The 288,358-nt window shown below is 44.7% G+C and overlaps 1 protein-coding gene across 4 annotated transcripts; it reads left to right on the forward strand.

Moving 5' to 3' along the window:
- The first annotated feature begins 7,161 nt into the window (after window positions 1-7,161).
- FBXW5 (F-box and WD repeat domain containing 5) lies at window positions 7,162-185,655 on the forward strand. 4 transcript variants are annotated; one of them, XM_085610897.1, is made up of 10 exons: window positions 7,171-7,300; window positions 7,943-8,107; window positions 20,212-20,428; window positions 38,867-39,024; window positions 43,522-43,696; window positions 73,172-73,320; window positions 86,903-87,374; window positions 132,686-132,833; window positions 168,174-168,386; window positions 182,335-185,655. In XM_085610897.1, exons 3-10 carry the CDS (start codon window positions 20,236-20,238, stop codon window positions 182,579-182,581), a joined length of 1,755 nt encoding a protein of 584 aa, XP_085467023.1. In that variant the 5' UTR covers window positions 7,171-7,300; window positions 7,943-8,107; window positions 20,212-20,235; the 3' UTR covers window positions 182,582-185,655. The 4 variants fall into 4 exon arrangements, with proteins under 4 accessions (XP_085467031.1, XP_085467023.1, XP_085467039.1 ...); XM_085610913.1 differs by having other exon boundaries at window positions 7,282-7,486; XM_085610905.1 differs by lacking the exon at window positions 7,943-8,107 and having other exon boundaries at window positions 7,162-7,300.
- The last annotated feature ends 102,703 nt before the right edge of the window (window positions 185,656-288,358 follow it).

Here is a 288,358-nt window from a genome sequence, read left to right on the forward strand (position 1 = left end):
CTCCAATAGAGTCGGAAACAGCAGTTTTTTTGGCTTGCATTTTATTATACGCCGGGTCCTCTTCTACTTCTCCATCCGTGTTTTTGGGCCATTCTGCCTGAGGGACACCCTCCCTGGGGGGGAACGACCTCTAACTTGACCATGGGTTGTTTAACAACTGAAACATCAGTTGTTAAAACTGACATCCTGGTGTTCCCTTTTTTAAAAATAGGTTAATCCGGCGGGGTATTCTTAGGGATTAATGCATTTATATTTTCCTCTATGATGACGTGCAGATGATCACCCGATTAATGATCTTCTGGCTTGCTACAAGACACATTAACAAGCATAGGGCTATCTCTGGGCTGCATTAAGGAAGTAGCCCCTAAACCTTCCAAATTCCCCACCCTGATCACTACAACCATCCCCTTTGTACTAGTCTGACTAGCCTGAGATTTCACATCATTACATTTTCGTGCTTTTCCTAGACAACAGAATTAAGCTGCTGCACCCCCTTTTAAATCGGAGATAGTACACCCATTATATGATCAGAATGGGCAGTGGATTTAAAATTGACGAAAGAATCCACTCTAATGCATAAAATACATCCAAAGTTGCCCTCCCTATTTTCATTAAGATCCTCATTCATTGTGTGCCAAAAATCTTGTAACCTTTCATTTGAGGTCACTTCCAAATTCGATAATCTCAATGATCGCACAAGTGAAGCGCCCGAAGGAGTGCTACTGTACACGGCTGGCATGCGAGGACAGCTAACAAGATAGTCCGGTGACAGTCTCTGAGCTAATTCTGGAGCACCTGGCACACACTGCATTTTAAGTTTAGCCTCTAATTCTTGATTTTTTCCATATCACAGCAAGTGAGTGTAAAGTCCTCAAAATCCTCATGGTCAAAACTGTAATTATCAATCTGGGTTACTTGTGGGCTCACTTTAACTGGTAAGGAGCCTGGTGGTGGCTCTACGACTTTCAAGGGGCTAGTTAAAATTATGAAAATGTCACACATAAGCAATCTGAAACCTTGGCAGCTATGGCTAGGGACCACACTGTGTAATATTCTGCATATCTTATGCGTTTGTTTCGTTCCTCGTCTTTCCCCTTTCCTTCTTTCATTCTGTGTGTGTGGGCGTGGGGGGTGCCGCACGTCCCTGAATGTTGTGGAATCTGCAGTGGTGCTGGGACGGGGGACAGCGGCCTACACTACGGGCTGGACAAATAAGGTACGCGATTGCCTAGTAGTATGGTCCGGCCGTAAGGTCACGTGCGACCTCGGCCCATTTATTATATACCCCCGTGACAGCGCGCGGTCACGAGGGGTGCGTGCGTACGCCTAAACGCGTAGAGGCCGTGTGGCCCTCTACATCCCTCCAAACCTTTAGCCTGCCAAACAACCAGCGGAACCCCAATCTGTAGAACCAAAAGAAAGAGAGAGAGAGAGACAGAGAGAGAGAGAGAGAGATAGAATGAAAGAATTATCGCATATGTGTCCAAAGTCTTCAGTGCGCCCTTGGCCCAGGCCCCATCGGCATCTCCCAGCTGCCGTCCACTCGACAGGCGTAGTACTTCAGTTTTTGACTGGGAGCTGGGTTCGGCCTTAGCTGGTACCTTTGACTCCGAACCCTTGGCTCTTGGGGTATAGGCATCTCGCTGCCAGGAGGCCCCTCAGGGCCGGGCTCTTCCAAGACTTCACCGTGACTGGGGTTCCTCGGACATTCACCGTCTTCCCCGGGCTGCGGCATTCCTGGGATATCCAGCCCTGCGACCCCCGCTTCCTGACTGCGCCGATGGTCGGCTGCCCCCTGGTCATCACCATCTTCCGGGTCACCTGAACCCCTAGGCGTGTTGCTCGGTATCACCCTGAACCAGGATACATTCCTCACGATAGTGTGTCGCCCCCTCTGTGCTGTGATCATCGTCCCCTGCACCTGGGTTACTACCCAGCTTTCCAGTTCGTAGGGTGTGCGGAACTTCCAGCCGGGGTGCCGGTCCTTTAGGATAACTTTCGACCCCACTTGAATGTTCGGGACTCTGGCCCCGCGCTGCACCGTGGCCTTGTCGTTAGTCTGTTGGCGCCTTTGCTGTGTCCGCACCGGGTCTCTGTCCAGGGGCATCCAGGTAACCGCTTCGGGGATGAGATCCCGCGGATGGCGTTTCAGGAGGAGGGTTGCGAGGGCACACCCGGTCGTTGCGTGCGGCGTTTGCCGATAAGCGAACAGGAACTGGTGGAGGCATGTTTCCAGATCTTGGTGTTGATCGACCCCTATGCGCATGGCCCTGTTAAGGGTCCTCATGAAGCGCTGCACCTCTCCGTTGGCCTGCGGCCACTGGGGCGTGATTCGCCGGTGCTTGACCCATCTGCGCAGTAGAAAGTCCTGAAACTCCTGCCCTTGGAAGGGCGGGCCATTGTCTGACTTCATCTTTTCCGGCAGGCCAAACGTTGCGAACACCTTTTCCAGGGCAGGTTGTACCTGCGTGAACCCCGTGGACGATACCAGTTCGACCACCGGAAACTTGGTGCACGAATCCATGATGACCATCGTGTGCCGCCCATCTGGAAAACTGCCGAAGTCGATGCTCACCTTCGTCCAGGGCGTGTCGCAGGGTTCCTCGGTGATCACCGGTGCAGGGACAGGGTCAGCCCCTGTTATCGTGCACGAGTGGCATGTCCGCACTTCCTCATCGACTAGTCTATCCATGCCCGGGAAATATACTTTGGACCGGAGCCTCGCCTTCGTCTTCCCAGCTCCTTGGTGGCCCTGATGTGCTATGGCTACTAACCGCCTCTGGAGGTCATGTGGGACTACAATGTTCTGGCCTCTCAGTACCAGGCCTGACTCTCCCACGCTCAGCTCGTGCCGCACCTTCCACAGCTGTTTTCTTGCGTTCTGCTCATCTTCCACCAGTCCGGCCACTCCGTCCAGGAACCTGTGCCAACGACCCGTGGCAAGAGCGTCCTTAACTCGCTGAAGCGTGGTATCTTGTTCCGTGGCCTCGCACATCTCCGCCTAGGTGATCACCAGCGGGCACACGTCTTCTTCCACCATCTGTACGAAAGCCTCTGTCCGTATGCTGTCGTCCGACGGGGCTCGCTCGTCCCCTGGCGGTGGGTGTCTTGACAGGAAATCCGCCGGGTTGTTGGCGCCCAGGCAAAAGATCAGTTGGAATGAATAGGCTTGCAGCTGCACCGCCCACCTTTCGATCCTCGGTGGTGCCAGTCTATTTGATCCACTGAAAAGTGGCACCAAAGGCTTGTGGTCAGTTATGACTTTGAACGGGTGACCGAATATATAGATGAAAGTGCTGGCAGGCCCAGCGGATGGCCAGGGCCTCGCGCTCTATCTGTGCATATCGCGTTTCAGTTGGCGACAGCGCCCGACTGGCGTACGACACGGGCATGTACACTCCTGGCCTGGCTTCCTGCAGCAGTACCGCACCTAGCCCCACCGGGCTGGCGTCCACCACCAACTCTGTGTTCCGTCCTGGGTGGAAATACGCCATTGTTGTTTGGTCTAGGAGCGCCTTCTTCACCTCTTGGAACACCGCGCCCTCCCGTGGTGTCCAAGCCCATGGCGTCCCGGCCTTTGTCAGCTGTCTCAGGGGCTCTGCCAGCATGGCAAGATTTGGCAGAAACCGGCCGCAGTATGTTGCCATGCCAAGAAAGCTCCTTATTGCCGTGGGACTTTGAGGCACGGGCGCATTCCAGATTGCTGCCGCCTTCCGAGGGTCCACCTTCAGCCCCTCCCTGGAGAACACATACCCGAAGAAGTCGATCGAGCTCTGATAGAATGCACACTTCTTCTTGTGCAGTGTGAGACCACAGTCCACCAAGCGCTGCAGTGTCGCCCAAAGTCTGGCGTGATGTTCTTCCAGGCTTTTGGAGTAGATGAGAATGCTGAAAAACCTCTGCCGCCGACGACACCCCAAAGCTGAGCCGGGTGTACCTTCTCAACCCCACGTGCATCGAGAAGGTGGTAATGTACCTGCTCTCTGGGGCCAACTCTAGTTGGTGGTAGCCCGTGTTGAGGTCCAATTTTGAAAACCACTGTGCCCCGTTCAAGTCTGCAACGATGTCGTCCATCGTCGGGGTCACATGCCGCTCCCTTCTGATGGCTTGATTGGGAAGTCGCATGTCCACACACAGGCGAATCGCAATCGGTTGTTTGGGTTTAGGTGCCATCACTAGTGGGGACACCCATGGTGTGGGCCCCGACACCTTTTCGATGACGCCTAAGTCCTCCAGTGCTTGTAGCTCCTTCTCCACCAACGGGCGGATGTGCAGCGGTATCCTTCTGTGTCGGAGGGCTCTTGGTTGTACGCTCCTATCTATGTGTAGTTTTACCTGTAGGTTCTTCAACTTCCCTAACCCCATGAAGAACTGGGGAAAGTCTTTCAAAATGTCCTCTGCATGGATGTCATGCACTTGTTTGGCGAACAACATTAGCTTGAGGTCTTCCGCAGTATGGCATCCCACGAGCGTGCCTGTTCCACCCTCCGTGACATGGAACGTCGCCGTCAGCGTGTGCGCGCCACTGGACACTTCTACCTCTATCATGCCCCGCAGGGGTAGTGGCTCCGTGCCCCCGTATGTGAAGATCCTGGTTTTGCTCGGGGCGAGCCTTGGCTTTGGTTGTAGCCTGTCAAACTGGTGTGAATCCATGACATTCACGGACGCTCCGGTGTCTATCAGTGCTTGTACTGGCGATCCATTGACCAGGATGTGGCACATGGGCGGTGGGCGCCTCTTCTTTCCCCCACGTCCTGAGAAGGAGATGACGAAGACGTCGTCATCGTCTTCATAGTACGCCGTCTCCGGAGCTTAGTCTGGTTGCCCTCCAGACTCCCTGTCCTCTAGCTTGAGGTGCTTCAGGCTTCCTGGGCGCCCGTGTGGAGCACCGCCACGTGCTCTGCCTCCTCGCCCTCTACACACGCTGGCATAGTGGTTGGCTTTCCCACACTTCGCACATGCCTGCCCTCTCGCGGGGCACCTCTCCTGGTCTCCGTGGTCGAAACCGCAGTAGCCGCACCTGCTGTGGGGCCTTGGCCCGGTACCCCCTTCGTGGTGCCCCTCCGGGGCGCCTCTGTATGGCCTCCACTACTTCTTCCTTGATCCGCACTGGCTTGGGTGCCGCCGCCCCCGACGTATTCCGCAGCCTCACGATTCCATTTCTTCTGCACGTTTGTCCGAGAGTTCGTGTGAGCGTGCTAGGATCAGAATCTCATCCAGTGAGATACCTGGTTGCCGCAGGATAAGGCGCCTCAGTGACACGGCCTTGCATCCGGCGATTAGCTGCGCCCTGATCTCGTCATTGTGGTCAATGCCAGTACACGTGGCCGCCAGTTTCCGGAGCCTCGCGTAGTACTTGTCATTGTCTCCGTCCCCCCCTTGGCGAGCCTGCCGCAGTTTGAATCGTTCGTAATCCGGATTCATTTGGGGATCAAAGTATTTGTTGAGGGCTGTGATCGCGGCATCGTAGTCATCATCCTGTTCGGTAGTGACTCGAACAGCTCGTAGAGCTCATCGCCTCCAAAGTGCATGAGGAGGGACCTCTTCACCTTGCCGTCGTTTTCTCGCGTCCCTGTAAAATAGTGGTTGAGGCGGCCTACCCAACGCTTCCACCGTGACGCCGCAGTGGCCGGGTCCGCCAACTGACTGAAGGGTGGCAGGGGCGTCACCGAGGCGTGCGAGAAGACTGGTGGGGGTCGCTTGGTCATCCGCCATGCCGTCGCTCTATGCGTCACTGCCTCGCACCACCAGACACCGTGAGGGGAAGGATTCTGTAGCAGGCGGGCGTAGACTCTCGCACTCTTGCCGAGTCTCTGTGAGTGCCTTGTTAATTCTTGACTGTGTCCCCACGAGAGGCGCTGCTCCCTTCTTCTCGCTGTCCCCAGTTCTTTTTTTTTCTCTTTTGGCCGCTGCCGGTGCTTCTTGCTGTTATTCAAGTCCCTTTTTTTGGGGGGGGGAGGGATTTATTTCCAAGCTGGAGCAGGTGAATATGATCGGGCTGATGGCACACACACCGCCTCCTCTGGAAGCTCCGACTCGCGCTGGAGACGCGCAATCCGCAGGAAACACCTCGGCCGCTGCACGGCCGATCGGATCGCGGCAGCTTCTTTAACGCGCACCGCGTACAGCGGGCATGCGCGCGCACTCCTCCAGGCAAGCACGAGGGGCACTGCAGCAGGGGTCCGCATCCCACCCTCGTTGCCAGTGTAGTGGTGCTGGGACAGGGACAGCGGCCTACACTACGGGCTGGACAAATAAGGTACGCGACTGCCTAGTAGTATGGTGCGGCCGTAAGGTCACGTGCGACCTCGGCCCATTTATTATATACCCCCGTGACCGCGCCCGGTCACGAGGGGTGCGTGCGTACGTCTAAACGCGTAGAGGCCGTGTGGCCCTCTACAGAATCGAATGTTAAGGGAATTTAAAGTGGTGGGGAACGTTAACGGTTTTCAGTGTAGATTCGTGTGGCGTTAATAAAGAATATGAAGTTACCTTGTCTCTTCATTTCGAAAGCTGTCACGGGGGTCTCACAGTGAGGCGGGAGTATTCAATACTAAATTAAGGATCGGGACAAGGAACGTAAATGAGCAAGTAATGTAAAGTTGGCATCCCCAAAGACACAGTGTGTTTGGAGCGAATGGATGAAAACCATGAAGGATATACTAGCGTATGGCTCGAAAGCACACAATTTAGAAGTGCTCCAGGAGCACCATCCGCCCTATATAATACGAGGACGCCACGTCGAAGACAGGAAACCCGCCATCACCCAGGCACTCCGTCAACTCTGCACCAACCCTTCACTGTTACCGCTGTTACTTCCCGCAACCCGAGGTTTATTCTCCCCTCCGGACCCGTGGGTGGAGCAACAAGGGCCAACTTGATGAGGCTGAAACTTTGACCTATCGACTGTCACTGCCACGTCTATGACTGACTCCTTGAATGGCATCTGAGTCCAGCTCCCGCAGTGTTTCGAGTGAAAGCCACAACCCTGTGAAAAACGCTTATGCTGTCGGACAGTGACAGTGTTTACACATCGTAGAGGCATGTGCGGGCCTGACAGCCAATCAACACTCAGAATTCTGTGCTGCGCTCTATGATTGGCTGGAGACCGACAATACTCCAATCGTAGATCCTCGTACAAAGTAGGAGTTTCTCCTAGTGTCTATCAAATACCGAATTATGTCCAGCTTAGGTATTGGCTACCAAGCGACCCGGAAGTACTGAAAATACACACAAATCTCCTCCGTATATGGATCGGTGACAGGCGACGGATGTTGAATTGAATTGACTGTCAGCCGGAGTAAGTAGTGATTAAATGGGGTTACTTTAATCCCCGGTGGACTGTGTCTTCTTCTTAGGTTTTAGCTGCTTTGGGATCTCGAGGATGGAACTGGTTATTGCTACATTAAGTTATTTATGATGTTATCGCTGACCTAATAGTGTCTCTCTAGGAAGCCGGCGCACTAATTGTAGTGAGCAATAGCAGGTAATGTTCAAAGTGATAACTCTGCCCATACAGCCGCCTTTGTGACTTTAGATCTAGGTGATAAGAATGCATTAAAAGATATCCATGCCTCATGCTCGAAAAAAATGTACGCTTCCTCGTTTTATAAAGCAAATAACTAGTAAACTGCCATACTTTTTTAAAAATAGTCTAGCCTTAATTGAAATAGGGCCAAGTTGGGCAAGTATTTCAGTGATCCAAGATACTTTTAACAACTTTGACATGTTGCGAACTGTGGTAACGTCAATCATTTGCCCACTTGGAACCCGTGTATTTCCCTTTCATCGTCAAAATAGCTAACACTAGTGTGGTTTGCAGCAACTCTAAACGCGTACTAATACTGAAATTTAGACGTGCTCAAGAAAAAATTTATCTGATTTCGACAAAAAAAAAACAGTAGTTTAGCAATAATTAACATTGTTTCCATGATTCCAATAGGCGTTGGGTATCTAGCATTGACAGTGGACCACTCTAACAGCACTGCTGCCTTCCTGCCAGTCAACTTGACTGAAGAGACTAGAGGCACAACACGTCAGTAGCCTTGACACTCCACGTTTCTTCGTACTGTCCAAACTATCCCAGCTGCAGCAGCAGCTCTTTCCGGTAGGTACTGCAGCAAAGGGCGTAGGTGGCACTGCATTTCTAAAGGGGACAGGGGCCGCTTTTGGTACGTTTTCAGTTGCATTACACCCATGTTTCTTTGTGTGAATTGTGCTTACTAAATACGATTTTTAGGCCCTTCTTTGCTTGGGTAAATCCGTCTGCTCGCATAAACTAATCACATGCTAGATTTACTGGAAGGTTTCTCTTTTAATGTCAATCCACTTTACCAAATTCTATGTCAGGACAGGAGGCTCCGATTATGCTTTCTCATTTCTTTATTAGAAATGCTCAGCAGCCAATTAGAAGAACCGTTAGAAAACGAAAAAACTACAGTACCCATGAACACCAGGGTACCACGTGAACAACCATAGAGTCTCACATATAAAAGGTAGTGTAGGTGAAAGTACGTCCTCTTTCTTTGCTGCTCCGCAGCCAGTTAAGTGCTTTTTGTTTATCTATATAGCTTTTGTGCTTTGTTGCTTTGTTACTTTGTAGCGGTACTTTACGTATTCTACTTTGAAGCGCATGCTGTGTCCCTCGTGCTCGCTCGGTGCTTTTTGTGTGCCTCGCGCGGTACGGGGGCTGGAGGACTCGTGCGCGAGCTCCTCTTTTTCATTACTAACGAGGCGGCCATTAGCGCGCATGCGCGGCGGCCATTTTATTTGTTTATCTTCCGTGTTTCCACACGGAGATTACTATTGAGCCGGTTGTTTCTACAACGCTGCCCACAGCCTCATTTTCTTCAGCCCCATCGACGCCCTTAGCATTTTACAGGCATAGGGCTGCACAATAACGCATGGGCTCTGCCTAGAGTGACATTTTCAGCAAGCCTCCCTCCACAATTTATTATATATACAGGGTCAGGTTTTTACCTTTCCTTCTAGCTTGCTGTGGGGTTCGTCACTCCCCCTGCATTGTGCCTTTGGCATTAATATATATTTCAGTGTCATCTTGTGGGCATTAATATCACAGTACTGTGTAATAATGGAAGAATATCTGGATGACGATGACTACTCATACGAGGATGACGAATCTAGTTTTCTAGAGCAGGATTTGGTGTAAGCTTTGGACAAAGGGGTGCAACATTCCGTTAATAAAGCACTTGTCCAGTCTATCAATCCTTTAAATCGTCATTTGACGTTCTACGCCAAACACCAGGGTTGGTTGCCTTCTTCCCGTTTGTCAAAATCTCCAGCTAATCCGCATAGCTCAGATTTTTAAAAGATTGGCTAAATCTTTAGCCTCAGAAAAGGCTTCCTCCTTGCCATCGGTGGGTGCTTCTGCCTCCTCTGGACTTCTGTCGGACACTGAAGGTACTCATTCCTCTCCTTCAGATCAGGATGTTCCACTGCCACGCAAGAAGTCTCGTAAGGAGCATTATGTTGATGCTCCTACTCATCCTCCGGTCCTTACCTTCGAACCTTCTGAAATTTATCATCCTCACTCATCTTCCTGGCTTCCTTCTCCTGCGGTGGCCGAATATGTTCAAGCACACATTCGGCAGCCCTTTGAGAAGGATGTCAGGGCTCGCCTTAGGTCTGAGTGTCCTCGCCCGGATCTTGCTGATCACCTAGCGGACACTCCGGAGATTGATCCTACAATGCTCTCATATCTTAAAAAATTCGCAAAGGATCCGAAGAAGGGTCTTGACAGATCCTGGCGCTCCTGTCAGGACAAAATGCTAGATTTACTAGGTCCACTCACCAAGATTTTGGATCTTTGGTTTCAGGCCAAGGAATCTTCCTCTCTCGTGGATCCTGACGACCTTATCGAGTGGTCTCAGAGGGCTATTTGCCAGTTAGGTAACGCTAACTGTGCAATTTCGAGCGAGCGTCGTCGCTCAATTCTTCTGAAAATAGATCCGAAGTTGGCGGAACTTTCCACTTCCGAATCTGGTCCTGTAGCTCAGGGTCTGTTATTCGGCCAGCCTTTTCTTAAGGAACTTACCAAGTTTGTTGCGACCTTCAGCGGCCTTGATAAAGCCTAGGCTTCAATAAAACGTGCACTTCGTCTGGTTTTTGCCAGGGCCGGACGACATAGGGGACACTCGTTCGGCCGTGGCTCTCATCATCCCTCCCAGAGGGGTGGTCAGGAGCCTGGATACAACTCCCGCTCACACTTCTATCCTTCCCGCAAAGGGAGAGGTCAATTTCGTAAAGGCCGTTCCGGTGGAAACCAAGGTGCCTACCACGATTCAAACACCTCAGGTGAGTTTGATTCCTTTTTCCGATGTGGTTCTGGGGGGCAGAATCCGATTTTTTTTTTTTTTATTTTTTTTTTTTTTTTTCTTTTTTTTTTTCTACACAACTGGCATCTAATCTCCAACGATGCTTGGGTACTGCAAACTGTTCAGCGTTACAGATTAGAGTTTTATCAGTCCCTCCATCAATCCCTCCCTCCAAGCCCCTTAGTTTTCTCTCTTCAAGACCAAGGGTTTATCTCGGCAGAGATCGAGTCTCTTCTCAAAAAAGGGGCAATCATTCAAACTATTCCCCCATCCCCATGGGTTCATCAGCACTATCTTTCTGGTTCAGAAAAAAGGGGGCGGCTTTCGTCTGGTGCTCAATTTGAAGGATTTCAACGGAGGTGTCGTTTACAGACACTTCAAAATGGAGGGAATCCATCTATTGTGCGATCTTCGCGAAGGGGATTGGATGGTGCGGCTCGACCTCAAGGATGCGTACCTCTCGATTCCCGAGCCTCATCGCCGGTTCCTTCAATTCAGTTGGCTGGGAACTTGGTACGAATACACGGTTCTCCCGTTCGGCCTCTCGTCAGCACCTTGGTGCTTCGCGAAACTTCTGAGGCCCGTCGTGGAATGTCTGCATGCTCTGGGTGTCCGCTTAATAATATATCTGGACGACCTTCTTATCATGGCGGACAGTCCCCTCACAGTCTTGACGCATCTGGAGTGGTCTATCGACCTTTTACAATCTCTGGGTTTTCTCGTGAATCCTCAGAAATCTGTCTTGATCCCTACACAGGTGATAGATTTTCTGGGTTTCCAGGTGAATTCCCTTTCCTGTCAACTTCTCTTACCCAATCAAAAGATTCGGTACATCAAGAGGGAATTGATGTCGGTTCTTTCCAGACAGACTGAGTCGTTGAGATCGTTAGCACGTGTTGTCGGTCTATTGGTGTCCTCCATCCAAGCAATTTTCCCGGGTCCTCTGCATTACAGGGCACTTCAACGGTTGAAGATTCGTCATCTCCAAAAAGGTCTTCGCTATTCCGATCTGATTCCTCTTTCCGAGGATGCGAAGAGAGAGATGCAATGGTGGTTAGACCACATGGAGGCCTGGAATGGGCGAGCCCTGTTCGGTTCCTCTCCGGATCTGGTCATAGAATCCGATGCCAGTCTATGGGGTTGGGGAGCCCGGTGTGGTCCCGTCTCGACCGGGGGTCGGTGGTCCTCCCAGGAATTGTCCCTTCACATAAACTGCCTGGAACTCCTGGCGGGTTCCTTTGCGATCCGGTGTTTTTCCCCTCTTCAGTCCAATTGTTGCATTCTTCTCCGCATGGACAATGTTTCAGCGGTCCGGTATGTCAACAAGTTAGGGGGAACGAGATCCAAGATTTTGGCGGAGATCGCCAAAGATTTTTGGCACTTCTGTCTTCAACAGAAGATCACTGTTATTGCCGAATATCTTCCCGGCTGCCACAATCAGACTGCGGACTGGAACTCTCACCATCTTCGCGACTTCAGCGACTGGCGACTTCATCCTCGCATTCTCCTTCGGACCTGGGGTCAATGTCGGTTCGATCTGTTCGCTTCTCGCCTAAACACTCAGCTCCCTCTGTTTTTCAGCTGGAGGCCGGATCCGAAAGCCCTAGCCACGGATGCGTTTCTTCAGACTTGGCCGTCGGCTCTGTGTTACGCCTTTCCCCCGTTCATGATGATTCCCAGGGTCCTGGCTTACACGAAACGTTTTCAAACAGATTTAATTCTGATTGCTCCTCTGTGGAGGGCTCAAGCGTGGTTCCCGGTTCTTTTGGAGATGTGTTGCGCGGTGCCATTCCTTCTTCCCCAGAAGTGGAATCTTTTGTTGGATCCCCTCGGCAATCCGCATCCCCTAGTTCTATCGGGCAATCTCCTTCTGTTAGCGTGGCGAATTTCGGGGATCGCTGGTCGCTCTCAGGCCTTTCACGCGATGCTTCCAAGTTCATCAGTGAAGCCTGGTCTCCCAGTACTCCCAAACGATATAGAGCCTCATGGAAACGATGGTGTGATTGGTGTATTCAGCGGGAAGCTGATCCCGCTTCAGCGGATGTGTCTCTGATTGATTATTAATTTTCTAGCCTCTCTCGCTTCCTCTGGTTTGGCTTATCGCACGGTCAACAACTTCCGTTCCGCCATCTCAGCGGCTCATGTTCATATCGATGGTAAGCCTGCGGGTGAGCATCCCTTGATTTCCAAATTGCTTAAGGGCATTCGTTTGTCGAATCCTCCGTGTCCTAAATATGTCTCGCTTTGGGATGTCTCCATTGTTTTAACATTTTTGGAAGCTTGGCCTTCTAATTCATTGCTTTCCCGTAAGCAACTCTCAGCCATACTGACTATGCTGTTATGTCTTGTTTCTTGCAAACGAGTGTCTGATGTGCGTGCGTTGGACTTGGCAGGTCGCAGTTTTACACCTGAGGGTGTCACTTTTCTTCTTTCAAACGCACCAAAACGGCTACTACTTCTATTACCTATCCTTCCTTTCCTCATCATCCCAACCTTTGCGTTGTTCAATGTGTCAAGGATTATGAGGTATGTACTGCCCCTTTACGTTCAGATAAACAGGGTCAGTTACTTATTGCTTTGCAGAAACCTTTTCGTCCTGTTACCCCTGCTACTTTAGCTCGCTGGGTTAGATGGCTCTTGTCTGAGGCTGGCATTGATGTTTCCATTTTTGGTGCTCATTCGGCTCGTGGGGCTATGGCCTCTAAAGCGTTCTCGATGGGTGTTTCATTATTGGACATCATGAAAACCGCAGATTGGTCTTCTGACTCTGTGTTCAAAACATTTTATTACAAACCTATCGAACCTATTGCTTCTGTAGAGATGGATCAGCTTTGAACAAGCATAATCGGAGCCTCCTGTCCTGACATAGAATTAAAAATTTGCAAACATTCGTGACAAGAATTTTCAATTCTATTAAGGACAAGGAGGCGAGGATTATCCCACCCAAGGTCAATGTTTATTCTCATGTTTTTGCATTCAACTGTTATACTTGCATATGATTTATGTTTGATGCAATTCTTTGGCTTCTCTCTTTCCCCCCCCCCCCCCCCCCCCTTCTTGTTGATTTCACTCTCTTTATTGGATGAGTATTACGGCTGTATATTTCTTTTCAGGTTCTGACCCAAAATAGCGGTCCTTCTGTTCCACCTGCTTACTCTGTTTTGATGCTCTACTGCTTCCTGTGATCTGTGGTTGCTGAGTTGTATCTCGTCCGGGTGATCGCTGGCTGTTGCTGATGGATTCTTTTACCTGGCATTCATCGTTTTTTCATTGGACTTCCTGTTTCCTGTGAACTGTTCCTCACCAAAGAAAGAGGACGTACTTTCACCTACACTACCTTTTATATGTGAGACTCTATGGTTGTTGACGTGGTACCCTGGTGTTCATGGGTACTGTAGTTTTTTCGTTTTCTAACGGTTCTTCTAATTGGCTGCTGAGCATTTCTAATAAAGAAATGAGAAAGCATAATCCTCGCCTCCTTGTCCTTAATAGAATTGAAAATTCTTGTCACAAATGTTTGCAAATTTTTAATTATCAGGGGTCATTAGCCTTATTATGACAAACATTTACACGCACATTGATAGAAAGCTTCAAAACAATTACCACATTTAAGTCGTGTGTTAACAGAAGGAGGCGAGGTGGAGGAAGGAATAGAGACAGAGGGATCAGACAGAAAGCATTGATAAAGAGGCATGCATGCTATTTTCGACCATCAGATAATTCAGTTGGGTGCACAAGTTTAAAAGTCGCAGTCTCTCCAAAAACAGCGAAAAGAAGATTGTAAGAAACTCCTCAGCTTGGGAGACCACAAGCAAAGAGCTAAAGCTCATGAAAACATCAACATATTGTATTGTTACACTGTTGCGCATTATTCTGAGGGTGGGACAGTGAATCCATTAAACAGTCAATAGATGAGGCAAACATAATTCTATTTCAGTAGCAATTGTTTGAATATTTGTTGGTCAGTCTGAAAATCCAAATCGGGTTTGTCATCCAGTAGGTTGATGTTGCCAACCATAAATGTTAGTGCTCTATTTAACAAAAATAAAGTAACACCCTTTTGTGCTAGCATTAGACACACAAAAAAACCATTAAAGCAACTAAACTAGCAGACATTAGATTGTGTTTATTAAATCCAGGTTTTGATAAACCTGTTTGAGATTTGTGTTTTTCTGACTTGTAGAAAGCTATTCTGAGAGGAGGATTGTAAGGAAGTAATTATTTTCAGTTCACCCATTTAGATTCACACAACATCCACCACATGCATGTAAGGACTGCTCTAATCCTCCTGGACCTCTCTGCAGCATTTGATAAGCAGCATTTGATACGGTTAATCATTATGTGACAGTCAAACGGCTGGAGACCGTGGGAATAAACGGTGCTGCCTTAACTATACTCTCTTTGTTTCTCTCACGTGGAGAACAGACTGTTGTATTCGAAGGGCACACCTCTAATCTGTTTTCTCTCCCTTGAGGGGTGCCTCAAGGATTGTCGTTTTTTACAGCGTTATTAAACATCTACGTCACCCACTTGGCAAGACTTGTTTGATCTCATGGTTTCTCTGCCATTCCCTATGCGGATGATAAACAGATATTTGGATCAATTATATCTGATGCAAATAATGTGGCCAGACAATTTAACAACTGTTTGGTGCACATCACCAGCTGGATGCATGAGAACTATCTTAATGTTAAAAACAGAGGTGATACTTTTTGGGAAGGATGTCTCCTTCTGGAATGACTCCTAGTGACCTGTTGATTCCAGCCCCAGTCTGTAAAGGGGAAAAAATCCCGGGTTCATGTTCGACAACCAGTTTTGTTTCTCCAAACAGATCAACCATATTACATTTTAGTGTTTTTATCTTTAAAAGATACCCAAAAAAATCTTTCCCTTGATTCCATTTGATATGCAAAAACGGTAATAGTTGCTTTGATTCTGTCCAAGATAGATTATTGCAAAGCTCTCTATCTAGGAATCCACAACAACTTCAATCAAAGCTTCAGTCTCTGCAGAACTCAGGAGCTCGGCTGCTATTAAAAATCCCCAAATTCGGCCCCATATCTAACCGCATCAAGGGCCTTCATTGGTTGCCAGTTCAAGACGGTCAAATTCAAGGCATTGTGTACAAGGCATTGAACGGGCTTTGTCCCCAGGCTTAACGGAAATGTTTGTCTGATATGTCCCTCAACGTTATCTAAGATCTTCTGAGCTACTATCGGCTTAAACGTGTTGACCTTATGCACTAGATGTGTAGGATTGCCAACTCCTCCTATAACATTGCCCTATTTTTAACCCTATCCCCATCCCCTTTTTACCCTCATTAAATACACTTTTTGGGGCAGGATATAATTTTAATTCACCCACAAGCCATTTCTGTTCTAGTAAAGACGGTTTACCTCCAGAAAGGGGGATTTTCCACCTGGAGAACGGGACACTCAGGTGAAATAAGACCCTATGATGATGCTACCCAGAGAAATCATCCTAGCGAAGAATAAATATAGCACTTCTGAGGTTAAACACGTGGATGAGGGTCCTCAATTGAGTCCTCCACAATTTTCCAGAACCTATATACATTCTTTTGATATTTTTTTGATCCGAGGTTCACTATATTTGATTTATTCTAACCTGAAGGTGTGTCGATAGTTGTTGTGGCTCTCGCTACTAGTTAGCACCTGTTCTTGCATCGCTTACATTTGTTGGGTTCCTCCTATTTCAGATCCTTGACTTCGATAGTTAATCGCCTTCCTCCGTTTGTGCTTGTGTAATGCTCTTGGTACCTTTTGGGTTGCTTGTCCCTCTCTCTCTGCCATGGGTATTCAACTCCTCCTTTTTTTGTCCAGTTGCCCAGGCGAAATCGTTATTTCTGGCCCACAAATTAAAAGTAACCAGCGAGAAGAGTTCAGAACACCCACTTGCACAAAGCAATTCCTGCCTGTCAATTTGGAGACGCCAGGTTCAAACCTAAGTTGTTAATTCTCAAGATGTGGAAGTCAAAAGGCAACAGACAAGCTATTGTGCTCATCATTTCCAGTTGCTGTCTCTTTCAAACACTAACATTCTTTCACCACCCATTCTGCTCTGGCATGCCTACCATTCTACCTCCACATACAAGTAATGCTGCTAAATACATTCCTTTCTTTTAATCGAAGAAAATCAACTGTGTGCCACAGAACAATGGCACAAGAAGAATATAAGGATATCGTAAGACTAAAACTTCTCATCCCCTTTCAAATGTTCTGAAATGTATATGTAATCATTTAATTTTGAAGGCAATTTTTCCCATTTAATATGCTTATTCCTGGAATCTTTGGTCACAGCTGCATGTTTGCTGGTGTCCTGACTGTCAACAGATTGATCAAAGTGAGATCCAGCCACCTTCTCTTTTCCCTCAGTATCAAGAGCGCCATCACCCACCTCCTTTTTCTGAGTCATGAAAGGGATTATCTCCTGAATTACTTATCTCTTTCATATCCGTTTCCTTTTTACCAAATGTCGTAACATTCACTCTTAAAAGTGAGACCCTGGATAAATTCCAAACTTTACCTCAAACCACCCTTAAAAGCCTTCCTGTATACCTCCTGTAACCAGTATATTGTCACCCCACAAGGAAGTACCTCAACCAGTGTCCGTGTTAAACTTGAGTGTGACTAACAATTTCTTCTAGTTGCTTTCTTCTAGTCCATGTAGTCCTTCATTTTTCTGTTGCATTCTTCAACAACTCACTTGATTTCCTTGCAATCTATTTTGGACCCAACTGCAAACTTTGTTAAGCCATCTCCAAGTGAGTTTAGATCCTAGTTGTGTCCCCTGGGTCACTCAAATGGAGGTACATCACATACCTTGTTGGGTGTTCTATATGTAAGAAAGGTAGCTTATGAAGCAGTCCATATAAATATTTGTCAAAAGTGGAGTAGTTTTACAATTCTGTTTAAATCTTACCTGTGGCCTATTTTCTACTAACCTTGAAGGGTCTGACATAAGGTGTCTTTTCAGTGGTAAAGGTATACCTGTAAATTTGCAGATAATGTGATATCTTTGAGAGTAGCCCCATTAAAGTGAATAGTAAATTGGCCACTGGTGTAGCATATTGAATTGCTTCAAGTGCACACCCCTATAGGATGATGTCACAATGATTGTATGATATCATCAGTTTTTTGTTTTTTTTACAGTTAGGATAAAAACTATCTCAACAGCTAACGGCTACGTCACTTTAACCTTGGTTTTTTTAGTGAATGTTTGACGGGTTTTGACCATATGCAGCTAGTGGTGTAGCTGAGGGGGCCTTGAAGTGGGGGGAGGCGGTGCCACGTGTGTGTGTGTGTGTGTGTGTGTGTGTGTATTTTCTCTTGCTCCCTCTCTTCTCCTTCTCTCTTTCTCTCTGTCTCTCTACCGACAGACACTGCCCTTACAACTTGGGAACAGCAATTTTGTTTCTGTTTACATTTTACTTACTCTTGAATTCCCTAAATTGTATTTGCTTTTTTCAGGATGGCATATTTTCTTAATGCAACACATTACTTGCGTATATTGTGTAATGTGAAAAGAGTCGCTCCTATGTATATTTTGTACTGTGAAAAGAGTCGCTCCTATGTAGTTGTGTGAGTTCAGGTTTTGAGTGGGCCACATTTGAGAGAGCAGGATTTGAATCCGAATGCAGTTTGAAGTTCTTTCAGTGCATGTCAGTGGCTCATAAACTGGTTTGGAATACATGCTCATAAAGTCCTTGGGCTTGCTACAGAGCGCGCACACTAATGGTTAGGTGTGGCAATTGTAATTTTGATTATATGCAAAAGTGTGTGAAGATGACAGGATAAAAGTTAAAGAAAATGCAGTGCATATAGGTGAGTTGGTGCATTGTGTGTCACGGGATTGCAGAAGGAGATGCAAGGAAATGCGGGGAGAGTGAAAAGATGGTGCTGAAGAGGAAAGAGGTGAGATATGCAGATTGAGTCTTTCAGAAATATAGGAGGAGAAAAGCTATTGTCCAACAAAGGCTTCTTAGGAGAACAGGAGTGATTAAGACACTCCAAAGACCTTGCCCTTCCACTGACCATAGAAATGTTTCTATAGTTCTTAATAAGGGGGGGGGGGGGGGGTGTGTGTGTGTGTATATATAATGCATGCGCACAATCATCATGCTCGTCCATTGTAGGTGGCCGGCTAATTTTATCTGTGGCCCCTTCAATGCTGCCCCTAAAAATCCAATCTGGGGAGACTCCATTGTATGCAGATAACTCCCCCCACTGCGCAACAAGGGGTTGACCACATGGCCTGATGTCTGGCCTGGCCCTGCACCCAAACCCCCACTGATGCCTCCCCCTCCCACATGCGGACTGGTCCAGTGGTACCAAAATGGCAGACGTAAAAAAAAAAAGCTCCCTCTGCGAATTAGAGGGCCCTGTTTTATAATTCAGAATAGAGTACCGTGGGTATCTAATAGGACTAACCCCCATATATACTTAACTTTTAGCCCACCTCTATAAACGTTAGCGTGGGTTTCCACCAGATTACAAAAAACGCTCTTTCTTAGTAAAGTTATACATGTTTCCAAAATTTGGTGTAATTCCATTCAGCCGTTGTTTCTGTATCCAAGAGAAAAGTTTCTTATGGGAATTAACATGGGAAATCAACGTTTTGGGACCCTCTTTTTCTTGGCCCCCACTTGACTGATCAGCACAAAAACTTTCCAGGAAGGACCTGAGATGGATGAATTTGTTTCGTAATGTTTTCTGCAGGTTTTTCAAATGTCGCCAAAATTACTAGCATAACAACAATCACTTTATGTATGAAAACTCTCATCTAACATATAACTACACAGTGATGGCTGTCGGTGAGTAATACATATACACATAGAGAACTCTTTAACATACTGAATCCTCTCCAAAGCGACAAAGCTGCTACTTATTACTCACAGGAATCTTGTGATCATATTGCCAACGTTTTTCAGGCCTAGTTGCCAAATTTTAGGGCAAGCATAACCGAGACTGATAAATGGATGCTTCCCCTTTCTCCTACCAATAGCCCTAACCCCTCCCTCCACGCCCAACCTCTGGAGTTATGCCAGCCTAATTTCATAACATAATTTCATAACCTGTTACTGCAAATGGTTGGGGGGTACCTTAACTAAAATAAAGTCCCCTGTTATGGCCTGCAGGAAAATATGGGGTTGGAGAATAGCCTCATTCCTAAATTTAAAAAAAAACTATTCAGTCTTTGTTAACATCTCTCTGCAAAATGGTCAGGTCCTTGCTTACTTAAACATGCGGTCACCACACGGCACCTTGACACACCTCTCACCCAAAACCTGGAGTTGGGCTTCCAACCCCTCCTTTTGAATTTCATATTCTGTGACTGAAAAAATGGGGGCTGCCTTAACTAAAATAAAGGCCTTTTATATGATCTGCTGCAAAATACCAGGTTGGCTATTAGCCTTCAGAGATCTGTCAGTTCTACCCACAGAATTAGGGAAAAAGGATTACAAACTGCTACAAAACATTCCAATAGTTGTTAATGGCTTGCCCAAAACAATTGTTTTTTTGATCCACAGCGTGGGGTGAATAGTGCACTATTAGATAAAACTCTAATGTATACCGCTCAGTTGATAAACGCTGTCCTGACCTAGGAGATATGCAAGTAATTGCTAAAGACCTCCAGCCACACTTTCAGCCCTACAACTTAATGAATAAGCCATTGCCCTTGTTGTGAGAGACCCACTTAAACACAATACTGGAAACAAATACAAGCTGACTCCATTCTAGCCTCCAGTAGAAACATGTGGACAGCTAACCCGGACATCTGAAAGAGCTACAATAAGGGCAAACTCTGCAATACCAAGGCCAGTAACATAACTGTCTTTCTTTTCCCATGTCCTATCTAGAACCTCTGGTGACAGAATGACACGATGGACGCTAGGGGTTATCCCTGTCTCCCAGATACTATTCTCTACCAGATCTTTCTAAACTTAGATCATGAAGATGTGTTGGCAGCAGGCTTGGTGTGCCAGCAGTGGTATGCGGTCTCAAGGGATGAGTTCTTGTGGAAAGAACACTTCTACCGATACTACCGGTTGGACCGAGATGTGCCACGACACCCAGGTTTGTTTGCTTATAGTTTTCTGTACTGTCACTTTACTAGCTGGTGACACCTGCTCCTTGTTTAAAAGTGCTTCATATAAAAAGTTTAAAACATTTTTTATTTTATTTATTGGCTGTTCTATATGGGGTGGAAAAGACCTATTCGGGCTTTATATTTGAGAATTTTTAGAAGAGCAGTTCAATTATAGAGTACAGTTATGGTGAGCACCATGGTGTAAAATCAGTATCATAATGTACAAAGGAGGAGAAAGTAAGTGTACAGATTTGCATAGGGATGGTATTTATAGTAATACTAGCAGTGGTGATCATGGAAAGTGCCTAGGTTTCAGATATTGTTTGTCCCGGTCTTGGAACATTGATACGTCGAAGTGACATTGAAATAACAGACTCTTTAACTTTAAAAAAAAATGTTTTGTGAGATGATGTTGTACTGTTGAGTGATGAAATGATGTTCAGCTCCCTGGGTGCTCTTTCTGAAAAGTACTGATTGCCATTATACAGTGATACTTTTAAGAAAGGTGTCGGATCTCCAATGGGATTGGCTATCTGCGATTTGCTGTTTTCTGAGAAAGATAGTTATGGGTCTCCAGAGTACAGTGACATATAAATTATACTTTCGTGATGATACTCTTTACCTCTGTAGAAAAAACAACTTCACCAAGCTCAGAACTGTCAAGTTGTAGTCCGATTTCTCGAGCTTGTGGTCCAGCAGCTGCATATAGATCTCATTTGAGAGGTGCAAGATGCAGTTCTGCAATCCCTTTGAGAAGCAAGTTACCTTAAACCAACAATAGAACAAAGAATTAAACTATTTGTTTGATAACCAGATATAAGGTAAATGGTATCCTCTCTCAAATGGGTTTGAGTTGAAATTGTGTCCATGGGGGCCAGTGAGCAGATGTGGCCTTGTAGGTTAAGATTTTTGTCCAAAGTATTTCATTTATTCCACAATAAAAAAGCTGCAGTTCAGCACTGCAAGCGTGATATATAATGTTTGAAGGTGATGGTGCTCTAGCCATGCTTGAATATCACCAAGAACGCAAGCCAGGTTTATTACACATTTTAGGGCAGACATTTTCCCATAGAGTAGAATGCTGTCAGCATTAAATGATACAAGATGTTTGTTAGACCTGTCAGCCCTTTGGGTGGTCCCTCCTCATCATTATTTATTTTGTCCCACTTTTGCCTCAAAACCCTGTTAGTATTTTTCCTTTTTGGGAACCACCAGATTTTTTTAGTGTTGATGCAGGGTCAGGGAGCCATTTTCCCTACCCCTGGAACTTCTGTCTGATGGCCTGAAACACAAAATGGTGGCCACCCATTGTCACCTGTGACATCACTGGAACCTACTAGTACCTTCCAGAACATTCTAGAACCCAGTGGCAGTGTGAGGCAGGTTTAGAATGTTGGGAAGCCAGCTCAGAGTTGGCAGTTGGAGTTGGCAGTTGGCACCTGACTGGTGAAAGGAGAGCAGCACAACACTGAAGGAGGAAGGAGTGAGGCAGCAGGGGTGGAAACTTGTGCCTGGAGTGGGGTCCAGAAACCCACCCTTGATACTAGTCCCTACTGACTGAGCCCAGCCTGGAGCCCTGTGTGGGATAAAGTCAAGAAGAACCAACTCAAGGACCTGAACAGGCCTTGGAAGTAAAGAACAGCAAGTTCCTGACCTGTCTATTGGTATCTTCCTGGAGTCCGACGCCGAGAAGCCTAGAGACCTGGGGCCGGAGGTGAAGAAGCGGCGCTGACTGGAAAGCAGACGTCGTACCCGGAGCCGCCAGAGGTCGAGAGAGGGCGCCGACGGAGGTCGTGGAGACACCAGAGGTCGAGGAGGAAGTCACCTGAGGTCGAGTGTGCGGCGTCGACGGGGGAGTGAAGTCCGCCCTCCGGAGTCGCCGGAGACCGAGGTGAATCGTGCCGGAGGTCGGGAGTGGAGATCGCACTCCGGAGTCGCCGGAACCTGAAGGGAAGAGCACCGGAGGTCGGGAGTGGAGATCGCACTCCGGAGTCGCCGGAACCTGAAGGGAAGAGCACCGGAGGTCGGGAGTGGAGGTCGCACTCCGGAGACACCCGGAAGTAGGGAGATCGTGTCACTGTGACGCCGGAGACCGACATCGAATCGAGGCTGCCCAGCGACATCGAGCCGAGGCCGCCCGTCGACATCGATCCGGAACCACCTCACGGCGTCGACAGGAACTGACATCGAGCCGAGGCCGTCCGCCGACATCGATCCGGAACCGCCTCAGGGCGTCGACAAGAACTGACATCGAGCCGAGGCCGGCTAGCGACATCGAACCGGAACCGCCTCACGGCGTCGGAAGTTCATAAAGAGGGCAGTAAGTGGAATAGAGGGCGCCTAAGGCCCTGTGGAGCCCTAAGAGACCAACCTAGGGGCTAGAGAGGTGTTAGGACTAGCCTGGGAGTGCCAGGGGTGGACTGAGACTGATACAGTGACCTGTGTGAGGGGTTGTGTAGTTTGGGAGAGCCAGATTCCTAGATTACCCTTGATCTACCTCAGTTTTAGCCTCAGCCTTATCCAAGTTAGGTGAGACACCCTCAGGCCATCCACATAACCACAAGCTGTGATTGGGCCAAATCAACCCATAGTACCTCACAAATGTGACCTGATTTGAAAGTGTGTTGATGGCTTATATTTATTGAGAGTATTTTATTCTTTGTATTTATCCTATTTATTGTCTCACAGTATTTATTGTCTCACAGTATTATTCCCTCACAGTATTTATTTGCCTATGTATTTTATGCACATCTATTTATTTATTGATTATTTATGATCTGAGCTTATTTATTTGACCTACCCTTTTTACAGAAGAAGCTTTGTGTACTGTAAGTGTGTTATTATTTATTTAACCTGCAACTAAGAGAAAACAAGATAAACACAGATATATTTTCATACATTTTTACGGTGTAGAGTCGTTTTTGGAACGGATGAACGCATGGTTATTGTGAGGGTGTGACGTACGCTTAACACAGTGCCTGACCCCCGACCGCTCGAGCCAAGCTACCCCTTGTGCTGGGAAACCCCCGGGTGACTGCTAAACCCCGTTTGCCCGGGGTTTTCTAACATAATTGGTGTTCAGCGGTGGGATAGAGCTGTGCTTGCGTCCACTCGACAATAACTGTGGGTAGTCCATAGGCCTACACCGGGAGTTTTCTCAAAGCGGACTTCCTAATTCTGAGTTTTGTTTTTTCCAAATTTACTCTGGTGGTGGGAGGAGGTATTACAAAAGGTACCCCCCTGCATAGCTTCTGTAAACACCTGTCTTCTAGTCTGAGTGGGCAAAATGGAGTTTGTGTTGGAAGACCTGGAAACATATACTGTGGCCCAACTCAGGGAGTTTTGTCAGCGAGAGGGGGTGTATTGTCCCCCAGGTGCCAAGAAGGCTGAACTCCAGACCAGCTTGAGGGCTTGGGGGGAGGCACGACGGGAAAGTAAGGCTGAGCAGGAGGACAGGGATGGAGAGCCTGTTAGCGAGGGGGCTGGGTTGTACCAACCTGAGGTGGGGAACCTGTTAGCGGGGCCCAGAACACTTTCCAGGAAGGGCAGCACTGTCTCTAGCGGTGGCTTATCAGAAGTAGAATTAACTGACCGGAGGGAGAAAAGACAGCTCACATGGAAGTTGGCGGAGCTGGAGAAAGAGAAGGAGGGACAGAGGATGGCTCACGAGTTGAGGCTGAGGGAAATAGATCTCCAGATCCTACAAGTCGGGGCACACACTGTTCCTAATGGTGGCAGCAAAGACAAAGAAATCACCAGGGAACCCAAACCCTATCTGCCAAAAGACATAGTAGCTAGCTATAGTGCAGGGGATGATATTGCCAAGTGGCTAGCGGCCTATGAGGTCTCTTTAAGGGCCCATGGGGTGCCAGAGAAGTACTGGGGAGGGGGATTGTACAAATACATGCCTCCAGCTGGTAGGGATGCATTATTGGCCCTAGAGCAGGATGAGCAGACCCACTACCCCACCATGAAAGTGGCGCTTGTAAGAAAGTTTGGACTAACACCCGAGAAGTACAGACAGAAGTTCCAGGGTAGCCACAAACTGGGCACACAGAATTGGGTGGATTTCCTGGACTATGCAAAGAAGGCATTAGAGGGTTGGATTCAGGGCAGTGAGGTGAGGGACTACGAGGGGTTGTTTGATTTAATGTTGAAGGAACACCTGCTCGAAAAATGTTTCCCTGAACTGCGTCAACACCTGGTGGATAGCAAGCTGACCAATCCCCGGAAGCTTGCTGAGGAGGCGAACATTTGGGCTAGTACCCGGGTGTCCACAAGGGGGACTGGAGGGGATACTCAAAAGGCCGGACAGGGCGCCCCCCAGAAGAAAGAGGGAGGGGAAAAGAAAAAGGAGTTCTCTAAAGGCCCCCAAAATAACTTCCAAGGAAAGGGAATAGGATTCACCCCAGGGCTAACCCACCCAGAAACCCTAATCCTGGCCAGAGTCAGCAGCCAAGGGTTGTCCATTGCTTCGAGTGCGGTGGCGTCGGACACTATAAGGGAGATGCGAAGTGCCCGAAAAGACCACCCCCTCCCATTGGAGGAAAGGCCCCCGGAGTAGCTAGTGTAGTGCTCGGGGAGGAGATGCCCTTAACTAAGGGAAGGGAGTGGGCGGGTGTCACTTTAGTGTCCCTGGGAGAACGGGAGATGGTTCCAAAGATCCAGGTGCCCGCAAATACCATAAAGTATGGGCAGTGGGTCACCATCAACGGCCAAAGAGGGGAGGCTCTGAGAGACACAGGAGCCAGTATGACTATGGTACGTAGCCAACTGGTGTCTCCAGAGCAGGTAATTCCCGATGTACTCCACCCAGCCGCGATGGCTGACGGCAGAACCGGCCACTATCCGGTGGCCGAGGTTCCCTTTGAATGGGAGGGGGTTGCAGTTTCACTTCGAGTTGCCGTAAGCCCTGCCGTGCCGGTCGATTGTCTACTGGGGAATGACATGGAGCACAATGCTTGGAAGGAGGTGGAATACCGGACTCATGCTGAGATGCTGGGTACACCTGACTGGGCCTGTGTTAGCACAGGGTCCGCGACTACCCGGAGAGGGAGTTTGTTTCGACTGGAGCCTGGAACAAAGGCACAGCCGGCTGCCGACCAAGGGAACAACCGAGGATAGGAGGAGCCTGCCTCGGCATCCGCGCCCCGTGTGACGGATAGGCCACCGGAGGTGGTGGACCAGGAGTCCGCGGTGGGGGATGTTACCAAACTGGAGGACCTACCCATCCCGGCCGAGTGGCACGTGGAGGGAGGGCCGACCAGGGAGGAATTCTGCAAGGGCCAGAGGGAGTGCCCTACCCTTGAGGGACTGAGGCGACAGGCCGAAGCCCAGGCAGCAGGGAATGTTGAGGGGAACTACAACCTTTACTGGGAGGATGGCCTCCTCTACAGTGAACCCAAGGCACCCCTACATGGATCGTCACGAGCCTTAGTAGTCCCTCAACGTTACCGAGCCTTCCTACTGGAATTGGCTAACGAGATCCCCTTGGCAGGACACCTGGGGCAAGACAAGACCTTCGCCCGTCTTGTCCCACACTTTTATTGGCCTCAAATGAAAGTGTCGTCCGACACCTACTGCCGGACATGTGTGTCTTGCCAAGCCAGTGGGAAAACGGGTGAAGCTGAAAGCTCCCCTGGAACCACTTCCTGTCGTTAGCACCCCCTTTGAAAGGGTGGGCATCGACATTGTGGGTCCATTAGATCCGCCTACTACAGCTGGTCACAGGTTTATCCTGGTTCTGGTGGATCATGCCACACGGTACCCAGAGGCTATACCTCTAAGGACCATTACATCACCTGTTGTGGCTAGGGCCCTGATGGGAATCTTTACCCGAGTGGGTTTTCCCAAGGAAGTTGTGTCCGACAGGGGGACCAACTTCATGTCAGCATACATGCGGGCCATGTGGAAGGAGTGTGGAGTGACCTACCGGTTCACAACTCCTTACCACCCCCAGACCAATGGTCTGGTGGAGAGGTTTAACAAAACCTTGAAAGGCATGATCAGAAGTCTGCCTGAAAGCCTGCGGAGGAAATGGGACGTCCTCCTACCCTGTCTATTGTTTTCCTACAGGGAAGTGCCACAGAAGGGAGTGGGCTTCAGCCCCTTCCAGCTTTTGTATGGGCACCCTGTGCGTGGACCTCTCAGCCTGGTGAGAGACGGATGGGAAAGAACTCCCAGAAAGCTTCCCCAGGACGTGATGAGCTACATGCTGGCCTTCCGGAGCCAAATGGCTAAGTTGTGGAAGCAAGCTTCTGACAACTTGGAAGCCAGCCAAGCAGTAATGAAGGCGTGGTATGACCACAACGCTCACCCGGTGGAGTTGGAGCCTGGCCAGAAGGTGTGGGTGATCGAACCAGGAGAGCTTAGCGCCCTCCAGGATCGCTGGTCAGGACCCTTTGAGGTGTTGGAGAAGAAGGGTAAGGCTACCTACTTGGTGGTCCTGAAGACCCCTCGTCAGCCCCTACGGGTGCTGCATGCCAACCGCCTCAAACCCCACCACGAGAGGCCCGAAGTCATTTTGATGATGGTGACTGACGGAGCAGAGGACGTGGAAAGCGAGCCTCTCCCCGATTTGTTTGCGTCTCAAGAGAAGGTTGGGTCGGTGGAGGGAGTGATTCTCTCCCCATCTCTAACTCCTGAACAGCAGGAGGACTGCCGCCAGGTCCTGGGACAGTACTCTTCGTTGTTCTCCCTTGTTCCGGGTAGGACTCACCTGTGCGTCCATGATGTGGACACAGGAGACAGCCCACCTGTGAAGTCCAAGATCTACCGGATGTCAGACAAGGTGAAGGCCAGCATTCACAGTGAAGTCACTAAGATGCTGGAGCTAGGAGTGATCGAACCTTCCAGCAGCCCCTGGTCCAGTACGGTGGTGCTAGTACCAAAAGCCGCACCACCGGGTGCCCAACCGGAACTGAGGTTCTGTGTGGACTACCGGGGACTGAACTCAGTAACCAAGACTGATGCTCATCCGATCCCAAGGGCGGATGAATTGATTGACCGGCTGGGAGCTGCCCAATATCTAAGTACCTTTGACCTTACTTCTGGGTACTGGCAGATGTCTCTGACTGACGGAGCTAGGGAAAGGTCAGCCTTCTCCACGCCCAAAGGCCACTACCAGTTCTGTGTGATGCCCTTTGGGCTCAAGAACGCACCTGCCACGTTTCAGCGTCTGGTGAACCAGATCCTCACTGGAATGGATAGTTTCTTTGCTGCTTATCTGGATGACATAGCCGTCTTCAGTAACAGCTGGGAGGATCACTTGCGTCACCTGCAAGCTGTTCTCCAGGCCCTGAGACAATCTGGTTTAACGATCAAGGCCAGCAAGTGCCAGATCGGGCAGGGGTCGGTAGTGTACCTTGGACACTTGGTGGGTAGGGGAGCGGTGCAACCCCTCCAGGCGAAGATCGAGGCCATCATGGCCTGGGAACCCCCCAAGACTCAGACTGAGGTCCGAGCTTTTCTGGGCCTCACCGGATATTACCGCCGCTTCGTGAAGGGATACGGTACCATTGTGGCCCCCCTCACGGAGCTTACGTCCAAGAAACAACCTCGACGGGTAGTCTGGACGGAGGCTTGTCAGCAGGCCTTTGTAAAACTGAAGCAAGCCATGTGCGAGGCCCCGGTCCTACGGGCCCCAGACTTTTCCAAGGAGTTCATTGTCCAGACGGATGCATCGGAACATGGCATTGGGGCAGTGTTATCGCAACTCAATGAAGAGGGTCTGGATCAACCCGTGGTCTTCCTATCCCGGAGACTACTTCCCAGGGAACAGAAGTGGAGTGCAATAGAGCGTGAAGCCTTTGCAGTGGTATGGGCTCTGAAGAAGCTGCGGCCATACCTGTTTGGCTCGCACTTCCTAGTTCAGACCGACCACAGACCCCTTCGTTGGCTGATGCAGATGAAGGGGGAGAATCCCAAGTTGCTAAGGTGGTCTATCTCCCTACAGGGAATGGACTTTCAGGTGGAACATCGGCCTGGAGTGGACCACGCCAATGCAGACGGTCTCTCAAGGTATTTCCGCCTTAGTGATGAGAACTCCCAAGGGGTTGGGTAGCTCTCCCCACTTTCAGCTGGGGGGGACCCGTGTTAGACCTGTCAGCCCTTTGGGTGGTCCCTCCTCATCATTATTTATTTTGTCCCACTTTTGCCTCAAAACCCTGTTAGTATTTTTCCTTTTTGGGAACCACCAGATTTTTTTAGTGTTGATGCAGGGTCAGGGAGCCATTTTCCCTACCCCTGGAACTTCTGTCTGAGGGCCTGAAACACAAAATGGTGGCCACCCATTGTCACCTGTGACATCACTGGAACCTACTAGTACCTTCCAGAACATTCTAGAACCCAGTGGCAGTGTGAGGCAGGTTTAGAATGTTGGGAAGCCAGCTCAGAGTTGGCAGTTGGAGTTGGCAGTTGGCACCTGACTGGTGAAGGAAGAGCAGCACAACACTGAAGGAGGAAGGAGTGAGGCAGCAGGGGTGGAAACTTGTGCCTGGAGTGGGGTCCAGAAACCCACCCTTGATACTAGTCCCTACTGACTGAGCCCAGCCTGGAGCCCTGTGTGGGATAAAGTCAAGAAGAACCAACTCAAGGACCTGAACAGCCGGAACAGGCCTTGGAAGTAAAGAACAGCAAGTTCCTGACCTGTCTATTGGTATCTTCCTGGAGTCCGACGCCGAGAAGCCTAGAGACCTGGGGCCGGAGGTGAAGAAGCGGCGCTGACTGGAAAGCAGACGTTGTACCCGGAGCCGCCAGAGGTCGAGAGAGGGCGCCGACGGAGGTCGTGGAGACACCAGAGGTCGAGGAGGAAGTCACCTGAGGTCGAGTGTGCGGCGTCGACGGGGGAGTGAAGTCCGCCCTCCGGAGTCGCCGGAGACCGAGGTGAATCGTGCCGGAGGTCGGGAGTGGAGATCGCACTCCGGAGTCGCCGGAACCTGAAGGGAAGAGCACCGGAGGTCGGGAGTGGAGATCGCACTCCAGAGTCGCCGGAGCCTGAAGGGAAGAGCACCGGAGGTCGGGAGTGGAGGTCGCACTCCGGAGACACCCGGAAGTAGGGAGATCGTGTCCCTGTGACGCCGGAGACCGACATCGAATCGAGGCTGCACAGCGACATCGAGCCGAGGCCGCCCGCCGACATCGATCCGGAACCGCCTCACGGCGTCGACAAGAACTGACATCGAACCGGAACCGCCTCACGGCGTCGACACGACTCCAGCGGAGTCGGAAGTTCATAAAGAGGGCAGTAAGTGGAATAGAGGGCGCCTAAGGCCCTGTGGAGCCCTAAGAGACCAACCTAGGGGCTAGAGAGGTGTTAGGACCAGCCTGGGAGTGCCAGGGGTGGACTGAGACTGATACAGTGACCTGTGTGAGGGGTTGTGTAGTTTGGGAGAGCCAGATTCCTAGATTACCCTTGATCTACCTCAGTTTTAGCCTCAGCCTTATCCAAGTTAGGTGAGACACCCTCAGGCCATCCACATAACCACAAGCTGTGATTGGGCCAAATCAACCCATAGTACCTCACAAATGTGACCTGATTTGAAAGTGTGTTGATGGCTTATATTTATTGAGAGTATTGTATTTGTATTTATCCTATTTATTGTCTCACAGTATTTATTGTCTCACAGTATTATTCCCTCACAGTATTTATTTGCCTATGTATTTTATGCACATCTATTTATTCATTGATTATTTATGATCTGAGCTTATTTATTTGACCTACCCTTTTTACAGAAGAAGCTTTGTGTACTGTAAGTGTGTTATTATTTATTTAACCTGCAACTAAGAGAAAACAAGATAAACACAGATATATTTTCATAAATTTTTACGGTGTAGAGTCGTTTTTGGAACGGATGAACGCATGGTTATTGTGAGGGTGTGACGTACGCTTAACACGGTGCCTGACCCCCGACCGCTCGAGCCAAGCTACCCCTTGTGCTGGGAAACCCCCGGGTGACTGCTAAACCCCGGTTGCCCGGGGTTTTCTAACAATGTTAATATGGCTTATATTGGAAACAAGAATTTTCATACGTCTGTTGGAGAGTAGGAGTGATAATCGAACCTGGGGAACGTCTTTTTCGGGGTTAGAGAGAGAGTTCTATATTTTTTTTTGTGATTTTTCAGGTATGACCAGCTGAAACTGAGAACTGAACTATTCAGATAAAATTTCCCTTTACAAGTTTTCTGGAATTTGGAGTGATTCACAGTGCTGATAGGTCAAAGTGGATGAGTTGGAGTCCACATAGTTTAGAATGTGAAGTGTGTCATAAACTATTTTTTAAAAAGAATACAAACCGGGAGTGCAGGGTCCAAGGGAGGTTTAAAGACCGGTGCGGATAGATTCCCCAAAAGAACTATTACTAAACACACCATTATCCTCGGGTCTAACGGGTTTCGAAAAGCACTAGTAACAAAAACGGAAGACACAAGCAAAGGCTCCCAATCATAGAAAGGAGAATTCCTTCAATAAGGACTTAATCTCATCACCCACCGAAGTGGCATGCTTCATCATCTGGTATTTTGCCTCTTGGCTGAAGCACCTAGTGCAACCAAGGGCTCCAACCCGCCCCCCCCCCCCCCCACTGTGAGGGAGGAGCTCAGGGATGTTTTAGATACTTCTAATATACAGGATCTACTCGAATCCAGCAGTTGTAAAGCACTAAAGTACTTGAGTGATGGGTGCAGTGCAGAAAATTCAACTAAAACTAACCATAGCGGTCATAGCTCTTGAAAGTCTGGGGTACCGACGGGTAGAGTGGTGCACTCCGTCCTGAGCTGTTGCCAGGTGAGGTGGGGCGTCTTACTCGTAATCAACAGGTTACCACCAGTATATCGTAATTCACCAAAAGTGAGACTACTGGTGCTGTAGGTTGTATTTGTTCTATATTACACCTTCAAGTGTTTTTTATTATTATTATTGTTTTCACTTTATCACTTTGAAACGCAGTAGCATTTGACATCGAGGTCCTGAGGAAGTCCACAACACCACTGAGGTCATACTGGCCGAAATATGTAGACCTGTTTATTGGACAGATGCAGTTAATATTTTTAAACTGAGCAAACACAAGGCGATGACGGACGGAGTCCTGAAACTTTTCAAACACTCACCTCAGTCACAGATCTGGGTTGAATCCATCATCATTCTTTAGCTCACTTTGCCACCCCAGTTCAGACACAGCTATATGCAAATCAGTCTTGATCCTGTGCCTCATGGGAACAGTCCAGCCCGAACTGCCAAGCCATGTCTTCTGTGGACCAGAAACCAGCATCCTGGGACCGGTTTCGGGCTCACAGCCCTCTTCAGCCAGGCTAGCTTGAATCCAGTGGCAAAGTGAGCTAGGGACCCACATCTGGGCATACCCTGCCAACTTTGGGCGAACAAAGGAAACCCAAGGAGATGACGGACGGAGTGCTGAAACTTTTCAAACACTCACCCCCAGTCAAAGATCTGGGTTGAATCCATCATCATTCTTTAGCTCACTTTGCCACCCCAGTTCAGACCCAGCTATATGCAAATCAGTCTTCACCCTGTGCCTCATGGGAACAGTCCAGTCCGAACTGCCAAGCCATGTCTTCCCTGGACATGTTCCCATGAGGCATAGGGTAAAGACTGATTTGCATATAGCTGTGTTTCTTTTCCAAAATGTCTTTATTCATCATCTTTTCTTAAAATCACAGCATACAAGTAGTAGCCAACGCGTTTCGTCCATCTGGAACTTCTTCAGGGCTCAATATGCAAGTGGTCGTCTCACATATTCTTCATTTTGTGATATATAACAAAGTAATATGGTGTTTAGGTTTGTGGAGTACAGTTGCTAAAACCAGACGCCACGCTGTTACTTTAGTGGAGCAACTGTACACCACATAACCTAAATACCATATTCCTTTGTTATATATCACAACATGAAGAATATGCGAGATGACCACTTGCATATTGAGCCCTGAAGAAGTCACAGGTGGACGAAACGCGTTGGCTACTGCTCGTATGCTGTGTAATATTAAATAAAGAGGATGAATAAAGACTTTTTGGAAGACGAAACGACTTTCACATTTGTTCATTGAGATGACCATGCCTTACAATTCTGAATTGTGCATTAGGGACTAAAAATGTGTACAAGAAAAAATTGACTTTTGAGTTGCGTTCTAAACCACTTTTTTGGATGTTAGTGTTGGGAAGCGATTCCCTTATAGAGGTGTAGGAGGGTCACCTCTTTGGTCTGTTGCACCACAGTGCATGCCAATTTGTCACTCCTTATACTCTGTGTTCACGAGTGCAGATCTTGTGTGCCTTGACCCTTCTTCTTGTTGGATAACGTTTAAAAGGACAGCTGAGATAGCTAAAACATTAAGAACATTTCATCCAGCACTACACAATCTTAATAATTTTTGTAAAATTCAATTTTCTAATTCCACAGGTAAATATTGTAGGACGGATAAAAACATACTTGAGAGAAGTAACTTTTCATACTCCAGGCATATTTCTTTATCATTCTTGAAACCAGACCCTGTTTTGGTTTGATGATTGTCCCTGGGATGCATTAAAGTTGGTGTAATGGCACCGCCTTCTCCTAGATTTCTGGGTATACTTATTCCGCATTTTCTTAGATATTTCAGTTTAATGACCCAAAAAGGACTTTTGTCAATGGTAAACCAGTTCAGTAACAAAGACTGCATTCAATTATAGTTTTTGATTTTAAAGCAAATTCCGGACCTTGCTGAAATAGATTAATGCAGCCCCCATACCTCTTTCCAGAGCGGCTGTTTAACAAGGCCCAGCTCCCAATAACCTTCAGTCCACCATGTGGAGGCCCTGTATGTCAAACCCACAATTATGTTAACTCTCTGGGCAAGTTCTCTGGGCAAGTTTCGATGGGCTATAATGAAAAGGCTTCTTATAGTATTTAGGTTTGATTTGACTGGAAATCTGTCTGCTTGACTGTTTTGCTATCTTAAAAATCTACTTCGAGTTGGCTTTGGCCCAACCCAGAGGCAGTTCTCTCTCATCTTGATGTTTATGGCTGTTTGATGTATCCTGTTTCCTAATTTGGAGTGCTTTCATTGAAATGTACGAGGGACTATTTTATCTCATTATTACACTGAATAATCGCACATTATTTATCTCATAAACGCACATAGAAATTTGTGTTTTTTGGTTTGTTTTGTTTTTGATTTGCTTTTTCACTGCAGCAGGGTTTTTAATGGCTTAGTCTGGAATTATGTGCAAGACACAGACCGTAAAGATGCTTAAAACAAAACAAGCCCCGCAACATCCAGTAGGTCTGGATTTAATGTGGTAACGTATTGGACTACAGCCCAGCCCATAGGCAGTTGCATACATTGGCACGTAAAAGTCAGACCAATTGGGTTTGCCCATGCTTGTGTGAAAGAATTTGACTCTCTTCTTCAGTTGTATGCGTTTACCAGGTTGGTAAGCCATCAAATAAAAGCAAAATGACAACCTGTTTTGAAATCTGCTTGCTATTGTCCACACATCTCCAGCTTATTGTTGATGAGCATTCCAGAGTCATTTCACTACTTCATTAGCTTGTGCTTTGTAGAAGAATCCATCAATGTTGCTATAACGTGATTTGTGTAGTGTGGCACTCGTTGTACTCTCATTGGTGTGCTTCATCCAGTGCTTATTTTGTAAAAGAATGAGGGCTGGGGTCCAAAACTTTGTTCAGAAGCCCATACTGGTTCTATCAGAGGTCTTAGTGACAACTACCACAGTGTCATAATCTTGATTCCACCTCATGCCTCTTTAATCCACAAGCTAGGTCCTTTCTGATCCTTTATCTCACTCTTGCAGGTTCTTTCCCTTCTCTGCTTTCTCTCTCTGTCATTGTTTGCGTGTCTTTCTATTCTCCCAACCCCTCCGCTTTACTCCTCATATCATATTATTTCACTTAATCTTCCCAACCCCACTACGCTCCTCATGTTTTGTAGAATGTCTTCCATTTCAGTTAAATAACATAGGTTAGCCTTTGTAAAAATCCACTTGTACTTTAATACCAAAAATATTTTCAGTTTACTACTGCTGTTTGGTCACTACTTGCACAGTTTTGTTACATCATGGTGGCATTGTGTCAGACATTGCTTAGTTGATGTATAACGAGAATCTAGCTAGCCATTGTTGTCATTCTGTGTTCTTAATAATGGAGGAAAGTGTGACAATTGATTAATCTGTCAAAAGTAGTTGTATGACTAGTTAGTCACAGGTGACGACACAGCAAAATTCTTCACCACATCTTCATAGAAAACAGAAGTGTACATCATGACCTATGCAAATTTAAAAAGCAACGTGAGGTGTGACTGTAATTCTTTTCATATCAATTAATATTGGTTGGGTTAAAACTCCTAACCTAGCAATTTTTGGGTCTCGCTGAGTCAGCGCATGCACTGTCTCTTCGATACATTTAGTAAGTGGCTTTTAAAGGTGCCACCAGAGGCTTTTGCTGGCCTCGAGCTTGCGTTCACACGCGCGTGCACGCGCGCAGCCGCCATGTGTGTTTCTGTCAAGGCACATTAAGCCTTGCGTGCCTCTTTCCGCCTTGTTTTATTTACTTTTTGCGTGCGCACACAACTCCCGGTTGCGGCCGAAATTCTTGCTCGCGATGACACTTCTCGCCCTTTCCTTGCTGTTTTCTGTGCATTGCTCATTCTTTCATTACTTGTCACTTTTATGTGCATTTCTCAGTCTTTCTTTGCTACTTCACTGTGCATTACTCCTTTCTTCTTTGTTGCTTTTCTGTGCGTTTCTCATTCTCTTTCTGCCACTTTCATGTGCTCAATTCATTATTCCGCAATCTTTCTTTGCTGCTTTTTGAACTTTTACACTGATTCTGTGCCGATCTGCTAGGCATCTGCCACTCCTTCTCATTCATTCTTTGCTGATCTTCTGTTCTTTTGCCTTTCATTCTTTAACATTTTTCACTGCCCTTTTCACTCAATCCTTGCTGCTTTTGGCATCTTTTAGTCTCGGCTCTTCTCTTCGAGTTTCAAACTTAATTGCTTTCTTAACTCCTCTTCCTTTTTTTCACTCTTTTGCTCTTCTTCCTGCCCTTTTTCCTGAATTTGCAACCTTCCCTGCTACCTCTCCCATGCTGCACTCCCTTCTCTGTTCCTGCCAGTTACTTAGCCCAACCCATTTCCCCAGAGACCCTGCTCCTAATTCATGTCCGCCGCAGCTTGGATGCACAGCCCGTTTACACCCCTTCCTGCCCAGCGCCAGACCCCTTGCTTTCACTCCCATCACTGCTACGTCTCTGCTTCCCTCTCCTCACCTTGAACCTTGAATGCACCTTCCAGTGCTGCTACTACGCCTCGGTAGTCGACTGCGAAGGTGCCTTCCCATGTTCCACCCAACACTTTTCCTGCACCTTCACACCACCCTAACATGCACTGCACACAACACTCACCTCGGCCACGCACACCTACACACCTCTCTCCACCCCTCCCTGTTCTGCCTTCTCCTCAACACCTCCCTCAATAAATACGCTACTGAAATATGGGACCTGCTGCACGACAACACATTGAAACAACTCTTCCTCACAGAAACCTGCCTGATTCTATTGACATTACCACACCTATTCCCCAGGCACAAGGTTATAAGACAGGACAGAATTAACACACCCAGCAGAGGACATGTCATCGTTTTCAAAGAGATCATCAAGTGTTCCACTGCCTCAGCTAGCACCAGCAGCACCATTAATCCGTGCAAACGTTTTTATTCTCAACTGTTGCAGCACATCAAATGAAGTTTTTGTGTGCTGTATTCTCACTGAAGAAGGAAACTTGAAAACATGGCACTCCGATTGAAAAACTTGTGTTTCAATTCTTCATTGAACCTTCTTGGCCTAAAAGGCAGAGCTTCGGTCTAATAATCTGAAGGTTGTGAGTTCGAACCTCTTAGTGGGCATGTGTTTTGCGATATAAGTGTTTGCATTTTGATAATTCTCCAGGCACCTATTTTAGGGTATACTTAACATTCTGTCTTTTCCCAGATTCGTTTTGTATCAGGACGTAGTAAATTAAACATAAGCACTTAATACATTGGCAGCTGCATTTATTGGCTGTAGTTTAGATCCTTCTACATTTTCTTTTTGACAATGCATTGCAAATTATTAAGAAGGTACAGTATGGTGCTGGTTTTAATTGGCAAGTTGTGCACGCTATACCTTAATTATTGAGCACAGCTGTTTGCTCTAAATCGGTGGGCATCCTGGTTGAGTGGCGGGATGCAATAATTGAGTGAGGTTAATCGGGCATTGGATCATCGACTAAAGAGTAAGTGGAGCATGGAACCAGTCGTATCAGCCACAGGAAAGCCTGTCCTCACCCCTGAAACTCTCTCAAGTACCCAGAGCCCAGCCCGCACCCTGATTTAGCCGCACACTCGAATGCCCACTTGCTAAGAGCAGCTGGTAAAAGTGACTGTAATGTACGGTGACCACCTCGCTCCAGAGACACTATTAGCACTCCCGGACTTTTGTGTGATAGCCTAATGTATTATGGGTATTGTAGTATTGTTAATCTTTCACTGACCTAATTACACAAACACACCTAAAATTCATTGGTTTGTAGGTGAATAGTTCAGGACTGGAGTGACCTACAGTGCGGTAGCCACCCTAGTAGTAGTGTACTTTTCATCCTCCGCCTAAGCACATTTCTTAATCTGCTCCATTATTCTAAATGTTGCATGCTGAATGTGTGTATTGTGCCAAAATGGCTTCTTTTGTCATCTTCAATGCAAGATGGTGCACGCTCTGAAATCCGTATAAGTGCACTCTCTTAATGCTTTATTTTAATAAATATATTTAGGGTGATCACGAACCTCTAGTGCAGTGTGGACACTTTCTCCAGTCCTTGTCTTCTCTCTCTGTATGTCGAACCTCTCTTTCAATAATCCTCAGTGCCCCTCAGCACTTACCTCTCATGACCTCAACTTGCCACCCCTCTCTGATTTTTATCTCTATCTCTATCTCATTCCCCACCTCTCATACACTATCTAGACTCTCAATTTACATCACCTATTGGCCTTCTAGGTCTCTCTTTTTATTGATGTCCTCTTTCCCTCGACTGTCCCATTATTTTATTTTTTTCTCTACAATGCTCTCCCTACCTCTTCCACTCCATCTATCACTCCCTTTGCTTTCATCTCTCTTCCTATCTCCTTCACTGTTTCCGTTCACTCTCTCTGCTTCCAATGTCTCGCTCACTCTCTCTGCTTCCAATGTCTCGCTCATTTAATACATCTGTCTTACCTCTGTCTCTCCCTATTTCACCATTCTCTACTTCTCCCTCGCACTTCCTCTGTATTAGCCTCATCTCTCTACCTCATCTGCACCTCTTTTTCTCTACTTCTCATATCTTTCTATTTTTCATCCCACCGGCTCTACCTGCCTCGCTACTTTGTGCTTCACCTTTCTAATGGTGCTATCTCATTATAACTCACCTCTCTTCCTATCTTTTTTCTCTCTAGACCTTGCCCCTCGGGTTGGCACCTTTCTTAGCAGCCTACATTTAAAACTGCATGCCAGGCCTCTAAAAAGAAGCATTGGCATAGCCAATAGGTCTCGCCTTTGGGACCTTTTTATACGTTTTTAGCCATGCAACAGTTGATGTTATTGCACCAAGGATATTGTGCTGCATAACTAAATACTTATAAGGTCCCAAAAGCGAGACCCATTGGCTATGTCAATGCTTGTTGTTATTTTAATCAGTTGGGTTGTTCATGTTTAATGATATTTTTGCCCTTTCTTTTCTTATCAGACAGTTGAAGTTTTCTGCTATATTTTTATATATACATTTCTATTTAAAAAAAAATAAATTATAATATGTGTTTTGTTCTGCTGCATGAGTTGTATGCAGCAGATCATTAGTTTAACAATTTACTACGAATTCTCTAGACTTTCTTGTTCTAGAAAGTGGACAATTGAGGTGTGGTAAAGGTCCACAGATTTGCTTTTTCTTGTCCCATCCTATTTAGCTATTGACTAATATTGAACTGTATTTTTAGTTTAACAATTGGAAATAGACGACCTACGACAGTATCAATTAATTTATTGTAAAAGTACCCATGTTAGCTTTTAACACGTCAAAGTTGAATCCTAGTTTGTTTGGCAAAATAAATAAGAATTCAGTCTACTTTTCCCTTTGAAAACTGTTTAGCTGGGCTAATATGTCTGTCTTAAATAAAAACGACTGTACTATTTAAGTTAGGATTATTGAGAGGCATGTAGCACGATAGTCCCTGGCTCATGTACTGGAATTAAACTACTGTTAAAGATGCATCAAATTGAATACTGGAATACGGTCTTTTAACTGTTACATACCACTCCATTTGAAATGTGTGCAATGCCCTTTCACTTTGATGTTTTAAACGTGTTATGTAGTTGTTTTACTGTATACGCACTTCTTTCTCTTAGCCGCTGTGTCCTGGTACGAGGAGTTCCAACGGCTCTATGATACCATCCCATGCGTTAAAATCCAGACTTTGACAGAACACAGTGATCAGGTGCTCCACCTCAGCTTCGCACACAATGGGCTGCTCTTTGCGTCCTGCTCAAAGGACTGTACTGTCAAGGTAAGGATAGCCCTCTGAACCAACTATTGATTGGAGTAAAGCGAAAGAGGCATCACCATATCTGCAAAAAATGTTACTGCTTCCCTTAAATGAATGTGAAACCTAAATGTTAACAGCGAGTAGAAGATAATCATTGTTAGTATTCACATACAACAGTGATAAAAAGGTGTAGAATATTTGAAAAGCACCTTCTTACAAGTAATGTTCAGCCTCGTATGGAACAAGATGCCTTTACCCTAGTTGACACTTGAATTAATAAAAACCTAACCTTGTTTTGAAGCAGTGACTACAAACTGAGAATTGCGAACATAGCCTAAAGTCTTCCCCTTTCTGTTTCTGCGTCTCACGCCCCTTTTTCCAATGTAGATTCTTGAATGAGGCCTTGTCCAACATTTTTAGGTCTCGCCTGGCGACGCAGCGCGAAGCGCTGTCGCTAGTGAGATCTATTGTTGTCGACTTTCGTTTGGAAGTGGGACAGGAGATATGCACTTTCCACCCCCGGACAGCCCATGTGCACGCTCACGCCGTCTGTTCTCTGCTAATGCGCGCTCCCACCGCGCTCTCCTATACAGCCCGACGCCACATGGACACGCTCGCACCACTTGCGGGACGCAGCATTTGGTTTGCTTTAACATAAAAGCCGTCCCGAAGCTGCTCCGGCCTAAGCACATCCCTTAATTTAGGCCAATAAGCCACTGTTGGTTGATTTGGTGCTCCCGATAAGCACCGATACAAGACTATACAACATCACGTCATCGTAGCGGTCCAGACACTACCGCTCAACAACCGTTCAAATAGCCTCAAATCAGTCTCAACCACATCACCAATCTTAACGCACCCCATCTAATGGGCTCGAATGCCAACTCCTTCCTTCGACGTCTTCACTACCCACGTTGACCCCTGGCCCTTTACCACTGTCCAGCTTCCCCAGAGCGCGTTTGGGTGGTGACAAAGGATTGTTCACATACTCCACTATTTTATTTCTCCCCCGCGCGATACTCACTACGTCGTTCCAAAGCCTACCAGAGGGAGTCGCATAGGAAGGGAAGAACACGTGCCAGTGCTCCCGACTCATGGGGGATTAAGGACATCCCGAGCTGAGCGCGCGTGTTCATCAGAACAGGACCCCCGCCCCATACCAACCAGCGAGCCACCATTACTGTGCTCGGCCGATCTTCACATCTGCCCGGTACGCGCACACAGAATCACTCACCTGCCGGTCTCACCCAACTGCTCAAGCTGTATCTGGGTGAAATGTCTCGCAAGCCGGTCACTGCCCGTATAAAAGCATTTAACTTTCAGTTATCACGCATGCGTAGGATGGAAGTTGAGCTGAGAGACGTCGCGTACATAAGTAAATTCTACAGAAAACTGTGCGGGCACATTGAGAAAGTGAAACTGCATGAGGCTTAAAACGGCTGACGCGCGTGCGCAGTGAACAAAGTCTTACTCTGCACGTCTGGCGCATAGCAGTTTCCATTTGGTTCCCAGTACTTCTAATTCACTGTTTTCCAAACCAATGCTGTGCGTGTGTTCTACTGCGCTGAATTGACATGGCGTGGAAGAGGATTTTGAGACCCCAGTGTATGGTAGGTCGGTGTGTCTAGAGGGGTCTGTGATAGGTAGGTGAGTCTGTGGCATGCCGGTCAAGTCTCTGGGGGGGGGGGGGGGGGGGGGGGGGTGTGTGTGTGTGTGTGTGTGTGTGTGTGTCAGTCAGAGCCCTGGCTGTGCTAAGCTGTAGGTGTGTGTACAACCGTGTGTGTGCAAAATGTAGGTCTGTCTGCGTATGTGCAAGCATGAGTCGGTGTGTGCGCTTGCATGAGCGCGTCGGTGGGGGGTGGTGTGGGCTGCAAATTGCAGTTTGTGGGCATGGAATAACTCAGTAAAACATTGTATATTCATTGCTTTTAAAAATAAATAGCACATTACGCGCACATACTCTTCCCCCCCCCCCGCCCCCTTATGGCACTACACTCCTAGTGGGTCCTGGACCCCATGGTCACAATATCCTCTTCCTATACCAGATACAGTATAAAAGGATGTCATAAGTCTCTGGTAGGTTGGTGTGTCTGGATGCAGCTTGCTGTGCCCTCCGGGGCGTCTGTGTGTTTGAATGTGTTAGTTTGTGAGATCAGTTGTTGGGATGCGTTTGCGTGTGTGTGTACAACCATGAGTCTGTGTGTGTGCGCAAAATGTTGGTGTGTATGTGAGTGTCGTGTGTGCAATGCCTGGCTGTGCATGTGCTCGCCTGTGTGTGTGTGTGTGTGTGCGGGCAGCGTGTGAGAGCCCTGGCTGTGCTGAGCTGTAGGTGTGTCTATGTGTGTATGTGTGTGTGCAAAATGTAGGTATGTCAGTGTATGTGCAAGCATGAGTCAGTGTGTGTGAAGTTGTGGGTGCGTGCATGAGCGCGTCGGTGGGACGTGGTGTGGGCTAGAAATCGCAGTTTGTGGGCATGGATAAACTCAGTAAGACATTGTATATTCATTGCTTTTAAAAATAAATAGCACATTACGCGCACATACACCCCCCGCCCCCATGACGCCCTTATGGCACTACACTCCTAGTGGGTCCTGGACCCCATGGTCACAATATCCCCTTCCTATTCCAGATACAGTATAAAAGGATGTCATTTTAAATAAGGGAGGCCTATGGGCTTTTCATTTCATTAATAACAAGCATTTGCAATGCAATAGGTCTCACATTTACGCAAGTTTGAGCAATTGACATTATTAATGCCAATGCATTATATTTATGTTTTGTTTTTTAAAACCTAAATAAAAGGCATTTACAATGCCAATAGCTTGAACTCATGTAATGGTGAGACCTATTGTATTGCAAATGCTTGTTCTTTCATGTAACCTAGTAGGCTTAGTCTGCAATTTCTTTGCAGTTTTAAAATTACAATCTCAATGCATCTGCTTTTTTTACTCCTATCTTGAAACACAAGATAGTAGGTGAATTCATAGAAAAGCGAAAACATAGAAACCACCTTGGAGGAAACGAAATGCTGGAAAACCAATTTTAAGGAACAGCAGTTTTAAAGAAATACAAAACAATCAGAAATTAAAGGAAATCTTTTGCATTTTAAAAGGAAGATATTTTAAAGAAAATCCAACATTACATTCATATTGGGTAGAATTGAGGACTACTGTGGGGTTTTTGGGCTCAGGGTTGGATCATTCTTTAGGTAATGATGGGGGTTCTTGGAGGTCAGGAATAATTGGTGTTAGGGCATAGAATGGAGGTTTTAGGGTTCAGAGATGGGTGAAGTGCAGGGGTGGTAAGGGGTTTTTAGGGTTCACGGATGAGTGGTGTTTAGGTGTGTGAGGTGTTGGGGTTCAAGGATGGGTGTAGTGTATGGGTGTCAAGGTTTTGGGGTTAATGGATGGGCGGGGTTTAGGGCTTGTGAGGGTTTTTAAGGTTCAATTATGGGTAGCGGCTGGGGTGGCGAAGGATTTTAGGGTTCAGGATAGGGTGGAGTTTAGGGTGGTCAGGGTTTTTCAGCATTCAGGGATGGGTGGAGGTTAGATAGGGAAAAGGCATTTTAATGTTCGGGGATGAGTCATTTAGGGGGATGAGTTCTAATGGGTCATGGATGGCTGGTGTTTAAGGGCAGTGAGGTTTTTATATAATTTAAGGAAGGGTGGAGTTTGGGTGTACTGAGGTGTTTTAAGGGGTGTGGGATGGGTGGGGTATAGAACATTTTAAATGTAAACTTAGGACAAAGAAACGGGTAAATGGTGTGGCCCCACTAAGCAGCTGCAATTACATTTACAGGCCTTATGAACAAGAGCAAGTTGACCCATCCGCTGTTTTCTGGGGCTCTCATTGAGTAATTATCTGTGGGATTTTGTCTTGCAAGAAATATAAATTGCCCCTGCTGCCACTCATTAAGATGAAGTTGAATATTACCCAACAAACTGAAAAAGAAAAAATGATTAACTACGAAGGGTATAGGAATGTCTGTTCGTGGTCATTGTGAGATGAACACCCATTTTACCAATGTCAAATTTAGAAGCAAAGAAAGCATGGCTAGTGCAAGAGCTTTATCACTAGCCAGAGGAATTCACCCAGTTACCAGTCCCTTAGTTCTCATTTGACCAGGCAAACTGACCTGTGCTCTTGGGTAGTAATACCCATAGTTTTCCATCCATGGGACAGCGAGATAATGTCTACCTAAATCAATCACAAAGGAATGACTATCTTTGCACTGAAATGGAAATCCTACTTTGCTTTCTGGCTTTAACTCCCTGGGTGCTTACTCTTTGAATTGTGTAAAGACTTTACCGCCGCATAGGTAGGCATTTGGTGTTACTGATTTAGTCTATTCTAGATGGGTAACATGTTACCAAAGTAAGAGAAGGCAAAATACGTGGCAGTCAGAAAGTAGGTACAAAATTGAAGAATTCTGAGAAAAGTCCTATCCAGTTCTCACATTGGTCCGATTTATGAATTAACAAGCATTTTAATGGGTTTTCTTATGCTTCTTTCTATCAGATCTGGAACAATGACCGATCAGTCTCTCTGCGACACAGCTCAAACATGAAGCCTTATAACTGGAGCTACACCCAGTTCTCTCAGTTTAACTTGGATGACTCACTCCTGCTTGTTTCGGGGGTCTTCATAGGGCCCCACAATTCCTCCTCCGGGGAGATTGCTGTCATTAGTTTAGGTAAGGTGTGTGTGATTATTTTCCATTGCTGTTTGTTTTTATCTTTTATTTATGCAAAGCATAACAGGTTTGAATGAAAGCGTACAAGTACATCCTAAGAAGAGAAGAATGTTTTTACTCCAGTGGACCGGTTCAGAGCAAAAAAACACATAAACGTGAAGAACATGGGGTAGTTGGACATAGTGGTCACAGAGTCTGAAGATTTGCCCACCACTAACGACATCAAAGTAGGCAGGCAGTGTGTAGGAGATTACATTCCAGTTTGCTCTCTGCACATCTGCACCCAGGACACAATCAGACCAGAGACCAGTGTAAAATAGGAAAACGTAAAGCAAGATGCTTTGTCCATCTACTGGCCAAGGACCTGGAATGACATCACCGTATCAATTAGGACTGCCCCTATTTAGGAAAGAGAAAGACACACTTATTTAAAAAAACATTACATCATGGTGCACTAACCGTCCATGTTCACTCTTAGAAATCAGCTAACCCTCCATTCACATTTTGACTGTGTCTTTGCCATGCACCCTCTACAGCACTCTGATACCTTTCAGCTATGTTTTTGTTTATAATTACCACAAACGTAAATCTGCTTTGACATATCCAGTTGAATTAGATGTGAGCTTGATAAGAAAGCCTGAGCACCTTTGATAACAGCTGGGTCAGTAAGTACCCATTTCAGGCATGCTCATAAAGGGGCCCATTTTCTCAGAAATGTTTTGTTATGATTGGAAATGCAGACTGTTTTCTTCACTTCTGATAGGAAAGGCTAAGCTTTATTCCACCAAATTTTTACAGATATTTTATAGTTTAGTTGCCACCAACTGGTTTGTGGTAAGCATTCCAATACTGTATCTAAAGGAAAAATGTCATTGTAATCCACATCACCTAGTAGACCTGTATGTCAAGCAGAACTGATAAGTACGCTGCGTCTTTTATGTGTGACGTGATTTGCTTCCAAAAAATTTGAATTAAGTAACATTTGCTTCACATATGGTGCATTTTGCCTTTTTGGCCTTAGCCCCACCAGCATAGCTATGAACTCAATAGCAACATATGTAACTATTCAAGGATCTAATGCCACTGTGTGCACTTAATCAGTATAAATCTTCAAGATGTAACTACCCTGCACCAAATATTGGAACCCAATGTTTCTCATACTTCAGATAATAAGTCAGTTTTCCAAATAACTGACCTTATTTGAACCTGACACGTTTTCCAGATGTTTAAACAGGAACCTTATTAAGTATCCGATAAGTTAGTCATTTAATCTGTGTGAAAGGTCTCAATTCACTTTTCTGCAAAGAATTTGTAATCGATGCACAATTTCAAAACTATATGTCTCATAGACCCCCGAATTTTACACTACTTTGTTAAAATATATTTGGATATTTTCAGAGTACGGTATAGTTGACTAAGCATTTTTTTTGGGTGGAGTTTAATATAGGGCAAACTCTCCCAAAGGTGTCGGAGCGCTTTACAAGAGCACCTGTTTTGTTACAGACATTCATTTTTGTTAGGCACAGGGAGATTAAGGGCCGAATGTACGACGCGCAAAATAGCGACTTGCAAATTGCGAATCTTTTGCGACTCGCAATTTGCGAGGCGCTATTTTGCATGTACAACAGTGTTTTGACCACTGTTTGCGATTCCCAATGGGGTCGCAAATTGCAAGGCTCATTAATATTAATGAGCCTCTCGAAATTTACATGCCCATTAAGAATGACAGGCCCTCTCGGGTATGGCGGACTCAGCAGACTACCATGTCTGGGACTGCTTTCAAAGGAAGCAGTTTTGTTGTTGTTGTTTTTTGTTGTTGTTGTTAAATGTAGCCCGCATTAAAAAAATATATAATGAAACGTTTTCGCTTCATTTTTTTAAGGGCAGGCGGTGGTCTCTGGGACCACTGCCTGCTATTAAAAAATATTTTCCCACATACTCACAAAGGGGAAGGGATCCCCTGGGGACCCCTTCCCCTTTGCAAGTGGTTTACCATCTACTTGAAGTAGGTGGTAAACTGCGGGTGTTTTGCGGCCGCCAAAGATCAGTACATAGCATGTTGACTCGCTTTTAGCTAGGGACGCCCCTTCCTTATAGCAAGAGTCGCAAATGCTATTTTGCGCTGTCCGTGACTCAAAATAGCATTTGTACATGCTATTACCCTTTTTTGCAGCTGCAAACGGGAGAATCTCCCGTTTGCGACCGCAAAAAAAGGTCATACATCTGGCCCAAAGTGATTTGCCCAGAAACACAGGATGTCGAGTGTTCCTGCTGAGACTCAAAACCGGTTCCCCAGCTTCAAGGTCAATCACTCTAGCCGTTAGGCCACATCCTCTCCCCACTCTTTGACAAACTACCCACCTTTCTTGTCCTGAAAGAATGCTCTGAATCGGCAGGATAAAAACCTGCATTCCAAAACTGGAGTCTGTGGGGAATAAGTACATTAATATGTCTTTGTGCCTTTCTCCCAATATCTAAACACATTATGGGCCTACGTTAACTCACATTCGCATAGTTGTTTTTACTGTCTTGATGATGACCAAAGCAAGGAATGGAGAGAGTGAGTGAGAGAGAAAGAGATAGATAGTTCCCACTCTACACTGACACCATAAGAGGTATCTGTCTATATTGGAGTCTTTAGAATCCCATTGGCTCCTGATGTTAACTGATGTCAACAAAACATTCTTTGGCACTCTTTGTCATGTTTGCCTCTAAATGAAATAGAGGATTTATGTTAATCACCTCCCTATTAACAGAACGAGGAAAGTAACATAGTGCATGCTGTAACCTGGATAAAATATTTACCCTTGCGTAGGTAATTGTTTCCTACAATCCCTAGTAATAAAGCTTGCAATTTGAGAGCACTATTTGATAGTGATCTTTCATGTATCTTTACTAACACTCCCCCATATCCCAATTTAACATGGTATCTAAGTTCCCCTTACACCATCTATGCCTGCTAAATAACTTCTGCCGTTGCTTACTCTTAATAATTCTTTCATTGATCATGCCTCACCTTGACAACTGAAATAGCTTGTATACCAGTCTCCCGCCCGCTGCATGGTTGACCAATGAATTACCTCCCAAAGCCATTTGTTTGCTATCTCCCATAAGCTTAGTGTCTTCCATGAGATGTAACCCGACTAACAGACCAGTTAGATAAATGAGATTTTATGCTGGAAGTCTTTATGTTGATGCTCCTTCCTGTGGAATTTCATACAACTGCATCTGAGAGTTGAGAATAAACTTGCCTAATTCAGAAAATCATTTAAATTGAGTATTGTCTGGCATTTGGATACTATAATCCTGTTTCACATCTTCAGTTGGCCCTCTTAGCACTAGCTGCTGAGCCCAATGACAACATGCCCTTGTCACAGTGGTTTCTACAATTCTTTTCTTTTAAGACTTTCTTGATGTGTTTTATTGTGGTGGCCCCTAGCAACGTGCAATGTAGCCCTCTTCAAGAAGCTTGATATAAAGCTTATCTTAAGTGTGCATCTAGCTGTTGCATATACGAAAAGAAGTATGCATCCAATCAAGTGTTCTGATGAATAGGTATAAAAAAGAAAAATACACCATCAGAGTCGCAAATCAATATGCAGTAATGGAATATCTGGAAAAAAAACGTAGGGTCTTATTTCATGGGTGCTTTGAATTCTAAAAAGATGGTGCTGAAATCCTAAGGTTGTAGAAACGTGCTTCATGGTCTTCCAGATGTGGGTGGGGATGTTTTAAATAACAGATGAATCTCTTGCCCTCTTTCTCTTTGTTGTCCTCTTCCACTGCCCTCTCCGTCGCTGTCTTCTCCTTTTTTATTTTTTTATTTTAATCATCACTGTTGTGCTCATTCATGATGCCTGAGGTCTTGGAGGGAGGGGCTGGGGGCAAGACACAATCCAATGTGTTTGTAAATGCTTGTTTTCTGTGAGACCATGGATTCCTCAAAAATGTAACTCTGTGTAATAGTATTTTATGGGTGAGGAATACTTACCTAATGCTTGGGTGGCCCCTTGCCTGCAGGGATGGGGGTAAGAGGGCTTTTCCACACCTTCCTGATGTTTAGTAGGTGCGTCCTGTATGGGGATTGCCCTATTGCAGACCTAAACAGGCATCCAGTAGGAAGAGCTACCACTGGAAATGAGAGATTCTCCCCTTACTAGCAATGTGTAGGAGGCTGGCTTAGTATATGATGCTCACTTATGTATGTGTAGCACCCTGCACAAATCCAGACCACCCTTATGGTGGTTTTAGTAGTCTTAGACAACATTAGAAAGCTCTTGAAGTGGTATCTGTGGAGAACAGACTTCAGGCTTAGTCCAGAAAGAATGTAAAGCAGCAGTATTTGATCTAATGGTATGAGCTAAGTGAAAAAGAACCACACATTGTAGTTACATAAAAAATAAGTATTTATTATTATCACGCACCAACACATTGCAGTATCTCCTACCCAGAGATATAAACTCAATAGAATACGTAAGCAGCACAAATACACAGTTGTCTCCAGGGGGAGGCCAAACCATAAACTAAAATAGTGGAATGCGAACCACCACTTAAGTCAAGAACGGACCCAGAAGACGTAGAAGAGTTGGGACCCAAGGAACCAATCAAGGTGAGTATCTAGGAACCCCGTGGAGGCCATGTGCAGAGTGGGAACACTACTGTATGCTTAATAATATTCAATGGCTAAGTAGCGGTTGCAATTTTTTAAAGAAGGACCCTTCTCAGAGGACCCTGAAGAAACCCTGTGAAAGATGGATGGATGGTTAGAGAGTCGCCCCACCCGTGGATACCCTAGGAACCGGGAAACCTACACCAGGGAAGCCTAGTGCATAGGTGTGAAGTGACGTCGGAAACCGCTGTAAACCACAATGGAGGACTTCAGAAAAGAAGCTGCTGGAGAAAAAGGTGAAAGAGTCCGATGGAATCCAAAGGTGGATTCAAGATGAGGGGTACCTGCAAGAAGAGTGGACAGATTCTATGCCACTCGGGAGTGACCAGGGGGCACGGAAGATGAATGGCCACTGATGTCGAGGATAAAGGAGAGTTGACGGTGCTCTTGAAGTTGCAGCTGTACAGACCAGGCATCGCAGAGGAAGACCAGGCGCGGGGCACAAGCTGTTCCACGTCGGTTGTCGAGAGCCAAAAGGTCAGTGTCCGGCAGGGGCACCAACAAGCCTATGCAGCGGCAAACAACATAGGCGTCAAAGGTGCAGTGTCTGGACCAGCAAGGTCCAAGTGACTCACCCAGAGCAGGTAAGTCAGAGCAGGCCCGAGCAAGCAGGGGAGCACACTGGAGCCAAATAAGTCCCTCAAGAGGACCCACGGACGGAAGCCACAGGATTCGCAAGAGGACCGCGAGCAGCTCACCAAAGGATGAAGGCCCACAGTGCAAAGGATGCTGTGCAGGTGAAGATCTTGGCTGCAGGAGATGCTGGAGCTTCTTGGAGCCCGAAGGTCTCTCGAGGAGAGAGTCAACAAGCCTTGGCAATGGCAAGTTGACACTGTGCACAGGGGTTCTGTTCCAGCGGTTCTGACGAGGGATACTGGTTTAAACTCCGAGAGCAGACAGTTCAGGCTTCGAGTGAGTTGCAGAACCACCACCTGTGTTGCTGAGCCTTTCGGGGTCCATGTGAGCTCAGGATCAGCAGTCCAGTCAGCTTTGTTTCAGTGCCTGCAGATGCAGGGGAGTGACTCCTTCACCCCAAGGGAGATTCCTTTGAGTGTCTTGGATGTCCACAGGCCTTGTGAAGAACCAGTATGGAGCACAGATGTTGCAGAAGACTTGCAGGATGACAAGACTAGGAGCAGCAGGAGTCTTTCCAGTTGCAGTCTCAGTTCCCAAAGCGAAGTCCAGGGTGCCGAGACGGTTGAGGTAGAATCTAGTGACCCACCCACAGGTAAGCCCTTAAGTACCCTTTAAAACGGGTTGGGACGATTCAGGGGTCCCTCCCAGAGGAGGAGCTGGACAGTGGACAGGATACTCCCACGCCCTTTGTCCGCTTTCGCTCAAGAGCGAGAGCTAACGGCTCCCTGAACTGGTTTCACCTGGTGTATGCAAGGAGGGCACCAAATGTGCCCTTTAACGCAGTCTAGTGGCGCCGGCAAGTGCCCCACCCTGTCCTAATACACTAAGTACTGTCTTGGAGGTGGTCCTGTCGAGCTTGGCTCAGCAGCAGAAGTGCAGAATCATATCTCTGGTTGGCAGCAGCCATAATTTGCTGTGCAGGTCTGGAAGACTGATACTGGTAGCGCTGAGGGCCTCCTGGAGCTTTACAGTGCATGGAATCATACCTCCCACACCATTTACGGTGTTTGGTATCAAACATATTGGAATACTCCCCCAAACATAACAGGGTTCGTTACAGCCAGTTTAGAGATAGCCATTGCGGAATGAGGCATGGCCACTCTATGCACCTTAATGGCTGATGCACTTACAACCCAAGAGAATGGACTCTGAAGGTTGTAGGGTTGTCCTGCTCATGCAGGGCCACCCTCCCACTTAGAACAGAGCACCCTGCCTTCAGGATTGAAAGGCCTGCCTTAGGGGTGACTTATAGGTGTTAAGTGCACTGACCTCCGATATAAGGAAACAAAACTGAGTTGGCATCTCTGGCCACAGGTCAGCCCCTGGTAAATGGTACCACAGGTACTCGGGGCACTGTGACCAGGGAAGACCTCTAAGGGCTGCAGCACTTATTGTGCCACCCTTAGAGGTCCTGTACCTTTAAACTCACACACACTGCCTTTGTAGACTGTGTGTTTTGGTGCGGAACAAACTGAAGAGTCAACATGGCACACAGCCCTGTGTGCTATGCCTACATCCCACTGCCCTGGCATAAGTCCGTCACCCCTCTAGCTGGGTGCACTATAAAAGTAGTGAGGGTACAGGTGCATGAGCCCTGTACCCCTACAATGTCTATGTCAATTCTTAGACATTGTAAGTGCAGTGCTGCCATTAAGAGAATATCTTGCTGGGAGCTTGTCATTACGTACTCCACAGCACCATATTGGCTACACTGAAAACTGGGAAGTTTGGTATTAAACTTCTCAGCACATTAAACCCACACTGATGCCAGTGTGGGATTTAATGAAAAATGCACACAGAGGGCATCTTGGAGATGCCCCCTGAAAAACTACCTACCACTAGTGTCCAGGCTGAGTGGCTGCTTTCAACTTTCACCACCAGACATGTTTCTGGACTCCTGGGTCAAGAGCCTGGTGCTGGTGTGCTGTACTGTTTGGAGCTTGCAGAGTAGATACTTGTTGATGCCGGCGTAGAGGGCGTTTCTGTAGTCCAGCCTGCTGGTGATGAGTGCGTGGGTGACTGTTTTCCTTGCCTCGGGGGGATCCATTTGAATGATCCATTTGAACGAAGGATGCGGAGGGTGTTAAAGCAGCTGGAGGTGATGGCGTTAACCTATCGATTCATTGAGAGGGAGGAGTCTAGTTTGATGCCGAGGTTCTTGGCGTGTTAATTTGAAGCAAACAGTGGTCCTCAATTTAAGGAATGAGGGGGATGAATATAGCACAGAATCGGAACTATATTTAGGAATGTCCAGCCGGACATCCAATTTAATTCTTCAATGAAAAAGATAACAATAATAAACAGCAAAACAAGGGTGGGACACAGTCCTGTATCCGTTGGGGGAAGAAAACAAATACAAAGCAGACAAACATTACAGGCAAGGCAAGCGAAGCTTAATTACGAAATCCAATGTTATAAGCTTTTTTTCTACAAACAGTGCACTTTTTTCCATAATAGACTAATGTGCATGCTGTCTAGATTGGGGTCGACGACGTTTCGATCCTATTACACGGATACAAGGATCATCATCAGGACGAGACAATGAACAAGCCTGGTGTTTAGAGAAATTGCCAGGGACTGTCGGCGTGGTCATGTGGCGTGGTCCATTGGGGGGGAGGGGGATGCCGAGGGCTGTGGGCCACCAGGAGTTGTCGCATGCCGAAGGGGTGGTTCCGAGGACGAGGACTTCCGTCTTCTCTAAGTTGAGTTTTAGGCAGCTCTTTCTCATCTAGGCTGCGACGTCCTAAGTTCCTTCCAGGAAGCTGAGTCTGGTGGTGGTGGGGTCCTTGGTGAGGGAGAGGATGAGCTGGGTGTTGTCTGCGTAGGAGACTATGCTGATGCCGTGCTGTCGGGCGAGGGAAGGCATGTAGATGTTCAAAAGGGTTGGGCTGAGTGATGATACCTGTGGGACTCCGCAGTTGATTTCCGTGGGTTTGGAGAGGAAGGGTGGCGTCTGATCCTTTGGCTCCTGCCAGTGAGGAACGTTCTGATTTTGTTTTAGAATGAAGGTCCTTTCGGTGGTTCTGATGGGTTGATGGTATTCTGTAATAGCGTCTTTGAAGGTGGTGTAGTTGTCGGGTGTCTTGCTATTTTGCCAGTTCTTCTCCAGGTGTCTGCAGTTGCGCCTGGTGTCTTGGAGGTCGGTGGTGAACAGGCGGCTTTACTGGGGCATTGCTTGTTGGGGTCCCACAGCGGGACGAGTTTGTCTGAGCATTTGGCGATCCAAGTGTGAAATTCCATGGCTGCGAGGTTGGCGTCTGTTGCAGCGGTGGGGGTGATGCCATTGAGGGTGGAGCCTAAGAAAACATTACGGATATATGATGTAATGCCCATGGAGGAACAGCAAATGTACTTGCCTAGCAGATGGACTGAGTTACATCTCACAACATTGTAGTCTTTCTACAGTGCTTGCAGAAAAAATGAAAACCCAATGGATGCAAAAAAATCTCTATAATAATGATGATAGGTAACATTTTATCTTGAAAATGCACATATCCACCGTAAGCAAAGAAAGCCCAAAGGCATGCGAGTAGGAACCTAAATCACAAAGTTTTAAATATGTTCTTCTTTTTGAGCTCCAGAGAGTAGAGAACACGTAGTATACATGCTGTTGTACTGGAGTCAAGAATAGGTGTGGCTATGGCTGTAGATGGTAGGACTAAGGTTAAGTTAGAGCTTCTCTTGCAAAAAAAGAACTCCAATATTCTTCTTTAACCAGAGATGCAAATGACCATTCCATATCAAACCTTATTCCAAAATGTGCATCTCTAACTGGTGGGGATAGTCATCCAGCTCATAGCCAAAATAATGGACCACACAGGGTATTGTGGCTTCTGAAAACTGATCCCAACGGTGATGATTTCCACAATATGTTGCTAGATTGTTATTCTGCCTAGAATTGTAGGAGGATTGAGGTACAAATGATTACATATATAAACGGAAACTACAGGGATGGATGAATTTGGGAAGTGTCTCGACAAAAACATTGTACAAGCTGATGCTCATCGGCACCCCTATTTGCTGCCACAGGAAAGGTGTTGAGATTCTAAGTTGAAGGTGGTGAACAGAACATTGTTCTTTGAATTGTTGAGAAGAAAGCGTGCCAAGATCGCACAGTACCCACTACTATTATCTTGTTTATTAATGATTGATGGGTGTCAACGACTACCAAAAGCTCTAATATTATCAGTTGTGATATTCTCATCCCCTCTAATTCTCAAATCATTGAGCACTGCAACCAGAATGTATACCATGCAGTGGGGGAACAAAAGCTGACCTAAAAACCATGCAAATGGATAATGGACTCGAATATTCCAAAAAGGAGTCCCTCCTGCATACTTTGGCATTTTGGAGGCGGTTGGAATAACGGCTATGGGTTGCGTTGGGCCAGAAATTGAGAGTCTGATGGCTACTAGAAGATGCCTAAGAGGAGTGATTTAAATTAATTACTTAAGTTGCCTTTTTGTGTTTTGGTTTAATAAAGAAAGGAACATCTTATTTGGAGCAGTTAGCTGAGCAGCCTATTGTGAGGTTTCTTAGAGCATTGAAAGCACACCCAGGCCCCTTTCATCTAAGGAAGTAGTAAGGTGAGCCTTCAGCACCCCGTGGAGGGCTCATCCTCTAACACTGATGCTTCTCTCTACAGAGAAGCCTATCATTTATGAAGTGTAGCCACATCTGCCACCCAATTCCACCCTATTTCTGTGCACATACGTAAATGTATCCTTTGAGGGGAAACTGCATGAGGAGTTTGACGGTCTATACTGAGAGGTGTAAAGGGAGGTCATCCCCTGCTCCACAGAGGTTCCCTGGCCGTGCCTAGTATCATTAGAATTGCATACCTTGCGTTCTGTCCTATAAAATTCCATCTCATTGTCACCTGTAAATGCACGTTCACTTCTATCCCCTTCTTTGTTTCTATTCCCTCCTGCTGTTCCCTGCTCCTGCCACACATCCACTGCAGCTTCCACTCTCTATAGATGCACATAATACGCTCTCTATCAAGTGACATATTCATGCTTTGTTCAAGATTTCTCTATCCACAAGCTTCCTTCTTTCCATCTTATTCTTGGAACAGTTCGGGTAAAGGCCTGTGTATACCAAATACATCTCTTTAAATAAAGTTGGGTATATAACCCCCCGCATTCCATCTATTTTGCAAATTGATATTGCCTTGTATTGTGTTTAGAGTAGTGATGGTTAAATGTATAAATATTGCTCTCAAAGGTTGGCAGAGGTGTCAAATTTCTCACTTAGCATAGTTTTTTAAGCTTGCCAACTCCCACCACCTCACTTGTGTGAAAAGTTCCCTTTGTGGGGAAATAAATCAGCAAACTTTAATAAAAAAAATAATCTTCAAACAATTGTAGAGAAACTGTTCAACGCTACAACCACAAATCTGGAAGCTCAATTCGCGAAGGCAGTTCCTTGTAGTAAAGAATGGTCCTCAGCATGGATAGCTTCATTAGATTCTCATGCCACGTACTTTATATGTGGGAATTGAGTGCAGGTGGGGATGGGCTGGCCGTGGTAGAGACTTTGTCAGGGCAGTTTAGGTTTTGAACCCATTGCAATGGGAGCATAAAATGATTACCACCGGTTTGGTTCTCTGGGAACCTTGATTGACACTCGGTGCAAATTGACACAGGCATTTGGCCTGACATAAAGAAACCATTTATGGAGAATCATTTAAACAGTAGGACTCTGTATTACTTCCCCACTCTCTTGAAAAAGGGCTGTACCTAAAGTACTGCCACAATGTCAACTGTAAATTCTGCTGATATATTGGGTCTTCAAAGGGATTGATTTAAAGTTTCAGCCGTTTCATCAGTGATCTTTTAAATCTGTGTCTGTTCAGGGTCTTTTTACGAACATGTCCTCTGAAAAGGGCCCTGCCATAATTCTTCTGGCAAGGACACCATATGCTGGGCACAAAGCCAGTCTGTGGCTATATTAATTTACGATTCTCTATTCCTAAGGCTAGCTGACAGACTGAGCTAGTCTCACCAGGAGAACATACTTTATTGGGTAGCTTCAGGTACTTTTTCTTTTAAAATTCATCCACATTCCTCCCCATGAGACCTCTTAGATGGACAGGAACCTATCCAGAGGCCATCACAACCTCTAAAAGGTATTCTACTTGCTACTATATAGTGCTAAAACAGAAACTTTATGGTAAGTCTCACATAAACCGAAAAAAGGAAAGGTGTATGTATACAAAGTTTCTTCATCAACTTTTGTGCTCATCAATACAATTTATTCATTAGCTACTGCAGTCCTGTGGGTGTCCCCCAGTGTTTAGCCTTTTATTTTCAAATTATTAGCAATTCTCATGTAAGCCTTAACTATTTTGTTCTAAACAGTATATCCAGGCCTTTGTATGCCATATGTTGGTTATTGTAAAGGTACTCCGGGTTAGTGGTTTTTCCCAGAGGGACCCGAGAAAACAGTCACAAAATGGCAAAATTGTGTTCCACTTAGAATGATGAACTGAAGGATGCTGCTTCTGTACCAGTGAGACTGTTAATAATGACTTGCTCTAAATTAAGGTTGGGCATTTTACTCCTGGGGTCAGGCAGACTATAGACCGCATATACATTTTACGCTGACAAAATACCAAGGGGAGAGCCAGTTTCTAATGCAAAGTGAAGATTTTAGGTGCTGCATCATATGATTGAAGTTAATGGTCGATTTTTATCTATCAGAGTGCTACTGTGCACACCTTCTTTTTTTATTTTGTAGAACGTATTCATTCTTGAACACTGCTGAGCGTGCAACCCGGCTGCGTGATCCTCCCTGGTTCACGCTTATGTTAACAACTTGAAAAATAAGACCGTGATGACGTTCCTTAAGTGGATGCACAGCATTATCTTTCATTTGATGTTGATTTTCCAATTTCAAGAAATTAATCCATGTACTCCAAGTTATTATAATTCCTTCTTTTATTTCCGATTGGTGAATCGCATGTGAGACAATGTGTCTTAGACAACTTCTCATGCCTCAGATATGCTAAACCAAGCCTTTTTCTGGTCACTGTATCTATGCCATATGTTCTTTATATAATCGGGCATACAACTAAGCTTCTGCCAGCTTTGACTGGAGAAGGGCTCTCTTAATTAGTTGTAGTAAGCACAAGTACTGTACTTCCTGTCGGTTGCAAAATCTCTTAGGTAGCTGTTTGTTGCAACACATTGCACTACAATAACCTTTTATAGGGCTTTTCACTAACTAGCTCCTGAGGGAAAACTTGGCAGTTGCTTTGAACTGTCCTGCACTCAACAGTGCAAATGTTGTACAGTTCACTGAACAGTTAAATTTCTGTATAGAAATTGTACACATGAAGGTTATACCCTTCAATAAATATCACTTCCTCATTAGAACATAGAATTAAGAGCTTTTTGATTGCCATTCCTCATGCTGCTTTCTAAAAAGTACAAGGAAATCACTTGCCTGCCCTACCTTAAAGTGTCATTGCCTAATTCTGGACCCCTCCCTTCGTGGTACAAATGCATACCTGGACTCCAGTGTGCCACTTTTTCCACACGGCCTTATGTCTGTGATTTTATGAGTGTCTCTTTTGCCAGGGATGGAAATAAGGTATGGGGGAAGAGGGGTGGAGGGCTAATAACAGGTCATGGTGCTTTGGGGTGTTAAAAGGTTCCCTTTTTTCCTATGTGTGTTGCTTCCTCGTTGACAAGTCTGGTGCAGGTGATGGTATGTGTAGAGATGAAACAAATAAAAAGAGATAAGCTTATAAAGGGAGTTTACTCTTGTTATTAAGTGAAATGGGATCTTACATAGACTTCTCGCTAATTCTTTATTTTTTATTTTAATTGCTTTTAATCATAAATGTAATCAATTATCAATATACACAGCAGACATTTCAACAGATGATACACGATTCGTCAACTGCATACTCTAAACAGCACATCCTTAATACCCATATCCACATATAATTCATAATCAGTCAGACAAAGAATTATTAGCAGCAAAAATAGAAATAATAGCAGAAAATGTCTTTCATATTATTAGTTTATAATTCACAATCCGCAGTGGGGAAAAAAAAAAAAAATGTTCCAACATTCTCATTAGGACTAACTCTGACAATGGATTAAAATTCATGATCATAATACCCCAAAGTTAAAAACGTGTTATTAAACCAGACCAGCAACAGTTTATATAAATGTTAATAAAGTACAAGATCGTAACAGCACAGATGTCATTATGTAAAGGCAGCAATTCTACCACCCTTTTAGGTATCAACAAATCTTTAAAGTGCAAATATATTGTAGCTAAATATGTTTGATGCCAAAATAAAAAAATCCCGTATATCCAGTGATTGTCAGGGTTTGGACACACCAGCAGATAAAAACCTAGGACCGCTCCAAAGCCATCAGCTCCATCACCTCCACCCTTCTGTGCTGCCATGCTGCCCCTCCATCCAGGTAGTTACCGGGGCCCATATCCTGGACCCCCATCGCTGTTTTTTCAACTCTTTACATTTATACAGATGAATTTCCCTATGGTAGATTGCTAAAAGCCTTGACCTCCACATTGAAAAAGTTGGGCGGGGGGGAAGTAAAGGCTTAATTATTGTGACTCAATACCTAGGCAGACAACTGCCATAGCCACAAATTATCGATCATGCCTAAAATTATCAACGCTGGGGTAATTCAGACCTGCCCACCAGTAATTAACCCCATAAACCTCCCAATCTCCTGCAGAAATATACTTAGTTTGAATAATTTCAGTGAGCTCCAAATCACACCTATTGCATTTGCCTCCAAACATACTATCCCACTTTGCTTTCTTTACTGAAGTGTGATATAAATTAAAAATCGTCTTGCAATGCAGTTCGGGTTGGACTGTTCCCATGAGGCACAGGAACAAGACTGATTTGCATATAGCTGTGTCTGAACTGGGGTGGCGAAGTGAGCTAAAGTAGGATGATGGATTCAGCACAGATCTGTGACTGGGGGTGAGTGTATGAAAAGTTTCAGCGCTCCGTCCATCATCTCCTTGTGTTTGCTTTGTTTGCCCTTAGTTGGCAGGGTATGCCCAGACATGGGTACCTTGCTCACTTTGCCACTGGATTCAAGCTAGCCTGGCTGATGAGGGCTGTTAGCCCGAAACCGGTCCCAGGATGCTTGCTTCCGGTCCATGGAAGACTTGGCTTGGCAGTTCGGGCTGGACTGTTCCCATGAGGCACAGGGTCAAGACTGATTTGCATGTAGCTGTGTCTGAACTGGGGTGGCGAAGTGAGCTAAAGAACGATGATGGATTCAACCCAGATCTGTGACTGGGGGTGAGTGTCTGAAAAGTTTCAGAACTCCGTCCATCATCTCCTTGTGTTTGCCTAAAGCCTTATCTTAGCCATTACTAGACACATCTTGCTTTTCAGTTGATCTTGTCTGCTGTGATATTCTTCTGAATTATTTCTCTTTTTCTCTATAAACCACCAAAGCCAGGGGGCGTGGCCAAGATGGAGGCGGAGCAGCAGCGTTTCTTTGGAGCTCCACTCGCCGTGGCTGGCATAATAGCATCCATTAGCAATCCTGGTCCTCAAAAACCGGCGCAAGCAACTCATCTAAGGCGTAACAGTACCTGTGCACTGAGGAGCTCACTGGGTCCCTCGTGAGATGGCAGAAATGCTCCGGAGATACCCCGGACTTCTAGGCTGTGGGCCACGGTCGGAGTGCCTGTTGCGGCCTAGTCGGCAGCTGAGCGGGGGCTCTGAGCTGCCCGCTCTGAGACCGTGGTGGAGGCGCCTTCGGGAGAGAACCGGAGCAGCTAGCGGCAGTGGGGAAGGCTCTGGGTATAGCAGACCTGCACCGGAGATCCTGTACTCCGAACAAGACCAGGTGAGGCAGGCTGGGTGGGCCGCACCCGCCGGAGCCGCGCACTAGATCCCTCGATAGAGAAGTTGAGCGAGGAACAGAGTGCCCGGCGGCTGGCGCACTGTAGCGGAGCTGGGCAACCAGCGTGAAAAGGAGCCTCTCTGCCTGGGGGCTTACCGTTTTACCTGTGCAAAGACCAAGATGCTCCGGAGACTCACTGGTCCACCGGGCCGCAGGCGCCAGTCAGAGAGCAGGGCGCGGCCCCGGGGGCGGTTATCCCTGCGGAGACCCCACGGAACCGGAGCCGTCAGAAAATGCTTCGAGGATAGCCTAAATCCCACTCCTGCTGAGGTGAGGAGTGTGGCAACTCTGTTCCCTTTGGGCATCCGGTGGGAGCAGGAGCGCTGATCGGTGGAGGCGCAGAAGGGGAGCTGCACTGGGGGAACAAGGCCAAGATCCGCCCTGAGCTGGTACGTGCTGTGAAAGTGGGCACCAGAGGCAGAGACCGAGGGGAAGGCGTTCTGCCCGAGGACAGAGGCTAGGCCCTCGCCCGACACGAACACTGCAGCACCTGTCTACACAGTGGGAGAGAAAACTAGCATTGACCTATTGTAGGCCGGGCCCTCGAATCGGCTGCGGTATTGCTGGGGCGGGGAGCACATCTTTAGCAGAGGAAGAACGAGACAGCCTGGCAGACCTAGGAGAGCACATAAAAGGTTGGGGACATCCCAGGCCCTGAGAACCTGCTACGCAGCGTGTTTGGGCTGAGCCTTTGATCAGCACACTCCGGTGAACAAAAGACGGGGGCGGCCTGCTTGCTGAAGATCACAAGACGTAGAGCACTGGCACCCCGTCGCCGGACCCAGAGCCCGCCAGCCCTGTCCTGCAGTGGCTGCTCTAGGCAGAAGCGGGCCCCCAGGTAATAAGGAGCTTTAAGGGAACGAAAGGGAACCTGGACCCGGATCAGCGAAGAGTCGCTGTAGCGGAATGAGAGCAGAGAGATCGTGGACAGCCTACAGACATGGTTATCAGGCCTATCTTGGTGCTGGCCTCACCTGGGGGGACCTCCTGCAAATTGTGAGGGGCCCAATTGCTGGAGTTTGTACCCCCTGCATCTTCTAGTCACCCGGCGCCACCCAGCAGGAGGAGGGGCATGGAAGAGTTTCTGCTCAGTGAGAAGGTCAAGCCTGCCATGTCCGCAAAACCCTCCGTATGGGAGAGCCGAGGGGGGCGCACCAGAGACAGATATTGTGCTTAGCGGAGAAGTAGGCCCCCCGAGGATGACGGCCCACCGGGGGGGGGGGGGGGGGGGGGGGGAACCTAACGCTGGATACTCTTTTCCGAAGGAGTCACCGGCAGCCATCCTTAGCCTGGTCCTACTTGAAGCCTTCTTTTATCAGATAAGTCCTTTACTGTGTATGCTCATTGAGCTACATATTTGGAACGCTATCACATATCCAGCGCTTGTTCCAGTTTCTTCGTTGAATTTTTTCTATTGCAAGAGGCTTTCCTAAATATAATTTTACTGATTTTAGGATTTAGTGGGACCAGGCCGCTTTTCCAATATACCTATACGAAGCTTGTTTGACAACCAGACATGAGACTGTTGATTTTAAAATTAATAAGACATCGTTGCACATCCGGTGCATTGCATTTTAATCAGCCATTTATTAGAATTAAAGACATCCACCAACTATGGAGTTGCAGATTTTAATCACTAGGAACTCATCACATTGAAACAGGATCTATAATTGTGTGGCTTTCCTGAAGAAGGCGTTGTATACGCCGAAACGCGCATCTAGTTAATAATGATTTTGCCACTTTTTAACCTTTTTATTTATACATATTGATTAAATGTAATGTGTTAAATATTGTGTTTCATATTTTTAAAATGTTTTGTACAAATATCATTGTGAGGGTCCAATTGCTGGAGTTTGTACCCCCCAGCATCTTCTAGTCACCCAGCGCCACCCAGCAGGAGGAGGGGCATGGAAGAGTTTCAAACCTGCCATGTCCGCAAACCCCTCAGTATGAGAGAGCCGAGGGGGGCGCTCCAGAGGCAGATATTGTGCTTAACGGAGAAGCAGGGCCCCCGAGGATGACGGCCCACCGAGTGGTGGGAGGGGGGAGGTGGGGGGAGGGTAGAGACCCAACGCTCGGGGATCTCCTACAGAAGCCAAGCACCAAAAAGGTGGAGCAGCAGGGGCCTCAAGGACTGGAGAAGGACATGGATCCCACGGGAGGTCATGTGAATGAGCCCATCACCCGGGGCTTCCTCGAGCAGCTCTTCAAGACCCTCAGAAAAGACTTCGCGGGCTTGCTACAGGAGGTCGCTTCAGACATTAAGCAAGTCCGAGCCGAGATGCAGGATCTTGGGTATTGAGTGGATACTCTGGAACGGAATGGAGACCGACGTGAGGACGAGCAAACCCGGGAGCTGTGGGAGCTTAAAGATCGCAATGAGGAGCTGTTTCTTCGGCTCGAGGACCTGGAAAACCGCTCCCGGAGATCCTACATTTGTATTCAGGGTGTTCCTCTCCACGCAGATGGTGGTAAGCTCGAGGACTGGGTGACCAGTTTCTTTAAATATGTGGCACCACAACTGGGCGATAAGGAAATTGTGTTGGATCGCACGCATCGTGCTGGGCGCCCAGCCAGAGATCCGGGACAACAGGATATCCTCACTTGCCTCCACTCATTCCAACAGAAGGAAATCATTATGCAGCCACCAAAGATAAAGCGACCATATCCTATGAGGGCTTCCAGATCGGAATCTATCACGACCTGTCTACACTCACTCTCCAAAGACGCAAAGCCCTGAAACTGGCCACTACCTTCCTCTGTGACAAAGGAATTCGATATTGGTGGACACCCCTTACGACTGTCCTTCTTTTGGTATAAAGAGACACACTCCGTGCGCGCCCTCAACGTGGCACAGGAAGCACTGGGCCTGGAGATGGCGGATGATGATAATCCGGGAGCTGCGGAGGGGGACTCCGATATGACTGGCACACTGAGATCAGGAGGACGGAAAAGGATCAGGTGAGGGAAACACTCTAAGCCCACTGCCACTGAAAGCCAGAAAGAGCGTGAGGCGTTTCTACGGCAGCTCCAGAAGATGGGTCCGGTGATGCCCCAGTTGCCGAAGAGCAGACTCTACAGCCACACTCTTCTCCAGTCATAGATCGTATGAGACCGGTCCAGTGACTATGAAAACCGGACCCGACGAGCCAGGCTCAATCCAGATGGTGAGATGTTAGACCATTGGACACATGGACCAGAGCACGAGCGTGCGAACGAGGCTGACTGTACGGCATTCTTTTGGTTCCTGTTTACTCTTTCTGCTTTTCCCTCTTTCCGATCTATACTTTATTACCTTACCGGTCACGGGGTACATTCTCGATGTCGATGCTGGGTGTGTGGAGGCGGGGCCTGAACTGGGGCGGGACCCCTGGGGCGATTGAGATAGGCGGAGGGTAGATCGCGGAAACTGGTGCAGTTACAGGCGCCTTTTGGGCCAGGCAATGGCTTGCAATTCTCCTTTCGCCTTTGTCGGCAATTAAGGTTAGCCTCTTGATCCTCAATGTCAGAGGCCTCAACTCCCCGGTGAGGAGATGAGCGCTGCAGACACTTCTGAGGGAAACGGATAATGATATCTACCTGCTTCAGGAGACCCACCTGCTGTGGGCAGATTGGAAGCGTCTCCGCTCCAGGTGGTTTAACAGAAAATACTTCTCCTCCTCTGGGGACAAGAAGGCCGGGGTGGCGATCCTACTGGCTACACATTTTAGGGGCAAGGTAGTGGGCACACAGGTAGAGTTGCCGGGCAGGACACAAGCTGTAAGAGTAACCATAGGCACCCACACATAGACCATTGCATCTATATATAGCCCAAATGAGCGACAGGAGTGGTTCCTCAGTGATACCTTGAATGCTATCCTGGACTCTCCAGATGAAGATCTAGTCCTAGGGGGGAATTTCAATAGAACACATGGCGTGCAGTGGGACCGATCCTTACTAAGACAGGGACACACTGGGGCGCTCACCAACTCCATGCAGCAGAGATTGAACGAGCTATGATTGATGGGTGTGTGTTGCGGAAGTAAAACCCGACAGCTAGGGAATACACGTGCTTTTCAGCGGCACACCAAACATATACCTGAATCGACTGTTTTTTGACATCCCCAAGGGTAATGAGGGCTACCACTGATGCTTCGATAGGGACTGCAGCCCTGTCGGATCATTCCCCAATCAGACTGGAGCTGAGCATCCGGGGGGATCATGGGGGCCGTTAGCAGTGGAGACTTCATCATAAATTGCGCGGGTATGAAACTATCATCAAGGGCCTACGAGACCCGATCAAGACTTATCCTCACTGGCCATTCTCTGAAAGTCGCTAAAAGCTGTTGACCGAGGGTGATACATAGCCATAGCAGCAGGAGTCAACAGAGACCGAAAAGAGAAAAGAGAACACCTGGAATCCCAAGTTAAGCAATCGGAAGGGGTTCATCGCAGGACCGGGACTGTCCAGGTCAGGAGACCTCTTTATGCCGCTAGAAAGCAGCTGAAAGCTCTAGACTACGACCGAGCGCAGTATTGGCTCCTATAGACCAAACAGCGGTACTATGCGGGTGGTAATAAAGCCACAAAACTACTGGCGACCCTGCTACGGGCACAGATGACCGCTCGCAGAATTGGGCAAATCATCATCGGATCTAAGTTCCGATGATATCACGGCAAGATTCGAGTCCTTTTATACCGAACTCTACAGTACAGACGACTTAGATCCCGAGGCAGCCAAAGACGGACATTCCGGTGACGCCCCTCCCACAATCAGAGGCCACCAACCTGGATGCGGACATTCGCGTAGATGAAGTCCTGAAGGCCATAACAGGCCTCACTTCAGGGAAGGCACCGGGGAAAGATGGGTTCCTGACCGATTTCTATAAATCCTTTGCCCAAGATCTGGCCCCGATACTGGCCCGATTAATTTAACTCCTTTAGTGACACAGGCAGAGTGACTCCGACTATGACCATGGCCGAAGTTGACGTCCTCCCGAAACTGGTTAAAGACCCCATGGGCTGTGCCTCCTATCGTCCCATTTCATTGCTAAATGTTGACCTTAAGATTTTCACGAGCATCCTGGCGGCAAGACTGGTGCCCCACATGCAGGGGTTGATTGACCCCGACCAATCGGGGTTTATCCTGGAGCGCATCTGCAGCGATTGGACCCGACGTATGTGCCATCTATTGGACAAGACCGAACGTACTCAGACGCCCACGGTCCTTCTCTTGATTTATGCCGAAAAAGCATTTGTCCGGGTGCATTGGCCGTACTTGCAACAGACACTACGCAAATTTGGGGTGGGAGAACGCTTTCTGAAGTGAGTAGACTGCATCTATGCGGATCCGCAGGCACGGATCAGGGTGAATGGGGCCACATCCGGACCATTCCAAATTCGGAGAGGCACGTGACAGAAGTGCCCACTGTCACTCCTGCTCTTCGCGTTTATATATATATGGAGCCCTTTGCGGAGAGGATCCGCCAGCATCCGGGGATAACCGGGATTAAAATGGGAGATGGGAGTGCATAAGATCTCATTCCTAGCAGACGATGAGGTCTTATTTTATTTATTTATTTATTTACACAGCCAGAGATCCCGCTGGCCTCCCTGATGGAGGAACTGGAGTTATTCAGTCCAGCATCCGGTTTTAAAGTGAATCTCCATAAAACACAGGCTTTGAGCCTAACCCTTCCTCAGGCGGAACAACAAGCTTGATCGTCACAGTTCCCATTCAGATGGGCTACGGAGGACGTCCAGTACTTGGGCTTGTAGATGCTCCCCACCAAGGCCAAAACAGCGCAAGTGAATTACTCCAGCCTTCTAGCCGGGATTAGGCGTGAGCTCACGAGCTGGAAGAGGCACACCCTGTCCTGGCTAGGTAGATTAGCCGCCGTCAAAAATGACTGCGCTCCCACGGATACTGTATGTGATGCAAACACTACCGCTGAGTCCCCCTCCCAACATGCTGGCACAAATGCGACATCTCATTTATACCTTTTGTCGGGGGTTGGGGGGGGGGGGGGGGGGGTAAGAAACCGAGAATAACCCGACACCTGGCGTACCTTAAACAGGAGGGCGGGGGATTGAGGGTCCCATGTTTAGGACAGAATTTCTAGGCGGCACAACTTGGATACATGCTCGAATGGTATAAACTGGAATCAGAGAAGCATTGGTGCTTCATAGACCGCTCGATAGCATACAAATCTGGAAGGTCCTGTGGCTCCCCCGAAAGCATTGTCCCTGCGGAGTATGTGTCGCTGGTTTTGAGGGCTACCGTGGCGGTGTGGGACAGAGTGCAGGTGCCATGCGGCTTATCGACTCCGATGTCTCCCTTGACCCCGTTTATAGGCAATTCTGACTTTCTGCCGGCTCGCAAGGGAAATAGCTTTCTCCATTGGCAAGAGGCCAACTGTAAGCGCATTGGGGGATTTGTTTGATGAGCATGGGGTTATGGATTTCACTAGCCTCACCGAAGGCTTAGGGGTCCCTCGAAAGGCATACTGACAGTATCTGGCTCTTTGTCATTGGGTTACCCAGCCACAGGTGTGCCCCCATGCTAGCCGCACACTAACAATATTTGAGAAATGGTACATCACTAGAATGACAGACAAACGGCTGTTGTCGGAAACTTACACCTTTTTAAACACTCCCAGACAAAAAGGTAAATCCACCGTGCAGCATTGGCGGGAATCGGAATTGGAATAGAAGTTCTCACCCAAGGAATGGAGTGATATTGTACACAGGGCCAGAGCATCTGCATGCAGTACAGCGGGCAAAGATGTTTTTGAAGATTGCACATTATTGGTATTATACGCCGGCATGGCTATTTAATGGAAACCGGGGGTGGGGGGGTCAGGTCAGGACAATGTTGGCGTATTTGTGGTCAGCTGGGCATGCTCACCCATATTCTCTGGTCCTGTCCAAAAATACAGGAATTCTGGGAGGTAATCCTTTGAGACATAGACACAATCTATCACACGGATTTACCAAAACTCCCCACATTTATACTTCTAGGATTGCCTAATGCCTTGATGTACCCCCTCAAAACTGGGCGAGGCAGAGCGATAGCACTAGCACTAGCACTAGGTGCGGCCAAGCAGCTATTACTGGCTAGATGGGGCACGGTGTAGGTACCGTCCCACTTGGACTGGCTATATAAGCTATAGGAACTACTAGGTATGGAAAAGATTACAGCAGGCCTCACACCCTCCCTCCCTAAGTTTGACAAAACCTCGGGGTCCACCATAGAATTTCTGTCAAACGAATTCAAGGAACTCACCTGCCCAAAGTATCTCGGAGTGCTCCGCCTCTCTAGTTCCCCTTACCCACAAGAGTAGACATCACCCAGTACCCCCCCCCCCCCACCAGTTTATATATAGGACGCACGCCTGGCCCGCCTCACACACTTTCTTCTTTCTATTCTCTTATCTTCAGTTAAATGAACGATCCCCCACTGGCCGGTGGATGTAGGTGGCAGCCATTGTATTGCTTGACCTTGTCAATCTAATAAAAAGGTTTAAACCATAAACCACCAAATCCCCTCCCCACCATTTCCCTCACCTTCACCCTAATTCTCCCTGCCGCTTTTGCAAATCTTCAACCAATGATCAGTTTGCTCCCCAACACAGATCTGTGCAAGACGCCACCTGCTCGGTGCCCATAAGCAAAAACCATAACAACCCCCCCCCCCCCCCACAGCAAATATACATATGAGCAACGCTCCCCGCACCCCGCCCCCACGTCCTACAAGCATACTGAAAATCATACAAAAGAGTATCTGAGGACAGCCTGAAACACCATCAAAACCTGTCAAGACAGTGTTTCCGACATCTTATCTTTGGGCTTGAATAACTTCGCCTGAGCTTAGGTCTTGCAGAAACTACTTCACCTTGGTTTCAGATATAAAAAAAACTAATTTATCTTGCCAGACCCTTAGCTTGAAAAAGTTGTCGCCACCGATGTTCCATAGTAAAATGACAAAAGTCCCGCCTAACAAAAAATGTAGATCCTCTGCAGTCCACTTTTGATCTGGGCATGCCAGGTCCAACACTGCCTGTTGTAGCAACAAATTGCCAAGATAATCTGCATAGTCTGGGAGCTCTGCCTGAAAGGGCACCTATGGGCCCCAATGTACCTTTTGGCCCCAATCCCAATTAGATATATCCTGGAAGGCTCCCCTGAAGAGGACCTCCTCTCCATCCAATCCTTCACGGAAGCGCCTAGAACTCTAAGGTTATTTCATCTGACTCTGTTCTGACAGTCTTCCAATTTCCACTGGGTATGGACCATTTGAGCCTCCATGGTTTGTCGCTTTTTTGTGCATCAGTGCCTTACTCCCCAGCGTCCCAATCCTGTTCTCTCCTTCCCCGATTCTCTCTGAAAATTCAGTACAGGTCTTGGCAACCTTTCAGATGTCACCTTGCAGCTTATGACAGGCAGACTGAGTTCTGCAACTTTCCGTGCGCGTTGTGCCTTTATGCTGTGATAGATTGACTCAAATTATATCACTCAGAAGCTCCCTGTGCGAACTCCCCTCTCTAAGGCATCCCCCTCTAGGCAAGGCAGAATAGAACAGTCCCAGAGAAGTCCTTTTGCCACCGCTTTAGACCTCTCTATCTGCAATGCCTTTTTCTTCCTGACTGTGCCAGTATCATCAATACCTGCCTCAAGATGTGAGACCGCCCGTCTCTCACTCTGATTTCTCATGTCGCTCCGCAAGTTTACCCTGGAGTGCCCACCAGTTAACCTCTGGCTCTCCTCTACCGATCAGCCAGAATGATCTGAGAGTTAGAAAAAATTATCCCTGGGTCGCCATTTATGCACACTTTAGCCAGGACGTCGGAGAATAATTGCTGAGGCGTGAGGTGTCATCAGTTAATTTGCCATCTACAACTGGCCTTAAGGTATACCCCTCTCCCCCTTTAAGGTGCCATACACATTCCCCCTGTAACAGAAATTGCGACAGTCATACCTTCTTTAGTCGTTGACTCTATTAGTACCTCCAGGCGCGGAATTAGTGAAGCCTGTCTTTCTAGGGAGTAGTGCGACTCTGTGCCACCTTCCGATGAATTTTGACCAGTCTCTTTGAGCTCCAAGCTGGGGAGAAGTGAGGTAGAGATGCAGAACACGCAGGTAGACCAGAAGCAGGAGCAGGAGCCGGACTATCTGACCACTAGTCTGTATTTGAGCCTGTGCTTAAATTCAAGGGTTGCATGCGTTTAAAAAAAGAAAAATCCACCATCGGGTCTGCAGATCCTGCTTTAACTGCCGATTTAACCGACCAGCAGCCCCTTGTATCTGGGCCACATCTCTCCGTCCGCTTCTTCGCTAAAGATTGATTCGAGCGTTGCTGGCCTGATTCCTATTTTGTTGCCATTCCGCCACCACCAGGGTGTTTGTTTTTTTGTTGTTTTTTTTTTAACCTCTCCCCGCCTTCAGAGGCATCACCAGCCCCTACTACGTCTGGCTCATATTAGCTGCGGCAGCCCAGTGAGCAGCTCGATATACCAGCCACCTCCGAACATGATGCAGCTCGGATAATCCTTTCATTGTTGACGGGCACACGGCTAGCGAGACGCTAGCGAAGCCAGTCCCCGCTCTCCTAACCCGGTAAGACTGCTGAGGAGCGAATAACTAAATGGTAGGCTCAGTAGGGAGGTGGGTCTAAAACATCGGTCTTCACACACCTGCCATCTTGCTTATTTGCTCCGACTTATCTCTAATTTTTAATGAGAAAATGCAACTGTTAGGATTTATCCTGAAATCCTTTCCAGGGTGCATTCTAAGGTTGTATGCATAATCAGTGGAACTCGTGCGCAGCATATAAATCTTAATGTAGTAACACACTCTTTTACTAGGTATATACTGCCTGAACAGCCGCTACCCTATGTAGAAGATTGAAGACTCGTTCACCATTATTATACCCTGGAATACAAACCTCCGCAACGTTTGCTGAGAAATGGTCCTTCAAAGCTTGGATCTTGAACAGCCTCCAATAGTTTGGTAGCTGGGTCGGGTGGCTTAGTGGACTAATGCGTCCACTGTAGGGGCCTGTGTTCGACCTCATGGTCACAGGTTCAAATCCTGGCTGGTCCACTCAGCCTTTTATCCTTCATATGTCGATATAATGAGTACCATTGAATTGGATAGCAATAAACACCTGTTATTCAGCGCCAAGATACCCTTGGGTGAACATGCGCTTTGCAAATGCACATTATGTATGTCTCATAGCAGTGCTGCTAAATAATCACCGTGATTGAGCACATGCTGCAGAATCAAAAAGCGATGTCTGCTCTTGATAGATGTGAAGGTGGGTGTTGCCAAAATTGTCATAGACTCGTAAGAAGGAAGGCTTGCATGATACCCCTATGAACAGCTAAAGGCCTCAAATGTTTTTAGGTCCCTAAGTGAGGTGGGAGTCTACAAGTGTGCTCTGGACGGAGATGCCAGAGAGCCTTCAAACTCCCACAAAGCATTTCTACATGCAGTTGAGTTTGCTGCACAATTACCTCAAAGAACTTGTTATCCACAAGAAGGTGCATGACAGTGGGCATTTACAGTATTGACTTTACATCCATAACCTCCTGATAAAGCAAGAATTATATGTTGACATACAGCAAACAACGACAGGTGGCTATGCCCTATATGAATGCACATCTATTCAAATTGTTTAGCCGGATGGTAGTAGAGTTCACGATAATGGTGTGTTGTGGTGCTCTCTAGGTATTAACCCTCTAGCCACTCTGAGGATGTACACTCTAGAGAGAACGCTCTCTAGGGAGATAACTGCTAACATCCACAGATACCGAGGCACACAAAAAATTGTGCATATAGAATAAAGGTATGGTAACCAAATAAGTAATCAAAGGTAGTCCAATTCAAGTTTTTCTTTCTTTTATTTTCCAGTCTTTTTCTTATATACTCGGTGAGCTCACTGGCAGCCGACACGTGTTTCATCCTATGGACTTTTTCAAGGCCTGAATATATGCGGAATGAAAGTGAGCCGAACAAATGAGAGGACAATAATTGCTAGCACGCACTGAACTCCATACCATGTAACTGGTAGAATATCTTATTCGCTCTTGAACTGGGTAACCATAATATTCCTAACAAGCTTTCAAATGCCAGAATCCAAAACAATGGCGTCAATACGTGCACAAAAACTCTTGTGTCCTGTTTCCTGTTCTACTTTCAAACCGCATGTATTTGACCACCTGGGTAATTTGCACGCTGCTCTCACATCCCGGGACTACGGATTGAGTTTGTGTCCGCGGTTAGGAAAAGCACAGGCTTATTAAGGCCACGCACAGGGCGTACCCCACTGCATTTGCTTGGGTCGACCCTCGTTTCTTTTTGAGGAGTGCATTTACCTCATGCAATCTTGTTTTGGGTTCCGGCATTTGAAGGCTCGTTAGGAATATAATGGTTACCCAGTTTGAGAGCGAATAAGATATTCTACCAGTTACTTGATATGGAGTTCAGTGCGTGCATTGTTGTCGTCTCATTTTTTTGGCTCTTTCATTCCCCATATGTTCAGGCCTGGAAAAAGTCCATAGGACCAAACACGTGTGGGCAGCCAGTGTGTCCCACCAAGTATATAAGGAAAAGACCGGAAAATAAAAGAACTTGAATTGTACTACCTTTTGATTACTTATTTGGTTACCATACCTTTATACTATCTGGACTATTTTTTTGTGTTCCTCGGTATCTGTGGATGTTAAAAGCAGGAATTCTAGGAGGTTGTCGAGTAAGCTCCCTTGCAGTGCTGTGCGGGCAATTGTGCTCCTTCAGACTGTGAGTACTCTCTACAAAATTCAAGAGCGAAAGGGAAAAAGCTGGAGTCAACACCAGCCAAACAAGAGTAGCAAAAGCTCAATGCAAATACACCAGAAGCAAAAGGGAAGCACAGAGCAGCTTAAGCGAAGACAAGCGAGGATTCATCGATGCAATTTGATTTTTAGACTTGTAAAGCTCGCGTATGCCAGAGGGCGTCTTGGCGCAGAAACCCAGGAAGCAGCAAGCCATGGAAACTTGAAAGAACTTCGACATAACAAGAAAACTCTCTGGCAGATACAGCAAGCCAGAAAGAACTATTAAAGACAGAGCTGGGAAGATAAGCGTGGGTAGCAAAGGCCAACGACTAAGATGGATGGAGCACTTTAAAGAACTGCTGAGCCAGCCTGTGCCGCAGTCTCCACCAGACATTCAGCCAGCTGACCAGGACTTTCCAGTCAACTGCAGCAGACCAACCAAGCAATAAATATGGCATGCCATCAAACATCTGAGAAATGGAACGGCAACAGGACCTGACCACATTTCTGCAGAGGCACTGAAGGCAAGCATTGAAACCTTAGTAGACCTGCTCTACGCCATATTTGGAAGGATCTGGGAAGAGGAAAAGGTGCCATTGGACTGGAAGGATGGATAGCTCCTCAAGATCCCCAAAAACGGTAACCTAGTAGCTGCACAAACTACAGAGGGCTAACTCTCCTATCCACCCCAGACAAAGTGTTCAACAGAGTCAGATTGCAACACTGCATTATCATTGAGCAGTCAATGGAATGGAATGGAATTCCCCCATCTTAGTCAACGTCTTCGACTATGAGAAGGCATTCAAAAGCATGGACCGCCACTAAGGTGTGGCAGATAAACTCCTAAGCATCATCAAGAATGCTTACGAAGGAATGACTTGCAAGATAGTCCATGGAGGACAATTCACAGAAGCCTTCCAAGTGAGGACTGGAGTCCGCCAGGGTTGTTTGCTCTTGCCTTTTTTCTTCCTGCTAGCCATAGACTGAATCATTGACATCCACATCAAGGAAAAGAGGTAGGATCCAGTGGACAGCTTGGATGCAGCTGGAAGATCTGAACCTTGCACACTACCTGACCCTACTCTCCCATACCCATCTGCAGATGTACGAGAAGACTCACAACGTGGCAGCCGCATCAGCACAACTTGGCCTCCACATCCAAGATCCTGAAGGCTAACATGGCCAGCACAACTGTCTTCACTCTTGCAGGCGATGCGCTGGAAGAGGTTAAGACCTTCGCCTACCCCAGGAGGGGTAGTAGGCATAAGTAAGTAAGACTGTGATTGTGAAGGTACATCATGGTTGCATGCTGTGCTTCATACCCATGGGAAATGATAGGGAGTGAGCTCCATTGCTTGGCTCTGCTTGGCATCTCTATGAACTGTGTCTTGTGCTCTCACAGACCGTGCTTGTGAAGGGACACCATGGTTACCACGATGTGCTGTATGGCCATGTTCTTCAGATTGACTTCAAGAGGAGTCCGACTCCTCATTGTATGAAATTTGGCCAATGGAAAATACACTTCCAGAATGTGAACCATCATCCCCCTTACTCGTATGCTGGCTCAGTATTTGAACTAGCCAAAAACACTCCTTCGTTATTAGACTTAAAACATCGGCAACAGTCAACTTGTGAGGAGCAGTATCTGCTTTTACATAAACACTGTGTTCTGTATATTGGGTAAGGGTACTGTTATAAATGTGAAAGTAATGGTGAGCTAAAAGAATGACTGCACTGTACTGCAGGTGATTGTGAGATAAAAAGCGAGAAGACAAAACTGCAAAAGCTAAAAACAAAACTACCAAGTGTCTGGTAAGGCAAATAACCTGAAAAAAAATCAAACGTTTACATGGAAGAATCACAGTTCCGTCCAACGTGAAACAACCTGTTTTTTAAAAACATAATAAACGCTACTCCTATTAAGATCACAAAAGCAGACAACAAAAAGGCAATAACATTTACAAACAGGATTGGTTTCAGGCCCGCTGTGCATGCTAATAACCAAGAAAAACCAGTGTAGCACAGGCACCTTAAAGATAAATGATAGTATAGCAAATCATTTAGAAATGACCGACTGACAGCCTTGGAGCAAACCTTTCCATTGGTTCCACAACAGTGTCTCCCTATCTGTGTAGAACCAGCTACAAATATCATTTGTGTGCATGAGATTGCAAGAAATTGAACACCGTTGCAAGCAGCTATAGGGTCCCAGGTTCAGGATATAATGTGACTTCTGCTCTGGAAATTGGTTCCTCAGATCTAAAGGTGCCTTGCCTTGCACTAAAGGAAATGAACAACCTTTGAATAGCTATAAGATGAGTAGAAGTGGTGAGTTTGTGTGTGGGAATTCAGCAAATCCTAGCCTGATAAAGATGTGTAACCTCCATATTGCTTGGCCTGGTGAATTTGTTTAGCTGTTGAATCCTTCTTTCTTTCTTTCTTCCAATTCCTCATCCAGAAAACTTTGAGCTCCTGTCTCGTGTGAGAAACAAACCCTATGATGTTTTTGGTTGTTGGTTAAACGAAACCCTCCTAATCTCTGGGAACCTGCACCGAATTGGCCGCATAACATCCTGCTCTGTGCTGTGGCTGAACAATGCATTTCAGGTAACGCGTGTGATAAGGTGCTCGGTTCAACAATTTCACAAAAATATAGCAACCTTTCATCTTTTTCCATCATAGGGTAGTAGTTTTTTCCAGGATTTATGCATTCATATATTTATTCGTTAGATTGTGATTTTACTCTTTCATTGTGAACTGCATTTTGACACCTTGGCATCCTATTGCCTTTAAAAAATAAAAAAAACCATTAAGGAAACTAAGCAGAGGCTAAAAGTATTATCCTAATTGTCTCAAAATATTTATTCATACTCCAGAGGGATTTTAAATTGCAGACCTCTTGTCCATGCATGCAGTGTTCTTCTGCTTCAAGTTTCATGCAGCAAAATATCCTAGTTGCTGATTCAGTCATTCACTATGTGTTTAAGACTGACGTAGAAGAAAACTTTTGTTTTTTAAAAGAAAGAGATATTCTAGTTTTACGTTCTGGGAAAAATAAGTAGCACAAACAAATGCATCCGCTTCCGCAATCCAAAATGATAATTCCATCTAATGTGCATTTTTATGTTTTGTTCATTTTTATATCCTGTGCTGCCTTTTGGCTACTGGGGAAACTCATTGAGACCACTTACAACCTGCTTGCTAAATGGCACTTATTTTAATTCGAGTCTGAACAGCTCGTGAAATTTGTTTGCACCAAGGTTAAGCAGTAAGTTGTTCCAGATACATGCTTTACAATAAGCTAGGAATCTGACACTTCACTTTCCCCTTTCCGCAATCTCTGTATTGTTATGATGCTTCTGTGAAAATGCTTTTTGTTAATGTTTAGGTAAGTAGCCTACAGTGGACATTGTATTGCGTAGTAAATGCATCTATTTAGTGCCTACTACCCATAATGAGGTGTTAAATCCCATTGCACCAGGAAGCTTGCTGCTCCGGAATCCAAGGTTAGTGGGTTAGCCAGTTGTTATTGTGATTGGTCTTGTGCTCTCAAGAAAACCATTCCATGCATTTACTGCTGTTTCTTTATGGTGGTTTAAATTACCAGGAGTAAGCTGTGATCATTGTTGAGGGTAGGGTATGTGAGTTCAGGCAGATTTGTTTGGTGAGACTAACCGGTGAGATAGTGGAGATTTGGTATTGTTAGGTTGCTATTGATGCTTTCAAAGGAAAGGTGATTTTTTTTAATTTTTAGAATGAAATGAGGGCAGTTGGCAGTAATACTATAATAAAGCTTTAGTCAAACATGCATATAACTTTAGAGTAGTCTGTGCTGAGCAAGAGGAGACATGCAGAGGGTAGAAAGTAAGTAGAGGGCCACTTGTATTAAACCGGGAGAAGAGTTTTTCCTACTGGGTTTTGGCAATATTGGGGAAGCTTTCTGAGGTAGCATGAGACCTCAAGATGTAAAACGTTTATGTAGTATGTACTTTATTAGTCACTAGAACAGGGGAACAGCTCATATGCTGGTAGGCTGTCACTATGCCAGTGCTTCAGCCAAGACAGCTAATCAGCTCAGGAGTTGAAAGTGCAAGTTAATGGTGTGACGAATATATAGGAAATGAAAACTTTCCTGGTAGACATGAAGGAAAGTTTCAATTCTATTTCGCACGTTGAGGCAAGGATTATGATCTACTTTCTTCATTTCCTTTCCAGCAGTCTTAACAAAATAAACTCAAACTATCTTTCCATGGTGCACAGGAAAAAGGTCAAAAACAGTCACCCAATCAACAGTCCAGGCTGTCATCCTCCTCTGCATCCAGGCCGTGGGAGGGGATAGGTCCGCCAAGGCATCGGGCGTGCCCAAGGTTGGGCGAGCAAGGAAAGTCTTGAGGTGCTCGCATACCCCCAAGTCAATGCCCGAATCATTTCTGCGTTTAGCAGTATGTTTAATGGAGGAATGGGTCCCAGATTAGAATGGGGTGTTTGAGCATCAATCAAACAGGGATTTGTAGAGCGCACTACTCACCCATGAGGGCCTCAAGGCGCTGGAGGGAGGGGGATTTCAGGCCGTTCCGGTCATCCGAAGAGCCAGGTCTTGAGGCTCTTCATGAAGGCTTGCAGTATGGGGCTTCATCTGATGCTAAAGGGGAGTTTGTTTCAGGTCTTAGCCCCTATGTAGGAGAAGGATCAGCCTCCAGTTCTGGCTCTGTGGATCCGGGGGATTTAGGCCAAGGCTAGGTTGGCACAGCGGAGGTTTCTGTTTGGGGTGTGGAAGGAGATTCTTTCTTTGAGGTATTGGGGTCCTGTGTTGTGGAGATCTTTGTAGGCATGTGTGTCCAACTTGAAGGTCACTTGTTTTTCGACGGGGAGTCAGTGGAGGTCTCGTAGGTGCTGTGTGATGTGGTAATTTCGTGGGATGCTGAGAACGAGTCTGGCTGCGGTGATCTGAACAGTCTGGAGTTTGTGAAGTAGAGATTTGTTGGTTCTGGCATAGAGGGCGTTCCCCCCCCCCCCCCTAGTCCATTCTGCTGGTGATGAGTGCGTGGGTGACTATCTTCCTGGATTCGGGGGGTATCCATTTGAAGGTCTTGCGGAGAATGCAGAGGGTGCTGAAGCACGTGGAGGATACAGCGTTGATCTGTTAGTTCATGGTGATGAAGGAGTCGAGTATGATGCAGAGGTTGCAGGCATAGTCCGTGGGTGTGGGAGGGTTACTGAGGGCTGGGGGGCCACCAGGTGTCGTCCCACGCGGAGAAGGATCTGAGGTTGAGGACTTCAGTTTTCTCTGAGTTGAGATTCAGGCAGCTGCTCCTCAATCGATGCGATGGCCTTCATTTCTTTCTGGAAACTGTGCCTGGTGATGTCTGGTTCCTTGGTGAGGGAGCTGGGTGTCGTCGCCGTAGGATATTATGTTGAGTCTGTGTTTTCTGACGATGGTCATGCATATGCCATCTACATAAGGCGGCGCTCGAAGGGCGCCATGGCTGCTTCCACTGCCTGGTGGATGGAGGCCTCCAGTGCCTCACAAAATTCAGCATCCAGAGGAAGAACCTGTAAGGACTCCTCCTCAGTCTTCCTCCATGACCCCACTGAGGTGTATATCTTAATAGGGAGAAGCAGGTGTACCTGCTGCACACAACTGCCAGCCCTACAGACTGGAGTATAAAACCAACTGGGAGTAACATGAAGAAGCATAAAGCTTTATATTATGGCAATTGCAACAGTTTGACTTATGGTTGCGCTGAGCATGGTGGAAAAAACTGGCTTCTGCCCTGTGCTGACTTTTTCTACTGTCGCCAGGTGTCACAGCATCTGGGCCCTGCCTTGAACAGCTGGGTAGAATGGAGATGGGGCGCTGAAAGCATGTTGTGGAGGCACGTGAGAAGCGCTGAATGGAAAGAATATACAGGACTACAGACCCGCCCACACACGGATGTCAGCTGTTTATTTTTAGTACAGATCCATATAGAATGGGCGTCTGGGCTTCCAGGTGGCTCGGGCAGGCATGGGCTCCGTGGGGGCGCTGACTTGTCCGTTACAGTGAAACTGATGACGGAGCGCCCCTCGCGGGTCAACGAGACGCGCACTGCCACCGCTAGCCAATCCTTGCCTTATCGCACTCACGCCTCCCTATACTCCAAAACGCACCACAAGTGGACTGATGAAAAGCTCTCCCGGGGCCCATGACAAAACCGGCGGCGCAACCACAACTAATACTGTAATGGCACAATTTGCAGTAAAATACAATAAATACGATGAATATCAAGAGCAGTAAAAAAATGTGTGACTTAACTGCTGGAAGCAGGAAAAGAAAGAGTAAGCTATCCAGGGGATTTCTACCTTTGTGGACAGCCTGGACTGTTGATTAGCTGATTGTTGACCTTTTTCATTTGCACCATGTGAACGATAGTTTTTGAGTTTATTTAGTTAAAGACTGCTGGAAAGAAAATAAAGAAAGTAGAGCATAATCCTTGCCTCCGGTTCTGATATAGAGCTATCAAGAGATTTGCAGTGCGCAGCACTGCCCGCGCATCGAGACCTCTAGAAAGGGCTTCAGAAAGCTACCCACATGCTTGTGCGTGTGGGTTTGCTTTCCCCGTGTATAATTGGCTTTCGCGTGTTTTTTGTTTTGTTTTTTTTAAACGGCACACGATTGGGCAAAGACGGGCACATGCCCCGCCCTTGCTCCGCCCATTCCCACCGGTGGCCAGAACGCGCAGCAGCGCGCGTGCTGGCCACTGGCAGGAATGGGCGTGGCTTTGCCCCCGCTCCTCTGTGGTGCGCCTGCCGCACTCCCTCCGCCCCCCTCCTCCTCTGTGGTGCGCGTGCACCACTAGTTGTTGAATCGCGGCACCCGCGCTTTACTTTTATCATTAAAAGTAAAGCGCGGGTGCCGCGATTATACCAAAAGTAAAGAAATAGAAAAAAAAACGTCTATTTCTTTACTTTTGGTATAATCGCGGCACCCGCCAGTAACGTATAAGCATAGATCTTGGATAGCTTTTTCTTGCACGTACTCGGCATACAAGTTGCACTTCTAACTCGTTTCACGTACAATTGGACACTCTATTTGAACTAAAGCTCCCCCTGGGTGTTAACTTCATTTTGCGGATGCACTATTTTACCGCGAGCTGCCCTGAAGTTATTAAAGCACTTAATGTTGATTTTGTATCGCTGTGCAGGCTCCCTTTAATACTATGGCAGAATTGCTTGTCATTATTTTCTGCAAGTCGCTTTCTAGCCCGCAGTGTCTCCTAGAATCCCACTTACAGAAAATAACCACAAGCAATTCCGCCGTGGTAATGATTCAAAACGGGTGTCACTTCGCCTCCACCCTCAACCCCCCCCCCCCCCCCCCCCGATTTTTTTTTTTTCTTTCACCCCCCCCCATGTTGCTTCACCTAACCCTGCCTGCCCATGGTGTGTGGGTAGCAGTTTGGAAATGGTAGGTTTAAAGATCTACTACACAGTGCTTTTACAGCGCTGGGCTGTGACTGGTCCTTAAATTGACTGTAACGTTGAGGTGGAAAGATGGCATCATCTGGATAGCTCCTCCTAGTTGCATCAGACACACCAGAATCTTTAGGAGCTGCATGATACCAAAAACAGAACCAGAGACACAACATGAAGCGCATCTCCATTCTTTAACTAAAACCAAAAAATAGAATGCACCCCTCTGTCCAACACCATGATCCACAACAAGTCAAACAACTATACAGTGACTTAATGTAGTCCAAACACCAGACTGCCGCAATCAAAAACCTCAATCAACAGCACCCCGCATCAGACAGCATTACCCTGCATCGCACTTTTAAATCGGTGCATAATCTCTTTCCTGCCGAGTGCCATAGACCAAAGCAGAGAGCCACCCACTCCCTACGGAGGAGCCCTCGAATCGCACAACCACAGCTCACTGTTTCCTCAACCAACTATATCCATCCTGCAAGAGGTGCCACAGCAGGATGGAAGACACATCTTAACAGACCGCTTTTAGTCCCCCCTCACACTTTCATTTCTGATTGATAAATGAACCAATATCACTAAAATAAGCATACAGGTCTGAAAACTCTGAAAGTGCCTTCCTAGGTCCGGGGGAGAGGGCAGAGCATCACTGTATGCATGAACACCTTCAACTCTAACGAGTTGCTGGCTCCTGAAGGATTTCTCCCATATTTTTGGGTGCTCCCTGCTCCTTTGTGCTGTGGAAGTGTACCCTGAAACCCAGGGTTCCATCACAGCTGGACAATGGCAGCAAGGCCACCAGAATGTTCACATCGTATGGGTGTTCTCTCCTGTCTGGGTTCTCACACCCCAGAATGTCGAGCCCCAACATCACCAGCAGGGACACCCATAGCGGCCCTTGCCTAATTAACACCCTTGTAAGGAAATCCTTACTGCACTTACTTTTGCTCCCAAAAGGTCTTTAAGAGATGTGTCCCATTGAAAGACTTAAATCAAAGACTGGTTTTTGAATCGGTAGAAACTCAGACTTATTGCATTAAATTGAAACATTAAGGTGTCTGTCACAACATTCATCATAATGATGCTGTAAAGTTTAAATACAACTTATATACAGTGTGTTAGACCTGGCAACATTGGCGTTGGTTTCCCCTGTATTTTTGTCTTTGCCTCCTGTGTTATTGCTGTGTGTTGGACTTCATTTTTGCTGGTCTAGATGCTTTGGGCACTTTGCCACTGCTGTTCAGTGCCAAAGTGCACATGCTCCATTTGCAAATTATTGTTATGGATTAGTGATTCCATAATTGGCATATTTGGTTTACTAGTCTATACCTAGCACTGTGTGTGCCCAGAGCCTGTAAATCAAATGCTGCTGGTGGGCTGCAGCACTGATTGTGCCACCCACATAAGCAGCCTGTAAATGTAACTCAGGCCTAACATTGCAGAGCCTGTGCGCAGTCTGGTACTGCCATGTCGACCTGGCAAGTGCACCCACTTAATTAATGTGTGTTGCACTTATTTAGTTACGTTTAGATAGGCTTCAGTTTATGTTTTTTAGTTTATGGGGGTGGTATAAGAGATCCACGTCACTGAGGGCACACAGCTGGGGAAGGTAACGTTTGGTTTAAAAATAGGGAGGAGTGCAAAGGCGGGGTTTGAGTAAGGGCGTTGGAGCTTGATGGCTATACAGGTCGTTAACAACTACACAAAGATTGCAGGTACAAACGGGGGGTGTTTGGGACTGAGTGAGACGGGCCGTATAACTAAGGGGCTAAACGATGGTGGGATCATAAGTTTGATTACGAGTGACATGAAGATCAGTTCACATATGAGGAGGTCGCACATGGGTGACGCACTACGGGGATTTATTAGACGGAAGGTGGATTTGGGGAGTACGGTAATGAATGGGAGTTAGAATTCTGTTTCATATAATAGGATGTTTAAGAGTGATCTTGCAAAGAATATGGGATGTAGCCTTTAAGATGGGCACTATTTTGGTGTTGATTAGGACGGAATAAAAATGTGGTGGGGGCGGTGTAACAAGTAGCGGTGATTTTTTTTTTTCTGTTCATCATTTGTTTCTTATAGCAATATGCATGGGTCTGATGATCATTTTTAAATTGTTTTTAGATACCCCTGAGGAAGGTTTATACTAAAACCGAAATGCATTTGGTGAATAGGCCCGGATGGGCAATTCTTGAGCAATTTAAATGCGGAAAAATGTTGGACTTCATTTCTTCGACAGGTTTAAAAATGGTTGTAATAAGAGAATAAAATTTGGATGAACTTTGGCAATACTAAGGAGTACGAGTGATTATATATCTCAAATGTGCATATAGCTGTGCAACTCTTCTGTGGCACGGGACGCGCGTGCCACAATTCAGCGAAGTGCACCCACTTGCCAGGCTCTAACCTTTTTTTTTTTGTCTTACATGTGAGTCACCCCTAAGGTAGGCAACATAAATACCCCAGGGAACAAGATGGGGGGGGGGTGGATTTGATATGCCTGAACTCAGAATGTTAAGATGCATCTTTTCGTGAGGGTGATTTTTACATTCTGTGTTTGAAAATACCACTTTTAGAAAGAAGGTATTTTCTTGCTTAGCCATCCAGTGTGCTTCTGCCTGGATGTTTGACTATCTGGCTTTAGTGTGACCGGAGCTGGGAAGGTGCAGTGGCTCCAGAAAGTCTGGACGAGACAGGGCTGGGCTTAATAGACCTGGGCTGCATTTAGAGTAGGGGGAGGAGATTTCCTTTCACCTGAATGGGCCTGGTCTGCCTTCCACAATGCTGCCTCCACCTCCTGCCAGGGAGCTGCACCAGTGAAGACAGAACTGGTTTTGGGTGGGCGCAGACACTCCCTGCCTTCAGAGAACAAATGATTTTGCTGTATAAATATACGTATTGGGGTCCAGACCCCAAAACTTCAGATCACTTTTGGACTTCAAGAAGAACCTCCTCCAGTTTCTCCAGCTCTTCCCCTTGGCAGAGTACTCCCCCTTTTGCTGTGTGCTGTCTGAGGTTGACCTGCAGTGGCTGTTTCTGCCAAGGAGAGGAACTGTGTGTGCATCCTGCTTGAGAAAGTATCTCAAAGGCCTTGAAGTGGAACTTTCCCCCTGTTCAAGAGGTCTCAGGAACAACCAAGACCTCACCATCCTTCTGGGCCCCGTCTCTGGTTCCGCAGGTTTCAGTTGCCGCAGAAGTAAAGGGTAGCCGGCTCCGTCATCAAGTCCGTTTCAGTCTCCATATCCTGAAGGCACCACAGAGCGCACCGCCTCACTTCACAACGCAACCCTGGTCTCACCGACTTAGTCAACGAGCCGCAGCTTGCACCTGGTTGTGGGCATCGCACGCCGCACCGCATCGCTACACGCTTCGCAAACATCACCGACTCCGTCGCTTCCTACCTCCAACACCAACCAGTCCCGTCGCCGCACCGTGACCTGCCAGCACCGCATCGAGCATCGCCTCACCCTGCAACGCAAGCCTTGGTCTCACCGACTCCGTCAACAAGCCTCTGCCTGCACTGAGTCGCGAGGACACCGCTCACTGCAACGCTTCCATCTCACATCGCAACCGCAACAGTTGCCCCTGACCGGCCCGTACCATAGCGTCGGCCGCAACAAGAAAGGTACTATCTCCGAGTCTGTTGCGGTTTTCGCCAAACCGGTACCCACACGGTTGGCTGGAATTGTTAGACTCTGTTTTGTTCAGTATTGCGGTAGACCCCAAAAGAGCTTCAGAGTCGGAGGAATTATTCCTGCAATTTAAAGGTTATTTTGCACCGTATTGTAAATTGGATTTTTATGTAGTTTTTGGTCTTGTTAGTTTAGATAAAGTTATGCATATTTTTCTAAACTGGTGTGGTGTCCATTTGTGGTGTTTCCACTGTGTTACTGTATGCATGCACAAATGCTTTACACACTGCCTCTGAGATAAGCCTGTCTGCTCATGCCAAGCTACCAAGGGGGTGAGCAGGGGCTGTTTTAGAAGTGTATCTCCCTTACCCTGACTAGGAAGAAGAATCCCTACTTGGACAAAGGCAAACCCTTGCCAACTAGAGACCCCCATTTTTAACACAGTGCTTAATTTGAGCCAGTGGTTTCTAGTGCTTGGCACCGGCACTTAATTGCCAACACCAGCGCTTGTGACAGTCTGCTGTCTGGCTAATTTGGAGTTGCATTTGCTGTACATTTACATTTGACACGCAGTCTTATAAAGAACATAGTTCTTTTAACACTACTCCCTTTGATAATAATGCTCAGGAAAAATCCTTTTTAAAAAGTAGTCATTCACTTAACAAGGAATTTACCTTTTTTAACATAAACTGCCACTCGCTTCCTACCTAAGCACAAGGCGGATATCTTTGACCTCCTGATAGCCTGACGCTAATTTTCGTACAGAAACAGGGCTGCATGGGATCTCTGGCCCTCATGTAGCGTCTGCTTTGCCTTCCAACTACGTGATAGCTAGGAAAGATAGGGGAGTCCAAATGGGGGGAGGCATTGCGGTTATTTACAATATCTCATATACGTGTAAATTTGAAGATTTACTCTTTAGGGGATGTGAGGCAACTTTATTTAAACTTACTTTGTCTTCCCAGTTTACATTCTCAGGGATTCTGCTCTAGCGCCCCCCCTGGGCCTGCTGGGTCATGGGCTACATCATTCTCTGATCTTATTACTACCTATTTTCTGCACGCTGCCAATTTTACCATCTTGGGCGACTTGAATCTTCACTTCGATGACCCGACATGTGTGACGAGCACTACATTGATCTCGGACCTGGCAGCAATGAATATTATGCTCCGTAATTCAGGCCCTACCCACGTGGCTGGCCATTTATTGATCCCATTTTTTCCAACCTAGTTAAAAAATGTTGCTCCCCGGCTCTCCCAGTACTCTGGTCAGATCATTTTTTGGTCGGTTTCCGTGTCAGAAAATAAATGCTGAGCTTATCAATGACCGCTCTGGGTACCAAATCAAGAAAATGGATATTGAAACTTTTAATAAGCTCCTATCTAATAATGCCCCTGCCATCAATCAAGTCTCCATGGCAGATTTGGATACTATCCAAACTTTGATCTTAAAATCCATTCTATTAAGAAGGTGAACAATCATCGACACCCCCCTCCTGGCCTATTTCTTTACTCTTGATTTTCTACAAAATTTCGGAATACACATTAATTCACAACTGACTCACTTCGTTGATTTTTCAAAAGTTTCTGCATCCCTCAGAGTCCGGTTTCAGAGCAGGTTTCTCTACAGAAACAACTCTTTTTGGAGTAACAGAAATTATTCAAAACTGTTTGGATGCTGGAGAAACTGTGGCACTTATACTGCTTGATTTGAGTGCAGCTTTCGGCATAGTATCTCATACCATGTGAATGAAAGCCTTACGATCCATGGGCGTCAATGGCTCCGCACTCAATTGGCTTGTTGGTTTTTTTATATATCGCACGTTCCAGGTCTTCTCTCCTAGGGCCAGCTCCAAAACCCATGTATCACCTTATGGGGTACCTCAGGGCTCCATTCTTAGCCCTTTACTGTTTAATGTCTATGTCAGGCCTTTGGCTGTTATTGCTGAAGATGCTGGATTGTCTATTTTTTTTCATACGCCGATGACACCCAGATAATCTTCTCCCTTTCTGTTGAACGGGCGTGTAAGTCATCTTCTCTTCAGACTGGATTGAGGAACATTGCAGGTTGGATGCAAGCCAACTTGCTTAAACTTCATGGCAAAAAGACGGAAGTGCTAATTTTGGGGAATAATAAAGATCTCTGGGGTCCTCAACACTGGCCTTCTGAAATGGGTGCTTTACCCCAGCCTACGCATCAGGTCCGCAATTTAGGCTTTATCATTGATGACCAGCTATCAATGAAGCAACAAGCGATGAAGGTGGCCTTGACCTGTTTCACCATCCTTAACCCCTTGTGTGCCACTCCCTTTCCCCGCCCTGTGCCGGCCATTGCATTAGCGGGCGGGGTTTATGACGAGCTGGACTCGTCATGGGCACAGCGCAACCGCGGCCCATGACGAGTCCAGCTCGTCATGGGCACAGAAGGGGTTAAATGGCTCAAGAAAATCCTCTGGATGTTGCCCGGCCCCACTCAAAGAACTGTGGTCCAGGCTCTTGTCACTTCTAGACTGGATTATGGCAACATCCTTTATCTAGGAGTCAATAAGGATGTGATACGCAAATTAGAGGTGGGACAGAACGCGGCCGCTAGGCTGCTTTGCCAGGTTCCCAAAATGGCTTCCATCTCAGGTTATCTTTGGGACCTTCATTGGCTCAGGGTGGAGAGTCGTATTCAATTCAAAGCCCTGAGCTACATGTTTAAGATCAAATCTGGCATGGCACCTCAGTACCCGAATGCCTTAGCTCACCCTTACTTACAACTGCGCCTTCTTCGCTGCTACACTCAGGCTATATTTTTGGCCCCTAGGACCAGACTGCGCGAATGGGCGGTCGGTCCTTTCCTTGCCTGGGCACCTCTATGTGGAATTCCCTTCCCCTGTTACTTCGAAATGAAACAGTTTATGGGAATTTTCAAAAGGGTATAAAAACTTGGCTATTTAATCAATAGATCATTTATCCTGCTTCTGTTCCTGTCAGGCGGTGCCGGGAAACCTTCGGGTAGCTGTGCGCCTTATAAGATTAAATAACGTAACCGTTAATTATTAACTCCATATACATTAAAAATGACTAATACCTGCCGCCCAAACCATCCTTGTAGCTTTGGAGGCCTGAAATAGTCCGAATTGTCACACTTGAAGGAATGTGATGGTTAGTAGTTGTGTTGATGTTGGCATTGGCAGCGGTGGCAGGGGCAATGTGTTGTGCAAGCTGCAGTGGCCTCCTGATGCGAGCCCTGGCTATATAGGCTTATTGCTGTTATAAGCTTTTTTACTTGCACACTAATGATGTCTGTCTAGATTGAGTTGTTTAGAGACACTAAATGTTTGAAACCACATTAAGGTGTCTGTCAAAACATTCAACATAATGTTTCTGTGAAGTTTGGAAGATAACCTAAATAGGCTTATTACTGTTAAAATACATGAATGTGTGCTTTGCACACTAATGATGTCTCTCTAGATTTAGATGCTTAGAAACACTAAATTAAACCTGAATCCGAAGTCCACTTGATGGCAATATAGCATTGCCTTTGCTTTTTAAAACTCTTGAAGCAACACTACATCATCAGATGACACTGGTGATATCAAGCACTTAAGATTTTCCTAAACAGTGAAGCAGCGTGATATTTGCATGTCTTTTTGTAATGGTGGATGGTAGACTATTGCCCGAAAAATCATTATGAATTGGTAAAATACATAATTCATTAACGTTATTCCAGCAAAAATTCATTGGTGGCTACAGTATCCATGCCATCGATTTCCAGTGAAGGTCCCACAGGGCTACTTTGAAGATGCAGTGTTCGATTAAATTTACAAACGGTTGTCAACAAATTTTACATGGTGTTCACCTTGCAAAATCTGGCGTGTTACCCATCTACTTTGGACACGCTTATCTAGGGCAACTCTTTGAATGAAAACTATCACTGTGTTAGTGGTTAGGTAGGAAAGGTGATCCTTGAAGATGGGATCCCACCCGCCTGCACAATATTGAGACGCCCTTCATCGTAGCTATTAGTTGCTGTAATCTGACAGTTTCAGTTCTGTCCTACATCTATCAAGCCTCAGAGTGCTTTTGCCTGAAAGATATCCAGTGGTCTGGAGAGTGTTGGTTGACTTTATTGGGTGGATTGCCATAGTCACTAAAAGATGGTTCATGTATTTTTACTCCTCACACATCATGCGTACTTAGGAGTATGTAACATATGCAACATCATGTTGTCCTTTACTAGGTATTGACTACAACACGGTAGACTGCTACAAAGCGAGCTGTCAACCTGCAGCTTAGTTCCTCGGGGTGCATTTTTTTTTTTGTCTAAACATCCCACATTTTACTCGCCAGACCTACCGACTTATTTCTGACTCTGTGCTTAAATCGGAGGTGTCACTGAATATTGCTCGACCATTACGGGCCTCCATATGATGCAACTCACTTTGGGTTTCCATTGTGGCTCCATCTTTGATGGTAAGCATGTGCCATGTAGGATAAGCCCTTTGTAACTGGTTTATCTTTAGTCTCTCCAGGGCCTTAATGTTTATCCATACTCTGGAGTGACCGCCAGTATAGTGGAAAAGAGAAGCCCCATTAGTCTGGCCATTTTCCAGAGGGAACCCGCCATTTTGAATATTCCACACACCTGGGTGAAGGTTGTCCATCGGTAGGTGGCTCCCTTCCATCTTGTATTGTCAGCAGAAAAGCATTTAACTTCTGGAAGTTAGGCACTGGGTGGCATCCCCTCTCTTTTCAATCATGAGTTGAACGTTGTTCAAGGTGCAAAGACTGGTCTACCATTCACACCTCTACATAACCCAGTAATTCACTGATCACACCTCTTGCATGGAAGAATTGATATTGACCGGTAGTGTAAAATGCTGGATGCTGGTAGGACCTTATTGTGTGTAGGTTGGGTGGGAGATGGTGGAGTTGTCATGTCCATTCCTCTATTCCCCTTTCTGTTGACGGACACGATTTAGGAATTGTATTACTGCAGTATCTGTAGCACAAAAAAAGACTACTTCATTGTAAAGATATTTTTTCTGACATTTAACTATATTCCTACTGCCTCTAACACAAGATTTGTTTTCCTTGTTTTAGGATGTAGAATCTGAGAATGTTAACGTGGTAAAGAGATTGTTTAAACTTCAGAATTTGAATGCCAGCACTATCAGAACTGTGATGGTAGCAGACTGTACCCGTCATGACTCCCCTGACCTGCTCCTTGATTATAAGGAGCAACAGAATGAGGCAACTTCCACTGCCTGGCAGGTGGACTTGGCGAACCAGAACAAGGAAGGGATGGAGAGGCTAGAAGTGTTTCTGGATGAAGCAGAGGAGCAGGCAGACGTGGGTGCCAATGACCGATTGCAGCTCTTCTTGGGGAGCCTCATGGAGGGACGCGTCAGGCCTGTTCCAACCGAGCAAGAACTAGAGGCAAAAGTAGCAGAACTATTTGCGTGTTACAGGACTAAGTCACCTGAAAGGAATCTTCTCTCAGCAGATGGGAGCTACAAAAAGAAGTACTTGATCTTCACCACAGGATGCCTCACCTACTCTCCTCACCAGATAGGTACTTTATAACCAACATGGTCTCTGTTGTCTGTTAATATAGTAAAATGTGGTCTGTGTTGCTAAGTTATAGTGCAATAATCACCTCTTGAGCACACTTGTTTTCTAATTTGGCTCCTATGTTTTGTCTACATAAGTTATGGATCATAATATAGTCCAGCCTAAAGTGATAAGCTGGTATTTTTCGTCAACTGACATGTTAAACTGGGTTGTACAACATTTCTTTGTGAGGTATCCTGAACAGCTGAATGACTAGCAGTCTAAAGGTGTATTAAAACCTGCCAATTAGCTGACCTCTCAGCATACACAGTGGTCACCTGCAAAATCCAGGATGGGTGTGACCCATCTACATTGGACACGCTTATCTCAGGCAACCCTAGGGACCAGTAAATTATTTGTTGTGAACTGCACACCAGTCAACTTAAACATTTACTGAAACACAAAAATGTGAGTGTGACTTTGTTTAATAGTTTATGGTATTACTTAATTAGCAAAATGTTAATTCCATTGAGTGTGATGCTCTGGTCACTCATTGATGAGGGATGTATTAGTGACTTTGTGTTGCCAAATCACTGTTTAAATATGCTAAGTATTCAGCGCTACTTCTGTAAGGACTTGGGAAAAGGCAGCATCATGGCTCTAGACTTTAAATTTAGGTCTGAAACTTGTACTGCTCAAAAAAAGCAAAAATGATGGTCAGATCAGTTTGACACCATTGAGCATGGCCTTGTATAGCTTGTAAGTGAGCTGTTTGATACCTCATAACTGTCAGAGCCTTACCTGGGCAGAATGACGGGCCCCAGAGAAATAAGGCTTTATTCACTGGCCTGACGTAGAGCTCTCCCACTCTGGAAACCTCTCCACAAATTAAATCTGACTTTCCCAGAAAACTTCTCTGGAACAAGTAGGCCCACCCCCTGCAGCACAAACCCTTTGGCTGCCAGTTTGCAGTACCACATTAAGGAACAGGGAAGCGCACTGTCTGCAGTTAAGGTAATATTTTTGTTCATATGTTAATGGTGTTCAAACTTGTATTTATGGTTCATTAAATGAAAGCATTTTTTTTTTTTTTTTTTATATAACAATTTTTATTAAATCGAAAGTACAGAGCCATCCTGGCAATATCATGTGACACATCAAACATAGTAAATCACAGTACATCAATGGTCATTTGCTACATAATCCAGACACATAAAAGTTATAGGTCAATTTGTCTGTGCATTGCCATATCTTCCGTAGGGAAAGCATTTATTGTTAGGGTGAGCGCTCCAAGTAAATGTTGTAAGCTCTGACTCTACCAATAGTGGTTCCAGTATAAAAATGTGTACACACGTTTTCAAAGTTTTGCAATATGAGGCTATATATAATGCTCCCAGAATGCTCTCTAATTTGATGCAAATATTTGCAGAAGCTTGAAAGCAAGATTGATCATTCTTTGCTTTCAAAATTAAATGTTCATAAAAAAAAATAAAAGCCGGAAAAAAAAAACATTTCGCTAAGCTACTGTAAAATTTCAGGTACCATTTCTTTGCAGCATCATTTAGTAACGTGTTGATGCATGCTAGTATTTCCCCAAAATATTCATAATGGAAAATCAGTGTAACCAGTTTCAATAAGATTATGGGAAACAAAAATTAACAAGCATTGGCAAAGCCACTAGGTCTGAAATTGGTGGTCAGCCTTTTAGTTTTATCAATGTATGACTTATTTGGCATTGTTTTTGTAAAACCTTATTGGTGTGGGAGATGCTGGGCCCTCACCATAACAAAAATTGGCAAAAGCAAAAATGTTTTTGGTCTCAAAAAGCACATACTGCCACAGTAGTTACTGGCACTCACCAAAACTACTTTGTGTGCTGATATGCTCCTTGTGAAAGAGCAGAATGCTGTAACTGACAGTGAAGCCAGCTGATGGAGACAGAGACAGACTTTTAATAAACACTAAAGGTCACGGTCCATGCCAGACCAAATTAGGGGCCCAATTATTAAAGAAAGTCTCAAAAGTGCACCCATGGTATGCCTTTGCAATTAGTGAAGCTATACAGCGTTCATGAATTCCCAAGAAATGACAGAAGTAGGACAAGAAAGAGTACTCCGAGAAAATATTTGTGAACTGCATTTTCAGCATGTGTAGATTTGTCATATGTGAAAATCCTGAGTGGTTGCAAGTTCTCTTTCCCTCCAACCACTTTTTTTCCAACTCTTGAAGTAGGTTTACGTCTGCCATTTCCAACATTTCTCAGTATGGAAAAAGATTAGAGAATAGTTGTTAAACTCATAAAACATGCTAGTTAGTAGGTTTGCACAGGCTCAAAAGGGCATTCTAACCCTCAATATATTGCTTACCACTACCTACATGGCACCAAATTGGCAAGTGGATTTTGTAACAGCACAAATAGATTTATGAAGCAACCTGCCCCATGGACAAGTAGATAGTTTATTAAATTCCACACCCCTGATGACGACAACCAGTAAATGACCCTATTGCATGCAACAGCTAAAGAACACTTGGAATTAGATGAAGAATAGTAAAAAAAATACTTCTCAGTGGCATGTTAGACTCAACGACAGTATTGATTGTCCATTTCCTAGCAATGAGCTGGACAGTTAGAGGCAAAACAACACTGTAAAGATCACAAGTTGAGAAAAAAAGTCTGAAGTACTGCTTGATTTCTACAAAAAGACTCTGACCACAAAAGAGGTAACACTTATTACAATAGTTGCGCACAATTACAGCAACGCTCTGATAATTTACCAGACCATGCTGCAAATCTGAAAGGAGAAAAACATTTGCGTTGGTTCCCCCAGATAATGCGTCAGAGGAATTGTGTAGTGGCTTCCGTATTTTGCAACTCTTCAAATGGGTTGAAGCATGTCATATTAATCATGATGAGCACATTAGCAATATTGGTTGTCAATAGTCTTGCTATGTGTGTTAACCTGATGGATAACTGCAGTGGTTACAGTTTTATTTAGTTGTCATTGGGTTCTCAGTTTTTACCACGGTAACATTCTGCTTACTTTGTACTCCATACCCAATGCTATTCTTAATTCTGTGTAACAAGACCATGTGATCCTTAGCTTCCCTTGTGTGTAACTCTGCTACATCCCGATTCAGAGCTGAATGAGCTTTTTGGTGTATTGACATCTGCAAATGATCATTAAAAATTCTTCTGCAGGTAGTTCACTGAAAACTTTAACATCCAGTTACTCACATATCCGAGATGCACCAGCTGCGCTACTTGTGTAATGCTGCAATAGTTATAGCAGGAACAAACATTTTAGTTGGTCTCCTCGGCTACTCACAGTTCAATTGTGCAGATTCAGAATTTAACTGCAATACTATTCAATAACCAGGCCCCTTGACCTCATTTTAGTTTTTGTTTCTTATTAGGTTTTTGTTAGCTCTTGATCTGTCCATGATTGGAAATGAGATGGTATTTTCCAGTTTTGAGGGACTTGAACCTATTTTTGGGGCTTCCTTTTTAATTATCGAAGTTATTTTCTCTATTTTGTCTGTTATCTGCTTCATGTCACTTAAGCCAGAAGGCACGCACTGTATGTCCCTGCCTGTGCATTTTTTACCTTGGTTGCTTGTGCCATCATTAAAGTGTCACTTTCTTTCGCAAATTTTAGGGTCGTCCTCTCCACAGCTATCTACAGAATCTGTTGATTTCAACCTTTTCCTTTTAGAAGTACGAGGAATCATGTCAGAGGGCAATACATATCCATCAAAGTCCCTTGTAGTGACCATATTTGCGATGCTAACTATAAAACATCAATGTGAATCAAATCGCAGAATATAGAACTACTATTAAAAATTGACAGGACATACACAGCTCCTTGCACTCTATCCTATTGGTACAAAGATATACGTCCTGAATAGTATTGGCAACCAGTAGTTCAAAACTGAACAACTTCAAATGTTTCTTAAGTCTGAAGGTGCCATAGAAGGGAGTGTCTGTACACACCTTTGAACGTTTAAAGGAAAGCCACTGTCCAGTACCATACAGAAATAAACCAAAATCTCACATTTGCTAATTTGGCATATCCTAAGGATTCTGTTAGTGGGCTTTGTTGCCTCCTGATTGTCTTGGAAAGCTTGACGAAAATGTTTTCTTCTTCTTTATATTGCGTATGTGATTGTGAAAATGCTGGCATTATGCTTCCTTTAGTTCTCTTTCACAAAAATGTGAGGCGGGGGGGGGGGTTGTAGACCTATATGTATATTGGTCAGACAGTGCAAGCTGTCTGTCAGCGAAAAGACCTGTTGTCTATTTACATGGGCATGATTGGCTTTGTTACCCTGATTTAATTGCTTTCTATTCATCAGACTCTGTGCTTTACTTTCTCTTCTTGCGTTTGTTCTTAGGTCTCGCCTAGGCAGCGCACATGCGCTGCTCTACGAGATGACCTTTAGAAATTGGTCATCTCCTTTTCAAGCACTCGTGCTGGCATCCACCTTGCGGGAGCGAACAGCGGCGCACGTGCTAATTGAAAACATATGGCTCTCGCGCCGCCGCTGCTCGCTCCCGCAAGGCGGATGCCAACACGAGTGCTTCAGATGCATGCGCAAACTCAGTATAATTGAAGTATACATACTTTGTACCAATTTGTGAACTTCTCCACCTTTTTTAAAGACGAGTGGACCTAGACCAAAAACATCAGCACATTCTAAAGTTTTCTACGGGGCCAACTAACTTAACAAGTCACTATAGGTCTTGTAGGACACTGTTGCAAAGTAAGAACTCCGCATCATAAACTCAGTTACACCAACCTGTGGAGTGAAAGTGCCTTCTGTACAAGTGGCGTGGGAGTCTTTTCTCTATGTCACTCACTTTGGAAACTAACAACCAGCTACCCAGGTGTATGTTCTGAAACACTAGACCAATCACTGTGAGGTATGGCAGCGGCCATCTTGGAATGTTTATAAATTCTATTGTTGATACGCTTAAATGGTTTACATTCGTTTTGTGTTTTCATTACATTTATGTTTGTCAATAAATTGTCATTATTTAACACTTTTTATATTGTGTCGTGTAGGCTTACAATTTTCCTTATTTGCCAATGAGTTTACTAATGATTCAATACCGCTTGCTATTCAACACTAATTATTGTACTCGGTCAATATTCCTATCTCACTAGTGATTTGTCAGTTTTAGCGTTTCGTAAGGTTTCACCCCCACCCCTCACAGTAGGCAATAAATGAAAGGAGAGCTCTTTGCGCACGTCTGTCTTGCCACCGTGGGCTCAACATCGCAGTTTAACAAGATGCTACATTTTATTCCAAATTGGTCGTCTAATTTACCTACTTTGATGCAGACTGTTGCGGTTTTAGCGCTGCGCAACAAGACTTCTCGGTTGCCTGGTGACTAGGAGACTCTCCTTTCGATGGCCTGCTAGGCTCTGCAAGGGTTCAGCCTGCTGTGGAACTCCTTTTTTTTTTTTTTTTGGTGTCCTAAGCACCCATGAATTATTATCTTTGATAGCCGGATCAGACTGAGCAAAGTTGGTGATTTCTGTCTGGCTTCAAATGGAGAGACGGTTGTTCTAGCCATGTCCAGCAACGAGAAACACCCTTCCGAGCACATCATTGATGGGTAAGAGCCGCATCTTTCCTATACCTCTATACTCTTCTGCTTTATGGGTGTTCGGAGCATGCGCCCTGAGCCTGCAGCAGTGTGAGTATTTTGAAAGTTAAAATGGTTTTGCAATATGGAAAGAAGTTAGGCGCACTCTATGCCTTTTTGCGACTTTCTCTTTGAAATATTTCCAAACACTCGCACGACAAAAGCAAGGGGACAGTCATTTTATTAGTAAGTTAAGTTTACTAAATGGAAAAATGAAGCAAATAAGTTTTGTGCAATTGTTTTTATTTCACGAATTCTAGGGGACGCACTTATTGTTTTGTGTGATCTCCATTGATAACCGCTACGTAATAACCTTGTGTTTTTTACACGTATGCTTTTGCTTTAAAATATTTGGTCGTGGTTCACTTGGCCTAAAGTACAAAAATGTGTTGAAACTAAAAAAAAGGTTTCAATTTTAAACAGAGATAAAAGCAGCGTTGTTGTTTTCATGGCTGAATCTCATTTCGTCATCCTCTGAAGGATAAAAGGCTGAGCGGAGCGGGTGGTGGCTTGACCTGGTTCGCAGTGATTGAGACTTGCAGGTTACATCCAGATCTCTTGGGAAGGCTCGGTGACCCTGTAGTGAAGACAGGGTTTTATGTGCACACATTGCTATGTTAGCATAAGCGCTTTAGAAGTTAAACGCCATCTTGCCTCTTTGCTGCTTTTGCACACAACACTATAGGTAACTGTTATTACAAGTAAAACTGATTGCTTGCTTTTTATTCACATGAGAACGGTCTGTTGTTCACATCTCTAGAAGTGCACCGTTACCTTAGTCTGAACACTGTGTGCAGAAACCGTCAAGGTCAAATAACAATGTGTGCTGTTGAATTCAGGTTGATCGGCCCACGCTCTAGACACAACAAGCACACAGCTGCAAATATCTGAAACTCTGGTGCCTTTAATATTGCATTTGCATGCATGATTCAGACACTTGGAGAAAAACCTTTCCAGACACAGAGAGCAGAGCTGATCCTGTGATGTGATTCACCTAAGCTTTGAGGTATGGGGTTCCCCATTCAAACCTAGAGACCTTCTATTAGTGTATATATAACTAGCTTACTAGCCAGGGAAGGGTGGTTCACAAAGTATTATAGGACCTGTTTCCACTATCATTTTAATTTGATTTCTCCCTTCATTTTCTATGGAATTGTAACTGCTGATGATTTTATGTCTAATAATTTGTCTGCTTATGTTAGCCAAAGTACTGCACCTTAGAGCACGTAGTTAAAAATAAACATTTTAAACATTTCCGTGTCTCTGATTACTCTTGTTGTGGACAGATATGAGAATAATAACGAAAAGGTGTCTCTGATTCCCACCATTCCTGAAAGTATTCTTAGTCGCTTGTTCTGGGTTGTCTAATCATTGGTAGCTTCGAAATGATATGGAGAACGAATGAGACACTCATGCTAGTCGGTTAGGGGTTCTGGGTACTGAGGTGAGTTTTTTGGTACACCACAACTCACTGAGGTCCTGTGCATAGTTCTGTGCATGAGCAGAATCCCCGCAACATGGCGCACATAACGTTTTGGTCTTATGATTGAGACGCCTTAGTAGTGCTTATATTTGTCCACAACACCCTCACTCTTGTTTCCGGTTGACGGGAGTGACGGTTTAAACCTATCTATATAGTTGAATTATAGGTTCACTCAAGCTTGACAATAACATTTTTTGAATTACTGACCCTTTTGTGCTACGGGTTAATATAGATCGTTTTTCTTCTCTGCGTCCGTATGCCTGAAGTTGCTATTGCAGCACATAGTCGCGCGCCTCTCCGGTGTAATTTGATGCAGTTCGGGGTGCCAGGCGATGGAATGTCTATTATCTTTGTAGTGAGTGCTGATGCATCGTTCCCCTATGAGCTGTTTTACTCTTGGGTTACTTTTCCGGAGGTAAATGCGGATGATGAGACGTTTCACGCATACACTCCTACGGCAGTTCCAGCTAATTGCACGCCAGAAATTCCGATTTCCGCTTGGCAGCATCGTATTTGGTTCAATGGTGCCCTCCCCCACACCGTAATTCCGGTTCGGTTAGGTCCCTTGTCCATTCCTGGGGCCACTTGGCCAGTCTTGCCCGGGTTCACACCACATCACGTTATTTGGAAGCCCCAGTGGATGACTTGCGTCTACTCCATACCGCCTTGATTGCAGTTCATAGGGCTTTAGTCCAATACGTATCTCGCAATGTCCAGGTGGGGGCACCTGGGTTGCAACGCAACCAGCAGGCCCGGCCGAGATTACTGCGCCTCGTTGATGACTTGGATAAACCCCGGCAGTTGCCGAAAATTATTGCGGAGGCTTATAAGACCATTGCCCGCAATGGCTTGGGTGCTAAGCCTTTTGCTAAAACAGCAGCGCAACGGCAAACTCAGACGGTTAAGTCTACTAAAGACGACCGTCCAGCTTTTCCTAAACAAAATTGGAAAACTAAAACGGGGGAAGCAGCAACAGAAACAAGGTTCTCGTCCCGTGTCACCGGTACAAGTGGCTACTGAACGCACTTAAGAATTGTGCAATCGCACTAGAATTAAGTCTCCTGATAGATTTCAGGTCCCTGAACAACGTTCTCCTCGTTCTTCACAGGAAATATCGGTCTCGCAGTCCGGTGGAGGTGAACGTGGCAAAGGTTGGGGTGCCCCTCAAGGACGAGAGGAGCCCCGCCCGGTTGATGGTAAAGGCAAGCAGGACGAATTTGCACGTCCACGACCTCCATTTCAGAAAAAGAAAGTTGCTGCACTAAGCGAGGTATGCCACAGATAGTGAGAACACAGCTTCGGAACATGACATGGGCACTAACGCTTCTAGACAGCGCAGCGGAGGTTACAATAGTGCGGCAAGCACTGCGTCCATTTCTGAAGGCGACAGCAACTGACCCGTTTATTACTGTAGAAACTGCTGATACTAGAGTGGCTCCCCCTGACAGACTATATGACCTAGTCCTTTTAATTTAAGGTGACATACAACGTACCATAAAAGGGATTTTCTGGGAAAATCTGACCTCTACATATGAAATTTTGCTAGCAGAGGGTGACTGGCCCCCAGCTTTTGTTTTGGCCGCTCCCAGAGGGGAAGAGGTAATCCTCCCATCTTTCACACACAATGTGCCGAAGGAGCAGGCTTAGAACTTTGCAGAAGAGTGGGCACAAGTGCTTGCTCTGGCGTTATAGCGTATTCAGGTTGGGTGGGATAAATTATCACCAAGCCATGAGATTCCGTTACGGTCTATGCCACAGCCACAACCTCAATATCCCATGTGTCGAGAAGCTAAATCTCACGTCGCAGAAATCCTTGAACAATTGGAATATCAAGGTGTAATTGAAACATGTGTGTCACCCATGAATAATCCTCTTTTCACTGTAACCAAACCTGATGGGTTGTACCGCCTAGTTTTGGATTATCGGCATTTGAACTCTCATTGTCAGACGTGCGCGGTACAAAATACCCACAGTTCTGCCCTCGTTGATAGTCTAGTTAGAAAAAGGTTTTAAGACCACACTTGACATCTCCAATGGATTTTACAGCCATAACCTGTCCTCTATTAGTAGTCCGTGGACAGCCTTTACTTCAGGCGGCAAACAAAAACAGTTTAAAAGATTAGCCATGGGCTACAAAAACAGTCCAGGTGTCTTTGCCACGCGTGTAGTCTCTCTTTTGGAGAGCATTGACCCTGATGCGTACTCGTATGGTGATGATATATATCTCACAGAGGATGAATTATGGCCGCATCTGTGTCGCGTTGATCGCATCATTGTTACGTTTGCGGACTTCGGTTACAAATTTTACTTTGCAAAATCACACATTGCAGAGTATACAGTGTTGTTTTTGGGCTATGAACTCAACAACGAAGGACTAGGTGTACCACCTCACTTACTGGAGAAATGCGCATGTTTGCGCCCTCCAACAACTCTGAAAAAAACTACAGTCTTTGCTGGGTTTTTTAAATTTCGGGCATACTTGCATTCCCAATTATGCTGAGCGTATCAAGCCGCTAAATGCCTTGGTACAATCAACTTTTTCCAAATCGAGCTGGCTGCCAGGACATTCAGCTATCCTGCAGTCTTTGCAGGCTGATCTTCTAAATACTTATTGACACGTGATAACCACACAAACCTCATTATAAGAATTGTGCCAGGCACTGTGGGTTTCTCGTACTTAAGGTTTAATGAGGGGGATACAGTCCCTATTGCTTACAAGTCACACTTGTACACTTCGGCTGAAATGCGCTTTTCAACAGTCGAAAAGGTTTTGAATGCAGTGCAGATGGCGATTCTGAAAGAGAGCACTGTCACAAGGGAAACGTATGTTGGTTGTCACACCGTATCCTGCCCTTGAGGCAGTGACTAAAGCCAGTATACCAAATTCTAAAGCTTTGCATCCGTGTTGGATACAATTGGCCACTTCCTTGACGTCTCCGGATGTCCCTTTCATCTTTGATGCCTCATTGCAGACTCAGGAGAATTTGCAGTATGAATTTTTCTGATGGATACATCTGCCAGTGGATTCCTCACCTTGTGAATAATCCCCTGCGCCAGCAACATTCGGAAACTTTTGTAGCTCTCCACGCCAACGAGGACGATGTCACAGAAGCACGGCCCGCTCGCGGCTCCGCTGACGTCACTGGATCCATAAGAAGACCTCGTCGGCGTATGACGTCCGTTCCCTTTTTTCCGCGCCGTCGACGCTAACGGTTTTCCGGGACTCTCCGTAGCTTTGGCTAGTTACTTTGTGTTTTCTGCTGGTGTCTCTTTCTTCTTGCTTCTTGTTAAAGATGTCGACAAAGAAGTCCGGATTCAAGCCGTGCAGGGAGTGCGGTAAGCACATGTCCATTACAGATGTGCACGAGGACTATGTCTGGTGCCTGTCGTCGGATCGCGACGTCGAGGGATGCTCTTGCTGTCGGAAGATGAGTACTAAGGCATTAAAAGAAAGAGAAGCCAAGTTGTTTATTGCAAGGATGAAAAAGGAGAAGAGAGGTCGAAGACTATCGAGGTCGAGGTCAAGGTCGGCGTCTAAGTCGACGTCGGGGCATGCTTCTAAGTCCAAGAAGCATAAAAAGAAGAAGAGGCATGGATCTCGACACCGTTCGGATAAAGAAGCGGCTCCAAGATCGACTTCGCCTACGCGACGTAGTAAGGACTTTGTGTCTCTCTCTCCTGTCTCAATTCCTGCTTCTCCTGTTTGCCTGACCTCTCCTGCGGCTTCACCGGAGCACTCTCCGGCTCCATCTCCGACGCCGGCACATTCTCCGGCTCCAGTTGAAGAAGCTCCGGCTCCTGATGAGTCTTCGACTCCGCTGGCTCCACCGTCTGCACTGATTGGCCCGAGTCCGGTTATGCCTCAGTCTGAGCCATATCCCCCCCCCCTTTCCAGGCCTGGGACAAGATCCATCGCATTATTTGAATGCAATGTATGGAGTCTTCACTAGAGCGATGTACCCCTCTGGAGCACCTTCGGGTCCCATGGCTCCAATGGCTTTCAATTTGGGGGTTCCTCAAGCCTACGCTCAGGCTCCATTTATACCTTTTTTCCCGGCGACGCCGTCTTGGAATTTCCCGGAGCCGAGGACATCGACGCCGCTTCCAACTTCACCGGCTCCAGCTCGACCTCGTTCGTTTTCGGTGCTGTTGGAGTCAGTTGCGGCGCTGCTGACGCCGGTCATGACGATTAGGTCCAGGCGCGAAGCTCAAAGAGTCCTGGAAGAGCAAAGGTACCAGGTAGAGGAGATGGAAGAGGGTGAGCTCATGGAGTCAGATGATTTGTTTGAAGAGTTGAAAGAAGCTAGTGTCCTGGATTTATCACTAGAGTGGGAGATTACTCCTCCAGCTGATACTCCCTCTAAAGATGTGGCCCCCTACCACACGGTTATTAGAAAAGCAGCGGAGCTTTTGGATCTACAGCTACCAACTGCTGGATTCAAGCCAATCCTCCTAACTGAGGTTTTACATTCTCCCTCCACTGTGTCAGAGCCCTTACTACCATTTAATGAGGCCATCACTGAACCAGTCATGGAGGTATGGCAAAAGCCCTTTTCAGCTCCTGCGGTCTCTAAAACTGTGGCTAGAAGGTACAGGGTGGCTCCAGGTGATCCAGACTTTCTTACTTCTCATCCTTCTCCGGAAAGTTTGTCGGTTCGGGCTGCTTGCTCTAAGAGGTCTTCAGGTGCCTTTCCCCAGGTCCCTAGTGACAGGGATGCTAAAAAACTTGACCAATCAGCCAAGAAAGTCTTCTCCTCGGCCAGTATGGCCTTAAAATCGACAAATGCCACCTGTCTTTTGGGCCGTTATATCCATGCTCTCATGGATTCCGCTAAACAACTGGCCCCTAAGTTATCAGAGGAGGACAGAAAGAACTTTATTGAGGTGCTGTCCGACTCAGTCGGCTGCACGTCAGGTTATACAGAGTGGCCTGGATACTGCGGACTCGGTCGCCAGAATTATGGGCTCTTCTGTTGCCACAAGGAGGAGTGCGTGGCTGAAATCATCAGAGTTCTCCCCTGATGTGCAGGCAACGCTTCTGGACTTGCCTTTTGACGGTTCTGGGCCTTTTTGGAAAAAAGGCTGATGCTGCACTAGAGAGATTCAAGGAAAGTAAAGCCACTGCCTAATCTCTGGGTCTGCAGTCACAACCTAGGGGTTCTTTTAGGAGGTACAGAGGTTTTGGAAGGTCGTCCTTTCGGACCTACTGGCAGCCCCAGCAGCAGCAGCAGCAACCGCAACAGAACACCCTGTATAAGAGCTACAATGGCAGAATCTGAGGTCGTGCTCGAGGTCGGCAGCTCTCCTCCTCGTCCTCGTCCTCTTCCTCCATCCCTCCCACCACTGCAAAGCAGCCCTAGATCCACCATTCCGGATCATGTTGGTCCTGTAGTGGGCCGGCTTACCCATTTTCTACAAGATTGGGAATCGATCACTTCAGACCTCTGGGTTCTAGATCTTGTAAAACATGGGTACGCCCTTCCCTTTCGGGAATTCCCTCCGAATTACCCTCCTTGTCAGGGTACTTGCTCGGAGGACTACCTTCTCCTGCCGGAGGAAGTCCTTTCGTTATATAAAAAAGGTGCGATAGAGGTGGTTCCGGAGCAGGAGAGGGGGCAGGCTACGTCCAATTCTGGACCTCAGGATCTTGAACCTTTTTCTGAAGCAAGAGAAGTTCAAGATGCTCACCCTTGCACAGGTTATGGTGTCTATCGACTTGCAGGATGGGTATTTTCACATCCCCATCCTGAAGTCGCACAGGAAGTATCTCCGTTTTACGGTAGGGTCGCAACATTATCAGTTTGCGGTCCTTCCGTTTGGTCTTACTACTGCACCTCGAGTCTTCACCAAGGTGATGGCAGTGGTGGCAGCCCATCTCAGAAGGTCGGGGATTCCAGTTTTTCCCTATCTGGACGACTGGCTGATCAAAGCTGAGTCGCCAGAGAAGCTGCTTTATCATCTGCAAGTTACAACCCAGCTGTTGTACAAATTGGGTTTCTCAATAAACATGCCCAAATCTCACCTGGTGCCCTCTCAGCGCAACCTGTTCATAGGGGCGGTACTGGACACTACTGTGTGTCGAGCATTCCCGCCTCCACAAAGGATTCTCGACATAAAGGGAATGATTCCTTCGTTTTACAATGGAGAGGTCGTTCCAGTCCTGAAGATCCTTCATCTGCTCGGTCTGTTTGCTTCCTGCATTCTGTTGGTCAACCATGCATGCTGGCACATGAGGGCCCTCCAGTGGTGCCTCCGCAGGCAGTGGTATCCGCACAAAGGAGATCTCAGGGAGTCTGTAAGGATCTCCAGAGAAGCTGCAGCGAATCTGTCTTGGTGGAGCGTGGAGGGCAGTCTGTCTCAAGGAAAGCCCTTCCATCTGCCTCCATCGGTGGCCACAGTGATAACGGATGCATCCACTTTAGGGTGGGGTTCGTATCTGGGGGATCCTGGAGATCAAGGGTCTTTGGTCTCCAGAGGAAAGGTTGCTTCACATCAACCTTTTGGAGTTGCGGGCGATACGTTTGGCACTCAAGGCCTTCCTCCCTTCCCTACGCGGTCAGTCGGTTCAAGTCCTGACGGACAACACTACCGCGATGTGGTATGTCAACAATCAGGGAGGTGTGGGGTTGCATCCTCTCTGCAGAGAGGCTCTGCGTCTCTGGTCCTGGGCTCAGGATCATCAGATTTGCCTCCTGGCAAATCATCTGGCCGGAGTTCTGAACGTGCGTGCAGACAGTCTCAGTCGGCAGTTCTCTGCCGACCACGAGTGGAGACTCCATCCAGAGGTGGTTCGTCACGTCTTTCGGACGTGGGGAACTCCTCGGGTGGATCTGTTTGCCACTCACGAGAACGCTTACTGCCCGTCATTCTGCAGTCTCCAGTATCCGATGCAGGGAGCTTTGGGGGACGCGTTTCAGTTGAGATGGGACTCTCATCTCCTTTACGCGTTTCCTCCCATACCCTTGATTCCTCGGGTTCTGAGGAAGATTCTCCAAGACCGGGCCCAAATCATATTGATCGCCCCGGATTAGCCAAGAAGGGTGTGGTATGCAGATCTTTCCACCTCTCCTTGTGCCCTCCGCTCCGTCTCCCTCTCAGGGCAGACCTCCTCTCGCAGTCGGAGGGGCAGGTTCTACACCCCCACCTCCAGAGCTTACACCTTCATGCCTGGAGATTGAACGGGGCAACCTGAATTCTTTTTCTCTCCCGCCTTATGTGGTAGATGTAATATTGTCTGCCAGACGTCATTCCACTAAATCTATCTATTCTTATAGGTGGTCTAAATTTGTTCTTTGGTGCGGGTGAAGTCTATTGACCCTTTGAGGGCTCGTTTATCCAACATCCTTCAGTTTGCTCTTTCTCTTGCTCAGCAAGGCGTTGCTGTAGCTACTGTAAAGGGATATTTATCTGCTTTATCGGCTTTCCTTTGCTTGCCGGATCAGCTGTCTTTAAGTCTCCTATTGTATTACGATTACTTAAAGGCCTTACAAATAAGTTTCCGCCTACTCCTTTTATTGTGCCTCAATGGGACTTAAATCTTGTCTTAACTTACCAAATGGGTTCTCCTTTCGAGCCCTTGCACAAGTGTCCCTTAAGGCTGTCGTCTTTCAAAACTGTCTTTCTCATTGCTATTACCTCGGCAAGGAGGGTAAGTGAGCTTCAAGCTCTGAGTTCAAAACCCCCGTTCTTGACCATTCATGCTGAAAGAATGGTACTCAGGACCAGGGGTGCTTTTCTGCCAAAGGTGGTAACTCCTTTCCATCTGGGGCAGTCAATTACCCTTCCTACCTTCAATCCTCCCCCTCACCCTTCCAAGGAGGAGGAGCGGCTTCACCGCTTTGACCCTAAGAGGGCGGTGAGCTTTTACCTCGATAGGACTAAAGACTTTAGAGTGGATGACCAGCTCTTCGTGGGCTTTGTTGGCTGCAGGAAAGGCAGAGCAGTGCACAAGCGCACCCTTTCCAGATGGATTATATTGTGCATCAAGATTTGTTACTCTTTGGCCGGTAAGGAACCTCCAGAGGGTATAAGGGCTCATTCTACCAGGGCAAAGTCTTCTACATCTGCCTTACCTAGAGGTGTTCCTGTGGAGGACATTTGTAGGGCGGCAACTTGGACCTCCCTCCTCACTTTCGCGAAGCATTACTGCTTGGATTCCGAGGTGAGGATGGACGGACACTTTGCGTGTTCCGTCCTTCAGGACTTTCTGGTATAGAAGGGTGGACACCCGCCTCCGGGAGTGGGACTGCTGTGGGAATCTTTTTACAAGGTGAGGAATCCACTGGGAGATGTATCCATCAGAAGAACAAGTTACTTGCCTTCGGTAAAGCTTTTTCTGGTGGATACAGTATCTGCCTGTGGATTCCTCACTGACCCACCCGCCTCCCCGTTGTCCACCCTTGTATACCTACAATAGTTATGATGTTTCAAAATTCATTTATTTCTGTCAAAGGAAGAGTCCTATTTCTTTTGCCTTCCTGTATTATCTTCACACTGTGTGTTATTTTGTATATTATGTACTGTATATACTGTATATTTATTGCTGTCAGTCCGTCCATGTGCCCCGAAGGCACGGAAAAAAGGGCGGAACTGACGTCATCACGCCTACGAGGTCTTCATATGGATCCAGTGACGTCAGCGGAGCCGCGAGTAGAGCCGTGCTTCTGTGACGTCGGCGAGGAGAGCTACAAAAGTTTCCGAATGTTGCTGGCGAAAAAATATTCACAAGGTGAGGAATCCACAGGCAGATACTGTATCCACCAGAAAAAGCGCTATCGAAGGTAAGTAACTTGTTCGTTCATCCAGCTCCTCTGTCCTTGCGCCCGCTTGAGGATTATAATTGTATCATTTACACTGACGGTTTGGCGCAACAGGCGACGGATTCTAAGCATGCTTATTCAGCGGCCTGCGCAATAGTGGCTGGTACTTTTGTGAATGGAGATTTCAAGTCTGATGTCGTGCACACGCAGACATTGGGTGATTGTACCACTCAGTTGGCAGAGCTACGGGCTCTGGTGCTTGCACTGGAGTTTGCTGATCCTCGAGTGACTACTCTTATTGTGAGGTGACTCTTTTTACTGTGTTCAGTCTTTCAACAACAATTTATTCTTTTGGTCTCAAAATGAGTATCGTGATTCCAAAGGTAGCACAATCAAACATAAAATGCTTTGGGTTTGAGTCGCAGAACTTGAACAACGGCTGCCCCTCGTGAATGTAATTCATACTCTTGGTCACCAGCGCGTAGGTGTCCATGCTGTTGGCAACAGTTTAGCTGACGAAGCAGCGAAAACGGCAGTGGCAACATATCTGGTAGCAGCAGTTACAAGATCCGAAAGTAAGATTGATGATGACATCTTGACAGCTATTGCTGCTACAGAGAAGGGCGATGATTACCCTAGAGGTTTCCCTTCCAAATACTCTTATCATTTAATTCCTGATAAAGTTCCCTACGTGAGAATTAACGACGTTGGTGACAGATTGTTTCCCAACGCGAACTGCAGGCTTTCCCTGATAACAGCCGCTCACGAAGGTATGGCTTCTGCCCATGCTGGCGTCTCTGCGACTGTTACTCTCTTACAACAACGTTACTGGTGGCGCGGATTGTATAAACAGACTCGTGCTTTTGTCCTCAATAGTGACATTTGCCAGCAAATTAAACCTTTGACTGCTGCGCGTCCACCTCAAACATAGTTGGCTCAAACAACTTGGCTGTGTTTATTTGGATCACTGCGGTCCTTTCTCCTCTGATACTGCGTATAAGTACAGTACATCTTAGTTGCAGTGGATTCGTGCACACATTTTCTATGGGTCTGGCCGCAAAGAAGTGCTGATGCTCGAACTGTCATCCGGGATTTGCATGTCTTTGTGGGAATCTTTGCATGTGGTACCCTCCATTCAGACCAGGGTCCAGCATTCGCCTCTAAGGCGTACAAGGATGACCTGAGATCTTTGGGGGTCCAAGTCCAATTTTTGTCTCCATACCGGCCTGAGGGCAATAGTGTTGTGAAGCGAATGAACCGTGACTTAAAGCAATCCCTGACAGCTAGGGTTTTAGGTACTGGCAGGAACTGGTTGGCCCATTTGTATAGCGTTCAACGTGCACTTAATCTCCCTAGAAGGTCTCTGGGTGGGCGGACCCCATACGAAATGCTCTTTGGCATAAAAATGTTTGTCCCGGACCTTGATGGTCTAGACATGGCGGTGGCGGCCGCCGCACCCTTTGACGTAGATTATCATTCTGCTGTATTACAGAACCTACAAGAGACTCGAGACAGTCTTGCAAAGGAACACTTGCCCTCCACAACTGATGCTGTGCTTCAGATTCCGGTAGTTGGCTGGCTACCTCGAGTTGGTGATCTGGTCCGTGAGAAGGTGGAGAACAAGGAGTTTGGCGTCTCTTACCGTGCTCCAGTTCCAGCGCTTGCCGTGCAGGGTACAAGAACAGTCATTTTACCTCCACTTCCTGGTCGCAAGGATAACGGGTACATCTCCATTGACAATGTCAAACTGCGAGTGGCCGATTCTTCTTAGTATGACTCCAGCGGTCTCTTGTCCAGCAATGCTGAGAAATTCAGTTTTGGCTCCGGCAAATACCAACAGGCCAGACATTGCTATCGAGATGCATACAGTTACTAATCCTTTATTGACTCTGATTGGTCCCCATGAAGATACTGAGTATACCTATCCCACAGATGTGTCGTTGCCTGGTGTGCAATCAAGTGCAGGTGACCAGTCACTTTTTTCATTTGACACGAACTCTACAACATCGAATGCCCCATCAAAAATTTCAATTTTTGCCGTTTGGTTTAAAAGACATTTTTTAATTCCCCCTTGGACTTACATTTGGCGGGTACTCGTATCTATTTTTTTGTTCCTGTCCATTGGATTTGTGGTTGTCTTTTTTTCGTCTAGTGAATGGATATTATCTTAAAGAAAGATCTGCAATTAACTTAATTGATGGAACTTTGGCTCCCCACTCCTCCTCACATATTCTGAAGAGGGACCAGACTTTTGTTAACATAAATGCCTGGCCTGTGTTAGATGGGATTGTATGGGATGCTGTTAAATTTCAAATTCATGGCCCCACAGAGGTGATTAATGTTCCCAATGTGCTTCGTGTTTCTATGGGGGATGTTGTGAAACAAAACATACGCTCTGATGATTGGGATGTCGAAGCCGCAGAGGCTCTTTTTTCTGATTTGAAATATTATGCTGCTTTTGATGCTGAAGATTTGTATTTAGACGCCGCAAATTATGGAGACTTGTTTCGCTACCAAAACTATGGCAATCATTTCCTGCATAAAGCCAATACATTTAGAAATGTTAATTATACGCAATGGGAACATTGTTCAGCACCCGTTGAAGGCAGCTCCAAAACTCTAGTGAAAAAATTGACCTATTTTACTGATTTCAGTGTATCTAAACCTGAAGCATTTTATTTTAAATTAGCTGCGGAGTCAGCTTCCAAAGTTAGACTGACCCATACTAAATTATTGTATACAAAATCCTTTATGGATGACTTCGCTATAGGGGGCTATGAGCTGTGGAAAGGTACCATTGATCTTAAATCTGTTTGGGGTTCTAAAACCTGGCAGGTGCAAGGCTCTGAGGCTTTACATTGTGCGTGCCTCATTTCGAACCATATGTTATTTTTGAATTCTACTATTTTTCAGACCACCTGCTTTGGATTGGCTACTTCTAAAAAGATTAATTCCCCTATTATTCCTGATCTGGCTGCTTATCCGGCCTGGGATAATCACACAGATATGTCCTTTGAAGAATTGCAGTCCTTAATTACAAATACATCCTTTAATATTTCTACCCTGGATCCTCAAGGATGGTTATGGCAGAAAAGTTCAGATTACTGTTAACATCGTTTTCTGGGTCTGCTCCCCGGTCATACACGGGTTAGGGTGGTCCCCCGATTTGAATCTTCTCATTCGGTTACTACCTATTCAGTAGGAAAATTATGTCAAAATTGGCTTCAACACTCCACCTTAGCGTCACTTAAACTTCATTTGTCCAAATTGACTGACGATGTAGATTTGAATGATTTTGTTAAGGACCCAGTGGGTGGAAGGTCGAAAAGATTGGTGTATGCTGTTTACAACGAAGTTTGGAAATTGTCTCAAATTGAGGCTGCGTCTAGATTAAGAGCAATCGATCAAGCAAATTTGGAAAAGTGCTTGCTGTCATTGATAATAGCATTAACACCCTTTCTTCCAGAATTTACAAATTTAGATAAGATTGTTTCATCTGTTGTGGATATTGTACAGGATAGGTCTGTTTTATACCATGGTCAAAATCAATTGCATTCTATAATGCAGTTTGCATTGACTTTACAAACATTGAAGGTTGGGAAAGTTCCCTGGAACTACATGAATACATCATCATTATTCCTGCCGTTTAATCTGACTGATAAACAACAGTTCATGTCCATGAAGGATGCGACATATTCATTATTGCATATTGAAAAGTTGGAACCTTTACCATCCTCTGTGGCCGATTCGAATTCCGCTGTGTGGTTTATCCATGGATTAATCACTCTACCTTTTCCATTGTTTAAGCTCAGTTCATGTATGAAGCACTATGCCTTAGGCAGATACGAACCACTAGGTGCCGCTTTCCTACATGAAGTTTGGTCACTCCCATTTACATACAGGTGCATGAGAGAAAGAAAAGAAGTTTATTTGAGAGGAGAGGACTGCACTTCCACACCTGATCACTCTGTAGTTTGTGGGAACATCCAATTGCATGGCGCTTGCAACGTTCTCGCAGCGATTACACCAACTTTCACTTTATTAGCTAACAGTAGTTATTTGCTTTTAAATAATGAGGCGTGCTGCGGGATGCTAATTGGGATTCCGTACATTGTAAGAATGTCCTTTTCCCACCCCCGCATGGGAGACTGGATGTATCCATCTGGCCTTCCATACCAACCTTGAAGGCAGAGTTCAACCAGATAAGCAGAATAAGGGCTCTATTGTCTCAAAAAGAAGTCGCCCTAACTTCCTCTTGTGAAACATTTGTCCTTCACGTAGCAAACACCCGCACCGAGGTGCACGCTCTTTTAAATACTGATCTCCCCCTTCATTTCGGTGCTCTGATTCACACTATATTGAATGCCTTGTCAACAACTGGCTTGGCCCATTTTTTCAAAGTTGTGGGCTCCAGCCTTGTGACCTCGTTCCAAACAATATTTGATGTGACACTGGCATTTTTTCATTCCATTTTTTCCAGCGTCTTCGGCGGACTTTCGTTAATCCTCGCCCTGATTGCTGGTGTGCTGCTGTTGATTTGTTTGCGCCGCAATGGCTCCACCATCTGTGTCACACGACAGCCTGCCCCAGCTGCTCCAACTGCGCAACCGGATGCTTGAATACTATGGAACACTAAATCTGGCAACTTTGGGCGTAGCCTATGGATTATCCTTCCGGTTCTCATACTTTACTTGCGTGCAACCTGTTATCCATTGCCTAGATTGTCCATTCGAATGGGCTCTGGATTTGTGCCTGTCGAACACAGCGTCTCCTGCCCCGGATTATGATCGACTAATGGGTCCCTTAGTGGCTCCTGAGTTGGACTGCTCTGGTATCGGAATTATGACCTGTGGAGCTGCGCACTGAGTCCTAGGGAATTGGAACATATATGCTGCAGCCCATGACTTCCTGACGCGAAGTTATCTTGAAGAACACGCAAGTTGTCCTCTGATGGTGCTAGACACTCTGGTTTTTGAAGAACATGTATGTTCATTTACTTTATTAGACTGGATGGCTGACTCATTTACTGAAGATTACAATGACTTCCTCTTGGAGGCTGTCGCAACATAGTGTGCCTACACGTTGATGGATTAGATTGGCTATTATCCATCTTCCGCATGTACTAACTTGAATTTTTTTTTATTTTTTACTCCGATAGGGGCTGTGTATCGCTCCTGAGTGGTGATTTTGTTTTTTACTTTTTCCCCAACAAATCTTTCGAACCTTCATATCAATTATACGGATTGGCAATATATGAACTTGGTTCTGTCTCACTCGAACTTCAACTCTACGTTCCTGAATTACTTCCCTATTTTGTTTGTGGTCCGATCAAGGGAGGGTTTAGTGAAGACAGGGTTTTATGTGCACACATTGCTATGTTAGCGCTTTAGAATTTAAACGCCACTTTGCTCCTTTTGCACACAACACTATAGGTAACTGTTATTACAAGTAAAACTGCTTGCTTGCTTTTTATTCATATGAGAACGGTCTGTTCACATCTCTAGACTTGCTCCGCGACCTTAGTCTGAACGCTGCAAATATCTGAAACTCTGGTGCCTTTTAATATTGCAGTTGCATACATGATTCAGACACTTGGAGAAAAACCATTCCAGACACAGAGAGCAGAGCTGATCCTGTTATGTGATTCACCTAAGCTGATCTTTGAGGTATGGGGTTCCCCATTCAAACCTCGAGACCTTCTATTAGTATATAAAACTAGCTTACTATCCAGGGGAGGGTGGTTCACAAGGTATTATAGGACCTATTTCCACTATCATTTTAATATGATTTCTCCCTTCATTTTCTATGGAATTGTAACAATGCTGATGGTTTTATTTCTAATCATTTGTCTGCTTAAGTTAGCCAAAGTACTGCACCTTAGAACACGTAGTTAAAAATAAACATTTTAAACTTTTCTGTGTCTCTGATTACTCTTGTTGTGGACTGATATGAGAATAAAAACGAAAAGGTGTCTCTGATTCCCACCATTCCTGAGAGTATTCTAAGTCGCTTGTTCTGGGTTGTCTAATCATTGGTAGCTTCGAAATGATATGGGGAACGAATGAGACACTGATGCTAGTCGGTTAGGGGTTCTGGGTACTGAGGTGAGTTTTTTTGGTACACCACAATTCACTGAGGTCCTGGGTTTTTGTGCATAATTCTGTGCATGAGCAGGCAACAACCTGTCTGTACATCATGGATACTAGAGTGTTTACAGATGACTGCGTGTGGTGGCAGCTTCTAAACAAAAATGGCGTACGTGCAGGGAGGCACTCTTGGTATTTTATCCAGTCACTGGGACTTTGAATTTGATTAGGCCCAAGTTTACCGATGTTTTGGCCAACTCCTGATGCAGATCTTCCGAGTTAGCAATGTGTAGTGCTTCATGTCACAGCCGCAGAACTTTCGCAACTCAACACTGCATATACCCATAGCAAAAGGCTTTCTGTTTATCGCCGCGGCGTATGAAAGGCCAGTCAGACCCACCTAAATTCAAACCGGTAATCCACATACAAAGCACAGCAGCATTATACATTTCACACCAGTTTATTGTTTGAAAACTTGAAGTATCCAACATGCCGCTGAAGCACGGGGCTGCAAGCATGCCTCATTTTAGAGGTTTCTTAAAGAGACTTCAGGAATAGTGTAAATGAGTTCTAAAGTTCTGTTTGGAGTGCTATGATCCGGGCTTCTGTGTTTGTATAGCGCTGTTAGCGCTTGTCCCTTTTCACTCTGCATCTCGTCTCTTTATTTAAAACATTTGTTTGGCACCACAAGTTACCTTTTGGTCACTGTTTGTCTACATAACATATTCTCTTTAGGTAAAAACATTCACAAACCCAATAGCTCTGGCTAAACACTTATAAGATCCCAAAGGCGAGACCTATTGGCTATGTCAAAGGTTGTTTTTTATTGTTAATCACTTCATTGTGCATGTGTTGTCCAGCTATTTCTCTCCTGTACTGTTCTTCCTCCCCCTTGTCTGCCGTGCTCCATGTTCTTTCTTGCGTGTGTGCTTCTCCCCCACGCCCCTCCCTGTTCTTCTTGCTCTCATGTGCTTCTTTCCATGTTGCTTAATCATCTGTGTGCTCCACCGCCACAGCAGCTCCATGTTCCGCTTTAGCTTGTATGCTTCTCCTCCCATCGTTCAATGTTCCTCTTTCAAACCATGTTTCTTCCCCGGACCCTCTATGTTGCATTTTCCTTGTGTTACTTCACCTCGGGTTGCTTCCTTCGCCATCCACACCTTCTATGTTGCCACCCGCACCTCAAACAAAAAAACAAACATTTGCGCTACCTCTTTTATTACAAAAAAAAAAAAAAAGATTTTATTTACCCATCCAATTTTGATTGGTAATCCAAAAGGGAAAAAGACACATGCCATGTTGTCGGTGTGTGCACCTACAAAATTAGACTGATGGATCCGACATATCGTTTTTTAATTTTTATTTGTTTAGTCTTTAGCCATGTTGTGCAGTATGGGGGATGCTGCACTGCATCGCTAAAACCTAATGGCAAAAAGGGAAGACCAACTGGCTTTGCTAGTGTTGTATACATGTGTATCTTTAAAATACATTCAGAGTTATTTGAACGGAGCAAGTGGTGGGAGTTCCGATCACTTCAAAGGTATATAGATGTGGGGAGGATACCGCGAGGCTTGAGGATCCTTACCGCCCCCACATATGAGGACCCCAACCCTGATTTAATGTGGGAATGGGCGGAATGTAACTAATAGTCCTTCCGCAAACTGACAATGATAAAATATGCGGACATTGACCGAGCGCGTCTACTTGAAGAGATTGATGAATTGAATGAAGAACTGGATAAACTGAGGAAACAATCAAACTCGGCAAGGAGATGTTGAGCAGACTTAAGAGGAAGAAAAAATAAAGGAATGTAAAGCGTATAAATTCCTAAGAGATAAGAATGATTACGACCTGGGACAAATATTTACGTTCGCTAAGAAATATGATGCGCTCAGAATCTCTAAATTTAAAGCAACTCCGGGCCCATCTTATACAACATCAAGAAGGGCGGGTGCTATCAACTAGACCACATATATGGATCTTAGCTCAGCAGGGGGCAGTGAATCTGAATCAGAGATGAGAAACCCTCAAGCTGGACCACAAAAAATTAAGCCATCGTTTGGTGAGGAACTCCATTTTTTTTATGCAAAGAAAGGAGACAAACCCTTCGACCCAGACCTCAAAGAAACCATGCAGGACAGTTGCAAACTTCAAACGAAGGCAGAGGCGCAAAGCCAACAGAAAATGCCGCAAACATGAAAAGAGGACGGGGGTATTGGAAGAAGAGATAATTAACACGGTGGCCGCCAACAATACAGTAATCAATTTAACTAAGGTGAAACTTACATATGATGAAACCAGAATTCTCTGCCTCGGGTTTATCCTATTGTCCAGCAAATAATTTCAAGTACGCATCAACAAGGATGGGCATTTACAAAGGGGTGGTGAGGAAGCTCAAATAAAAAAAAAAATCACATGCTTCTGGGAAATAATGCGCAAAGTCAATACAGTGACATAAGTGTGGATCAAACAATACAGTTGAATATCAGACAATCTGATCTTCCACTTCTTCAAGAGCTAGGAGAATTATGGGATGGGCACACTAATCCACAGCCTATGACTGGCAGAGGCAATGGTAACAACACAAGTGAAACCTTGAAAGTCCCTTTAACTGCCTTTAAACCCCGATCCACCTTCAACCACATTGCTCCACGTGACTCCATCGATGTGTTTCACGAAATTGTGACCGCTCAAATGAAAAAATAAAATCAAACGGTACTGACAGCCAAAAGGTGATGCAACAAACGAGATCTGGAATACAATAGCCTGATTAACAAACTGCAAAACAACAAAGGTATTGTTATTCGCAATAGTGACAAAGGGGGAAATATAGTCCTTTGGTCCCAGGAAGACTATAAAAATGAGGCTTTTAGTCAACTCAATGACAGAACATGCTACAGTCGCAGGATTTTCGACCAATCTTAAAACAACATACCAGGACTTTTACAACAATTTGGCATCATGGAGGAAAAAGGAACTAATCAGTGAGGATGAATAAAAGTTTTTAAAGAAAGACAATCCTACCACGCCTTCGATATACTTTATCCCTAAGATTCATGAAGATATGAGGAAACCTCCAGGATGTCCAATCATCACGGCCAGAGAAGGACTACTAGAAAATGTGTCCAAATATGTTGACTATTTTTCACAAGATTATGTCAAACACTTGCCGTCCTATGTGCGCGAGACTAGTGACTTCATCAGAAAAATCAAAGACTTTGAGTGGCATGACGATTTACTATTGATAGCCCTTGATGTGTCCTCATTGTACACTACCATTGAACACCATGACGGAATTAAGGCTATACAGTTTTATTTGACCCAGCGCCCAGTGCAGTATAAACAACATAGTGAGATGCTAGTCGCTATGGTCGAGTTCTGTCTCAAGAACGACATATTTATGTTTAACAACCTTTTATATCAACCGATCAGGGGAGTTGCCATGGGGGCCAGCTTTTCCTCCAGCTACGCTTGTCTTCACATGGGCTGGTGGGAGGAGCTGGTCCACAGGGTGGAACACAAATACATAGTTGAAAATAACATCAAAATGTGGCTCTGCTATATTGATGACCTCCTAATAATATGGCAAGGGACTAGGGAGCAGGCACAGGAGTTTGTTACAAAGATCAATTGCAATGCCCTAAACCTACATTTTTCTGGCACCATTAGTGAGGTCTCAGTCAATTTCCTGGACACACAGGTATATATTAATAACAACAGGATAGAGACCCGCCTTTACAGGAAAGAGACAGCAGGCAACTCTACCCTCCATGCAGGCAGCTCACACCCTCAACACTTGATCAAGAGCATACCGTATGGTGAAATGTTGCGCCTGAGACTGGTATGCAGCAATGAAGTGGATCTCAAAAAGGCTCAGGAGCACAGCAAACTAAGGCTTTTGGAAAGAGGATATTCCCCTAGAATTATCAATCAAGCCATCTCCAAATCCTTATCTATGAACAGAGATGAGCTCCTTAGAGATAAACAATCTGATAGTGTCCCTAATTCACAGACCACCATTGGGACAGGCTGCATTGACACTGAATTTCATATGATCATGGGCTACAGTAGACCACACAAAGTCATCAACAAGATTATACAATCTACCGCAGAGGGTGTCCATCACGCATAGTAAAGCCCCATCAATGAGGGATAGTCTGGTGACCACCAATCCTGATATCATTGAAAATTCCTCCTGGTTACAGACACATAAGGGATTTTTTAAGTGCAAGACATGCAAAGCATGGCATTAACAAGGTTACCTATTCTACACCGTTAGCAACAAAACATATATAAAATACAAAAAAAATTTAACTTGCAAAACTGAATACGTGCTAATATGTCCATGTGATTTGAAATACATGGGTAGTACGAAGTTACAAGTTCATAAACTGGTCCTCCAACATCTTCGCGCAATCACTAATCAGGATAACCTATATCCGATAGCTCGACATTTTAAAGAGTTCAATCAGTCTAAAAATAAAGAACTCAGCTACTTTGTGATTGACGCTGTACCCCCTAGCAGACGGGGAAGTGACAGAGACCACAAATTGAGAAAACTGGAAACTAGGTATATTCTCCAACTTGATACCAAGCAACCAGGGGTCTCAATGTCACCGAAGATTTATACACTTGTCTTTAGGAGTTAGTTACCTTGTTATTCCAGGAACATGAATTTCATATGAGTGTATGTACTATTTTATATTTCATGGTATATATATATTGGTGAACAAGGATACTGTGTTATCCGAAACGCGTCGAAAAGCTGCAACTCAAATAAAGACCTGCCCTTGCCACGAAGAAAACTGGTGTCCGTGACTCTCTCTTCGCTGTTTGCCGGATGGGAAGCGGGAAGAGCTGGGAAAGTGTTTCTGATATATATATTTATTTATTTATTTATTTATTTATTGGGTATTTTGTATATATATTCATGGTTTATTTATATATATATATTTCATTTATTTATTGGGTATTTTGTATATATATTCATGGTTCAACCAGAGAAGCATAGCAATTTTGCACATATTCAATTTGCACAGCATTATGCACTGTATCCCTTGATCTCGGTTAAATTCAAACTTGTATAACATGATCTTTTCAGTAGTCCGCATATACTATTTTTTAAATTCAAATTTTTGATAATCAGCTTTTTAACATTTAAGGGGTATGATTGTCTTTACCTGATGGCATGTGTTTTTTCAGTATCGCTGTTTTAACCTTTGAACCATTTGGACAGTATATGCCACTCACTATTTCAGCATTATTTATGATAGACTAAGCTGTACATTTTAGTTAATTAATGCGATGTATTTGACATGCAATCATCTAGTAATCCATGCCACCATCAGTTAAGATTTAAATGTATCAGTTTGTTTGCAACAAACACCAGCTATCATATTAGTCACTAGCACTTAGACACTTTTTTCAGCACTATTATTCACTATCACAATACCAGATTGACAGAATATTGGCACACTTTCCCTTCATTGAATTCATTGTTTATTTATGTGCCATGTCAAAAATTAAAATTCGATAGACTAGAAGTGGCTAACGAAGGCCCATTTCCATTTACCTTATATATGTTACTTTGACATTATATACAATGCATTTTAGTAATTTGAATTATTGTTAAACACAGGTAAATATTATCTATGCCTACGTGTTAATCTCAATCTTTAATGTCAATGTATAGGTATTTGACCCGTATACAGTTTATATTTGCAATGGATTTTCTTTGTCTATCGTTTCGCTGGTCATGTGATGTTTTTAATCATTGCACTGTCACTTTAAAAGAGCACAGAAAATACCCCATCATGTCATGTGAACAAGGCTCGCAAGAGCCGAACCGCGTTTGAACGACCACGGAGTAAAAATCTAATTTTGCACGTACTTTGGGTCCGTCTTTGGTGTTCAGGATTTCTGGAACAAAACGGAAGAAAGTGTGTGTGTATGTATGTATGTATATATAATCCATATCCAAGATACAAGTCTGATTGTAAGGAGCCACTGTTAACTTTATGATCTATGAACTCACATGGGACGAAAGAAATTGTTCTTTCATCCACTTGTAACACATTCACTGTTCTGCAGTAGATTCTTAGTTGAGTCTCTGGAGATGCCTGTTTACCACAACAGCCCACTGCACAGTTCTACCTGTGATTTATTTTAGGTCTCTAGCGTTGCAGGGCATGCGCTACTCGCATGGCGAGATTTATTGTTAATGAGGTGTTTGAGAAAAGGGCTTTAAGCCCCGCCCTTTATTTCCATTGGCTGGCGTCTCCCTTTATGGTAAACGGTAGTCTGCCATTGGAAATTAGGTGTTTGGGTTGCCTCCCTTTCGCTTTTTGTGCCGGCTCACACGCACTGGCTCGCCTGCTTTGTGTCTGTCGCAAAGCACTTTATCTTTATGGGGCCATGCGTTCCTTATTAGAAACACATGGCCCCATAAAGACGAGATCGATGCTTGTGTTTTTTATCCTCGGCAAGCCATGCACGCTTTCAGTTTCAGTTGGGCTGCACGCACCACTTGTCTTCTGGAAACGGCTCCTCTAGCTGGGAGCCTTGGAAGGCGCGGCAGTGCGCACTTGCTGTGGCCTCCCTCGTGTAGGCCGCCTCAGTGATACACAGGCCTTGGTGGTAGTTTGTGCAGCGTCTTCCAAGGCCCGTCTCACTGTTCTCTGCCAGTGCGTGTGACCCGCCCTCGTGGCACCGGTTCAAAGAGGGGATCTGTAAACACGTCTAGGCCTTCTTCCCACATCCTTTGTTTTTTGGCAAGTGCTAGGCTTCTGTGCAATGGTGCGGCTTTGTTTCTCAGGGTGGACCCTTGTGCATGTAGAGGTCACGGGAGGTGATGAGCTCGGGCTCGGCAGTGTTATGGCTGACGGAAGTCGTGCCTACTGAGGACAGCAGAGAGCGGTTACCCACGCCTGGTCTAGCCGTGCTTGCCCTTCATCACCCCAGACTCTAGCTGTAATATTGTACCTCAGCCGAACACATTTCAAATGCTTTGCGAGGCACCTAAAGTTCTCAACTGTCGGGCCCGGAGAGTGGGGCTCACGGATGACCCGCAGCGCCCCCTCTGCCGCTCGATAAACATGAATATCCGGTTTCCCCGCTGCTGCTACCCCACCTTTCACGGAAAAGGAAAGGGCCGTGGGAATGCCTGTTCTCCGCCTCCTCCATCAACGGGAGCCCGGAAGGGTGATGGAAAAGCACGTCAACTGGAGTCCAGCACGACACTGGGACCTGTGGCGTAGCAGGGTCACAGCAAGCCCTAATGCAGGTGAGGAAACTAGGCCCCCAACCCCTGGTTTAGGCGAATAGAAAATAGGCACTAATTGGGGTGAAGCGGGCCTCTCACAGTCATGGGCCCCAGTGCCATTGCACCTGCTATGCTCTTGAGCGCTGCGCCTCAGCGGCCGGGGTTTGCGGGGTGGGCGAACAGTCATTGGGTGGTGGGGCTAAAACCCCTAATCCAGCAAGAGAATGCAGAGTTCTCGTGTTTCCTGGGTACATGGGTGCTATGCTTTCAATGGGAGAACAGAAGTGTACGTACTTAGTATGCTATAGTACCCATGTCCTGTCTGTACCTTGGTGCTACTGAGAAGTGCTGCTACTCTCCAGTTGTAAGTATTGCAGTAGTTGTGCTGAAAAGTGCAGGGAGCCTTTTATTCAAGAAGTGCAGGTAATTAGTACTTACCCATTTAAAGCAGTGCATGTGTAAGAAGCCCACCCAGTCTGTTTTTGCTGTGCATTCTAGTTCATTTAGTCCTGATTTTATTATGGAATTAACAAAACTACAAGTCCCAAATTACAACGCTGATAGGAGTCTTGGATGCGTTTCTCAAGTGTGAGCCTTCGTCACCAAAGGACACTGCACATGTCTTCATCAGGTAGTGAAATGTCCCGTTGGTACGAGCCTCCCCTGGTATACTCTGAATGTCTTGTCTCCCAGAGAGATAGACTGACATGCGGAGGAACTTTTAGATTTCCTATCAGCCTGACACCACTTATGTCATTCGTTTGTCTTTGTACGCAACTGTGGTACTCTTACAGATTCGTTTTTATTTTGTTTTGCTTTATTATGCTCATATCATTTAATGTATCCTTAACATTTTTTTGTTTTGTTTTTTTGTTTATATGAGGACAAATGAATGTTCATCATTGTTCAAGTAATTTTGAAAAAACTTTAATAAAGAATTGAGGTAAAAACAAAAAAGACGGGCAAGCTGGACTGAGAGAGTCAGTAACAGGTCAGTTCGAACCTGACGTGTGATTATCTTAGCCAGCCCCTGCAACCTGTGATCTTCTCACCCTCCGGACACTCCCCCATGTAAATGAGTCCCAGTGCGAGACTTCATGTGCTGCCCTTCCCCCTCTTTAAGACTTTATGCGCCTCCATGCTGGGTCCTATAGAAGATGGTGTAAGGCACCAGCTGAGGATTCCATCACAACTTTCTTTTCTTTTTACTATGTTTCTCTTGTGCACCAAAAGGCTCCCCCAAGGTGGTGCAACTCAAAATGACTGGGCCACCCCGCAGAATGTGATGAGGGTCCCCCAATTCTTCCATATTTCAGAGATATTCGTTGGGTTTGGACTGAATTGCCCCCCTCATGCGATATGCCCCCACCCCCTCTTGAGATTTGGAGGGTTGCGCCCCCCGCGCCTCAGGGGCCTACGTTATGCCCCTGCCAAGGATAGTCTCTGTCTGCCGCTTGCTTGGCTGCTTGTCCGCAACACACGGAGGAATACAGTGACAGGGACAGGAACTATTTGTGTACACAGATCAACCCTGTGCGCCTGCTTGTTACCAGGACTACTGCTGCATCCTCAGCCGCCACCTCACCTCCGGTCCCCCTTACCCACATGCTGCTTGCAGTTGTGGTCGCTTTGCTGGACTTTGGCACATCAAAAGTCCTTTCTTACCAAAACTTTGTTGTTAATTGGGCATACCAACATAACATTTTTCTTCCAAACGGTGTTCAAGGATGCTGCTAATGGTCGTGGAAATGTAGCTACTGTGTGGAAGGCAACTATCAGCATATAATTACTCTCAATTTATTACCACATAGATTTTTTTGATTCACCTCTCCCCCACCCAGAAATGTAAAAATAAAATTACATTAAGGTATTGCTGTGAACAATACTTCAACTCCCGGTGGATTCAAGGTCAGACATTACTTTGTAAAGTACCTGGGACAGACTAGAAGTGTCTCCTCAAAACTCGAACCTTTCTTCTCAAACACATTTGGCTGGTAAGCTGGTATTTCCAGATTTTTTGTCGCTTTAATGAACATACCATACATTGGTTGAAAATAAACTTTTGGATTGAAACTACTGCAGGTGGTTTTCCTGTGCACCTATGAATACTGTCCTGGAAGGACGACACCTGTTCCCCCCTCAAAGCACCTAAAGTAACTGTAAAAATTCACTCCGGCATTTCTCGTCACAATTCAAGGACTTCTCCAAGTTTAGAGTGGTGGTGGTTCCTCCCTTGAGGTGCTTTTTAGTTTATCTCTTTGCTTCCAACACTTTCTTTTTTACATTTGGCAAAGATAATTTCTATATTTTGTGAGATTCTCATTAGTGTGTTTTCCCTGACATTTTTTTACGTGTTGCTGGTATGGCATATTGGTGCCACAATGGTCAAAGTAATTAATACAGTGTTGTTTCAAGAAGAGGGCACAGACTAAGAAAGTGAGAAGCCTTATCACTGTAACCTTTTGCCATAACTTCCTGTCTCCAGTAAAAGAGGGCTCCTGTTTTGTGATCACATTGCAGCAAAGGTACACGTTTTCCATACAGTTTCATTTGGGTTTGTGTGACATTGTGTGATTACCTTGGTGTAAATATGTTAATCTGTGATTCACCATCCTTCTGGCCCTGGATATATTGCCCCATCCACCCACCCCTGAGAAGTGACGCTATGGAGCGTAATCACTACATGTACATCAGAACCTCAGGAGTTGCTTGTCCTCACCTTGGTGGCCGTCACACCCTCCTCATACATGAAGTGTTTTCCTGTTCTCAACATGACATCCGGACCACCTCTAACAGGTGCCCATGTTGGAAACAAATAAACAGTTAACATAAGTAGAGCCCGAAAAGGATACCAAGTTTGGGAATGGCAGGATAGAAGGGCTCCCAATGGGCTGATTTTGATGCAGCACCACGTATCGATTTAGCTTTTCCTTCCTATCACATTTGGAGGCCAGGCAGCAGTAAATAGTACTTCCTGGCCATATGTAGTAAATTTTTTTTTTTTTAAAGCGCCAGCACACAAGCGTAAGTAGATGGTGCTTGTGTTTGTTTTCAGTGACAGCCCAGCACCCAGGCAGTGGAATTGGAATGAGGGGAATTAAAAGGTGTTGCAACACTCATGTACATCTAAGAGTTCATCTGCAGAAAAACCAATAAATAGCCTTGGGTTCTCCAACGATTAACTCCTGGGCTACTGGTAGCTCTCCCGCTACCTGTGAGTAGCTCTCCTGTGTACAGCACAGCCTATTACCCATCTGTTTACGCATCTCCGCTTTCTCTTGGACGCCTTTACTTGCGCATCGCTGGACTTTGTTCGGTGTCATGCCGCTGGCGGGGTGTACTGGATGTTTCTGAGCACGGAATGAAAGCACAGCCCGCCAGGGTTCCAACCTTACAACACACCCATTAATAAACAACTAAGCTCCCCATATATTCACTCCGCCTGCTGTTCACTACCATTCACAAAGAGCCCTGGCTTCAGCCTGTGAGGATTGCAGAGAGCACGCCGTAGAAGTAGCCAGTACCCCTTGGCCGGTAGCTCCCTTACAGTACACTGCAGTGTACACTGAGAGCAGGAGGCTGGCGCATCACTGGGCTGTCAGTGCGTCTGTTCATTAGCTATGTAAGTTACAGCTGTTCTGGCGCGGCTTTGCCTCAACCATGATCGTGGAATCCTGCTGTTTTGTCTTTTCTGGATGTGCGTGTGTGCGCGACAGCTTCTCTGCTTCATCTGTTACCTTGTTTGCAGTGCAGCACTGCACTCCCTAGTTCTGTCCCCCCGTTGCTTCCTAGGTAGGCACCTCGGCAGACCCGGGGCAGCAGGCAGCCTGTGCCCGGTGCCGATGCCTGTGTCCAGGGCCGGCTTTAGCGCTGGTGGAGCCCTGTGCGCCAATCACTTTTGACGCCCCCACGTCCCATGACCGCCTTCTCAGATTCTTTCACTACCATGTGCAAAACAGCTTCTCTTCTCGCCTGTCATAAGATATTGCCAAGCACAGCGCTTCCCTGAAGTCACAGCACCCCCTTCACAGGTCAGCGCCCAGTGCGGCCACACCTGTTGCACTGCCCTAAAGCCGGCCCTGCCTGTGTCTGCAGTGGGTGCAGTAGAAACAATCCAGCCAATGCTACTTAGAGCTGCAGAAGAGGAACAGGGGTTGAATGATGTCTCATGTGGTCAGAGTGGAACAGCAGTGGCAAAACTGGGGTTTGCCGGTGGTAGGAAAGGGCGGGCCCCCAGCTGTAGGAAATAACTGACATTTGAGAATCCAAAGCGTTGAAAAAACACGTGCCAGAAATCACATTTGTGAGACTGGTAAAATAAGAAAAATAGGGAGCGCCTGATATCGAATCCTGGGTACGGAAATTAACATTTGTTAAAAATACAAAGGCTTTCAACAGTTAGTAGAGTAAAAAGTGGATTGGGCGGGCATGTATTTTGTAATAGGAAGTAATTACAAAATACATTGTTGAGGGACGAGTTTTTATTTTAACATTTCTACCACAACCCTAAACAACCATTGGAAATGCAATAGGGCTCGCCTTTGATTAAGTGAAAGCCATTTGCTTTGCTAATCGTATTATATAGCAAAGCAAATGGCTTTAACTTGATAAAAGGCGAGACCTACTGCATTTTTAATGCTTGTTTTTTGGATCTGTGAGTATATTTATACAGGGCACACTAGGGAGCGAGGATCTCCCTCGCAGTTAATCCGAATATAAATTAAACTGAGCACATTCCACGTAGGAAAACTATGAGGACACTTTCTATGCAGCGTGTGAGTGCTTGTAAAACTCTGCAATCAGATATTTTATCTCTAGCTTCTGCCTTCATCCAAGTCTAAGTAATACTTTGTGTTGTTACATTCGTATGCATTAATTAGCAAACTTCTTAAACAATGCTCTATGTAGAAATAATACCAGAAATGAATGGTGCATGAGCAAAACAGAAATGTTTTGAAATTATTTATTAAACCTATAACATTCTAGTTCATTAGCATTGCTAAATAATTATTCATTTGCATAAAATACTCAGTGATTTTGCTATAACTCTAAATGCTAATAAATATACAGTTCAGTCAGTCTGTGCACTACTTCAAGTTCTTGTTCTTCTGTAAACTATGTAGCACAGTTGATGTTGCACAGTCATTACAGTTTTTAGGTCTCGCTGTGTCAGCGGGCATGCGCTGCTCGGAGAGTCTTTAGTAGGTGAGTTTTCAAAGTGCTGCTGGCTGGCCACAAGCTTGCGTTCACGCGCGAACCGCCAGCCTTCAGCTGCACTTTGAAAACTCACCTAAAAATGGAATGTCTTGTAGCGTGTTTTCTTTACTTTTGATATAATCGCGGCACCCACGCTTTACTTATAACATTAAAAGTAAAGCATCGGTGCCGCGATGCTTGTTTGTAGTAGTAACTGCCATTCAGGTAAGGTTTGTTCGGTGAATAATGTCAAAGTAATTTATAATTTGTTTTCTGTAAACCAAAAATGTGCTCTTTTCAGTGCATCCTAATAGACCAATGAAGTAACTCAGGATACATACACAAGAGTGTCAGTGACCTTTTTGCCAAGTTGAAGATTGGAGTCACCGGCCTCTTCAGCATCGTCTGAGTGGTGCAGTGCGCGTTCCTTCAGGGTTTATTACTTCCATGTAAAAAATGTGTGTTCTGCGCACACGTTTTGTGTATCCAGGCTTAACTTGGAGAAGTTACAGTGCTCCCAAGTCCAAGATTCAGTGGGATCTTAAAATCTACAAATATAAGCAGTGACAACACAGTTTTTCTTCACTAAAGCTAACACTGTGGATATTGTTGTTGCCATCGCATCTTAAGCCTGCGGCCTTGAGACACGGGGAGAACTGGGTTGAGAAAGCAGGAAGGCCTCCTCGGCAGTGCTTTTTAGCAGCAGTTATTGATGTCTGGCGTTGTTTGGCATCTGCACCCTGTCTAACACCTTGATGTTTACACACTAGCCACTGAATGAGAAATTTGCTTGACTTCACTTTTATAACCTTGGATTTAATGTCCTAAACTCCTCTTCAGAGAACTGTATACAGTCGTAAGAACAGAGAGAACAAGCATTGGCATAGCCAATAGGTCTCGCCTTTGGGACCTTATAAGTGTTTCGCCATGCAACAGTTGATGTTGCACCAAGGATATTGTGCTGCATATCTAAATACTTATAAGGTCCCAAAAGCGAGACCTATTGGCTAAGCCAATGCTTGTTTTGAATGTGTTCGTCCCTGGTTCGGACATTACGTACTACCTTTCCTTGAAAAGAAGCAGCATTAAGCTATATACACAAAGATTTCTGCACAGATTTTGTTATGGCGCATATAAGATTAAGCTTCAATTTTAGATGATTTTCCCTTATTGCAGTATACGCATGGAGACAAGTATCTAACCCTATTCTCTTTTTCTCTTAATAAAAAATTGATCACTCTCATAGTCCTAATTGTTAAACCAAACGTGCATTGGTTAAGAAAAATAAAACCAGCTTAGCAGGAATTGTTTAAGGAATCAGGTTGGTGTTTTCTTGTTTTGTTGTTTTCCTGCTCAGTGTCCTGATACCTAGGTCTCTGTGTATGATCATGGTTTTTTAGGTCTCGCTGGCTCGGAGAGACATTTTGTATTTGGGATTTTTAAAGTGCTGCCTGTGGCCTAAAGCTGCGCGCGCACCACTCGCGTGCTTGCCACACAGCGCGTCCCGTCCTAGCGATCGTGATCACTTTCGCTTTGATCGCGTTCACTATTACTTTCGCTTTCGCGGCCGTTACTTTCACGGCCGCGCGGCCAATGCTTGTTTATCTATGAAGTGTCTTTTACCGATGCCTGGCCCCTTCACATGCAACTGTTTCTTGACTAAAATTCGAAAAACACATTTTTCCTCTTAAACACGTTCCTGTATAATACCCGATGCCCCGCAGCCGAAAGTTGTGTAATTGTATCTGTTGCCTGAGTAAATGTTGCAGACAACATGGGCCAGATTCTCTTGTAAACAGCCCCCTTGGCCGCTGAGGTCACCCTGTAAAAATATTTTTGAAGACTGACCAAATACCATTACCTGTCCAATCAGCGTCCTCCCTTCCTCATCTATCCAGCGTGGCTCTGATTGCTGATGTTGGTTCATGATTCAGCGTCTTTTACTTAATCATGCTGCATTGAGGGTGGCTGTGCACTGTTACAGTTGACCCGTGTGTCAGGCTGTATTAATGTTTCTAGTATGGGGTGGTTTCACTTTTTGCCCACTGACGTCTAACCCACCCCGAGTTATCTCCGCGAGACACCAGCTGTTACATTACAAGTGCATGTTTGAACATTTGCTGGGAAGCAAGCCTGTCTCTTGAACCTGGCCCGCTCTCACCTGCTGTCCCGAGCGTGAACAAACAGTCTCTGCCCCAAGGGACGGCCCTGGGTTCGGGCTCACAGCCCTCGCTTCCAGACCAGCTATTCTGCCACCCAGGTGCTGCTTCCCTTCCTCCCTACAGCTGGGGCAACTCAGAGGAAGGCGAGGGCGGGCGAACCTCTTCCCTGCTATTCACGGTTTTATGGATTTGAACGACTGTCCTAAAAATACCTCGAGCTATTGCATCACTAGCCAAGATTCCCGCCGCTGAACCTAGGAGGGCTATGTTTTATTTCGAGAAATTTATATGTGATATCTATGGGCCCTGGGAAACGTCCAGTGCCCTTGGTTATTCAATATGTTTATATTGGACCAATTGTTTTCTCTACCCGCATATTTCATGGTAGGTTGGGGTGTCCTTTTGCATAGAGTCGGACAGTGTGGCGCCAGAGAACGGAGAAACATCACAATGCTGCCTTGTGTCCGTTATGGTATAGTAAATGTATTTCATACTCACTTATTTCGCCTTCCTCTCACTGAATCTGAAAATCAGCCACCTGCTCTTTGACAAGTGTTTGAATTGAGTTCTTTATTGGAAAGTTTAGTGGAACCAGATTTATTTCCAACCTGAGTTTCAAAGAGCATTGCTTTAGAACTAAAAGCCTCGAGATGTATAGTTTATGTGACATTTGCTAACTTAAAGTCCAAAGTACACAAATATCTTTATTTCTCCTCATTCCTTCCTCTTTCTATGTGTGCAGCGCAGCACACATAGATAGGGTGAATGCCTCAGGAGATTGTTTTGGTGCAGGAAGGTGTCTCTTCCTCCACAAAAACAATCCTGCTTTCAACGCAGGCACCCTTGCACCATGGTGCAAGGGTGGCTGCGTTGGCGCTAGGATGCAGATTGTCCACTAGCGCAAGCAAAAGACAGGAATGCACTGTATAATGTTAGATACAACGAATTCCTGCCCTTTTCCTATCACGCAACGCAGCACAGCAAGGTGGCTTGCTGCTCTACGTGATATTTTAATAAATATGCACCTGCTATCTCTAAGCTTCAAAACAACAAGCATTTGCAATGCAATAGGTCTCGCATTTCCGCTAGTTTGAGCTATTGACATTGTAAATGACAAGGCCTTTTTTCTTTTTTTTAAACATAAATATAAGGCATTGTTATTTATAATGCCAATTGCTCAAACTCGCGTAAATGCGAGACCTGTTGCATTGCAAATGCTTGTCTGATTTCGATCCGGCATCATAGGTCTTGGCCATTCTCGTGCTGTAAAATGGCTTCTCTTGCTATAAATCCTGTATCAGAAACTCTGCTGGCAGCCTTTAAACTGAATTTCTTTATGGTAAAACTCGTTCTTAGTAACTGATGCCTCTCTTTTGGAGGTAGGTGTCTGATCTACTGCACCTGCTGTTCATGTGTGGTGTTCCCTGGCAACCTGCTTTCATCTTGTGAATTCCATGTTTTTCTAAAGGTGCAGTGAGGTTTGGTCATTCTTGTTGTTGAATATTGCACTACATTAGGTGATGCCTTTCAGATGTGAGAATGTCGCAGGGAAGAGTGAATTACTAATCATAACACCGATTCTTTTGCTCATCTAGAGGAATCTCAAAATATGTATTGGAACATTCCTAATATATTTTGCCAAAATCACATTTTGAGAACCTATAAAATTTCTATACTGACTTAGTTGAGCACACTGTGCATCCTGAAATCTAATTTGCATTATAAATAATTGATTTACTCTTAATTTGAAGGTGCAGTTAATTGGGTGTTACACAATGTAATTTGTTTACACTCAAACTCAACTCCGGTTTGATTGACAGAATTCATAAAATCAAAATTGCAACTCCCACTTAAGGTATCTAAATCTGTGTTTTGCTCCAGTTGACCTGAAATAGATTTTGTCTTGAAGATGTTAAGAATTCAGGAGAAAACCCATTCTGGTTCCAAGTGAGTTTATAAAATATAACCCAGATTCTGTTTTTGGACAGGAGACTGTGATTGTGCTTTCTTTGTTCATTTTATTTTGCTCACCAGCCCATAGTAAGCTTAAACACTAACCACATCCGGAAAGGACGTCTTTTCTCATGAGACCTACATTCAAGAACAGTTTTCAGAATAAAATTTCTTTAACTTCATATACAACAATGCACAAGGAAGAGCACTACCTCTTTGTTGGCTGCTCGGCAGCCAGTTCAGTGCTTTCACATATAAATTGCCTTGTTGGATGTTAATTGTTGAGTTTAACTTTTGTGGTGGTGACAGTTTAGCCTATGTGCTGCGTGATTGACATTTTGGCTAGGTTTGCACACTTACTACGATTTATCTGGTCAGTTTAGTTGACCATGCTCCACTGTAACCCAGTTTTTTCCCTCTGGATGTGGGTGGGGATCTCTGAACCAGAGATCGGCCCACATATTGTATTGCTAGTATACTTCGCCGGCTCTGTCTCATAGTTCTCAGGTTAAAGAGGATCCAAGCATAATACCATTGGGCTTTCAGTCAGCGTTTTGGTACTTCGGCAGAGGGCCTTGTTAGTGCGAATAGGCAGGTGCTATCAATAAACATTTCTCCCGTTATATCCAAGGATATGTGGCTGTGATTGGTCAGGACTTTTGAGGAGATAGACCTATAAATATCTGTGTAACACGATAATTTGCTTACATGAAAGCCTTTCCCATTTTCATATTACTTACCTGGTCATAGCCAGTGGATGACTTTATCGTTAAACATTTTTGGCTTGTATAAACACAGCCTATCCACAAACTCCTGCTATGTCGATCAGCAGCAGAGTCTAGCAGGGAAGATGTACAGGAATGCCAGCTCTTGTTACCTCTGGATGAGGACATTTTAAATGTCATTGGTGTGTCATTGCACAGGGCAATATCTCATTACCTGGAGCTTAAGGGCAGGCACATTTTAATACTGGCCACAAAGCTGTGTTTGAACTCCCTCTTGGGGGAAGTTGCAAGACTGAGTAAACCTTCTTAACCTCAGTATCGTGGCTGTAAGGCAAAGCCCAAGACATCAAAGTCTTCCTCTTGTCCCTCAGACACATTTGAGAGGTTAAGGCAGCCCTTTCTTAAAAGGCGGACAAGAGTCCTAGATGAGGCATAAGACAATTGTTCTGGGTTTCCCAAGCAGGATAACTTCCACGATTGGGAAGAGTCAGGGGAACCAGCATGCCTTGGCGACCAGAAGGGGATCCCAAATGTCTCAAAATAGAAGACATCCCTGTTGGGACACCACAGCTGTCCCCAAGTCACATGATCTGCTAGACCTGTAAAACATTTACCATCCAAGGTCGGCAGAATGTGCACGTGCAGCAAAAGTAGCAGAGTACTTGGGCAACGGGATCAGAAAACCTTAGGTAAGGAGTTCAGAGGCCGAAGGATATTTGAGCAAATGGCTTTTGATGAGGATGGTAGGATGCAGGCTTTGCTAGAACACCCACCCTTTTCCCCTCGGGCTCAAAGAGAGACCAGGGTAGGAAGCACTACCATGGGATGATCAGGAGAATTTCAAAAAATCTTCCTGCCAGAGGCACTGGCAGAGAGTGTGACAGCAGAGAAGGCTTCATGGGGGCGGCAAACGCTCCAGCAGAAAGTTCAGGCAAGAAGTACTCATTCTTCTCAACCAAAAGTAGGTGGAAGGCTGGGAATGTTTTACCTAAATGCAGGCAGGTAATAGGAGATGCTTGGGTATTGCAAACCATTGCAGTTTTCACATATTTTATAAGACCCCAATCCAATATACTTCTCAGAGGAAGATGCAGTCCGCATAGATTGGGAGAGATGCATTCAAATCTGGGAAGGAGGGAAGTGGTGCCAACCACCTTACACCCCAGGGGGTTTCTCAGCAATATTTTCTAGGTCAAAAAGAAGGTTCAAAGATATCACCCTGTAACAAATATGAAAAACTCAAACAAGTAGCTGGTTTATCACCACTTCAGAATAGAAGGAATGCATCGCCTCAGATTTTTTTCTACCAAACTGGATGGTGCGATTGGATCCCAGTTTTTGCACCCCACCGGAGAATGCTCCACTTCAAATAGTGACAGATGGTGTACGAATTTGTGGCACCATCAAGCAAATTCTCCTCTTCTCCATAGTGCTTTACCAAGGTGATGAGGCTGATCATGGAGCTTCTGGTCTCCAAATGGGCAAGGTTAATTGTCTACCTGAACAGCATTCTAGTGATGGGTCAGAATGTGGTCTAGGTGCCTCTAGATCTCTTCATGACAAGGTATTTCCTCCAGGATCTGGCGTTTTATATTCAATGTACAGAAATCTCTGTTTGAACTAATGTAGTGTATAGTATTCCTAGGATCCATCCTTAACTTAGTACAACAAACATTGAAAATGCCCACAAAAGAAGATGGCGCTCATCAGGAAGGAACTGAGGAAGACATTCCTGGGGGAGTACACCTCCTTGAGGTACCTGGTCAGGGTAGTGGGCCTACAAACCTCAATCTGTGTGATTTTCCAGGACTCCTTTACTAGCGAGCACATCGGAAGTTTGAAAGCTGCTCCCATGAGGAAGGTCCTGACTAACCCGGCTGCGGTTCAGCTGACACAGGAAGTCAAAACGGAACTTCTGTGGTAGCTCATCATTTGGAGGTCTGGAATGGTAGAGCCAAATTTCAATGTGTACCAGACGTGGTGACAGTCTGCGCAAGCTGATCCGGTGGGGATGCCCAATAAATACGGAGCAGTAACTACAAGTGGCCAGTGGTCACAACAGGAGAACTAAGTATCCATCAGTTGTCTGGAACAACTAGCCAGATTGTTTGCATTAAGATGTCTTAAAAGGACAGGATCTTGTGTGCCATACTTCTGAAAACAGACAGCTTATCCTTGGTCCGATGTATAAATCAGCTGGGAGGTACACGGTCGAGAGCACTTGCGGAACTGGCCAAGAAGATTTGAATTGTCTGTCCAGCCAAGAAGATTTCACAGCAGAGTACATCCAGAAGAAAATGAATTCAATAGCGGATTGGACCTCCAGGCACTTGAAAGATTTAATCTCTTGAAAAATGGATCAGAAGAACAGGCACCAGCAGGGTGCGTGTCAGATCTGTTTGCATCACGTCTCGACAGGCTCTTCCCATGATTTGGACGCCAAACTGGCGACAGATGACTTTCTGCAGCAACTGGAGCCAGATCGAGGTATGTGTGTTTCCACCTTTCTCAATGATAAGAAGACTCACTGTGCAGGTCAGGAGGCAGACCGCAACAGTGGTCCTAGTGGCACCGGTCTAGTTCTTCTGGAATTTTCCTTCTATTCTCCACGCCTATTTCCCCAGAGTTGATATATTCTAAAAGATGTTCATGGCATCTCACACCATTTGGTGCTGGAGGATTCTCTCTGACTAATGGTGTGGAAGATTACAGGAGACATTAAGAGATCTCCAGCCTTTCGGTACGGGCTTCGCTTCAGAGTTTGTCAAGAAGGCTTGATTAGACTCTACAACCAGCGGTAAGGTTCACTTTGGCATTGATGGTCCTCTTGGTGTATAAGACAGAAGCTAGATCCCTTTGGTGAGAGGGGTGGAGGGTCAGATTTTAGATATTGGCCTGAATTTTCTATCAGAGCTGGTGGATAATGGATAATGGACTAGCCTGTCATACTGTTATCACTTGTAGATTCGCAATATCAGTGCGTCATTTATGGTGTATTGGGGTCCCATTATTGGAGAACCCTCTATGTAGCCTGCTTAGAGGAGTGAGATTGTCAGTACTTCCAGAACCAAGGTTTTCACACTCCTAGGATTTGAATGTAGTTTTGATTTTTTGAAATCGGACAATCCGTTCCGATCTAGGGAACAGTGTATGTTGATTATGCTGCTAAGCCTCCGCTCCTGTAAAAGAGTATTGTATTGTATGTGAGCACACTGGCTGTGCCTTCCTGAATTGTTACCTCAGAGGGAGAAGGGGAGAGGAGGACGGGGGGCGGGGGGGACTGGGGGGTCATGTTCACGGAGTCTAGAAATGCCAAATCTCTTACCAGGGTGGAAGAAATTACAAGGAAGAAATGAGTCTGCAGGCACAAAACAATTGCTGATTGCAAAAAATTAAAAACTGTTTTGTCTCCTACTGTTGGGAGATGTGTGCAATGGTACAATGGTTGAAGTGTGAAGAGTGTAGCAGGTATAGATATTTCATAGTTTGGTGCCCACTCTGTAAGAGGGGCCATGGCTTGCAAATCCCTTTCTTTGGGAAGCCATTTGGAAGATATCCTCAGTGTGACTGGTTGGCCATCTGATTCAACTTTTGACAAGTTTTACTTCTAACTTGTGATAGTGGTGGACTCATTGGTGGTCGGTAAGCTTTAAACTTGCATAAGCAAAGCCTATGGTCCTGACGTAGAATGAAACATTTCTTTGCTGGCTTCAAAAAAAGTTCTTTTATGGACACGGAGGTCAGAATTCTATTCCCCCTAGACAGGTAATAGTTCCAAACCCCACCAGTGATTTTCTTGGACTCAATCATTGTAAGGCAGAAGTATCCTGTAGCATAGTTTTTGCGGAATTATCATTGCATACCATTCTTGTTGATTGTTTTTGCATATCAAAAGTAAATACGTCTTCAAATGTTTTTTATTTTAGGAACAGATCAAATCATGGGTATTAATGAGTAGATTGGAATGGAACGGATTTGCATGCGAAGAAAGAGAAACTCTTTTCCCTGTGAATTGTCTTGTGTTTTTTTGGGGAAAACATGTTTTATTTGTCGATTGCACAGATGTTACAGGACTCTGAATATCAGAGTCATCAACAAAATCACATTGCAGCATATCACTATAGCAATCTATTTGTACGCTTGCCATCCAGCAATGCCACTGAAGTAGATCCTGAACAATAACAACCCCCCCCCCCCCTCCAAACTCCCCCCACCCCGTCCCCTGCGTCGCACCAAGTCCATAGATTCCCCACCACAGCCTTAAGGTCCCACAGCCATGTCATATTGTGGTAAGATGGATCCCCCTGTTTCCCCCCCCCCCCCCTGCCTGGCGCCCCCCCTGCCCGACCAGTCTCCCTAGTCATCCCCATAAATAATCCTCTTCTTCTACTGGTTGCTCCAGCCACAGCCCCCGGTAATCCGCCCACCTTTTCCATATTTTATAATGCTTGCGTGGACATCCCCGGGCTACAAATATGGGCTGTTCCAGCCCCATACAAAAGTCTAGGCCGTTTTTCCATGCGGTTACCGATGGAGCTCTAGGCGCCCTCCACGCACTAGCGATATCCCGCTTTGCTAGTGTAAGGCCCAGCCGTAGCAGGTGCCGCTTATATATGTTGCCCCCAATGCCCTCCATGACATGTAGTAATGCAAATCGTGGCGTGCGTGGGATCGCCCACCCCAGCACCTCGGACAGACAGGTAGTTACCCCCCTCCAGAACCGGCCAAGCGCAGGGCAGGGCCAAATAGTGTGAATAAATGTCCCTTCCTCCTGACCACACCTGAGGCAGTCCGGAGCAGCAATCAAGCCCGCTCGGAACAGTCTGGCCCGGGTAAAATAAACCCTATGCAGATAATTAAATTGTATGAGGCGCAGTCGCATCGCTATAGCCGCTTCCCTCGGAGCTGCCAGGGCCACCCTCCAGTCGTCCTCATCTAGGGCACCTACGTCAGATTCCCAATCTCCCCGCAACTTCTGGAGCTTCGTAGAGCAATGGATCACAAGGGCCTGATGGATCCTGGAGATCTTTTTGGTCTCCAGATCCCCCATAAAAAGTCTTGCTTCCAACGGACTAAACTCTGGGAGAGATGTCAGACCCTCCAGACTGGGGGACAGTGCATGCCGCAACTGCAGATATCTGTAGAACTGTGATTGGGGCATAGAGAATTCTCTTTGTAAGTCCCGAAATGATTTAAGCGTCGTGCCGCTCATAACGTCTCCCAATGTCGAGATGCCTATGTCATCCCATCCGCGGAAGCCTCTTAGCGCCATCAAGTCTGGGAGGCGCCCATTGTTCCAGAGGGGGGGTCTCTTCGGTTAGGACATTCCACCAACCCATCCGACGCAGTGTCTGCCACCAGATCAAGAAAACCACTCACGTGGCCGACGGCAGGCTGCTGCGCACTGGCGCCGAGTACAGGATAGTGTGTAGTGTATTAGTTCCCATAAGTAGCCTCTCCAATGCGTACGCCGGGTCTCTCCTATCCCCATACCACCACTCGTTGAGAACAAGGAGATGCGAGGCCTGGTAGTAAGATAAGACAAACGAAGACGCAAGTCCCCCGCAATACGAGAATATAAAACATGTTCTAAGGGCCACTCGCACTTTACCCCCCTCCCACAGAAACTGCCCCAGTACTGAATTCACCTGCCGGAACCATCGAGGTGGGATCGGATATGTGAATTGTCTTTTTTGAAGTTACATAATATGATTGGACAGTTATTCTTTAACATAGCACTCCTGGGAAATTCGGTCCTATTTATGTTTACTACAGGCTGCTGAGCAAAATGAAATTAAGAAAGGTAGCATAAACCTCGCCACAGTGTCCTTAATAGAATTTAAAATTTACGTGCATCAAACATTTTCCTTCGTGTCAGCTAGGAACTTTTCATTCTCATGCCATGCCTGAGTGGTAGTATTCAGCACTTTTATTTTCCTGGAGGAGGCAGCATAGAATATTTCCACATAACAGTTTTGGTCACAGCATGTTCGGCAACAGGAAAAAGTCACATCCCTTTTAATTAATATCTTAAACACTCCTGTATTTGCTCTCCTAGGGATTAAACAGATTCTGCCTCACCAGATGACAACAGTGGGGCCAGTACTTGGAGAGGAGAGACGGACGGATGAGTTCTTTGATTCTCTGGATCATGTGATCGATATCCACGGTCACATCATTGGGATGGGGTTGTCACCTGACCACAGGTGAGTGCGTGGTATTTTTTTAAATTTTTATTTTGTTTCATTTGGGTCCTCTCATGCATGCTGCGAACGTAATCATTTTATGGTATGTTTCGTACTCTCACTTACTTTCACTTTTCAGTGATAACCTAGACTGGGAGGGGAGCTGTCCTTTCCAGGGCCCTGGGAACAGACATGAGCTTTAAAAGTGGTCAGGGAGAACATACACTCTTTCAAATTTGGATGGTGTACTTGTTAAGTGTCTGTCACACACTAATTGTTTTGATGAGGCTGTGTTAGTGCAGATTTATAAGGCCAGGTTGCACTGAGCCCTGGACACCAGCAGAAGCAGGCAGCGGGAAACACCCTGCTTCTTTGGTGTCCAGTGTGAGAATGAGCTGTCTGACTTCTCTAGCTTCAGCCTACAAGGCTATTTAGGTTTATTTTTTGAAAGTACCTAGTCCTCTTATGTTTTTATTTCTTAACAAGCTCCTCCAATGTTCTTGAAATCGCGTGTAACAATTATTTAACTCCTGACATGTTAATGAAAGTGCCTACATAGGCTTGACTTTGGACCAATCTCTGATTTAATAAATGTGTGTGCCTGCAGCTTGGTTCAAACAAGATTTGGCTTCTAGTCCATCCATTCTGCCTAAGGATCCCTCCGACCTTTTGGCCTTACCACTGTATGATTATGCTTTGTTTCCGTTGTTGATCACCAAATGCCTTTCTTGGAATCAACTTCCGGAAGCTGTATTACTAGTTTCATCAACCTGGCTGAATGGGTGTAGGCTGAATTACAAGAGCACCTGGCTCTTAATATGCACACAAGGTGCAAGCTGGCATGGAATTTTCCTAGTATCACCCAACTGCAGCTTTCATTCTGCGTTCTTCTGATTTTCTGATTGGGAATATCTTGTTGTGCTTTCCTACGTTTTTCTACCCCTTTCATGTACTGCCGTCTAGCTTCTGTCATTCTTTTACTGCCTATTAATCCAATATTGGTCACTTCAGTTCTTTAATTACTTATGTATTGTTTAAAAAAAAAATATGTTCATGGATTAAACGTTGCCACTTTGAAACTTGTTGGGAAGACAATGCAGTGTGGTCGGTGGAGAGTTCAGGACCAGTTAAATGGGAAGGCTTTGACGTTTTTCCTGAAGCTGACGTTTAATTACCATGAGACAGAATAATAAGTAGAGCGAGTTTCAGACAGTTAATCCAGGCACAAAACGTTTTTAGCACTACAAAACTGATGGCAGACTCTTGGTACTATTAAGAAGGTGATGTTGGCGATCCAAGTGTTCTGGTCACTAAACTATTATTCCTGGAGGTAAGGTAGGTTGGACCAATGTCGAGAAGAGCCTTTTGGGTGATGTAGAGTGGTATTTTTACAGGCAACAATCTTAGGTTATTCAGAACTGTGAGGGCTCATGGGAATTCATGTTGACTCAGTCTTGCAGTTTAGATACTATTGTATGAAGGCAACTGGCGTTAGGGGATTGGTTGCCCAAGCTAGAGGAAGTTGGCATAATCCTTTCCAGAATGTGTAACAACCCTTTTCAAAGATTCTTTCAATGGGACAGTAGAAATGTTGTGAGATTTCCAGCGCTATGCAAACAAATGATGGACAGAATGCTGAATAAATCATACATTCACCCCCAGTCAAGAGATCTGGGTTAAATCCATTGTTCTTTTGCTCACCATGCCACCCCAGTTTAGACCCAGCCATATGCAAATCCGTCTTGACCCTGTGCCTCATGGGAACAGTCCAGACCGAACTGGCAAGTCGCAACACCCTTAATCCTCAATGCACCGGCACTCTGGGGCCTACCTCAGATTTATTTTTCCCGAACTTGCATGTTTAGGAACGCTGCTCTGAGGTCGATGCTTTATATGCTCCTGGTTTTCCTTCTTGGTTCCTGTTTGGGTTCAGCAGCCTTCCCCTACCAATGCTGTGATGAAAACACATTGCACGCTTTACCTTCACTGCAATTGAAGCAGACCTTCACAATAGACATTTATCTCTTTAACGTCCCAGTAATTAAGCCTTCATGGAGGATCTAAAGACTGCATACCTCCAAAGACATCCTGCCCCTGTGTGGAACCTCAGTATGGGTCTCACACAACTTATGAGCCCTCGCTTTGTTCCACTACACTCATGCAGCCTACAGTTCTTGCCTTGGAAGTGCATTCCTAGTTCCAGTCACTGCCCTCGGATACATGAGCGAACTCCCAGCTCATACACTACAGGAACCATTTATCCAGGTTCACAAGGCAAGGATAGTTTGTCGTACCAATCCTAAATTGCCTAAAATTGTCTTACCTGTTTCACATTAACCAAACCATTGATCTCCCCGCCTTCTTCCCACAAACAGTCCATAGCTGAAAGGGTCCTCCACAGTTTGGATGTTAAGAAGGCGCGAATGTATTAGATCATAGAACTAAGGGGGCGACTTAATTCTTGGCAGTAAGGATACTCCGTCGCTATTGCTAAGAATGCTTTCCGCCCGCTTTAAATGCGGGTGGACCTTAATGTTAATCACGATGGAGACTACTTTGTCCCCATTGTGATTAATCCCCTCTGACAGCCCTGCAGAGTAAGGACTGTCGAAAGGCTAATCTGTCATTCTGCCCACCTAATTTAGATGGGCTGAAGGAGCAGTCACTTTTCACTGTTCATCATGGCCAGGAAAGCACTGGCAGCAAGCAGCAGTGAAAACTGCAAAATGTTCCCTACGCCATGGGAGAGGACTCCCATGGCGAGGAGAGTACTGCATTTCTTTTATTTTCAAAAAGGAAATCCTGTTTCTGGATTTAATCTTTAAAAATAAAAAGGAACTGATGTGGTGCAGGAGTCCTTCCCTCTGATGGAGCCATGTACCAAACAGAACAATGCATTGAAAGGAACCGCCATGACAGAGGTTCCTGGCAGTGCTTTATAAATGACAGCTATCTTGGAGTTCATTTGTAAATCTGTCAGACTACTCCTCCACCAGGGCGACAGAGTAATTGACTCTGTCACCCTAGCGAAACAACGGACCGTCTGCCAATATGTAAATGAGGCCCTTAGTCTCTTTAAAGTCAAACCAACTTTTGTAGCCTTTGCCAAACCACACATGGGTCATGCTATTTCGAAAGCTGGCATTGCTAGATGAATAGTTAAATGCTTTGAAACCTGTCTGCTAAGGCTAAGCTTTCACTCCTTGTGCCCCGTGCAGCCCACTCTACACACACAAATGGGGCTACATTACCCTTTTGGGTAACATCTCTCTTATGGATATCTACAATACTGCTACTTGGTCAATGCCACATACCTTCACCAAGCATTACCGTGTAGACTTTCTACCACGTGAGCAGGCTTTAATTGTCCAAGCTGTTCTTTTCAAACGTCTGCAACATCTGCTTGCTATCCACCGCTTTACAGAGAGAACGTTTATAGCCTATGGAATATAGTGCTATAAATTCACATGACCTCCCTCCTCCCTGTAAACCATAGATGATCGCAGATATTTCTGTGTCCTGATTTACTTACGTTATTATGCATAGTACATTCTGGGGTCTATTAATACAAATAAGCCTACACATGTAGATTTACTTGCATTAAATTTTTTTTTTAACTTTTGAGTCATTTTACTACTTTGGGCTATTCAAAAAATTGGAATATACAATTACTCAAAAGTGTAGACTTGCAAGTCTCCAAACCTAAAATGGGGAGTGTAGCCAAATTTGATTGTAAGGTTAACACTTCTAAAAGGGAACGGAGCATTCTTCACTACCCCCACTCTCCATGCTAGTTCATGACAATGAGGTATCCTTTGTAATAAATAAGCATGTTTTATGAAAATATAAGTCCTACTCCTTGCAGTATCGTATCTAAAGAATAGTCATGGTCTGCCAAAGTAATATCTTAAATTAATTCCCATGAGATAAAAATACAAAAATTATTATGAATATATATTTCCCTGTCTTCAGTACACTTGGAAAGCTGTCGATAATACAAGGGTTTGGGGGCATACAGGAGCAAAACCAGCATTAAAGAGCAGACAGCGCATCTTTAGAAGGTGCGATGAACTTGTGAATGCCTAGTACCCAGATTCCGTTCAGCATTCCCATATAATAATTTTCACTCAAACCCACTGAGCTGCTCCCGAGTTCCCGCTCTGGCATAACTTGAAATCACTTACTGTTCTAAAAGTGTTTCTGTGCTTTCCTTCTCTGAACAGAGCAGGGGAATGTTTGCATTCCTTTTACATAACACTGATTAAAACACCGGTTTGATTTATGAGGCAATAAAACTCCTTTGTTAAGAAGCTTCTAACAGTCTTCCATAGAAAGAAGCTAACGTGGCTACACACGGATGTCAGCCAACATAATGAAAGTGCTAGTAAAGGCAAAGTTACTGAACTTTGATTATTGTCCCACGAACGAAAATAACATTTAACGTTCATTTTATGAGAGCATTGTCTGAGACATTCACTCTTAAATGTAAAGTACTTCCAGTTTACACGAGCACTGAAGGGAAGGGGGTCCTTGCAGGGAGGCGCAGGACGGTCGTCCGGCCATTCCCATGGAGAGCTCACATCAAATGCCCTACCCTTGCAGCGGACACTAGCTCTCACGCCAAAGACGTTTGGTGTAGCGCAGATGGCATATGTATATATATTTTTTTACACGTGTGTTTCATACACATATTTAATGAGCCCGTTGAACAGAAGTTGCAATGATGTGGCAACACCATCAGAGAAAGGGAGAAGGCGGGACAAGGCACTTCTGAGCAGCGCTCCTGGCTTATGAACTGCACCCAGGAATGACCTTCACTTGAGCGAGACTTAAAATGCAGTCAGCGGCTTGTGTTACATGCCATGAACCCTTCGGTTTCCAGCAGAAACCTGGCACTTTGTACACGCACATTCAATAAACAAATGTTACTAGAATACCGATTTGTTAAAAAATTATCCACTTTCTGAGTGCGTTTTGTCCTTAAAATAAAACCGCACACACAATATAAGTGGGCACAAGTAAATGGGATAAATATAAAGAAGACCCCTTTTACAGTAAACGTACAAATAAAATCATTGAAAAAAGCAAATCATTTACGCGTGAACTTAAAAATATCTTGGCAAACTGTGTGTTTAAAAGTTAAAAATACCATTGGATAAGCATGTTTGGCTCAAACAGCCGAAGAACACAACAATCCGAGAACACAACCAGGGCAAATGAAACAAGCATTTGCAAAAAAGCACGGCGCGTTGTGTTTAATTAGTAACCTGATCCACGACGAGGAATGCAGCTGCCACCCTGCACGCCCCTGCTCGCTCCCGAGAGCAAAACGCCATGAGAGTGAACATTAAAAAAAGAGGTGGGACATGCACCCGCCTTTAGCCATTTGCATGCTTTCATTATTGAAAGACACACGCAAAAGCCAATCCTATGTGTGGGAGGAGTCAGACCCACACGGAGTAGTTTAAATTACTTACAAGAAACATCGCAGAGCAGCGCATGCGCACTGCGCTAGGCTCGACCTAAAAAGCAGCATGAATTCTGTTGTCAGAGGGGCTTTAAGTTCCTTAGGCCATATGGCGGTAGCCTGGCAGCTTTACATCGTTCGCAGATCATAGTCTGTCTTTTCAGCATTAAGCTTTATATGGTTATCGCCTTCCATGCTTCAATGGCACAAAGGCTGCCATAGAGTTTTGAATTTTAGATGCTCTCAGATCCATACATTTTTAAAAAGATTTGAATGTCATCTGCATATTGGCAATGGGTGAGGTTGTAGCGCTTTAATCAGATTGGTAAGGGGGTTAAGTAAATGTTTAATAATGGAGCGGATATGATGGACCCATGAGGAAGGCCACGGAGTTGTGTGTGAGGAGCTAATGTCAAAAGGGTTAGGTAGGTTACACTTTCTTTGTCTGGGAGATGAGAAGCAATCCATTTTAAAGCAGTTTTACGGATTCCGATATTGTGAAGTCTTTTCAGAAGTGTGCTGTGGTGGATAGTGTCAAATGCAGCTGATAATTCCAGAAGTAATAAAGCAGCTACTCTGTTTTTGTCACTTTGATTTTTAGATCATCCAAGATTAATGTAATGGCTGACTCTGCGCCTTTTCCTGGTCTGAAACTGGACTGTTGGTCTGAAAGTAAGACACATTGTTCCGTAAAGTTGGAGAGTTGAATAAATCCTGCTTTCTCAAATTTGTTCCCTGAGAGTGGTCCACGTGATATGGGTCCGTAGTTTGCTAGGGCTGTTGGAACGAGGGTCTTCTTTTTGATGGAAAGTCTGGTGCAAGAGGTTTGTCCCCACCTGATCTCAAAACCTAATTTCAAGGACTTGTTGAGTAGGCTTCTGGTTACCTCTCCTGCATAAGTTGAGCAAAGGATATCTGTAAAGATATTTTGTGATGCTGGGTCTGATGATGATCCTGATGGTCTGGCTGCAATGATCATATCGAGGAAATTGTTTTGTGACAGAATATTGAGGGTCTGCATGGATGATTTTTGGTGTCGCTTTCTTTGGTGATTGTCATGTTGAGTTGTGTTTTCATTCTTAGATGTTGTCATTAACCCAAGCGGTGTTCTTTTGTGGTCAAACATGGATGTGTTTTCTGTCAGTATCGGTTTGTTCTGTACAGTGGCAAACCAGTTGTAAAAGGTGTGTATTTCTTTTGGACGCATATTTACTGGGGTTTCTTGAAGCTGGGTGTTGAGTTGCCACCTCGGACGCCTGCCCCAACCACATTTTCAACCGAACCAGCACCACCATCGCCCCTGAACTGCGCCATCGAATCTCCCACCTTCCCTGAAAACTGGAAACACACAGATCAACCCCCTGCTGAAGAAACCCTCTGTCGACCCGATGGCCCTCAAGAACTAGAGACCCATCTCTCTGCTCCCCTTCCCTGCTAAAGTCATTGAGAAGGCCATCCATCAATGCCCAACGCACTGAGTTCATCAAAACAAACCACACCTTGGACCCCTCCCAATCTGGCTTCAGGAGCAACCACTGCACTCCTCGTCGCAACTGACGACATCTGCACTCTCCTTGACTGAGGCGAAACCGAAGCTCTCATCCTCCTGAACCTCTCTGCCGCCTTAGATTCAGTCTTCCACCACACCCTCTGCACAAGACCTCACGATGCCAGCATCCGTGGCAAAGCGTTAGGGTGGATCTGCTCCTTCCTCACTGGCCGAATCCAGAGAGTCGGGCTCCCACTATTCTCCTCGGATCCTACAGAGATTAGCTGCAGAGTCCCCCAGGACTCCTCTTTGAGCCCCACCCTCTGCATGGCCCCCTTGCAGCCATTGTCAGAAACCCCAGACTCAACATCTTCTCCTACGCCGATGTCACACAGCTGATTCTCTCCCTCACTGACTAAACTACAACCGCTAAGAGCAACTTCCACAATGGGATGAAGTAGAGCTGCCTCAAACTCCATTCTGACAAAACTGAAGTCCTCATCCTGGACACCACTCCCTCCGCATGGGATGACTCTTGGTGGCTAGCAGTGCTCAGACCTTCCACCACACCCACTGACCATGCACGCAACCTCAGCATCATCCATGACTCCTCACACTCTATGAACCGCCAGATCAACGCCGTATCATCCTCCTGCTTCCACACGTTCTGCCTCCAGAAGATCTTCAAATGGATCCCCACCGAGACCAGGAGAAATGTCACCCAGACACTCGTCAGTAGCAAGTTCGACTCCGACAACACACTGTATGCCTGCACCACCTAAAAACTCCCCCAAAAATTGCAGCACATTCAGAAAGCCTCTGCCAGACTTATCCTGGATATCCCCTGCCGAAGCCACATTTCGGGTCACCTGAAAAACTTCCACTGGCTCCCCATCAACAAAAGAATCACCTTCAAGCTCCTCATGCAAGCCTACAAAGCCCTCCTCAACACAGGACCTGAATACCTCATCCACCGCCTCTCCTTCTACACAACAACCAGACATCTCTGCTCCGCCCACCTGACCCTGGCCACTATCCCACGGATCTGCAAGACCTCGACTGGAGGAAGATCTGTCTCCTACCTCGCTGCAAAGGCCTGAAACTCTCTATTGCTGTATCTCTGGCAGTCACCGTCACTACCTCAAATCAGGAAGGACCTCAAGACCTGACTATTTGTCTAAACTGCAGACACTACCCCACCCCCCAGCACTTTGAGACCCTTACGGGTGATAAACTGTGCTCTACAATACATTGATTGATCGAGATATTGAGTTTTTTCATTGTCTGTAAGAGCATTAGTTGTTGGTTTTTGTTGTCTACGAAGGCTTATTATTGATAGGTGTGTGGATCCAGCAGGTGATGATGTGGTCACTCCAGCTTGTGGGGGAGCTGTTTGCCCTATGGGTGCAAGTATGCCATCTAGTGTATGTCCTACACTGTGCGTTGAGCTAGATAGATTTATTGTAGATTGAAACTTCCAGGTTGGTTGTGGTAGCTGCGGTTGGGGTTAGATTCTTCTTGTCAAAGCATATGTTTAGGTTTAGGTGGTCAAATGGGTGTTGGTTACAGTATCTAGTAGGAAGTGCCCCATGGTAGTTCATATATTAGGAGGAAGGAATAAGTAATGGTTGTGTTGGGTGAGATTTTATCTTCCAGGATTCACAGCCATCAGTGAGTTTTCAACAACTGTTATTTGTAGTGTTTTAATGGATGACCGCAAGGCATCCTTCAATTTTACCAATACAAATTTTGCTAATGATGTAAAACGTCTGATGGGATGGCTTCATGACTAGTTGGTGCAGAATCTTCGCTGAGAAATGTTTCTATAATGAAGGAAATGTACGGTCTTGTTTCCGAGTGTAGGTCAGAGATGTTGAAGCAATTTTTGTTCTGGATCTTGTGTTGAAGAGTAGGCATTCTAGTTGTCTTTCTTCATGTCATGTAGTAAGGGTGGAGGAGAGAACTGCATCTACTGGGCGGAAAGCAGTCTGAGGTGGAGCCAGTGTGCTGGTGCATTGATTGTGGACTTAGGGTGGAGTTGCACAAGATTTTGTGAATCAGACTTCAAAGAAAAACAAGTTACAGACGTCTCGGCCCAACATCAAATGGCAGGAGCATGCAAATCTACAGCATTACATATATGTGAGATATATATATATACAGCAATTGACGAAGGCGATAGCTGAAACGCGTTTTGCTGTAAGCTGGTCCAATAAAGTAAAATTGGACAACTGTTCCCGAGAGTGCTGGTGCCTTTGTACCCGGAGCTTTGACTGAGTGCGGTGTCCGTCGCCGCAGAGAAAGCACCCGACCGCGAGTGAAGGGGCGTGACGGAAAAGTGAGCCGGATATATATATATATATATATATATATATATATATATATATATATATATATATATATATATATCCAAGAGACCAGTCTAATTGTAAGGAACCACTGTTAACTTTATGATCTATTAACTCACATAGGACGAAAGAAATTCTTCTTTCGTCCACTTGTAGCACATTCACTGTTCTGCGGTAGATGCTTAGTTGAGTCTCTGGGGATGCCTGTTTACCACAACAGCCCACTGCACAGTTCTATCTGTGATTTTTTTTTTTTAAAGTCTCGCCTAGCATTGCAGCGAGATTTATTGTTAAGGAGGAGTTTGAGAAAAGGGCTTTAAGCCCCGCCCCTTATTTCCATTGACTGGCGTCACCGTTTATGGTAAACTGTCGCCTGCCTTTGGAAATTATGTGTTTGGGTTGCCTCCCTATTGCTTTTTGTGCCAGCTCACCCGCACTGGCTCGCCTGCTTTGCGTCTGTCGCAAAGCACTTTCTTAACTTTATGGGGCCATGCGTTCCTAATTAGAAACACATGGCCCTATAAAGACAAGAGATCGGTGCTTGTTTTTTTATCCTCAGCAAGCCATGCAAGCTTTCAGTTTCAGTTGGGCGGCACGCACCACTTGTCTTCTGGAAACGGCTCCTCTAGCTGGGAGCCTTGGAAGTGCGCACTTGCTGTGGCCTCCCTCGTGTAGGCCGCCTCAGTGATACACAGGCCTTGGTGGTAGTTTGTGCAGCGTATGCCAAGGCCTGTCTCACTGCTCTCTGCCAGTGCGTGTGACACGCCCTCGTGGCACCGGTTCAAAGCGGGGATCTGTAAACACGTCGAGGCCTTCTTCCTGCATCCTTTGTTTGTTGGCAAGTGCTAGGCTTCCGCGCAGTGGTGCGGCTTTGTTTCTCAGGGTGGACCCTTGTGCATGTGGAGGTCACGGGAGGTAGTGAGCTCGGGCTCTGCTGTGTTATTGCTGACGGAAGTCGGTGCCTACCGAGGACAGCAGAGAGGAGTTACCCACGCCTGGTCTAGCCGTGCCTGCCCTCCATCATCCCAGACCCTAGCTGTAATATTGCACCTCAGCCGAAAACATTTCAAATGCTTTGCGGGGCACCTAAAGTTCTCAACTGTTAGTACTTAAAATGCAAGGATTAAGACTGTCACCTCTAGCTATAACGCAGCAGTGCACAGGAGCGTAACGAAAGCCCCAGCAGGGAGTCCCCCCCCCCCCCTCATTTCATCCCACGGCCTGTGAATGTCAGTGAGATAATTAGCTGCTCAGAGGCCCCTCATGTGGTGGTGGTCCAGGTGGTGGTGGTGGTGGTCCAGGTGGTGGTGGTGGTGGTCCAGGTGGTGGTGGTCTAGGTGGTGGTGGTGGTGGTGGTCTAGGTGGTGGTGGTGGTCTAGGTGGTGGTGGTGGTCCAGGTGGTGGTGGTGGTGGTGGTGGCGGTCCAGGTGGTGGCGGTCCAGGTGGTGGCGGTCCAGGTGGTGGCGGTCCAGGTGGTGGCGGTCCAGGTGGTGGCGGTCCAGGTGGTGGCGGTCCAGGTGGTGGCGGTCCAGGTGGTGGCGGTGGTCCAGGTGGTGGTGGGGTTCCAGGTGGTGGTGGTGGTGGTGGTGTTCCAGGTGGTGGTGGTGGTGTTCCAGGTGGTGGTGGTGGTGGTGTTCCAGGTGGTGGTGGTGGTGTTCCAGGTGGTGGTGGTGGTGGTGGTGGTCCAGGTGGTGGTGGTGGTGGTGGTGGTGGTCCAGGTGGTGGTGGTGGTGGTGGTCCAGGTGGTGGTGGTCCATGTGGTGGCGGTCCTGGTGGTGGTGGTGGTCCTGGTGGTGGTCCAGGTGGTGGTGGTGGTCCAGGTGGTGGTGGTCGTCATCCAGGAGGTGGTCCAGGTGGTGGTGGTGGTCCAGGTCCATTCCTTGCACTATCGGCCTGTCCCATAGCACGCGGGACCTCACCCTGGAGTTTGAACACCTCCAAATCACTTTCGTTTTGGAAGTGCATGCCCTAGGTCAGGCCCGGAGAGTGGAGCTCACGGATGACCCGCAGCGCCCCCACTGCCGCTTGAAATATCAGGCCTCCCCGCTGCTGCTACCCTACCTTTCACGGAAAAGGAAAGGGCTGTGGGAATGCATGTTCTCCGCCTCCTCCATCAACGGGTGCCCGGAAGGGTGATGGAAAAGCACGTCAACTGGAGTCCAACACGACACTGGGACCTGTGGCGTAGCAGGGGCACAGCAAGCCCTAATGCAGGTGATGAGACTAGGCCCTCAACCCCTGGTTTAAGAGAATAGAAAATAGGCACTAATTGGGGTGAAGCGGGCCCCTCACAGTCATGGACCCCAGTGCCATTGCACCTGCTATGTTGTTGAGAGCTGCGCCTCAGTGGCGGGGGTTGGCGGGGTGAGCGAACAGTCATTGGGTGGGGTGATAAAACCACTGATGCAGCAAGAGACAATGCAGAGTTCTCGTGTTTCCTGGGTACATGGGTGCTATGCTTTCAATGGAAGAACAGAAGTGTACGTACTTACTTTGCTATAGTACCTATGTCTTGTCTGTACCTTGGTGCTACTGAGAGGTGCTGCTACTCTCCAGTTGTAAGTATTGCAGTAGTTGTGCTGAAAAGTGAAGGGAGCCTTTCTTTTTAAATTCAAGAAGTGCAGGTAATTAGTACTTACCCATTTAAAGCAGTGCATGTGTGAGAAGCCCACCCAGTCTCTTTGCTGTGCATTCTGGTACATGTAGTCCTGATTTTATTATGGAATTAACAAAACTACAAGTCCCAAATTACAACGCTGATAGGAGTCTTGGATGCGTTTCTCAAATGTGAGCCTTCGTCACCAAAGGACACTGCACATGTCTTCATCAGGTAGTGAAATGTCCCGTTGGTACGAGCCTCCCCTGGTATACTCTGAATGTCTGGTCTCCCAGAGAGATAGACTGACATGCGGAGGAACTTTTAGATTTCCTATCAGCCTGACACCACTTATGTCATTCATTTGTCTTTGTACGCAACTGTGGTACTCTTACAGATTCGTTTTTATTTTGTTTTGCTTTATTATGCTCATATCATTTAATGTATCCTTAACATTTTTTTGTTTTGTTTTTTTGTTTATATGAGGACAAATGAATGTTCATCATTGTTCAAGTAATTTTGAAAAAACTTTAATAAAGAATTGAGGTAAAAACAAAAAAGACGGGCAAGCTGGACTGAGAGAGTCAGTAACAGGTCAGTTCGAACCTGACGCGTGATTATCTTCGCCAGCCCCTGCAACCTGTGAGATCTTCTCACCCTCCGGACACTCCCCCATGTAAATGAGTCCCAGTGCGAGACTTCATGTGCTGCCCTTCCCCCTCTTTAAGACTTTATGCGCCTCCATGCTGGGTCCTATAGAAGATGGTGTAAGGCACCAGATGAGGATTCCATCACAACTTACTTTTTCTTTTTACTATGTTTCTCTTGTGCACCAAAAGGCTCCCCCAAGGTGGTGCAACTCAAAACGACTGGGCCACCCCGCAGAATGTGATGAGGGTCCCCCAAATCTTCCATATTTCAGAGATATTCGTTGGGTTTGGACTGAATTGGCCCCCTCTTGAGATTTGGGCCCCCCCTCTTGAGATTTGGACCCGCCCTCTCGAGATTTGGGCCCCCCTTGGAGGGTTGTGCCACCCGCGCCTCAGGGGCCTGCGTTATGCCCCTGCCAAGGATAGTCTCTGTCTGCCACTTGCTTGTCCGCAACACACGGAGGGATACAGTGACAGTGACAGGGCCAGGAACCATGTGTTTACACAGGCCAACCCTGTTCGCCTGCTTGTTACCAGGACTACTACTGCTGCTTCCTCAGCTGCCAACTCACCTCCGGTGCCCCTCACCCACATGCTGCCTGCAGTTGTGGTCGCTTTGCTGGACTTTGGCACATTAAATGTCCTTTCTTACCAAAACTTGGTGTTGTTAATTGGGCATACCAACATAATATTTTTCCTCAAAACAGTGTTCAAGGATGCGCCTAATGGTCGCGGAAATGTAGCTACTGTGTGGAAGGCAACTATCAGCATAGAATTACTTACAATTTATTATCACATAGATTTCCCCTCTCCCCCACCCAGAAATATACAAAATAGTAAAAATAAAATTACATTAAGGTATTGCTATGAACAATACTTCAACTCCCGGTGGATTCAAGGTCAGACATTACTTTGTAAAGTACCTGGGACAGACTAGAAGTATCTCCTCAAAACTCGAACCTTTCTTCTCGAACACATTTGGCTGGTAAGCTGGCATTTCCAGGTTTTTTGCCGCTTTTATGAACATACCATACATTGGTTGAAAATAAAGTGGTGAACTTACCGTGTGTGCGGTCTCATGCAGGGCAACCTTTTCTTCTCACATATAGCAGCTTGGCTCAGCCGCGAGACCGCACTGCCGCGAGGAAATGCGGATTTGTGGCGACTTTGTAATGAGGTATGCCGACAGAGCGATGAGGTCCCCTGATTGTTGGACTACATGGGGAGTGTACTTGGAAGTTTCAGCTAAGGTTTTACTCATTGCTGAGGATTATTAATAACTTTGGATGTCAGCGACACCCACTTGGGTTTTATTTGTCATTGCAGAACTTCAGCCTCCTGAAGGCACTTTGGTACACCCCCATTGGGGCGGGATGTTGGTGAAATTGAATAACTACCCTGCAATTCTGTGGCTGCTCCGTTTGTGATTTGCCTATGAATAAGAACGAGATGTTCGAAACGCGTCAGGCTCCCCAGGGAGGATTCCTGCTGTGAGTTTGTGTATCCTGCAAGCCCTCAAAGTGGTGAACTTACAGTGTGTGCGGTCTCATGCGGGGCAACCTTTTCTTCTTTATATATATATATATATATATATATATATATATATATATATATATATATATATATATATATATATATAATATATTCAAAACAAAATCTACAGCCAAGCCAACACATGTTTCGCGAATTACTCGCTTCTTCAGGACTTTGTTGTCATTCGGATTTGTATTATTTTGTATTTAGTGCGTCTTCGAGCTATCTTGAACTATCCCGCTTGGATCCAACTCAAATTTATATTTCTTATAGTCCAATGATTCAATTGATAACTGCACAACCAGGTCCGGTAAATCGGAAACAATCAATACAAAGTAAAATATCCATTCACATCGTCACACAGCTGTAGCCCGCAACAATCTCTTTCCTAGTAGAAACATCTTTGAAAATAAAGAACTTGCGTAGATCTACGTATGGACTTGCTTGTCTTTTTCAGAACATGAGCTAAGATTAACAAGATGGACATTTCTCTGTAAGGGAAACAAAGACCTGAGAAATAGTGCGAGGTGCACTTTCCATTTTCTCTTTTGTGGGGGGGAAAAAAAAAAAAAAATATATATATATATCAAAACCAAACCCGATCTTCTTAAAATCGGACACCGACACAGGAGATGTAGTTAGCCATCCGGCTAGGGTTTATTCTTTTAAAGCAACGCGTTTCGGCACAACTGCCTTGCTCACACAAAATCAATATATATATATATATTATATTTTTTAAACACTGAGTGTGGGATAGATGGCATAGCCTGGTTGAAGGCGTGAGCCGAAACACGTAGGCTTTCCATGTGGGGTGTTGTGAACGAGTGTATCAAAAAACTAAAAGTGCAGTTAGACTTGCCTCGGTCCGCTTTATAACCTTCCCTACTATCAAGGCGCGACTGGAGTTAAAATAGTAATTACACACTTCATTACGGTCAATGGCCGGTCCTCATAATGATATATAAACAATTGTATGTGTGTGTGTGTGTGTGTGTGTGTGTGTGTGTATATATATATATATCTACCTACTGGCGACCGCCAGTAGGTGTTATATAACCAGCTTTTGAGAATATGAGCAGGACAAATTAATATTAGTAAGACTTGATCTGATATTACAAAGTCAGCGCTGATAATTATAACTGTGGGCTCAGGAGCCTGACTACATTAATCTTCTCCACGTCGCAGGCTTTACATTGTTCTCAAAAGTGAATGTATTTACAGCAATAATCCCATTATTGACCGATTTCTGCAGGGCTTTCTATGTTTTTACTTCTATAAATAGTTGAAAGACCTTATTGAAATCCCTGGGAGCTCAGAGCGAAAACTACGAGCAAAAGCAACAAGTGCTGTCTTGCTGACAGATACAAGTGCACCAATTTACTACACTCGCTCCTTCTTTTTCTCACATCATTGAAGGGCAAGCTATCCACATATATGCCAGTCTCTAGTCTGGGATGTATGGTGCATTCCAGCTTTGGATTAGAGTAACTGGGAATCAACACTACAGACTGGGATGTATGATGCATTCCAGCTTTGGATTGGAGTAATTGGGAATCAACACTACAGACCGCTGCGCTTTCACTTTTCAATGAAAATTTGAACACTGGGGACATTGTTACAGAATCTACAGACAAATCCCCATTCATCATTAAAACAAAATGTACTACTATTGGAAAAGCTAAAAAAGCGTGAACTTAACAAGTGGTGGGAAGTTACCTCCCCAACTACATAGAAGTAGGCTGAGTCCCTAGGGGTTTGCAGACTTTTATTATACCTACTTATGAAAACCTCAACCCGAACTATTGAAAGAATGGGTTCAACTCATAGCCAAAATGTGCAAAGGGATGATGGAACTCCTAGTGAGCTATGCCAAGATAAACTTAGAAACAACTAGAAAAGAGCTACTCAAAGTACACAGGGAAATAGAAAAATTAAAACCGAGAGCAGTGTTATTGATTTTTTTTAAAGGTTTTGGATGTCAGACTAACCAACTGAAGAAGGTATCAAAACTGAAAAAACAATAAATTCTTGTGTGATAAAAAAGGATTATGCTGAAAGAAGAGTCCTGACTTTTGCTAAACGCTTTGACTCAGTCCAAATGGATTTGAGAGTAAAAGGAAAGGAAATCGGAATTACTGTCAACGGGGTCAAATTCAAACATGAGTTCAGAAGTTGAGGGCCAGCCGGGATTTCCCCCTTTAGGGATTTGCCCCATAACCTTCTATTTGAAAATCTGACTTCTCAAACAGAAACAAGATCAGACATCATACAACAAGCCCAAGGGGAGCAGGAAGGGGAACATAGAAAAACGCAGAATAACTCGAAGGAATGGACGTAATGAACAGCAGAGGTAGGTCGTTCCAACACATGTGGGAGTAAACAAAATGGACACCCCCAAGGGGGGGAAGACACGTGTGATTAATTTATCAAGTTATGATTTATCTACAGAGGAAGAATATGTTCTAAAACTGGGATTCCTATTGGTCATTCACATACATGAATTACGCTAGCACCAGAATTGGTTTATTTCTTTTTTTTGAGAAAACTGAAATTAATGAAAGTTCATAAAATGCCAAAAGACTCTTATCATGTGAAACCAACTTTAATTGGCCGGATGTTGACTTTATCCTTACAGCACATGAATTGGAAATGAATTGTTATAATTCCACTATGGTTAATGCCAGTGATGTTCTGAGGGATTTAGGTTTTACAGTAGATTTTGCACCATCTAGTGGTTTGTAACCCAGATCTACTATTTAATCCCAATATGGCACATCATAACATTGACGCGTTCCACAGTGTTATGATTTAAGAAATTGGCAGGCTTCGGTATACTGATAACACATCTAAATATGATTCTGTGACTAAACAACAGAGAAATGCCATAGAGTTTGATGAAAGATCCCACTATAGTGATCCAACCGTCCGACAAGGATGGCAATGTAGTAGTGATTATTATCTCTGAGTATAGTGCTGAGGCAGAGAGACAACTTAGCCACCAAAGCTTTTATGCTGGGCAACATACAAACATTTGATCCATACATTTCACGATCTATTGTGGGATTGGCACTCAGAAGGTTTGTTGGATATAGATGAACACAGGTTTATAAAAATTGACAACCCTGCAGTACCCTATCTATATTTACTTCCAAAGGTACACAAAAATGCCACTAGACCTCTTGTGAGACCTATCTTATCATCCATTAGAGATTTACTTGAAAACGCAGAGATTCTTCTAGATCGTTTTCTGTCTTCTTATGTAATGGGCATAAAATCATTTTGTAAAGACAGCACTGATTTTCTACATTGGATAGATATTGAGTGGGTGGAATCTTACTCCATGATCACTCTAAATGTATGCTCACTGTATTCATGTATCGAAAAGAAAATGGGAGTTGAAGCTCATATGGACTACTTTCTGGATTGTCCGATTTCATGGTATGACCACACGAACATGCTGAAAAAGTTTTATTTTGTTTGGTCTGGAACAAAACATCTGATTGAAGATACCCTGTACCGCCAAAGCTCTGGAAAATGCCATGGGCACCTGCTTCTCGTCCAGCTTCAAAAAATATTTTCTGTGGTTGGTGGGAGGAGCAAGTGGGCTGGACAGATGCCAATGAGCAATACACTAGACACATCCTTATTTGGATTAGGTATATTTAGCTCTTTTTGATTTGGGATGGGGATGTAAAGCTTGCATTGGAATTCATCAAATATCTTGGAGAGGAATGGCTTAAATCTCAAATAAATTCACACACAAAATGAGCAGAGGTTATAGTAAATATCTAGACATAGCCATTCATGTAGATAAAAAACACCTAAAGACTTAACCACACAGAAAAGACACAGCTGGCAACAGTGTGCTACATGATGGCAGTCACCATCCTAATTCATTACAATAGAGCATCCCATGTGTGCAACTCCTAAGGGCACACCGCATTTGGGGCACAGATAATGCCTTTAAAGGGAATAACACAAAATGCTGCAGCATTTCACAGAACAAGGCTATCCTCATAAAGTTCTTGCGCAAGCCAAACGTAAGGTACAAAACAAGAAGATGTACTGCCTAAAGAAAATTCTATACATTTGAGACCTAAGAATCGGGCAATAAGATTCATCACTACCTATAACAAGAGATTGTATGAAGTTAGATACATAATGAAGAAACACTTGGGCTTATTGACAGCTGACCCCGTTATAGGTAATGATATAGGGGCTCAGCCTCCCATTACCTATAAGAAACTGAGATCTAGCAAGGACATGTTGATACATAGTCACTTGAACTCCAACAGAACAGCAACATGGCCTAATGAACAAAAGGGTGTCTTCAAATGCCGCTCATGCAAAGCATAGAAATGTAGCACAAACTGCAACAAATAGACACTCCCCACTGGTAGTACCAGAACTCTTTCCAAGCTTATCACATGCACATCTGACTTTAGAGTCTATGTTTTGGAATGCCTGTGCAGATTGATGTATATTGGCAGCACAAAATTACCTCTAAAGATATCAGGAAAGACATTTGAGAGGTTTGGAATCTTGATACATTATTGAGCTAAACACAAAAAGCCCTGATGGTCTTAGCAGTGATGAGGAGTTAGCGAGACATATTGGATATTATCATTTCTGAATTCTGCTGTAATGCCCTACTTGCCTTTTTTGTTAAAGTACTGAAATCAATGACTTCCTCATCTTATTAAGTGTTTTTGTACTCTTACTTACTGAGCATAGAATTACGTAAATTTTGTCATTTGTTCCTATATTGTTTATTCTTAGTTTGTCCTTGCCCTGATGCACTAATAGTGATCAACTCTTATCACCAATTTCAACTACTGAGTATGTGCACTACAGATTTCCAGTTTGCTTCCAATGCACATATTTGATTTATTCAAGTCATCAGTGTTATAACTAGTTAGATGATTATGCTGGTGCTAGCATCGTGCAACGCATTTATAAATTCTATCCGAAATACTTTTTTAGATATTATTTGAAATATGTTTACGATAAATTTTAAAAATGCTTTTGTACTGTTCAAAATTGCTTATGAATTGTATTTGCCCACTAGTGCAATTATGAGAGCATATGGAACTTTACAACATTGTTGAACAATCAAACTTTTAGAAGCATTTCTTTGCTACCTATCAATCAACATGGGTGGTATATCAGTGGAAAGTAGAGCGCTTTTTCATTCAACTTGAGAAAGGCTTATATGAAGCTGAAACGTGTCATACTGAGCTCGAAAAAATCTGTGGATTTAACTGGAGTATCTCTTACTGTTTGTCCCCGAAATAAATGCGACAGTGGGAACTGCATATGGTAATTGACTGAGGTCATGGACGGTTACAGAAACCGGCATCGCCAGGATGTATGACCGCGTTACCATGGCCATCTTGAAGGAAATGTGAAGTTATGATTAGCGTTCCTTATAACACCTTAATAGGTATAAACCGAGAAATTTGCAAATCATTAAAGAAACACTAAATGTGCATTATGGGTTGAAATTGAATCCCCAAAATGACTGAAATGCACTAGTTATGAATGATTAGGAGCGCAATATGTAAAGCATAACTTGCATACTAAATGCCATGCTTATGACCTCCCCCCCTCAATGAAACAGATGCCACTAATTCAAACTGACACCCTACCATGCATTATATCAATAGGTAAGGGGAATAAGATCAAGAGTCCTGTCGAGGAAAGCTCGCGTGATCTGGCACTGGGCCCAGGCAAAGGACCTTTATGTAATGGCAATTCACCTCCCAGGTTTACAGCAGGGCCCGGCTTAGTTGCATCTTATAAAACAGCATGAATGGGCACTAGATGACATCATACTTCAAAACATCTTTCACAGATGGCGGACCCCTCAACTGGAAATGACCCAACTTTATGTCTAGGTTTGCAGTGCTCTTTTGGTAGACTTGTCAAGAATAATCCCCTGCGCTTTTCCTCCGATTCCTGTAGAGCCAAAAGTCCTCGCCAAAATGATGGATTACAAAATAACGAGGATCCTTCTAGCCTTAAACTGGCAGAGGTAGTGGTAGTACCCAGATTTACTTCACCTTAAGCTTCAGCCTCACAAGAGTCTTCCACGCAGACCAGACTTGGTTTCCAGAATGTCGGACAGGTTTTTCAATCGCCTGTCTGGATTCATTGAACTTGGTTGCCTAACTCTAGAGCACATACAATATGGCAACTTGAATCTTCTAGATGACAGCCTGAAACTATTGAAGAAAGCAAAAGACCTTCCACCTTTCCTTTCAGCAGAAATGTTTTTGCTCATTGTGCCTTCAAAAGCTTGTGGCGCCTAGAACTTCTCAGGAAGAGATGGCATTGTCTTATTTGTAATATTTCTTTATTTTCTTTACTTGGTAAAAGCTGGACTACTGTTCTCCTTTATTAAGGTGCATTTTGCTGCCAACACTGTTTATATGAAGAGCCTAGCTTGGACATCCCGTTTCATCATTCCAGTGATTACAGATTTTTCTTGAAAGCTTGAGGAAAGTTTTACTCCTTTCAGGTCTTCCTTTTGACCCTTTGCATAAGGCTGAGATGCCTCGCATTCCTGGAAAGTTGTTTGTAGCTGTCACTTCATTCACAAGGGTGAGTGAGTTTCAAGCTGTATGTACGAAGAAATCCTATCTTGTTTTAGACATAAATGAAGATTCTTTAAGAACTCGTCCTTCTTTTCTGTCCAAAATTATTTTGGATTTTAATATAAATCAATTGCACTCTCATTACTCTTTCCAGATCATTCTTCTCCTGCAGAAATAACACTTCATAGCCTAAACGTTAAAGGGGCTTTGAAATGTTCTTGAATACGACCAAATCCAATAAATAGTCCAAACCGTTATTTGTAAATTATAATGCTTTCGCCAAGGGACTGATTTCTTCACAACAAACTGTAGCTTGAGGATTTATTGAAAAATACCTTGCTATCAAAACACTAAGAAACGCCTTCCAAGTATAGCTAAGGTGCATTCTACATGTGTCAAAGCAGTGACTACTGCTGTAATGCAGAATGTAAATAGCTGGAATTTCGCTGAGTGGCAACCTGAAGATTGGTACATACTTTTGCCAAGCACTACTTCGTAGAGTCTGAACTGATACTCTGGTAGGTCAGGCCTCTTTGCACAGTTTGTCTGTAATACTAGTTCTCTGTTATGGGTATTCTCTCTGAATCCATAAATGGCCGACCCATTTTCAATGGGCATTTGGTGAAAGGGAGTTAAAGGCACAGATCCGTTCACTAAGTGTCCTTTACAGCTGCCTCACTGAACCTGCACTGTCTCATAGGAAGGCTAGCAATTTGGCTAAGTGTATTTACTAAATAATAGAATGAATACATAGAAAATGCTGCATTTTAAAAGCATGTTTTCTTTGTAAACCTATGTTTGTAACATGTTGCTGTAGATAAATGTGCTCTGCATACTCCTGCTATTTAGGGGTGGGCTAGGACATTTTAAATGTGTTTTTCTTTTAAGAATTGTCTTGAGCCATGTCTGCATTGCGCATGGGCAGTGACTCCATTTTAGATTGTTTTTTTTCTGCCATCGGGTCCGTAGGCAACCATTGAAGTTCCATGATCAAAGCGCCCTTCAACGCTTTCTTCCACCGTTCCAGGTCTAATAAGAGCAGAAAACATACTACTGCTGACTCACTACAGAAATCGCTAAAACACAGAGGATCAACAGACTTTCTACTGCTGGGCCACGGGCTTGGCTAGGGGTCTTAGGCCCCGAAGTCTCTTTTCCCCACTTTCGCCTTCGAAAATTTGCAGCTGGTGATGGAATGGACCCCGTTTCAACACTGCCCCGCTGTAACGCAAAATACATCTGATCTGACCACCACCAAGTGTGTAATTTGTGTTTGTCGCCTCAGCATGACGACACCAAGTATGAGGCATTTCTAGCATTTAGGTCCAAAAAGACCCTTTGTGGCCAAAGTGAAAGGCGGTTGGCACATCATAAGATGTACAGACACTCAACAAAGGATACCCCAAATATCTTTGGTGAAGTAGCCCCTGGTGATGAGAACATCAAAGAATTTGGGCCTTCAGACATTCCGGCCCACCTGCCATCTCCAGAGGTGGTGTTCTCCTTGACTTTAAACAAAGAGCGCAAACAATCCCACCTTGACGTCACAGCAATAGGACCATACACACGAACAATGCAGCAGGCTGTAAGTATGGCAGATCCTAATCAAATTCCCACCATGTCCCTCAAGACCCATTGGGGGGGTAGGGCTATTGGGCCCTTGAAGGCCAGCCAGTATCGTATGGCTCCAGCATAGGTTGACCCCATGAGAAGCCCATGGAACTGGCACTCCCTGCTTCCACAGGCTTTTAACATTTCCGACCAGCTGCCAAGACTAAGATTTTAGCCTCCTCTGCACCAAAGCCCATGCCGGCGTTGTCAAATGCCAACAGGGCCCAAGACGTAGCCGGCACCAAAAGTCCTCTTGGAGCAAACACCACCTTCAAAGTTGAAACAGCAGGAGCGAAGACCTACTTCAGCACCCAGACCACTAACCCTGTAGGTGATGCTCTGAGGGCTACCCCATTGAAGTCGAAGACCACTAGCTCCATCCAATCCTTGAGAGGCTTGAAGTAGAGCTCCATACTAGGCAAAAGAGACTGTACATCCAGATTCAGTTGGGAAGATTGCTAGTGAGTTACCATCCAAGGTGGTCCACACTCTACTACCTAAGCAGAGCCGTCCTTTGAGGAGGATTAAGCTTCTATGCCAGAACTGGCTCCCAATAATAAAAGCCAATGCCATAAAGTGGACCTATATGTAGTTCAGGAGGAGGACTATTTCTTAGTCGAGACCCTTTCTAAGACTGTGCGCAATATCCAGTTTTTACCCATGTTAAAAGGCATGGTATAACTAGCTACATACCACTTTATGGACCCCGTCAAAGCCAGAGTAGTAACAACTAAGCTAGAAGGAAGTGCAAAGCCTCTCCTTCTGACCCACCATACATCAGGGAACATGTAGAATCAGACTCCTTAGTCTTCACTTCTACAGGTAAGCGTGCAAACTCTCATGGAATGGGCGACGCCCCACCACTTGACAGGAAGAGTAAGACTCTGTACGCAGCAGGCAAGAGGATGGCCACGGGGAAAGCTAACCACTGGTGCATTGTCAATTCTGTTGTCTTACTGGCAAAATATCATAGGGTCCATTGGGACCAAATGCAGGAGTTACTTCAACACCTGCTGCTTGAATACAGGCAATGGGGAGAAGAACTGGTCACAGAGGGCAAGACTATTTCGAATGCAACTATACGTTGCGCCCTCAATGCAGCAGACCCCACAGCATGAGGAGTGGTCTGACGGCTAGATTGCCGACTTTGATGCTGGAAACCAGGGTTCGAGCCTCGGGGTCACGTCCACATCCTGTGATTCTGGGCAAATCACTTAATCTCCCTGTGCCTGAATGTATCCTTGTGTAACGAAACTGGTGCTCATGTAAAGCGCTCCAATACCTTCGGGCCGAGTTCGCGCTACATAAATCTGCATTAAAAAATTAAAGATTTAAATACAACTATCCTCATTCACTCACACATGTAGCTTTGTATCTCATGGTTTAAACCTGTGGTGCATCAATACCTACTTAATCTCCACTTCTATGGATAACATTTGTTCGACTCACAGGTTGAACACATGTTAAAGAAAACTTTAAAAGATACTCATGCAGCTAAGGCCATTGAGGCTCTTTTAAGGTCTAGTCAAAGGGGATCCTTTCACAATCCGCATTATGATGCAGGTTCTTAGACCACCTCCCTAGAGGCAATCTCTTACCAAAGTCAATCGTAGCAAACGCAAACCTATCAGCCTTACACCCGTAGAGGTTACTCACAAGGGGTTTTGCAGAGATAACATCAGCAAAGGAAGAGTCAAAGGAGATTCCTGTAAGAGTAGCTTCCTCAAATACAAAACATTGACTCGCTATAACTTCAGCCGAACAACATAACACTTTTTGAGGGGGGTGGTCAAGGACTTCTACCAAAATGGCAAGAGATCACCTCAGACAAATAGGTTTCAGTCCTAGTTGAACAGGTTTACTGTCTAGAGTTTTATTCATAGCCCCCAATATACCACCTTACACCTCAGTGAGGCCCATTCACACACCTTCTAGTGAAAGGAGTACACATGCCTTCCTACAAAAAGGGCCATCAAACCTGTCCCCACACAACATCAAGGAAAGGCAGTTTACTCCGTGTGCTTTCTATCCCCAAAACAGACTGGGCCCTCAGACCTGTTCTCAATCTCACACCTCTCAACCAATACATAGTCTGAACACTTCCACATGGAAACCCATAGGGCATCATACATCTGCTTCAGCTAGAAGACTTAATTGCAGCATTGGACCTCAAGGATGTATATTTCCACATTCCCATCCACCAAGCCCACCAGCGCTACCCGCACTTCTTGGTAAGTGACCAGCCTTAACAGTTCAAGGTCTTCCCCAAAAAGGTCCACCTATCTCAAAAACAAGAATTGCTAGATGGATAGATGGACGTATTCAAACCTGCTACCTTAAAGCCAAGGGAGTACTCGCTGTACCCATCAGGGCGCACTCTACACTATAAAAGGCAGCTTCTATGGCTTTCTGAGGAAACATCCAATTAGTTGATATTAGTGAACCAGCTGCTTGGTTACCCCAACACAAAATTATCAACCTCTGCTGCTGTGGAGCTTATTAGACTCCATTTTAGCTTTTCGTTTTAACTTAACGGCTTTTTCTAATGGTGATTTTCACATGTTTTCCTCAACATGAGAATGTGCCCTGCACACATTTATTCTTGATAGGCATTGATGCCCTGTTTTTTGTACGTTTAGTTCCAAGGTCACACACATTAGAAAGCATTGTTTTATTTTCTGTGTTTGTAGGAGACAACTCTTCTGCTTCAGATTAACTAATGATATTGCTTGACGCAACTGGCATAATGTGATAAGGCCCGTATTTTATTATTTAAACAGCATCCATGCTGAAATTGAGAGATGCTTCACTTCACGCCATAATGGAGGCTGCAGTGAACTGTGACTGAGATGCAGCTCTGCAGTCTGTTCGAGGGAGCGTTTTTACTTATGGGGCACAGGGGACCTTCACTGAATGATCGAAGGAGTGATTTAGGGGCAAAAGGGGCACCTTAATTTGAGGCGGGGTGTCTGGGAACGCTCGCTCTAAAAATGAAGGAAACAGACATGTGAGCCATGGAAACTAAGCCAAAATGTTGAACAGATTTATTTAGAAGATGCAACTTCAAGACACTTCAATAGAAAGGCATAAAAATACAAGATTTTGTGACTTCGCATTCTCAGAGAGTCACATAAATCAGACCGCGTATTTGCATGAAAGCATTGAACTGTTTGAGAGAGAGTGACACTTAACCTCAAGGACAAAATTACAAATGAAAAACAGTATAACTCAAGGAAAATGTTCTCAGAATGCAAAACGCACTTGATCTAAAATACTGAGAATACTCACGTACCTACCTAAAAGAAAATAGCCTTGCAAGTGTAATATAAGCATTAAATTCTCCATAAGAAAACACCAATTTAGAGACAAAAATAGCATACATAGCATATACAGCAAATATATTGGCACGTTAAATTGTATCTTAAAAACAAAAAACAAGAGTTCTTGGGGAACACCCAACCTTTATCACGAAAAAAAAAGATCACTTGCACACTCAGACGGGATGCATTTGTGGATGCACAGAGGACTGGCTTCCTGAAACACTGGTTAGATCATTCCAACAGGTCTGGCAGAAGGGTACCCACTAATATGCTCACTTGAGCACAGAAATATTAGTGAAAGATAAGAGTAACCTTAGTTATATGATGAACAATGAACTTGTTGAATTGTTTGTGTTTTTCACCATCCTGGTGTCTATGCTTATACTAATGATGTGTCGCATCTGTCTAATAATTGCAGCTCATGCATTATTTACAAGGATTAGAGCTTTTCAATAAATATTTGAAAATGCATTCTTGAGTCTTTTTTTTTTATTTGACACCTTGGGCATGCAAAATTGGCAAGCGAAAGGGTTCAATCTCTTTCCACAATTTCCTTGAGAATCTCAATGATCATGTTGGAGGTTACAAACACCATCTATAACTCTGTAAAGTTGGGAGTTTAGATGTGATACTGTGAGCTAGCTAGACAAACCAACATTTACTGATTAATTAAGAAGCCGTAGTCTCTGTATCTGTATGAACTTTTTTTGACCTAATATACAGTCCTACTAAATTCGAAGAAACCATGTAACTCTACTGTGTGGTCTATCATACAGCAAGCGCTAGTTGGCCTGATTGTCTTAAGGACCCTATTTCAGACATCTGCTCCATCCACATGCTAGCCACCCCTTAAACGCGGGGACTGCTTTACAATCCATGCAGAGCATGTGCATTTACAGAGACACATGCTACAAACAGAAAATGTTATGTACAGTGTAAGCATCTGTTCACAACATGTAGTGCTATGGATTCACATGCTCCCACCCTCTTCCCAAACGTGGGTAGCTCTAGCTGCAGATCTTTCTTTCTTTTTCGTCCATCAGCAATGCACATGTACACCACCTTTTTCAACCACGTTATGCCACTCTCATCTGCTGGACTAAAAACAATCAAAAACTGAATTGTTGCCCATGCGCAATGCAGACATAAGGAGAAGTCACCGTGGGTCGAGAGAGAATTCCTCGAAGTAAAACATAGTTCCAAACATCCTAGCTCAAAATTTGATGGCCGGGCTATGTAAGGCTTGTGAATCTACAGCACTCCACACTACGAACCGAAGCTTACAGGGTAAGTAGCAGTTTCACTCTAAACAACTTGCACAGAGATAATCTATAGTTTATGGTTTCTGAGGCTATACCTGTGGCAGAAAATATGATTACACATTTCCGTACAATGTGTGTCATCTGTTGTGCTATTTACAGTTTTTAAGGCTTCATGGTTTTATATATATATATATATATATATATATATATATATATATATTTCTCCAACAAGGCAACTATATATAGTGGCAACAAATGGATAGCACACACGAAAATATTCAGGCTGGGTGCTTTTATTGTGCAGACCCCCGCTGACAGACGCATTTCACCTCACGGCTTCGTCAATGTCAGTTTGTTTGTGTAAACACAAAAGTATTTAAAATCCCAATACGTCACATGTTGGTGAAAACATTAAAAACGGACTTATGCAGCATTGAGTATACAATTCATGGCGGCCATCTTGTAGTATGTTATATCTACAAAGTGAATAATAAAATACAAACAAACAAAAGTGCTTAGTGCTCTGTGCATGATTTTAGAAAAAGGTAATTGAATTATGGGTGAGTTCAAGTTGCTGTGCATATAACAAGATATTCATTCTACAATTTTTTACTTTTATTTTACATGCACTTTTTCTCTTTGCAACTTTTTAAGCAGACGCGATGGTGTACTACACCCTCACCCTTTCTTTCTTCATAATTGTGCCCTGAATGGGCAGTCTCACTGTCAAAGCCGATTTGTAAGGGAGGTATATTCTTCAGTTATTGGCAACAGACATTTCATTTTCACATCTTGGCATATTATAGCCCCTTATCTAAGCTCAAATATTCATTTTTACTATGTCCCAGATGAGTTATTATTCTAGATGAGTCCACAGGTCCTCATCATTATTTAACCCTGTTGGTGCTTTTGTTTGGAGATCAATTATGTATCTTGACTCCAAAGCTCGGAGTTTTCTCACTCTGTCCCCACCTCTTTCATGCCTTTCTACCAGATCTATACAGTAGAATTTCAAAAGATCCCTATCGCTTTGGTGGAATATTTCGAAATGGCGAGCAACAGGGTATGTCGCATCATTGTTTACAATAGCGCGCATATGTTCAAGGATGCGCTTTTTTGTCTGATTGATGGTGTTGCCAATATATCTTTTCTGGCATGGACATGTTGGGCAGTATACTGTGAAATCTGAATTGCAATTCAAGAATTGTTTTATTTCTCCAACTGGCCTAGAATCCCCTGGTCTGCCACTGAAAGTAGTCATTTTATTGCTATTTGTGCAGGCTTTGCAATTTTTGCAGGGAAAAAAACCATTAATACCCAGTCTGTTTTTTGTTACTGGTGTTTGATTGAAATGGCTGTGTATCAAGTGGTCCCCCAAAGGAGGACATTTCCTATATGTAATCAATGGACGTTCTGGAAGGTGGTGTCTCAGCACATTATCTGTTTGTAAAATATGCCAATTTCTCCTAAAAATTTCAACAGTATTGCCTGATTTTTCGTTATATTTGGTTATCATTCTGGCTGGGGCCTGTTGAGATGTTTGATTCAATCTTTTCCCCACTAGTAGATCCTTTCTGTTAATTCTTTGGACCTTAACTTCTGCCCGATGTAAATCTGCATATGTATACCCTTGTTCTTTAGATCTCTGTATAGCCTCCTCTTTAGCTGTCTCAAAGCTAGTTTCAGTGGTACAATTGTGCTTTAGGCGAAAAAGCTCCCCATAAGGTATATTTTTTATTAGACTTTTGGGGTGATGACTGCCTGCGTGCAGGACGGTATTGCCCGCTGTAGGCTTTCCAAACAGACGTGTCAATAAAGTTAGATTATCAATATACACTTCCAGATCCAAATAACTAACTGAGGAATCACTGATATGACTTGTGAACTTCAAGTTCAATTTGTTGTTATTTAGCGAGGCGACGTACTCCTCAGCCGAGGAGCGGCTGCCACGCCAGACAACAAAAAGGTGATCTATGTATCGTGCTGTAAATGATCTAGGGCAACTTCATTTTTATAGAGAAATCAGAACATGTCAAAGGTAGTGACACTAATAATTAGAAAAATACAAAAACATTTATTTAATTGTGTCTGATAATTTAAAAATATTCATAAATATGATTTTTATAGATCTGCACAAAGTTTTCATTTATACAGTGTCCTAGTTTCAATCATCCTTCAAGCATTCATACTGAATAAATTGATATTTCCAAACTCAATTCTCTTATTAGAAATACAAAGTTTTGGTCAGAATGTATTTCCCTGTCTAGGTGAACTTCACATTAGTACCAGGGGTCCCCTTATCTTTGTAATCTCATCTATGTATCGTGACCATAATATAATCTTGTCCATCCACAGCTCATTATGTTCCCCCCAGGCTACGTGCTTCTCCCACCAGCCCACGAATACATTTGGGTAACTGGGTGCGAAGCACGTACCCATGGCTGTTCCCTGCCTTTGTCGATAAAGCTGGCCTGCAAAAATGAAAATATTGTTATGTAAACAAAAAGAGATCCTATCTAACACCATTTTGTTGTGATTTAAAAATTGTTAAGTGTCTCTTTTCTAAAAACCATTTGACAGCTTTCAGTCTATCTTGATGTCGAATACACGTGTAGAGACTAGTAATGTCCAAAGTTATGAGGAGTATGTCTTCTTCCCATCTGATTCCTTCAATCAATCTCAGAAAATCCTGCGGATCCTGTATGTAAGACGCAAGGTCCTTTACTAGGGGGCAAGGAAGGAATCAATATAGATTGCAGTATTCTCTAACAGACTATTGAGGCCACAATCCGTCTTTCTGGAGGATTGAGTGGGTCTTTATGTATATTCGGAAGATGATAGAATGTTGGTAAGGTGGGCGATTCACAATGAAGAAACAAGTATTCCTCTTGGCTCAACATGCTTTCATCCCTCCAGTTTTCTAAGAGTTGATGGTATGTGGTTATGCATACTGCATATTCCTTGCATTGAATAGGCGTATAACATTCTAGATCTTCAAGTTGCCTCATGGCCTCTTTATAGTATTGTTGCTTGCTAAAGACGACCATATTTCCCCCCTTATCCGATGGCTTTACTTCAATGTCTGGATCCTCTTTTAGTGTTTTAATGGCATCCCACTGTTTCCTTGGTATATTATACTGCCGAGTATTAGAATTGGTTTGTTTGGCCAATTTTTTAAGATCTAATATAGCCGCTTCATTAAATACATCAATTGTATCAAAGGGTGTCTGAGGAATTGTTCTTAATTTTCTCTTCAATTGACTGTGGCCACTTGTCTGTGTTATTCCTGCTAATTCTAGATGCTCCTCAATATTCATCTCGCTTGCATCTCCGGGAATAGTTGTATCCAAGGGTTGCAAGGTAATCAATGTTTGAAGATTGTGGCCTGTAAGATGATCTGTTAAATTGGCATTGGTTTCAGTGTCATTATCATGTACTTCCAAAGGGTCGCATCCTGGGTGTATAAGGAAGAGTTTTTGTAATTTCAGTTTCATGATGTATCTAAAAAGGTCTATGCGAACCTCTGCATAGTCATAACCAGATGTTAGATAGAAGGTTGGACCGAGTTGTAACACTTTCAATTGATCTTGTGTTAAAACTTTATTAGAAAGATTCACCACTGTCCGTTCCTCAGTTTGATTCACCATTTGTCTTTTCTCCCCCATTTGCCTTTTCTCCCCCTGCTCCGGGTAACTCTTGGGGTGGATACTTCTTCTCCCACTTTTCTTCCCCTTCTTGTTTTGCGCTTCTTGCGCCCTTCCCTTGGATTTGCTGCGGGGGGTGTGTTCTTGCAGTTGGCCTTTGGCGTGTTTCTCTTATTAGCTGATATTCATGAAAAAAGGGAGGCTCTGATTTCACCAGTCCCCCTCTTTCTTTGCTTACTGTTTATTCACCTTCCGATATATCCGCATCGGATTCTGAGGTATCTCTTCCTCCACTCGCTGTTGCACCGGGTTGGTACATCTTTTTTCTTGGCCCATCAAATTTACGCGCAAATGTTAGAATTCGGCCTGAGTTGTAATCTTGTTCATCCCTTTGGAATTTAGTCTGTTTTCGACGTCTTATGACCATCTCCTAGTCCTTCAAGCGTTTCATCATAGCGTTCCTTAGTTCTTCAGTGCGCTTGACATCCTTTCCTTTACTTATAAGATCTTCAAGTCTTTTAATTTCTAAAATAATTTTTTCTCTATCGCTCCACGCGTATTTAATTAAAATTCTAACCATTCCTTTCGCCCCCAAAAAATATATATACATACACACATACCTACTGGCGGTTGCCAGTAGGTAGTTATAGTTAGGACCTCGTTTCTATTCAAAAAGCGTTTTTGCTTTTGCCATTATCTTTGGCGCCATTTGACGAATCTCCCCGAAATTTTCTAGAAAAAAGGACAGGTCCTGTCTTGAGAGTTTTGGGGTGATTTATCAAGCGGTGGCCAAGAAAAAAAGGGGGGGGGGTCCCAAAACATGTTTTTGCCATGTTAATTGCTATAGGAAAAATTGGAACAGGCTACAGCCCGAACTGCTGAACTGAATTACACCAAATTTGGCAAAAAGGTAGGCCTTGGTCCAGAAAGCGACCTTTTTTTAAAAGAAATTGTGTATATCCGTTTAGTAGTTGCTGAAAAATTCAAGAAATAAAAATATCGATATATGAGCATCGAGGAGGGTTCATGAACCCTCCCTGGCACGAGCTTCCTTCTGACTGGCTGCCAACACTCCAAACCAGGAAGTGTTGGCAGCCATCTTGTGACTCGGTAACTGAGGCACAAGAAAGAGGGTGAAAAAAAGATGAAAAACAAGAAAAGGGGACAGGGTAGAAACACCCTGACCCCCTAGGCCTGCTCAGGGGATCCCGCAGGGACCCCCAGGGCCCCAAAAAGTGTGTATATATATATATATATATATATCTTTTTTTTTTTTTTTTTTTTTTTTTTTTTAAATCGGCAGCATTTGCGCTGGGTGCGCGAATCCTTCCGAGGAAAAACAAAGAAAATGAAGAGCCGGCTCCCGCGCTTCATTTTAATGAGCCCCTGCAGCCCAGGGGACTGCTATCTCCCTGGGCCTATGCTAATTATATGCGGGGGCACTCGGCACCCTCAGCCCCGGGGACCGCCACCTCCCCCGGGCTTTATTTGATTATGCGCGGGGGGCACATGCCCCCCCCCAGCCCCAGGGACCGCCACCTCCCCGGGGCGTAAATTGATATAAAATAGGTGTGGGGGAGCTTCTGCACCCCCCCACACTGCCCCGGGAGCCGCCACCTGCCCGGGACACTAATTATTCAAAATCGGGGGTCTGTTACAGGCCCCGGGGACCACCACCTCCCCGGGGCTTTTCAAATGGAGGGAGGGGGGCCACGCTGCCCCCCTCCTATAGCCTTTGATGGCCCTGGTGTCTGCCACCCCCCAGGGCTGGCTCCTACAATGTCCCAGAGGGCCCACCCCTGGGACATTGCCATTTGCTATGGCAGAGTGGGAGCACAGCTTCTGCTCTGCCATAGCAAACCCTGCTTTGGTTTTTGGAAGCGAGAGCAAGAAACCTGCTCTCGCTTCCAAAAACTAAAGCAGATTTGCTTTTGCACAAGGGGAGCTGCATGTCAGCAGCTCCCCTTGTGTAAAAGCAATGCCGGCTCCCGCAGGAAGAGGAGAGCCAGCGGGACAGAGGGGCATTGGGGCTCCCCCCACGGTCCCCATCACAGAGGCCAGGCCACGGGGGATGGGGTCCTCGGGCCAAAAGTAGCCCGGGAGGGGGGCCACGTGGCCCACCTCCCGCGAATAAATAAACGGCAGGCCGCGAGAGTGGGGTCCCGGGGGCCAATAGTGGCCTAGGGAAGGGGGCACACAGCCCCCTTCCCAATTAATACATTAAGAAAAGGATGCCATGCCCCGGGAGATGGGGTCCCTGGGGGTGAAATTGGCCTTGGGAGGGGGGGGCGTGGCCCCCTTCCCTTCTGTTTTTTTTTTATATAGATAAAGGGGTCAGGCTCTGGGGGATGGGGTCCCCAGTGCCCCAAAAATAGTAAAAGAAGGGGGGCCACACAATTCCACTTCTTAAAAAAAAAAGCCGGCATCTCGCCGGAGGACCCGCCCCCTCTCTGCGCCATTCTGCAAACGCGTCCCCTGGCGAGTTGTTGGTTGGGAAATTGTCACCATGAATACTGAGGGTCCCTGGGGGCCAACTAGTCCACCACGTTACTCAAATAAGTGCCACAGAGCTGGTTTGAGGACCTCGGGACACAAGTGGACTTCATCCCCCAAGCAGCAGTGCGCCAAGAGCGGCGTTTGCAGAGTGGTACATAAAGGGGGCATGGCCTCGGACTACCTCTCTGCAATCCAGCTGTGTGGCGCTTACTGGTGGTACCGGGTGGGCTAGTTGGCCCCCAGGGACCCTCGGTATTTAAGGGGACTTAATCCCCCAACTTGGAACGCGCCAGGAGGCGTGTTTGCAGAGTGGTGGAGAAAGGGGGCGTGGCCTGTGTCCACCTCTAAGCAATCCCACTATGTGGGGCTTACTGGAAGTAAGAGGTAGGCTGGTTGACCCCTAAATGACCCCCAGCAGCGAAGGGAACTTCAATCCCCATCCAAGAGCGCAACCAGGGAGCGTGTTTGCAGAGTGCTGGGCAAAGGGGGCGTGGCCTGTTATGAGAGCTTAACAATCCTGCTGTGGGGTACTTACTGAAAGTAAAAGGAGGGGTAGTTGGTTCCAAGGATGTCCTATGGGGCCAAGTACCCCACTTTTCACCTTCAGTAAGTCCCACACAGCGGGATTGCTAAGAAGTCTACAGAGGCCATGCCCCCCTTTCTCCACCACTCTGCAAACGCGCTTCCTGGCAGACTACGGGATGGGGGATGAAGTCCACTTTGCTCCTGAGAGGGAGAGGAGTTGGCCTAACGGCCAGGGCGGTCGACCTCAAATATAGGGAACTTGGTTTGAGTTTCTGCAATGACGCTGTACATCCTGTGATTCTGGGCAAATGACTTAATCTCCCCGTGCCTAACAATAAATATTAATGTGTCCTCATGTAATGCTACTGGTGCTATATAACGCGCTCTGATACCCGATTCAGGTCAAGTTCGCGCTATATAAAACTCTGTTTAAAAAAAAAAAAGAAAAAAGCCCTCCTGTAAGTCCTACACAGCAGAATTCCTGAGCGCTGGTTAGAGGCCCAGCACCCTTTCTCTACCACTCTGCAAACATGACTACTACTTAAAGAAGTATCTTTCTGCACCTCTGACTTGGAGGTAGTTTTAATCCTCCTGCACTATTGTGTACTAGGGCCTTACAGAGGAGGTCATGCCAATCACAGGGGTACCCCAACGCATAGTGTTCCCTACTGTATCTAGGTGTTTTCACTGTATTCTTACTGACCATGTCATGAATGATGTAATATGTGACATCATCAGCAGTGCATTGCGGGGGCGCGAGTTATAGTTAGCTCAACTAACTATAACGGCCGAATTTCTCTGGTTTTGTACGAGTGAAATGCCCAACTAACTATAACGTCCCTGAAACCTATTGTTTTTTTCAGTGAATTTCTATGGTTTTTTAAATGCTAATTTCTAACTACAACGTCCCTGAAACCGATGTTTTTTTTCAGTGAATATATAGATATAGATATGTATGTATCCTTCCTTCCTTCTTGAGTTTTTCTTTTTGAGTTTATCTTTTGCATGAGCATCTTTGTGTACTCCTCGTTTTCAAGTGTGCGTTACAAATCAATCTGAATTTCACAAAGGACTTTGTTTCTAATCAAGTGTTTGACACATTTAGACTGGAAGGCTATTCTAATCTATTTTAAAGCAGCTAACCCCATAAGTACAATTTCTGCAACTCCATTAGTGTAGCAAAATGTCAGTGGATCTTTGTAGGATCACCCTTCCTTTTGCAAATTTTATTTTTTGTAATTTGATGCATCAAAGGAAACCTAGGTATTGGGCAGTCATTCTGTAAGAACTTCTTCAACTAATCATTTGGCTCCACATAGTCGCTTCTTGTGTTTTGGGTACTGCTCAAATTAAATCTAGAACCCATACCAGCCTTGGAGAAGAAACGTTACTTACATGTAGCATGATGTCTTGACCTAATTCATATTAGACCTACTCACCCTGCCATTTTCTGAGGTTGTGGTCTTTTTTTATTTATCCCTCCAAAATGTATGGAAGTACTCCTGGTGAACATGGACTTCACCAGGAATCTGATCACCCACTCTACTAAATTAACTCTTCATGCCGAGGCCTTCCAGTGTTGTAAAGAAAAAAGTTAAAAACTAAGAAGATTAGAACTTTAAAATAAAGGTTAATTTTTCCTCCCCTACAACAGGTACATTTGTCATTAATCTAAATTGCTAATTGTACTTTATTTGAGCTGATTTATTTGTTTTACAGTACAGATATATTAGCTTGTCATTATTACCTTGCACACATTATCAATGTACCCATGTCTGATGTAGCTGGCTGGAAGCATGGCATTACATATTCTTTCCTTTTCAGGTATCTATATGTGAACAGCCGTGCCTGGCCAAGTGACTGTGTGATCTCTGACCCCATGCAACCACCCCCAATTGCTGAAGAGATCGACCTTCACGTCTATGACTTGAAGACCATGCAAGAAGTGAAGCGGACACTTCGTTCACACCGTGCATTTACCCCAAACGATGAGTGCTTCTTCATCTTTTTGGATGTCAGCCGAGACTTTGTAGCAAGGTACTACACAAATCTGATTGATGCACAACTTACTGTGACCACAGGTTCCCGATGTTGTATCTCTCTGCTGTTCTATTTGTGTGATATTGGACACACCATTTAAGTAATACAAAGTATAGCCTTTAACACTCCTATGACCGTGGCTGTGCTGGTATAAAATACGGCATCTTTCAACAATATTCTTTATCTTTTTTTCTTTAGACTTTGTTTGTTTTTGCCCATAGTCTTTTTTTTTTTTTTCTCCAGCATTGGATGTTACCTTAATTCACATACTAGAATCATTCCTTGTGTTCGAGCTTGGAAGTCCAACAGGATAATTTCCATAGCAGTAAAAAGAAATTTCCTTTAGAAGCAATATAAAAAACCTGTTCCTTAGTAGCCTAGTTACCTCATTAGAAAAGGCCTAAACTTCAGCCAGTGATGTTGAGAGCGTGGTGAACTCGACTCCCCTCCTAGAGGCTTCCGAAAATATTTCTACACCATGTTGAGTTCAACTCAAAGCTAAGTTCAGAGAATATTTTTCCTCGCTGGATATTTCTATAGATATACAATCTAAGAAAAGGGAAAAGTGTGTTGGGTCATCGGTAGTGCCCTTTTGACCCAAATCCTGACTGGAACATCCACTTTATCTGGACATGACTGAATCCGCTAAGAAGGCTTTCTTAGGAGCTTGCACTCCTATGGTAAGGCGTTGTTTGTGGATGATCATCACTCAGACAATTGTTCAATAATGCGGTGACTTGCCCACTTGAGTGCATGGTTTTTAGGTTGTGTCCGAAGGAGATTTATTTGTACTTTTCCGGAAATGTTACACTCATATTTCCCAGCTCGAATGATTTAGGTAAATGGTCTATGAAACATAATAACATTGGAGAAGTGTAATTACAGGTAAGTAATTTATTTCGTATAGTGAGCAGAACGTAAACTGATAAAATGGCCAGCTGCTACTTCCCCTTACTTTTGTAGGGTGTTAACAAAACATTCATTTGACAATTTTAAGATTGTTGTAAATCAGATATGCTCTGCAGTTTTGCCACATTGAAGTACTTGTAAGAACGTCGTCATTACAAATAAATGATCGTTTTCGTCTTTTATTTGCATGGACCATTCTGGAGTCTGTTGTAGCATGAATATGGTTCATTTAGATATCCGTGCAATTTTGAAAGAGTTTACTTATGCTTGCAATTAAAGTTCTGATTCTAACCTCTAAATATAATGCATCCATCTTCAAGCCGAGAAGTTATGACTTAATAAATAAACCTTTTCACTGTAAAAAGAGAAACTAACTAACATATTCATACTCACAACAAGATTAGATTGATTTTGTTATGTTTACTTAATGCCCAACTCAGTCAGTAATTTAATCTGCCTGTCATACTTCAAGTAGTGTGACTGAGTCAAACACTGGCTTTGTTAGTTTTGAGTATTGCACACCTACTGTAGTTACATTGAAAGTTTCAGTTTTATTGCTTGTTTGTGACCCCAAATATCATTCTTTGGACACAGAATATTGTCTTTCCAAATGCTGACTTTGGACAGCCCCTGCTGCAGATGTTAATGTGTCTAGATAGCGTACCAGAATGGGTGGGGTTGTGGAGCAGTCGAGTAGGTGTAAGTGCAGTGATGGCAATCATTGCCAGAACACAGGCCCAACAATACCTCCTCCCCTGCAGCATCTCTTATCTTAGGGGCACAATAGAGAACCTAATAAATCAGGTTAACATCACATCATCACTGCTGCCAGCATATCTGGCAATGTAAAATTACTGTGGGAGATGGAAGGCAAGAGTTTTTTGCTGCCGATGTCTCCCTCTGCAGACCATAGTTTTAATTATGAAAAACACTGGGCGATTTAGAACTTATTCACTAATGCGAGAGGGAGATTTTGTATTTTTGTAACCGTCTTTCCCATCACCCCCAAATTTACTGCGGACCTAAATTTTCAGTGTTGCAGAAAATCCAGATGCATAGGTTTATATTTGAGAATATTCAGAAATATTTGTTGTCCTTTAGTCCTCAAATTAACGCAGGTTTTCTATGTGAAAATTGTGTTTCTTTCAAAAACACTGGAAAATGTGAGTATTCTAAACTTACTCCTAAATGAAGCAGGCATTAACTGGTATAGGAAGTATGGGACTTTTCAGAGAAATGCAGATATATGTGGGAAAGTAATTGCAAATTTGATGTGTATGACTGTTCACAAAAACAATTATGTTGCCCACATTCCTGATAATGGCCTTTGACAGCCAACGAATCCACTCGCTCTGTGTCAATAAAAAGTGGAAAATGTTCATTCTGTAAGTGGCAGAGCATTTTCATGCCACTTATGTTTCTGACTTATTTGTGGAAAAATAGTGAATTGAGGTTGTAATTTTAGCAGCATTTATATTGAGCGTTCTTATACTCTGCATGCTGAGGTCGATGTTTTCCAGTCACCAAGAATTTCCCCTTGTAGCATTGGATACATTTAATTGGGCTGGGCCACTAAAGAAGGGCAGCAAGCTTATATACATCATCCTTGACCCAAGCTTCTAGAAGCAATCCATACACAATAGCAAGGCTATTTTTTTTTTTCTTTTTTTTTTATGAAATCTTTTTAATTTATTAGGTATATCAATGCATAACATCCCACATACAGATCAGTGGGGTCTCCCCCCTACTCTACTCTAATTAGGCAGCCTCTGTTCCATCTACAAGTTGTATATGCCTCAATTCTTGACCGGTTAGTAACCCAACCCCCTTTAAGATCAATCAAGTCCTGTCTTTCCCTCCTCCCCAGCAGCCTTTTCTTATACCTTATGTCTACAGCCCTCTGTACTTCACCCAATTCCACCAGACTTTGTCCCATTTCCCAAGACATCCCCTAACTTGATAAATGTCTTTCTCTGCTGCCCAACACCAGTCCAGGTCTTGTGCCCAGTCCCTCACTGTAGGTGGCTACAACCTCCCCTACATTCTGGCAATGTTCTTCTTGGCCACCATATCAGCTAACATTCGCCACAATTCGATATATCTTGACAATTTCATGCCCCCTGTTACATTTAGCAGGTGCCATTTAGGCTCCATCGGGACTGTCTGTACCGCCACTTCGGACATCACTTTTGTAATCCCCCTTCAGAATCTCTGCAGCACAGGACAACTCCATAGTGTGTGTAAAAAGGTACCTTCCTCCCCACAACCTCTTGCACATATATTTGAGTTGCATCTGCCCATTCGAAAAAGTCTCAGTCTGGTTGTGTATGATATGTGTATTATTCTAATTTGTACTAGCCTAAAGCGGGCCCTATAGCTACTTCTGTTGGAATCTGCATGACTTCAACCAGTCATCTTGCTCTAGGATCACAACATCCCGCTCCCACTTGCCCCTCAGGGCCACTAGCAGGTCTGAGGTATTATTCATTATTTTTTTTTATATATATTAGGGAGGTTGCCTTTTCCGCTATTTGGTCCGCTAGTAGTTTTTAGAACTCTGCCTGACGTGAGCAGCACTTGCGCTGCTCTCGTCATACGAGGGCTTCTTGGAATCGATACGGATTCCGAAGCTGTGTCCCAGCTCCGCCTTCAGTTTTCATTGGTGCGTGTCGTTTGGCGTCATGAATTAGGCCAAAGGCAGTACAATGATTGCACCGAAGGCAGGTCAATCCCTCCTTGTTGCCACCCTGTCTCCTTTTAGCCACGCCCACCGGGATTAGATCTTTTACCGGGGGCGTTAGACTATGGCCTTTAATTACTGGGGAAGCACTATTTGTTTCCCCTTCCCTCTATCTCTCTCCCCGAGACTTGTTTATTTCATTGATTTGCCGCGTGGGCCACTTTCACCACGCTTGTTTATTTTCATTTTCATCTTGCTAAATTGCACAAGCGTGGTCCGTTTTGGCCGCGCTTGTAACATTGTGACTTGTTCCCTCTTTGTCGCACCCCCTGAAATGCCATCTCGCATCCCCTCCAAGGGTGGGAACCCCTGAACCAGGTGGCCATCAGTCAAGCAATGCAGAGGAACCCGCGAAGTGATGAAGAGGGGGCAGGCTGGGAACCCCTCGTGCTTCACGATTTTTTACTATGTGGCTGCAGTGGTGAACAGACAGAAGTAAAACAACACCCCACGCCGTGTGTTTGTGCTCTCCTGGGAGTGGGAATGTGGCCAGGGCTATCCTGTGCACCCAAGCTCTTCCTCCAAGTCGATGCCAACGATTCTTCATTCAGAGACCCACATTTATCACATGCATTTCTTTCATTTGTACTTATTTTCTTAAAATTAATTCAGCCAAATGTTGACAGGCAGTGAATTCTATTTCTTGAGACTGGGCTTGCATGTTAAAATATCAGTAAGTCTAAAATCGTGTCACCTCAGTGGACAAATGGTGGTTATTTTATCATATCATAACCTGCTTATTTTGTCGTCCAGAGGAGAGTGAAATGCCGAGCTGGCCCTGCACGGATTCCGTCCTCCGGCCGGTCGAGTACGCACGCACAGAACGCTAGGTTACTGAAACGTGTGCTTGTGGGCTGTAGATCACAAGTGCATGCATACAGTAAGAACATAACCACCCCCCTCGCCCACTCACACCTTGTTGCAGTCTCCACCAGGAAGTCCAGTTCGAAGTCTTGAGATCTGGCGTGGCAGTGGCTGTGTCCAGGGGAGAGGGGTGGTCAGTAGTCCAGGCATGCTGCCTCAGCAGATGCATCCCACAGGGACTTACATTAGTGCACTGTTGAGTAAAGTAGGGCTAATGCACTAGTGATATTCACAACTTGAACTATTTCACTATGACACTTGACTGACCTGTAGCTCTCCAGAGATACTGTTTCCCTGCTGCAGAAACTTCACTCCAGACGAACTCCCACCCGTCTGTATCACACACTTCCGCGGCACGTGCACAAACAGACCAAGCTACCTTACTGCCACCTGAGCCTCTACCCGGCAAGTAAAACACACATCACAGCAGCAGCAGCCTCATGAGCGACCGTACCTGTGCTAGAACTTACAGGACGTAACCTTCTGCGGCTCAATCAGCTTTTAATGTCTCCTCGCAGGATCTATTAATGCACCGCAGATATCCAAAAGGTGAGATGGATTTAAATGGCTTATTACCTTACACATTTTAGTTTCTACAAGCACCTGCGATTTAAAGATGAATATGGCAGCATTTGAATAGAACATTGAAAGCGAACTACATTGAGGCAGTTAATTAAAAAACCTACTATCATTAAACTCAAGGTTGTTTTATTTTATCTGCCATTGAAGGATTAAACGCAGAACAGCCCCCCACTGAACTATATTACCTAGAAAAGAATTTAACGGAGATTTCTACTCGAATATGTTGCATTAATTAAGAGTGTTCACAGGATCTCAGCCTGGAGATTCCAGCTCACACAGAGGTGCTTTGGGGGAAGCTCGGCTGATGAGCCAGCTCTGGTATACCAGACCACTGTGCACACAAGGACAGAGCAGCACCCCCTGCCCCCCTGTGGCTGCCTCAGTATTCACACACTGGTGCACTTAGCAAGACAGAGGTGTCTTTTAGGAGCTTCCACGTTTGTGCTGGGATGGCAAGGTGCACTGCACACCAGCCGACAACAGAGCAACGTCTTCAGATGTCGTGTTTAAAAACCAGTGTGCGATGCAAATCAGGCCAAGTGCATTGTGGGAGCCCCGTTGCAGTCTGGGTGCTGGAATGCTAGTAGTGCATAATGCAGTCAGGGATGAGGTGCACTGTGAAAACTGTGGCTATCTCAGTAACGGAGCAGACAGCTGTGTCTGTGGCAGGTCAGGACAGATGTGCATTGTAATACTTCTGCAAAGGCTGCAAGTGTGTGTGTGTGTGTGTGTGTATACACGTGTGTGTGTGTGTGTACGTGCACACACAATGTGTAGGACACCACAGCAGCGCACTCTGGCAGCCAAGGGCATGTCTCAGTAACAGGGCGGACAGCTATGTCTGTGGCAGGTCAGGCCAGATGTGCATTGTAAGACTTCTGCAAAGGCTGCAAGTGTGTGTGTGTACACACAATGTGCAGGACACCCCAGCTGCTTACTCTGACAGCCAAGGGCATGTCTTAGTAACGGATCAGGACAGATGTGCATGATACGACTTCTGCAAAGGCTGCAAGTGTGTGTGTCTGTATGTGTACACCAGGGGCGGTGGGTGAGATTTTAATGTGATGGGGCGCAAACGAATTAGCATACAGCACCGTAGCGAGTGAGCGCAGCGATCGAGCCCGCACCCCAATAGGGGTGTTTGGGGGGGGTTACCCCCCCCCCAAGAAAATTTTGAAAAAAAAGAAAAATCGTGCATTTTCAAGCAAATTTGAGAAAGCAGGAAGGTTAATAAAGCAATTGTGAAAGTGCAGTTATTACATTAATAGATGGCATAACATAGGTAGCTGCTTATTCAGTATTACCACAGAGCTTCATACATTCTGTCCTATTATGCTCAGGTGCTGAATTCAAACTATAAGACTCATGGAAATCTCAGCTCTGAGAGTAGAAGAAGTTGCACAGCAGTGTAATGGTTGCCAGGCTCGTTCCGCAGGAGCGTCAGGAACTTGAAGAAAAGTCCACAGTCTTCCCCCTACGGCCTTCCGACTCCGTTAGACTCTAGAGTAACGAATGGCACGCAAGGGGAAAACAGGGAAACAAAACAAGGAAAGGCGGGGAAAGAAAAACAGTCTTACAACATACTGAATATTAGACTCTAGAGTAACGAATGGCAAGCAAGGGGAAAACAGGGAAACAAAACAAGGAAAGGCGGGGGAAGAAAAACAGTCTTACAATATACTGAATATAAAAGAGGCAGCGCAATGCGCTGTTACTGTGATTCTGGTTGAGCTGAGCTTTGTACACACACTTCACATAGGTCCACGCAAGTACCCCAAATATAAATGGTATAAAGGTTTTTGCAATTTGCCAAGGGGAAAGGTTTGATAGGCAACACAAGCAACGAATCGTTCACCCTGCGGGAGACAGGTCCGGCCAGTGAACAAAGGTGAGCAAATCTGTGTAGTCTCCAAATAGAACAAACACTACAAAACTTTTAAAAACAGAGATAACAATGCATTTCTTACCTCAATCAGAATTTTTTGTATTCAACAAACAAGTAGCAGCATTCACTTTTTGTAAATGAAATCCGCACGTCTGTCTTTCAGTGTAGCAAACTTGTCAATTACTTTCATGTTGAAGTCCGGTATCTTTTGGACTAGCTTGCTCTCTACAGATAGCATCGCCAAAGCATTTAGTCTTTCCTCTAGCATGGTGTTCCTGAGGAATGTCTTTATGCGCTTTAAGGCTGAAAAACATCGTTCAGCTTCTACTGTTGTCATTGGAGTCGTAATCACAATTTTTAGTAAAGTCACTGTCTCTGTAAGTGAGTTTTCCATATGCACTTTATGAATTAAACTAAGCAAAGTCAAGGCGCTTGTGGCCTTCCGGTACACAGGCATTCCGTAGAGTACAGTTAACTCAGTTCTCAGCTGCTCTTTTTTGAGCATAGGATATGCTTCCACAGCCTGATTCAGAGCACGCTCAGGGAAGGATTCATCATATTGTGCAAACTCTTTACTTTGCAATAAAGTTGCACTCACCAAATGTTTTGTGAATGAAAAACGTTCTTTTGCCTGCACAATTACAATGTCACATATCTCCTTTCCAATTCGCACCAGAGAGGTGATGTTTTGTCTGCGGTTTGCAAAAATAGAATGCTCCGGCAGTTTGCTCTCTAAATCTTCAACCCCATCTCTCACTTTCATAATCTGTTGTTCAAATGCAGATGTATTGGCTTTCACAGAGACAGTATCTAGGTCTTTTCTTTGCAACTGATCGTATAACACATCAACAGGAATCATTATGTCATGAAATAAAAACAGTAAGAACTGAAACTCTTTGTCTTGTAGTGTTCTAATAAAGCCATGGGCTTCACTCTGACATGTGTGATCAAAGTCTGCTCTGGATGCTATGGCGACAAAACATTTCTCAAGGCCCTCCCTCTGTTCAAAGATTAAGTTGACTGTACGAATGTGAAAGTTCCAACGAGTTGAGGATCCCCTTGGTACGCTTTTGTCCACAATCTCATGAAGGGCTTCTGTTCTTTTGGGGGAACGTGTGAAGAATGCTGCTATGCCTCCGATATCCTGAAAGAAAACTCGTGTCTCTCTGATCTTTGATACCGCCTGTTGCATAATAAGATTGAGTTGGTGGGCGTAACAGTGCACAAAATGAGCATTAGGGTACACATCTCGAATTCGTTTCTGTACTCCACTAAGGCTTCCACTCATTACGGACGCACCATCATAGCTTTGTGCGATAAGTTTTTGTTTTTGAGGCAGGTCTGGGAAAATTAAGTCCAGTTGACACAGTATTGCTTCAGTGATGGTTGCTGCACTAGAGTCACTTAAATGCGTGAAGCCATAAAATCTTTCCACAACGTTTCTGTCACTGTCAAGGTACCGAAACACTAACACGGACTGTGTTTGAGTGGACACATCAGTGGTGTCATCAGCCTGAATAGCCACAAAGTCTGTGTTTCGCAACTCTTGCACAATATGGCTTCTTATAATTTCGAGCGTACAGTCAAGGAGTTCATTTTGTATTGTATTAGAGGTGCCCTTAAAGACTGTAGCATGTGCTAAATGTCTTTCCAAATCCTGGTCTATGGTTGACATTAAATCCACTAGGCCTCGGAAGATCCCAGGTTTTGAGGAAGTTTCTGATTCGTCATGGCCTCGCAATGCCAGTTTGAAAGCACCACAGAAACTAATGCAATCAATGATCTTGGATAGATTTTGTCTGTTCTTATCAACAGCTTCATTGTGTTTTTGAATGGATTTGCGATACGCATCATTTATCTGCTGCTCAATTGGTGCGTCTTCCCCCAACATTCCCAGTCTTGTCAGGTTTTCCAGATGATTTCTTGTGAGCGCATGCTTCTTTATTTTTTCAGCGATGTGCTTCAGGTCGACCGTTCCTTGCCGTGTCCAAGAAAAGTCACCGCCAAACAGCAAGCAGGGGAAGCAGAACAGAGAATTTCTTATAGGGCACCCTGTAAGCCAATCAGCTTTTGTGTACCAGGCATTTGAGAATGTACGTTTTGACATTTTTCCTCTGTCCTGGGTAGTTTGCTGTAGGTTTATTTCAGGCTGATGAGGTCCTAATTGTTTTATCTGTAGTTTTTGTTCAAGTGGCCGTGACTGGAATGACTTTGTAATCAGCTCTTGTACTGTATTCATGATGGTGTGTTGCTGGCCTTACCAATATATATATATTAAAGAAACCTGTCAATAATCAAAGTGCAACGTATAAGGTGCAGTGCAATAATATCAAATTTCAGTATAAATACGTTATACATATATCTTGTGCATTATCCTAATACATCTCAAATGACTGCTAAAAATAGAGCCGTACTGCCTCCTGCCTCTCTGTGCCATAGTGGTTGCTGGAGGCACTGAAAGACACTGCTTGAGGGCCTTGAGAGTGACCACATACATACATAGCCCTAACTCCCATGTAAAAAAATATATCGCATTAGTTTCCTTACCTTTAACACTAGTGTTTGCTGGGTTGTAGCCGGGGTCGGGTGAGAGAGCAGCAAAGGAGGTTGGGGTCCTCTTGTTGTTTGCTGGAAAATTGCCCCAAAATGCGGTAATGTTTCAGGTTGTCAGGTGCTGAAAATGAAAAGATAACAATATTATTGTGACGTATTTTTGTCTGCCACTGCTTTTGGTTTGTAAAACAGTTAGTAATTTTACCAACGCATTGTCTAGAGCTCCACTGTCTTTTCTTCTTCTCTTTTAAATTTTTTTATTTATTGTAATAAATTTGTAACTTTTGATAATTGTATATATAAGGGTCATGTTTGCTTCAGTTTATTTTCTTTCTTTTTTCTTTTCTTTGATGACTGTCAATATTACAAAGTGTAAATTTATTGTATGAGTTCTTGAACTACTGTTTAGATTAATTATAGATTGCCCCTGGTTCAGGAGCTTTTGGGCCGCCCCTGTGGTTGGTATTATAACAGATAAAGAGGGCTGGCTGAAAGCTCCATAAGTAAGTATATTATAAACAATGTTTGTAAAATAGAAAGGTTTTGGCTAACGCTCGACCTAATCAAATGGCACTCATAAAAAGGCAATTCAATGGAACTCCAGCCTCCAGAAAAGCGTGATTGTTTCGGTTACACTGCCCTACAATAGCACCAAATATCAACCTTCAAATAAATGTTTCTAATGAGTTGCCTTTTGTCTGCACTGCCCCTACAAAATATTATTTGCTCCGTTTGTTTTTGGGATGTGGCTCCATTGGTAGCATTTTAGCATGTACTGCAATTTTTACTTACATTTTAGAATTTCACATGCTCTTCCTGAGATATAGGTGTGGGTGTAGGTGGGAAGGGAATGTATGTGAGAGCTCGTGAAAATAAATATGTCTCAAATGGTAATATACGAATATTCACGCTTAGGACAGTGCAAAGGTCACATTCAATGTTCATAGTAAGGCCTAACTAATCCCTGTTTACTGCTTCACTTATTCAACTTTAAAGTGCTTTACAGTGGAAAACAACTGGACCACTCGTCACGAGGATCATTTTATAAAATTAACTCCTTTGCTAGATGCCTTTGTTTAGTACGTCTACCCAGAGACTAACAGCATTGTATACTAAGTATATCCACATACGAGGAGGCTTTGACTAGAATATCCTATTTATCACCATTGTTGGGGGAGGGGAGGGTGTCATGAGCCACTTGAGGCTTCGCCTCTCGTAAGTAATGTCACCCTGCCCCCACCCTCATCGTAAAAAAATGAAATAAAAAGGTATTACATCTGCAGAATTACTACTACATAAATAAACTTCGACAATAGAAAGAGAAAAATCCTTTAAAAAAAGAGAAAGAACAGGTAGGGTTAAAGGCTTAACTAGTTAGTTCACGTGGCACAACATGCTACAAAATTTTAGAAGTTTTGGAAAAAGAGACAAACATCTAAACAGAGAGAGAGGGGGGGGGAGGGGAGAGAGAGAGAGAGAGAGAGAGAGAGAGAGAGAGAAAATGAATGATCTCATTTCAAAGTGGTTCCTGTGCCCTTAACAAGAAACTCGATCACTCCCTTTCTGTTGCAGTAATGCCCATGAAACTATCTACGATTTGGTGGGTTAAAACCAAACCGGAAAATGGGTCAATGCTTGGCTACACAAAGCGGCAGGTACGCTCTTGGTAGATGTGGATGGGAAATCTGATCAACACTGCTGTGCCCACCGTGCCTAATGAACTAGCTTAAGGTGCTCTGACTGTTCCTACACTTCACCCTGCATCACACTATCCAACTCCTAACCAAGAAGAACACCTCTAATGAAAGAACTGCCCTCCCCCACCCCCTACCCCAAGAACCCCTCGAACCCCTCTATCCCTCCCCCCCGCATTAACTTTTTCCAAGAGGCTTCAAACAAATACACACAAACGTTAATTTTGAATCTATCACAGGTGCATTTCACATCAGTGTAAAAATCGCCCCTGAATCTTTTTTCCATACACTTAACTCCTTTAATCAACCCTAATATATATTATCCCTGGGTCTGTGAAACTTCCCCCACTAGCGTTAAAGCGTCTGTCCATAAGCGAAAACCATTTACATTTATTTTCACGGTGGCCTAGTTCAGAGGCACTTTAATTGTGTACAGTGTGCCTTAAGATTGTGTTCCCTTCTAGACGTCAGGCACACCCCCTCCAGCTAATCTCCGGTGTCATTAGCTGCCTTTCCCTTTAGGATTACTCTTCAATCCTATTAGAGGCCTGATGCTCCCGCCCTAGTGCTTACTTTGTCACACACTCCGGGGGCCACTACGCGCCAAGCTTGCAGTCACAAAGCATTACTGCAACTTTCTCCCCGAAAGAGCAATCTGTGCCCAGCCCCCTTCTCCTCCGGGGTGTCTGCTGAGAATGTCAGACAGAAAATATGTAATACTTTGCAAAGCGATGGCCCCAGAATCAGATGGGGTTTCTTCTTACTTTAAACGAGATCACTGACTGATCACCTCAGTCACGACTCACCACAACAGTCAGATGGATGATGGATCAAGGAGCAACGTCGATGATCAGGAATAATCGTAGTAGTAGCACACCACCAGTGGCAACACGAGCAGGAGCAGCAGCCAGCCAGTACCACACACTAGTACACCGCCACGAGGTGTGTGTGGCGCGGTGACGACGGACTGCCAGTGCGCACCTGCTAACGATGATGGCCAATCACTGTTCGCATAAGCCACAGTGATTGGCCATACCTTGCGTGGCACCCAATGCCTGGTTTGCAGGCTGCGCAGTGTCTCTCAGCCAATCCAGAGACGCTGCAACATTAGCAGCGCCTGAATTGGCTACAGCACCGTGGGCACAGATAGGGCTCGCCCATAGGAGAGACCGGGGGCTGCTGCATGAAGCAACCATTGGCCTCTCGGGTCCCCCTCCCTCGCTCTCCTAGCCAGTAGTGGCTGACTGGCTGACAGTGCGCATGTTTGGGCTGGTCATAACCCAAACTCGAGTATGCGCCTACGCGCCGCTGGCCTTCAGTGTGCACTGTCACTCAAACGGAGTGCTCGCCCCCGGCCCCACCCCCTTCATCGGCCGGTCCCACGCTATTGTGAAGGAAAGGAAAACTGACAGCGCTGCGTCACTGCTAGCATACGTGAGCAGCCGCGGGTCCAAGCAGGGCTGGCTGGTGGGGCTACGCCCATACGCCCCAATGGACGCACCGCGGCTGGTGTACACACAATGTGCAGGACACCACAGTGGTGCACTCTGACAGCCAAGGGCATGTCTCAGTAACGGGGCAGGACAGTTGTGTCTGGTCAGGACAGATGTGCATTGTAAGACTTCTGCAAAGGCTGTATGTCTGTGTGTGTGTACACACAATGTGCAGGACACCACAGCGGCGCTCTCCGACAGCCAATGGCTGGTCTCGGTAGGGTCCGGTATCTGTCTCAGCACTGTGATGTCTGTCCAAGACGACTGTCAGTGCGGAGGTACATCACAAACGCTTTGCGAGTATGTGTCTGTGAGATTCAGTCAGGTAAATGTGGGCTTCATGCAGAACTGGCTGATAGTTTAAAGGTTATTCAATATTTAATGCTCACTGTTGTATGGAAACGTATTCTAGCCACGCAGTGTAAACTGGAAACAACATCTAGTTCTGGGCTCCGGTTGAGTGGGTCTTGAAGGCTTAAGAGGCTAGAATTCCTGATTGCCATAAAAACAAGCATTGAAAATGCAATAAGTCTCGCCTTTGATTAACTTAAAGCCATTTGCTTTGCTAATGCTATTGTATAGCAAAGCAAATGGCTTTAACTTCATGAAAGGCGAGACCTATTGCATTTTTAATGCTTGTTCTTCCAGCGGTGCATATTAATGTATGTGCTCTCCCAGTTTTAAATGTAATTATAGGACCTGTTTCAGTTGGATGTATCGACATTTATTGGTGTCTGACATTTGGTATTCTGCCTACAGTCTCTGGAATTCTACCATTTCTTGACACTTCCAAATGTCTCCCAAAGATTCAATGCCCAGAAGTGCCCATGCGCGAAATCCCTTTAGCTCTCCCACCTCCCTCAGAAGGTCACTGTTCCACAGGGGACAAGTGAGGCTGTTTCTCCTCTGCAGTGGAACAGAGGCCCAGTCTTGCAGAAATTCATCAGGGGATTGCTTGTTTTTTATGCTTGGCAGCGTGAATACCTACCCAGGGGGACCCTCTCCGGGTATACCCCTCCCACTCTGGCAGACCTGTACTTTGAAATCTAAATGGTGGACTTTGTTCACCACCATCTGCTTATACTGTATATAATTGATATTGTTTGTGGTGAATTATAATGTAATAAATGATTATCCAAATAGAACAGGTACACTTTTGTGGAGCCCCTGGTCTTTATCAAGTAACCCTAATGTTTCTTACCTCTTATCTGTATTATTACTACAGTGGCGCTGAGGACCGTCATGGTTACATCTGGGACCGTCATTACAACATCTGCTTGGTAAAACTGCAGCATGAGGATGTGGTGAACTCTGTTGTCTTCAGCCCCACGGACCAGGAGCTGCTACTGACTGCAAGTGATGATGCCACCATCAAAGTATGGCGCTCTCCACAAATGAACCGGCTGTTGCAAGCCAAGAAACCCAAGCCGCGGAAGCTGCTGTTCTCGTGGCTTATGAATCCCAAAAGCTAAAGCCACACAGCCTGTTGCGTACCTGGTTTTCTTTTTAATTTTCCTATTGTCTTTCTTTCCTATAAGCAGGAGGTTGATTGGTCAGAGCAGCTTAATGGCAAGCTCAGTTGTTCAAAGTATACATCTGTTCACTGTAAATAGTAAATACTGCTACAGCATTCACTTGATATAATTACATAATGGTTTTCAGTTTGCTGCTAACAGACTTGTCACATGCTTATATTTCACGGAGTCTGCCTTGCTGAGGAACATTAGCAAGTAAAGAAAGAGTGTCTCTTTTGGAGGTTCCGTTTTAAAACTCTTTAAGGAAATATCAGGTAGGGCTCTTCCAGAGGCTCTAACAAAAGTTTAAATAAGAGGCACTTATGAAAATGTTTGACTTTTGAAGTTGTCATACCCTTTTTTTGAAGCAAGGTTTTGTACCTTGAAGCTTTATATTTGGTGCATTGCCTTGGTTGCATTCCAGCAAGAAACTATGTTTACAGCATATATGTTTGAAGTAAACTATGAAGAAGAGCGAGCCAGCTGCATTAAGGATAAGGGTTACTGAACAGGAATTGCCCCTAAAAAGACCCATGCACTGTGGAATATATCAAATGGTACTTTATGATGAGGATTATAGGTCCTTTGGTGTGATATAAAGGAACTTCAATGAAGGATGGGTTACTGCAAATTAAATTCACAGCAGTAAAATCAACAGTAGAACCTAGGGCCTAATTATGACTATGGCATTGGATCGCCGTAGCCACGGGGGTGGTGCAGACACCGCCGCACTGGTAGTCCGACCACCTTATTACAAGTTGGGTGGTCGAACTGCTATGAGACTGCTGCAACCATTGCAGCGGTCTTGAGGCCGCGATATGCTTGGCGGTGCCGCCAAGCATATTACGAGTTTCCTCTTCCCCACAGTTTTCATGGCAGTAAGACCACCATGAATACTGTGGCACAGTGGAAGCTAAAGGGGACCCTCCAGAGCCCCCTTTTGCCTCAGGGCTATGGGTGCACGCAAGGGGCACATGTGCCCTTCCCTGTTTACATGCACCCCAGTTCCTGCATGGCACAGACTGCACCGGTCCATGCCGTGCAGGAATTGCATTTGATGCTCCCATGCGGTGTCTTTTTGTATAGGTACTGCCAAAGAACCGCCTGCCAGAGACTAAAAAAGTTGGGGTGGCGGCCCTGCTCCAAGACCACTAAAGTTGTATTTAGGCCCTTAGCCACTAGTAGTTTGCTTTGGGGACTTCTCTATAGTGTACAGCCAATGTAATTGTGGCCACTGAAATATTACTGTAGTAAAAAGTGGCCTCCATTGCCACTGGACGTACATGCAGGGAAGAAAAACCTGTACAGCCTCAATCCTCTTACTTCTGCAGGTCCTGCACTGTCGGACCCTTTTTACAAGCCCTGCACCTCCGTAGCAGCAAGTCTTTACGAAACTGCAGTCTTTAACCATAACATCAGCAGGGCGCATTCACAAACACTATACAGAATGTTAGATTTTAGATGGATAGGTATTACCAATAGAATGATTCCATGTCTGGCTTTCGATTGACTTCCTAGACAGCTCAAGCAATGTTCTCTTTATCTACGATGCCACTTGGAATCTCTTACGCAAGAAATACCTACTATTTTATGCACAATGGAAGACTTTCACTATGACATGCACAATAAATGTCCTCCCTGATGTAATAAAAAAAACAAAATGGCAAAAATTCAGTTATGGCAAAATATTCCTGTCCATGACCTCTTTGCCTTCCTTTTGTTATTTATTTTGGCCAAAGGCAGAGACTCATCCTGTTCCTGCCTGTGCTGTAATCCACATTTCCCCAGTCTGTCCATTCTCTGTAACTGTTCTGCCCGGGCAGACTCTGGCATTTGATTCTTCATTCTTTGAAGCATTTGTGTTTTCACTTGCAGGATCAGGGACTCTGCCTGTCGTCATCCACCACGCTCTTGCATGCGTCGTCAGCCCTGAATCTATTACTCACTCCTATATTGATACCGATTTAAAAAAAAAATTAAAGTTAAGTACACAAGAAGGTGCTGATACCTACTTCTGTACAAATCTCTATATTGTATTAATTTATATATAAATCTAGAAAATTCGGTCATAACTAGAATATTTTAACCTAGTTCAATTTAGTTACCCTCCATTTACATTATCTATTCCATAGGTGTTCCACAGATCATAACACTGCATAGCGCTGTGACACTTGCTTTGTGTCGGGATCTTTTCTGGTTATTTATGATGGGTCTATATTAATTTGTATCACCCTTCCCATATTTATAAGGCAATGGATCTTTACTGGTACCTTGAAAAGCAGCTGGTGACAGAAAGTGCCTCGTAGGTGTTGTACTACAAAGCAACCCAGAAAGGATGTTTATTCAGACATGTAACTTCAGTTGGTCATTCAAGCTTGCAATAGGAAAGATATATTTTATTCTGAGCACTTCATACTAACAAAAGGCAGTATGTCTCTGCAAAGCATGCCAGGTAATAAATTAGAAAGCAAAAAGGTGGCGTTTGCATTACAAATAAACATATATATCCCTTTAAAACCCCAAGATTACCGAAGATCTCTCTCCACATAACAGCAGTTTAACTGCTGGCATCGATCATCTGCCCTAGTTCTTTAGTACATGGGGAGCACAGAATAAAATTGTTAAAGTCTACTGTTTTTATTTCTCTGTGTTTTAGTTCTTTACTAGCTTAATGTTGATCTGCTCACTTCCAGCTTCCTTCTATTTCAGTATGTGTACTTGGGCAGTTATGGGTATCTCATGTCAGAATGATGCCTCTTCACGACTTGGAGATTGACAGCACTAATGTACAAGTTGACCAAGGTCACTGGAACTCTTCTGAGGAACCATTACATGAAACAGAACTGCCTCTTATTCCTACTATATATTGAAAAATTGCATGCTTATCCTTAAACCTTTCTGCCTTGGGTAATGTTGTCTTTTCATTTTTGAAGGCTTACATTTATTGCAGCTTTATTGTACCGTTCTGAAATATGAATGGCAAACCTGGCAGAATCAGAAAATTTCAATAATAAAAGACTAAATGGACCGAACATGGTGCATCTTAAATGCATCATATTTCTACTCTTGTCTTCCTCTCTGCCTTAACCACTTAGAAAAAAGAGTGATGTCGCAGGTCCTGTGAGGCTCAGACTTATAAAGGGTAACATTTCCTAATTTGTGAAATTTCAATGTTCTGCTGCAAAAGGATCTTAGTGGATGATCAGGTCTTCACTTCAGTAGATCCATATTTGGTCAAAGCAGGCAGACATCAAACATACCTGAGCTATTACCCTCGTTTGAAGTTTGTTCCCTTGCCCAATTGATGTTTGACGCCACTCCCCACCCCAATGAATGCAAAACAAAACTTTACAAAACCTCATCAATAGGTTGGTTGTACTCACTAAGGATTTAGCTATGTCCATTTAGCTTTCAACATCTCTGCCTTTGTCTGAATGTATTGTTGCAGGCTAAAGGCTTCACCTATAAAAAAATATATATATAGCAGTTCTCGATCTGAAAAACTCCAAATATACTTAATTGGCATTGAAGCGTGTATGTCGCCTGCCCAGTACTATTGTGTTTTACGTCTCTGTTTAGATACATTGAACTGTGAGTGTTGCATGCAGAGTACCATGGCGTTTACATCTCTGTTTAGAATGCCATTTTCTCAATTTGTTTGTGGGTTTTAAACATAGTGCGTTTTATTTTTTTATCTTATTTCAACTGAGAATGTGAGTACAATGAAGTCTACAAGATGGGGTTTTGATCATCCATTATTTAGACACCCAGAAGGATGCAGGGGAAAGACATGTATACATCTTGACCAGTGTCTTCAGGAGGTATCCCATTTCATATTAGCATTTAAATATGACACTACTACAGAAACTGTCATTGCTGTGCTACATTTGGTGCGTTTAAAATGCTACTTATTTTAATATCTACCTGAATGATATTTACTGCTTTGAGATGCTGACCTTTTCTTTCACAGACTGTAGTCGAGGAATGGATCAGGACTACAGAAAAAAAAGTCTCTTTTAGACATAGATGCACTTCTAGATTACTCAACTTTTGTAAGCTGCCAACAGATGTACATTTTATTATTGGTAATAAGCCAAAGACTTATGAACTCTTTTAAAGTGACCTTTCGATTTGTTTCTTTTTCACAAACTGCTTCCTTCATTTGTAATTCTGCTGCTAGGGTGTCCAATGTTTCTATGTGAACAGGGACCGAGCTTTTAAGTATTTCTGTGTACATTAAAGAGAGCTGCCAGGACTGCAACCCCCAGGGTTCAAAGATTTTCACACAAAAAAAAGCATCGAACTTACGATAGGATGTCCTCTTAGGATGGCGTAGTCTGATCATAGTTGTTGACAGTGGATCAGAAAAATGTCAGAATAAAGGCAACACGCTTCCTTCAAACTAGTGGCCTGAAGTGTATGGCTTAGTTTTTCCGAGTCCAGAGTTAGTTGATATTCCACCGCTGTCATAGTTATACTTAGTTTAAATTCACTCATTCCCTTGAGACACAGGTTTTACAGGGTAAGCAAGAGAACATGCTGTTTACCTTGTTTTCAGACTCTACCTCCTTCAAAACTGGTTTAGAATTGCTTGTACCATATCACAGGAACAGAAATAGCTTCTCTAAAAGGAATGTTCCAATTTAAAAAGAGCTTATCCCCCTGGCCTTGCATGTCGAGTTCAGACATGGAGTTGTTTTCTTACTATTGAGTTTGTACCTTCAGTAGTTTTTGGCTGTCTTCCCCCTTGAAATGGGTGAATTTTTGAGTTGTCCTTCAGTCTTCAAAGTAGGGCAGTGGGAATTTTTGAATAAGAGCAATGTGGAACTAGGAGGTTTCACAGCGTCAGCAGTGCCCCACATTACTTAAAAAAAATAAAAAAAAATGGTTTTTGCCCCTGTTCGTGGAAAAAGATGTCCTGGTGGTTAGAGTAACTGTGTCAGACTCGCTACTGAAACCTCAGTGCCCTTTCGCAGATGCTACACACCTTACTTCTTAGGGGTAGTTTGATGATTCTGCAGTTAAGCACACCACATTGTAAATATTAGGAATATTCCAGTGTTAAGTTCTTGTCAATTGCACGCCTTTTTACCAGTCAAGACTTAACATTGAGAGGGCTTGTAGACGCCAGGTTTGTTTTTGACAAACTTTTCAGGACCTAGAGTCGCCGTGTTCAGTGATTTTCAGTATACTGCAAAAGCTACACCTTCGGTCATTTTATTGCTTAGTTGATTGTTCTCTATTTACAAACAGTCTGTTATTCAGCAAAGTTCTAGGCTGTATAAATACATGGATGACCACTGGGAAATATTCTCTAAGTAGGATAATCCCCAATCCTTTATTTTTTAGTCCCTCCTTCACGTTCTCCAAGACTGCATTGTCAAAACCTGGTAGAAATTCCAAAACGACTTCTAAGAGCAGTCAGGATAGATCCAGAGAAGTCAGAGGGGTAGTCATACTACTTACTAAATGTTCACAAAATTACTAGAACGTCAAGCCAATTTTATACCTTTACTACCTTTACTACCTGAAATACATTGAAACTGGAGGAATCTTCCCTCCTGAGCACAGTAGTTCAAAACCTAGAAACCGAGACTGTATGACATCTTTATATCTCCAGGATAAGTATTTTAGCTGCACAGTCAAACACGAGCAACCACAGTTCTCAGATTTCGCCACTAGAGATTATCACTGCTAGTACAAACGCATACCATTTGGTCTGAATTATACTGGGTTTCGCTAAGAAACTTTGAGTAGAGGTAGCCAATCTTAGTCCCTAATGAAATCACTGGCCCCCTTATCTAGATGATTGCATGGTCAAGGTCAGGTCTCCTACTTCTTGCCTAGAAAGCCTGCATGTAGTCTTTTGTGTTGTGGAATTTTAGATCAAATACCTCACTTGATTCTGTTGCAGTTTACAGGAACCGTGATAGTATTGCACATTTGCCTCGAGAATGAAGAGTAATTGTGAAACAGGCAGTGAATAATCTGAAGCTTGAGAGTCTAAAGGACTTCGTTAGTCCCCTGGAGTTCAACTGGCATGGTATTATATGCAAGTTCTGAAACACTGTTATATAAATTGCAAATCACAGCCAGGTACCAGACTTATTTGTTTAATGTGTGGATTCTAGCATTGAGCCTTCAGCGTTCTGCAGCTTCTGATTACACTCCTCTCCAAACATCAAAGGACCTTACTATCGGGACCATCAGATACATGACGGCCAGGCACTCCTAGTCAAAGCTAAACGTTAACCACCTAGAGCTAATCATGTCCTCTCCCCTAGGGGAAAACTAGCCAGTCTGTATAGATGACTGCCCTGCAAATGTAGCAACTTCGATCTTGGACTGGACTCTGACCAGAATAATTCTGATATGGACCCATCTTCGAATGGAGACAAAAAACTATTGTATCTAAACAGACAGGGGGAGCTTGATCTTTGCAATCTAGCAGTGCAGATTTAAACTGATCTCAACATAATTTGTCTGGTAGTACCCCATCTTTGTGGGTGGAGAAATGTTGAAGCTAGCATCCTGAGCAGTCTACATCATGTGCCACATGAAGGGAGAACTTGGAAAAAATACTTTTGACAGCTTTCCAAAGAAGAGACTCTTTCTCTACAGTGAACTATGGGGCATATTAGCAAGGGCGTTATCTCCGCTTTAGCGGCACTTTTTGCCACTAAAGCGGCTATATTTTTTACGCCCGATTAGCAAGATGTCGCTAATCAAATGTTAGCGAAAGTTTTGTGGCGATAGCTACCATTTGCACTATCGCCATGCATGGTAGCGAAAAATATCGCGAATGATATGCCAAGTAGGCGTTCCTTACCTAAATTGCACGGAAAAAGTTGCAAATACACCATCGCACTATTAGCAAGGAAGTGCTTGACCCGTGAAGCGACAAAAAAAGTCACGATAAGGCCCCTTAGCGGGAGGAAAATAAGAACTGCCAAAACCAGTTCTAAAACTGGAGATAAAAGGAGGCAAATAAGGGAGACCAGCCCTGACACACAGCTGAGGACCCGCAGATGCCTTGGAGGCACTCATCATCGAGCTAGGAGTCCCACGAAGGCAACAACCACCACCGCCACTGCTACCTCTTCCAGGACCACCACGAGGCAGCGCCAAAGACGTCAGTGGCCCCTGCGCAGACGTCTCAGCCTTGGTGACCTGACATCAGAGGATGTCATTGCCCACCACAGGCTGAAAAGGACATCCATTGAACACATCCTGAACTAGATAGCCCACAGGCTGCCGCTACTTACACAGCGGCGAACCAATATCCCACCGCAGACAAAGCTGCTGGCCGTGCTGCATATGTTGGCCTCAGGGACTTTTCAACCAACAACAGCCAGAGTCTGAGGAGTCTCGCAGGCAGCTTTTTCAATATTCCCCCCAACTGTCTTGGATGGAATAATCAGCCTGATACCCCAGCAACTTTACTTCCCCAACACTGTGCAGGAACAGCTCGAGACCAAGCAAGGATTCTACGACATAGCGGGATTCCCACAAGTTATGGGTGCAGTAGACTGCACACATGTCCCATTTGTGCCCCCTGCGGACACTGCACACATACCACAACAGAAAGCACACCCACTCCATGAATGTGCAGGCAATAGTGGACCACCGCGGACTGTACACCAATGTCGTAGCCAAGTTCCCAGGGAGTGTGCATGATTCATACATCTTTCAACAGTCCGTCATAAACCAGCGCTTCCAGGATGGGACATATGGAAATGCAGTCCTAGTTGGTAAGTACCAATCCAACATACCACTTGCCTCAACATTACACACATGCAAAACAGAAATGTGCGAATGCCCATGTCACAATATCACATACTACATGTCAAACAACATCACCACACACCAGACACACTAACACCATGAACTGTGGGAACTGTAGCTAGATACGTCGATCAACTTCACTCAAAGGCGTAGTCCCTTGTTCTCCCCCCCCCCCCCCCCTAAGCAAATGTGGGGATAGGTGAGAAACATGCATGTGCAACAGAGAAACACGACTCCTAAAGAAAGTAGGAACACAAGTCCCACTGTGCATGTGTTGTGCTGGACAGGCGGGATGAATCCCACAGCAGATGTGGACATGTTGCCATATAGTGTGTAAATGTAGCCCAGCTTGACGTCAATTACTGTGTGGGACCCAGTTGCACACGACAATGTGCGAAACCATGTGAAGGCTGCATGGAGGATGCAGAGGCAGTTGCAGGCCACTGTGTACACCTGTAGGTACATGGAGATGGAGGTTTGAAATATGGTGCCCAGGTACCTAGGTTAGCGGCGTGGACATCTGAATGCAATGGTCTACCAGGGATCACACATGCTGAAGGTTACGTTACCAGGAGGACGGCCCATATAATCCCTGTGTAGAACACGCACCAGCTGCAGATCGTCAATGTTGCAAATCAAAGAAAAGCCACATGGAAGACCAGTTTGCTGTGTGTGCGTATCGTTGATGGTGAATATGAGCATCTGGTCAATGTCTGTGGTGCTGTTCAATAATATCCCAAAGCCTGCACCAGCTCCACCACATGTTTACACAGATGCATCAGCGAAGTCAGATGTTGGTGCTGACCGAGGTGGCCTTTAGTGCCTGCCGTATGTAGCAGTTGCACAATGGGACATGGGTGCATGGGCAGTTGTAGATACATGTATAGAAAAATGTGGACTCGTGCCATTGCGGACAACTGCAGTGTTGTGGCTGTTGATGGTGGTGTGTAGCATCCCACAGGGTGACTGTGCATCACCAACTCAGTGGTGGGTTGCATGTAGTCAATGGTGGCTTGGGGTACAACAACAAGGTTGTGTGTGCGTAAGTGGACAACACATGTGCGTTCAGTGTGCCTGATGAACCAGACGTAGTCCACACATGCAATAAAATTATTCATTTATTCAGCCTTTTGCAAAGCGCTTGTTTACCCCACCAGTGTTTCTCTGTGCCAATAGCAGATTCTCAGATGGCGGAGAGAGGTAGAAGATACAGTTCGTATGTTTGCAAGTTCTAGATGCCTGTTGTGAAGAGCCATGTCATTAGCCTGTTCCGAAAGGCAGCTTCATATGGCTCAGTGCTCAGCACCACTGGTAACAAGCCCCAATGTCTGGCAGCTAAAAGTCTGAATGATTTCCCACCCATTCTGGCTTCCCTGAATCTTGGCACATTTACCCACACCTTTCACTCTGATCTCTAAGGTCTCCTGTTAACATATGCTGTCATCATGGTTTGTAGGTATTTTGGACTTTTTCATAGCCAGAATGCGATGACAGAAGCACATTGCCTTAAACAATACCCTTTTTCCCACAGGCAGCCAGTGTAGATTGATTAAGGCTTTCGTGATACAAGATAATATTTGGTTGGATAATTACTCGGCGAGCTGCTGCATATTCAGTAGATTGAAGTTTTCTCAGTTTACTTTTTTGATACGCCAAGGTACAAGAGATTTCCGTAATTAATCTGAGATGTGATCACTGTATGTTCCCGAACCTTACTCCGGATTTGCAGTGTTCCAAAACATTTCCCGTTACTTCACTAATTTGGCTCTACTACGTCAATTTGGAGTCAAGCCATATTCACAAGTACCTGTCTCCTGTTTTGGGAGTCGGGAGTTGACCAAGCGTCTAAGATCACCAGGCAGATGTCCATATGAATGACGCTCCTCCTACTATCATCACCTCTGTTGAACTGCCATTAAGTATCAGGCAGTGATTAGCCATCCATGCAGTAAACTCCCTCCATACACTGGGAAGATCGGTAGGCGGTGATGTCTGGGTTTTGAAACAGTGTGATGATAAGCTGAGTATCATCAGCGTATGATACAATTGAGACCCAGTGCACCTACACTATGCTGGCAAGTGGTCCCATATATAGATCAAACAGTGTGGAGCTCAATATCAAGCCCTGAGGGACTCCTTGTAGGGGGGAGATCTTTCAGAAGAGAAACTCGTTTATTACACATGAACGCCCCTTGATGTTCGGAAAGAACTCATCCATCTTAGGGCTAATCTTTGTCACCTCTGAAAATAAATTGGCTATTCTGTTACAGGACTCCTCAGATGTGTGAGGGGACTGCGTCAATCTCACATCTGATTGTAAGGATTTCAGTAAGCTAAACATTTCTTTTGTTGAGTAGTCAGCCATATCAATTTCCCTGGTATAAAAGTTGCGGTGACTGTCCTCTATCAGTTTGTAACATTGTGATTGTTCGTGCTTGTAACCCTCCTTAACTATGATACAATAGTTCTTACGCCATCTGCGTGCCAGCGGTTTGCATATTTGTTAGGCCTATAGTAAGGTTCCGTTGAACCAGGGTGGAGAGGCTTTAGCTCTTCTGGCATTTTCAGTGGACCATGGTGCTACCTCATCGAGTGCCTTCGTTAACCAGGTGTCTACTTGTCTGTTGGCTATGTCAATGTCCTTATCCAATATGGGTTCATTTGCATGTAAAGCCAGTGCAAATGTGTTTGATTTTAAATCATCCCACTTCCTGTGGGTCACTGTCTCATTGGGTTGGCTTGTTGTTACAACTTGACGTGGGATGTGAAAAGGGATAATATGGTGGTAGGACCATGTAACTGGCCACAAGCTTCCTAATTCCATGGTTGTCGTGTTATTGAAGATGGTATCCAGGAAGTGGCCTGCTTGGTGTGTGAGAGCATTCCAGACTATTGGTACCTCTGATATCTCCACCTCATCAAAGTGTATGTTGAGATCACCTAAGATGAGGAATCTATTGTGTCGGATTGCTCTATGTATCACTGATTCCCCTGGGCTAGTAAAAAAATTGATCTCCAGGGCCATGGGGGCGGGAAATCAGGAAGCCTGCTATGTTGTCATTGTCAGTGACGGTGAGTGTGGAAAAAGACCCTTCACATTTGTCCATGTCTGCCTCTCCCATTCGGCATGTCAAAGATAATCTGTAACTTATTGCAATACCACCCCATCTTCGTCCCACCTGATCCTGTCTTGTGATCCCATAGCCTTCCGGTAGAGCATCAAGGATGTCGGGGGTGGGATTATCGGCAAGCCACGTCTCTGCAATGAACATGGTATTTGGGCTTTTGTCCCTTGAGTATCTTGTGGTCTACATATTTATGTTTGGTTATGGACCGACAATTCAGCAGGAGGAAGGACAGGTCTTTACCCTGTTGTGTGACCGTAATCGAGTGTGAGTACTACTTGTTGCAGTGTCTACAATTTAAAGTCTCCTGGTCTCCCTGGATACATTGCTGACATATATACCTAAACGTTGGAGTCCTGCTCTAAAGTTCATTTGCCGTGTACTGAATCCTTTGGGGGGGGGGGGGGGGTGATCGACCGGGCAGGGGTCCTGGGCCCTGGTCCTGGACTGGCGCGGACAGGCTTCCTTAGACACGCATAACAAGATGTCAAAGGTGTGCCCTGCCTTGTGGCTCAGTGTGGTGACGACCCTGGTCAGCCTGATGTCAGACAATATGTCACCACGTACACTGTATGTTGAGCAGTCGTGACATGTGAGGTGGAGGCTAAGCCAGGAATGAGCACATAGTCCAAGGAGTGGATGATGTTGCGTCTGATGATGTTGATGGTGTGGGTGAAGCGCCCCTGCCCTCAATGGTCCCTGCATGTGAGGGGGCAGCTAACTGTTGATTTGTCAGCTCGTGACAGGAAACAGCATGTGTTGTGCGTTGCTGCATGCCGGTCAGCCGCAGCAGCACAGAATGTCAACTGTGTTTTGTGTGTCCTATTGCATCACACATTGCAAATGGCAATGACTGTGCAGTTGGTGGATTAGTGTCGGTGGTAGACGGGAGAAGAGCCACTCATGCAAACGAGCAGCACACACACAATAGATTTTGCATGGTGAAGGGAGTAACAACAGAGAGGCAATATATTTTGCAAACATGCATGAAAGCATTTAGAAGCAACACATGGCCAACATGAGATACAACATAACATAAATGACACCACACAAAACCATCTACATCATCAACACATCCAGCACAACCAATGATGTATTCATCTTGCCCTCACATGTCACAGGGGACCAAGGATATGCACTATGCTCGTGAATGATGACACCCCTCCGAAACCCCACCACCCAAGCCCAGAGGTAGTATAATGCAGCACACAGACCCACCAGGTCCATTGTGGAGCACACATTTGGCGTGCTAAAGTCACGTTTCCATTGTCTGGACATCACAGGTGGCAGACTGCTGTACAGCCCAGAAATGGTCAACAAAATCATCATGGCATGTTGTGTGTTGCACAGCATATGTGTGCGTTCAAAAGCGCCATGGATTCAAGTGCCGGCACCACCAGATGAAGATGAGGACGATGATGAGGAAGAGGCAGGTGCTGCACACCCCACAACAAATGCAGCTGGAACTGCCCGAAGGAACAGAATCATAAACAATTTCTTTAACTGAGTACATCACATTGTGACAGTCCCCCTCCAATGTATGTCATAGCGAAATAACCACTCACGTGGCGTGTGTCAAATAAAATGTCAAACACACATACCCTGTCTGCGTGTCACTGTCTGGCATGGGCACTGCACTCTTAAAAGGGGTACGTGGCTCAACATGTGCTGAGAAAAGAACACAACTCCATTAATGTTGGGAATGTGTCCACAGTACAGAGATGTTTTGCAGTGTGTCAAATGTATAAGACTAGAGTCTTCATGGTGCTACCTAGGCTAGACAATGTAAAAATGTTGTGTCTCCTAAGTTTAAATCAAGCAAACTAGGGTACCGTCTGTAATGATAATGAGAAGTATATTCTGTTGTCACTGCCAAAACAAAGGTCTTGGAGTGTGTACGTAGTGTGAAATATCCAAATAATGAGTGTGTGAAATGGTGTAAAAGATGCAAATAGTGCGTGCAGTGGGCCAAAAGACGAAGATGTATGTGTGGAATGTGGTAAGAGCTGCAAAGAGGGCATGTAATGTTTTCAATAAAGCAAATCGGGCGTGAAGTGGGGCAAAATATGAAAATCGGGTGGCAAAATATGAAAATCGGGCGTGATATGGGGTAAAATATGAAAATCGGGCGTGAAATTGGGCAAAATATGAAAATCGGGCGTGCAAGGGGGGGAATGAAAATCGGGCGTGACATGTGGTACACAACATTTATCTGTGTTTCAGAGGCCATTAGCCTGGAAGCCAATACCACATCCAGATCCATAAGGTCTACAACAAGTATGTGGACCAGCTACTTGCCGAAGCTGATGGACCACCACCACCACCACTGACCCAACAAACAGACCACCATCTCCAAATGGGCACCAGGCATGGGTGAAGATACCTCCTCCAGCTGGACAGACAACCATATGGGAACACACACAGACCCCTGGCTCCCTCATAGCTACCAGTGAGCCACATCTACCATCGCACACAAACCACTACACAACATTAACATTTGATTAAACACATGCAGGTACATAGACAACTGGAAACGCTCCGAAAGTGATGCCCCTATGTCATGTGTAGCCCAGGGGTGAGTAGCACACTTGAAAAAAACATTATTTAATGATAGTCCACTTGTAAGATATGCCAACATGGTGTGACGTGTGGAATATATGCAATTTAGGGGACATGCGTTTGGCAAACATCATTTGCATGGTGTAATGTGAGTGACAACCAACACCCACATATACCTACAGTACTCTGACATGATTTTTGCACCAAGACAGAGCATCACTGTATTGATTTGCTGTTAGCGTGCAGATGTTTCCGCTAACACGACTATGCGACAAACATTAATGCATTGTCACGCACAATGTCTAAATACATCACGCGAGACTTTCCCACATTCAAAGGACACCCTAGCAACTCCTTGCGTGCCGATTCTCGCCGCTAAACCAATAAGGACACCCTTGCGATCCTCTGCGTGCAGATTTTCGTCGCTGACTCAAAAAACGGGCCGCAAATAGACAGGAAGTGATGTCTGCATGCTTCCTGTCTACTGGAGTAGTGTTCTGTATCACTTTCACTTTTGAGCACATTGCTGTGATTGTTGAGAGTGCTGGAGGTGTTTTTGTGGTGTGTGCTGCAGTTGAGAGTTTCCTGAGTGTTGCTATGTCCTGTGTCCAGTGTCTGTTGAGTGTTTTAGTACTTTGTAAGTGTGTTAAATTGTCTCCTGTGCCATATTTTGTCGGGTGTCTGTCTTGGGGTAGTGTTCTTAAATAGTTGTTGGGGTAAGTTAAGAGGGTTTTAATTTTGTACTTTGGGGTCACAGGTGTGTGGGGAGATGCCGGCTGTGGGCAGGGAGGGCAGGATGTCTGAGGCGACTTTGGGGGGCTTCCTGTGGCTCATCAAATTCTACCTGCGTATGTTGAAGAGGGGAGGCCGTATCCTGCTGGGATACCATGTCACAGTGCGGAAACTCAAGTGGGAGCGTCTGCGCGCGCAAATTCTAAGGTGCTTCGGAGTTGACCGCAGTGTGCGCCAATGGAAGCACCGATTGCAGGACATGCTGGCACGTGAGGCTGACCTCCTAGATTACATGGGAGTGATGACAGGCCTACTGGGTGGTAAGTACAAATTCAACTTCAATTTGCAGAGAGTGTGAGCACTGAAAACCACAACGTGTGGGCCACCACCTAGAATGTGAGATATGGATGTTGGCTGAGGTGTGAGACGCAAAGTGTGTGTGCACACTGTTGGCACAGCCTAGCTGAAAATACGCATCACAATGTCCAGCATTCTTTTGCTGCGTCACCCACTGCGCTGTTACAACACTTAGCACTGTCCTGCCATTGCAGGCACACTGTGAATGTATGTGCTTGCAGGAAGAACAATGGGGCATATTAGCAAGGATTCGCCCTGACCAACGTCAATTGCGCTTGGCGCCATTTTGAATCTCGCTGTATCTCGCCGGTTCAATCAATCATTGTAGAGCGTGCTACTCACCCGTGAGGGTCTCAAGGCACTAAGGGGGGGTTGGGGGAAAGTCAGCTACAGGTCGAACAGCCATGTCTTGAGGCGTCTCCTGAAGTTCAGCAGGTCCTGGGTCATACGTAGATGAGGGGGGAGGGTGATCCACATCTTAGCAGCGAGGTGAGAGAAGGATTTGGCGCCATTGGGTGTTCGGCGAATGCAGGGACGGTTGGCGCAGTTGGTGGTTTGGGGTGTAGAAGGACAGTCGTTTGTTGAGGTATGCTGGCCCAGCGTTGTGGAGTGCTTTGTGTGCGTGGGTTCGAAGTTTGAAAGTGAGCCTCTTATTGACCGGGAGCCAGTATAGGTCTCGTAGGTGGGTGGTGATTCGGCTGTGGCAGGGGAGTCCGAGGATGAGGCGTGCGCAGGCGTTCTGTATGCGCTGGAGTCTCTTCAGGAGTGTAGCCGAGGTGCCTGCATAGAGTGCGTTGCCATAGTCCAGCCTGCTGCTGACGAGCACCTGGGTGACTGTTCTCTTGGTTTCAGGGGGGATCCATTTGTAGATTTTCCAAAGCCGTGTTAGCGGCGTATTTGCAACGAGTACCGTACTGGCGATGTGAAAGCCAGCCATATACGGCCCTCTCCATCGAAATTGCCTGAAATCCAGCAATAATTAAACAGCGCTGATGGACATGTTGTCAATAGTGAGAGGTGGATGTAACCTATTAATTCACATCCCATTATGCACATGGCGAAGTGTAACGATTTGTAGACGTTAGTTATCCCCCATATCTGCTGTTGGGGTGGCAGTTTCTTCCCTACGCAAGTACTGGCCCAGCTTGTGAATCACGCGATGTGCGGTTAGCGAACATTTCCATGTTGTACCCTGAAAGGTACACCTACTTTGCATCTCATTAGTGATGGTAAGCTAGGCAATATCAAAATGGCTGCTAACATGCGCCATTGCATGTTTGTGCCACCTTGTTGATAGGGTGATGTAAACATCTTCGCTATAGCACCAAAAAGTGCTGCTGAAGCGGCAATACTGCCCTTGGTAATATGCCCCAATGTTTGTGACCGGCAGGTGTGAGAGTTCATTTACTATCCATTTATTGGGCCATGCTGCTGGGTTGCCCTGCCCCTGGAAGTGAGCTGGTGATGGTGTCAATCAGGCGTTGCAGGGATTCCTCGTCGATGGTGTTGTACACGTCATCAGTGGTGGTTTGGCCAGGGTGCTGTACAAGAGGTGCTGTCTCTCCCTCTGTAATGTGATAGGGGAGATACAGTTTAACAGTGTTTGTCATCTACAATCATGCATTGGATGATTTGACTAGCAGACAGCAGGACAGTGTCAATTCATACTGATTTTGAGGGGAAGCCTATTTGTTGCCGGATGGTTGTGATTTTGATGAGGTTGCTTATGTGAAGTTGTAGTAGTACACGATGGTCTCACAGGGCCATATTAGCAAGAAGCTCAATTGAAATATTGCCGCTTTAGTGTCAGGAAACTGCCACTTAAGCGGAGATAAGGTGCTTCATGATATGCGCAATAGAATTCCAATAGAAGCCCAGGTTATATGTCCTGCACATCTAACCTGGGCTTCTATTGGAATTCTATAGCGCATATCATGAAGCCCCTTATCGCTGCTTTAGCGGCATTTTCCTGCTGCTAAAGCAGCGATCATTTTATCGAGCTTCTTGCTGATATGGGCCTGTTTCCAAATATGACAGAAGTTATGGGACAATATCTACACACAGGCATCCCGATTTGTGTCATCTGTTCATTTGTGTGAGTAATGCACTTTTCCACACAGAGTAGTCATTGTTGGTGGGGTCAGATCTGTCTGTGTATGCACTGCATTGTGTGCTGGTGGTACCTATAGCTTTGTTTCACTGCCCATATTCCCTTTCGGTTGGTGGGCCTTAGAGTTCTGTGGATTAAGAATGGTGTGCTGTGGCACACTGGGTGGTATGCGAGTCTTGGTCAGAGTTGTGTGCATTATGCATTGTTCGAGTTTGTTTTTCTTCTTTACATCAGGGGTTGTATGTACACAAGAATGTGTCAGAGTGTTGATTGCATGTTTTATGATGTCGTCCACACTCAGCCACATCAGTGATATGGCATGATACTTGTACAATGTATGGCCTGCACGCATGCTATTCATCAGACCGTGGCACTTGCCTTGTCAATGTGACTCACAGACACACAAGTTAGCAGGGTACTGCACTTGTGCATGTTTGTATTGAGGGTATGTTGCTGTGTGATTGTGGCACACTTTAGGCACATTAGCAAGGAGAGCTTACTTGCAGTTTCAACATGTGCAGCTGTATGTGGTACACATGGTACACATGGACATCTATGTGGCTTTGTCTGGTGTGCATGTTGTACGTCATGTTCTGGCCTGCATTGCTGTGTGCTCTCCATTTGTGAAACCCGTTGTTTGTGTGGTTCTTTGTGTGTTTGAAATTTTGTGGCTGGCACTCCAGACAGGGGCATGTTACCAAGGAAGTGGCAGTGATAGACTTAAGCCATCTATGGGCATTTTTTCAAGGAAGGAGGGGACACATGATCACGAATGGCGTTGAGGATATTGCTGCTTTTGCGTCAGCGAACTGCCACTGAAGCGGTGATGAGGGGCTTGATACTATGCCCTGGAGACTTCCAATTGCAACCCATGTTCTTGTGTGAACCTGTGATTATATTGTTATTTTGAAGGGAGTTTATCAAGCACATTAACACCACTTTAGCGGGATTTTCCTTCTGCAAAAGCAGCAAGGATGTCATTGCCTTTCTTGTTGATGTGGCCCCTTGTCCTCACAATTCCCACCACCACTTAGATTGCACCAGGCTCACACATGTTCTCAAGGGTATGGTGCAGGCTGTTGTTTCCCCATGCAATGGTTGGAATGTTGTACAGCTTTGCACCGGCTCAGGCTCCCTAGCAACATTTTACCAGTGTGTCTGCGAGCAGGGAGGTTTGTTTATGTGTAAGTAGTAGTTTCTTCTTGCACATGGAGTGCGTAAAGACAGCATTTTTGAACTTTCATGTGTGCTGCTTCATGCAGCATGCATGTGACTCAGGAACTGGCATCTGATTTCACAGTTTGGTCATGTACAGGAAAAGACACCTTCCAGCGCATGTAAATACCATGGCTTTTGACTTTTCCAATGTGGACTGCACGTGGGAGCACACCTGAAACTAGCTAATGTGAGGATATGTTATGCATTTCTCCAAGTTTTGCTACCATAGGCCCAGGGATTCTGTAATGTTCACATCTGCACTGCCACATGCAGCTGTACATATGGGGTGCTCTGACATTGTACTTGAACTAGGTTTGCTTAGCTTTTCTGTGCACATATTATGGTCTGTCTGCCCGCCACTATGGGCCATATTATCAATTATCCCGCCAACATTATAGTTGCTTTTGCGGAAGGATACTGTTGCTTCAGCGGCACTCCGGTGCTTGGTGATATGCCCTATTGAATTCTAATGGCAAACAAGCTTCTGGTGTGCACCTGGCCTACTATTTGAATTCAATTGATCATATTCTCATGTCCCTTATCACTGCTTTGGCAGCAGGTTCGTGCCGCTACAGCACCAATTATGTTGGCGTCATTTCTGTTACTAAGGCCCTGTGTGTTGTGTGATGTGCTGTTTGAGAATGGTGATATGTCCCTATGCCAGCATGTACAGGGGTATCCAGGACCTGTTCCACAGTACATGTGGGTATGCACTTCAATTAAGATCATGGTACATGGGTGCCACTGTGCCCATCCACCCCCTTCCCCCTGTCCCTGGTTGATGCTCACCCTGGTGTTGTGTCTGTTCACATTCAGCACTATCCTGGCCTGCGACTCCGACAACAGTCTCCTCACTGATGACACGGGACACCTGCTCCTCCAGCTCATCCAGCTCCTCCTGTGGACCTGGGCCGCTACCTCCAGTCTGCCTCGCTGCCTTATGGTTGGCTCCCAGTTTCTTCTTGGTCTTGCTCTTTGCATCATGCCAACGCTTCTTGCACTCTTCCACTGTCCTCCTCCTCTCTCCAACGGCATTCACCTTGGACACGATGTATATCTTTTTTCCTTGCCAATCTCACTGTGGAACTTACAAACAGTTCCTGTTAGTGTAGCATCACCTCTTCAACCAGGACCTGGTTCTCCATTGGACTGAACTTGGGGTTCCTCTTCCTCTTTACTTTCACATGGGTCTCTGCCTGGTCCTCCTGGGTGTTGTTGGGGTTGTTCATGGCCTCTGCACTGGTCCCAGGTTGTTCCATGTCTCCTCTTGTAGTTTCCATTTTGTATTTTTTTTTCCTGCTTTGCTGGCCTTTTGTAGTGCATTTTCCCACTAAACGCGCTAAATGCATGCCTGGTGCCTATTGGCGCGTGAATTTTATCGCTGATTGGTCCATCGTGAGTTTTTTCACGCTAGCGTGCGTTTTTTTATCGCCGTCACGCTAAATCTATCGCCGTCCCCTTCCGCATGGAACGGTTACTATCGCCGGTTAGCGACGTGTTGCTAATACTCCGCTAATGCGGCGATAGATTCTGGCGATCGGCAGCTATAAAAATATTCACGCTAAATAGAGTTAGCGATATTTTTGCTAATATGCACCTCTGTTCTTTCTGTGCCATTTGATTTCATTCTATCTGTTTGGGGCGAAAATCCTCGAGTAATGCATTGTCCTTGAAACTTCCTTTTTTTTGTTCCCATTTTCCTGAGTTTTTAAACTCTTCAAAAAGTGAATTGATCATCCAATTCTGGTTTAATTTTAATAGCCTCCATTTTGACATCACCACATGTGGATCACAAAACGTTTGCTGCTCATGAAAAATAACTTTTTCACTACTTTCAGTTCCAGATGGGTTAGTCCAACAGGGTCATAGGGGCTGATTCTTCTCTTCTTCCTACTATTGTTGAACTAGAAGGCTTGTTTCCTTTGAAGCTAGTCAGCCGTTCCAGCTTACTTAAATATACATTTAGACATTTTCTCTTAGAAATTTAGATAAATGGGCTTTTCCACCCTTTGGATTCTGCAAAGAACCTGCCTCATTGTGGGGTTGGCTTTGTCCATGTATAATCCATTTGTGCTTGTGACAAAGGTATATTTATTTGCCATTTATGGTGGCGAACACCGCTGACAGAATGATTGGAGTGTCCAAGCCCTTTCACCGGAAGAACCTTGGTTTCCCAAAAGGACAAGGTTGTCTCCAGAATGTCCCTCACTTCGTCCTAAAGGTATTTTCTGAATTTAGTTTAATTTTAGAGAATGTCCTTTTGATTTTTAGCCTAGAATCTATGCATCTTTGGCCGGCAATACCTGCACAATCAGGATATCTTTGAAACATTCATGCTCTACCTGCCATGGATAAGATACTCCAAACATTGTCACATTTGGCACTAGGAAATAGGTTGTGCTAAAATCACGTCTGTTCCATAGACAGTTTCCTATATTTCCAAATCCTGCAACATTACAGTTCATGCTTCCCAAAGACTATGTGCTCAATCCACAAGTGCAAAGGCGGCATTGGTGGCCTTGCTGAGGCATGTCCTAAAAGTAAATATTTGTAGGGCAGGAACACGGGTTACTCTAAACGATCTCTGTAAGTTTTGCACTCTGTGTGTAGCTTGCAGAAAAGGTATGTTTTGACAATTTGGCACTGAATATACTTTGGCATGGATTGTCTTCTTTCCCATCAGTATTTTTACATTATTAAGCTAGATTGCACTCTCTTTGGGAAGAGGGTGAACAGGGCCACGGGGAAGGAACAGTAACCTTCATAGAGACCTCAGTGCTCTGTTCTTGTAATCTTCTCCTTCACAACACTTTTTGTGCCATCCCTTCAGTTAAAATATGCTGTGCCAAAACGTTGCATGTGAGGGGGAAAGGAACCAGGTGTGATGGCTGCTGGCAACATTCGGGGAAGGGGTAAAGCTTGCCTGCATAGAATAACATTTGCATATTTGCGCTCATAAGACTCCAAATTCTTTTGAAGGATATGTTCCTTTTTAATTTATTTGATTTCATAAGAAGGTTTTATCGCTCCTCACTTCTGGTGGAGGCAATTCCTAACTAGTTGCAAATGCGGAAATGCAAAGCATAAGAGAGCTAGCAACACCATGTTGTCTTTGCCCATCACTCTACAGCTTGCCATTAATAATACAGCTGCTCACATGGAGGAAACCGTTTTAGGTTGTGGTACTATATTGGTTGTTTGCAATGCAGTGACAGTGAATGGTTTCCTTCCGTGCAATACCTGCTGCAGAGGCTAAAAAGCAAACAGTAAGCAATGTTTGTGTGTAGCCAAGTCACACTAAGCACTCCCTTACAAGTAGCGCCTTTTTGTTATAGGGTAAGTTTACTTAGAAGAATCTACTCTTTGTCCTTGGATTCATTGTTGCTTATATTTTGCTTGGTTAGCACAGGCTGCCAATTGCCATTTATTTGAAAGAAACCAAAGGTTGTTTCTCATTTTGCACCTGTTCATTTGGGGCTGAACAGGTGCCCAGGCTGTGACAGGTTCCGTCACATCTCTGCTTCTACTCAGCGCTTGGACGCCCGTGGGCAGCAACCGCGCTTAACAAATCCATTTCCATTTCCATTTCCAATACATGTTTTTGCTGGAGCGCACGTGTGATGTTTTGTGAGTCATTAAATAAAGAGAAACGTTCAAAGGGTTGCTCTGCTAACTCGTAGATTTCAATGTTTGAGCACAATGTTTTCTACCTTGACTACGAGGGCGGCTTTCAGGTTTTGTGATTTATGAATGAAAGGCATTTGCGTGTATTGGATCTAAATGTCACGATCAGGATTCAGAGCATCTCAGTTAAGCTCTGAGATTCTTTATTTTATCTGATCATTGCTTATTTTGTAGTTTCGTTTAACAAAAAACAAGTCTCAAAGAGCGTTTTGTGTTAGAGAAATGTAATTCTGACTGACAAATGACAAACAAAGGACCAAACTGCAGGAATTGCAAGAATATTTAATGTAGGGCACATGTAGTCTAGAAATGGTATGTGGCAAATATAAATTTGTACACATAAGGAGAAATGAAAACATTGTCCAGAAGCAGGGCTAAAACTTCCGTATAGAGGGACTTTTACATTGATGCTGCTCAAAATTAAAGAGTGACTTCTAAAAGTCCCCTTTTGTAGACAGTGAATGTGGATTTTGGAAGAGGAATTTCGAGACCTTTAACAAAACATCCATCAAAGGATGGAAGCAGGGCTTGCTGCATTTTGAAATTTGATTATTTGAGTCTCCTGCCTTAATGCCTCCTTCCTGCTCGGGGAATCTCTAACCCAGGTAGTAATGGTATTTTGAGTGCAGGACTATGAGCCAGAAAGGCAGTTTTGAACATGCATCTGGCTTTCAGGGCAAAATATAGAGATATGGAGTTTTCTTTGTGTTCTGGAGTTTCTTTACAATAATTTCACCACATCCTGGCTAGGTTTTTATATAGAATTCATACATATTCACACGCTATCGGGTTCAGCTCTGTGCATCATCTGCATATTGCTGGTAAAATGGTGGAATTATGCAGTAATTCACGAAATGGTCCAATGTACGCTTATATAATGCAGGGGCAAAAATAAAGGCTTCAATCCTAAATGGCACAGGTGCAGGATGCGAGAGTCTTCAAATCACACTGTTAGTGGGGGGCCAACTAGCACACATGTTTTGGGGACCAGCAGTTATCTTTCCTCAACAGCCTTTGACCCAGCGCAAGAGAGAAAAACAGAAAAGGAGGACAAACTGACAAAAGGAGAAAGCAGAAATGAAAAAGAACCTGCAGGAGTGAGATAGTGAATGTCTGGTGATGGATTTAAGAGGTGGGATTAAGGGGGCGTGGCCTAGGCGGCCAAGATGGCGGTTGAGTTTTAAGTTGGCTCCCACTGCCCAGTAATATTCAAGTGCCATCCTACCTGACAACGCCGACTTGGTGAAGCAGCAGGTTACCGATGCTCCTGGTGGTGCCCAGTGGTGCGCAACGTGCTGGTTCTGACCCTGTGCAAGGCCTCCCGACTGCCCAGTGCTGTGGGGGTGGCTTATAAAGGCAGGCCGCCAAACTCAGTGGGGCAGATGGATATGAAGAATGTGGGGTATGGCCACCTACGAGTTGACTGACCTGGCAATCCCACAACCCCCCCCCCCAGTGAGGAGTCAGTGGGTGAGGAGTGGTTAGTAGCTGGGAAACTGAACTTGGACTATCAAGGGGCAGTGTGGTGCCCCGGAGGGCGAGGGCTGGAGGCAGTGGTCCCCCTCTTTTCCTTGGCAGCTGTTTCTGCAGGGCACCTTTGGACATCTCTCTGCCTTCAATGCCTACTCTCTAGTGGCCTGGGTGACCTGTGCTTCCCCTCCCCCCAACCTTGGAATGGACCCTGATGTGAGGATGTAACTGCTTACTGGCTGCCTGGCCCTGGAGGATGGGGTGAGGAAAGTTCTGCAGCAGACCCTGGCCCAGACAAAAATGGATCAATATATGGTCCCACCGATGGACCCCTGTAGGACGAGAGAGGGCCTGATGGGTCAGGTGTTTGACTCGGCCCAACAGGGGACTGTGGACTTAGATATGGTTCTCGAAGCCGTACAGGAGTCCAGGGACGCTGTAGAGTCCAAGGTGGATGGCCACCGTGTGGATCTCTCCTTGCTGCGTCAGGACCTCCGTAATGTGGTGGAGAGAACTACAGAGGTTGAGACGGGAATCTCTGCTGAAGACGACTTTACAACGCTTAGGAGTCCGAACTATCCGCCTCGATATCCTAGATGACGGACAGAGCAGAGGACATTGAAAACCGATCACGGCATAATAATCTTTGACTTGTTAGTCTGCCTGAGTCCCTGGAGTAGCGGTGCCTCGCTAGGGTCCTGCAGGACTGGTTCAAGACGTTGGTACCTGAAAATAAACTGTCTGCATTCTTTGTCATTGAAAGGGCGCACTGCTCCTTGGTGCTGAGACCCCCCACCTGGGGCCTACCCTATGGCCTATGATTCTGAGGCTGCTCAGTTTCAAGGACCGGGATGTGATTCTGCAGGAAGCCCACGCATGCTCCTATCTGCAATTTGATAAACTGAAGGTTCTCCTGATCCTGGATTATACGAAGGCAGTGCAAAAGTGGCGGCGCTCCTTTACTGCAGTGAAGCAGAACCTCTGTTCCTTCAACCTGCACTACATGCTTATATTTCATGCCCGTCTCAAGGTCTTTTTCTGGTCCTGTGCTCTCTTCTTTGACACGCCGGACCAGGCCTGTGAGTGGGCAACTGAGCAACAGTTGCTGCAGAGACTGCCCCCTGGGTTGTATCACTCGTGGAATATTGTGGAGTGTGCTGGATCGCTGCCCAACCGTAGGCGAAAGGGAGGTCATTCCCACTCTTGGAAGCCCCAGGTCTAGCGTGGTGAGAATAAGGGGGGCTCCAGATCAGCACAAGACGGATCTGCTTCAAGCCGTGCATCACTGAAGAAGGCCGAGAACCTTTTGGGTACCCCTGCGTTCTTTCAGTCTGATGGTACATACCTGGGTTCCTCCACTCAGCATTCCGCGACATCATGACTCAACTCTTCACTCTTTATTCTTGCAGGGGACTTGGTGTGGGGGACTGGCCAGAAGGTCTGATACTGATGATAATTGGCTTTCCACACAACAAATTATGGGAGTTCCGCCCCCCCCCCCCCCCCCCCTCCAGTTAGCTGTTTGGGTTACTCCGTTAGGGCGTTAGATACTTCCTGGGATGAAGTGTGGGGTGGGGGGTGATGGGTGTTAGCTGTTAGAGTTGAGCATCCAGGCCCGGTTTGTTTCCTTTTTAGGTCGAGCCTAGAACAGCGCATGCGCTGTTGCTCGAATTTTTGTAAGGGGATTTTCAAAGTGCTGCAGCCGCTGGCCTAAAGCCTGCGTGCATGTGCACGTGAACGCGCGCAGCCGCCATATGTCTCCGTCACGGAAGGCGCTTTTGCTGTAATCGCAGCTCCAGCGCTTTACTTTTAGTGTTAAAAATAAAGCGCCGGTGCCGCGATTATAGCAAAAGTAAAGAAATAGATGCTTGTTTCTATTTCTTTACCTTTGGTATAATCGCGGCACCGGCGCTTTACTTTTAATGTTAAAAATAAAGCGCCGGTGCCGTGATTGTAGCAAAAGTAAGTTAGAGTGTGCTCCTGCACACAACACACGCCCCCCGCACCTCTGGCAGTGTCATCATGGGGAGTTTAAACCCTACAATGGCCCTGTCCTCGGGAACTGAACATAGCTTGTTTTTCTTTCTTCTTGTAAAAGCATTTGGTGAGATCAACAACGGGCATAATGCTGTGGGAGGCACTGCACGCATTTAATCTCTCCATGCTTAAAAAAATTAATGCGTCTCTCTGTAATGCAACTGGTGCTCATGTAAAGTCCTCGGATGCCTTTGGGTCGAGTTCACGCAATTTAAAACTGCAACAACAAAAAATGGTTATGATGGTGTGATGTTATTTTCATATTTACATGGTTGTTCATCAAGCATGAATAAAATATATTAAAATTAAAATTAGATTTAAGAAATACTGGAGGTTGTGTAATCTACACTTTTTCATAAGTATAATGCCAAACAAGTAAATTCCCCAGCATGTGCCGAATAAAGAAATCAAAAGTCAGAATGGTTTACGTAAAAAATTATTTCAGCATACCGAAAGTGATTAGGGGCCTACAAATGGTTCAGTCCGCAGTGAACGTGCTGCAAATTGTCTGACAATGCTTGGATTTTGTACTAAGAAGTAAACTTTATGAACTAACTTGTTGGCTATAATACAGATGTAATTAGTCTAAAGTACATCACAATATTCTATTAAGGTGCCCGTCCTGCTCTCTGGGAGGATTTTCTAATTTGTGAAATTGCAATTCAGACTTTAGGCAAATACAAGTGTCTTTATATCACTGCCCAGAACGTCAAGTGTGTGTTTTATTAAATCGAACCATGCCAGTGGGTGTTACTAACACATTTCACACTAGAAACCTAGAACACTGCAATGCACTACCTTATATATATACACACACACACACACACAAACGAACTTCTGCAAACGTGCCCTTTTGCTCAACTTCCCTCTCTTCTTCCTAGCCAACAGACAGCACACACAACCTGCCCTTTTCAAAACATCATACCTACATTGTGACCTTCGTCGGGAACTCCCTACGGTGACTTCCTCTTACACCCATTAGGTTAACTGAGTCATTCTCTGGGACCCTTGGCTCACCCCTATTGGTGCTATCATCCTTCAGCCCCGATGATGACCCTCTAACCCGGAATAAGATCGAAATGCTGTAGACTCTCATACAGCCAGATTCTTACATTACCTCTTCTGGTGCACACAACATTTAAGGGGAATTTTTCATGTTTGACTAGCCCCGGATTTTCTTTTTACCGAGTACCAGGTCAGCTGTTTTTATTCCTGTGTATATATAGTCATCTCATCTTGTCCCTTGTGCACAGTGTAATCGCCTCTTGAGCACCTATTTTAGTGTTTTGCCTTTAGATTGTTTGCAAATATAGTGTTTGCCTTGCACTACTCTCATGTTTGTTTAAATTAATGTAGTATTCAGCACATTTCTGTGTTTAAGTGGTAATCCAGTGATTAATAAAATTACTAAAAAAATCAGTCTACTATGAACATATGATGAACCGTTGTTCTGTTACTATCTTTGCAAAACATTCTGCATCATTTCCACACCTGCTCTAAGCAGCCAAGACAAGGCCTGCTTTCTCAACATTGGGACGCAATGTATGGGAGCATGGAAATATTTCACACTGACATGTTTTGGCAAATCGCTATGTCAGCATCGCAAACAAAAAAGTCACGACGTTCCACAAATTTGAATTATCTCATATGTTTATAGTGCTTCATTCCACTCTTTATCCGAACAACTGATGATGCCTTCTTATTGCAAAAAAACAATTAACTGCCTCATATTTGCTGGTAAAAGAGCCAATGACAAATTCAACAAGCATTTGCAATGCAATAGGTCTCGCATTTACGCGAGTTTGAGCTATTGGCATTGTAAATGACAATGCCTTTGAATTATGTTGTGGTTTTTAAAACACAAATAAAAAAAGGCAGGTTACAAATGAAAATGTTAATAAAAAGAGTTTAAAAAAAAAAAAAAAAGGCATTGCCATTTACAATGCCATAACTTAAACTTGTGTGAATGCGAGACCTATTGCATTGCAAATGCTTGTTTTGCTTTGTTTTAACATTGTTTTTTTCCTTTAGGTTTTCTAAAGCAAGCACACGTCACAAATGTTAATTGTGTATGGCATAGCACTGCGGGTCCCCAGGTGAATGTGTCTAGCCTAGTATTACGCAGCGACTACCTCCTACTCTCCCAATGGCGTCATGATCCCCCCCCTTAAATAACAATGCTCTCCTGGAACGTGAATGGCCTGCTGGACCACATTGCAGTGCTCTGCAGTGCTATGGTACATCATGCGGCACAGACCAGCGGTTATCTTTTTGCAGGCGACACACCTACTAGGTACAAAGTGGCCCTTTCTAGGCAGCTTTGGTTATGATGAGGTTTATCATTCCGGCTTCACACGTGGCTCTAGAGGAGTTGCCATACTATTGCGTACATTCTTTCCCCTTGCAGTCACGGCGCAGCACATGGACACCAGGCATACTGAGTTGGTATAGAGGGCTGTCTGGAGGCGAGGCACTACATCTTTGTCTCCTGCTATGTTCCTCCTCCTCTGCTGCAGCCAACTCTGCAAGCATTGCAAGCCTTTATCCTGACTCTTCTCCAGGGGGTTACAATGGTGGGAGGGGACTTTAATGCATCACTCGACCCAGTTTTAGATGAGTATTCTACCCCATACCATGCCAAATGCAAAAAGAACTATTGATGGACAGAATGCAGAACAATGTCATACATTCACCCCAGTACAGAGATCTGCGCCTAAATCCATCGTTTTTTTGCTCACCATGCCATTCCAGTTTGGACCCAGCCATATGCAAATCAGTCTTGACCCTGTGCCCAATGGGAACAGTCCAGCCCGAGCTGCCAGGCCAGGTCCTCCCTGGACTGGAAACAAGCATCATAGGACCGGTTTCGGGGTTTCACCCCTCTTCAGCCAGGATAACTTTATTCCAGTGGCATGCCAGGCATTCCCGAGCGGTTTGTCTGTCCTCTTGGGCTTATTCGCTGGGCTTTTGTGATGTATAGCGCTCCTGGCACCCTGTCCAACGGACCTACACTCACCAGTAAGCAACGTATGCTGTGGAGTCCCAAATAGACATGCTGTGGCCACCAGTGGCGGACCTTCATTTCGGTTCAGTCTATGCGCATTCACCCACGCTGTAACTGACCATGCTCCGCTTCTTCTGCCTGGAGGTTCCGCGTTTGGTACTTGCAAAGTTCTGATTGCGCTGCCTTTGTTGACTAGGAACTACAACAGTTTTTCAGACTTAACGCAGGTTCGGTTCCTTCAGCGGCAACGTTCTGGGCAGCAAATAAGCCTTCTCTGAGAGGTTGTCTTAAAGGCTATGTCTGCCCCGGTAGAGGCTCACCGCGTGGCGCAGCTGACTGATTTGGAAGACCAGATTCTGCATTTGGAAGCCTCCTTCTGTCATCGTAACACTGAACGCTGTTGTAGTTTCCTAGCTATAGCCCGAGCAGAACTGCGACCGGTTTCCTTGGAGGAAGCCAAACAATGTTGAATGGCCTCTACATGGAGGGTGTACATGGCAAGCGATGAATTGGGCACCTTGTTGTACTGGCTGGCAACTCATGGTGTCTCTGAAAGAGTAGTTTTAGTGTTTAGGAGCTCCTCTGGATGTCCCCGGAAAGATCTTCCTGGTATTGCTAAGACCTTTGCTGATTTCTACCGGGGGTTATACTTGCGATGTTCCCCACCGCTGGCCGAAGTCGCCAAACCCCTTCTCTATACTATACCATTGCAGTCTGTGCCTAGTGCCCTGGCTCGTGAGCTGGATCAAGCTGTTACGCTGGAGTAGATGAACTCTGCAGTGTCTGGATTGGAAGCCGAAAAGACGGTTGGCCCCGATGGGTATCCCATGAAGTATTACAAGCGCTTCTGCCAGATCGTATGCCCACACCTTCTGAAGAACAAGTTACTTACCTTTGGTAACAATATATCTGTAAGAAACCTACGTTAGTTATAGATTCCTTACCTTAGAATTACCCCCAGGCGTCAGACTCGATCTGGAAAGTTTTCATCAGCAGTACCCCTGCGCATCGGAAGGTGGCGTCGGTCGACTCTGCGTTCGTCATCAGCGTCGCGTTAGCTACATAGACGCCGCCCCCATGCGCAGACGTCGGTTCTGTACACGACTTTCCACACCAGAAGCGCAGAGCCATGCAAGACACTGCCCACTGGTGCACAAAATTAGGGCCCTGAAAGGATGTCCTTAACCCTAGAAGTCAGTTCACAGAACGGGGAGGATGGGTGGGGCCGTAAGGAATCTATAACTAACCACTGTTTCTTATAGATATATCATTACCGAAGGTAAGTAACTTGTTCATCTGAAAGAAACAGTTAGTTATAGATTCCTTACCTTAGAATAGATACCCGAGCAATACCAACCCCCAAGTTCACGCCAGAAAGTCCTGGAGAACAGAACGGCCAAAGAAGCTGTCTCTCCGGACTTGGCTGTCCAGGCAGTAATGTTTGGCAAACGTGTACAGCGACTCCCAGGTAGCTGCCTGACAGATGTCATGCAGGGAGACTCCTCGCCCCAAAGCAGTGGTAGCTGCCGTCGCCCTGGTGGAATGGGTGCGCAGTCCCACTGGACGCTCCTTCTTTGCCAAGGAATAGAAAGGTTTGATGCACAGAACGACCCACCTAGAGATGGTCTGTTTCTGCACGGCCCGACCTTTCTTAGCGCCCATGTAACCAACAAAGAGCTGGTCGTCTACTTGGAATTGTTTTGTGCAATCCAAGTAGAAGGAAAGCGCACGTTTTGGATCCAGACAGTGGAGCCTCTCTTCTTCTTTTGAAGGATGCAGGGGTGGAAAGAAGGGGTGCAAAGTGATGGTTTGGCCAGTAACCACTTTGGGAAGAAAGGAAGGCCTAGTTCTAAGGACGACCTTGTACGGATGGACAGCCAGAAAGGGATGCTTGGAAGAAAGAGCTTGTAGCTCACTCAACCTGCGCGCAGAGGTGAAGGCCACCAGGAAGGCAGTTTTCAAAGTGAGAAGTCTGAGAGGACAGTTATGTAGCGGCTCAAAAGGAGCACACATGAGCTAGGTAAGAACCAAGAAGGGAACAGGAGGAAAAAGATGACTAATGCCCTTAAAGAATCTATTTACAACAGGGGACTTGAAAAGAGAAGGCTGATCAGGAAGCCTAAGGAAGGTTGAAATGGCCAAGAGGTAGCCTTTTACCCTTTTAGAGTGCCCAGAGCCGAGCCCTGCTGGGCCAAAGAAAGGCAGAACAAAAGGACCTCAGAAAGAGGGGCGGAAAGGGGATCCACAGCCTTTGCTGTGCACCATACCACAAATTTGTTCTATTTGCAGGCGTATACCGTCTTAGTGGAGGGTCGCCTAGCTGCCAAGATAATATCACAGAATTCGGGAAGCAGGTCAAATGACATCAACTGCCGCCGCTCCATCTTCACGCAAGGAGGTGGAGGCTGGACAGGTTTGGGTGGAGGACCGTGCCCTGCTGCTGTAACAGAAGATCCTCCCGAAGAGGCAGTCAGATCAGAGGATCGATGGCCATGTTGAGCAGCTCGGGATACCAGACTCTTCGTGCCCAATCCGGAGCCACAAGAATGACTTGGGCCAGGCCACTCTTGATCATTTGCAGCACTCTGGGCAGAAGTGGTATAGGCTGAAAGGCATATAGAAGACCGCAACTCCACTCACGACAAAAAGCATTGCCTAGCGAGTGCCGCCTTGGAAATTCCAATGTGCAGAACTACTGACATTGCGCGTTCTCTTCGGTGGCGAACAGATCTAACCAAGGCTCTACCCACTGCTGAGAGAGACCGTGCACCACCTCCGAGTGAAGACGCCATTCGTGATCCATCATGCACCTGCGGCTGAGTTCGTCTGCCCTGGCGTTCAGGGAACCTGCCAGGTGTTGAAACACCAGGGATATGCCCTGATGTTCCAGCTATGTCCAGAGGCGGAGGGCCTCCTGACATAGGGTCCACGACCCCACCCCGCCTTATTTGTTACAGTACCACATGGCGGTGGTGTTGTCCGTGAACACTTGCACCACTCTTCCCCGGACAGAGGGAAGGAATGCTTTGAGTGCAAGACTAATCGCCCGAAGCTCAAGAAGGTTGATGTGGAGCCCAGACTCCACCGGAGACTAGAGGCCTCTGATCTCCGCCTCCCCCATGTGGCCGCCCTATCCCAGAAGTGATGCATCGGTCACCACTGTGAACTCTGGTTGGGGAAGGGAGAGGAATCTGCTGCCAACCAAAACCTGGTTTGTGAGCCACCACTGCAACTGGTGTGCAGTGCCCTCCGAGATCTGGACGCAATCGGACAGGTTCCCCTGATGCTGTGCCCACTGCAACTTCAGGTCCCACTGCAGAGCCAGCATATGCCATCTGGCATGGTCCACCAGCAGGATGTAGGAGGACATCAGACTCAGCAGTCTGAGGGTCATCCTGACCGAAACCCGGGATAGAGGCTGAAAGATCGGAATCATAGCCCTAATATCCCGGACTCGCTGTTAGGGAGGATAAACCTGAAACTGCGTTTTGTCCAGAACCGCTCTGATGAAGAGGAGCTTCTGAGAAGGGGGGTCAGGTGTGACTTCGGCACGTTGATGGAGAACCCCAGCAAATGCAAGAGGTCAGCCGTTGTCTGGAGGTGGGAGACGGCAGCCTGGGGAGAGCCCACCTTCCATAGCCAGTTGTCGAGATAGGGGAAGACTGGAACCCCTGATCTGCGCAGATGAGCTGAGACCACCGCCATCACTTTCGTGAACACTCGAGGGGCGCTGATACGGTCAAAGGGAAGCATAGTAAACTGAAAGGGCTCGTGTCCTACCGTAAACCGCAGGTAAAGCGGGTGGGCCGGCAGGACGGGAATATAAAAGTAAGCATCCTGCAAGTCCAACGCTAGCATCCAGTCTCCAGGGTCGAAGGGCAGACAAGAGCTGAGCGAGCGTCAACATTTTTAACTTCTCCTTCCGGAGGAATTGGTTGACGTTCCTGAGATCCAAGATAGGACGCAGGCCTTTGTCCTTCTTGGGCACCAGAAAGTAGTGGGAATAGTAACCACGACCTACTTCTGGGGCAGGAACGCGCTCGATAGGTCCCTTGACCAAGAGTGCTGAAACTTCCTGTTGGAGAAGGGCCAGATGACCCTCCGACATGCTATGGTACTGAGGTGGCATGGATGGAGGGGTAGTCTCGAAGGGGAGTGAGTAGCCCCTTGGACTATTTGAAAAACCCACCTGCCCACGTGATGTTGCACCAGTGGGGGAGGTGCTGGCGAATCCTGCCGCCCACTGGCATCTGGTGGCCCTGAAAGGTCCGACTAGGAGGGTTTGGAGGCTGCTGCAGAGGGGGCTGTGATGGACTGGCCTGCCTGCTGGCCCCCGGGAGCACAGCGCTGGTTCCCACGTCCCCGGCCACGCAGAGGCTGAACAGCTTGCACTGGCCTGTGGCTCTGGGCAGGACTTGGCGGGGCACCCCTTCCGTAGCCACAAAAGGAGCGAAAGGCAGACTGTTGGTGGTGGAGAGGCCCAAGGACCTGCGCATAGCCCGAGAGTCCTTAAAGCGCTCCAGCGTGTTGTCTGCCTTGTCGCTGAAAAGGCGACAGCCATCAAAGGTCATGTCCATAAGAGTGGATTGGACATCCCCGGAAAAACCAGTTGACCGCAACCAGGCGTAGCGTCGAAAGGCTACGGATGTGGAAATCATCCTGCCTAGTGAGTCGGCGGTATCCAGCCCACAGCGGATAGTAAACTTTGCTGCATATCTCCACGGGAGAGCACGGCCCGGGCCTCCTCAGGGCACTGGGGCAGCACCTGCGCTACCGTATCCCACACAGAGTGGGTGTAACGGCCCAACAGACATGCAGTGTTTACCGACCGCAGTCCCCAGCTGGAGGAAGAAATCATTTTCTTTGCAAGGTGGTCCCGCTTACACTAACCACAAGTCTTAAAGCCAGGCATCCCTTGTGCACCAGGAGTCGATGGACTCAAAAAACGATGTTGACAAAAGTCGAGAAAAAGTTAGTCGAAAAGTGACTGGAGGTACCGCTCTCTCCGGATCTGCGCTTGCTGGCGCGGAAAAAGAAAGAACTGACGTCAGCGCGTTAAGGACATCCTTTCAGGGTCCGAGTTTTGTGCACCAGTGGTCAGTGTATTGCATGGCTCTGCGCTTCTGGTTTGGAAAGTCGCGTACAGGACTGCCGTGAGCACGCGAGGGTGGCATCTATGTAGCTACCGCAACATTATCCTGGTGACCACGACACGACCTTCCAACACGCATGGGTACTGCTGACGAAAAACTTTCCGGATCCAGTCTGACGCCTGGGGGTAATTCTAAGATAAGGAATCTATACCTAACTGTTTCTTTCAGATGTTTTATGTAGCTGCCCTGCAGCAGTGGTCCTTTCCACCCGATCTTGACTGTGCCACAATCATGGTCCTGCCAAAGGAGCTTCTTCCCAGAGACCAGTGCTCAGCCTATCACCTTTTCTCGCTGATTAACGCCGACATTAGCTTCTATTATATGGCTACAATGGTTCTGTCGTGGAAATATAATTGCTTTGGGATGTTCACAATATAAATACATTACATGTAACATGTATCCATGATTTAGGAAGAGAAAAGAACAACACCCATGCGAAAGTTTCAATCAATATTTTAAGAAGTAACAAATAAATTGGGCTACAATGGTACAATTGAAAGAATTGTGAAAGAGGGGTGGCATGTAGAAGTAAATACAGACAATACACTTAGTACACTTAGTATAACAAATAAAGTAATAGTTGGGAAAGTGCGATTTTCGGTAAAGTCCATATGATTGATCGCATACGCCTCCTGTTCATATGTGAATAGGCTTTTGAACTGAGACGTTGCGTAGACTCTTAGTATGCGTCGATGTTTCGACCCTATGTAAAATGCAAAATGCAAAAGTTCTGGCGACGCGGCTAAGCCGGGCGCTACCGCATTTGATCCCCTCGGATCAATGTTGATTTACGCCGGTCCCCAGAACGCGCCATTCTAATAAAAGGGTTCACACTGCGCTGTACCGGGTGCAGGACTTTGATGGCACCCTGGCCCTCTTGCTTGTTGCTTTGACAGTGTCTTGGGATTTTTTGGGGATAGAGTCCCCTAGCGGGCCAGATTGGAGGAGGGATTTCATTGTATGATCAGTCTTTTCTATCATGCCTGACTGCCCAGGTCTGTGTAAATGTGGATGAATGCAGTGGAAATCAGGGTGTCCGCTGTCCCCCCTGTTATTTGCCTTGGTGATAGAACCCTTTGGCGCGGCTTATACGTTGTGATGCCCAGGTTTGGGGCTGGCGGTGGGGAAATGGATTCGAAGACCACATAGCGTTGTGTGCGGATGACATTCTTTTGTTTTTGAAGGATCCCCAGAGCTGTGTTCCCCGGTGGCTGACTCTTCTTCAGCTCTATGGTGAGGCGTCCGGGTTAATTCAATCAATCAATCAAGAAAGCTTTGTTCGAATTTCAAATTGAAATCATAAAAGCATACATTAAAAAACAGACATTAAAAAATACATGCATATATATATACAAGTAAAGTTGTTAAGAAAATTTTGTTTTTACATAATCAGAGTCAATCAGAACAATCCCCTGTTAATAAAAAAAATTGTCAAATTGCATAAAATGCATATTAAAATAATTACATAGAGTTCCGAAACTTAACAGCCAGCTTTAAAAAACTCGTTACTGCAATGGTAGTACATTCATTTTCCAGCTGTAATAACCTAAACATGGCCAGTCTACAAGTACGGATCCCCCAAGACTTTAAAAGTGGTTTCAAAAAAGCACCCCTGGGCAAGTGATAAAATTTACAAAAAAGAACACAATGAATGTTAGATTGGGCAGAGGTGTCGTCACAAGGGCATAGTGGGAGTTCGTTTGACCAAGAATTGCAGAGAGGGAAAGCAATCATGCGAAAAAAGTTTCCAAATCTGAGACGAGTCAGAAGCATTCGGGCATAGCAAGTAGGCTGAGTTAACAAATAATTTTGGAGCCCTTCGTGCATGGTTATTTTTTGGAAATTGATAACTGTATTTTTTGTTTTTTCCAGGTTCCATCTGTTAGTTGTTAAATGGTTTAAGGCCAGCTCTCTTAGGGTCTTTCTGGAAACCATTTCCATGGTAGAAGGCCTCGTAAAAAACTCAGGATGGCCAAGGTCAGTCATCATGTTTCTTACGTAGGTGAGCCATTTGATGTTGGTTAATCCATCGAGTTTGAGACAGTCAGTGATCAAGTCTCTATTTAATTGAGTCTCAGGAGTAACACAAATCTTATGCCACAGGAGTATAGGCGCAATTTTAATAATATCTGAAATGTACAGCATACCCAGTTCGATATGTATAAAATAAGTCGATGTTGATTTAGAAACTCCTAGTAAATAACACAAAAACTGATTTTCTGTTTTTTGTAGTAGTTGTGAATTTTCAATATCCCAAAGACCAGCTCCATAGGTGGCAGTAGAAATGCATTTAGCCTTATAAAGAACAATCAGCTCTTTCACTGGTCTGCCACCTAATTTGGCTGAAAACTGTTTAAGGGCGCCAATTGCTCGGGTGAAGGCCAAATTTCTGGCATTTACAGCTGTATGCCAGTTTCCCCTCCTATCAAAGTGTATTCCAAGGTAGGGGAAATGGTCTGTGGTCTCGATCCTCTTGCTATCTAAGAAGATAGAGCAAGGCACTTTCTTTGTTCCGGGACCACAGGCCATCGTATATGTTTTCGTAATATTAATTTTTAACCCTCGTTCTTTCATATAAGTTGCAAACTTCAAGACAGCCCTCTGGAGACCTATCTTATTCCGAGACATAATGGCGGCATCATCAGCATAAAGGAATATTGGGGTCGGAGCTCCCAGAATTTTTGGGTAATCATGCTGTGATTCCATTAAATATTGGCCAATGGAGTTTATATATAGGGTAAAGAGGAGGGGGGCTAAAATGCACCCCTGACGTACCCCTCTCATGATAGGAAATTTATCAGAGCACTCGCCTTTATTTCCATAGCGTACTCTAGCGCCTGCGTCGTTATACAGAGTTTTTATAAATTGTAGGATGTTAAAGTCTAAACCCATTTCAGATAATATGGACCATAGTATCTCATGGTTCACACAGTCAAATGCGGAACTCAGGTCCACAAATGTAACAAAAAGATTTCCCTTTTTTGCCTGCGTGTATTTTGATAAGACTAAGGCCAAATTTAAACTATGTTCTATGGTCCCTTTGCCTGGACTAAAACCATACTGCAAATGAGATAATACATTTTTTTCCTCTGCCCAAAGTTGTATTCTATTTAAAATTGCCCGTGCTGCTACCTTCATTAGAGCATCTAAAAGTGAAATTGGCCGGTAGCAGGTGGGGTCATTTCTGTCTCCTTTTTTAAAAATTGGGACGACTATGGCTTCAGACCAAGATGGTAAGAACCCATGTCGATTTAAATTATTTAAAACATTTGTTAACAGGGGAGCCCAAAGATCAGTTTCTGCTTTGTAGACATCAATCGGGACTCCGTCAGGGCCAGGGGCTTTGCCTGAAGGACTATCTTTGATTGCTTTTGTGATCTCCATACAATTGAAAGAAGTGCCTATCGGGAATGTATTCGGTAGAATTATGGATGGTTGGATGATTACCCCATCAATCAAAGAGTTACCATAATCGAGGTTTTCTACTTTATCATATAAGTTTTTAAAGTGATTTACCCAAGCTTCACCATTAATAGCCATATCCATAATATCTGTCTGATTTTTCTGTAGATAGGGAGCATTGACCACTTTCCAAAAGGCTAAGTTGTCCTTGGATTTAGAGGCTTCAATTAAGGCCGACCAAGCCTCTTCCTTTAAAGTCTGTTTCCTTGTTTTTATGGCCAAATTGTACAGTTTTCTGGCTTTACAGATCTCAGCAGGTGATTTGATAGTTTCATGCAAAGCCTTTTTTAGAGCTTGAAGAGCTTTGGTGCAGTTTTTATCAAACCAAGCGTGGCCAATTTTAGAATTAGGTTGGTGCTCTCTAGTTAGTAATTTTTTGAGTTCAAATTGAATTTTTAAGAAGGGAGTCAAGAGTACTGATGACTCTTCTGTATCTGTCAGACAGGCAAATATATCCGGTTGGCTGGATCCCATTAGAGTATGTAGAAAAACGGCAGGGTTAACCCTATCCCATTTAATGGAATAGCCGTTTTTTGTGGCTAAATTAATATTGGGATGGTATTTAATCTTGTCTACAGGGATCTCATGAGTCTTTCTAATTTTAAGATTAAAGGCAATTGGGTAGTGATCACTGAAAAAAACATTGAGTGTTTCCCAGGCAGTAACTAGTCCTTCATTGGATGGAGATATAAGAGTAAAATCAATAGTCGAGTTGCATCCCCGCCCATGAAAAGTTGGTTTAAAGAGAATATTTGGGGTGCAGAGTTCGTTGATAAAACACGTTAAAATGAAAAAGCATGTAGTTAAGAGTATCACCCAGTTTTGAGTGGACGAAATGAGTTGGGTTGTCATCCTTGTGTTTACCAAGGCCGCAAATGCCATTGGAAACATGTGGGCAAATAGTGCAATTAAAGTCACCCAACCAGATCAACACCAGTTCGTCTTTTTTCTGGGGTCTTGATAGCATTAACACTCGACATAAGATTATCGATCTGGCTTTCTAGATTGTTACTGGGAATATTATTATAAAAATTTATGAGGGTCAGAAATTTTACCTGCCCCCAACTAAGATTTAAAATCTGATAATACTCAGTAAATATATATCTCAATACCTTTATGCCCTGCGTTATCGAGACATATATAGTCAGGCCTCCTTTGTTTCTCCCCTGTAAGCTTATTTGTGCAGGGGCATGGAAGGTCTGATATCCTGGAATATGGAGTTCGTCTGCGGCCCATGTTTCCTGGAGGCAGATAATACTATAACAAGTAACTATGTCTAGCCAGGGTTGGTGCGATATTTTATTTAACAGGCCTGCAACGTTCCATGAGATGATATTTTCAGCATCCCATATTCCCCTCATTAAAGGAGCGTTTTTATTTTTAGCTCTAGTTGTAATAGTTTGGGGAAGAGGGGGGCTAGGATAGGTTGGGCAATCATAGTTAGAGGTGGTCCCGGGGTATAATTTGTCGCTACTAGTTTGTGGCTGATCAATAGGTGCCTCACAATTTAGAGTTCCCTTATTACAAATGTTAGCAATATCCGTTCCAGGATAAGAAGTAATAACATGGGTATTAAGTGGCATAGTGGGGACTCCACATAGATAGACTTCCGAGCTAGGTTCCATCTGTCAATCAGGGTCTTCTAAGTCTGTCAATGCCTCAAAATGATTTGAGACTGGTACAGTCCAAGTTGGGTGCTGAGGTGAATTATATTTGTGCTGGTGTTGATAAAAGTGAGGCCTATCTGGAAAGGGTGAAAAGGAGGAAGAAACAGTCCAGCGACTAGAATTTCTAGGATGTTGTAGCAATGGGACAGATCTAATAATTCTTAGATGTTGGGACGCTGGAACTGTTCTAGTATTTCTAAATGGTTTACAAATGGAAATGTTACCAAGAGGGGTGAGAAGGGATTGGGGGTAGAAGTAACTCAGAACACGAGTTGATATTCCTTCCACTCCTCTTTCTAAGAACCAATCCGCTATGTGAGTAACTACTTTCTGATCTTTAAAATTTATAGTTACAATATCACCCTCTATATCTTTAGGCCTACACCCAAGCCAGGTCAGCCTTCGCACAAATAAAATCTCGCCGTTAAGGTTTGGAGGCAGAGGTCTGTTCTTACTTAACCAATGTATTACTTTATTTTTAAGTTCCACAAACCCCTCTTTCTTTCCTGGGCTTAGTTTTGGTACACCCGTAAGTATGGTAACATAAGGGGCAGACTCAGGTGGTAAATCAATATGCTCATCCATTCTTTGGATAGACTTATGTAAATTTGGCGCCCTGGTGATACTAGTATTTTGCCCTCCTAGTGTGTTTTGCGGGACTAATTTTTTCCTCTCTCCTGAGGATGTGAGCACGTTTTCAGAATCAGCTGAAATAGCTGGGGGCTGTATGTTTGCTTTATTAGGCAATGAAACATCTCTTATAAGAGTCATATCTGGTGACTTCCTCTGGCCATCAGTTGTTTGAAAAATGACCAGATCTTTCAATAAAGAACTGTTCGAAGAAGATATGGCTGTTAGGGTGTTTAGTTGTTCATTTAGCCTTTTTATTCTCTCAAAGAGGGGTAGAAGAAGTGATTTGACAAGATGTTCGAGTCTCTGGATTAGTCCATCATTAGGATCAGGCGCGATAGGTAATGTGGTTTCTTTACATTTTGAGGGACTGGGGAGTAATCTCGGTGCTTTAGAACGGCTGCCTGTTACTCCAGCACCGCCCCTCTTTCTTTTCAGGGTTGCCACAAGTCTGGGATTTTTAGGGGGATTCATTTTTCTGATAGGCTTTGATTTTGCTTTTGAAGGCATATTTGGTAGAACCCCTTCCAAGGTGGAGTGTGGGGAAGGGTTCACGTTAGTATTAATGATAATTAAATCCCTTGAAGAGTCTGCTGTCGGCGGCAGATCTTGAAGAAGTAAAGGAATACCCGGATCATTAGTTGAGACGGAAGTATTGACCATATTATGTATTGTAGGTGTAGGAGAAGGAATCGTTTGAATAGTGCCCAGAGAGGAGCGTTTATTAGGGGGTAAACCATGGGACAGACGGCGTTCCGTATCCGCTATTTCGTTGTCTAACTTTGAGACAGCTTTAGCCAGAAAATGGTCTAGTGTCCCTTTCCGTAGACCTCCCACTAGTGTTGTCTTGCCTTTAGGTGGTTGTATAGGCGGTGTTACAGGCATACTTTAAATGTGGGCACAGCAAATAGTGGGGCACAGATATACGAGTACTATAAACGAAGAAGTTACCGGTTGGAATAGTGTTTGCCACACAATACGTTACAAGTCTTATGGTAGGTCTTACTTGCAAGAACCAAGGGGGGTGGCCCGGCCCGGCCTCCTCTGGCCCCTGACGGCCACAGACGGCCCGCCCTCTGCCCGGGCTCAGCCCGGCGACGCCCGCGCGCGTCCCGCGTCGCGAAGGAAGCGCCGGGTTTTAAAGCGCCTCCTGGCGCGGGAAAGGTTGTGGGCGGGTCTCTAGCCGCACAGGCTGCAGGGTAACGTAGTTTGTCCCCACTCGGCGACCGATGTTGGTGCTTGCGGCGGCGGGGGACAAAGAGTTCAGCAGAGCAGGGCGCCCAACGCAAAGGGCACACAGAGCGGAGCAAGCAGCAGAAGTCAGCAAAACGCCCACAGGTCTGTAAGGAAGCAACCCGCTCTACCAAGGAAGCGCCGGGTTTTAAAGCGCCTCCTGGCGCGGGAAAGGTTGTGGGCGGGTCTTTAGCCACACAGGCTGCAGGGTAACGTAGTTTGTCCCCACTCGGCGACCGCTGTTGGTGCTTGCGGCGGCGGGGGACAAAGAGTTCAGCAGAGTAGGGCGCCCAACGCAAAGGGCACACAGAGCGGAGCAAGCAGCAGAAGTCAGCAAAACGCCCACAGGTCTGTAAGGAAGCAACCCGCTCTACCAAGGAAGCGCCGGGTTTTAAAGCGCCTCCTGGCGTGGGAAAGGTTGTGGGCGGGTCTCTAGCCGCACAGGCTGCAGGGTAACGTAGTTTGTCCCCACTCGGCGACCGCTGTTGGTGCTTGCGGCGGCAGGGGACAAAGAGTTCAGCAGAGCAGGGCGCCCAACGCAAAGGGCACACAGAGCGGAGCAAGCAGCAGAAGTCAGCAAAACGCCCACAGGTCTGTAAGGAAGCAACCCGCTCTACCAAGGAAGCGCTGGGTTTTAAAGCGCCTCCTGGCGCGGGAAAGGTTGTGGGCGGGTCTCTAGCCGCACAGGCTGCAGGGTAACGTAGTTTGTCCCCACTCGGCGACCGCTGTTGGTGCTTGTGGCGGCGGGGGATAAAGAGTTCAGCAGAGCAGGGCGCCCAACGCAAATGGCACACAGAGCGGAGCAAGCAGCAGAAGTCAGCAAAACGCCCACAGGTCTGTAAGGAAGCAACCCGCTCTACCAAGGAAGCGCTGGGTTTTAAAGCGCCTCCTGGCGCGGGAAAGGTTGTGGGCGGGTCTCTAGCCGCACAGGCTGCAGGGTAACGTAGTTTGTCCCCACTCGGCGACCGCTGTTGGTGCTTGCGGCGGCGGGGGACAAAGAGTTCAGCAGAGCAGGGCGCCCAACGCAAAGGGCACACAGAGCGGAGCAAGCAGCAGAAGTCAGCAAAACGCCCACAGGTCTGTAAGGAAGCAGCCCGCTCTACCAAGGAAGCGCCGGGTTTTAAAGCGCCTCCTGGCGCGGGAAAGGTTGTGGGCGGTTCTCTAGCCGCACAGGCTGCAGGGTAACGTAGTTTGTCCCCACTCGGCGACCGCTGTTGGTGCTTGCGGCGGCGGGGGACAAAGAGTTCAGCAGAGCAGGGCGCCCAACGCAAAGGGCACACAGAGCGGAGCAAGCAGCAGAAGTCAGCAAAACGCCCACAGGTCTGTAAGGAAGCAACCCCTGCCAAGTGGGGTTGAGGGGTGACGCTATGGGGCAGGTTTGGTGTCCCAACATTCATGTGTGTCCCCCCCCCCCAACCCCCCCAAAGCCCCCCACCCCCTGGATCTGGCTTTGGCCCTTAACTTCCGGGAGCTAGACCTGCAGCTTGACCGCGACCTGTGCCATTGGGCAAATTTGCCGCTAAACCGCCATGGGGCGTCCTGACCTGTTTAAAATTGTATGTCTGCTGTGTTATTTGTATTCGCTGAGCAACTATCCATATCCCATAACTCACAAGTGGTTTTACTCCTTGACAGCTAAGATCTCCAACTTTGTCTAGGCAGGTGGGAGGCACAGGGTAGCCTTTCGCTCCCTGCTTAGATCTCCATTTGAGGGGGGCTTGGGTTTGTTGGATATCTACCTATACTACCTTGCAGCTCACATGCCGGTTAATGACTGGTTCATAGCAGGATGGGACAACCCTGCATATCGGTTGGAAATTCATTCATTGAGTATAGATGGTCTGCTCGATCTTCTGTAGGGAGTGTGTCACAGTACCCTCTTATACGCAGGGGTCTCTCACTGTTTGAGGGCGGCTCTTCAGCTCACCAGCTGGAAACACTGCTTCACTGGAATGACTCCCTTATGGAGAGGAACGAGGCTTGGCCAACTTTTGTCCCTGGATGGCGTTGTCCCCTGGGACCACATAGGGATTTCTTACCTAGGAGATGTCTTCAAGGGAGGTAGCATGCCATGCAGGTTTACGAACTCCCGACAGAATCACTGCCCGAGTTCAGTCCGCTGAAGGCAAAGGTTTTCTTAGGGTAGGGTAGGGTCACGACCTCTACAATTTATCGTTCCCTGGTCGTTCATGCAGATGTCCTCGAAAAGATCAGGCAGAGGTGGGCTGCCAGGGTGGGAGCGCTGGACAACAAGGAGTGGAGGGAGGCATGCATGGCACCTCGAGAATTGGTGATATCAACGTGGCTGTGTATGGTTCAATTTAATTACTTATATGTGACTTATTTCACCTCCTGGCACGTACAGCATGCACTCCCTAACGCTCAGGCAGCATGGCGTGTTGCACACTTCAGTGGCAGACTTTCCATGTGGCTTGGGAATGTCTAGTATTGAGGCCCTTCTCAGTGGGAGTGGTTCAAGTACTCTCATCTGTCCTGGGCTTCATCCTGGAGTTAACACCCCGCATTGCGTTATTGGGGCTGATGGATGAGGTGGGTGGCTCTAGAGTGGAGCGTCTCTCTTTGGGGGTGGCCTGTTTGGTTGCTAAACGGGTTGTGGCCCAGGCGTGGAAGCAGCATAAACCACCGTCTGTCAGTATTTGGCGCAAAGGGATGGATTGATGCGCTCACTAGGAGAAAACAGTCTTTGAGGCATGTGGCTGCCCTCCAAAGCATGCACAAATATGGGGGAAGTGGTGTAGTTACTATGGAGTGTTGATTTAATCATGTAACGCTTTACAATACTGATGTTTGGACTCATTGTATTGCCTTGCCTCTGCAGCGATCATTATTGAACTGTGTTATGCTGTACTTTGCCAAAAAGTTTCCAATAAAGTTGGTTAGAAATACAAAAAAAGAGGTGGAATGAAAACATTTTCTAGCTATTGTAACAGAAAGCTTAAATTCTATAAAGATCATGGAGGCGAGGTTTAGGCTGATCTTTCTTCACTTTATTGTAACCAGAAGCCAATAAACATTATTTATTCAAAGTTCATTTCCCATGAGACACTGGGAAATAAGCAGAAAACAATCCATCCAATCTGAGGCAAGCACGTGTCTCAAGAACCTCCTGCACACGCTCTATCTTTTCTTCCTGCGAACACAGCTCATTAGTCCGCACTACAATCCAATTTAGTTCAGGCTGTCCCTGGAATGACAATTACACTTATAAAATAAATTGTTTCAGAGGAAGCAGCATAAAATGCATATATACAGTAAAATAACAGAAAAAATCCTTTGCAACAAATGTAGGCAAACAGAATGATTCAGAATCAAACAAGTAAAATTACTTGTAAATGTATGAATTTGTTTGAATAAATCATCTTTAAGTAACTCCTTCAAAGGGTGGGTGCAAAAAAAGGTCATTCTAAAAGGGGGGGGGGGGGGCTAATCCTCGTCTCCGTGTCCTTAATAGAATTGAAACTTTCCTTTGCAATAGCTAGGAAATGTTTCATTCTGTCAGAACCCGGTGGTGAGGATTAGGCTAGTTTAAAGCTTTTCCACCTCTAGAGATGCTAGGTTTTGGACTGGTTTAAAATAGGAACTCTCAAAAATAGAATCTGAGGAACAGTCCGCTACATTAAGGATATCTTCTAAATGAGCTCCCAAAAAGAGGGCTTTGGAGGCCATGGCCCTCTGACCGAATAAGCTCCGAACTTGTCAAGTGTCAAAACCAGCTTCTTGCATGGCCCTCCCTTCTACCAACCTGGCAAAAGTAGGTGAGGAACCTGCTCTGTGAGGTTTAGTGAGGGTAATGAGTAATTGGAGCTCCCTTTGCAGACGAACATCTGCTGCCAGACTCCTATGCTTTTATTGCCCATACAACATACAACTTTGGAACATCTGGAAAAGTTGGAAATGAAACAACATTTGAATTGCAATTGGTCTCCTAGAAATATGAAAAGTCACTCCATCCGGAGTAAATACTCTACCTGCTACATCCAGAGTTTGCAAGTCTGAAACTCAGTTACCACACTCAGGAAGGTAGCTAATTTTGCCGACATCTGCTTTCTTGACAAGTATTTATTTGAAGGCCATCATTTAAATTGGCGTAAGACCTTATTAGCATCCCATAATGTAGAATACCTGGGTTCAGGATTAAAGGTTAATCTAATGCAACTAAGAAGTTTACAAACCACTGGATGTTCTCCTACAAGAAACTCATCCAGTGGTGAATGTCCTGCCAAAATAACCGCTCGAAAAGTATTAATAGACCTGTATGCCAAACCCGCTGAAGCGAAAGAGTCAAGGAAATTCAAAATGTGGACAGCGTCCAAAACCATGGCATCCAACTGTTGTCGATAACATTAACCCATCCATTGAGACCAGGCTGAGCAGTATCTTTTATTCGTGCAATCTACCCAAGTCTTGACGAGCAAGGAGGCAGCCTTGTGTTAAATACCTGGTGTTTACCAATGCTCCCAGTAATCCTCCAGGCCATGAGACAAAGAGAATCTGCTAGAGCCAGGTGACGAGGATTCCCTTGGGGATTTTGGAGGAGATCCAGATATAGTGGTAGAGGGACTGGAAAATCCCAAGAAAGTTCCATCCGAACTGAAAACCAAACTTGAGACCTCCAAATTAGGGTGATTACCACCAGATCCGCCTGCTATCTACGAATTTGGGTAGACTGTCTCATGATCATGGAGAACGGTGGAAACACCTACCCTTTCTCCCTGCTCTAATCCTGGAGAAAAGCATCTGTCGCTACCGCATTCAGATCTGGATATCAACTGCAGTATCTTTCCAACTGATAGTCCAACCGCGAGGCAAACAGATCCATTGCAAACTGGCCCCAACTGTACTTGATTCCCTAAAGCACCTGTGGGTGTAATTTCCATAGACTGGCAACCTGCAAGTGCGAGGACTGCCAGTCCGCCACCTAATTGGATATCCCTGGAAGATGTTCTGCTGAGATCTGATTGGCTAGGCAGTACGTCCAAAATATTTGAGCCAAGTCTGAGAGAGTCCTCGATCTTGGTCCTCCTAAGTCAAGGGTACTCACAAACTTTCTCTTGGGGGCCAAAATTACAGTGTGGTTTGTAGCCGAGGGCCGCACCGTTGAGGGCGGGGTCAGAGGGGGCGGGGTGGGGCTAATGCAAAAAAGAATTGTGACCATGAGGTTGAACACAGGTCCCTGCAGCAGACACCTTCGTCCACTGAGCCACCAGACCCGGCATACACACATCTCTCTCTCTCTCTCTCTCTCTCTCTCCCCCTCCCTCCCAATCCCTCCCTCTCTCCCTCCCTCTCCCTCTCTCCCACTCCCTCTCCCTCCCTCCCCCTGTCTCTCTCCCCCTGTCTCTCTCCCTCCGTCGCCCTCCCTCCGTCGCCCTCCCTCTGTCGCCCTCCCTCTGTCTCCCTCCCTCTGTCTCCCTCCCTCTGTCTCCCTCCTCTCTCTGCCTCCCTTCCCCCTCTGTCTCCCCCCTCTGTCTCCCCCCTCTCTGTCGCCCTCCTTCTGTCGCCCCCCCTCTGTCGCCCCCCTCTGTCGCCCCCCCTCTGTCGCCCTCCCTCTGCCGCCCTCCCTCTGTTGCCCTCCCTCTGTTGCCCTCCCTCTAGCTCACTCGCTGTCTCCCTCCCTCCATCTCCCTCCCTGTCCCTCTCCCTCCCTCTCTCTCCCTCTGTCTCCCTTCCTCCCCCTCCATCTCTCTCCCTCTGTCTCCCTTCCTCCCCTCCGTCTCTCTCCCTCTGTCTCCCTTCCTCCCCCTCCGTCTCTCTCCCTCTGTCTCCCTCCCTCTCCCTCCATCTCCCTCCCTCTCTCCGTCTCCCTCCCTCTCCCTCCATCTCCCTGTCTCCGTCTCCCTCCCTGTCTCCGTCTCCCTCCCTGTCTCCATCTCCCTCCGTCTCCCTCCCTGTCTCCATCTCCCTCCGTCTCCCTCCCTGTCTCCATCTCCCTCCGTCTCCCTCCCTCTCCCTCTGTCTCTCTCCCTCCCTCTGTCACCCTCCATCTTCCTCCCTCCCTCCCCCTCCCTCCCTCTGTCTCCCTCCATCTCCCTCCCTCCGCCGCCCTCCCTCCCTCCCTCTCCCTCCGTCTCCCTCCGTCTCTCTCCCTCTCCCTCTATCTCTCTCCCTTTCCCTCCGTCTCCCTCCCTCCATCTCCCTCCCTCCGTCTCCCTCCCTCCGTCTCCCTCCCTCTGTCTCCCTCCCTCTGTCTCCCTCCCTCTGTCTCCCTCCCTCCATCTCTCTTTCTCCCTCCCTCTATCTCTCCCTGTCTCTCTCCCTCTCTCCCTCCCTCTGTCTCCCTCCCTCTCCATCTGTCTCTCTCCCTCGGTCTCTCTCCCTCTGTCTCTCTCCCTCTGTCTCTCTCCCTCTCCCTCTGTCTCTCTCCCTCTCCCTCCGTCTCCCTCCGTCTCCCTCCGTCTCCCTCCGTCTCCCTCCGTCTCCCTCCCTCCGTCTCCCTCCCTCTGTCTCCCTCCCTCTATCTCTCCCTGTCTCTCTCCCTCTCTCCCTCCGTCTCCTCCCTCTTCCTCTGTCTCTCGCCCTCTGTCTCCCTCCCTCACTCTCTCCCTCCCTCACCCTCCATCTCCCTCCCTCACCCTCTGTCTCCCTCCCTCTGTCTCCCTCCCTCTGTCTACCTCTCTGCCTCTCTCTATCTCCCTTCCTCTCCCTCCCTCCCTCTGTCTCCCTCCTTGTCTCCCCCAGACTGCGCCTCTCTGTCTCCCTCTCTCTGTCACCCTCTGTCTCCCTCTGTCTCCCTCTGTCTCACTCTCCCTCCCTCCGTCACCCTCTGTCATCTCACCCTGTGTCAGACCTCAGCCCGGGCTGAGACAGCTTCCCAGCGCGCACACACAGCGGCACTGAGACAGCTTCCCAGCACACACACACAGCCGCACCCGAGTACTTCACAGGTCTTTAAAAGACCATTTACATGTTAATAAAGCTTTGTTGTATTTCACCTCTTAGGCCCCTGCATCTCCACCTTGACAATCACTGGAATCCCCCTGCCCCCACAGAGCAGAGTCTCAGAGTCCGGGCTGCTGCTGCAACCGGCAGTGTTTGCTATCACAATTTTTTTTTTTTCTTCTAAACACAGGTAGGATGTCTGCACGGTCCGCGGGCCGCCAAGGAAGGCTTGCCGGGCTGCTGGCGGCCCGCGGGCCGTACTATGAGTAACCGCGTCCTAAGTGATTGATGTAGGGAAAAGCCGCTACATTGTCCATTTTGAGAAGGACACATTAAACCTTGTCTTTGGTCCAGCGCTTCACTGCAAAGGATCCTGCCATCAGTTTCAGACAGTTTATGTGAAGGGATCTCTGTGGAAGACCATTTTTGTCCTGTGGACAGTTCCCTGCAGCGAGCTTCCCTACCCAAACTGCTGGCATCTATCATAAAATCAGATTGGGAGCCGAAAATGGAGCTGCCACTCCAGGCCTACATATGGGAGATCCACCATTGAAATTCTGCTTTTGCCTCCTCCGAAAGGGGGACGGATTGTGAGACCCTGTTGAAGGTTGAGGCGTCGCAATGCCCGATAGTGGAGGGCGCCCTGGAAAATGGCCTGTATGGATAGGAACAAGAGGCCCACTATGCGGGCAAATTGACACATGGAAGCCATCGGTTTGACCACAGTTTTCCTCAGTTTTTGCTTTATTTTGGTAGATTCTGAGCTGGAAGAGTCAGGGTGGCTTTGACTAAATTCACCACGAAACCCAGAAATTGCAAGGATCGCATCAGAGTCAAAGAAGACATCTGTTAGTTGAGCACGAAACCAAGAGCTTCCAGGAGATTGATGGCCTTCTGTAGATGATTCGACATTGATCCATAATGAGGATATCGTCTGAGTAGACAATTTGTCTGATTCCTCAGGACTTCAAGTGTTCTACCACAGGCTTTAAAACCTTGGTTAAGCATCCTGGAGTGGAAGATAGACCAAAAGGACCTCTATTGAAACTGCAGGAATCCCCTGTGAAGTTGCAATATGGTAATTGTGAGATAGGCATCAACATGTCCAGAAGCACCATCCAGTCGTTCGCCTTCAGAAAAATCCCTGAGAAGATGGATACCTTTCATCTTAAAGTGGTGGTAAATTAGCCACTCGGTTAATTTTCTCAGGTTGATGATGGGGCGTTGACCCCCCATCTCTCTTCGCCACTATAAAAATATTGCTTAGAAAACCGTGATGATTTAAAAACGTCTGCACGATTGCGCCCTCTTTCAAGAGTTGCCCAGTCTCCGAATCTACCAGGTCTGTGTGGCTGAGTGAAAAAGATAGGGGTTTTTGGTCTGTGTGGTTGGTATTGTGAGCCGTGGAATTGGATATGGAAACACTTTATGGTCTGCAGAATCCAAGCGTCTGATGTAAGAGCCTCCCAGTTGTGAAAGTACTCTACCAATCTGCCCCAAAGTCTGACCCCCCCCCCCTCAGAAGATTGTACACTCACCTTGAGGATTTTTATAGGAGCCATTGCCCCTGGAAGCTCCTCTCGACCCTCGTCGGTGGGGGGTAACTTCTAGTTTGGTGAATGTTTCAGAACCGGCTGGAGTCCTGCCACTGTCCTCATCAACCATCAGCACCCCTAGTAGAGGCTTGATGAAAGTAGCGGCCAGTCGAGCACCCCCCCCAACCAACGCTAGCAAAAATACGGGGTGGGGTAATAATTCTTTTGATAAAGGGTTGTGCTTTGTCAAGGAAGTTAAATATATTGATGAACTTTCCCAGTTCTACCTCGCAGACAAGGCCTGGAACGACCTCCACCTCCGGCAAGTGCCTACACTGCCCCAGTTCAGGAAGGACCTAAATACCTGGCTCTTCCAATGACCCCAGCACTCAACAAAGCTGCCTCACATCCCCAGCACCTTGAGACCCTTGCGGGTGAGTAGCTGTGCTTCACAATTCCCTGATTGATTGACTGATGAAGGAATCTCCAGAGAGACTTCTCTGCACTATGGGACCTGCATCCAATGTTGCCATCTCACCCAGTTTTGGGTCAATTTTAATCAAAAGGGATCTTTGCCACTCTGTAGAGATTTCACAGTTAGCATTCCATAGGAATATCACAGTTCTCTGCACCCAACTAGACAATGCCTCTGGGGAAATCAGGGTACCAGATGCTTAGGCTTCTTCAGCCAATTCCAGGAACTTGGCTAGTGGTCCTGCTACATCCAATAACTTATCCTGGCATGAGCGCCAGGAATGGACTATTCCATTCTTGGAAGCCCTCACAAAGTTCGCTAGAAAGGTAGCCATCTTGGCATCAATTTCAGGTGCGAGGGTGACTTTGCCCTCCAGGGAAGATCAAGGACACTCTCCCCAATGGCAGCTATGTACCTTCTTATCAATCAGTTTCTGTAGTCAGGCCTATTCATAAGAAGCCATGAGGGGTTAATGGCACTGAGATTCAAAGCAGAGAAATTTCTTCTCCACGGTCCCCACAACCTGAGACACTGCTTTGAAGATGGATGCATCAATGATATGTAAATGTGTTGTACTTGTATAGCGCACTGTTACCCTAGGGTGTCCTGGCGCTGTACTCATACCGCTGTGGAACCCTTCCTGGCTTTTCCCTGTGAAATGTCCACTCCTTAAATCACTAGCCCATCAAGGTTGTGCTGGTTTGCCAGTTGGAAAACCAAAGTGTATGTGAGGGATCTCACTATGCACGCGCCACTAGAGTACTGCACTGTAACTTGTACCTAGGGTGGTCTTGGTGTGGATTTTCACTATCAGTCTGGGTAGAGTGCAACATGCACTCTGCTTCCAGTATGTAGGTCAGTGCTGGAGTGCCACTGCAGAGCATAGAGCCTGATATTTATTTCTAAATAACCCTATTGCAAAAAAAAAGAATGTAGAAACAAATTTCTTTGCTGCTTTCCATCTTCTACCACACAAGAAACCCCCATGGCAGTGCTGACTCTACCCTCAGCACTGTCTACAGTTACCAGCATCGCAGCTTACCAGTTGCAGGTGACTGGTGCTACAATGTGGAAACCATCTATTTTACATTTGAGTTCCTTCATTGAGTCATTTAGCCCCAACTGGATTATGTTATTTCAAAAAAGCAGAAAAGAGAACTGACTTTGTTGGAAAACCATTGCAGCGGAAAGTCCTCGCACAAAAAATATTGTTTGTGTGGCTGTAGATACACATGCTCTGCATATCCTGCCAGCTAGTGTTGGGCTCCGATGTCTGCAACTTGTTTTTGTTTGAATAAGTCTTTCGGGTCAGGGTTCCATTGTTAGATTTGTTTTCCTCTGCCATTGGGCTCAGACATGTTATGACATAGCTCCCACGCTCAACGCCTTTGCCAATCCTGGAGCCTGATCTCCTATTCTGTCCTCTAAGAAAACCCTTGTTGGTGTTACTCTTTCTTTTCCCTTGATGCATGTTGGAGACTGTCCCATAGACTTGGGGCCCTGTCCATCAGGGCACACATGCCTCTCAGGGCTCCTATTCTTCCTTAACGATGGTTGTATGATGGAACCACGTATGCCATTACGACGGAATGCCTTAACAACGTGGTCATTACAAATTGCAGTTTACAGGATGCATCAGTGATAGCAAAGTGACAAATTTAGATCGGATGGTCTATTTAGAAAACAATAAACTACAGACTACCCTCCACTGTAAACCTACGGTAGGGAATTCTGTGCTACATGTGCAGAGCCATCATCAGCCTACCATTCACATTGTGTGTGCATTGAGATTTAACATGGGATCCATTGTGACTTGTACATTGACAAACCTGTTTTCCAATTTATGTTTCTCATTAGGGTCACAAGCATTGATGCAATGTATCATGACAAATGCACATTCTTTAGACATGATAACATGGCTGCCATGTATGTATCAATTTTCGAGTTGATGTGTGTCCTTTTTCCATGTCTTGGTATTTATATATAGACTCTGTGTGTGCTGAGCTTCTTACTTGTGATCAAGGCTGTTTACAGTCGAAACGTGTAACGGAGAAGCGGAATAAATATTCCTGAAACTTACGAAACAAGTCGTGTCGTGAGAGTACGTGATTGCGTGTTTATGGTGAATTTTGTGGATTTTGCAGCCGGGTGCTCTGCCAGCATATGTACCACTTCTCTTGGGTCTTGGTCTAGATGAGAGTGTTTGTGTGAAAACACACACATATATTCACATATACACACATACATACACACACGCATAGATACACATATATACACACACATATATACACATATATACATGCACATGTATACACACATATATGCACATATATAGGCATACATATATACACACACATATATACACGCACATGTATACACACATATATATGCACATATATACATGCACATATATACACACACACATATACACAGACACATACACATACACACATATATATATACACACACATTATACATATATACACATACATATACACATACAAATACACCCCTACATATATATACACATACATATATACATACACATACATACATACATACACATACATAATATATACATATATATACACATATATCCTCCAAAAAGTTGCCGCTTTTCAGCCAATCCCTTCCTTTCAACACCGGTGCCAGCAGCGGCAGCCGCTATTTATACATAAAGGTAGTTTCTTTTGAGCAATACAAAACAAAAAAGCGGCTTCGACAAAATGCGTTGTTCATGGACACAATAAATGAATTGTGTTGTCCATTAGTGTGCCGCTGTTTTTTGTTTTGGGATTGCTCAAAAGAAACTATATAGGGGAGTGGGGGCTGCGTCCTGATATCTGCATGTGGGTGAGCGGATGCCTTCAAGCGAGTGCTTGTCTGCCTAGGGGCGAACCCTTTTCTTCTAATATTTGTGGCCTGCCCGGTCATGGACGAGCACCACCGCGGAACCACAGCGGAGCCGGTACTGTCTTTCTACAGTGCGAACGGCGCTGGAGGTGCTTTGATTACGACACAGGCAGTGATTCAGGACACTTTGTTTCCCTTTTAGAACTTTGAATGTTTCACTAACGGCAGCGGCCCACGTGGGTTGTTAAATTACACTACCAGTCCCATAATGCTTTGCCAGCTTTTGCCATGTATTGCTGTCAGAAGGAAATGAAATAAAAGAGGGAATGCACTGGTAATGTTGCGCTGGCAATTTTTGAAAACACAAGCTGCTCATGAGGAAGGGCGTTGGCCCGAAACGCGTCGAGCGGCAGAGAGGAGTGGGGGCTGCGTCCTGATATCTGCATGTGGGTGAGCGGATGCCTTCAAGCGAGTGCTTGTCTGCCTAGGGGCGAACCCTTTTCTTCTAATATTTGTGGCCTGCCCGGTCATGGACGAGCACCACCGCGGAACCACAGCGGAGCCGGTACTGTCTTTCTACAGTGCGAACGGCGCTGGAGGTGCTTTGATTACGACACAGGCAGTGATTCAGGACACTTTGTTTCCCTTTTAGAACTTTGAATGTTTCACTAACGGCAGCGGCCCACGTGGGTTGTTAAATTACACTACCAGTCCCATAATGCTTTGCCAGCTTTTGCCATGTATTGCTGTCAGAAGGAAATGAAATAAAAGAGGGAATGCACTGGTAATGTTGCGCTGGCCATTTTTGAAAACACAAGCTGCTCATGAGGAAGGGCGTTGGCCCGAAACGCGTCGAGCGGCAGAGAGGAGTGGGGGCTGCGTCCTGATATCTGCATGTGGGTGAGCGGATGCCTTCAAGCGAGTGCTTGTCTGCCTAGGGGCGAACCCTTTTCTTCTAATATATATATATATATATATATATATATATATATATATATAGGAAATCCGCAACATTTTATTCCCAATAAGTCTGGCGCCGGTTTGAGGAAATATGAATTTTATGATCAGTTATGTCCCCTATCTTAGACCCCAACGACTCCATGTACATGCTACAAGTACATGTATGTTCCCTCCAGTTCCAGCTATGAAGACGCAAATACATGTGCGTCCAACGCCAACATGTCCTCTTTCAGATCCGCCATGAATGGGTCAAATAGTCCATTCCTAAGTATGATTGGCCACCGACTTTATATGGTTCACTTTTCACGTTTTACAGTTCAGGCGAGTAGGCCCTGAATTCTGTCATCAAGCCTTTTCCTGCTTCTGCCTCTGAAATGCTCCAGCCTGGACCTGCATCCGTGTCCATGAACTTTGTCTTACTCCCTGCGCGACTAGCGGTGCCTGACGCGGCCTGTTGCCTGCCAAAAACTGTATTCAGCCTTCAAGTTATCTGCTCCGCTCCTCATCCAATGCATTCCTGTCTAGTAGTTTAGGTAAACATCCTTCCAGCTACCGAGCAAAAGGCTCGGCCTCGCCATCTCTATGCAAGTAATTCATAGCTCCTGTTACCATGGAAGATTCCTGCCCCCTCGCATCTCATGTAGACACATAGACGCTTGTACATGCACTAACAGTCAGTATAGAATAGATTCCGTCCGAGAGACCTTTCCTTTTGGATAAAACAGTTCCTTAAACAAAGATATTAGATACGATTTGGGATTAGGTTGACCTGACCCCCCAGACTTCTGTCTCCATATGTAGAGCTAAATGTCAATTCCCCTTCACCCTCTAGTTGCACGTCAATCACACGTCATGCGGCTGCGCGCGCATCTCTGCCAAATATTTCTGCTGACACTGCAGGATTCTCTTATGGATCCACCCACTTGTGACATCATTTTAAATGACGTTTCTAGTATACGCCTGTATTTACGCCTATTTTCATTACGTATGTGTATTCTTATCTGTATTATCAGCTGTTACGCCTCCTGCATCTGTCTTAATGCAATGCTTTTCATATATATATTGTTACTTGTCAATAATGTATTGCCTATCCCTTCCTGAACCTTCGTGGGGATGGAATAAGATTGCCTAGTTCGAACTATAATTCCTTTGTAAGGAATAAAGCCCTTTTCAGAACCTCTAATACCACGGATTCTGCCTCTTATTTTGACTGAGTTATTCTTACTAGACTTTACCGCATAAAAAAATAGTACAGGTAATTTAAATATTTACCACATAAATTGGCGCCCGAATAGGGACACTTTCTCATCTCACGCGCCGGAGGTGCGTTGCAGGCCCGGTCTCCTGCCACAGCCGGACGGACAACAACGCGTACCCGCAGGATTTCCTGTATCTCCCTCCGACCAAGCGGGGGTGACTGAGGCTGCGATCAACACCCAGACGAGGCGGTGAGAAGTGCGAAGTATCCCGACCAGAGCCTAGCTGAGAGAGCAAGATCCGAGGTATACAGAGGCCCACCAGGTTCCGAAGTTCCGAGTCGAGTCCAGTCCAGTTCAGTTCAGTTCAGTTCCGAGGCCTTCCGTTCCGTGCTACCCGGTGAGTACCGTTGCTGGGGAGGCAGTTAGACGTGCACATTAATTTGTGCCGGTCCTGACGGGTTTGGGTACACAGATCCGGTCTGCACTGTTTTAGCAGTGTATCTGTACTGTTTAGCAGTATATCCAGTATGTTCATGTATATAATTCAATATTATCTAGTATTAGTATTATGTCAGTAACTAGTTTTCTTCTAATTATCATTGTTCGTTAAATGTTAAATGTTAAATGTTTTACTGTGTTCAAAAATTGTGGTATGAATGAGTGTTCATTATTGTGTTTATTGTATTAATTGTGTTCAAGTCCAGTTCAAGTAAGAATCAAGTAGCAAGGTTTAAAAATGCCGTTCTTTTCAAAATTAAGACAGATCAAAACTAGAAAAGGAGTACTCGAAGAAGCTGTTCCCATTCCACCTAGGGACACTCCAGGGTATTTTATGTATCATAAACATGGCCTAGATGCCGTATTATATCTTGACTTATGGGTGGACTACACCAAGGATCTAGCAGAAAGTCAGAGGTGGCCCGCAGCTGGGACATGGGATGCAGATTGCATCATGAGAGTAGAAGAAGAATTATGGAAAAAGAAAGCCATTCAGTCACAGAAAGATGCCATTGAGTTATGGCGTAAAGAATCGCATAGGCGCACAGAGAAAGCGCTCAGACTGGAAGAGAAAAGTAGGGAGAACTCAAATAGAGCCCGAGAAAACGTATTAGTTGAGGAAGGTATCCGAGTAAAAACAGAACAAGTAGACAGACAACGAAATGCTCTTATGAATGGTATGTATCCTCTTTTAGCCGAAGGTTTACCTAAGGCCACCCCGGAAATACCGAAAGATTTGCCACCCCCATTACTCCCGATTAAAGCACATCCCAAGACCGCAAAAGATATTTTCCTTTCCTCCTATTTAGACGATGTAGCTCCGGAATATGTTAATGTTCCACCACACACGCCACCTGTCGATGGTGCTCAACGCCGAGAACAAACGCCCCCAACTCCGCAACCACAAACTCCTCCGCACAATCCCACGGGTCCATCTGTTTCCGCCGCTTTTCCTGCATCCACAGTCTCTACCTTACATCCCACGAATCCTTTCGTGCCTAGCACCTCAGAAGGTGCAACAGCAATTTTTGCCACGCCACCATCACGAAGCAAATCGTCTCTTAGAGATTTAGCAAACCAACGTACACCCCAAATAGCAACGTCCGACATGTTTAAAGAACATCTTGTAGATTGTAGATATGATCCAGTGCCCGGTAAAAATGACAGAATGCTGCTATCATCACTACGTATACGACGAGCTTCAATATATTTAACGACGCTACCAGGAATGATTAAACATTTAGACAATATATATCGCTTTGTCCAAACAGGGCAAGGCCCTGAAAGTATTGACGAAGCCATGGAATACCAGAAAGCGGATATACAGAGACAACTGTTACGTTTCTTCATAAACTGCTTGATCAGAGACAGAGATAGGTCCGAGGTAGACCAGGATGAAATGCAAGTACTTACCCGATGGGGTCAGAATATATCAGAGGGAAAACATGATAAACAGACATGTATAGTAGCTATGTGCCGAAAGATCCGCAAAGAAGTAGAACGAATACATAAAGCCAGATTGGAGGCAGACAAAACTGAATCAGAGGGAGAGGAGGAGGAAGAATCAGAAATGCCCACAGGACAATTAGAAACAATAGCCTATGTAGGTAGGGGAAGACCTTGTAACAATACCAGATACTTTAATGACCCGATACTTCCGATACGTCCAGAATGTAACAGACATTTTCAAGCCCCTATGTTAAATACGAAGTCCCCTGAACACTTATTCCAGGCTGCTGATAAATTACTCCGAGACCGAAGGGGGTATCATATGCTCGATTCTATGGATGAACAAGAATTAGCCAGGTCAGCAGTACAATGGGCTGACAGTTCTGAAAAATACAGTGATGATGCGTTGGCACACACGTTTTTGAATCTTACCCCAGACGAACAGCGTTTAGCTGGTATATACATGATACAACACCTCGTTATATTATATAGAAGCCAACACTCCGATCCTGGTCCCCTACCTGATATACTGATAGAATTACTCACGAATAAATGGAGAGGTTCAGGTACTGATTTAATTAAGGAAATTCTAGAATATCGACACCAGTACATTGTCTTCGTATGCCCAGAACATGTTTCAGTTCCCCCCCAAGTTGGAAAGAAAAACGTATCACATAGACAGACAGAATCCCTTACGCGAAGTACACCCAATCAGAGGTGAGGACAATATTTTTAAACGCGTGTTTGTGTACGCGCCCATAACTAAAATTGAATTATTAGAAATGAAGAAAGTAGTACCTAGCCATGACAAAGACCCAGCAGGTTTCCACCGTGAGATAAAAGACATGTTACTCATGGGAGAGTATACTTATCCCGACATTATGAAAATATTGAAAGTTTTATTGCCTGCCGGTATTTACGAGAAACTCAAAGAAAAGGAATGGGAGGTGGGAGACCAAAAGATAGATTGGACAGCATTAGAAAACGAAGAAAAGGCCCGAGCTGCAGGTTCAGGGCTTGGGGAAAGGACTACAGCATTACCAGGATTACTAGTGCAGGTACTACCACGTTTATTAACTACGAAAAAGGAAGACTGGGGTGCAATCTCAGCCTGTAAACAAAAACAAGATGAAGACACTAGTGATTTCTATTCCCGATTTGAAAAATGTTTTGGTATTAATAGTGGCATAAAAGCAAGTAGTGAGTCATACCCACATCTGTTTGTGACAAAATTAGTTGAAAATTCTCTGCCCCAAGTTAAGAGTAGAGTATTAAAATTCGAGAGTACTTGGCAAGGTAACACACCGTCACAGATGTTACAAATGTTACAATATCATCACAATAGAATTAGAGAAGAGCAAGAACATGAACAAAGACGTATGAAAGACACGAAAATGAAAATGCTTGTTGCCCAGTCAGTTCCAGCTGACGGTCATAAAAAGGGTATGACACAGTCAAATGATACAGTAGGTCCTGTTAGAGGGACATGCAACTATTGTAAACAGCCAGGTCATTATATACACGACTGCGCAGTTCTGAAACATAATATCTCTACGGGTATAACGAAAGAAAGACCACGTCCGCCTAGACAGGATCAGATCCAACAACAAGTACCTCAGAATATACAGCCTATGCCAGCTGTACAACAGACCGCACCACAACCACAACAACAACTACAACAACAGCCACAGCCTATTGCTGCAACACAAAACACGACACAACAGATGTACCAGTATGCACAAAATGACTACCCAGAGTATCAGCGCTACACATGAAATAGCCTAGAGAGGGAAGTTGGCTTACCACTTATTGAGGTTCCAGTAGATCAAGAGGGTCCTTATGTACAGAGTCAGTTATTAGGGAAAGACAGAAAGTTTCTACTCGATACAGGGGCAAGCAGAACCACTATCCGTCACAGCGAAGTCCCAGGGGTACCCCTCTCAGGCTCACAAAATATTTCCCTTGGTTTTTCAGGAAAGCCTACTATTAACGAAGTATCACAACCCCTTGCATTCACAGTCGGTCCGTTAACACGGACTACAGATCTATTACTTACGAAATCATGTCCAGAAAACTTGTTAGGTATAAAAACATTGAAGGCTCTAGGAGCTGTAATATGTTGTTCTCCGGAAGGAGTACGACTATTTTTGCGTGACTTTAAAGGTCACTACGTGTCTAGAGACATGGATCACCGGTTACAGAATCTACCTGCACATTTATGGGCACAAGGCCCCACTGATGTAGGTTGTATGCACATTACACCATATCGAGTCACAATCAAAACAGGAGTGGTACTACCACGAATACGACAATACAAGTTACCCCCAGATGCTGTTGTGGCTTTACTGCAAATCATTGACGAGCTCATTGCACAAGGAGTGGTTGTGGAAACCGACTCCAATGTATGTAATTCCCTGATAATTCCGATTCTTAAACGAACTGATCCAAAAGCACCACCAGTATATCGATTAGTTATTGATCTGCGAGAATTAAATAAATGCATTGTACCACAATACCCCGTGGTCCCAGATATCTCTTCATTGCTAACAGCCATAGATTCAGAAGCAACGTTCTTTACTGTAATTGATCTCAAGAACGCTTTCTTTAGCGTCCCAATCGATCCGGAAAGCCAATATTTGTTCGGATTCAGTTTAAATGGACGAAGTTTTAAATTCGCACGCGCACCTCAAGGATTCACAGAAAGCCCCAGCATCTATAGCCAAGCACTGAAAAGAGAACTTGACAGTATCCACATGCCAGCTAACACTGCCCTGCTTCAATACGTCGATGATCTGCTGATCACCGCCCGAAGCGAACCTGAATGTGAAAAAGCATCACTGACGGTTTTACATTTCTTAGCAGACAAGGGGCACAAAGTGTCCCCTTCAAAGCTACAATTCTGTGTCCAGCAAGTTGTGTACCTTGGGCACTTGCTGTCCAAGGGGGGAAGACAGCTTACACCCGACCGTATCCATTTAATTGTTAACATGCCGCCACCCAAGACACAAAAGGAGGTACGGGCATTCATAGGCCTCACTTCGTACTGTAGGCAGTGGATCCCTCAATATGCATTTCTAGCGAAACCACTCATTCAGTTGACAACACAGGAGGCAGCGACATCGACTGTCCTCCCTTGGACTCAGGAACATACACAAGCTTTTGAAAGCTTAAAGAAAGCTTTATGCCAAGCACCTGTTTTAGCAACGCCATGTTACAGCAAACATTTTACACTTTTTGTTACAGAACGTGAAGGTACTGCTTTGTCAGTACTCACGCAGGAACAGACAGGATCACACAAGCCATGTGCTTATTTTTCTAGTACATTAGATCCCATAGCTCAGGCTCTTCCTGCGTGCCTGAAATCAGTCGCAGCAACAGCTTTAGCAATCAGACAAAGCGATGCCATAGTGTTAGGACTTCAATTGACAGTACAAGTACCACACGCAGTAGAGGTTCTCTTGAACCGGACCCAAACACAACACTTGACTATAGCAAGACTGACGGGTTATGAATTGACATTGTTCCAGCCACACATAGAAATCCGACGTTGTAGTACATTAAATCCTGCCACACTTTTGCCATTAAGTGGAACAGACCCATTGGCACATGATTGTATTGAAGTTATTACTATTACGACGAAACCCAGACAAGACTTGACAGATATTCCATTATCAGACCCAGACCTGACATTGTATGTAGATGGTTCATGCATGAGAACAAGTACAGGAGAGTTAGTGGCCGCTTATGCAGTCACAACAGATACTGAAATTATTGAAACGAATTGTATCAATACCTTGTCCGCTCAAGCAGCAGAGCTCATCGCTCTGACACAAGCCTGTATTCAAGCCAAAAATAAGAAAGTCAACATATACACAGATTCACGTTATGCATTCGGAGTCGTCCATGACTTCGGCGTGCTTTGGCGAGAGAGAGGTTATTTAACTTCTCACGGTGCCCACATCCAGCACGGCCCCCTTATTCAAGCTCTGTTAGATGCAATACATCTGCCGACTGCAATATCGATTATGAAGTGTAAAGCCCATACAAAAGTGACTGACATTATTTCTCAGGGTAACGACCTAGCTGACAGAACAGCTAAACAGACTGCTCAGAATCAGACTCATCCAACTGACACGACAAAGACAATAGTTCCGACACCAACACACTGCATGACAGTTAAGGATCCCGCCCTTGATGTAATTGACATACAGACACATGCTACACCAGAAGAAATAAAGAGATGGACTGAATTAGGAGGGATCCAAACGGATCAAGGATGGATGACGAAGGGAAAATCTATATGGTTTCTCCCTGACTCAATGGTTCAGGTCATCATTAACACTATACATAGTCCAGCGCACCTAGGAGAGAAAGCTATGCTAGACAGCATTCAACACATTTGGTTCAATAAACACTTGCGAGCAGCAGCTAAACAGAAAGTACGTACCTGCATGATTTGTTGTCAGTTCAATCCAGGAAAAGGCGTACCTGTAGAACAGGGTGGATTTCAAACCCCCGATCACCCTTTTGAAGTCCTCCAGATGGATTATATCCAGATGGAACGATGTCGAGGATTCAAATATGTCCTCGTAGTTGTATGCGCTCTTTCCCGGTGGACAGAGGCGTATCCCGTCTCAGATTACACTGCCCCGACTACTGCCAAACAGTTAGTTCGAGAATTCTTCCCACGGTATGGTTTGCCCCGTGTCGTGTACTCAGATAATGGCCAACCGTTCTCATCCGAGCTAATGAAACATGTTTCACTTCTGTTAGGCTACCAATGGAAATTCCACTGTGTCCGACATCCCGAGGCAGCAAGTCTCGTGGAGCGACATAATCAAACTCTGAAAATTAGACTGTCCAAAGTATGTAGAGAAAAAGGTGTCGACTGGATAGTAGCTTTACCGGTTGCGCTCCTTTACATGAGAATGGTAGCACACTCTCGAACAGGGCTATCCCCGTATGAGGTGATCTTCGGTAGACCACCAAATATGTGGGGGACGCCTATACCTCGTAAAATAACTGATGTTGATTGTAATATGCTGACAGATTACCTGGCTTCCTTGATGTCTGCACTACAATCTTGTCGTTCACAGGTAGCTGCAGCTTTTCCCGATAACACTGAGGTGAAGCCCCATGACGTGGTTCCGGGAGATATCGTACTTGTAAGGAACTTAGACAGAAGGAACCCGCTGGAGCCTCGCTGGCAGTCGCCTAAACTCGTCTTATTGACCACAAGGACAGCTGTGAAGATTGAGGGACGTAAAGGGTGGTTGCACTCGAGCCATATCAAAAAGTTTCATGGACTATCATCCGACTTGAATTTTCAGCCCTGCATTCCCTCACAGACTGACTCAAAACTCCCCCTGGTTGACAGGCCAGAAAAGGAAAACTATAAACTGAAACTAAGGTCTAGCAAGTCAGACAATTTGATTGTTTAAGTCCTCTCCAAGGTGAATCGGTTGAATTTGTCCCTGACATGTATCCTCTAGACCGAAATAGAGAGAGAAATAGACAGAAACAGCTCAAAAAACATGCGTACCGTAAATCACTTCGTAGTCACTGCATAGTGACATTGTTAATTATGTTTTTTCTAAGTCTTCTGATTATTATTTCCAGTATATTATTACACATGTATTACCCTATCTCCAAGCGTGCTTTCAATGCTACTGCCGAACATTCTTTTAGCGAATTACCCCCGCATGAGTTATCCTATAGATTTGCGCTGCGCAACAACACATTCATTAGTATGTTACATCATTCTCATCAGACCAGCAATGCTACAAATTGTTGGATATGTGGCCGACTCCCTCCCTATCAGAAATACAAGGGAGTTCTGCCCCTCTTTCCGTATCCATTCACACACAATGGCTCCTGTGGAGCATGGTTTAGTTTGATTAATTCCCTAGATTCAAATTCAGTAGTTTATCAAGACAACTGGGTTTGGGGAAACCTGAACCTAGTTTTACTTAGTCTGCTACCCTAACAAGGAGGGACTTCCCAAAAGAACAGGAACTGATCTAGAAAATGAAGTATATGGATTAGGTAACTTTACACTTAATCTCATGATCCTGAATGTTGAATCCGAAGCTACACCAATCTTGCCCGCTATGTCAGTATTTCCAGTTAGAGGCGAATTATGTGTAAGAAAGAATGGTTCAATACACATGGGCCATATTAAATGTACCACTGTAATAGAATTCAGTGATAATGGCACATCTACATTTAGAGCTTCTCGTCACTCCTACTTCATCTGTGGTCACACCGCATACATACGCCTACCCCTAGATTGGGATGGTACCTGTTACATTGCATTCCTTCTACCACCTGTTTTCCTAGCCCCGCCTGATTACCATAGGAATACCCATTTAGTACACAATAGACAGAAGAGAGATCTTCCGATTGTCGACTACACTGAAACAGCATGGGAGCAATATACAGATTTCAATAAAGGTTTCTTTCCCTACATAGGTACAGTCACTAATAGTAAGCTGATACGTAGATTAACTAGAACCCTTGAAGCAGTAGTGAATGAAACTAATTCCGCCTTAGGCAACTTAACAGAGGAGCAGTCTGCGATGCGGATTGTTGTTCTTCAAAATCGTCTTGTCCTTGACGTCATTCTGGCCGATAGGGGCGGAGCTTGTAGGGTCATCGGATCAAGTTGCTGTGTTTTCATACCAGAAAACGCGCCGTCAGTATATAAAGCCATAACTCGACTTCATAAAATCGTAAGCCAGATACACCAGAATCCAGGCACCTGGACTTGGTCCGGTTGGTTCTGGAGCGTGTTGTCAGCCTGGGGATGGAGGATCCTATCCTTCCTAGGTATTGGCTTTCTCATACTATTCAGTTGTTGCTTGTGTCTACAATGTGGGCCAGCGATTTGTGGTCTGTGTGCCACATCGTGTATCCCGCCTTCAAATTTTCATTCGAGATCCCGGAAGAAGAAAGAAGAACAAATGATGCTATATGAACAGATTGATGGATTGATGAAAATGGATATTTCATAAGGGTCCGTAGGGGACAAGGAGGGAATGAGGAAATATGAATTTTATGATCAGTTATGTCCCCTATCTTAGACCCCAACGACTCCATGTACATGCTACAAGTACATGTATGTTCCCTCCAGTTCCAGCTATGAAGACGCAAATACATGTGCGTCCAACGCCAACATGTCCTCTTTCAGATCCGCCATGAATGGGTCAAATAGTCCATTCCTAAGTATGATTGGCCACCGACTTTATATGGTTCACTTTTCACGTTTTACAGTTCAGGCGAGTAGGCCCTGAATTCTGTCATCAAGCCTTTTCCTGCTTCTGCCTCTGAAATGCTCCAGCCTGGACCTGCATCCGTGTCCATGAACTTTGTCTTACTCCCTGCGCGACTAGCGGTGCCTGACGCGGCCTGTTGCCTGCCAAAAACTGTATTCAGCCTTCAAGTTATCTGCTCCGCTCCTCATCCAATGCATTCCTGTCTAGTAGTTTAGGTAAACATCCTTCCAGCTACCGAGCAAAAGGCTCGGCCTCGCCATCTCTATGCAAGTAATTCATAGCTCCTGTTACCATGGAAGATTCCTGCCCCCTCGCATCTCATGTAGACACATAGACGCTTGTACATGCACTAACAGTCAGTATAGAATAGATTCCGTCCGAGAGACCTTTCCTTTTGGATAAAACAGTTCCTTAAACAAAGATATTAGATACGATTTGGGATTAGGTTGACCTGACCCCCCAGACTTCTGTCTCCATATGTAGAGCTAAATGTCAATTCCCCTTCACCCTCTAGTTGCACGTCAATCACACGTCATGCGGCTGCGCGCGCATCTCTGCCAAATATTTCTGCTGACACTGCAGGATTCTCTTATGGATCCACCCACTTGTGACATCATTTTAAATGACGTTTCTAGTATACGCCTGTATTTACGCCTATTTTCATTACGTATGTGTATTCTTATCTGTATTATCAGCTGTTACGCCTCCTGCATCTGTCTTAATGCAATGCTTTTCATATATATATTGTTACTTGTCAATAATGTATTGCCTATCCCTTCCTGAACCTTCGTGGTGATGGAATAAGATTGCCTAGTTCGAACTATAATTCCTTTGTAAGGAATAAAGCCCTTTTCAGAACCTCTAATACCACGGATTCTGCCTCTTATTTTGTCTGAGTTATTCTTACTAGACTTTACCGCATAAAAAATAGTACAGGTAATTTAAATATTTACCACAGGTTGACGAATCTTCGCGAAATTTTCAAAACCTTTTGGCCAGCTCCGGTCCGCTCCTTTCCTGAAAGTCTCGAGGTGATTCGTCAAGCGGGGGCCAAGAAACAAGGGGGGTCCCAAAACATGTTTTCCTCATGCATTTTCCCATAGGACCTTTAGCCGCAGCTACAGCCCGAACTGCTGAACGGAATTACACCAAATTTGGCAAAGAGGTAGTCCTCAGTTCAGACCCGTGCCTTGTGCTTAAATGGAGTCAATCTGTTGAGTAGCTCCTGAGAAAATTACAGTTAAAATGACATATATATCTATGGCCTCGGAGGATCCACGCACACTATGCGCACCCTGAGCGCACCCTCTGCGCACCCCCTCCCGATCACGCACTGATTGCTAATTGGCTGTCAAGTGGTTGCAACATTCGAAACCAGGAACTTCCGCCTCGGTAGAAGCGAGGCGGAAGAAGTCTGTGGAATAAGTGTGTAATACATGTAATGGGGGCAGAGTAGAAATACTCTGACCCTCTAGACCTGCTTAGGGGGTCCCAGAAGGACTCCCAGGGCCCAATGGTTTTTTTTGTTGAAAAAACTGCAAAATGCACGCTGAGTGCGGCCGTAAAAAAAAAAAAACGAAGTGCGTACTCCCGCGCTTCTTTAATAATTAGCCCCCAGGGGGCCAAATCCCGGGGGCAAAAACCGTAAAATTTAATGGGGGGCCCAGGGGGGCCCCCCTGCCCCAGGGACCGCTACCCCCCAGGGCTACAAAATAAATTGGTGGGGGGGCTCAACGGCCCCCCAAGCCCTGGGGCTTTATGTATTGAGGGAGGGGGGCTGCGTGGCCCCCCTCCTGGAGCCCTCGAGGGCCCTGGGGACCGCCACCCCCAGGGCCGGCTCCTGCAGTGTCCTGGGGTGCCCACCCCCAGGACACTGTTGTTTCCTATGAGAGAGCGGGAGTCTCCCGCCCTCCCATAGCAAACTTCGTTTGGATTTTGAAAGAGAGAGCAGGGAAACCTGCTCTCTCTTTCAAAATACAAACCATATTGCTTTTCCACACGGGGAGCTGCATGTCAGCAGCTCCCAATGTGGAAAAGCAATGCCGGCTCTCGAATGACGCAGGGAGCCGGCTGGGACTGTGGGGGTGTTGGGGCTCCCCCCACGGTCCCCAACATTTTTTATAAGCCCCGGAGGATGGGGTCTGCGGGGATAATAAAAATTAGTGATAGGGGCAATTATTTTTTTTTTACAAATAGGAGTCGCGAATCCAGCGTGGCTCTCAGCGCGGCCCCCTGGTGTGCACGCCTTGGGTGCACAACTCCTATCGCGTTGGGTGCACGATTCCGCTTGCAGTTCCTGGTGTGTACGCGTTGGGTACACAATTCCTCTTGCGTAGGTTGCGCGATTCCCAACACGTCGGGTGCATGACTCCCAGCAAAAAAAAATGACATTTTTTTTAGATAAATATCAAGCTTATGTGGCTCTAAAAAGAGCCGTTGTGTTCATTGAGAGTTTTTGGTACTTATAAGTAAGTACCTATACAGAGTCTAAAGTTGTTGAGGAAGACTCTGTTATTCTCATCAGTAAAATGTACACCATCTCTCCTATAGATGCCTCGCATATTAAAACGCAGATTGTTGTTGTAAATGGACCCCATTCTATAGTCTCGGAGAAAAGCAGAAACAGATTTATTCACATGTTTCCTAGCTTTCTCAATCAGTGGACAAAAATGATTGGACCAGTTCCATTTCTGCCTTTGGCATTTGTTAGAATAGACAATGGCAGTTTGTGGGAAAAGTGAAATCAATTCTGCAAAGGTGTCCTTGATAAGCATTTTCAGACCTACCCCAGTCAAAGTGCCAAGGTCATTGTCACCACAGAGCACAATTATGAGGTCAGGGTGTTGGAGATGCAAAAAGGATTTTACCAATGGCATCAATTGGTGCCACTTTAACCCTCTCTGTCCAATCCATTTAATGTCTACATTTGCCAAACCTAGGTCTTTGTGAATGCCTTTGTTTTCTGCATACCTTTGGCTCCAGAAAATATAGCTGTGTCCCACAATCCACACTCTAAGCCTCTTGAAGGGAGGTCTGGATGCACTCAGATGGTCTCTATAAATGAAATGGCAGTTTGAAAAGTAAGATTTTTCTAAAATGGTGGATAAGATGCAGTTTTGAAAAAAGAAAAGAAATGATTGGTTGTTTGACAACATTCTACACTGAACACTAGGGTGCATGTTTCTGTTTTTTAAATGCATGATTCTTATTGGTTGACAAAAACTGATTGAAAGGAACATTATATAGGATAAGCTGATATGTTGAAAAGTCAAGCACACTTGCTGTTTTGATTAGCAACATTGTGTGCTGAACTTGTGACCTGTGTGCTCAGTTAAATGTTCCATGAACTGTTTCTATGGTAACAGGCAGAAGGCAGATTGGGGGTAGGGTTCAAATTTATGTCATTTGGAAAGGGTTGAAATGTGTAACCAATAGAAATGTGTGTTTGATTTTGAATTAATGTGGGAAGGAATGTGATTTGCTGTTTCCATGTATATGTGTGCAAAATGAGAGGGAAACTTTGCCATTCTTTGGTTTTGCTGACAGGTTCACAGTGCAGAGATTCTGTATAAGAAAATCTGGTGTGTGACTGACATAGTTCTTAATCTACAAAACAACTTGAAAGGTGAGTTTTGTAATTGTGAGGGGATGTATGTGGTCCATTTTGATTTTAATCAGACTAATGTGTTTCTCCTGCTAAAGTGCAGGAAGTACTTTTTTTGCCTAGAATCTTATTGTCAGTGTGTGTGCATTTAGAAACCATCCTGTGATAAGCATTTGTGTTTTTCATGTGTTTGCAGACAGATAACTGTGCTGTTTTCATGTTTTGGTAGAATTAGAAACCAGTCATTGTTTATGTATTTGCAAAATTAGTCAAGTTTCTACACTAAAATGCAGTACTCCTTCTAGATTATGAAATGTGTTTTGGTAAAATGCAAGGGATAGTGCTGTTTGCCTAGAATCACAAAGTGAGTCTGTGTGCATTTAGGAATCATTTTGAGAGAAACATTTTAGTACTAATGTGTAGTAGAAAATGTTGTGCAATGGGTGCAGTCACCTTACATCTTGTAGACTAGTAAATGTATTTTTGGAAAATGCAAGGGATAGTGTTGTTTGTTTAGAATCACACAGTGAGTCTGTGTGCATTTAGGAATCATTCTGAGAGAAGCACTCTATACAAATGTGTAGTAGAAATTTTTGTGGAATGTGTGCAGTCACCTTATGTCTTGTAGACTACTAAATGTGTTTTGGTAAAATGCAAGGGATAGTGTTGCTTGTCTAGAATCACACTGTGAGTCTGTGTGCATTTGCGCAACCATTGTGAGAGAAGCATTTGGTTACATCGGGTATTTGCTGAGAGATAACTGTTTTAAAATCAGTCATGTTGTCAAGTTTTAGTAGCATTAGAAGCCAGTCATTGCTTATGCATTCACAAAATGAGTCAGGCTTTCACAGTAGTGTGCAGTATTGAAATATGTAGAATCAGTGCAGTCACTTTACCCCTTCCACACTAGTGAATGTGTTTTGGTAAAGTACAAGGAATAGTGTTGTTTGTCTAGAATTACACTGTGAGTCTGTGTGCATTTGGGAACCAATGTGAGAGAAGCATTTGGGTGTTTTATGTTTTTGCAGACACATAAGTGCTTAAAAACCTATCCTGTTCTTACATTTTGGTAGAAATAGAAACCATTTATTGTTTATGTATTTGAAAAATGAGTCAGGCTTATACACTAATGAGCAGTAGTAAAATATGTGGAATGTGTGCAGTCACATTACCTCTTCAATAATAGTAAATGTGTTTTTATAAAATCCAAGGGATACTGTTTGTTTTCTAGAATCACACTGTGAGTCTGTGTATTTAGAAACTGTACTGAGAGAAGGATTTGGGTATTTCATGAGTTTGCAGGCACATAACTGCTTAAAAACCTATCCTGTTCTCATACTTTGGTAGAATTAGAAACTAGTCATTGGTTAGGTATTTGTAAAAAGAGTCAGGGTTCTACAAAATTGTGCAGTAGTACAATATGTGGATTGTGTGTACTCCGTTTACCAATTCCCGACAAGAAAATGTGATTTGTTAATATGCATGGGATAGTGCTTGTTGTCTAGAATCACACTGAGAATCTGTATGCATTTAGGAACCATTCAGAGAGAATGTTTTGGGTACTTTATGTCTTTGCATACACATAACTGCTTAAAAAACTCTAATCATTCAGTCAGTAGCCAAGTACTCATACACTGATCCAGGCCTTATCACATGGAATGATTCAAACGGCTATCCACTATGTATGCAGGCCTTTAAACACCTACAGAATTGTCTTTCACATCTTCAATTGGCCAGTCAGTATCTAGATACTCTAAAAAACACCCTGTCAGTCCCCTTGCACACCTCCAGTGACTCATCCAGCACCATGTACTAATCTATTCACTGCGCCAAAACTCCAAAACTTAAAAGATTCATCCAGGCACTCTCCTTGCAGCACTCTAATGATTCAGTCAGTACCCAGGTACTCATGCAGTGAACCAGGCCTTAGCCCATGGACTGCTTTAAACGTCTATCCACTATGCATGCTGGCCTCTAGCCACCTACACACTTGTCTTTCACACCTTCAATACCACAGTCAGCATTCATCTAGTTCCCGCAAACACCCTGTCACTCCCCTAACAATTCTCCAGTGACCCATTCAGCACCATGTACTAATCCATTCACTGCGCCAAAACCCAACCACTTATAAATTCACGAGGCACTCTCCTTGTAGTACTCTGATAATTCAGTCAGTACCCAGGTAATCATGTAGTGAACCAGGCCTTAGCACATGGACTACTTCAAACGTCTATCCACTATGCATGCAGGCCTCTAACCACCTACACACTTGTCTTTCACACCTTCAATACCCCAGTCAGTATTCATACAGTTCCCGCAAACACCCTGTCACTCCCCTTACACTTCTCCAGTGACCCATTCAGCACCATATACTAATCCATTCAGGGCGCCAAAACCCAAAAACTTAAAAGATTCATCCAGGCACTCTCCTTGCAGTACTCTAATGATTCAGTCTGCACCCAGGTACTCATGCAGTGAACCAGGCCTTAGCACATGGTCTGCTTCAAACGTCTATCCACTATGCATGCAGGCCTCTAACCACCTACACACTTGTCTTACACACCTTCAATACCCCAGTCAATATTCATCCAGTTAGCGCAAACACCCTGTCACTCCCCTTACAATCCTCCAGTGACCCATTCAGCACCATGTACTAATCCATTCACTGCGCCAAAACCCAACCACTTATAAATTCACGAGGCACTCTCCTTGTAGTACTCTAATCTTTCAGTCAGTACCCAAGTACTAATGGAGTGAGGCAGGCCTTAGCACATGGACTACTTCAATCGTCTATCCACTATGCATGCAGGCCTCTAACCACCTACACAATTGTCTTTCACACCTTCAATTGCCTAGTCAATATCTATATACTCCAATAAACACCCTGTCACTCCCCTTACACTTCTCCAGTGACTCACCCAGCACCATGTACTAATCTATTCACTGCGCCAAAACCCCAAAACTTAAAAGATTCATCTAGGCACTCTCCTTGCAGGCAATCGCAGGGGGAACTTCCGCTCCAGAATGCGGAACCCACCCCAGAGGAACTACCGTCAGGATCAATCTCAGCCACAAATGTATATCCAGACTCGCCAACAACAATACTGGAAAACGTGAAGAACATCCCAGTGTTTAATCTATCCAATACACATGTGGGCCCTGAAGCCTTGACACTTTTGTCCAGGGGCCTTTCCTTTGTTCCCACCAACAATTTCAATAAATTCGAACTCTTGAAAGATCTCCACTTATTTTTTCGGAAAATCAGGCTAAAGAAATATTTTCTAAACAGACCAGTTCTTGAAATTGAAGAAAATCCCTCTGGCCTGAAACCCCCGTCCAATTTCACCCCCTCGCTGGAAACAGTAGGTCCGGAAGTTGGCATTTTTGAGAAAGCTGTCACTAAGAAGATTGGCAAAATCATCAAATATGTGCCTAAACCTCCTAGCAACCTCTCCATTGAGGAAACCAGCACCCTGCTGACTTTAAAATCCAATCAAAACCTTACCATCAAACCTTGTGACAAGGGTGGGGGTATTGTGATTTTCGACACCCCCACATATATTGATAAGATGAACACTCTTTTGGCTGATGGTAGGCACTATAAGAAAATTGCCAAGAATCCGGAGACACTTTTGAAAAAACGTATTCTCACCTTGGTGGAGGAGGCCATTGACAGAGGACACATATGTTCTAAAGAAGCGGAGTTTTTAACCCCTAGTTACACCCGCATGCCCATCATTTATGGGGTCCCTAAGACCCATAAGAACATCTTGGATCCCCCCCTGAGGCCGATAGTCTCTACAATCGGTTCAGCCACAGAACCTCTCTCCAAATATATTGACCGCTTTCTCCAACCATTGGTCAATAAATTGGAGTCCTTCGTCAAAGACACTGGCCACTTCATCTCTAGAATTGAGGGAGCGCCTTTTTCTGCCGATAGGGAATTGTTGGTTACATTGGATCTTGAGTCCCTGTACACCAATATCCCTCAGGAGGGAGCTTTATTGGTTGTACAGGAGATTCTGGGCTCTGAACCCGAGATCACCAATGCACCTTTCATAATTCAATGCCTCAAAATAGTTCTCTCCGAAAACTATTTTGAATTCAACCACTACGTCTTCCAGCAAATCCAGGGAGTCAGCATGGGGGCATCTTGCGCTCCCAGCATTGCTTGTCTCTATATGGGACATTTTGAACACCGTAATATCTACAATGAATTGGCCCCATTTTCCGAAAATGTTCGTACATGGGTCCGATTCATTGATGATATTTTCTTCATTTGGGAGGGTGATTCTATCACCTTTGATGCCTTCCTCCTATGGATCAATGCGGCCGATTTTAACCTCAAGTTTACGGCCCACTGGAGCAACCTTCAATTGGAGTTCCTTGATGTTTGGATTAGACATAAGGAGAACAAACTTTATGTATCCCTTTTTACCAAACCCACTGCAAGGAACACCCTTTTGCAGTATGGTAGCTATCACCCTCGCTGCCAAAGGGATAGCATTCCTTTCAGCCAGTTTCTTCGGATTCGAAGAAACTGTTCCAACATCAATGACTTCATCGATCAAGCTAACGTGCTCAAGGATAAATTCCTCCATCGTGGCTACCCACAGAAACTCATAAAGGACTCCCTCAAAAGGGCTAGATACTTTAATCGAGACTCGATGTTTCTCCCAAAGAAAAAACCCTTGACCTACAAACTGGTCTGCGTGACCAAACATTCCAACATTGATCACAAGCTGAGACAGACTATTAACTCTTGTTGGTTTCTCTTGAATATGGGCAATGAGGATCAATTCCTCCCTAAACCCATCTTCGCATTCAAGAGGAATAAGAACCTTAAGAACCATCTAGTCACAGGCAAACTCCAGGGACCCCCCCTCTCTCCAACAAAAAGGCATCACTAATTCCGGACCTGTCCTGGGCAACCACCGTTGTGGCAATTGCCAGGCATGCCCCAATGCCATCACAGGAGATGTTATTGACACCTCGGAACGTCAAATCAAACTATCCATAATGACCAATTGTCGTACCTCCAACATTGTGTACCTCATTATGTGTCCCTGCCGTTTGATCTATGTTGGAGAGACTGGGCGTGAATGCAGAACAAGAATAGGGGAACATAAGTCAAATATACGAACTAGGAAACTGTCTGCCCCCTTGGTCCAGCATTGGCTTGACAAAAACCACACTGAACAGGACCTTAAGTGGTCTATACTAGAGAAAATCAGAACCCCCCCCGGAAGAGACCCTGTGCAAATTCGCAAAAAAAGAGAGGTATTTTGGATTTACCTCCTGAATGCAGTGAATAAGGGACTCAATGAGCACTGCCCCTGGGAAAATGCCATTATTTAATTTTTTCACTTACGGTTTATTCTTTTACTCTTTCCTTTTCTATACAAAAAAAAACCCACCTTAATAAACGAACCCACCCCCATCTCCCCCCTCCAAACCCCCCCCCCCCCCCATCTTCCCCATCCTTGGATGCGTCCCTTTAGTGTAGCCTATCTCCTCGTTATGTTGTACAGTTAATGTGTGTTGTATCCCCGTTTGTCCTTTTTTATTCATTTAGCTAATTATACCGGTTTGGCCTCGGCCCATCTCTGGAACTTTTGCGACCTTATTTCCTAACGGATGGACCTTTTCCGGTTTCCCCCTATTTCCTTAAATTTCTATCTTGTGGTAGTTCTTTTCTTATTATTAAGAAAGAATTTCTAGAATTAGTTGGTCAATATACTGAGATTACTATTTTTACCCGTCTATCATGGCCGCCGTTGTTTCTCCTTTCCCATCCCCTTTGCCCTGTCCCCTTTCTTTATCCTTTTTTCTGGCACGGGTTGATTCCTCGTGGCCACTCATTGGCCAATCCTTTCCTGATTTGAATATATTAGAAACCTAGTTTCCCGACTCTCCTATTCCCGGAAGCCGCCCATCTGCTGTGCTTCCGCGAGACCCGTATCCTGAGCCCGTCTGTGCGCGCCGGTGACTTGAATATGAGTAAGTGTTCTTGATCCCAATTGTATTTTCAGAGCCCCATTTTCCACTCTCAGCACGCTGACAGGGGGCTTAATATCGGATCTTTGTATTTCCCCAGGCTTGTTTATCCGGTTTTGCCAAATGGTAATATTATTTTAAATAAAACACCGAGCGTACCCGGCTGACAAAATCCTTGATTGCACGTCGATCGGACGAAAGGAATTCCTTCCTTCATCTCTATTTGTCGAGGACCAACCTTTCCTCCCCCCTGCTTCCTGGCGGATCGTCCTCCAGCAAAGCAACGGGTAGGTGGCTCTTGGCTTCGTTCTTCGGTCAGTGTTCTCCATAAACCATGATATCAACTCGTGCTGGGGCTAACTCTTCACTTTCATGTTTCTTATTTTTTTAGGACACCGTACCGTCCAGTGTCTTCTTTTATTACTAGAAATATGCCTCCCTTTTTGAAGCTATGACCCATTTGTTTGGTTGGCGCAACTTCCCTTGACCTATAGGTATGGGCGGGCGTTTTTATATCTTAAGAATGCTTATTAATGCTTCTACTGTTGGCCGTAGCAACGTATACAGGCCGCTAGCTATTTCCATTAATAGCCCATATATATATATATACATTTTTTGCGGTTGGTGCTCAGATCTTCAATATTCTCTCTATTGAGTTCTTTCATTCCTCCAGCTTTCTGTGTATCTGAAAATGCGCTCACTCCAAGAGAAGCTTCCTCATTTCCATTTGTTAAACAATGACCTATATTATGTGTATACCTTGGATTATATGTTTAGTTTTTCTCTCTGCACTCTATTCCAAATTTTAAGTCTAATCTCCTTTATCTAAACCCCACCGATTTTTGGCAAACCTTGTATGACTCTCTATGCTGTATTTTGGATTAGTTATTCATTATCCAACTGTCTTTGATACCCTAACTGCCAATTTATACAGTTATGTTTGTATGTTTTTCCAATTTTTTATTTTTTATATTTATAGGTGTGCCTGTCCCACCATCCTTGGTCTCCTTCGCCCTGATGAAGGTGCAGCCCCGGCTGGGGCTTGTACACCGAAACGCGCGTTGGCACTCTCTAGCCTAACTTGGCATTCGTTAATCTAAAACGTGCTCATTGGCGTTTCTTAGCACTTTTGGGCTGTTTAAAGTTTATTTCATTGATTATGTACTGTGGAACGACTATCCAATTCCATAAGTGTTTTTATTAGTGTGCATTAATTCTATATGTTGTGTGATGTCGTTGCTGAATGAGTTAGTATGATTGTGTTGTTGTGAAGGCGTTTGTTGGGACTGCCAGCTATTTGTCATATAGGAATTGTATTATTGTGTTATTCACTGTGACTGTTGCTGTCAACATATATTTTTAAATTTTTGTTTGTTATCCTCATTATCTAAAATGATGAAATAAAAAATAAGATAATTAAAAGATTCTTTATCCCTTCTGCTTTTTCCGTCGTGGTTTGCCTATTGGTTGTGGTTATTAATTATCCGGACCCTTTTAGGGCCTTGTTCTTCATTGATTTGTGGCAGGTATTCTTTTTTCTCTATGGTACTCTCCTTGCAGTACTCTAATGATTCAGTCAGTACCCAGGTACTCATGCAGTGAACCAGGCCTTAGCCCATGGACTGCTTTAAACGTCTGTCCAGTATGCATGCAGGCCTCTAACCACCTACAAACTTGTCTTTCACACCTTCAATACCCCAGTCAGTATTCATACAGTTCCCGCAAACACCCTGTCACTCCCCTTACACTTCAACCAGTGACCCATTCAGCACCATGTACTAATCCATTCACTGCCCCAAAACCCAACCACTTATAAATTCACTGAGGCGCTCTCCTTGTAGTGCTCTAATGATTCAGTCAGTACTCGGGTACTTATGTAGTGAACCCAGCCTTAGCACATGCACTGCTTCAAACGTCTATCCACTATGCATGCAGGCCTCTAACCACCTACACACTTGTCTTTCACTCCTTCAATACCCCAGTCAGTATTCATACAGTTCCTGCAAACACCCTGTCACTCCCCTTACACTTCTCTAGTGACCCATTCAGCACCATGTACTAATCCATTGACTGCACCAAAACAAAACCACTTATAAATTCACTGAGGCACTCTCCTTGTAGTACTCTAATTATTCAGTCAGTACCCAGGTACTTATGTAGTGAACCCGGCCTTAGCACATGGACTACTTCAAACGTCTATCCACTATGCATGCAGGCCTCTAACCACGTACACAATTGTCTTTCACACCTTCAATTGCCCAGTCAGTATCTATATACTCCAATAAACACCCTGTCACCCCCTTGCACATCTCCAGTGACTCATCCAGCACCATGTACTAATCTATTCACTGCGCCAAAACCCAAAAACTTAAAAGATTCATCCAGGCACTCTCCTTGCAGTACTCTAATGATTCAGTCAGTACCCAGGTACTCATGCAGTGAACCAGGCCTTTGCACAAGGACTGCTTCAAATAACTATCCACTATGCATGTAGTGGTCTAACCACTTTCACACTTGTGCTTCAGGCCTACAATTCCCCAGTCACTATGCATACACCCCAGCAAACACACTGTGACTGTTGTTGCAAACCCATAGTGAGTCTTTCAGTACCATGTAGTAATCCATTCAGTAAAGTAAAACTCAACCAACTATTAATTCACCCAGTGTCTCTACTTATAGTAATGTAATCATTCAGTCAGTAAGCATGTACTCATGCAGTGAGGCAGGCTTTATGGCATGAACTACTTCAAACTAGTATGCACTATGCATGTAGTGGTGTAACCAATGTCACACTTGTGCTTCAGGCCTACAATTCCCCAGTTACTATACATACACTCCAGCGAACACAGTGTGACTGCTGTTGCAATCCCATAGTGACTCTTTCAGTACCATGTAGTTAAACATTCACTAAAGTAAAACTCAACCAATTATGAATTCACCTAGTGTGTCTCCTTATAGTACTGTAATCATACAGTCAGTATACATCTACTCATGCAGTGAGCCAGGCTTTAGGACATGGAGTGCTTCAAACTGCTATGCACTATGCATGAAGTGGTCTAATCACTTTTACACCTGTGCTTCAGGCCTATAATTTCTTAGTCAGTATTTATATAAAATGTGTTTGTATAGTAATAGAAAAGTATAATTTATAAAGATATTAATATACATTTATTTATGATTAATTTTTACAGATACTGTTCATCACCATTAAAATAAAGTAATCATGCCGGACAAAGTAAGAAAAAGAAAAGACCAGAAAAAGGACAATTACTGGAAGAAAAATCAACCACTAGTATTGGATAAACAACATAATGTGGCTAAAAAGAAAACATCTGCTGGTAAGATCACAAAGCAAATTATTAAAAATGTTTGTAGGACCAGACAGAATGTACAGAATGCTTCAAATAGAAAAAATACTCAAAATAAAGGAAAAGCAAAAAAGCAAAAGGACAGTTAAAGGACACGAAGTATGGTAAAAAAAGACAAAATCAGTATAAAGAAATACGCAAAAAATTATTTTACAAGAGAGTAGTACATAATTTACTGAAAGATACGAAGAAATATAAAAAGAGAGCTCTATTTTATAAAAAGAAGAAGCATATTGAAACCATTGTTGAAAAGGCTCTTGAAGTAAAAAGGACACTATTCATTTTAGTATTAAACAGAATTTGATCACTAGATAAACCAATCCATTTAATGAAGGCCAAAAGTAAGAGGAAAAGAGTAATTAACTGAACACATTTTTGTGATTTGTTTTGGGTGAATGGAAACACAGTTCAAGTTCTGAGCCTTTCTTTAATGAAGAGAGTTATTTACAGAGCAATAATTTATTGCATGCAGTTGACACCAGTGGTCGAGCTTATGAGGTTAGAAATGGTTGTCCAATTGACAAAGAGAAAATGGTTCCCAAAAATGCAGAAGAAGTGATAGCTGATGAAGTTCTAGGGAGACGTCCTAAAGACCCTGTGTACACTTGGGATTGCAGTAGTATTTATAGTGTACGACAAGAATCTATTGATAAATTAAGCAATTTCTTACGAGCATATAGTAAAAAAATAAGTGTTAAACAAAAGATTAAGGTGTTGCAAGGACTAGACCCTTGCAGAGTGAGAAAAAATACTGGTTTGCAAGGTCATTCTCTGGCTTGTCTTTCTAGGAAAGTTTGTCAAAGTGTTTTTCACCATTTCAGGATGTTGGCAGTACATCATACTCAAATGCGGAAGTTAGTGAGAAGATTGTGTTATGCAAAAAGTCCAGCACAAAAGTTAAATGAGTTGAACAGTGCTCTTTTGCGTGGGTCAGTATCAGATGTGAAGAAGGTTTGTGATGATATTGAGTTTTGTTACTTTGGTCTTCAGCAAGACAGTGCAGAAACTGACATATTAATAGAACAAAATGTTGGAGACAATGTAGAACCCATGATTACAAAACATTTTGAAGATCAAATCACAAAGTTTAAGGTGATTTCAGGTGAAAGACCACATTTTTCTTGTATTTGTTGTCGGCGAACTCACTATAAAAATCAGACTAGGAGTGTCAATCTGTATTTAAAAAGTGAAACAGAAAATAATGATAAGTGGAAGGAAATTGCAAATTATTTGTTGGTAGAGGATTGTTTTGATTTGGGTTCTGACCAGCCTATTTGCAAATATTGTTATAACAAATTAGATTAACTACTTCAAACTAGTATGCACTATGCATGTAGTGGTGTAACCAATGTCACACTTGTGCTTCAGGCCTACAATTCCCCAGTTACTATACATACACTCCAGCAAACACAGTGTGACTGCTGTTGCAATCCCATAGTGACTCTTTCAGTACCATGTAGTTAAACATTCACTAAAGTAAAACTCAACCAATTATCAATTCACCTAGTGTGTCTCCTTATAGTACTGTAATCATACAGTCAGTATACATCTACTCATGCAGTGAGCCAGGCTTTAGGACATGGAGTGCTTCAAACTGCTATGCACTATGCATGAAGTGGTCTAATCACTTTTACACCTGTGCTTCAGGCCTATAATTTCTTAGTCAGTATTTATATAAAATGTGTTTGTATAGTAATAGAAAAGTATAATTTATAAAGATATTAATATACATTTATTTATGATTAATTTTTACAGATACTGTTTATCACCATCAAAATAAAGTAATCATGCCGGACAAAGTAAGAAAAAGAAAAGAACAGAAAAAGGACAGTTACTTGAAGAAAAATCAACCACTAGTATTGGATAAACAACATAATGTGGCTAAAAAGAAAAAATCTGCTGGTAAGATCACAAAGCAATTTATTAAAAATGTTTGTAGGACCAGACAGAATGTACAGAATGCTGAAACCTCTGAGAATGCTTCAAATAGAAAAAAATACTCAAAATAAAGGAAAAGAAAAAAAGCAAAAGGACAGTTAAAGGACACGAAGTATGGTAAAAAAAGACAAAATCAGTATAAAGAAATACGCAAACAATTATTTTTTATTGTTATAACAAATTAGATGAGAATAAAATGCCTGCTAGAGCTGTTCATAATAATCTAGAGTTGGTTGCTATTCCACCAGAGCTGATAGATTTAAATACCTATGAGTCTATTCTCATTCAGTGTGTGCACCCGTTTCAGGCTATTGTTCGTATGGAGCCTATAACCGGTAAATTGCCTCCATCATATTTTCAAAGAGGATTAAAAGGAAGAGTTGTGTATTTACCGTTAGAGCAAAAGAAAAACATTGAAACTATTGGTGTAGACCGTGCAGAAAATTAACCACTAGTTATTCTAGTTAATGGTGTTCCTACTACGAATAAGAAAATCTGGCAAGAGTTAGTGGATGTTAGAAAAGTGCAAAAGGCAACATTGTATCTGATAAAAAATAATGAGTACTATAGAAATGTGTTTGTCGGAGAAGAAGAAATAGATTTAGCAGAAGATACTGAAACGTCAAGTGGACAAACTGAAAAAGTGGACATGTCCAGATGTGAAGAAATCTATGAACATTACAGTGTACATCCACTTCATTCCAAAGAAGTGATGGGGAATACGATTGAGTTATTCCAAATGAAAAAAGCAAAAGGAAGTCCCATGAGTGTATGGGAAGAGAGCTTGGAAGCTCGTTGTTTCCCGCAGTTGTTTCCAACAGGAAAAGGTGGACGATATGATGAACGCCCTGTGCAGATTCCTGTATCTGAATATCGGACAGCAAGATTATATGGAGAAGATCCAAGATTTCGACAATGTATCCCTTATATGTTTCATCTTCTGTTTGAAAGTGACTTGTCTGGACTTTCATATGCAGTAAATCACATTTTAAAAACTGGAGTGCATCTGCAAAATGTATCTGCAAAGGATTTTATGGATAAAGTTCATCAGAGAGATGATCATTTAAAATCTCAGTTGATTAATCTGATGGCATGTCACCGTGGGACTAATGAATATTGGTACCGTCGTCATGGAGAACTGAAATGTATGCTACAGAACTTAGGAACTCCTACTTGGTTCCTTACACTAAGCTGTGCTGAGTACGCTTGGGATGATTTACTTGAATTTCTTCGAGAGGCAAATTCCAATATAAAAATATGGAATACAAGACACCTGGAGAATTGTGCTCTTTGGATCCTGTTAATGTATGCAGATATTTCAATCATAGATTTGAAGCTATGATGTCTTTTATGTGCAATAAAAAGAATCCTCCTCTTGGAGAAGTTGTGGATTTCTTTTGGAGAAAGGAGTATCAAGCAAGAGGTGCTCCTCATACATATGTTGTTATGGATCAAGGACGCCCCCAAATTTGGAACAGACTCAGATGATACTGTTTTGTCTTTCATTGAAGAATATGCCACATGTGCTGTATCCAAAAGCAGAGAAGATAAAAACTTAAAACAACAAATCTTACGATTCCAAAGCCTTAGATGTGGAAAATACTATCGACGAAAGTACAAGTCTAAGGATAAGTTCTATACCAAATGTCGTTTTGCATTTCCACGTCCTGTATTATCCAAAGGAAGAGTGAACAGTTTTTATGTCAGCTATGCGACATACCATCACAAGAAAGTCTCCGAAAAATACCTACAACTTAAGAAGAAACGAAGAGTCAAAATACATAAATGACTACAATTCAGTTATTTTATCCATGTGGAACGCTAACATGGATATTCAGTATGTTGCGGACAGTTCCATTGCTGTTGCTCGATATGTAACGTCCTACATTACTAAATCAGAAAAGACGGAATTAAAAGAAATGGGGGAGAGATTTCTCACGAGAAGACTCTAAGTAAGAAATTATACAGTTTCAGTTTGAAGATGTTATCGCATCGAGAAATTGGAGCATATGAATGCTCAGATCGGTTATCATCTGCAAGTCTATACTCCAAAAGTAAAAGAATCATTTGGGTGAGTCTAGGTCTTGCAGCAATGAGAAATTGGGTGCTGAAATCTGTTCAAGAAATTGAATATTTAGCAGGAAAAACCCCAGAAATTACAGATATTTTGAAAACTAATATGTTGGACACATATTACCCAAACAGAAGTCATCATCTTGAGAACATGTGTCTCTATGAAGTGCTGCAAAACTACACTTTTAAACGGAATACTACAGAGAACATCAATGATGGAAAATATGAAGTCATTGGTTACGAAGGATGTTTTGTGAAACAAAGGAAAGGAAATTTGATTAATCACAGGAAGCTGAGTTGCGACACTGCTGATTAAAGGGAATTTTACTATTTAGCCCTTTTGCAACTGTTCAAACCGTGGCGTTCAGAACTGGAATTACTTGGAGATTTTCAGAGCTATGAAGATTCATTTAATGCTTGTAAAGATAGCATACAGTGCTTTTGCAAATTATGTGAAAATGTTGAATGATGAAATTGATCAAGAAGCTACAATTGCAGCTGAGATTGCTAGAGACAGTTCTCAAGACAGTCAAAGTTCTGCTGCACTGAGTCAAGATCCACTAGGACAACCAATTGTTGAAAATGAAGCAGCAATTGCCATGAATGAGGTGGAAACAGCAATGCATCAAGCTCAAGAAGATGTAATGGACTTAGCCAACTTGGAAGAACAACTAAATTTTGAACAGAAACAAATATATCAGCAAGTGAGACAACAGATTGACCATGGATTACTTCATGAAAAGAAAGAGTGCTCATGCACATCATTTCAACCTATCCGAATGTATTAGAGTGGACAAGCTGGAACAGGAAAAAGTTTCTTAATTAAAGTAATTACAAGTTATCTACAGAAAACAACTGAGTCGCATTTGTCTTGAGTTGTCACTGCTCCAACTGGGTTGGCAGCACATAACATTAAAGGAATTACTTTACATCGTTTACTAATGCTACCAGTAGAGCATGAGAACAAATTGGAATACCACAAGCTATCTAGAGAAGCTTGTTGTGAAGTTTCAGGAGTCCTGAAGAAAATGAAACTTCTCAATATTGATGAGGTAAGCATGGTCTCAAACTTAATGCTTGCCTTTGGGCATTTAAGAATGCAGCAAATTCTTAAAACAGAGTATGACGTGTTATTTGGAGGAAAACACGTCATAGGTTTTGGAGACCTACTGCAACTGACTCCTGTAAAAGGACAACCAGTATTTAAAACACTTGCCCATGAAGACCCCAGAAAGTCTCTGGGTAGTGTTGGAAACGTGAACATATGGTCATATTTTAAATACAAAGAACTGACGAAAAATATGCAACAGGCAAATGATGCTGAATATGGAAGTCTTCTTCAAGATATAAGAATTGGACTTCTGACAGAGCATGGTGAACAAGCTTTGCAGAGTCGATTACTTTCCAATTTGTTTCCAAATGAAAATGTAGTTCCTGAGAAAATATACATGAAAATTGCAGAAAATAAATCTGTGATCTGCTTAATGCCAACACTGCGCGAGTGTTCTATATTCAACGAAGAACTATTGAAACTGGAAAATGAAGAAATAAAAATGGAAGCCATCGATAACATAGAGCATGAAGGAATCACTATTATTTTGACGGGAAAATTGAAAACAAAACTGGATTCTTTAGAAAAGATGATATATAAAACGGCTGGTTTAGAAAAGAATCTATATGCATGTATAAACTGTCGTGTAATTTTAAGGCGTAATTTGGATGTAGAAAAAGGTTTAGTTAATGGAGCAATGGGTAAAGTTGTGGATTTTGTTAATTATCAGAAAAAAGATGGAATTTAATTTTAAAAATTACATTTGATCAGATTGAAGAAGTTAAAGAAATTGGTCGTTGTTCAGTTCGTTTTTTGCTTGTTAAAGATTTATATGTCCGTAGGAAATAATTTCCATTTTCTCTGGCATACGCAGTGACTATTCATAAGTCTCAAGGATTAAGTGTAGACAGTGCATTGGTGAACATTGGATCTACCGTGTTTAAAGAGGGTATGGCATATGTTGCTTTGTCGCGTGTCAGAACATTATCTGGTTTGTTTTTGATTGATTTTGATGACACAAAGGTTACTGCAGATGCAAACTGTGTAAAAGAGTTTAATAGGTTAAGAAGAGTGTATGCTCCCAATTTAGGTCAATATCCTGTATTTGAAAAGCGTGTGGTTGGTCGAAAAAGAAGGTATGAGAATATCTGTACTGAAGGTGTAGAGAAGGGGAAAAAAACAAGATAATGTCATTGCAAGCAAAAAGGAAAAGGACACTGTTGAAGAGATTGTTGGTTATCAGTTTGAAAATAGTTCAGGTGTCAACTGCTATGCTAATGTAGTGGTCAATGTTGTTTTTTATCTTGAAGGTTTGCAACAGCAAATTATGAGGAATCGGGAAAAAAGATTTTGTCCCTTGTTGCATTCTGTTTATGAAAAACTGTGAACGGATACAAGTAAAATACAAACTGTTTCTGATGTTCGTAATCTTTTGGATGTATGTTCTGGTTCTACACAATTTACGCAAAATATCCAACAAGATGCTCAGGAATTTCTAATGTATATGCTTACCGTTTTAGAAAATGAAGGTGTAGAAATAGAAAATATTTTTGGCCTTTGTTATAAATGTGAACATCATTGTGAAAATTGTATGTATACATCTAGCACTAATGTAGACACTGAAAGATTTCTATATTTAACATTACCGGACTGTAAATCAGTGTCTTTCAATAAATTAGTTAAAGCTGCAAATCAAAACATGGAGTGTAGCCAATGTAAATCAGAAATTTTATCAACATTATTTTTACACAGATATGGACAATATATAATTTTAATGATGCAACGTTGTACAGCTGATGGAAGATAATTGGACACTTTAATAAAGCATTTTGTAGCAACTCAACTATCAATATCAGGAAGGACTTTTGTAGCAGTTACAATAATTTTCCATGATGGTCCTTCTACAACATCTGGACATTACACTGCCTATCTAAAATGTGACAAAGGCTTGACACTTTGTAATGATGCCCAGTTGGTTTTCAAACAACGTTTGCCTAGCGAATTACCAAATTCCTACCTAATAGTTTTAAAGCCAAAGTTTTAGGAAGATAATTCAGCCTCTGAGGAATTTATTATTATTATTTAATAGGATTACCATTGGACAATTTACATAAAAAGGAGGGCAAAAATACCATTTGGCCTCAAGGAAAGGTATATGTTTGAATTATGCACTTTTTCTTACACATTGTCTCGGTGTATATTTTTAAGCGACAACATTTACAGTGTTTATAAATTTAAGTTATAAAATTTTCTTAGCAGAAAGCATTTTATATATGTGTGATTTGAATTGTCTGGTATTTTACTGAGGATAGATTGTTGGTTTTTTTAAAACAATCTTTTTGATTGTTTTTTTTTGCCCGCTGTTATATGATGAGTACGATTGAAATCACTATTTCTAGTGAAATTCAACATATTCTGAGAACAGCAAAAGAAGGCAAATAAATTACTTTGTAAAATGCTTGAATTATGCTGTGTTGTTAAAAATGTATTATTACATGTTATAACTATTTTTTCTTTTCTTTCACAGATCCTAATTCTAAAATAAGCAATTTACCACAATTTACATTATAAAAAACAACTGAAAAAAATGTGTACCATTTTTTATTTCTATTACTGTGAAGATACGTTTAACTAAGTATTAATATGCACAATGGGCTGTGTTTGCACACTGGTGAAGAATGGGGGGATGGACGGAGTAGATATGTGTGGAAAGATGCTCTGTGGGTGTTTTACGTTACAGGATAAAGTTAACATGAATACTGTGTGTCCCTGGGGCCAACTAACCCACCAGATATGTGCTTAAAATGCCAAAGACATGCATTGCAGAGAGGTATAAAATGGGACATGGTTTCAGAGCACCTCTGTGCAATGCAGCTGTATAGTGTTCAATACAGAGACATGGTGGGTAAGTAGGGCCCAGGGACTTTCATGATTAAAAGAAACTAAATTCCTCAATTTAAAACACGTCACAGAGCGAGTTTGCACAAGTCTCATCAGGCCCCATCCCTTCCCTTTACCACTCTATAAACATGTCCTATCACTTTGCCAAAACCTAAGTACTTATAAATGTATCTTCTTCTCTCTTTGCAGTATTGAAATTACTCTATTTGTAAGTCATATAGGTATGAATTGGCCTAGTCATTAACCCTAGTACAAGTTAATTTCTTTATATACTGTGCAAGCAGATCTGCAAGAAGCTACAAAGTTTGAATACACTCTTCTAAACACCCTGTTTATACCTATGTAGTTTTGGAATCTCCCTGTCATGGGATATCATGTGACCTGCAAAAAAACAGATGTGATTGGTTCATAATATTTCCCATAGTACCTATTGAAGGGCCGCAATCATTTCAATCATTCTTCTTTGAGCATCTTTGGAGACAAAACTCTGTGCTTACCTCCTATCATTCGCAACCAATTTTCCAAACAGAAATATGTCACTCCTTTGTAGTTATAGCGCAAGACAGTCTTTCATATTTACAAGGAGAGGAAAAGGCACTCTGTGTACCTTTCCTTCTCCATGTAAATACGACCTTATTATACACACCACTTTGTGTTGAAAGGGCGTTCTATAGGTGTTGCTGTGCATAATTGCAAAGAACACTTATAGAACAAGACACATCTCCAGATTTATCAGAAATCATAAATCTGGACATGTGTGTGAATGGTGCACCATCCTCCAATTGGTGTAGCAAGGCACAACAAGGAGAATTGTTTTCCCTGCTCCTCATTTTTTATCTTTCAATATATGCTACAATGCTCAGCATACATTGAAGGAGAAAAATTCCTTTACTGATTGTTTTTGTGCAAGAAGGTTTGTCTTCCTGCACAAAAACAAACTCCACACGACACAGATATCCTTGCACCATGGTGCAAGGGTGCCTGTGTCACCACATGGCTGCAGTTTAAGCAGCCGTGCAGAGGGAAGCATAGACTTGCAACATATTTGTTGCATCCCTGTGCTTCGGAAGTACCACAGCACATTGCAGTTAAAGAGCTTACTGTGTGATGCTGCCGGACTTCCTCATAGTTCTGCACTTATACATTCGCCATACACTACTAATGCATTCATTCAGTCAATTATGCACTACACATACATTCATCTAAACTTTCACACACTATCATACAAATATAGCTCTTTTTTAAACAGAGAAGTTAGTTCTGACAAGAACTTTTATTTCTTCTTTTTTGTGCTTTTTTTCAACGATTTTGTGATTTTTTTCTTTTTTAAACAAAAAAAGGTAACAGGATGAACAAAATAGTGAACTTCAAGAAAAAAAATTAAACAAGTGTTTAACACTGGTGGTTTTCCTGCGCTCTGCAGATAAGGTCAATGGACTGTTCTCCATAGCAGAGCAGTTTGTTGCATTTAATGCAACTAATTTTAAGTTGTCCGAATTCGGGACGTATGTCCGGGTGACAGACAGATGGTGATGGGGATGCCGCAGATGTACTTGTCACTGCTGGCGGAGGGTTGTCATGCAGTCTTCTGCACTCTTCCCTTGCCAGGTTGACGGGGTGCAGATTCCTGAGGTGCTTCATCATACTTGCAGTCCCGCAAGAGTACTTCTTGGTTGGATGACATCTCGACAGGACCCTCTGGCAGATTTTGCACGTGACTTTAGTTGCATTAGTTTTAGTTTGTCCTTCAGGAAAGGAAAAAAATGTCCAGACCACTGAGGTGTATCGTTCAGGGCGTGGAGGTTCAGGAACAAACCCAATATCTGAAGAATGTTCTGAATCAGATAGTGGCTGCTGTCCAGAAGCCATTGTCTTCAGATGGAAATGACTAGCAGCTGTGGAAATCTGCAAAAAAAAGTTCTGAGGTGTGAGATGTTCCTCCAGAGAAGCTCAAAGAAGAATGATGGAAATGGGTGGGGTCCTTCAATAGTTACAATGGGAAATGTTATGAACCAATCAAATCTTTTCAGGTTGCATGGTGTCCGCGCACCCTACGCATAGGCAGCACGCACACAGCGCGACTTTGTGAAATCGCATTAAAAACTAATATAGGTTTACTAAAAGTAAAAGTATATTATTTTTATGATTAGGTCAGATAATGTCTTGCCTTAATATTTATATTGAATACACATATATATATCTTTTTTGACATTAAAATTTTTTGCGGGAATCGCGCACCTACCGCATCGAACACGTATATGACATTTCGTGGAAGAGCGCGAGCATCGCGTAACGTAATATGTATGTGTCGCGTATGCGACGGGAGTCGCGTACCGGTCGCATAGCAATCGCGCAGGAAAATACGCACCCATCGCACACCCTACGCGGATCCTACACATCAATCGTAAAATGGTGACTAAGTCCCGCGCAGGGATCGAGAAAGGTACGCATTGGGTGCGCGACTCCAAAAAATAATTGGAAAAAAAAATAATAATAAAAAAATATTAACAATATAGTTTAAAAAAATATAAATAAAAAAATAGTTAAAAATGTTTTACAAATATTTTTTTTACAAAAATCATTAAAAACATATTATTTCAAAAAATATATATGTAAAAAAAGAACTTTAAAAAATGAAAAAAACCATAAATAAAGCAATTGATACACTGAAATATAAAGATTTAGAAATCCTATGAAATTCAGTAAAAAACCATAGGTTGGAGATAAGTTATAGATGGGAATTAGCATTTAAAAAACCTTTGAAATTCACTTAAAAAACTATAGGTTTCAGGTATGTTATAGTTAGGAATTAGCATTTAAAAACCTTTGAAATTCACTGAAAAAACCATAGGTTTCAGGCACGTTATAGTTAGGAATTAGCATTTAAAAAACCATAGAAATTTACTGAAAAAAACCATAGGTTTCAGGGGCGTTACAGTTAGCTGGACATTTCCCTCGTACAAAGCCATTGAAATTCCCCCGTTATAGTTAGTTCTGCTAACTATAACTTGCGCGCCCGCAATCTACTGCTGATGATGTCACATATTACATCATTCATGACATGGTCAGTGACATCACTCATGACATCACTGATGACATCTCAAATGACATCACTGATGACATCACTGATGACATCATTCTTGTGATAGAGTGGCAGACCTCCTCTTACCCTAATATAACCTTTGATACACACATACAAAAATAAAAAATAAAATCTTCAAAACAATGGACATACCAAAACCAGTTACAACAACCAATTCAGTAATTCTAAGATGTACATTCACATGCACTCATTCACCAACAGTCCTATATAGTCACTCATATATGTACTCACTCATCAAATGTACTCATACACCTATACATCCTGTCACACACCGCCACTCATCCATAGAGTTACTCACAAACATAGTCACTCATGCTAATAAAGAATCAAACAACCATTTACTTGCATATACAGTTATACACACACCACCACACTTACTTCTACAGACACTTACACATACTTACTATTTTAAACAATCACTTATAGAAACACATACTTATTCATACAGGGCCTCTTCCAATCTCTAACTCTTACATATATTCACTTATATTTACCAATACTCACATATAATAGTTTAAAATATATGTAGTTACTAATATAGACACTATTGAAACAGTCATTCGCTCACTAACACACCCATACACACACTCCTCCACCCATACAGTCCTACACACACATACAGTCTTCAACACATACAAATAGTGACTCACTCATTCATGCATGTATGCACTAAGTACTACCCTCCAGTGAACCATACAGATACTCATACTGATACTCGAAAAAACAAATTATATCCCATATAGACACACATGTAGCTACTCACCAACCCATGCAGCCACTTATACACAAAGTGGGAGACTGATACAGATATTTATATAAATATATAAACATTACTCACTAACCCATGTATTCACTAAGATATACTTAGTCAGTTATACAATCGATTTTTCATAAAAAACAATCAATTTAGACACTTATATACTCACTTATTCTTCCATCGACCTTCGGATAAACATATATAAAACTTATTTAATTTTCAGAAAAAAACATATTCACTGGATGATGTCATCAGTGATGTCATTTGGGATGTCATCAGTGATGTCATGAGTGACGTCACTGACCATGTCATGAGTGATGTAATATGTGACATCATCAGCAGTGGATTGCGGGCACACGAGTTATAGTTACCTGAACTAACTAAAACAGGGGAATTTCAATGGTTTTGTACGAGGGAAATGTCCAGCTAACTATAACGCCCCTGAAACCTATGGTTTTTTCCAGTTTATATATATATATATATATATATATATATATATATATATACACACACACACACACACACATATATATACACACACATACATATATATATATACACACACATACATATATATACACACATACATATATATATATATATATACACACATACATATATATATATATACACACACACATATATATATATATATACACACACACACATATATATACACATACATACACATATATACACATATATACACACACATACATATATACACACACATACATATATATACATACACACACATACATGCATGTATACAAAACACTCTGTGGGTAACAGGTAAATTGCCCGGTGCTTTACGTATCTCAGATACTGGTCCCCACCAGAATTCTTTATATTAGTATATCAAAGACCATCACTGAGATCTACACACATAAGACATCAATAAAAATCAAATCTTCTTAGTTTGTTTCTTTTTGTTATACACGCATACATATATATATACACACATATATATATACACACACATAACTATATACACATATCTATATATATATATATACACACACACACACACACACATTACCTACTGGCGGTCGCCAGTAGGTAGTTATAGTTAGGACCACGTTTCCATAGGAAATCTGCAACATTCTATTTTGAATAACTTTTGCGCCGGTCGACGAATCCTCGCGAATTTTTCAAAATAGGTGGGGGGCTACGCTCCGCTCCTACCCTGAAAGTCTCGGGGGGATTCGTCAAGCGGGGGCTGAGATAAAAGGGGGTCCCAAAACGCGTTTTTCCCATGCATTTTTCCATAGGACCTTTAGACACAGCTACAGCCCGAACGGCTGAACAGAATTACTTGAAATTTGGCATCGAGGTAGTCCTCAGGTCAAGGAAGTGCCTTTTGTAGGTTTGGTGTAAATCTGTTCAGTAGATTCTGAGAAAATAGCCTTTAAATCAATATATATATCTGAGCCAGCTTACGGTGCGCTTACGGTGCGCTTACCGTACGCGTACGGTGGCGTGCGCGAGCGCGATTCTGATTGGCTCTTAGATCTTAGTAAACATTCGAATCGGCCGAAACCAGGAAGCGGCGGCCGCCATTTTCTCTCTCGCACTGAGAGTGTGGATTAATATACAATGCACAAAAACATGTAAAGGGGCTGTTTGGACAGCTCCAAAGCACCTAGCCATGTTGAGGGAGTCCCCAAAGATCCCCCAAGGCCAAAAACTGAATTTTGATTTTTTCGCTAATTTCGCCGATTACGCTTACGGTAAAAAAATATTTAAAAAAATAAATTATCCACACTCTCCCCACCCCGTGTGCAAATGGTGCCCGAAGGGCACCATGTGTGCATGGCTTATGAATAGTGTAAAAAATTAAAATATTACCTTTCAAAACGAAGTGCATCATATGTCCTCCATGTGCGCACGGTGCGCGAAGCGCATCGTGCGTACATGGCCCATCTAGCGTAACGTGGGCACGCGGTGCGCGTAGCGCAACGCGTGCCCACCGTGCGTGCACGGCACTAACTGCGTAAAGTAGACGCGCGGTGCGCGAAGCGCACCATGCGCGCACGGAACGAACTGCGTTAAGTGGGCGCGCACGCCACGAATGGCGTAAAGTAACTTAGCATTTAAAAAAACGTACAAATTCACTGAAAAAACCATAGGTTTCACACACGTTATAGTTAGGAATTAGCATTTAAAAAACCTTGCAAATTCACTGAAAAAACCATAGGTTTCACACATGTTATAGTTAGCGGAAATTTTACTGATAAAAAACCAATGAAATTCCCCCGTTATAGTTAGTGCAGGCAACTATAACTCACGCGACCGCAATCTTCTGCTGATGACATATGTGTCTTTATGAAAAAAAAATATTTGTAATATATGTATAGCTAAAAATTTATGGAAGAAGACATGGGCAAATAAGTGTCTAAATACAGTATTAGCATCAGCAGAGGATTGCGGTCGCGTGAGTTATAGTTGCCTGCACTAACTATAACGGGGGAATTTCATTGGTTTTTTATCAGTAAAATTTCCGCTAACTATAACATGTGTGAAACCTATGGTTTTTTCAGTGAATATATATATATACACACACACACATACATGTATACAAAACACTCTGTGGGTAACTTCTAAATTGCCCGTCACTTTACGTATCTCAGCTACTGGTCCCCACCAGTATTCTCTATATTAGTATATCAAAGACCATCACTGAGATATACACACATAAGTCATCAATAAAAATCTAATCTTCTTAGTTCATTTCTTTTTGTTGATATTTATTTTTTCTTAAGCAGTCAAAACACAGCCGCAGTCTATACAAAGCCAAAACATATGTTTCACACTCCACTGCACTTCTTCAGGGCTGTTTACAAACATAGAACATTACAATTAGAATCTAAGCAAAATACATCTTGAAATTCAGCATAGTAAATCTATTTAACAATACACTGATGTGAAATCTATTCACATCTATACAATTACAAATTATATTTGCCTCCATGTTCTCTATACCTTCTCCTTCAGGGGCTACAGAAACCATACAACATCTGGTATTCCCAGACTGTCTCCCATCCAGGTACTAACCAGGCCTGACCCTGCTTAGCTTCAGAAATCAATTGAGCACATATCTTCCTTCTCCACAAGCAGTTAGCCTAACACCTTTTTTCTTTTACCGTACCTATACATCTATCTATCTATTTATTTAAGCAAATACATTTTTTTTTTTAGAAAAACTCATTTACCTTTTATAGTCTCTTGATTTTGCTATTCTTTTTTCATCTTCTTAAAGTTAGCACTTGTACTTCCACAAAAGGAATTCTAAATTGGTGAAAACTTTTACCATTTTTTGAACTCTAGTAAGGACTTCCAACTAGTTTTCTTTAAAAATTTATTTTATTATTTAATTCCATAAATTTCACCTTATAACGATTTTAATCTCCAAGTTCTAAGTTCATCATTGTCAGTATTTCTTAATTTATTAAGTTCCCCTTGATAAGGTCTGTGAAGAGTAAATAAGACACTTATAAATTCCATTTCTTTAGCCTCAACCTCAAATTTCTATTAGTACTCTTTTGGCAATTGATTCACTAGCCACTCTAGCATCTCCTTAATACACTCTATATTAGAGGCAGAGATTATGTCCTTACTCTTGTAAATCCCTTAAAACCAGCAGTTCCCTCCCCAAGAAAGTTAAAGGTAATCAAGTTAGAGAATATATCATTAGGTTCCTCTATCCTTAAATAGTATCAGTCTCCCCATAGTGGATACGTTATCTCCCCACCCTGCTCTCTTACCTCCATTCAGGCTGGAAGCCTTCCCATCCTTCTCCTTCTGAATCCTAGCGCGTACTGAGCACTTTGCTTTCCTGCCCTTAAATACCCTCTGGATTGTTTAATCATCTGCACCTGATCGGGCATAAAAAAAAAAAGAAGAAAAAAAGGAAAAAAAATAGATGCGTTTTTGAATCCTGGCACGGCCGGGATTCGAACTCTCGGCACTTGGATAAATATACACTTTCCTTAAGCTATTGAGCTACCTCCTTCTCACGTTGTTACTGTTATATAGGATGTCTATCTTCTATAATTTCGAAATTCCTACAAATTAATTACTGCTTCTCGTGCCTAATCTTCAAACATAAAAAGGGGAAAATAAATGCTTTTTAAATATATACATAACGAACCCTGGCATTGCCGGGATTCGAACTCCCGGCACTTGGATAAATAAACACTTTCCTTAAGCTGTTAAGCTACTTCCTTCTCACGTGGTTACTAGTATCTTTTATGGGAACTTGGCGATTTCTAAAATATTGCCCAATCATAAAACTTAACATTTATCTTTAAATGTTTTAGAACAAACCTTTGTTTTTTGTTACATAAACATTTAGGTTATTTTTTTCAATTGTTTAGTTCTGTAACTTTATTCAAATTGTTACAAACAAAAATAATATAATGAAATTCTTAATTTGTTACATTATCCAGAATCGAACCCCCATAGTATGCAGACATTTCACTTCTTTAGTGGCTTGTATATGTATATATACACACACATACATATATATATATATACACACACACACATATACATATATATACACACACATACATATACACACTGGGGTCCCCAACGAGAGGCCATGCCCCAGGAGATGGGGTCCCTTGGAATGAAAATGGCCCAGGGAGGGGGACTGCTTGCCCCCCTACCCTTAAAGAAAAAAAACATACAAAATTGCCCGGGCCTCGGGGATGGGGTCCCCAGGACTGAAATCAGCCTGGGGACGGGGGCCACAAAGCCCCTCTCCCCTTTAAAAAAAGAAATACACAAAAAGGCCCAGCCCAGGGGGATGGGGTCCTCAGACATATATCGGCCTCAGGAGGGGGCCACACATTTCCCCTCCCTTTTTAATGTATTAAAAATAAAATGTGTCAGGCCCCAGGGTAGGGGTCTCTGGGGCCCAAAAGTGCCAGGGGGGCCAAACATATATGAATTCGCAACTCACTGGAGGCCTGCCCCCTTTTTCCACTACTCTGCAAATGCACCTACTGGTGCGCTCTAGGTTGGGTGGATGAAGTCCCCATCGCTGCTGAGGGTCTTTAGGGGCCAACTAACCCACCAGGTACCTCTAGTAATCCCCACACACTGGGATTGCTGTGAGGTGGTCGAAGCCCACACCCTTTTTACAACACTCTGCAAATGCACCTCTTGGCGCACTGCTGGTAGGGCAATGAGGTCCCCTTGTGTTCTGAGGGCCTCAGGACTAAAGTGCACTTCATCACCTAACCAGCAGTTCACTAGGAGGCATGTTTGCAGAGTGGTGGAGAAAGGGGGCGTGGCCTCGGACCATCTCTCAGCAATCCAGCTGTGTGGGGCTTACTAGAGGTAACAGGAGGGCTAGTTGGCCCCCAGGGAGCTTCAAGAGAATTAATTCAGAGAAATCAAGGTTATATATATATCTGTCTTGAATATTTGGGGGTGATTCATCAGGCGGGGCCGAGAAAAAAGGGGGGGGCCCAAAACGCGTTGGAACAGGCTACAGCCCGAACTGCTGAGTGAAATTACACCAAATTTCCCAAAAAGGTAGTTCTTGGTCCAGAAAGCGACCTTTTTTTTAAATGGTGAAAATCCGTATAGTAGTTGCTGAGAAATTACAAAAATTAATATATCTATATTTGAGCACCGAGGAGGGTTCGGGAACCCTCCCGAGCATGAGCTAAATTCTGAGTGGCTGCCAACACTCCAAACCAGAATGTGTTGGCAGCCATCTTGTGACTCAGTAACCGAGTCACAAGAAAACAGTGGAAAAAAGGTTAAAAACAAGACAAGGGGGCAGGGTAGAAACACTTAGGTCAGCTCAGGGGCTCTCACAGGGACTCCCAGGGCCAAAAGAAGCATTAAAAAAAAACAATCAGCCAAATTCACGCTGGGTGCACGAATCTGGGCGAGAAAGAAAGAAACGTAGCATGGCCTGTCACGCTCTGTTTTGTATAAGCCCCCGGGTGGACTAGGTCCCGGGGGCAATGCACAGATAATTAGCAGGGGCACGCGGTGGCCCCACAGACCTGGGGATTGCCACCTCCCTGGGGCTTTATCCATTATGTGCAGGAGGCACGCAGCCCACCTGTAGCCCCGGGGACCACCACCTCCCCGGGGCTTCTAAAGAATGCAGGCTGCCCTGGGGACCGCCACCTCCCCGGGGCATTCATCAATATGGGTGGAGGGGCCTCGCAGGCCCCCCCAAGCCCCAGGGACCGCCACTTCACCAGGGTTTAAATTAAAATAATCAAATGTGAGAGGGCTCCTGCCCCCCACACTGCCCCGGGGACCACCACCTCCCCGGGGCACTAATTATTTAAATATGGGGGTCTGTTGCGGACCCCCGGGGACCACCCCCTCCCTGGGGCTTAGAAAATGTAGGGAGGGGGGCCGTGCGGACCCCCTCCTGGAGCCCTTGATGGCCCTGGAGTCCGCCACCCCCCAGGGCCGGCTCCTGCAATGTCCCAGGGTGCCCACCCCTGGGACATTGCCATTTGCTGTGGCAGGGCAGGAGCATGGCTCCCGCCCTGTCATAGCAAACTCTGCTTTGGTTTTTGAATGCGAGAGCAGGAAACCTGCTCTTGCTTCCAGTAATCAAAGCAGACTGCTTTTGCACAAGATAAGCTGCATGTCAGCAGCTCCCCTTGTGCAAAAGCAATGGCGGCTCCGGCAGGAGGCGGGGAGCTGACTGGGACCATGGGGGCATTGGGGCTCCCCCCACGGTCCCCAACGGTGAGGCCAGCCGCGGGAGATGGGGTCCCGGGGCCAGAAGTAGCCGGGGGGGCACGTGGCCCCCTCGCCTATAATTAAATGTTGCGATGTCATTTGAGTTGTCATCAGTGATGTCACTGACCATGTCATGAGTGATGTAATATGTGACATCATCAGCCGTGTATTGCGGGCGCGCGAGTTATAGTTAGCTCAACTATCTATAACAGGCGAATTTCTCTGGTTTTATATGAGTCAAATGTCCAACTAACTATAACGTCCCTAAAACCTATGGTTTTTTTTGTGAATTTCAAAGGTTTTTTAAATGCTAATTCCTAACTATAACGTCTGTAAAACCTATGGTTTTTTCAGTGAATTTCGCAGCTTTTTTAAATGTTAATTTCGTATTTTAATGTTTATAAAACCTATATTTTTTCTAATTTTTTTTGTAATATTTTGGAACTCTATTATGCTTCTTTTTTTAAACTTTATAAATTAAGTAAAAATATGTGTATCTTTTTTTTTTCAAGAAAACTGCACTCCCATACCGGTAGTGTACCAAGCTCCACCACCACGTGAATCCTATCCGCCATAGTGCTAAACTCGTAAAGGATGCGCATTTAGTATCCGACGGATTTGTGGCACCGCGTCCCGCGTAACATCATATACGTATGAGTTTGCGCCAGCTGCTACATAGGTATCCGACGGGTACACAGTACCAAGCCACGCGTTACATCATGTACGTATGGGGTCGCGCCCGCTGCGCGTTGCATATGCGACGAGTGCATGCTGCTAGGCCCTGTGTTATGTCATAGACGCATGGTGTCGCGCCGGGTATGCCATTTTTTGTCGGGTTGTTTTTATGTCTCAAGACTATTTCTAAATAACTTTAAACTGTACATGAGAGCAAGCGATAATCTAAAATATTTTAAACATTTATATATTTATTATATATTTCTAACTGCAATAAACTTATATTATGATAAATATATTTTCTCAAAATCTTGTCGGGTGCGGCCTCCTTGCGCCCTTGATGCGCGATTGCCATGTGACCTTAAAAAAAAGCATTTGATTAGTTCATAACATTTCCCATTGTTAACAGTTGGAGGACCCCACCCATTTTAGTCATTCTCTCGACAGCGTTTGATGAGACACACCCCTTCTGCTTAGAGAGCTTTTTTGAAGTTTTTTTGCTGTGTACACATATCTTCTACTACCCACAACATGCAACGATCATCTTGATCAATATTCATGGTCTGTACATTAGCCTTCCACGTGTGATGGCCATGCATCTCAAACGTTACATCAAAAATCAAATGTGTGTTACACGATGCCCCTGGTGTGTCTGTGCACATTATTGTGCTGCCTTTTGGCCTGGGTATTGCTGGCCCGAAGGGGTATCATCAACCACGGGCAGAGTGCACATCCTAGATCACATGTGACAAACAGTAATGTGTACATTTGTATTGCTGTATTCTCTGTTGTCAGGCTTTACCAGTATAGTAGTGTGTCATATGTGAGACTTTCAGATTCACATTTGGCATGCATTGCTTGACTATAATGAACGTTATCACTATTTATGACATAGCCTCACTTCTGATACTCCCTCCATCCGAACACATTCACATGTGTGCGCTTCGCGATAGCAACACTTTCAATAATACCGCATACCATTGACATGAGTGTCTGCGCATATCCACAACCTTGACAACGACATGTGATGTTGGCCATTCAATGTTTTTGAACAGCATCTCATTAGCGATAGTTGGCGCCCTCCCGGTACATGCTACATTAATGTAAATTGTGCATTCTGAGACGTCAAAACTGCAACAGAAACACACATAAGTACACTTCCTGGCCAGGCAGGAACTGAACAATGCCCAGGTCCCCGGAACTATTATTCACACCCCTACGCTCGCCTGGCGTACGCAATTCCAGACCACTTTGCATACGTATAAATAGGATAACGATGACGCCACATGTCCCAGTTCTTCTACACTGCCTCAGGTGACATGGCTGCATCCACCTCGCATATCACAATGCGCAATAAAAAAAGGGATCCATAAGGCGTACACCATCGTCGCAATCAACACTGCACCTGAATTGCTGCCCGTCGTGTTTTGACACAACAGTGACAGCAGGTGAGCAGTGGGGCCTGGGTGCACAGGGGCTGCAATTGAGCGTGATGCTGTGGGAGAGGTGGGGTGCATCAGCCTGGGTGCGCAGGTACAAACAAGCGATATTGCTCTGCTTAATAATGTGTTCTCTGACCTCATTCAGTCACATGTCTGTCTCATTTTAAGGACCTGCTGGACCGTACTGTAGGCCTGAGCCAGCGGGCAGCGCTGCCCTATAGACACGTGGCGCTGTAGTGAGCTGATTACTAAGTTTACATGCACACAGGCTTGCGTCACTGCATTACACACACATTATGCTTCTCCCATGCGCTCTGTTCCTTTGTATGTGAACGTTGGCATTACATATTATTATTTAACCTTGTGTATTCTCGTGCACTCCAACTCCTCTTTGAACCACGCTTACCACCAACAGTTCGTAGATCGTACTTCAAGAAGGATGGATGCACTCAACTGGTGTGAAAGAAACCTTCATTCACCTCAAGACATTTCCAACATTATATTTTTTCTCCCATTTCAGACACTGGGTTAGTGGAGCCAAAATGGGTGGAGCGGGTGCTCACCCCGTGATGATACCCTGGGCATTCTGACACCTTCCACCGGTATCAAGACAACGTCCCCGACCGGAGACCTGCTGGGCCACCTTGATAGCGGCACCCAGGAGTCAGAGCTCACACCAGCTCGTCCTTGGACACACTGGTTCTGGCAGGTGAGCAGTCAAGCCTCGGCACGCAGGAGCTGCAATTGAGCAGAGAGCGGAGAAAGGGCTGGGGTGCAGCAGACTGGGTGCACAGGTGCAGGCAAGCGATGTTGCCATAGATAATAATGTAATCTCTGGCCTCATTCATATCTCTGTTTCATTTTAAGGACTTGCTGGACCGCAATCTTTCTCGCGGACCCCAGCGTCCCAGACACACGGGTGACGGGAGGTGAACAGTGAGGGCTGGGTGCAGTAGGCCGGCGCTCGGTCTCCTCCTCCCTCTGTTCTTTTCACTCTCCCTCCCCTTCTCCCATCCACCCACTCGCTCTCTGTCCCATTCTCACTTTACTCCGTTCATTCTCACTACCTTTCTTTTTCTCTTAGACATGGCACACATACTTATGTTTCTTTTTTGTCTTGCAGGTTTTGTAAACTGCTTCCGGAGGAGTCCCACCCACTTCTTTCATGTTTTACAGTTGTTCGAATAAAGTTACATTTCCATTTATTTGTGTTGTGTTAATAAAAGTTAATTATAAATAACTGAGCGTATGGGTCTTCTTTTTCTGACAACACTTGTCTGTAGTTTGTGAAAATAGGCGGTTGATAGTAGGTTAAAAGGGAAATTTTGTTTAATTTTCAGATGCACCTACAAAATATAAACCCACAGACTATTACATAAATGAAGCCTGGGTAATTGTACAACGGCAAGAGTTCTATGAGTGTATCACTTTATAACACCATGAGTACTGCCCGTGTGATTTCAGAACCAATAAGGCACTGCCTAGGGCCACCGAGGCTTCAAGGACTGGCGAGGCCCACCCTGCATATTTAAATAAACCCCGGAGGTTGGCGATCCCCGGTCTTGAGTTAGCCTCGAAGCCCCCCGAACAATTCGTAAACAATACCCGGGGAGGTGTCTTTTAAGACGAACAGACCAAGTTGATTGGAAAGTCTTTATTGGAGTAGATGGAACAACCCCCAGACACTTCCTCTCCCTGCAATCACCAGTGCTTCTCATCGTTCTCCAACAGATTCCATTTACCATGGAAACTCTCGTGGAATACAGAGTGTGTTGCTACGACAGCATGGTAGGTTGTAGATGTAGAATATAACACATCTCCTTCCTTTACAATACAATAAAATTAGAAATACTATATATATACAAACAAATGATAAAAAGATTACAGAACACTTATAATATGCATTCTTGATCAACACAAAATGCTCAATAAGTTACATAGTCACTAAACCATCTTGGAGTCATCCGGACACGTTTGTCTTTGTTTGTATCCCCATGCTCCTTGATTGTCCTATGATCAGTATTCCTTGATGAACAGGCTTTCGCTTCTAACTCGTTACATAATGTGACACTGCGTGTGTTCCACACCCTGCCATCACTTAACCACAAACTGTTACCTTTAATCTTGGTAATCTGTTTTGGTACTGACCATTTTGACAAACCCCTCCTTTGTGAACCAACACTATATGTTCTTACCCAATCACCAATGGTGAAACTACGTACATTCCTTTTTAATTTACTATTGTGTCTTAGTACATACTTGTCTTGTTGATTCTTAACACGGCATTCCAAATCCTTGGTGCACACAGATTGTGTAAATCCCTTAAACATCCATCCTGGAGTAGCTTTTGTACCAGGTTGTCTTCCTTTCAAAAGTTTGAAAGGTGACTCATTAGTTAACGAGTGAGGTGTGGTACGGTAGTTCCATAACATATCCTTCACTGCTTCCCTACAATCACCACCACTTTCTTCCGTTAATTGTATGCAATCTTTCAACACTCTATTAAATCTTTCAACCAGACCATTTCTCTTGGATTGTACACCGCAGTGGTGTGATGACTGATACTCATGCTGTCAAGATATGTGTTGAATTCATTTGAAATAAATTGTGGGCCATTGTCTGTGATTAATCTATCTGGACAGCCTTCTCTGCGAAATATTTGATCACAGAACTCTATTATGTTGCATGCTTTATTGTCGCTTGTAAATGCCACCTCTGGCCACTTAGAGTAGTAGTCTATCAGTACTAAGGCATATTTATTTGTGATATCCTTGGATGAGAATGGACCACAAATGTCCATCGCAACCTTTTCCCATGGTCTGCTAGGAAATTGTGTTGAGGAAATGGGAGACTCTTGTACTCTGTGGGTTTTGTCACTATACATACATTCTATACAGTCTCGTACATGTTCTTCTATATTCTTGTCCATACCTGGCCACCAAAATGTTTCTCTAGCTCTTCTCTTCATTCTTGACATACCAGAGTGTCCTTCGTGTAGTAATCTGAGCAATCTGTTATATAAGCTTTCAGGAACTACCAATCTGCCATTTCTACGTAATATACCATCCACTACAGAAAGCTCTGTCCAAACTGTCCAGAACTCCCCAAATTTTTTTTTTAGAATGGCATCAGGAACAGATGGTTTTGATAGTTCAAGCATTAATTCTATGAAGGTGTTATCATTGTTTATAGCTGCTTTCCATTCTTCACATGAAATAGCACCTTTACAAGACCCTTCAACTTCTGCTACTACACAATCATCATTGTGATCTTCATCATTGTCATCACATTCTAATGGTAATCGTGAAAGACAGTCTGCATTTACATTTCTGTTCCCTGGTACATACTTTAATGAGAGGTCGTACCCTTGCAATCTGTATAACCACTTGGCTATTCTAGGAGTAGCTCTGGCTGCTCCTTTGGTCGTAAACAATTCTATTAGTGGTTTGTGGTCTGATCTGATTTCAAAGCGCGTGCCCCATATATAGTTCTTAAAATATGTTACCCCCCACCAACAAGCGAGTGCCTCCTTCTCAATTACAGAGTAGGTAGCTTCTGCTCCTTTCAAGGTGTGTGATGCAAATGCTACTACTCGTTCTTGGTCCAAATGCCTTTGCATGAGGACAGCGCCTAGGCCATAAGCACTTGCATCAACTACTATTATGCTTTGGTGTAAGGGATTGAATGGTTTCAAATAGACTGACTTGGCAATTTGCTCTTTGATGGATGTGAAATCATTTTGACATTCATCTGTCCAATTGAATTTTGTACCCTTCTTCATTAACAATCTAAGTCTGTGAACTTTATCGGCAAATTGACGAACAAATTTGGAATAAAACTCCGCAAGACCCAAAAAAGGAGCGTAATTGTTCCTTGTCTTGCGGTGGTGGTGCATTTGTAATTGCATCTAATAGTTTTTTCTTCGGCTTAACCCCATCTTTAGATAATGTATGTCCCAAATATTCAATTTCTTGCACACCAAATCTGCACTTATTAATTCCTACTGTGAGGCCTGCTTGTTGTAGCTTCTCCAAGGTTTTGGTTAACGTCACATCATGTTCTTGATGATTAGCACCCCAGACTAGCACGTCGTCTTGAAACACTAATACCCTCTGTAACCCAGTTAAAATTTTCGACATTACCCTCTGAAAAACCGCTGCTGCGGAAGCTAATCCAAATGGCATTCTTATGAATTGGAAAGCTCCTTCTGGTGTGATAAATGAAGTGAGATGTTTAGATGCAGGATTTAATTTGATTTGGTGATAAGCATTAGATAAGTCGATTAATGAAAAATATGCTGCATTGTTTACTGAGGATATCATTTCATTTATGTGAGGTAGTGGATATCGATCTATGAGGATATTACGATTTAAGTCCCTCAAGTCGACACACATGCGTAAATTTCCGTCCGGTTTTTGCGCTAAAACTATCGGACTAAGCCATTCTGATGATTCAATGGGTTCTCTTACTTTGGCTTCACATAATCTTTGTAATTCAGTTTTTAATTTATCTCTCAGGGTGAATGGTACACTTCTTACTTTGTGAACGCATGGTACGTTGTGTGCTTTGAGCACAATGCGGTGTTCAAATGTTTGTAAACAACCTAGACTCTTACTGAATCTGGAGAAGTGTGGCTCAATGATTAGAGCGGCAGACCCTGATGCAGAGGTCTAGCCCGGGACCAGGGTTCAATTCCCCGCCTCGGCGGGTCTTGGGCTCAAAAATTCCACGGACCTGATAATTCTCGCCTCGGTGCCTATTCCAATCATGGAGTCCCACTCTGCAACTCTGGGCAATAGCTTGCTTAATCTCCACAACGGCCCCCACAACGCTAAGGATGCCTGGCCTCCACCTTGGGGGTGCCCAGGAGTGGACGCCTCACAGGGAAAGCCAGGATGGGTTCCACAGCGGTATTCGTACAAGCGCCTTGAGACCCTTGCGGGTGAGTAGTGCGCTATACAAGTATCAAATTTACATTTACTGAATAATTTGGGAAATTTAGTTGACCATTTGATGGTTTAAGTATCTTCCGTGACCAGAACTTGTTGTGGGTGGTTGGGATTTAATGTAATTCCCAATTTCTTTTGCTCACACCACCCCAACAACGCTCTACCTTTTTCCACCACATAAACTTTGCTGACCGCTGTCTTATTTTTATGAGATAGGGTACATTCAAAGTACCCTAGCAGTGGCAGTTTAACCCCACAATAACCCACTGGTTCCACATCAGGGACCTTTAATTTATGACCCCCCACCTTTTCCCATGCATGTTTGTCTATTATAGTGTATGGGGAACACGAATCAGCCCACACTGTTATTTTACTGCCATCAATTCCTAAATCACATTTAGGCGGATTGTATTTTTCAGACACTTCATTTATGACATTGTCACATATCACCATTATTTCCATTTCCCCTTCGTTCTCAGAGCTATCATTCTCTACATCTTCATCTATAGCATTTACAGGGTGTTTCCATTTTGGATTGAAAACAGATCCTGCTTTACACATGCGTGCCAAATGTCCTATTTTTTTGCATTTGTAGCACTTTTCTTTGACCGCATAGCATCTTTCAGAATCCGCAGTATGTCTCGTGCTACCGCACCTGTAACATATTTTGTTAATTTTTTGATTGGTGTATGTGTTGTTAGTATTGTTTTCCTTTTTATTAGTTTGTAGTTGAATTTTCTTTTTATCTACTACACAAACTTTTGTCGTGGTTCCTTTGTCTGAACTTAGTTCTTTAACGTATTTGGTCGTGTTTTCAATTCTTCTTGCTGTTTCTATAGTTTTTTTAAGGGTGGGATTATTCATGTCTAATAATCTCTCCTGGATTTTTGTGTTGCTTGTTCTGTTTATGAATTGATCTCTTATGATTTCTTCATGAAGATCTCTAAACTTGCACGTAGCTGCAAGTGTCCTTAAAACAGAAATATATTGTTCAACCGTTTCACCCGGTTGTTGAGATCGTAAAAATAATTTATGTCTTTCTACTACTATGCTAGTTTTTTTTCCAAAGTTTTCCTCTAATGCATTTTTTACACTAAGATATTCATCTCTGAGATCTGTCTCTTGGTATTGTATTTCTGTTTCTTCGCTATCCTCATTGTTTTCATCATTGTTTTTTTCCTCTATAACAATTTGTTTTTGAATGGCACAAATAGGTAATGTTTTTAAAACTTTCCTGCCTTCAATACCTAAATTGTGCTTTAATATGGCTACTTTCCGCCCCAATAGCCTCCAAATAAGTTTCAAATGACTCTATCCAATCTTCCCAAGGTAAAGTAGGTTCTCCAGGGTTTTGCAAAAATTTGGGTGGAGCTACAATGGATGACATATCCATGTTGTCCGTGTTACAATTAAAATAACAATTAACTATACTCTATGCAAAGTTGGAAACACTTATCCTTGGATACAGTTACTATACATCATATTAACTAACTAGACAATTATTTGAAAAGTAAAAGGTTAAAGAAAATAACAGACTAACATAATTAATGTAGTCACCGTCGTCTTAAGTGCTTTGTTCAGTTCCTTCCAGGTTGTAATATGGTTGACTGAGCAGTTCACGTCGTTTTATTACCTTCTCTGGTGTTTTTCCTCTAAATAGTGATGATATCCCAGTTTATTAACTTTGTTTTTGCTTTTCTTGTGGAACAGCAATAAAGTTTTATTTTTCCTGTTCGTTCCCCCTTCGTGAACGCGTTCTATCGCGTTTGGTGGTTGTTATGGTAACCCTGTGTTGATTTCAGCGAATGGGTGATGTCCGGGACGTCATGACGCATTGTTGCTCCCACAATACCTTGCGCACGCTAGGAGCAAGAAGGAAAGAACAAAGACGAAGATTCCTCGTGACGGAGCGAGTCTCAACTATGGCCGAGTGATTGTGTTCAAAGGTAAACACCCGTGCTGTTTAACGAACTTTGGCAATGGTGTGTTCCTTTCCACACCGTTTCTCAACGCACACGTGACCTTCACTTTGATCTTTCACACTGTAATTATGCTCGCTTTTTCCGATTTAATCATGCATATTGATTTAATCATGCATCTAGTAAAATCAACACAGTACTGTCACTCGTATGTTTTTCCGCTTAACCAATCAACCACGACGTAATTATACTCTTCACACGAAACTCTTCCTTTTTTCATTTGGTTACTCACGAAGTTGTGGCTTCACTGACATCATGTGGTTGTCGCGTTTTACTCCCACTGTCACTATGAAGTTGATGGTTGTAGATTCTTAAAAAAAAAAAATTTGTACTTATTACAGTTTCATTCCCATGTGAAGATTTTTGTTCCTTCTCAATTTCTGTAGCAGGAAACTGTAGTGCCGATATTGTCTGGGGGTTGATGGCTCATAAATTCCGTTTTTTTCCGGTCTGTTTAGCAATGAAGACTTCTTCCTTGTCTCAGTCTGAGATAGACATATGATCCCTCGCTCGTCGCCACTTTTAAGACGAACAGACCAAGTTGATTGGAAAGTCTTTATTGGAGTAGATGGAACAACCCCCAGACACTTCCTCTCCCTGCAATCACCAGTGCTTCTCATCGTTCTCCAACAGATTCCATTTACCATGGAAACTCTCGTGGAATACAGAGTGTGTTGCTACGACAGCATGGTAGGTTGTAGATGTAGAATATAACAGTGTCAATCCCCTAGTCTGTTAAACATCTCTCTGCCCTCCTGCGCCTAATTTACATGTGAGATTAAGATCCCCAGGGCTGCAGAGACCCCGCAATATAATAATAGGATTGGCCCCGGAACATTACCCACCAGTGGGCTCATTTAAATGAACGGGTGAGACCCCGCTTCATTTTTTTCTCCATTTTTACCATCCGGTTCCGCTTTATTGAAACGATAGGAGGTTTTCCTCCTCTCGCTTCAATGAGGCAAACAAGAATTTACTATCACAGGGTGCAAGCAATGCTCCCACCCCATAATAGCAAACATAAATATCCCGCGCTTGCATACCCCGGGACATTGTATGACCTGCGCCTGGGAGGTGGCGCTCCATGGGACCATGATGCTTTGTTTAATGCATAACTACAGAATTTGTATAAACGCATACTAACACTACTTGCACACGTGTGGTACAGCAACCAGAGTGTAGTGAAGAGGCAAAGGAAGCCCAAAATCAAAAAATATAAATCCTACCAGAGGTAGGATCACATAGTTCGATCAGCCGACAACCCTGGGATGAGTAGAAACAGATTCACCAAGAAAACGGGTCTTCAGCACACGACCCTGGGATGAGTAGAAACAGATTCACCAAGAATATGGGTCTTCAGCACAACGCAAGCAAGCGCAAAATCTTGGTGAGTGCTGCCTTCTTTTCACCTTCTCCTGCTTGTCGCCAAATTTATGTAGTGAACAGGAAGACAGCAGTGGATCCGATAAGTAGATTTATTGCCGGAAAAGATGACAGCTTATACAGCCACCAACAGGACCAGACATCAAGGCATCCGTCTTTTCCAGCACCGTGTACAAACTCCCCAAGATTCCCCTCATGACAGCCCTACATACTAACATTACATACTTACATTATAGTATCATTACATACTAACATTGTACTATGACTTACATTGAAATAGTACACAGAGCACATCACTTTACAGCAATGAGCTCACGGTTTAATCCCCGAGTCTTCAGACCAGTAGGGGTGAGTAGTTTGCTTCCCACTCCCTGTATGGTATAAACGCATACTAACACTACTTACAGTTATACTACAGCG

Source organism: Triturus cristatus, chromosome 1_2, assembly GCF_964204655.1.
Source record: "Triturus cristatus chromosome 1_2, aTriCri1.1, whole genome shotgun sequence".
Taxonomy (NCBI): Eukaryota; Metazoa; Chordata; class Amphibia; order Caudata; family Salamandridae; genus Triturus; species Triturus cristatus.

Excerpts from the sequence above, each read along its gene's own strand:
- FBXW5 (XM_085610905.1), top strand. The coding sequence starts at position 20,236 with ATGGACGCTAGGGGTTATCCCTGTCTCCCAGATACTATTCTCTACCAG. Across the intron at positions 43,697-73,171 it reads GATTGCTGTCATTAGTTTAG|AAAACTTTGAGCTCCTGTCT; the intron begins GTAAGGTGTGTG and ends TTCCTCATCCAG. Across the intron at positions 73,321-86,902 it reads GGCTGAACAATGCATTTCAG|GATGTAGAATCTGAGAATGT; the intron begins GTAACGCGTGTG and ends TCCTTGTTTTAG.